Below are 247441 nucleotides of genomic sequence, written 5' to 3'. Positions count from 1 at the left end.
CCCTAGTGTCCTCAGGTGGCCTTGAGGACTCGCACTTGGGACTGTCTAAAGGGATGGACTGGGGCGCCATCTAGAGCACCAAGGGGACTTGGAAACAGAAGAAATCAGGCACTGGTGCTGACTTCTTCAGACGCCTGCATTGGTTTCTTTCTACTTAAGTTGGCTGATAGTTAAAGCTTAATCAGTTTTTCCTTTCCTTTGAGTCACACAGATATAAGTGCGAATACTTTATAATCACATCCTATATATCTCTCTCATATGGTTCATGGTATATATGAATTGGATATTACAATAAGCCAGCGGTTCTCAACCTGTGGGTCGCGACCCCTTTGGGAGTCAATCCTTTCACAGAGGTCACCCAATTCATAACAGTAGCAAAATTACAGTTATGAAGTAGCAACAAAAATAATTTTATGGTTGGGGGGGGTCACCACAACGTGAGAAACTATTAAAGGGTTGCGGCATTAGGAAAGTTGAGACCCACTCGTCTAAGCAAACAACAAGCATGGCAGATATTGAAAAACAAAATGCCAAGAGAAAGTAATTATATAAAAACAGCACACAGGAGATATTGTCCAAACCATTGCTTTTATTGGCTTTATAGTATCTGTTAAAGTTTATCAAGTAAAGACATTTATTAGGTTGCATTATCTAAATTGGCCGTATTAATTTTCTATATAAGTACAAAATGCATATGTTTAAGAAAAACTCCACATAGTCCACTATAATTCAACCTGTATTGTATCAATAATTATCAAAATAATAGTTGTGCTTAGTGACATTTTAAAAGTTGGTCTAAACTAAAATTAATAAATAATATGTTCTTCATGATTGATTTTGCTAGGAGTGTTAACTCACAGGTTTCTGAAGACAACATTCAAAGTGAATGCTAAAATAATTTTACCAATAACCAGTTCTTCACAAGGATTTTATGAAGAAATTATTGTAGTACTTAGTGTACATGCTTTCTAATACTTCAGCTTACACACTTAAAGCCATCAGCCAATGTGAAACTTGAAATGTGTTTGCTTGTTTGTATCAATAATATGTAGGTCTCAATTCTTGTATGTTTAACTGCGATTCAGGCAGTTTCTGGGAAAAAATAGGCAAATATTTTCTTTGTATGTAGTAAGAGTAGGTTTGGGTAATAAAGGCAGTGCTTGGGAGGAAATCTCCTTTGGTGATTTTGTTTGTGCTGTCGGTTCTACTGTAAAGAATATGTCAGTCTTGTGTTTGTAAAGCTCTGCCTCAAATAAGGAAGTCTCATCTCTTTCTCGTGCCCACTCCAATTTGAATTCAACTGTATTGAAGCCATGTGTGGCTTTCTATGCGCCAAGCAAAACCACCAAACTCACTATCGAGTCAGTGCTGACTCAGAGTGGCCCTGTGGGTGTCCGGGACTGTAATGCTGGCGGGGGTAGAAAGCCCAGTCTTTCCCGCGGGGCTGCTGGGGACCATGCAGATCGCAGCCCAACGCGTAGCATCCTGGAGAAGGTGTATTCGTTCTTTGCCACCATTCAGCAAAAGGAAAGTTCTTCCTTTCCCGATTTGCATTTCTATTTTGCCTTATTAGTAGCTTCCTCATAACATATAAATTATTGTAAATACTTGTTACTTATTTCTTCCCAGTAGACTCTACATTCTTAGAAACCCAACACATTTATTCTTCTGCCTTTTATACCTAGCGCAGTACAGGAACTTTGGAGGTACTCAGGACATGATGGCTTTATTTGCTGATATGAGTTGGTATGTGAACATATTCAGTGATAGTAACATAAGAAATCTTAGTGGATAGGACCATATTTCTTTTTTTTAGAAAACATTTTATTAGGGCCTCATACAACTCTTATCACAATCCATACATACATCAATTGTATAAAGCACATCTGTACATTCTTTGCCCTAATCATTTTCAAAGCATTTGCTCTCCACTTAAGCCCTTTGCATCAAGTCCTCTTTTTCCCCTCCCTCCCCGCTCCCCTCTCCCTCATGAGCCCTTGATAATTTATACATCGTTATTTTGTCATATCTTGCCCTATCCGGCGTCTCCCTTCACCCCTTTTCTGTTGTCCGTCCCCCAGGGAGGAGGTCACATGTAGATCCTTATAATCGGTTCCCTCTTTCCAACCCCCTCACCCTCTACCCTCCCAGTATAGCCCCTCACACCCCTGGTCCTGAAGGTATCATCCGCCCTGGATTCCCTGAGCCTCCAGCTCCTATCTGCATCAGTGTACATCCTCTGCTCTATCCAGACTTGCAAGGTAGAATTCAGATCATGGTAGTTGGGGGAGAGGAAGCATTTAGGAACTGGAGGAAAGCTGTATTCTTCATCGGTGCTACATCGCACCCTGACCGACTCATCTCCTCCCCTTGACCCCTCTAAAAGGGGATCTCCAGTGGCTGACAAATGGGCTTTGGGTCTCCACTCTGCACTTCCCCCTTCATTCACTATGGTAAGATTTTTTTTTTCTGATGATGCCTTCCTTATACCTGATCCCTTCGACACCTCTCGTGATCGCTCAGGCTGGTGTGCTTCTTTCATGTGGGCTTTGTTGCTTCTGAGAGGACCACATTTCTTATTCAAGAGCTATATCAGCATGTGGGCTTCAGAGGGTTTGAGAAACTCATAACAACATATACTGTTTTATTTGTGAATGCAACCACGCACATGTGTGTGTATACACACACTTCTGTTTTATTTTCTGGAAAGAAGGTCCATACTTGTACAATTCTCAAAAGGATCCATGATCCCCAAAGGATTAAGGACTACCTGAGTGGAATTGGCTCAAGCTTTGATTCAAGACACTCTGGAGGAATACCTAAAAAAAAAGCCCCCAAAAGCAAAAAAATCCGCACAACAATATTTTATGCAAAGCTCTGTATAAAATTAAAAGGGGGATGGTGGGAACAGGTTCTAGATATTTAACACTAATAGTGTGATTTAATGAAAGTATTTGTTGGGATAATGTACAGACAAAAGGACTGTTAAGAATTATTTAAAACAAAATCAGAGGTAAGTGAAGAAAATGAGAGTTTTTGGACGATGTACATGTAAATGCGTTGGTGTGTAGTCTAGACGCTGTACATGCATGGGCACTGTGTGCACTAAATCCTTTATTGCAGCATGATTTGTTTTATCAAAGTAATTGGCAACACTTGAGACGTCAGTAGGATGGATAAACTGGTCTTTCTGTATACAACGAATGGAATTTTACTTTATTTTTTAAAGATCATTTTATTGGGGGCTCTTACAACTCTCACAACAATCCATAGATCAATTGTATCAAGCATATTTGCCCACATGTTGCCATTATCATTTTCTAAACATTTACTTTCTATTTGAGCCCTTAATATCAGCTCCTCTTTTTTCCCTCCCCCCACCGTCCCACCATCATAAACCCTTGATAAATTATAAATTATTATTTTTATATTTTACATTAACCGCTGTTGTGTTAGCCTGGGTACTTTAGAGAAACAAATCCACAGAAACTCATGTATGAGTTTTATATAAAGGTTAAGTGCACACCAAGAAAACATCCCAACCTAGGGCTGCCCAAGCCCACAAATCCAACATTAACCCATTAACCCTTATGTCCAACACCAATCCACAAAGTCTTCCTCCATCTCACAAAACACACGCAATGATGTTGACTGCAGGAGGAAAGCCGAGTCAGTGAATGTGTAAGCATTTCAGCACTGGGAGAGGTCTCCACACGGGTGCTCCAGCACCCTGAGCTGCATCAGGGTAGGTCCATGTGGCTTCTCCTCAGGGATGTCTTGCAGGAAGTGAGCCTTGCAAGCTGGAGCGGGAACTGGCTAAGGAAGCTGCACCCTGGTCCAACCATCAGAAAGCAAGACACCCAAGAACTTGAAAGGCGAGGCTCACTGAGCCATGTAGCCCTCCACCCTTCAATTAAACCCACATGTGTTTATCGGCCAGGTTGTCACAATAAACTACCTCAGCTGTCTCCCTTCACCCACGTTTCTGTTGTTCATCCCCGTGTGTGTGTGTGTGTGTGTGTAGGGGAGGGGGCTGTTATGCATTGGTCACTGTGTTCGGTTCCCCCTTCCTCCTTTTCTCTCCCCACCTTCCTCCTGTCCTCCTGGTATTGCTACTCCCATTCCCAGAACAAAATTTTATATAGTAGTGGAAAATAATTAATTGCAGCTGTGTGGTGTAGTGTTGAAATATTGGGCTGCAATTTGCATGGTCAGCAGTTCTAAACCACCAGCAGCTCCACACGAGAAAGACTGGGCTTTCTACTCCCATAAATAGTTACAGTCTTGGAAACCAACAGTGCGGTCTCTATGAATCAGCATCGACTTGATGGCAGAGTTTTCTTTTTTAGTTTTATTCAATATGGATTGATTACATATTGAGCAAATGTCAGAGAATATGCACAGTATAATTTTTTATAGAATGGTAAAATGCGAACTAGAATAAAATGCTACTTAGAAATGCATGCATGTATATGTAAGAAAACAAAAATTATTAATACAAAAGTAAAGAGAGGTTTGGAAGGGAGATGAGGATGCTCTATCTCATTTGTGACTTCCACTAGATGTAGCCATCCAGCAGATTCCTAATCCAAGCCTCAGCATTGATGAAGTCCCATTTATTTTGTATTTGTTATATTCATGAATCCAATATTGAAAATTTGGTTTTGGAGCCTTTATGGGGTGAAGTCATGAAACCACAGAAAGTGCAAACAAAGGGCGGCTTGGATAGGCGTTGCGTTAAAAAGACACACAGCTGGCCAAGAAACACAAAAAAGACGTTCAACGTCGTTAGTCATCCGGGAGATTCAAATCAAAACCACGATGAGATACCAATGTTCCCTAACTCAGATTGCTACCACCGAAGTTCTGGTGGCGTAGTGAGCTACCAGCTGACCTGGGCAGCCGTCCAGCAGCTCCGAGGTCAGCAGTGCAAACCCACCAGATGAGGCCTCTGCTCCTGGAAAGAGGGACCGTCACGGAAACCCAGAGTGAGCGCAGTGCTACTCTGTCTCAGAGGGTTGCTATGAGTCAGAATAGACTTGATCACAGTGAATTTATTTCTTGCTGGTTTTTTTTTTTGCAAGATTGCTATTATCAGAATACTGTAAACAAAAATGTTGGTAAAAGAATGTGAAGAAACTACCACCTCATCGGTAGGACTGTAACGTAATGCAGCTGTCAGTGGGAACCCGTTTGTCAGTTCCTCAAGAAACTAAACAGAATTTTCATAAGCCAGCAAGTCCACCCCCAGGTATGTAAACATACTTGCACACCTGTGTTAGTTGCAGCATTATTCACAATTATTCACAGCCAAAAGGTGGAAACAACTCACGATGAATGGATAAACAAAATGTGATATATCAATACAATGGAATACTAGGCATGCATAATGAAAATGAAATTCTAATCAGTTATAGGGTAACCACAAAGAAAAACTGAAAACTTTCTCGTCACAGGAAAAGAGATAAAAAAGATTTAGTAAACACTGAACAGCATGGAAGAATATAAGAAAACCCACAAGGAAAATTAACTCAGCACAAAAAATTATGTGGAACAAAGAAACCAGCGGCAGCAACACACACACACACACGTACACACAAAACATAGCAATATCATACCTATCCAAGAGTATATGAAATGAGAGTGGACTCCATGCTCCAGTCAAGACACAGAGTAGCAGAATGAAGAAGAAAACAATATGCTGTCTGTCACACACACAAGAGACAAAGACAAAAATAAACTCAAAACGCAAAGGATTGGGGCGCCGTGGGGTGTTGGTGGAGGGAATCAAGCAAATGGCAATAGAAAAGATCAGGATTAGCAATATTAGTTTCTGATAAAATAGATTCTAAGGCAAATACCAGCATAAGAGACAAGGAAGGACATTATAATTAAAGGGCCAATTGAACGAGAGGACAACATCATACAATTCACCCACAGCGAACTGTCCTGGAGAAACCAGATGGCGGCTGGCTATCAGAGTCCTGTCTGGGTCTTCAAGGCTTGTCTTCAAACAAGCAGCCATCTCAGTGAGTTGGCAGTTAAATGTACCCGAAAGAAGCACATTAGTGTGTGTGATCCTCGGATTATAAATAATGCAACCCCAGGCCAGAGGACCGACTTTTATTAGAGCTTAATTCTGAGCGCTCGGTTTGCAGAAGACTGTGGGTGACAGTAAAGGCCCCAGCTCCATTTGCAGAGTCCCACGCAGATTAAGCCTTTGGCGAATCCCTTCTGACCAGGGACTAGGGATGTGAATAACATTCCTATCAGACAGGGTATACTTGAAAGTGTGTGAATGCAGATATAGTTAGGTTAAAATTTAACACCCTTCCATTTGCTTTCCCTTTTGACCCATGGAAAAAATGTTCTACATTTAATTATTTTCTGCTTTCTTATGGACTGAGGGTTTTCTATGTTTTGTTGTTTGTGGTGGCTTTTTGAGGGGTGCAGGGGTAATTCTTTCCCATTTTTTAAATTTAAAAAATTTTAAATCTTTTTACTGGGAGTTCTTACAGATATCATAACATCCCATAGTTCAATCACATCAATCAAGCAGTATTTTACAGTTGCTACCACAATCAGTTTCAAAATATTTTCTTTCTTCTTGAACTCCTTGACATCAGCTCCTTTATCCCTTCCCTCCCGCACCTTACCCACTGGAACATTCATTCATTTCCCTATAATAGTTATTTTTCTTTTTCTTTTTTGCCATATCATACACAATCTAATATATTCATTCACATACAATCCTGTTGTTTGATCCCATAAAATGGAGTTATACAGTCATCAATGCTGTCAGCTCCCTATCCCTCCCCACACACATACACCATCTTCCCCTGCCCTCAGGGAACCATTACTCTTGTTACTGCTTCTGAAAGGCTATCTAGCTTGGCTTTTATGTACCAAATGATCTTAAATATACAAATGAACATACAAAAAAATCTAACATGATTTATACATAAAACAAATAAGCAAGATAGCAAGGGGAGGAAATATTAAAGAACTGGAGGGTGGGTAATTTGTTTATATGAAATGCAGTACAGAGAAATCTGTAGACGGTAACTAGAACAATGGTTTCTTTGGGTTATGGCAGGAGAAGTTGCAATTGAAATGTAACCCAGAGGAATTACTGAGAGGTGAACAACAAGTAAACATGATAGTGGGTGTGGTAGTTATATAATCATGAGTCAATTTGAGAGGATTAAGTTTTTCCAGCACCATTTGTTAAAAAGGGCATCTGCTTTCTGTTTGGCTTTTGGGGCTGGGAGGCTTATCAGAGATCAGTTGTCTGCATTCTGCTGTTTATTTCTGGATTTTCTGTTCTTATCCGTTGGTCCAAGTATCTATCATTATACCAGTACCAAGCTGTTTTGACAGCTGTGGCTGTACAATGTTTGAGAGTTGGGTCATGTCAACCCCTCCCTTTATTCTTTAGGATTTTTTTTTTTTTGCCAATTTGGGGTTTCTTCCCTTTCCGTATGAAGTCGGTAGTCAGTTTTTCCATTTCTTTGAAAAAAATCATGCTGATATTTGTACCGGGATTGCATTGAGCCTACATAGTATCTTAGATAAGATTGACATCTTTACAATACTCGATATACTGATCCACGAGCATAGGATATTTTTCCATTTGGGAAGGTACCTTTGGGATTCTAGTACTAATGTTTTTTGGTTTTCCTCATACAGACCTTTGGGTTTTTTGGTTAGGTATATCCCTCGATATTTCTGTTTATGCTGGGCAATTATGAAAGGTACTACCTTCTTGATCTCCTTTTCTGGAATCCCATTAGTTATATATAGCAATTCAATTGATTTCTGCTTCTTGATCTTGTATTCTGCCACTCTACCATATTCCTCTATCACTTCCAGCAATCCTATTGTGGAGTCTTTGGAGTTCTTAATATATACAATCATATCATCTGCAAATAATGATGGTTTTACTTCTTCTTTCCCCAGACGTACACCTTTGATATCCGTTTGTTGCCTTAGAGTGATTAGCTAGGACCTCCAGGGCTATATTGAATAAAAGTGGGTCCAAGAGTCAGCCTTGTCTGGTTCCCTTTTTCAGTGGGAATGTTTTTGAATTTTCTTCATTGATTGCTATGCTGGCTGTTGGATTTTCATATATAGCTGTAATTATATTGAGGGATTTTCCTTCCAGTCCCATCTTCTTGAGTGTCTTAATTAGGAAAGGGTGTTTCTGTGTCTAATGATATTATTATGTGATTCTTGTCCGTTTCTTCTCAATGTGGTGGATAATGTTGATGGATTTTCAAATGTTGAACCAACCCTGAATCCTCAGTATGAATCCCACTTGGTCATGAAAGATTATTCTTTTTTTATACTTCTGTATTCTATTGGCCAAGATTTTGCTAAGGACTTTTGCATCTATGCTTGTTAGAGATATAGGCCTTTAGTTCTATGTTCTTGTGGGATCCTCGCCCAGTTTTGGAACCAGTGTTGTACTAGCTTCATAGAATGTGCTTGGGAGTTTACCGTCCTTTTCTATGCTCTCGGAGAGCTTTTGTAGTGTTGGAATCAGCTCTTCCCTGAATGTTTGGGGATGTTTGGCTTCTCCTGTGAAGCCATCTGGGCCAGGGCTCTTTTTAATTAGTAGGTCCTTGATAACCTTATCTATTTCTTCTTTTGCTGACCAGTATTTTATTTTAAAATTTTTCTAACAGTTTTATTGGCATATAATTCACATACCATACAATTTTTTTCCTGAGCGGTATTTTATTTCTAACAATATTTCTTCTTTTGCTATGGGTCTGTTCAAGTTCTTGATGTCTATGTGGTGGGATAATTGGGGAGGGTTTGCTTTCCCAGATATTTGACCATGTCTTCCAAATTGCTGTATTCCTTGGAGTACAGCCCTTTGTAGTCCTGTGTAATTAGTCTTTGAAGTTCATTGTAATTTGCCCTGTGTCCTCCTACAACCTAGATATTGACACCTGCTCCTTCCTATCTTTTGTTAGTTTTGCCAACGTTTTGTAAATTCGGTTAATCCTTTCTAAGAACCAACTTTTTGCTGTTAATTTTCTCCATTCTTCTTTTGTTTGCCCACTCATTTATCTCTGCCTTGATTTTTATGATTTCTTTTCTTTTGCTATTATGAGGATTATTCTGTTGAATTTGTTTCAACTGTGGAAGGTTTTGTGAGAGGTCATCTATAATAAGTCTCTCTTCCTTCTTCATGTGCTCATTTATCGCTATCAAGCATCCTGATAATTCTTTGCTGTGTCCCATAGATTTTGGTATGTTGTATTCTCATTCTTATTGGTTTCTAGAAACGTCCTGATCTTGTCTCTTATTTGGTCAAATATCCACTCCTTTGGAGAAATAAGTTATTCATCATCCAAGTATTTGTCCCCCACCCTTTAAAAAAAACCTTTATTTTGTTGACGTCCAGCTTTATGATGTCATGGTCAGAGAAGGTAGTCTTAGTTCAACCTTGACTTGTGTCCCAGCATGTGGTATATTTTCGATTATGGGAGCTTGAAAAGAATGTGAATTTTTTTTTCATCTTTTGGAGGATTCGATGAAATTTGCAGGTCTCTCATTGGGTGCACACGTTTATTATGCTAACTGGCTTTTGTTCTACTAATCCCTTAAGCATTATATAATGCCCATACTTACCTTTTTTTATGCCCTGAACCATGAAATTGATTTTTTCTGACATCAGAATTGTGACTCCTGCCCTTTTAAATTTGCCATTACCCTGGTATACCTTCTGCCAACCTTTGATCCTCAAAGTGATTTTTTTGGGTTATTTTTAATCATTTTATTGGGGGCTCATACAACTCATATCACAATCCACACATACATTCATTGTGTCAGGCACATTTACACATGTGTTGCCATCATCATTCTCAAAACTTTTGCTTTCTACTTGAGCCCTTGGAATCAGCTCCCTCCTTCCCCCACCCTTCTTCCTTCATGAACCATTGATAATTTATAAATTATTTCATTTCTTACACTGTCCGATGTCTCCCTTCACCCACTTTTCTGTTGTCTGTCCCCCAGGGAGGGGATTATACGTAGATCATTGTGATTGATTTCCCCTTTCTCCCCCACCTTCCCCTCCCCCTCCTGTTATCAATACTCTCATTATTGGTCTTGAGGGGGTTTTCTGTCCTGGATTCCCTGTGTTTCCAGCTCTTATCTGCACCAGTGTACATCCTCAGGTCTAGCCAAATATTTTTTTAAATTAATTAATTATTTTTTTTACATTTTATTAGGTGCTCATAAAACTCTTATCACAATCCATACATATACATATACATACATCAATTGTACAAAGCACATCCGTATATTCTTTGCCCTAATCATTTTCTTTTTTTTTTAATCTAGCCAAATATTTAAGGTAGAATTGGGATTATGATAGTGGGGGGAAGAAGCATTAAAGAACTAGAGTAAAGTTGTATGTTTCATTGGTGCTATACTGCAGCCTGACTGGCCCATCTCCTCCCCATGATCCTTCTATAAGGGGATGTCCAGTTGCCTACGGATGGGCTTTGGGTCTCCACTTTGCACTCCCCTCATTCATAATGATATGATTTTTTTTGTTCTCTGATGCCTGATACTTGATATTATCAACACCTTGTGATCACACAGGCTGGTATGTTTCTTCCATGTGGACTTTGTTGCTTCTCAGCTAAATGGCCACTTGTTTATCTTCAAGCCTTTAAGACCCCAGATGTTATATCTTTTGATAGCCAGGCACCATCAGCTTTCTTCACCATATTTGCTTATGCACCTACATTGTCTTCAGCGATTGTGTTAGGAAGGTGAGCATCATGGAATGCCAGGTTAATAGAACAAAGTATCCTTGCATTGAGGGAGTACTTGCGTAGAGGCCCAATGTCCATCAGCTACCTTAATACTAAGCCATTTAAAAATATATGCACATAACCCAATGTCCATCTGCTTCCTTAATACTAAGCCATTTTAAAATATATGCACATAAATCTGTTTCCCCATCATCATATATAAATATATTTACATATGTACATGCCTGTATTTAGACCTCTATAAACACCCTTTGCCTCCTAGTTGTTCCCTCTATTTCCTTTTCCTTTCCTCATGTCCCACTATAATGTTCAGCCGCTCAGCCTTCATTTGGGTTTCAGTAATTCCTTTCAGTTACATTGCCCTTGATGAAGCCCTCCCAGACGTACTACACCCTCCTCGCCACCGATTTTGGATCACTTATTGTTCCCTTGTCCCTGGGTTTAACACCCACTTCCTTTCCTCCTCCTCCCCCCTCTCCCATGTCCCCATAGAACTGTCTGGTTCCGTTGTTCTCTCCTCCAGATTATTTATCCCACCTACCTTATCTAGATAGACCTGCAGAGGTAACAATATGCACAAAAAACAAGAGAGAGGAAAACAAAGCAACAAAAGAAAACAGCAGCAACAACAACAAAGGACAAAACAAGAGAAAAGCTTGTAAATAGTTCAAGGTCTGTTTGTTGACCTTTAGGAATATTTTCTGGTCGAATCTGATGGGGTGCCACACCTTGGCCCCAAAGTCTATTTTTGGTATTTCTTGGGGACTTTGTTGCTCTGTTCCCCTTGCTGTTCTGTTGCACACCTTTAGTGTTTTGCCTGTGTGGTGGTGTCAGATTGGGCGTACACTTCAGTGTGGTGTGTGCACCTCAGTGTGGCGGTGTCAGATTGGGCGCAATTCCCGCAACGTGTCTCCAGTGGTGTCCTCCGTAGTGCTAGAGGGCTGACATGTCTGGTAGTGGGGCTGGCCCTATGGTTCTCTCTGCATTGGCTGCTCTGAGCAGGAATATCATCCTCAGGGCTTGGTGAGCCAGGATGTGTTTCACTCTCTTCTTCCCCCTTCATTTGCTCCTGTGTGTTCTGATCAGACATGTCCCTCTCCCTGAGCTATCGCTTCATTGCTGTCTTCTGAAGTGGATTCTTCAGTGGCAAGGGGGTCTGTCCATGTAGTTGGGATTGGGGCCAGTCCCTCAGACCTCTCTATTGGTTCCTTGCTTCATGCTGGTATGTTACATTCCTGTCTTGGAGCATCATTTGAAGTCCGGTCCCTCTTTCCCTGTGGAAATAAAAACCATACTCTCCCCTCAGCAGACTCATGACTCTAGCTGTTTTTGTCTGTGATATGTCCAACATATTGCTGGATTTTGTTTTCTAATCCAGTCTTCCAGCCTTTGTCTTTTAATGGGGAAATTAAAACTATTGATGTTCAGGATTATTACATCTATGTGTGGATTCTTTGCTCTCATCTTGTACTTTTTGTGATAGACCTTTTCCTCATTGTGCTACGTATACATGGTGGAATTTGTTCTTGCTTTCTTTTTTCCATTCGGTCAGAGATGTCTTGGACATTGCTTTCAGTGCTCTGATTTTTTGATAGAGCTACACCATGAAATACAATGCCACTGGATCCACAGGACTTCCCACTCACTGGCCTGTGATCTGCATTCAGCGTCATTGCATGTGTTGCCTGAGTCTGAATAGGACTTTATAGATCGGTATTGGTCCTATGGGCTAATATTGGACTTATGGGCTTGATCTGGACTGGGCTGGGATGTGTTTTCAATATTCAATTGCTCTTGTATACGAACCACTTTCTTATCCACCTAGATAAGTCTCCCTGGATTTGTTTCTCTACACAGATTAACACACTCACTCTTCAGGAAACTGGCTCTGCTGTCTTGTTTTTAACCCCCAGGGCTATGTCCCAGTAGGTGTTTAATAAACATTTCTGAGGATGATGACTGCAGTGCTACTGAGCTAATTTCATCAACCCACAGAGCAAGAGTACCTTCTAGAAGAAGTCTTGAGAGCACAGTGCACTGCTCAGGACCTTTGTTCCACGGCTGTTCTCTGCTTAAGTACAGCAGACCAGAAAGTTGTTTACTTGTGTTTTATTGGCTATGCAAAGGCATTTGACTGTCTGGATCATCACAAACTATGGATAATACTGAGAGGAATAGGAATTCCAGAACACTTTCTTGTGCTCGTGCCAAACCTGTACATGGATCAAGAGGAAAAGAACAAGGGAATATTGCAGGGTTTAAAATCAAGAAAGGGGTGTGTCAGGGTTTGTGGGGTAAAGAAAGGTTTTTCCCAGGTTGTCTGCGGCTTGCTAGCACATGGTGGGCAGTCAGCTGCTCAGAAGTTGTTTCCCTGAGGGCATCAGCCATCCAGGGAATGTCCCACCATAGGTGGGGCCCACACCCTGGTGATAAGGATAGTGTATTTTTTCCCTGAAGGAGAGCCCAGAGACAAGGCCAAGCCCACTCAAGGATGACTAAGGTTAGGCTGCCATCTTGAATCTAGGTTCCGCCTATCTTGTCACGTGTACCCCGAGTCCCTTCCCTTCCTATTACGTGTACATCCCTAGCTCATCCCCTTCCTGTGATGCGTATGTCTATTGTACAGCCCCTTCCTGTTATGTATGTGGTTACTTATAATCAGGGGGGCTTGAACGCCTCTATGGATATATAAGCCTTGATCAGAAATATATCCCCTCCCCTCTCCCCCATCCTCTGGCGCCTCCTCCTCTCTCTGCATGGATCTGGCTGCTGAGAGCATGGCTATCCCGGAGGTGAGCATGCTACCATAAAATAGCTGACTCCTTATTTTATCTTCTCTCCTACCTTTCCTATCGTCTATGACTTTATGATAATCTTTATATATTATCGTCGTACAACTGCACCTATGAACCCGTGACATTGTTCGAGGCTGGTATTACTCTAACAGGGTGTATCCTTTCATCTTATTTATTCAATCTGCATGTTGAGAAGTTATCTGAGAACCTGGGCTATATGAAGAACAAGGCCTCAGGATTAGAAGACTTGTTAGCAATCTGAGATATGCGGACAACACAATCTTGCTTGCGGAAAGTGAGGAGGGCTTGAAGCACGTGCCAATGAAGATCAAGGTTGCAGTCTTCAGTATGGATTACAACTCACTGTAAAGAAAATGAAACTCCTCACCACTGGACCAATACACAGCATGATATATGGAGAAGAGATATAAGCTCCTAGGGATTTCAGTGTGCTTGGATCCACAGTCAAATCTCTCGGAAGCAGTAGTCACAGAACGAAATGATGAGTTGTCTTGGCAAATCTGTTACACACTACCTCTTTAAATAATGAAGGGGAAAGATGTCACTTTGAAGACTCACATGTACCAAGCACAAGCTCTGGTATTTTCAGTCATTTCACATGCCTGTGAGACATTTGAAAATACTGTGGTCGTGGGGGAGGGGGGGTGAGGAAGGAGGGAGATAAAGAGGAGCTGATCCCAAGGGCTCAATGGAAAGTAAATGTCTAGAAAAGAATGATCGAATATATGTACAAATATGTCGGATACAATTGATGTATCATTGGTATGTAATAAGAGTTGTAAGAGCCTCCAATAAAATGGGAAAACATTATATGAACCTAGGTGAGCTCATGCAATGTTCTGAGTAGCAGTTAGATGCAGGACCCTCCTCCGAGGCAGTAACCTTTTGCAAACAAAAAGAAGGAAATACTGTGGCTTGAGTCAGGTGTGCCTTTTCAATGGCCTCATAGGCATGTGAGATGTGGACGCTAAATGGGGATGACTATAGATGCATTGATGCATTTGAATGACGTGCTGGCAAAGAATATTGAAAGTTCTTTGAACTGCAAAAAGGACAAACAAATCCATCTTGGAAGAAGTACCAGAATGCTCTTTAGAGGCAATGAGGGTGAGACTCCATCTCACGTACTTTGGACATTCTCAGGAGAGTGGTAAAGTGGACAGGCAGCAAAGAGATGGATTAGCACAGTGGCTGCCAGCCTTGGCTGAAGCATAAGAACAGCTGTGAGGCTGGCACAGCACTGTGCAGTGTTTCCCTTTGTTGTGCAAAGGATCGCTACGGGTCGGAACCGACTCAATGGCACCTAACAACAACAACAACAACAACATATGCCTGTGAAAGTTGGACAATGAATAAAGAAGGCCACAGAAGCCTTGCTACATTTGAATTATGGTGCTGGCAATGAATATTGATGACACCGTGGGCTGCCAGAAGAACAAACAAATCTGTCTTGGAAGAACTACAGTCTGCATGCTCCTTACAAGCAAGGCTGGTGAGACTCTGTGTCACATGCTGTGGAGAAGTTGTCAGGAGAGACTAGTTCCTGAAAAAGGACAGTAGGCTTGGTAAAGTGAAGGGTCAGAGGAAAAGGAGAAGGCCATCAAGCAGATGGACTGGCATGGTGGCTGCAACAATGACACCAGGCAACGCTTCATTCTTTTGTGCACAGGGTCACTAAGAGTTGGGACCAACTCAATGGCACTTAACGGCAACAACAATCCTTGTAACACTGTATAAGCAAGGCAGAGGCTAGGCCAACAGGTGAGGGCCAGAGGGGGGCCCTGCCTGGGGACATGGTGGAGAAGAGATTGTCCTAACCAAAGAACTGTATCGCAAGTCTTTCCTGATCTGAATTTTAACCTGTTATTTCCTTCATAAGCCCTGTGATAGTGAGTATTTGCTGTCAGTTCTGTGTAATAATTCATTACAACGAACAGAAAAATACAGAGTGCCATGGGGAAAATGGGTGGGGTCAGAATTGACCAAAAGGTTGGAGCCAGGAGTCACATCTGACCTCCACTTGTTAGGAATCAGCCTTGGGGTGATGACACTTCTCCCCTCTTGTGAAGCTCAGGGAGCTCAGACATGCCACCTCCTTTTTACAACTGTTGTTTTGAGAAGCACCAAGTCACGACTAAGTAGGGATCTGTGGAGCGATCTGGGAACACGCAGCACAGAATTGCCTTCAAAGGTGATGACACTCATTCCTGCAGTGCAGAGAGACTGAACCGCATGTCCTCAAACACGGTGGCCTGGCTGACTGGGCAGGAAGCAAGCAAACAGCCTGATATTTGGAGGCTGTGGGTGCCCTCCCCTTCTTCCTGTCTTTAGTTTCAGGAGCTTGCAGATCCCACAGGCTACAGCTCAGCCTTTTAATTTCCCCAAAGCATTTCCTAAATAAGCCATTGTTATCTTTAATCACCATGGCAAGGGGATTATCCAGCCTTGGTGGGTTTTGTTGTTGTTGTTTTTTTCCGGTTCCCTGGCCTTCCAGTTACTATAGCTCCACAGCTCACCACGTACGGACAAACACAATTTAAATGGCTGTGCAACTCACTCTCTCAGCCTTGCCCCAGCCCCAAAGCGCAGTGTTTCTACCTGTGCTGATAGAACTCAGCTCTACTTCCTCTCTCGTGCAGTCGGTTTGTCGGGAGGAGCAATAGGACAAATTATTATTCAAGCTCAGACCTTTAATGACAAAATACAATTTATTATAAATTCCATTTCTAGCTCTCTCGTCTCCCTCCAAAAACATCCTTAGCACAAGTCACCCTACAGAATCTCCGAGCCCTTGCCTTGCTAACAGCAGAAAAGGGAAGAACATGCATGTTCTTAAATTAATAACGTCAGTGGAGCCCCACTAGCTCTTCCTGTGGTTTCAGAATCCTGTCATGGCCTAAATTATACCCCTAGTCAGGCCCCTGATAATAACCTGTCTACTATTACTTCTGGCTCTGTATGTGTTTAAATTTTTGCAAGAACGAATAGGCAACATCTCCAATCTGTCAACCAACTTTTACTTCACCCTTATAGTTTGCTGCTGACCGGCCCGGGCCCCAGACCTTCTGACTTTTAATCCTCCTCATCTCTCGACCTCAGCAGGAAGTAGTTAATGATAAAACACGATGCCTATTACCACTATTAAGAGTTTAGACTGTTTGGGCTGAGTCCGGACCATGCAGCTGCCTCCCCCAGCTCTCCTGAAAGAAAGCCTATTGGACAGTGTGACCCCTTACCCCTGCCTCTCAAGGTCAGAGCTGGACTGTGCAGTCAGTTCCTGTCTCCAGCATTCCAAGGAGTTTATCTCTCCGGGCAGGATCTGTATAGCACCTTCCCTCAGTGTTCCGGGAAGCAGGTCTGTGAAAAACAAGATGATTTATTCATCGACCACATCCCGACTCAGACCCTGTAACTGCAGCACCAGAAGTTCTTCCTTCCCCTTATCATTACGTACATCCTTGACTCAAGCCCTATGTATGTCCCACTCCCAGCCTCGTTTTTTAAGGCGCTATGTTTGCTAAGAGATGAGTTTCTTCTAGACAAGGATAGAGACATAAAGGCTGTCTATTAAAAGTCTGCTTTAGTTGAGATAATAATTTGTATAGACTCCAATTGGCTAGTAATCCACAAAGGAATTGTCTGAATGGAGTAGCCTTTAAATTGTGAAGTGAAGATCACCATGAGCAAAAGTGACTTATTATTATTATAAATTTGATTCTGTTAAAGGGAAAGGGCACAATGTTACTTGGTTCTGTCCTGGCTAAAGAATTCAATTTATTTACTTATAACCTGTACTTCACTTTTTTTTTTTTTGCATTCAAAGAGAACTCATGAAACCATTACATCGAGTATTAATGCGTTAGTTAAATACACCCAGTAAGAGGTGAAAATTGACTAGAAAAACTACAGGGAAGGCTACATTAGCAGTTGACACCTAAGCTCATTGTGCACCTTCAAAAACCAACAGCAGAGATGACTTAGCTACTCTAATAATCTAATTAAAGGATGATGGGAGAAGATCAAGAGAGAATCTCCTTTTCTGGGTTCTGAAAGGCAATAAGTAGTCGGTCGTACAAGGAACATCCTCGTTGGAAGTTGAGAAATATGGGTTCCGATGCAGGCCCCGGGATCCACTAGCTCTGTAGGATCTTGGGCAGTTAACAAATGACTCAGTCTTAATGTCAAGGAGGCCTGGTGGCACAGTAGATTAACCAATGGGCTACTAACCACAAGGTTATCAGTTCCTGCCCACTTGCTGGTCTAAAGGAAAAAGATGAGGTTGTCTTTTTTCACGAAGATGCACAACCCTTAGGAACTCCAAGGAAGCAGTTCTGCTCTGTCCTACAGGACAAGCAGGAGAGGGGCTCAATTCAAAGGGCAGTTGGTTTGGCGGATTCTTAATGTCATCACTTGTATACGGTACTTTCTTAGGGTTGCAGGAAGGTTAAATGAGATCATGTATCGTGGCTTCAAAGAGTTAACTTTTAATTCCATGTCCCCTGAACTTTTTGAAGCCCCTCATCGGTGAAGTACTTACAAGGTCTACAATGAATGATGGCTCCCTTCCTCTTTACCAATCAGAGAAAGATAGGAGTCAGCTAGAAAATGAACCCACAACCAGATGCTACCTGCAAGGAGACAGAAGTAGGCAGCATGGTATCTGCATTGAAGTGAAATTCCTTGGTATGGCTTTTCTGTCCATAGTTTTTGGAACTGCCACTAGGTGATTGGGTAGAACCACGAGAAGAGGGTGAGTGAATTCTAATAGAGGGATTGGTCAGTTTTGCCATTCTACTGGGCAGTTCAGAGGCAGGAACAGAGAATCCCATGACCAACAAGGAAGTTTCAGGGGCAAAGTGCATCTGAGATCCCTGGGGGTAGAGATGGCAGAGGAGCAGCACTGACACCTGAGACACACCGAGGAGCAGCTCAGAGACCTTGAGGCAGAGCCCCAGGCTTCCTGGCCCAGGGGAAGGTGTAAACTTGAGTGCTTTGGGGCAGGAGGCTGGCTTGCCCTCTGGGCACTTATCAGCACAGAAGAAGCTTTGTAACCCTGGCCTAAGCCACACAGAAGCCAAACATGGCCCAGAGACTGAAGACCAGAGAGAAACATACCAGTCAGCCAGATGGAAAAGAAGTGCTGTGAACAAAAGGACTATATCCTTAATATTCCATAACCTGTTCATTTCCCTAATCAACTCCCCAGCCGTGAGGATTAGTTGTTGCAAGGCATTACTGAACCCAGCCTAGAAGCAGAGTGCTGTGGGAGGGACAACTGGTGTCAGAGTAGGAGGGGAACGCCATGTCTCACCTCTGCTTTGTGAGACGTTAGGTTGATGTGGACTTTGATTCTCTTTCCCCCCTTGTGTTGGACAGGGTTCTCTAGAGAGACAAACCAGATTTCTAGTAATTATATATAAATATATTTATAAAGATAGAGATATAATACAAGAAATGAACTGTTAAATTATATACAGATAGATACAAGAAATTAACAGTTAAATTATAAAGCAGTGAGACACTAGCAGTCCTTTAAGGCTTGAGAGCCGCCAGTTGCCAGTCCCCTTCTGTAGAGAGCTGGGCTATAAACCCAGGCAGCAAACAGCAAGGCAGGTCCCCAACTGTCGGTCCTCAGCTCCAGAGATGTACATTCCAATCCTGTGGGATTGGAGGGACCTCAACTTACAGCGACACAGTCCACAGGCTAGGCATCCCACAGGTAGTGTACCCCTTTAAATTGAGGCACAGAACGAGCAAGGTGAGGCTCACTGAGCCATTTATCCCTCCGTCCTTCAGTTAATCCTACTTGTGTTTATCGGCCAGGCTGGCACAATAAACTATCGCACCCCTGTAGCCAGAGGAGGTCACATGAGGTGGCTCTGACTTCTACTTGTCCACGACTAGCTTCCTGTGGCTATTTAGAATGAAATAAAATAGGAATTGAGTTCAGCTCTAAGCAGCATAGCCACGACTGGCCACACATATAGCTACGTGTGGATAACAGGACATGGGGCATTCCCATCAGCCAAGAAAGTTCTACTGGAGATTGCAGCTCTGAAACTGACTGTGGCCACATGGGTGTATGACTTTGCTGCAACTGGTCAGAATGTAGACTTCAACTGGGCATGTGTTATGTATGGAAACAATCTCAATCAAAACAAACCTTCCTCTCAAGGTATTTGTAGTCTAATAGGAGAGACAGCAGAGTGAATAGATAAATTCTAACGGATAAAATGCATGCATACTTACATGCATATAAAATAACAGATCGGCCTTTGTAAGTGTCTGACTGGGAGTCCTGTGGAAGTCCAGAGTGGAGGCGGTTACCAGAACTTGTTCTTAAACTGTGCTTGGACGGACCCTGGGAATTAGTCAGAGAGGAAGGAGGAGGGACATCATTCTGGATTATAGGAACACATGAGGAGCCCCCTTGGCAGGGCGGGTTACATGTCGGGCTGCTAATCACAAGGACAAAGATGCGGCTTTCTCCTCCTGTAAAGATCGACAGTCTCGGAAATCCACAGGAGCAGTTCTACTCTGTCCTGTTGGGTTGACACGAGTCAGAATGGACGCAATGGCTGAGTTTGAGGTTTGGTTTCTAGGAGCCACGTACAATGCTTTGGTGAGTTAGCAAAAGGTCCTCCTTCTTTAGACTAGAGTCTTGGCTTAGCAAGCAGAGCTCACAGCATGGCAAACAGAACATGGGCTGTATTTGGGACTCCTGTTAGCTGGGACCCGTTAGCTGGGACCCCTGTTAGCTGGGACTCCTGTTAGCTGGGACTCCTGTTAGCTGAGACTCCTGTTAGCTGGGCTTAGTGGTTACGTGACGGGCCGCTAACCGCAGGGTCAGCATATTGAAACCACCAGCTGCTCCACGGGAGAAAGACAGGATTTTCTGTTCCTGCGAAGAGTTACAGTCCTGGAAACTCACAGGGGCATTCTGCCCGTCTAACTAGGCAGAGCCTTCTCCTTTCTAAGTCGCAGTCTTGACAACTGTACAACTGGAGTACCACCAGCCCCGTTGCGTAAGGTTACTTCAGAGCTTACTCTGAGTACTTAACATTTCACATAAGGCCTCGCCCATAGAAATATGAGGTAGCTAATGAGTTATTCATGAGATGTCAGAGGTGAAGGAGGCCTAATTTACACAGAAAGTTGAAATGGCAAGTCAAAGGACCTGTCTTGCTGATGTTTGCTACCCTGTACAGCAGCGGTTCTCAACCTGTGGGTCGAGACCTCTTTGGGAGTGGGGGTCGAACGACCCTTTCACAGCGATGGCCCGATTCATAGCAGTAGCAAAATGACAGTGATGAAGTAGCAATGAAATAATTTTTATGGTTGGGGGTCACCACCACACGAGGCACTGTATGACAGGGTGGCGGCACGAGGAAGGTGGAGCAGCACTGCTCTACTGCCACACAGAGCTCTGGATTCCTGCCCAGGGACCCTGGTGGCGGCATGCCTAGGCACTGGGCTGTGACCTGAACGGTTCAAGGGCCTGGCTGTTGACGTGAAGCTCCTTGGTTGGATTTCACCAGTTGTTCTGCAGGAGAAGATACTACAATCTGCCTCTGTCCAGATGCCCAGCCTCACCCACCCAGCGGAGCGGCTCTCCTGTTCTGGGTAGGGGCACTGCCCTTCAGAATGCGTGCCATGGCAGATCTCTCACAGGCGATTCTTTGGATTTGAGATAGTCCTCATTTCTTTTCCCATCTTGGAGTCAACTTGACAAACTGGCCTACTTTGTGCAGAGTTCTACATTTGATGACAAGCCTAGAAGGCATTGCTGGGGTGCTGAACCCACTATGCTGTGTAGAAGCCAAAGGGCACTAACTGACAAGTGGTTTCTAACAAGGTCTTCTGATGACGATTCTCAAAAAACAAAAACAAACAAAGCAAAAACCAAAACAAAAAATGGATTCCTACGCATAGCGACCCTATAAGACAGGGCAGAACTGCCTCTGTGGATTTCTGAGACTGTAACTCTTACCCTCAGCTGGAGGTTCCCAACTGCTGACCTGGCAGTTAGCAGCCCGATGGATGACCGGGACAGCACCGGAGCTCAGGAGGATGAAGATCACCAACCAGACCAAACTCACTGCCATGGAGCCATGTCAATAAGTGTCCTGCAGGGTTTGAACCCCTACACCAGGGTCTGAAGTTAGACAACATGCTGTGGCAGAAAGATGGACTGCCCACCTTGGAACCAGACAGACCTGAGTTTGAACATTTTTTGAGTATGGCTTAGCTAAACCCGGGATAATTTGTGCAAAAACAAAAAAAACCTTATGACAATAAATTATATTTCATAGAATAAACAAATATCCATGCATCTAGACCGATATTTAAAATATTTGAATGCATGAATGTATGGGGGAGAAAGCTCTTTCTTAGTGCAGAGCTCTAATTAATAAATACAAAAAGTATGGGGAAAATAGAGAAGCATCACTTGGCAAAAACCACTGTAGTAATTATTTCTGGCATGAATTATCAATGGATGCTAAATTAGTAGGTGAAACTATGACCCACAAACAGGATAGTTGTACCATTTCAGAGTATATCCTCACAAAGTTCTTATTAATTACAAATGTAAAAATATTAATTTTCAGCAGAGAAGCTTGGCAGTCACTACTGTAGACAAGAGGCCAGTGTTAAAACCATCAATTTCTGAGACATATTAACATCATGCACCCCCAGATGTAATGCCCTCAAGAGGGCATAACTTCACTTCGGTGGCATTCTCACTGCAACCTCAATTGTGCATAACTGGAACTTAATTGTGAGGAAACATCCTAGAACTTAATCTCGAGACATTCTATCAGTTAACTGTCAAGAACTTTTCATGAGTGTCAATGCAATGAAAGACGTAAATAAAGTCAATGTTCCAGATTTGGAGGCAATTAAACAGAAGAGTGCTTGTCGAGCTGTTGGGAAAGCGATGCGCTGCTAACTTTGAGGTTCAAATCTGCCAGCCACTCCCTGGGGGAAAGAAGAGGCTGTCTGTTCCTATAAAGAGTTAGCGACTCAGAACACCTATCCAGGTTACGAGTCAGAACAGACTGGAGGGCAATGTGTTTGACTGGTTTTGTTTAAGGAGAAATAATAAGCCAACACAATGTAGAATCTAGGTCAGCTCGTGGGCTAGAAAAATGCATTGTGTAAAACTGAAACTAGGTCTCTAGATTAGTACATAGAATTGGATTTCTATTTACTCTTTTTTATGGCAATTGTACTATAGGGAAACTGGATGAAGGGAATTCTCTGTACTCTTACAAACAAAAGAAAACAAACCCTTTTAAATGTGAATTGGATGAAGGTTTACAGAGATCTTTAGTTTTACATCGAATGGTTCAGATACTTTGTTTCATCTTATTCACAGCACTCCCCTCAGTGTAAGCCATGCAGTCTACCTAGCTCCTGTCTCTTTCCATCCCTTCTTGGTTCCTAACCTTTCTGGACTTTGTCCTTGGGAAAATGCCACTACTTGATCCCAAACGCTCAATTCTAAGTGTGCACACATCGGACTTGCACTATCCCTCTTATTGGCCTGTCTATTGCTTTGCAGAAAATTGAGCGCGATGTGAAAGCTCAGTTGCAGTCCCGAAGAGTGACCACGACCATAGTTTCAAGGGTCCCACCAGTCTGCATCTGACCAGCAAGTCTGGTCTCCTTCAGGATTTTGTTTTGGTGCATCGTATCTTTCTCTCATTCTATTCAGCACCTTCTAATGGGATTGTTTCCAGAGCAGTCGTTGGTGGTAGCTGGACACTGTCCAGTTCTTCTGGTCTCAGGGTTGTGCAGATTGATGTTTGTGTGGTCCATCGAAGCCACTGAACTAAGTGTTCAATGTGTCAATTGTGTTTCATGCGCCTTCAGCGCTCATTGTCCTTCTTCCTTAGAGTAAGGGAAAGAGCAATGGTTACACCAGAGCTGGCTGCTCACCAGCTTTTCAGATCCCAGTCGCTACTCACCAACGTAGGCTGGTCCTCTGTGGTCTGTTATGCTGAGTGGCCTTGGTGTCGCCAGAGACTATGGATCTGAGGTCCCCGGCCCAGCGGGTCATTCCTTCAAGGTGTCTGTTCATGCACAAGAACTTTTCTTCACTATGACCCCTGTGGCGAAGGTCAACACCCAGGTGGAGAGACACTCTTTCCTGCAACCTTTTTTCTATGTCTAAAATAATTTCTAAGTGAAAAATTAAAAAACAAAGGGTGGCCTTGGGAAAATCACGTTCCCTCTCTGAGCCTTAGCTTCTTCATCAGTAGATGAAGGCAAACCATTCCCAATCAGCACAGTATCCCGCGGGTAAAATGAAATTGCACAAAGAGGCCATGTGAATACGCTGCCCTAGAAAAACTGACTTCTGTTCATCATGCCAGCTCCGGTGTTCTGCACTGCTGCCACGTCGGAAGCGTTCTATCCTCATGAGAAACATCCGGCTGCAGACTCCTTCCTCCAAGCCCTTGGATATGACCTTGCCTACAGAGATAATAAGGCGGGCATGGTGGCTGAGTGACAGTCGTCAAGGAGATGGCTCCAGAGAGCACAGACAGCTGGTGGTAGTGACGCCACCTCCAGGCTTGGCAGAAAGAAAGGCCGTGGGGGGATAGAGACGGCGCAAGGCCTCTGTGCCTGACCCAGAAACTACTGTAACAGCAGGAAAAACAACTCCCCCAATAGCCTACCCTTTGTGAAATGATTCCATTTTTGGTTTCCAGTTTCACCGAAGGGCTTACTAAGTCATAGTCCAGGAAAATGACCATTTACTGAATGGAGCAGCGGATCAATCCTAATGAGAACTCCTGGGCCTCCCCACCCCCCGCGTTTATAATCTCCAAAGTATCTAATTAGATCATGCAGACGCGTGGGCTCAGCATTGCCTTCCTCATTTTAAGCCGGGGGAAGCTGAGGCCTGGCGTGGGGAGGGGCCCACAGGGCACAGGGTACTCTGGAGGAGTTTCCAGCCTCAGACTTGGATTCTGGATGTCTGGTCAGGCAGTCACTGCCCACACCAAGCTGGAAGCCCTTAGCCAGTTTGAAGCAGTGGCCCAAGTCCAGGCCGGTGACTACCCTGCTCCAAAACTCTTTATTGGCTGCATGTAGACCTCGCCTTTTCATATGGAGTTCTACAGTGGAGGAAAAGCAAACGAGGCTTCCTGAAACGATCAGCGTCTTGGAGCTTGGAGACACCTGCTCTCAAATCGCAGCTCTGCCACTTGCCGGGAGCTGGACCTTGAAGACGCTATGTTTCCCTCAGTGAGCTTCGGCCTTCTCAGCCGTAAGTAAAGTGGGGCTCATGGTGGTTCCCTACCCTCTAGGTTTGTTCTGCGGGTTGAATGAAGTGGAGTGTGGCATGTGACCTTCAAACCCACTGCCCTTGAACTGATTCCAACTTATACACCCCAAACCAAACTTCCTGCCACTGAGTCGATTCCGACTGGTGGCTGCCCTAGCTGAGGCTGTCAGTCTTTACGGGAGTAGCCAGCCTCATCTTTCCATGGATGGCTGGGTTTGAATCATTCTTACCCAACACTGCCACCTGGGCTCCCCGCAGGAGCGAGGAATGTTTCCCTTCTCTTCCTTGTTTCCTTTCTTGAGAGCTTTCCTGTGTCTTCAATTGTCTTTATTCTTTCTTACAGACGGGGAGAGGCCCATGGCCGCCTCGTGATGGCTGCTCACCAGCTTTTCAGACCCCTGCCAGTCCTCACCAAAATGGCATGTACACTGACGTCGATATCACCAGACTGTGGTTCTGGGCCTCCAGGTCCCGGGCGTCATCTACCCCACCCCCTGCGGTCCCTGTTTATGCCCAAGAAGCTCCTTCATTTAGGAAGTGATGAGTTGTGTTCTCAGCCTCCCTGAGCAGAGCAGTACTGGCTCAGAGCTTGCTGGTGAGGAGGCCCTGCTTCCCGATGACTCCATTCACAGAGGAATGAGCCGCTGCCTGCCCCTGCATCGTCCTCATGGTCCATCAGAGACCACTGTGATCCACAGGGGGTGTTTTAAAAAACAGATAGAAAAACATTTTATGTACTTACTGTTTATTTTTATAAAATAGTGTTTCACATAGGCATCAAAAGGATCCATAGGGTTTCTTTTTTCCCCATTGGCCTATTTTTACAAAGAGATCTCCAGACCTCTCTATCTAGTCCCTTAGTCTGTTCAGCATCATAGTAATGCATAAGCCTTCAACGATAGACAGGTGATGGCAGCACCTGAGGGGCATTGGCTAGGAACAGAAGCTGGGTCTTTCAGAGAGAAGGCAAGAATCCCACCACAGAACCAGCCTTGCACCCTGGCTTCGTGTTAGCTGCTTTGAAAGAGACTCAGAGAAATAACCTTCAGAGTTGTGAGGTCCCACACCAACCCCGTACATTCTAAAAACGGAGACACCGAGGCCCCAAGGGCAGAGCACTGTCAAAGGTCTCCGCGAGTCCTTGGCAGAGCTATGGCCGGAATCTGGAGAGCCCAGCTTCCCTGCTTTAGGAACGTGGATTACTTCTGTGAAATGGAACACTGGCAAGGAGTGGTATTCCAGGGCATCAAGGTCAGCCCCTACTCGGGGGGCAAGATCAGCCCCTACTTGGGGGGTAAGACTGTGTCAATTGGTTCCTGATTGCTGATTTTTTGCTGATCCCGGAGTGGTTGAAGATCTGGGGGCAATCAGGTGCAGAACTATGGGCCTTGCTGGCCTCAACAAGAGAGAGGGCGAGAGTGAGAGAGTAAGAAAGAGAGACAGAGATCAAGAATGAATGAATATTGATTATTATTAACTGATATCTACAAGGTGGGTCCTCAGCTCTCTTCCACTCCCCCCACCCCTGCCAAAAAAAGGAAAAAAAATCTTGCAGGATAAGCATTAGTTCCATTTTCCAGAGTGATTGACTCTTCATTCATTTAACATACGTTAAAAAAAAAAACATCTGTTGGGAAAGCATTGTAAAGTTGATTATAGTAGATGAAGTCATGTTAAAATGTGATCTTATCATTTCATCTCCCTTTTAACCCATTTAAAAAGCCGCTTCAGTTTAAAGAAAACAAAATGCAGTGGAAACACACCGTCATTAAGTCTCTGGTGATCCCCTCTGACCATGGACCAGGGATATGGGTAGCACTGCTGGCAAGCATTGGAAGGTCGATTAGTATAGATGTGGTTACGTTAAAATTGGATACTTTATCATTTGATCTCCCTTTTGACCCATTTTAAATTTGTTCTAGCCTTTCATATTTTCTACTTTCTTTTTGATCAAGGTTTTTCTATTTTAGTTTGTTGTACGTTTTGGGGGGAATGTTTTTCTGTATATGAAACCCAGGCTGGGCACCTCTCTAGAGGCGTTAAGTGGAGTCATAGTTTTGTGGGTATGACAGGGGAGGCTGCGGGAAATGGTGAGCTAATAACAATGAGCATGAGAAAAAAAGAAAAGGCTCTAAAATGGAATGTGGTAGTGGCTGTACAACTTTTCTTGATATGACTGAACTACTGAATTGTATAATTGTGGGTTATGTGCCAATAATACTGGTTTTTTTTAAAGGAAGAAAAAGGTAACTTGTGGAATGCTCTGTTGTAAGGGCCTGATTGGAGGTGGGGTGCGCACTGGCGTGAGTGAGTGACTGGGGGAGGGGCCCAGCGCCTGGGGCGGGGATGTGGCTGTGCATAAATCAGAGCACAGTTCCCGCTCTCACAGAGCTTCCAGTTTAGCATGTGGTAAATGTTCCAGAGGAGACACTGGAGTTGTTAAGAACATAAAGAGAGGGATTTGGTTTTGATTAGAGGATCAAAAGAGATAGTGTCTGGGGTCTTAAAAGCTTGAAGGTAAGCAAGTGGCCATCTAGCTGAGAAGCAACAAAACCCACATGGAAGAAGCACACCAGACTGTGCAATCACGAGGTGTCGAAGGGATCAGGTATAAGGCATCATCAGAAAGAAAAAATCTTACCAGAGTGAATGAAGGGGGAAGTGCAGAGTGGAGACCCAAAGCCCATTTGTTGGCCACTAGAGATCCCCTCGCAGAGGGATCTAGGGGAGGAGATGAGTCAGTCAGGGTGCAATGTAGCACCGATGAAGAATACAGCTTTCCTCCAGTTCCTAAATGCTTCCTCCCCTCCAACTACCATGATCCGAATTCTACCTTGCAAGTCTGGATAGAGAAGAGGTTGTACACTAGTGCGTATAGGAGCTGTAGGCACAGGGAATCCAGGGTGGATGATACCTTCAGGACCAGGGGTGTGAGGGGCTATACTGGGAGGGTAGAGGGTGAGTGGGTTGGAAAGAGGGAACCGATTATAAGGATCTACATGTGACCTCCTCCCTGGGGGACGGACAACAGAAAAGGGGGTGAAGGGAGTCATCGGACAGGGCAAGATATGACAAAATAATAATTTATAATTTATCAAGGGCTCATGAGGTAGGGGAAAAAAAAGAGGACCTGATGCCAGGGGTTTAGGTGGAGAGCAAATGTTTTGAGAATGATGAGGGTAAATTGCTTTACACAATTGATGTATGTATGGATTGTGATAAGAGTTGTATGAGTTCCTAATAAAATGTTACAAAGAAAAATGTTTTGAGAATGATGATGGCAACAAATGTACACATGTGCTTATACAATGCATATATGTATGGATTGTGGTAAGAGTTGTTTGAACCTCCAATAAAATGATTTATAAAAAAAAAGAAAGAAAACCTACTGCCGTCGAGTTGATTCTGACTCACGGCAACCCTCTGCAAGGTTTCTCAGGCTGTCAAGTTTTACATGAGCAGACCGCTTCACTTTTCCCCTGAAGACCAGCTGGTGGTGTTAACTGCTGACCTTTTGGTTAGCAGCCCAGTGCTTCCTTGACTGCACCACCCGGACTCTTATAGAAAATACACACACACACTCACGGACTCCTTATAGAACACACACACACACACACACACACAATCCTCCACTGCCATCAATCGGTTCCGATTCAGAGCGATGCCAAGGGACAGCGTAGGACTGCCCCTGTGAGTTTCTGTGACTGTAACTCTTTAGGGGAATAGAAAGCCTCTTCTTTCTCTCGTGGAGCAGATGGTGGTTTAGAACTGTTGACCTTGCAGCTAACAACCACTATGCGGCCACCAGGGCTCCTCTTTTGGAAAGTGACACTTCATTTGAAGAATGGGAAATGGAGGCCATCAGGAGACTTATTCACCGTTACAGGGAATCTATCCGGCTACACATCTTTTTCAGTGGTCTTGCTGGCCAGGCACTGCCAAATGATCTAGGTGTTTGGTGGTCACTCCTAGTGGGGCTTTGCATGGTTCATGGAAAAAATTGTATTATACTTCAATTCCATTTTTCCTTGAACTTTTGAAGTCCTGTCTTACGCGCTTTATAAAAGGTTGAGCCAGGCTTGGAAAGAAGGTGGATTCTTTACCTGGCCAGCTCATGCTCAGATGACTTTGAGGAATTTTTCCAGGCCAACACACAGGGGTCAATCACTCCCTACACTGAGTTCACTTTAAACTTGTTGCCTATTAAAATAGCAAGAGTCAGGTTTAATTTCAGTCCCCTTTGCAAGAACAATGTATTTTTTAGTTCTACTTCTTGTTCTTCAGTATTCAGCATTTGGCCAGCTCAGACTAGACACACGGAAGCAGGAGCAGACTAGACACCTGGGACCTTGAGTTGAACTCCAAAGCAACAACACTTGGTTGAGGATTTGAACAGAGGAACTTGCTGCCAGGCTCAAAGGCACCGTCCCTTGAATGATGATAATTGAGGACAGCCTTTGTGCAGTCACCAAGTGTACCATCTGTTGAGTGTGTCCCCAGTTACCAAATTCCACCCTCGTGGGTTCAATTGCCAGAATTTTCTACCTCTTTTCATGAAGTGTAACATCTTTCCAGCATCACCTTCCTGAAAAACCTTTCCCTTTCCCTTGTTTGGAGAGAACTGTGTTGCCTTAAGCCCGTCACACCTCCCCTTCCAAGATGTTTCTCTGATGAAACCTTTTTCATCTCTCTCCTTGCAAAGTACTTCTATCTCTGTAAATTTGGCTTCCGGCTTATTCTTACTGAAAACCTCCCACTGGACAAATGTCCTGGAACCAAGGCAGCCAGGCTTATGAAGAGTCCTGAGGTAGTCAGTAGGGCCTGAGGATTCGGTTCCTGTTGACAGATCAGTGTATTGACTTTGGCTGAGTTATTTCTTCCTTTTGGACCCCAGCTTACTGATCTTAAGTGCATCTGACCCCTAAAGACAACAAAAACATCACTAGGTTGAGGAATTGGAATGTAGCCGACCATTTGGCTTACACCAAAAACTCACAGCTCTCCAGTCCATTCGGACTCTGGTAGAACTGCCCCTGTGGGATTTTGAGGCTTTAAATTTTCAGACAGCTAGCTGTCTAACGCACTTTGCCACCAGCGCTCTTTATTTGGCTTAGAGGGATGAGTATATTTGCTTCAAAGAAAGCTTGCAAATTTACTGTTTGATTTGGGATTTCACATGTAAGACTTTGCATTAAAAAAAATCATTTTATTGGGGGCTGGTACAACTCTTATCACAATCCATCCATCCATGCATGGTGTCAAGCACATTTGTTGCCATCATCATTCTCAAAACCGTTGCTTTCTACTTGAGCCGTGGTATCAGCTCATTTCCCCCCTCCCTTCCTGCTTCCCTCGCCCTCATAAACCCTTGATAACTTATAAATTATTATGATTTTGTCAAATCTTACCCACTTTTCTGTGGTCCACATGTAGGGCTTTTCTGAGTTTCTCTTCAAGGCGGAAAAAGCCCTTTGGATGCACGCCCCGCGTGGTTCCTGGGCGCGGCAAACTCCCGGCTGGGTGGCCGACCCCGCGTACGTGAACGGACCCGCTTTGAGCCGAGAGGACGGACGGCGCCTGCGCGTGCCTGGGGCGCGTTGTCTTCGCGCGCTCGCCCACGCGCGGCGCGCCCGCAGTTCCCCTGGCGCCCGCCGCTCGTCGCGCCGCGTCACCGGGAACGCGACCCCGCCCCGTGACGTGGCAGGAGCGCCGGAAGGACGGCGGCGGCCGCGGTTTGAATGCAGCGGCGCCCCTGCGGCCGAGCGGGCGCGGCGGGGCCGTCGCGCGGGTGGCGGCCTGCGGGGGGCGCCGCGGTGGCCGCACCTGTGCCCGCGATGGACTCGGCGTCGGCGGAGGACGTCACCCTCCCCGGGACGCTCAGCAGCTGCAGGTGCGGCCGGGGCTCAGGCTGGTGGGGTTTGCCCTGCGGGGCCGGGGACACTTGCTCTGGGGGTCTCCGCGCGCGAGCTGCGTGCCGGGGCTTCGTCGTCCCAGGGTGTCCCCACGGGGAGCCCACCCCGGCGCCTGCACACACTCTGAGGAGGGCGTGCAGACCGCACCGCGGCTTTCTGGAAGAACAGGAGACGAGTGGGGGCATCCCCGGGGGGCTACCTGAGGGCATCTGGCGACCTCGACCGGGACCTTGACGGTGCCTGACGGTTCATTCCGGTAGGGGGTTTCTGTGCTGTTGTCATGGTGAGGAGCGGGGTCAGGTGGCCAGACTTTGGGCACAGGGTCACGCTAGGACCCCCGGAGGCCGAGGCCGTGGAGCGAGGCAAAGATCAGAAAGTGGCGTCGGACAGAATCGGATTCAAATCCAGCCGCGCAGACGGACTAGTGGTGTGTGCTCTTGGGCAGGGATTGCGCTGAGGATGAATACCAGGGCCGCAGTTTGCTGGACACGTGCAGTGCCTGGCACACAATTAGTGTTTAAACGTGATGGTGAGGGATGTCATGCTTTTTGAAAAAAAAATCATTTTATTGGGGGCTCTTACAGCTCTTACCACATTCCATCCATACATCCATTATGCCAAGCACATTTGTACTGTATGTTGCCATCATCGATTTCAAAACATTTTCTTTCTACTTGAGCCCTTGTTATCAGCTCGTTCGCCTCCCCTTTCCCCCATGAAACCTTGATAATTTAGAAAAAAAATTTTTTTCATGTCTTATACTGACAGATATCTCCCTTCACCCACTTTTCTGTTGTTCCTTCCCACCGGGGAGGAGGTTATACATAGATCACAGTGATCAGTTCCTCCTCTTTCCTCCCACCTTCCCCTTCCCCTCCTGGTATCTCTACTCTCAGTATTGGTCCTGGGGTGTTTATCTGTCTTGGATTCCCTGTGTTTCCAGCTCTTATCTATACCAGTGTACATCCCTCTGGACTAGCTGGATTTGTAAGGTAGAATTGGGGTCATGATAGTAGGGGAGGCGGAAGCATTGAATAACTAGAGGAAAGTTGTATGTTTCATCAGTGCTGTACTGCACCCTGACAGACTCTTCGCTTCCTTGTGACCCTTCTGTGATTGTTATGAATACAATACGTGGAATGATTGACCTCCACAGGAACCACCTCATGAGATGGTTGGAGACCATGGTGCTGTTTGGGCCAGTATTTCTGTGCCTGATGGGAAGCCAACTTCCAGGCAGGGCTGTTCTGGCCCTGGCCCTCTTTGTTTGTCTGAGGCCCTGGTTGGAGAAGTAATTCTAAAACTCATTTCCATCGAAACAGTGCTGACGCACAGCGACCTGAAAAGTCAGGGTAGAACTGTGACATCTCTGTGAGTTTCTGAGACTGTAACCCTTTACCATCTCCCACGGAGCAGCTGGTGGTTTTGAACTGCTGACCTTGCAGATCACAGTCCAACTTTGTCACCAGGGTTGGAGAATGGGGAGCGGGAAATGGAGGAGTGCCTGAGCAAGAGTGTTGCTCCCACGCGCTGTTGTTAGTTGATTCTGACTCTGACTCCTTGCGACCCAGTGGAGATCCTGTCTCTCTCAGGCATATCTGCCACTCTTTAAGAATCAGCTTAAGTGTTACCGGCTCTGGGAAATCCACCTGAATCCTCAGTCTGGACTTGGATTGCTGAGCCTTCACACCTCCAATGATCGTTTGTACTACAGCTGGAAAACCTTTAAAAATGTAAATGCTTCACGCTGATAATGCTTCTCTTTGCTTTTAGACTAAAGCCCATCACTATTCGCTCAGACAAGCCCCTCCTGACCGTGCTCCTGGTCAGGCACCCCAGTTTTGCCACTATTAGCCCTGTAATCCTGGGCAGGGTGGTCATACTCTGTGAACCTCAGTTTGCATCATCTGTAAAACGGTACTGCTGTAAAGCCAAAGATTCATCTAAGGATTACGGGGAATCTAACCGGGAGTAACCGAGAGGAGCTACTCAACTGACCAGATCATGCCCTGCCTTCCCTTTTCTCATGCCTGGCAGTGATGCACCCCTCCCCCCCCCCCCACTGCACCGACCCTCACTGTCTCTCTGTTGCTCGGAGGGTACAGCAGCCAAGGCTCTCCCAATCTGGCCCCCTCAGTACTCTGAAGAGTCTTGTGCAGCAGACTTACTTAATGCTTTACAGAATTTTATTGATCTGTACTGTCCAATAGAAATGTATGGGTCTCATATATGGAATTAAAAATTTCTAGTAGCCATATTAAAAAAGAAACAGATGACATTAATTTTAATCTATTTTATTTAACCCAGTCTAGCTACATATTACTCTAACTTGAAATCAGTGGGAAAAAATCAGTGAAATCTTTCACATTCTTTGTGTCTGATTAAGCCTTTGAATGTAATATATATTTTACACTCCAGTACTTACTAGTTTGGACTGATGGCCTCAAGTGTTCAGTGGCTGGTGGAGTCTGTGCTGGACAGCATGGCTCATCTGTTAGTGGTGTGTCCTCTCCGTTGCCCTGTGACCCATTTGAGAACAGGGGGTGCATTTTGCTAGTCTTGGCACCTCTACTCCTAATCTAGGCCCTGGCACATGATAGGGGCTTAGGAAGGACTTGTTGAATCTGAGTCAACAGTGCCCTCTCAGGTGACCATGCACGTGAGCATGCCGAGGCTAAGAGGAGTAGTGAGTCCTGGGGTTGCACAAAAAGCCAGGACTTACACCCAAATGTAATGACTTCAGAGCTGCCTCTTTATACCATGTCCTCAGGACCAGTCCAGACTGAGGATTCAGGTGGATTTCCCAGAGCTGGTAACACTTAAGCTGATTCTTAAACAGTGGCAGATATGCCTGAGAGAGACAGGATCTCTACTGGGTGATTACAGTGGAAGAGAGAAATCTCTAGGATAAAATCATTTTTGAAAGATTAATATGCAACTTTCTGACCACCCTCTGATTGATAATTGCTAAGCCAGTTTTGAATTTGTTTTCAGACTTGTGTTGTGTTAGGTCAGTGTGCATCATTCTGTCTAAGCCTGATCACCTGTGGGTGCCCCCAAAGAGCTCTGGTTCTTTGTCCCAGGTGGGGTGGGGGGTGGGGGTAGTCCTCACCGCGTTATTTCATCCTGCCTAGTGCTGTGGAAGGAGCTTGGTCGTTGCTGAATCCTGGCTCTGCCAGTCACTAGAGGGGATGCTTTGAGTAACTCACTTACCTTTTCTGAGCCTCAGTTTCTCCTCTGTAATAGTACCTACTTTATTGGGTAGGCCAGAGGCTTAAGTGAAATTGTGTGAGGGGGCTTCAAAATGTTTGACAAATGGAGCTGAAAGATAATGAAAAGTTTCCACAGACTTTCTGAAGCCCCTTGTATAAAGTAGGGGCCTGGTGGCGTCGTGGTTAAACATATGGGGCTGTGATCTGCAGGGTCAGCAGTTTGAAATCAGTAGCTGCTTCCATGGGAGAAAGGCAGGGCTTTCAACTCCCGTGAAGGCTGACCGTCTGGAAATTCGCAGGGGCAGTTCTGCTCTGTCCTATAGGGTCGCTATCAGTTGGCATTGACTCAGTGACAGAAAGGTTTGGTTTGGTGTTTGTATGAAGTGCCTGACACCTTCTCAGTGTGTGTATGCGTGTTAAACATTAGCTGTTTTTGTTAGAATATAACCGAGTCGCAATGTTTTCCAGGCAGAACTGCCTGTTCCCCAGCACTGAGGATAGCACTTGGTTTTCATGCCCAAGAGCCCTCCTCTGCGTGCGTTCCTTCAGCCTAGCCAGTACTGAGTAAGGGCTCACTGAAGGCTTGCCATCTGGTTAGTGGTAGACCAGCAAGAAATGTTTTCCAGGAAGCTCAGTTTGCACTTTCGTAGGCAAAGAATATCGCTGTGCACTTTTGTAGAAGGAGGCTGGGAAAGGTGGAGTAGCTGGTGAGACTTGGTGGTAGTGGGCAGGCTGACTTTAGATTGGGGGTGCCCTCAGCTGTGAGGTATGCGGGAGAGCTCCCCATCACCAGTGTAAGCTCAGGGAGGGTGGAAAGTATGCAGTGTCTTTCCCACTAAACCTCTCACCTCGAACCATGTGTGGTACATAGCTGAGGCTCAACAACTCTTTGTTGAATGCGTTAGTTTTGTTCAGACTCTGATGTTTGACAAGATAATTACCATGTAAAGTAGACTCTATTGAATATTTGTAGTCCCCGCTAGAAAGTGCACGAAGTATAAATGGGTACAGTCTTTCTGGAACACATCTATCAATGTGAAAAAAATGTGTCCATGCTTTTTTAAAAACCAGCTTTACTCAGCTGTCCTGTGCTTGCCTTGAAGTGTGCTGACAGTTTACTTACAGTGTGCTGCTCTGTGGCTTTTAGGGCAGTTACAGAATTATACAACCATCCCCTAATCGAGTTTTAGAGCACTTTCATTTCAAGAAGAAACCCCCTTACCCATTCACATTCACTCCCCGTTCGTCCACTTGCCCACACCCATAGTCTTGTGACTCCCACAAAATGATTTGGTGAGCCTATGCAATAAGCTGCTTGTGGCTTACCAAGGGGATTGGATATTACTTTTAATCATGCAGATATGGTGGGGTGGGACCAGGCAAGAAAGATAACCGGTATATGGAACCTTAACTAAGGGATTGGTCAGTTTTGCCATCCTGCTTGGTTGAAGAGTCAATCCTAGAGCAGAGAGGGGATCTCACTACCACCAGGAAAGAAGAACCAGGAGTGGATCTGGGGTCCTGCGCTTAGACATCTAGGGTCCACCCAGAAGACAAAACTGTAACCCCAGAGAAGGTACGAGATGGTGAGAAGCCATGGCGAGTGTGACAGAAACACCTCTGCAGCAGCAGACCAAGGCACCTGGCATGAGATGGCTTATGGGCTTCCCAGCACATGGAGCAAGGGGTGCTGGGACCCATGGAGCGAGAGAGCTGAGTGACTGCTGGCTGTAGTCATCCTGGTGGAGGGGGCTGCTTCTGGGCACAGCTCAAGAGCTTTGTACCAGTGTACCCAGCAGGGGAGAGGCTAGGCCCTGAGGGGGCTCAGAGGAGCCTGCCTCTCATCTGATGGGGGCCTGTCCTCGGTGGAGAGGAGCTGAGAGCACTGTCCAGCCCTGAAGAAGGGAGACATTACCTGAATGCTTTCTGATTAGGAGTGGCATCGTGTTACTTCCCTAATGAACCCCATCATCGTGAGCTCTCTTTGGCCATTGCAGCGAACTCTTGAGCCTCGCTAGCAAGTAGAGTGCCATGGGAGAGACACCTGGTGTCAGGATTGGTTAAAAAGTTGTGGGGAGGAGGAGTCTGACTCTCCTCTCCCTTCTGAAGTTAGAGGAGGTGGTCTGCGGTCTCCACACCATTTTTGTAGACACACTGCATAGAGTAGCCATCAGTTGATGGCCATTTGGCTATTGTGAATAATGCTGCTGTGGACACGCACTCATGGACAAGTCTGTGTGGCCTTAGGTTTCCATGTCTCTTGGGTTGAATTGCTGATGTCCTGGCAATTCTGTGTAATGGTCACACTTTTCATTTTACAACCCCACCAGTAGTGTGGGGGTGTTCTAGTTGCTCCACATCCTCACCAGCACTTGTTTTTGTCTCTTTTTGAGTCTAGCCGTGCTTGTGCATGACACTCTGTGGCATTGCTTTTTGTCGGTCATGAAAGGAGCCCTGGCGATGGTGGTTGACGTGCTCGGAAAAGCAGGCTCCGTGTACTGTTGGAAGCTTCGAGTGCCTGCAGAAGGACCCTCCCTTGTCAGTAGCCTTCCCCTAGGCCTTAAGGATCCAGAAACTGCCGAGGTCCCTGGATTTGGCAGAGTAGCAGTCATGGCCATGGGCACCGCTGGAAGCCAGTCTGAAGCACGTTGACCACACCCCGAGACGTGCCTGGAAACGTGGCTGTGTCTCCATTAGCACCTGTACGGCTTTCGACAAGCATATGGAGCTGATCCTCTGCGATTGTGATGAGACCTGAAGATCGAGCCAAAGAATGACAGAGTGTGAAGAAAGGGGGCGCTGTGTGGGGAGAAGGCGGTTCTCAATGACTGGCACGGAGGGCACCCCTCAGACATAGTGCATTGCTTGGGGTCCACTTGTTGGAGCTGCAAGAGGTGCTGGGTTGGTGGGGCAGCTGGCAGAGAGGTAACCCAACATTCCAGGCTCCTGCTGGATTAACAGGCCTGTCAAGGGTGTAGTGGGGTAGAGATCCCAATGGGTAAGGACAGCCCAGAGGAGAGGCACTGTAACAGCTGCTGCCGTGGTTGCTCCTGCTGGCTTTGCTGGGGCCCTCGTGCAGGATCCACTGGCAGGTGGAGCAGGAGTCGGGGCAGAGCAACTGGCCTCTAGGCCTGATGGCTCCTCCCCCTGGCATGAGCTCATCCATGGACCCACCACTTGAGTTTCTTTCTGCTTGATGGCCTTCAGAAGCCCTCCAGGCACGAGACCCCCTCCACTAGGAATTACAGGTCCACCTCCAGGAATGTAGCCACCGAGACCCAAGGGTGCTGTTGATCCTCCTTAGTCATCCCAGCACCTCCCCCCCCCCCCAACCCGCTTGTAAAACCCCTCAGAGTTGATAGTGAGCTCTTGGTCTGCTCTTTGAGAGGACGGGCTTTTCTACTCCCAGAGAGAGTGACCGTCTCAGAAGCTCTACCCCACCCTGTAGGGTCCTGAGAGTCATCATCAACTCACTGGCAGAAAAATGAGTCCAACTTTTGGTTTTGCTTTCTCAATGCTAGCTGATAATAAATGCATAAAGCAATAACATTATAAATAAACAACAAACAACCTTCTCCCTCCCCCAAACACAATAGAACAGAATAAAAAATAGTTGAAGAATTCGGGAGAATGCTGTAGTTCCTTCCGTGGGTCCTGGTCCAATATGAAACACTCGGCTGTAGAGGGATTTGTAGGTGGCCCCACAGTGAGGTGGTCCGTGACGCGGGGAAGAGGTGTTCCAGAACCATACTGCTGAATTGCCTTTATGTATACTTGAGTGCAAATACGTAGTCTAAGCTCCAGAAGGCTGACGACCATCACGTGGACGACTGTGGTCATCTCTTAGGAAGGATAAGATGGGGGGGTTGGGAGGGAATGTAAAAATTTTTTAATTTATGTGTCTTACCAAAGTTAGATCATATTTTCGTATTGAATAAAGAATGAATAACGGTGAAAGGTGAATTGTTCACGACTAATAAACGTGCCCTTATTAGCGTAACCGTCCTCTGAATGCACTATCTGTTCCCGTGCATGGCTCTTGTAACACTCCGTAAGTGGAGCGTTCAGCCGCGTTGGGTTTTGTGGTATGAATGGACAGTGTTGCTGCCCCACACAGGCACAGAAACAGGTGGCTCTTTCTGGGGAGCAGCCGAGCACGATCAGATGGTGGGGTGGGGTGCAGCTCAGGCAAAGGGCCGCTCATTCACTCACCAGACGGGCAGCAAAGATTTGCCCTGGAGGCCTTGTGCCCTTCTTTGCCTCAGTTCGCTAAGCCCTCACCACAACCCCTTTGGCATTCAGCTCACCGCCATTGAGTCAATTCCAACTCCTAGCAACTCCACTGCAGGGGCGATGAGGTATTGCCAAAGTCTCCTACTCCCACCAAACAACCATTTCCTACGTGGGTCTGCTAAGAAGGTGGGAGAAGATACCAAAAGGATTCACCTGTGAGTAACTGCTAACAGGTTTCCCTGCTGTGTATAAAATGAGCTCTTTGAGAAGCAGGTATAAGGCATCATGCAAAAAAAAACAACAACGATATAAGTGTGTGTATATATGTGTATATGTATATGTATATATATACACCATATTAAATGAAGGGGGAAGTGCAGAGTGGAGACCCAAGGCCCAAGTGTCGACCAATGGAGATCCCCTCATAGAGGCGTTTAGGAGAGGAGATGGGTTAATTAGGGTGCGAGGTAGTACCGATGGGGAACACAGCTTTCCCCCAGATCCTGGATGCTTCCTCCCCCCAACTACCATGATCCGAATTCTACCTTGCAGGCCTGGATAGGACAGAGGCTGTACACTGGTGCATATGAGGGCTGGAGGTACAGGGAATCCAGGGTGGATGATACCTTCAGGACCAAGGGTGTGAGGGACGATGCTGGGAGAGTGGAGGGTGAGTGGGTTGGAAAGGGGGAACTGATTGCAAGGATCCACATGTGACCTCTTCCCTGGGAGAGGGACAGCAGAGAATTGGGGAAGGGAGACTCCGGATAGGGCAAGATATGACAAAATAACGAGGTATAAATTACAATGGACACATGAGGGAGAGGGGAAAGGGGAGGGAGGGGAAAAAAAAAGAGGACCTGATGCAAGGGGCTTAAGTGGAGAGCAAATGCTTTGAGAATGATTGGGGCAGGGAATGTATGGATGTGCTTTATACAATTGATGTATGTATATGTATGGATGGTGATAAGAGTTGTATGGGTCCCTAATAAAATGTAAAAAAAGAAAAGAGGAGAAAAAAATGATTAGGGCAGGGACTGTACATATGTGCTTTATACAATTGATGTATGTATATGTATGAACTGTGATAAGAATTGTATGAGCCCCTAATAAATTGTTAAAATTAAAAAAAAAAGAGCTCTTTGAGAAGCAGAATGAGGGCATCTCTGCCAGCAAGAGCCAGAAGTGGAGTGAGGCATCTGGACCAGAGATTCCTGTGCACCAAACCTCCTGGATCCAGAAGACCGCTGACCACTCAGGAGCAGCAGCAGGGGCCAGAGCAGGAACAGAGCGATAGACTTTACAACCCACGGAGCAAGTTAAGCTGAGTGCTTTTGTGCAGGGGGCTGGCTTGTGGAGTGGGGTGCCTCTGGGCACTTACTTCAGGAAGCTGGGTTGCTGGAAGTTGAGCTGAATGCCTCCAGGCAAGGCTTTTATTAGGTGGTGTGCCCCTTTGGACATTTCTTAGCACACCTGAAACTATTCTGAGTATTTCTCTCCGACATTAGTTTGTTAACATCTTTATTAAACCTTTTTTTAATCGTTTTATTAGGGGCTCATATAACTCTTAGCACAGTCCATACATACATCAATTGTGTCAAGCACATCTGTACATTCATTGCCCTCATCATTCTCAAAACATTTGCTCTCCACTTAAGCCTCTGGCATCAGCTCCTCATTTTTCCTCTCCCTCCCCACTCCCCCCTCCTTATGAACCCTTGATAATTTATAAATTATTATTTTGTCATATCTTGCCCTGTCCGACGTCTCCCTTCACCCACTTTTCTGTTGTCCGTCCCCCAGGGAGGAGGTCACATGTAGATCCTTGTAATCCATTCCCCCTTTCCAACCCACCCTCCCTCTACCCTCCCAGCATCGCCACTCACATCACTGGTCCTGAAGGGATCATCTGCCCTGGATTCCCTGTGTTTCCAGTTCCTATCTGTACCAGTGTACATCCTCTGGTCTAGCCTGACTTGGAAGGTAGAATTCAGATTATGATAGTGGGGGAGGAGGAAGCATTTAGGAACTAGAGGAGAAAGCATTTAGGAACTAAAGGAGAGTTGTATGTTTCATCGTTGCTACATCACACCCTGACTGGCTTGTCTCCTGCCTGAGATCCTTCTGTAAGTGATCTACAAATGGGCTTTGGGACTCCACTCCTCACTACCCCCCTCATTCACTATGATATGATTTTTTTGTTCTAATGATGCCTGATACCGGATCCCTTCAACACCTCGTGATCGCACAGGCTGGTGTGCTTCTTCCATGTGGGCTTTGTTGCTTCTGAGCTAGATGGCTGCTTGTTTACCTTCAAGCTTTTAAGACCCCAGATGCTATATCTTTTAATAGCTGGGCACCATCAGCTTTCTTCACCACATTTGCTTATTCACCCGCTTTGTCTTTATTGGTTGTGTCAGGAAGGTGAACATCATAGAATGCCAATTTTATAGAAGAAAGTATTCTTGCATTGAGGGAGTACTTGTCTATCTGCTACCTTAATACTAAACCTATAAATATATGCACACAGATCTATTTCTCCATCCTCATATATAGATATATTTGCATATGTACATGCCTTCATTTAGACCTCTATAAATGCCCTTTTCCTCCTAGCTCTTTCCTCTATTTCCTTTGACTTTCCTCTTGTCCCACTATCATGCTCAGTCTTCATTTGGGTTTCAGTAATTTCTGTTGGTTACATTACCCTTGATCACGCCCTTCCAGGCCTCCTATACCCTCCTCACCACCTATTTGTATTACTTGTTGTTCCCTTGTCCCTGGGTTTGTTAATACCACTACCTTTCTCCCCACCTCCCCCTCTCCCATGTTCCCTGGAACTATTGGTCCCGTTGTTTTCTCCTCCAGATTGTTCATCCAGCCTATCTTATTTAGACAGACTTGTGGAGATAATAACATGCACAAAAACAAGACAGAGCAAAACCAAGCAACAATATACAACAAACCAACAACAACAACAAACCAATGACAAAAAATAAAACACAAGAAAGAAAGGCTTGTAGTTAGTTCAAGGATCGTTTCTTGGCCTTTAGGAGTGTTTTCCAGTCCAGTCTGTTGGGGCACCACGCCCTGACCCCAAAGTCCACCTTGAGCATTCCCTGGGGACTCTGTTGCTCTATTCCCTTGCTGTTCTGTTGCACCCTCTTAGTGTTTTGTCTCGGTGTGGCGGCATCAGATCGGGCGCAATTCCCACACTGTCTCCAGTGTCCCCTGTAGGGCTATGCGTCAGTGAGGGATGTCGTGTCTCATAATGGGGCTGGCCATGTGGTCCTCTCTGTGGACTGGCTGCTCTAATCGGGGACATGGTCCTCACAGTGTGGTGGTCCAGGATGTCCTCCACTCTCTCCTCTTCCCCTTTCATCTGCTCCCATGTGCTCCGATCAGATATGTTCCTCTCCCAGAGCTTTAGATTCAATCTTTTGAAATAAATTCTTCTAGGGGGAGGGACAGGTGTCCACATAGTAGTTGGGTTTGGGGCTGACCCCTATTAAACCTTTTAATAATGAATTTTGTCAGTGAGTTCTGTGTAGCCATCACAATGTATATTAGGACCCTGAGAGATGAAGTAGAGAAATAAAGCTGAGTATAGGGTAGAACTGCCCCTGTGGGTTTCCAGGACTGAAACTCCATCCAGGAGTAGAGACAGTCTCCACAGTGGCATCAGAGGAAAGAATTAGAGACCAGGGTGGAAGAGAGGTTAAGAGCAGTGGGTTGAAATCAGGCCAGCTTGCTTTCTGTTTTCTTGTTTTAGCTTATTAACTTTTGTGGACCTCTGTGACCCCATCTAAAAAATGACAAAACTTTAAAATGCCAGCTACTTAATTCGGGAGAGAGGCTGCCACCGCTGCTCTGAGCATGGGACTGGATGTAAAGTAGACATGATTATTAACTCTGTTTTAGTCAAGGAAACTTGAAATTCAAAACATCTAGAGTACTTGCTCACGGTCACAAATGTATATAAGAGGCAAAGCCAAGACGTTAGTGGACGGACATCTGTTGGGCAGCTTTGCTACTGCTCTTTATTTTGCACCAGAGGAAATGCACACTGCCACATGCCTGTCGCTCAGGAGGGGCTTCGGGCAGCCCAGAAATCAGGGCTCTGCAAAGGGCTCTGCAGCTGGGCTCTGGTCCGAAGCTGACCACTCATGCCTAGCATTTCCCTTCCTCTCTCTGGGCCTCAGTCTCCCCGTCAGTGCATGATACAACTATATCTAAGCCCTCTCTGCTACTGTGCTTTTGGATTTGAGTGGAACTCCGGGAGGCCCTGTAGGGTTAAGAGTGAGTGGCCGGAGCCGGAGGAGCTACTTATGGGCACCCTCCAGCGCAGTTAGAGTTGTCCTAGAGTTGCCTAGGACAGGGATGGATGGCACTGCTCAAGTGGGAGTTAAAATCCCAGTGGAAATTTGGCAAGTCTTAGACTTTATAAGGTGACCAGATTGTAACATTGCTAAAGCTGGACACCATTGATAAAACTCATATCCTGGCGAAATAGCCACACGGCAGCTGAACACCATATACCCTAGCTTGTTGTGCCTGCTTTCCAAAAATCGGGACTTTTTTAAAACGCCGCGGGACACGGGCAAAATTGTTAAAAATCAGGACAGTCCTGCCAAAAGTGGGACGTCTGATATTATTTTTTAAGAGTTAGGATGCCATGTGTGAGTTTTCCAGACGTCAGTATTTGTCTGCTGGAAGTTTGTCTTCAGACCAAGCCCCTTGGCCTTGCCCTCCAGCTAGTCCCGCGTGATTGACCTTGCCTTGAGTTGTGGGCGGGCCCTGTTAGCCAGTGGGAGTCCTTTAGCGCTAGGGGTGGCGAGAACCCCACACTGCGCACTCGGAGCCCCGATTTAGGCTGTGAGTTTTGCCAGTAACCTGACGTGAGACAGAAGGGTCTCTGGACCTCCTTTAACCTTTTACAAAAGGTTGTGAGTGTTTGAACTGGCTTTTTAATTTCCAATCCAGTAAAGAAAATGGACTTTGTTGAATGCTTTTTTGTCAGAAAATTGAGGGTCATATAAAATGAAAAAGGCAAACGTGTCTCATGTCCCCATGAAGATAATTTTTAGTATTTTACGCATCTTTGCCTTGTTTGTGTTTCTAGCCCCCTGATTCCAGGGAGGATTCGAGGTGACTTTAGTGCCTGTGTTTCACATCCCCACATAGGTTTTGCATGTGCGACTTCAAGTTTTCAGTCATTTTTGTAGCGGGGACATTTGACTTACCATCCCCCTCATGTTGGAATTTGACGATCTTTTCAGTGTTTTGATTTGCCCTGATCTTGAGGGCCCATTTCAATTCCAGAGTTATATGATCAGGCAACATTGTCCCGGGACAGAAGAAATTCCTGTTTGGAAGCACGGACAGAGCTTTTTATCAAATCGATAGCTTGGAGCAATGGGAGCAGTTATTGGGGGTTAGGAATAAAAGGGCTGGATTCTGGATTTGCTTCCACACGTAACTGCCGTGTGACCCGAGCGAACCCCTGACATTGTGTGGGTCTCCGTGCCTTCTTTTGAATGTGCCTGGACACTCAGGAAGTTGACATGAGCTCTTTCATGTTGGAAGGTGACAGTGGCAGTTTTCGGCTATCCGTGGAGCAGCCCAACCTGCGGAGTCCCTTGTTGGGCACTTTGTGTTGTGTCTGATTCCTAATGATTTTCTGGATTAGCGGAGGGTTCTCCCTCTACAGTGAAGGGAGGGAGGCTAGACGAGGTTAAATAACTTGTCTGTGCTTGGACAGAGCTTAAGCAGAGCTTCCAAGGGAGTATCTTTTGTAGCCATTCTGGTTTAGCTCTCTGTCATTGTCTCCAGACTCTCACTGAACCTATTTGTAGAATCGGCCAGCACAGCTTGATGCATCAGTGAATGCTTTGCTCGTCTCTGACTTTCGTAAAATGCCTGAGTTGGTGCCCGATTCCCAGAAGCCTAACCATTGGCTGTGATAAGCACAATATGGTAATAGTGATGACTCCGCACTAAGAGGTGCTATTTACTACGTGTGCCCTCTGTGCCAGATGTCTGCATACGCAAAATCATGTGATCTTTCTTACTGTTAGTTGCCATTCAGTTGATTCCAACTCGGGACCAGGTGTGTGCAGATTAGCACTGCGCTCCACAGGGCTTTCAAGCCCCTCTGAAGGAGATTTCCAGGCCTGTCTTCCTAGGTGCCTTTGCGTGGGCTAGAACGACTAACCTTTTAGCCAGCTTTACTGGTAGAAAGTGAGGTTCAGAAACATAGAGGAAAGAACTAAGAGGCAAAAGACATTTATAGAGGTATAAATATAGGCATGTATAAGTGTAAATATTTTCATATATAACAATAAGGATATAGGTCTATGGACATATATTTATACGTTAAGTATCAAGGCAGCGGATGGACCTTGGGCCTCTCTCTATTCAAGTCCTCCCTCAACACAGGAACACTTTGTTCTAATAACCTGCCATTCTGTGATGCTCACCTTCCTGAGATAATTGCTGAAGTAAAAATGGGTCCATAAGCAAATGTGGTGAAGAAAACTGATGGTGCCTATTAGAAGATATAGCATATGGGGTCTTATAGGCTTGAAGTTAAACAAGTGACTATCTAGCTCAGAAGCAACCAAACCCACAAAGAAGAAGCACACCAGCCTGTGTGATCACGAGGTATTGATGGGATCAAGGGTCAGGTATCCAAAGACCCAAAACAAATAATCATATCAATATGAACAAGGGGGTCAGAGTGGAGACCCAAAGTCCATCTAGACAATTGGACATCCCCTCACAGAAGGCTCACAAGGAAGGGACGAGCCAGCCAGGGTGTAGTATAGCACCAACGAGACATACAACATTCCTCTAGTTTTTAGTATTTACCTCCCCTCCCCCACTATCAAGACCCCAGTCTACCTTACCAATCGGCTAGACTGGGCAGAGCATGCACAGTGGTACAGTTAAGCTCTCGACACAGAGAGTCCAGGACAGATCAACCCATCGGGAACAATAATGGGAGTGTGACACCATGAGGGTAGGGGGAGAGGTGGGGAGAAGGCGAAAGGGGGAACCGATTGCAACGATTGATGTGTAACACTAACCCCCCCCAGGGGGCATGAACAATAGAAATGTGACTGAAGGGAGACAGTGGATGGTGTAAGATATGAGAATAATAATTTATAATTTATCAAGGGGTCACGGGGGTGGGGGAGGGAGGGGATAAAAGAGGAGCTGCTACCAAGGGCTCAAATAGAATGATTTATTTTTTTAAAATAAAAAGAAACATAACTCACTTGTGTCTGGCCCTGCCCTTGTATAGCTAGCCCACATATAGCACCCGGAACATCTGGTGTAGGTAGGGCTTGTTAAATGATCCTCCGAAGGTTCCTCAGCCACGGAGTGTTCCAGTTGGAACCCGGCCCCCAAGCTAAAACAACCCCAGAGCCTGAGTTTATCTGCATTGCGTGCCTCCCAGGTGAGTTCAGGTGTGAGCCCCTCGTTGCCAGGGGCCCGGTGCTTGCGCTGGGATGCTCAGGCAGTTTGAGCAGCGTCTGCTCCAACACGAGCTCATCTCTTACTGCACATGTTCTCTCCTAGTGGCCTTGTTCCCAATTTACCAGATGACCTGGATGGCGTCACCCCCGCTGCTGCTTTGGGAAATGGTGGTAAGTACACAGAACTGGGCATGCTCTTGGGTCAGAACAAGGGAAGTAGACACTAGACACCCAGTCTTTTTTTTTTTTCCTTTTTTTTGTGGTGAGTGTGTTAGTGAGTGGTGAGTGAGTGATAGCTACTCGAGTGGTGAATGAGGGATTGAGGAGTGAGTGAGTGAGTGGTGAGTGAGTGAGTGAGTCGTGAGTGAGTGAGTGAGTGGTCAGTGAGTGGTGAGTGTGTTAGTGAGTGGGTGAGTGAGTGAGTGGTGCTTGAGTGGTGAATGAGTGAGTTGTGGGTAAGTGATGTGTGAGTGAGAGGTGAGTGAGTTAGTTTTGAGTGAGTGAGCTAGTAAGTGGTGGATGAATGAGTAAGTGATGAGTGAATGTGCAGTGTCTGAGTGGTGAATGAGTGAGGGAGTGGTGAGTGGTCAGTGAGTGGTGAGTGAGTGAGTGAGTGGTAAGTGAGTGGTGAGTGGTAAGTGAGTGGTGAATGAGTGATTGAGTGAGTGGTAAGAGAGTAAGTGAGTGAGTGGTGAATGAGTGAGTGAGTGGTAAGTGAGTGGTGAGTGAGTGGTAAGTGAGTGGTGAGTGAGTGAGTGGTAAGTGAGTGGTGAGAGAGTGAGTGAGTGAGTGAGTGGGGTGTCGACCCCGAGTGTCTCGGAGGCCTGTGGCTGGAGCTCAGCCGAGCACCGAGTGGGTGCTCAGTAGGTTGTAGAAGTACGGATTTGTTCTCTGACGCTTTTCATACAGCCTGCACGCGAGGAGGAGTTGATTTGCTCCATACGCAAATACTTCATGATTTAATTTCTTGCTACCGAGTTATAGAGACTCACCTATTGTCTACCACACTGAAGGACTGTGGAGGTGGACGTTGCATTAGTGATGGGGTCCGACATGCAGTTTTGTCGCCCCACTGCCGGGGCCCTGGGGATCTGCTGTCTACTTCAGTGTGGGAAGGCTGTCCTGGCCACCTGCCATAGTCCGTCTGCCGGCCTCAGCCCAGCTTCCCCACGTGTGCCAGCCTGCCTTGTGGACTTCCTGCCTGGCAGTTTGAGTTTTGCTAAGCATTCGTCATAATTTTGGTTTTAGAAAAAAGTAAATGCCTTCCTAAATGTCTCTGTGGGAGTGCTAATAATTTCCCTTCTGGAACTCCTGAGAGAGATTTTGACTCGGTAGTCCCTCTCCAAAGTGATAACCAAACAAACTCAAGTCAAATCCTGCTTACAGTCGGCCCCATGGGGCAGAGGAGACGTACCTGTGTGGGTTTCCGAGAGTATCCATGTTTATGAGCGCAGTATCTGGAGCAGCTGGTGGGTTTGAACTACTGACCTTGTGGGTAGCGCCCAACCGAATAGCCCATTAAGCTACCAGGATCCTTCCCAAAGAGATAAAACCAAAAAAACGAAACTCACTGCCATCAAGTCAATGTTGACTCATAGTAACCCCCTGTGGGTTTCCGAGACTAACTATGGGGAGGGGAAACCCCAGTCTTTCTCCTGCAGAGCTGCTGGTGGTTTTGAACTGCTGACCATGCCGATCACAACCCAGTGCATAACCACTACACCCCTAGGGCTCCCATTTCTAAAGAGATAAGATATATGCAAAAAGATGTACTGTTTAGAGTAGGCAGGGTAAGTGTCACACATTTATATTTTTGAAGACCCTAACTTACGTACCCCCTTTAAGTTTTCCCTCAGAATCTCCTGACTTTTTCTTTAAACACAAAATCCAACAAGCCTGATTTCAATTTTCCATGCCCACAGTCAGGGAAGTGACAGGCCTACTCTTTAATTTAAGCACTGGTGAACAAATGGCTCTGGGCTAAGGGCTGAGAATTTAACCTTGGTTCCTGCCGTACAAGGTTATGGTTTAGCACAGAAGAGAGTTGAGCAAAGCGGATGGAACGATCAGTGTAATGAACGAGTGCACAAGTTTAAGGCTTTGTAAGAGGGAGTGGGAGAGAGATTTACTCAGTGCCTGTTGGCGGGAGGAGTGGGACGGAGGAGGTGGGCCGGGAAAGCGTTTCCTGAAACACTGATGCTGGAGCTGAGAATTGGAGTGAGTAGGATGCGCATAGGGGGGGGATAAGAGAGTCTCCCAGACAGAAGGGACAGAGCATGGCCTGTGTGAGGGGCAGGAAAGCAATCCTGTGTGCCCTTAGCGTGCCACTGCCCGGCTCCTGAGCCTTCCCCATGTGCACCGTTCACGGGGTCCCTGAATGGGCCCCGAATACCATGATCAGCCGCCCTCTGAATCTCTTCCTTTCTTCTCCTCCTTCACCTCCCTGGGACTTGCTTCTTGTTTCTTAAAAAAAAGAGAAAGAAAAACTTAAAAAAAGATTTCATTATTGAAAATACACACAGACAAACAGCACAATCCAACACCGTGTTCACAGTGACTTCGTTGGCATTGACGACATTCTTCCAGCTGTGCAGCCATTCTCCCCCTGCCTTGCCTCCCCGTGGACTTGAACTCACTGCCCTACGGTGCGGAGTAGTTGCCACTTTGATCCCGTACAGGTAGATCTTGAGAGAGCGTTGGGCTCAAGGTAGACATTGGTTATTAGGCAAGCTAAACCATTGTTTCAGTTTAGGAACACTTCGAGGGATAGTTTTGGATCAAGGTTTATAAATTAATTCAAGGCAATAGTTTTAGGGCTTCCTCAGATGCCACGGCTTTAGCGAGCTGCACTATCTGAGGATTTGGTGTTCTCTTGTACACTCCCCCTCCCTTTTGATCAGGATTGCTTTATAGACTCTTAGATCAAAATGGTCAGTAAGATGAGCAGCATTGTTCATGGAGGCGCTTAGCCACACTTCTCATGTGCTTCTCTTGATAACTCTCCCTCTTTCTCTGGGGCCCCTGGCGGATAGAGGCCAATTGGGCCGTGGAGGGCTGCTTGCTGCCCATTTCCTTCAGACGCTCCTCCGACTCCTCCCAGGCCCGTTTGTTTTGCGCTCTCCTAAAAGGAGCCTTGGCGATTTCATTCCATTTCATTTATGTCTTTGGGTTATTTTCAAAACATCTGGAATCAGACCACTTGGCACCTATTTATAATACTATCACCATGGTGCCTGCCATCGTCATCTCTGCCCCAGATTATCCAAGTTGTCCACTAGCTGGCCGTACTTCCATCCTAATCCCGTCCTGCGTGCTCTCGGAATGGCAGCAAGGGGAGCCTGTAGAAACTCAAGTTCGATCTTGTTTCTCCTTAGCTTGGGATCCCCAGTGGCTCCTGACAGTCCTTAGACAAGCCTACATGGTTTATACACAGTCTGGCTCCCAGTGCTTCTCTGGCCCCTGTCTTTTCCCCTCGCTTGACCAGAATCTCTAGCCCAGGGGTCCTCAACTTTCCTACTGCCGAGACCCTTTAATACAGTTCCACGTGTGGTGGTGACCTCCCAATCAAAACATTATTTTCATTGCTACTTCATAACTGCCATTTTGCTACTGTTAAGAATTGGGTAACCCTGGTGAAAGGGTCATTTGACCCCCAAAGGGGTCGTGACTCACAGGTTGAGAACAGCTGCCCTAGAGACTTGGCTCTACCTTTTGCAGTCTTTTCTCTCATGTCACCTTCTCAGGAACCCTTTCTTAAGCACTCATTTAACTTTGCAAACCTCACCCTAGTATTTCTTATGCTTACCCACTTATTTATATCCATAGCATGTATCACTTTCTAACATACGTAAAAAGGAGCCCCTGTAGCCGTGTCGGTTAGGCAGCAGGCTGCTTACTGTGAGGTCTTGGTTCAAAACCACTGTCTGTTTCAGTGGAGAAAGATGAGGCTATCTGTCCCCATAAATATCTTACAGTTGCGGGGATCCTATATAGGGTTGCTTTGAGTTGGAATTGACTCAATGGCAGGGGGCACCATACATAGTGGGCCTATGACTTTGGTTGTGGCCTGTCTCCTCCCTCAAGAATAGAGATTCCATTAAAACATTAAAAAATTTTTTTAACCACGTCTTGAATGGTGACTTGAAGAGACTGATACTGAAGCTTTATTTGTTAAAAGAATAAATTCTTTCACTCTTTACACACCTTTACTCCCCAAAGTGATAATGGTCTGTTTACGTCTCTGTCTTGCTCATTGGACAAGGCAAATCTCTTGAGTGGTGAACCAGCACCTTGTGCTTGGTGCAGAGCCCAGGTATGTCATAAATATTTGTTGATTTAAGGGGGCTGTGGAAAGCTTTGAATATTGATAGTGTCTCTAACCACTCGCAGGCAGAGATTGACAAGTCTGCTGGCCTAACCTGGCCTGGTTCCTGCTTGTAGAATAAAGTTTTATTGACACCCCTCTACTCTTATTTGTACATGAGCTGTCTATGACTGTGAGTGTCCTTCCAAAGCAGATTTGAATAGTTGTGGCAGGTCTGAGGCTTTGGGTCGAGCCTGCAGTGCCTGAGGTTCATATTGCCTGGCCTTTTAAGGCAAAGATCGCCAACCACTGCTCTTGAGTCGATTAGACACGCTTTGTTTTAATTACGGACACACAAAGCACATGGCGAGCAGGAAGGCAGGATGGAGCCGGCCCCTCACTTGGTCTCACGCCCAGCCCGTCCTCTGGGTTTGTCCTCTGACAGTGTAAATTGGTGTTCGTTTAAGTAATTTGTCAATATTTGAAATGTAGCACTTTAGAACTTTCCTTGGACTCCATTCTGTAAATCACAGGAGACAGAAAATCCAGCATGATTCAGGTGGGAAGTTGTTTGCTTTTTTAATTCCCTGGGCTCTTCCTTCGCAGCAATGTTGGGGGATTTGCCCATCCTGACGTTTTCCTGTGTCTTTTGACCCTTTTATAGTGCTCCCAACCGTCTCCGAAGAAACGGTGTCTCCCACCAGAGTGCGGAACATGAAGGACTTTGAAAATGTAAGTGACAATACCAGATTCTTGTCCCTAATAAATTGTGTCTGTCGTGCGGTCCAAGCAGGCCCAGGAGGAGCTGTATTTCTTGAGAAATGCCTCCGCTGAATAATACAGTGTTCGGGGGAGTGCTCGTCTAGTGGGATTCTGTGAGACTGTTACCCAGCCAGGCAGTCAGCCCTTTTAGAAGCGGGCCCCTCATGGGTTCTGACTGCATCACCGTTTCTAATCTTTGGGGAGCGTGGTGTGTTTCTTGTGTCTCAGTGGGGAGGTTGTTAACAGTTTCCGACAGTGGAGGATCGCTACCGTTTGCCTGCTGAGTGTAGGGCACGTTATGCATGGCTCTCATTTAATCCTGGCTGCAACTCTTGGAACTTCTTTATGTTTCCCCATTTCACAGAAAAGGACTCTTAGGTCTAGGAGAGACTTGTGTAAGGTCCTACAATACCCAAGTGGCAGAGCTAGGATTTGAGTCCAGGCCTTTAATGATTCCAGAGTCACTTTTCATCCCCCGCCATCGTGCTTCCTCCTGCATTTTGTGGGCTTCGCCTCAGCTGCCAGTGAGTGAAATGTGAGCCGCCTCGACCCTGTGCTGTGCAGTGATTGTGTGAGAATGCATTACTTGGTGATAGATGCGGCCTCCCAGCATCATGTCTGCCATTTGTTAACAGTGGAGGTTTGATGTCAAGTAGTAGGAAAATGAGGTTATTTTCGCAATTCCAATTCTCCTTAACAAGTTACCTGTTCAGCGCTTTCATTTATCATGGGAAAAATTAGACCCTTCCTCATTTGTAACCAAATGAAATCCATACTGTGCAAGACACAGGAGCTATTTCTCTGAGGGAAGGTGGAGGACAGAGAGCGAAGGACGGTGCACAATTGCATCTCTTTCTCCCCCACCTCCCCGTTGTCTTTCCAGAAGAGAGCGGGACTGTCTCTGGGTTTAATTTAGAATGCTCGTTACAGCTAATAGTCATCTGCAAACCACCAGTGACCAATTGAAGAAACGACTTGTCAGCTCTCTAATGGAAACAAGTAATTTCTGAGCTTTGAGTTGTTATATTTCAGCGGTACAACTCGATCTATGCTGTGGGGTCTGGGGCCTCAAACGAATGCGATTTGATTATTCTACATCGTGTATAATTAAACTGTGCTCTACTATTAAATGGTTGTTCCTGTTTTATCATAAGAGTAATAATAGCTACCACTGATTGAGCTCCGAGCTGGGCGTTTTTAAGTGTTACTTTCTTTGTAAACCTGATTTTAATATTAAAACAACTCCTCAAGGTATAGAGTGGTGTTGTTTCGTTTTTGAAGGCCATTTACAAAAATCATTTCTGGATGGAGAAAAGTGGAGAGAGTCTTAGAATTTTGGTTTCATGTTTTGTTGTCTCCCCTTTGACCTCAGGATTGAATCCGTTCATTCGAGGCGACTCTGACACTTGGAGAGGTGAAGGAGCAGAGAGCTCCTCTCAGCGGCGGTGGAGGCTGCCTGAGGGCCATAGAGGCTAGACTGTTTGCTTGCCCGCTGCTGGGTGACCTTGGGCTAGCCACTTAACCTCTCTGTGCTTGCCTCATTCCTAAAAGGGGGCTAGTAGCACTCTCTTCATAGAGCAGTGTGGCTCCAACTCAGAGCACCAGCATGAAACCCTGCCTGATCGTGCGCCGTCCTCACAGTTGTTGTGTTTGAGCTCATTGTTGCCGCCTTTGGGTCAGTCCTTCTCTTCCTCTTGCTGCTTGACCTTGCACTTTACCAAGCGTGAATGATGGTCCTTCCCCAGAACTGGTCTCCCGATACCTTATCCAGTTTGTGACACAGATGCTCGCCCTCCTCACTTCCAAGGAGCATTCTGGCCCTACCTCCTTCCAGACAGCTTTGCTTGTTCCTCCAGTAACCCACGGTGAGTTTAATACTCGTCACCAACTCCGTATTTCAGAGGCGAGTCACTGTCCAGCTCTCACGTGCGTACGAAGAGATTGAAAATACCATGGCTTTGGCCTGGCCCAGCTTGCTCCTCAGAGGGCTGCCATGAGGATCAAATGACTGAACAGGTGAAGCACATATGCATACCTAACACAGCGCACTCTGTGTGGGTGTGGGTTAGTGTTCTGTTTGTTGTTCTGATTCGTTTTCCTGCTCTCAAATGTGAGTCACGCTTCCTTTGCTCGGAGTGTGCCTCATGACCTAAGCTCACTTCTCTGGAAGGTGAGGGAGAGTCTTCCATGCCAGTGTCTTTTAGGATTTATGTTTTTCCTTTATGACTGTGGTCCTTTGGCTGCTGTTAGGTTTTTTTGGCCTTAATATTTTTTATTGTAGCATTTTCAAGAGCAAATCCTGTGGTTGAAATGGAAATGGCCGCAGCGTTCTCTGTGTCTTCCTTCCCGGGTCTTTGTAAGTCACAGACGTTTTTCATTTGGCTTGAGCTAAAAGGCATGATTTCTATGTGGAGGTAGTTGGGTCTTCCTGTGGAATGCTGATAGGAAATGCTCCTGGCATCTAATGCTAATGCTGGAGTCAGCTTGCATATTAAAGAGGGGCCAGAATGCTTGTGATTTCATGAGGAAACTCACAGTTCCTCGTATTCCAGTGTCAGATGACTGATAGCTGTATGCACGTTGGGAGTTGTATTTAGCTAGGGTTCAGCAAGACATAGGTCCCTCTGGCTTTGCTCAGAAAGTTTCTCCATCCATCCATATCATTTTCAAACGTAGGTCCCGGGCCAGGCTGTCTGTCTGTACTGCAATGGATGGATACCAGACAGTCTCGCCGTCAAGGAGGCTCAGAGTCTAGCTGGGGAGCTGGGTTGGGAAAATAATATATTGGCACTGTGAGAGCTCAGGAGGGACTCGGACTCTGACTCGGGGCATTCAGAGAAGGTGCTCATTGAGCAGTAGCCCCTGACTCCACCTTCCTTGAATCGTGTAAAGTTTTCAGTGTTCACCTAGGCTTTGGGCATGCATGTAGACTTCCCACCTCTTTATGGTAGAATAATATTCCATGTACGCAGAGAGCACGTTCTGTTTATCCATCCATGTATGAATTGACTGGTTGAGCGTGGAACATGCCAGGCATCAAAGGTTTTAAGTATAACTCACATGCAACGGTACTGTGCAGTAGGTTTTGTGGTCGTCAGTGGCTTCCTCTAGAAGGGAGTGGGAAAGTCCGTTAAGTTAGGTGTGAATAAAACAATTGTCTCATCCTGTCCCCACCGGGCTTTCTCTCCGTTCCAGTTCTTTGCTGTTCTTGTGGTATTCCTACCTTCCTGGCCTGCTGGCGTTTTTGTAAGGACCCTATTTCTAGTTCTTAAACTTCCTCGGTCTTGGCTCAAGCATTTGTTCAAATACGATCGGGTTGGTAAAGAGGCTTGTTCTCTGGCGTCTGTACTGTTGAGAATAGCCCCACTTGCCCATGCCCATTTGTATGGCTCGAAAGCTTTTAGAAGCACCATCGTGTACAGATGTGCCATGGCTTTAGGAATGCTCAGGATTGGGTTTTAGGCCTGATTCTGCCACCGACTCACCTGTAATCTTGGGTTAAGTCACTGATGGAGCTAATGCCATGTTCCTCTCAGACTTGTTATATAAGTTCTGGAATGGAAAGCACTTACCATGGTGCCTGGCACGTAGTGGGTACTCAATAAAGACTGTTTTTCTCCGCTAATCAGAAGATTCTGTCTTCTACAGTCAGGTGGCCCTCGGGTCTATTTTGTTTCTACTGACCCTTCTATGACGTTTCTGCAACCTTAGAATAACGGACTCCTTGACATAGCCCATGAGACCCTGCCCCATGTGATCTCACCCCCCTCCCTGGTCCTCCAAGCTCAGCGTGCACCCCTCTCCCCGTGCATGCGCTGCTCTGCTCTGCGGCTCTTCTCACAAGACGGCATGCACGCTCCTCCCTCTGCCTGCGACGGCCTTTCTTCCTCTCGTGAATAACCGGACCCCCAACCTTCATGTCAGCCTTCAAAGTGACCCTGTGGGAGAAGCCTGGCTGGCTGTAACTTACATAGCCAGGAACCCCCCATTACTCTCCCTTATCACGAGTACTCGGCACCCTGTCTTTTCCGTTGGGGATGTCATGACTCTTTGTACTTGTTTACCATCTGCTTCCTCTGCTGTGCCCTTGTACCCAGCTCTCACCTGGACTGGGGATGGGCACGTCATAAATAGGCATTTGAATGAGTCCATGACCTCTGTCAGATGGGGAACCTCTAAGTTTGGGAGATGTAATATTTATCACATAGGGTGGCCGGGAGGACTGAATAGTGTATGTTGGGACAATGCCTGGTGGGGGCTGCTGTGCTTATTGTTTAAAGTGATTTGAGATTGGGTGGCCAGAGGGAGAGAGAGCTTGTAACCAGGTAGATCCAGAATCCGGAGAGCATGTGGCATTTCGTGTTGAGTTTGAGGGTCCGGAGGGGCTAAGAAAGGGAAAAACAGGGATGTGCTATAATAAGGCAGCAAGGCCAGGGAGCAAGACCCATTTAGATGCAGACCCGGCCTGGGGCAGTGGGCGGGCTATGTCTGTGGCTGGCAGCGAGTGTTGCTGTTAGGTCTAGGTGTTCCTGCCTCTGCACACAGGCCTGGCAGCTCCAAGTGCCTGTCAGAGTCAATCATGTGCCATCAGGGTTGCCGTGTGGCTGCCCATGAAGTCTTTAGTCCAGGGGTCTGTCTGTGTAGTCCCATGACATCCCACTTACTGAGTGAGGTCTTACCTCTCTAAGTCTGGCCAGATGGCAGACTGGCCAGTATACTGCTTTACAGCCCGTTGAAAGTCCTTTGGAAAGAGATTTTTTGATAGTCATGAAAATAATATTACTTTCGACACCAATAATCCATTGGGGGAAATTTAACCTAAGGAAACAACCCAGTGGAAGGAGAAAACTCTGTATGGAAAAGGATTTGTGACTGCATAATCTGTGATTGGGAACAAGGGAAATGATGTTTTTCATGTATGATCCCTTCGACTTCTTGCAACAAGCTTGTGATGAAGACTTCGCAGCTGCAGCGGAAGCAAAGAGATTCGGAAGGTTAAATGACTTGCCCATAAGCTTGACGTGACAAAGAAATGGAAAGAAGGCCAAGTCTAACACAGTTAAGAAAATTGATCTTGTTGAGATTATCCACAGCCGCACGTGCATCAGTTCCTCGGTTTGTGCTTCTGCAGTGTAATAACCTTGATGCTTGCTGCGCGTCCGCCAGTGTCACCTTCTTTCTCATAGGCCTCCTCCGTCGTCAGCGCCAGCATGCTCCCCTCTGAGGTTCCTATGGAAATTCGAGTTGTTGCTGTCGATTCAGTCATACATAGGAAATTCTTATAAGAGCATACTGCTTGAGGCAGACTATTTTGCTAGTTAAGCTAAACCATTTTTTTTTAAGATGTCGGGATAGTTTTGGTTTAAGGTTTAAAGATTGTTGCCAACCCAAGCCACACCCGCTGCCATCGAGTCGGTGCTGAGTCAGAGCTCCCCACCAGGGCTCCACGATTACCGCGGCACAATCGTTTCAGGACTTCACCAGCTCCCAGGGCCCCAGAGAGTCTGCGTCCCGTGAGCGTTGCAAATCCCCCCTTTTAGGATTTAGGATTCTTTTATAGACTCTGAGATAACGATGTTCAGTAATGGGAGCTGGGTACCATCTAACTTTCTTTCGGTCTGATGACGCGAGGCAGTTGTCCATGGTGGCAAATAGCCGCACATTGCATTTCCCCCTCCTGTTCCTGACGCCCACTCCCCCTTTCCAGGCATAGAGTCTAATTATTGGGCCGTGGATGGCCACTTGAAAGCTTTTAAGATTCTGAGCATGATGCGCCGACCTGGGAGGCAGAACAGAAGCACCAACACACTTATGAGGCCAGTTACTGGGATGTGCCATGAAACCATGACCCTGAGCCTCCAAACCAAGGAGACAGATCCCATGAGCTGTTTGAACACGGGAGGGTTTTTACTCTGAAGCTTGAGGATTGTCCACCAGACATGCCAAATCCATAAATGCTCTTTGAGAAATAGTTAAATAATCGGCTGTGAATCAGTTTAGTAGAATTTCCTGCAGTCGTTTTAAGTGATAATTAACTGTAATTCTGTAGCAATATGAAAAATGCTTATGATATAATGCTAAATGAAAGCAATGAAATACAAATTCATTTATGTTTTAATTTTCAAAAGATTGTGTATTCATGAGCCAGGGCTGGGAAGACTCTTTTCAGGGCTGATTTCATAAAGTGCTTGTATTCCAAGTGTTGTTTGCAGTTCAAGTTTAACATTCTGTTCTTGAGACAGTGTTGTTTGTTTATAAATAGCTGTCTGCCTAGTAACGGTTCCTGAATGACTGGAGAGTATGGAAATCAGAAAGTACTTCCACCGCCCTCCTCTGTGGCAGGGTTGCCTTGCTTGCAGGCGTTGACTTGTGGACAGCAGGAGGTCATGGCTTTCCTTCTGTCGACAGTGTTCTCACAGGCTGGGGAGCTTCCAAGAATTAAAAGAAGTGCTAGTGGCCTAGCGATCTGTTTATTGAGGGCTTGACTTAACAAATGGGCTACTTTTTAAAGCCATGTGCATTTACCGCTTCAACTCAGAGAGTTGTTAGCCTACTGTGGCTCAGAGATGTGACGACATCATTTCCCCAGGATGCCACCATCACATGCGGTAGCTCCGGGGGGTCAGTCCCTCTCTGCTGAACCCAAAGCCCCTGCCCTTGCTTCGGCCCCTGGGATTGGAAGAGCTGGTGGGAGGAGGCTTTGAAACCCAAAGCCAGAGTGAGATGCTTTGCTTAGGTGTCAGTTGAGGCCAAGATGGCTAGAGTTGCCCTGGTTTTTGTTTTCTTTTTAAAGTGTTTCGTTTTCATTCTTTCCTGGTGGAGCGCTAGGCGTGGCTGAGTGTTTCAGAGGGCGTGGGGGTGCAGGGAGCCAGAATGACTGGCTCCTGTCCCCCTGCAGTGTCAGAAAGTGTCATCCCCTAGCCCATCCGGTCCCTTCCACAACACTTGGGTCCCAAAGCCTGGCACAGGGCAGTTACAGCCCGCGCTCTGGCTTACTTTCCAGCATTACATTTCTAAATCGCATTTGGCCGGTTTTATATTGGGGTTGTTTATTTCTCCCATCTGGTAAGCTGGTTCCAAGTTTTCCAGCTTCTCAATCTTTTGGGGTCTTGAACTTGTTTCTCTTAAGGGAAAAGGGCAAATGAGGCAAACATCCCTATGTTTTAAGTTCTTATGCTGTGCTAAGCACAGAGTAAACATTCTAATTACTTAATTTATTTAATACTGATAATAGCTTTGTGTGATAGGGATGATAATATCATTTTTAAAATCATTTTGTTGGGGGCTCATACAATTCTTATCATAATCAATACATACATCAATTGCCTAAAGCACATTTGTACATTTGTTGTCGTCATCATTGTCAAAACATTTGCTCTCCACGTAAGCCCCTGGCATCAGCTCCTCATTTCCCCCCCTCCCTTCCCACTTCCCCTCCCTCATGAACCTTGATAATTTATAAATTATTATTTTGTCATACCTTACACTGTCCGAGGTCTCCCCTTACCCACTCCTCCTTTGTCCGCCCCCCAGGGAGGAAGTTCTATGTAGATCCTTATAATCGGTTCCCCCTCTCTACCCCACCCTCCGTTGACCCTCCCCATATGACTACTCACAGCAGTGGTCCTGAAGGGATCATCCATCCCGGATTCCCTGTGTTTCCAGTTCCTATCTGTACCAGTGGACATTCTCTGGTCTAGCCAGATTTATAAGGTAGAATTGGGATCATGATAGTGGATAGGAAGGAAGCATTTAGGAACTAGAGGAAAGTTGTATGTTTCATTGTTGCTACACTGCATCCTGACTGGCTCGTCTCCTCCCCATGACCTTTCCGCAAGGTAATGTCCAGTTGCCTACGAATGGGCTTTGGGTCCCCACTCCGCACTCCCCCTCATTCACAATGATATGATTTTTTGTTCTTTGATGCTTGATACCTCATCCTTCCACACCTTCCATGTGGGCTTTGTTGCTTCTGAGCTAGATGGCCACTTATTTACCTTCAAGTCTTTAAGATCGTAGACGCTATATCTTGTGATAGCTGGGCTCCATCAGCTTTCTTCACCACATTTTCCTGTGCACCCCTTTGTCTTCAGTGATCTTATCTAGGAGGTAAGCACACAATGATATGATTTTTTGTTCTTTGATGCCTGATAACTGATCCCTCTGGCACCTTGTGATCACACAGGCTGGTGTGCTTCTTCCATGTGGGTTTTGTTGCTTCTGAGCTAGATGGCCTCTTGTTTACCTTCAAGTTTTTAAGACCCTAGATGCTATACCTTTTGATAGCCGGGCTCCATCAGTTTTCTTCACCACATTTGCTTATGCACCTGCTTTGTCTTCAGCGATCAGCGATCGTGTTGGGAAAGTGAGCATCATGGAATGCCAGTTTAATAGAACAAAGTATTCTTGCATTGAGGGAGTACTTTAGTGGAGGCCCAATGTTCATCTGCTACCTTAATACTAAACCTATACATATATGCACATAGATCTGTTTCCTCACCCTCATATATAAATATATTTACATATGTACATGCCCCCATTTAGACCTCTATAAATGCCCTTTTCCTCCTAGCTCTTTCCTCTATTTCCTTTGACTTTCCTCTTGTCCCACTATCATGCTCAGTCTTCATTTGGGTTTCAGTAATTCCTCTTGGTTACATTACCCTTGATCACGCCCTACCAGGCCTCCTACACCCTCCTCACCACCGATTTGTATTACTTGTTAGTCCCTTGTCCCTGGGTTTGTTAACACCACTTCCTTTCCCCGCACCTCCTCCTCTCCCATGTACTCCCAGAACTATCGGTCCTGTGGTTTTCTCCCCCAGCTTGTTCATTCAGCCTATCTTATTTAGACAGACCTGTGAAGATAATAACATGCACAAAAACAAGACAGAGTAAAACCAAGCAACAAAAGAAAACAAAACAACAGCAACAAAAAGCCAATGACAAAAATAAAACAAAAAAGCCCACAACACAACAAGAAAGAAAAGCTTGTTTTTAGTTCAGGGACTATTTGTTGACCTTTAGGAGTGTTTTTCAGTTGAGTCTGATGGGGTGCCAAGACCTGGCCCTAAAGTCTATTTTTGGTATTTCCTGGGGACTTCATCGCACTGTTGCCCTTGCTGTTCTGTTGTACGTCCTTAGTGTTTTGCCTCGGTGTGGTGGGATCAGACCAGGTGCAATTTCCACACTGTGTCTCCAGTGTTGTCCCCTGTAGGGCTATGGGTCAGTGAGGGATGTTTTATCTCATAGTGGGGCCGCCCACGTGGTCTTCTCTGTGGATTGGCTGCTCTGAGTGGGAATATTGTCTTCAGGGATTGGTGGGCCAGGAAGTGCTCCACTCTCTCTTCCTCCCCCTTCATTTGCTCCCGTGTGCTCTGATCAGACATGTCCCTCTCCCTGAACTGCAGCTTCAGTGCTGTCCTCTGAAGTAAATTCTTCTGGGGGGAAGGGCAGCTGTCCATGTAGTTGGGTTGGGACGAGCCCCTCAGACGATAATGTCATTTTTATAGAGAAGGGAGCCACGACAGAAGATGGCTTTGAGTAAGGTCATCCAGCTCATCAGTGTCATCTGGATTGTAGTCATTCTCGAACAAGTGTTGGCTGAGAGTGCTCCAGATACTGTGCTGAACCTTGGAGGGAACAGACTGCTCTGTGATTGGGGCAGAATAGGGCTGTGATGCGGTGGGAGAGGTGGCCAGGAGCCAATCACAGAGCTTTGTGGGCCATGGTTGGGGGTTCTGAGAGGGATGGAGACAGTGGGGGATTTTAAGCAGGGTGGTGAACCAGACCTGTCTGACTGGAGCTGTGGGGCTTCCATTATATCACACCACCTGGAAGGGGGCCTTCAATGTGCACAGCCTTGTCTGTCCATCCTTGTAGCTATCTTGGGTGCAGACAGGAATGCACCTGGTAGCTGTGGCTTGGGTCTCTTAGAGATGGTTAGGTAGAAAGGCAATAACCAGCTGCCTACCATGCAGAGTGCTGATTGCTCTGATGAGGGAAGTAGAGGGTGTGTGGAAGCATTTAGAGGAGACCCCAGCTCGACCCCATAGGGTTAGCCAGAGCAAACAGAGAACCAGGCTGCCCATTTTGTGGAAAAAAGGGTGCTTGTCTTTCATTTTATTCATTTGGGCCGCTCTGTGTTGGCAGTGACCTTTTTTTTTTTTAATTTAAATTTTTGTAGCTATAAATAGGCTGGGTATTCTTCCAAATGTTGCTAAGAATTTTAGCAGTGTATACAATGTGGGGGCATTCTAAGCAGACCTCCATCAATATTTTATTAGTAGCTGAGTAATAGATTAAGGCTTCTCTTTATAGGAAGCATCTGGTAGGGGTGGACTTTTTGTGTTTGGATTAATGTTTTATGTGCTATTTCCTTAAAACATTTAAAAGGAGGCTTTAATGAACCTACCAATCATTTGTGCTGTTTTTATTAGCCACAGACTTGTGACCCAAGGTGTTAACAAGAGGGCCAGGGGCAGACAGTTTCATGTAGTCTGTGTGTAGCAGTTTCTTTTCTCTAGGCACGAAAGTACATTTATTAAAAAGTATTATATGCACCTTAAAGCATTTTTTGAAAAGCATCGAGGAAAAAATGGTGTGTAATCCTGTGAGAATGTGTGTGTGTGTGTGTGAAGTTTGAGACTGTGCAACCACCTATGTCTTCATTCAGAATACAGAATAGTCCATAACTCCAAAATCACCCCTCACATGCTTCATGGTCAAGCCCTCCCCAGTTTAAACCTCCAGCAGCCATTTCTCTGTTCTCTGCTCCTGTAACTCGTCTCTTTCACGCAGTAGCATGCCGTGGAAGCTCATTCATGTTTTGCTGTATGTTGGTAGTTGTTGAATGCTATTCCGTCATGCGAATGTACCGCTGTTTATCCATTCATCCTCTGGAGGACATTTACATTCTTCCCAGATTTTGATGATTTTTAGTAAAGCTGCAGTAAAGATTTGGGTGCAGGTTTTGGTGTGAGCATACTAAGGGGTAGAGTGGTCTAGACATGTGGAAAACGGTATGAACTGGTGAACTGTTAGGCAGCCCAGCTCTGCCGTTCTCACTCACACGCAGTCTATGAGAGGTCATTTGCCACATCGTCACCATTTGGCATGGTCAGTTTGTTTGTTAGTTATTGTTTATTTTGCTAAAACCTTTTCTGTAAGTGTACAGGAGTCTTTGGTGGTTTCAGTGCATGCATTTCTGCAACAGTGAAAGGGAATGCACATCTTGTTGCTTATTTGTCGTCTTCTAGGGTCAGGTTTTCTGTCCAAATCTTTTACCCATTAAAAAAAATTAGGGGTGGGGCGGTGGTTTTCTTCGAGGTAAGTTTTGGGAGGTATTTACATAGTCTGAGTACAAGTCTTGTGTTGGATATGTGATTTGCAAATACTTCTCTCCTGTCTTGCTTCAACACTATTTTTCTTAGAGCACATGTTTTTAATTTTGATGAAGTGTAATTTATGAACTTGTCTCTCCTCACTGCCACCCTTGTAATGGGTCATGTCGTGATGTTGTGTTTAAGAACTCTGCCTCGCGCTGAAGGTTTTCTCCCGTGTATTCTTGGTACAGGTAGTGTTATGTTTTACATTTAGATATAGTGATCTCATTTGAGTTAACCTTTAAGATATGAGGTTTAGATCAAGGTTCATTTTTTCCCAGGTGAATGTCCAGTTGATCGACTACTATGAAAGACTGTTCTTCATTAAATTCTCTCAGCACCTTTGTCCAAATCAGTTGACTTGGTTTGTGTGGGGGTGCTTCCAGACTGTCTGTGCTGGTGATCTCTGGGTCTGTCCCTTCACCAGGAGCACAATCACCGTTAACATTTGCAAATTGATTAGTGTGCATTTTCCAACTTGTATTTATCTTTTTCAAAATTGTTTTGGTAAAAAAATGACTTCGATATTGGGTCACCTCTTGAATAACATAGTTTTGATTGTGAAAACCTGTGAGACCCAGAGCTCCACAGGACTCCCTTGTTTTCTCGGTCACACAAGTTTCCCGCCTTGCAGAGGAGGGTGCCATCTTTACCAATTTTCTATGCTTTCTATTAATGAGAAATATTGTGAGTCTGCCTTCTTTGACTTTGAGATCCGCCTTAAATAAGTCTTAGGTTTCTCAGATTTCACTGTAGAGGTACTAGGAAATGACTTTTTTGATTCGGCTAGTATCTTTTCCAAGGGTGAATTAAGGAGAAGTTTGCTGGACAAACTAAAGGAGAAAATCAGGTATTTTCTATTAGGCAGAGAAGGTTAGTGGAAAGCTCAGTCATTGGAGTTAGACATGGCAGGATATGAATGAGCCTTACTAACTCTTCTACTATGGGTGTGACTTTTAATTTTTGTGCATTAATATTGGTAATTGTTTTGTCATATTGTATGAAAGTTGCAAACTTGTATAGCAACACTTAGCTCAGTCCCCGTTATGTCACATGCGTTCAGTCAATATCAGTTGTCTTAATCTGCTCTTCTTAAGCATTTTATTTTGAAATGATTGAAACCTTTGGGAAAACTGCATAGCAAACAACATGCATTATTTTAAAAAATATTTTAAGAGGATTTTAGTGACATTAAATCCAAATATACAATTCAGTATTTTAAACATATTTAAAGGAGTTGTGTAGTCATCACCACAGTCAATTTTAGAACATTTTCTCCTATTTTGTGCTCATGATTAGCTCCCCACTTCCCCCAACCTCCCCTGCTATAACTCCAAGAAACTTAATCCAGTTACTGAATCTATTGATTCATCTTGATTTCATATAAAGAAAAACATTACAAAAACAAACAGCAACAAAATAAGACCCCCCAAAAACCCAACAGAAAACAGAAAAACCTCAGTTGAAAAGGTAACAGAAAAGAATTAAAACTAGACAGATTTAAAATGGGTCAAAAGAGAGAACCAGTGATAATTGCTAAATTTTAACCTAACTACATGCAGCTGCATCAGTCCACTTTCCAGTGCCCTCTGTCTGATAGCAGGACTCTTCTCATCCTTGCTCCGGGGTCAGTGGGCATTCACCAGAGGCTTAATCCAAGTGGGGACCTTATCAACAGGTTTTGGGCTTCCTCTGCATTGAGTAGGGCTATGTTATAAGAGCTACTGTAATTGTTCTTAGGTTTAGGACTACAATTAAGTCAATGTGAGCTCACAATCCATTCATTTATTTATGGCAGTGGTTCTCAACCTTCCTAATGCTGCGACTCTTTCATACAGTTCCTCATTTGGTGGTGACCCCAACCATAACATTATTTTTGTTGCTACTTCATAATTGTCATTTTGCTACTGTGATGAATCATCATGTAAATATCTGATATGCAGGATGTATTTTCATTGTTTCAAAGTGAACATAATTAAAGCATAGCGATTAATCACAGAACAATATGTAATATATAGTGAAATATTTATTACTAATGGCAAACAAATGAAACTGTGTCTTGAAGTATGGTGTGTGCTACAGCATGGGTAGCAGTCTTCATGCCGGGTACTCGGATGTGGGCGCATCTGCATGTGGGCGGACTCGCCTGGGGACGGATAGAGGAGCGCTGTCTCAGTTCCTATGTTTTCCGATGGTCTTAGTGAAAAGGCCATTCGACCCCCAAAAGGGTTGTGACTTCAAGGTTGAGAACCACTGTTTTATAACATCATATCACTATTATATAACATAAAAGTACTAATCAAATTGCCCTAATTATCTCTACTTAGCTATTTTTAAAAAACCAAGATGAAACACTCCCTAGCTCTTTTTTGCACTTTTCCTGCTATTAAAATTATTTGTTAATCATTTTATTGGGGGCTCGTTCAACTCCTATCACAATCCATCCATCCGTTCATTGTTATTAAGGTTTTTGAGGGGAGAATGTACAGCCTCCACTTTGGATCTGTCTGCTTCCTCCTGATTGGATGCAGGTTAAACCTTTCATAGGGGAATGTTCCTTGCAGGACTTCAGTTCATGAGACACGCGATGCTAGTTTGTCCTGTCATTGGTGACGTTAAATCCGTTATCTTGAGGAGAGGTGGGGGCTCCTGCAAGTCTGAATTGTGGAGGTACTTTTTTCCTTTTGTCGTTTCCAAGCCATCGATGGGGCCCTAAACTGAGACTGTCCGGATGCTGTGTGCGTTCTCCATGGTCCTCGAACCACTTCCTGTAGCCTCGCTGATGCGTTAAACTGAAGTCAATTGTTCAGATCGAGGCTGTGCAATGGGGACTTTCTGTTGTTCTCTGGGCATCCTGGTAAATGTAGTGGTTAAAACACACAGCTGCTAACTGAATGGTCAGTGCTGTGAATGCACCAAGTGCTCCGTGGGAGATAGATGTGCAAGCAGTCTGCTTCCGGAGAGATTGCAGCCTTTGGAACACTGTGGGGCAGTTTTGTTTGCCCTGCAGGGTCTTCCTGAGTCAGAATTGACTTGAGCCTGATTGTCAGCGACTTTTGAGTTTCTTATTATTTTAAAAGATCCCTGGTGGTGCGGTGGTTAAAGGCTTGGCTGGTAACGGAGAGGTTAGCAGTTTGAACCCACCAGTGACTCCATGAGCGACGAGACCTGGTGGTCTGCTCTCATCAGGATGACAGTCCCGGAAATGCCACGGCGCAGTGTTCCGTGTTCTGTAAGGTTACAGATGGCTTGGAATCGGCTTGATGGAAAACAATAACAACAACATTATTCTTTTACTTTTATTGACTTGATTTCTTTCTTTTTTTTTTTGACTTGATTTCTTTTGTAACAAAACATCCCCTTTTCCTTTCCTGTTTACTTAGCAATGCGAATTCTTTTTTTGTTTCCTTTTTTGATCCCATTCTTTTAAAAATAATTTTATTGGGGGTTGATACAGCTTTTATCACAATCCATCCATCCATCCATTTGTCAAGCACATTTGTGCATTTGTTGCCATCATCATTCTCAAAACATTTGCTTTCTACTTGAGCCCTTGGTGTCAGCTCCTTCTTTTCCCCTCCCTCCCTGCCACTGCACCCCCCCCCCATGAATTCTTTCTTGTTTTTCCCAGTCATCATTCATTTTGATGCTAAAAATTGCCCCAAATTTGTTTAGAGAAAACCACTCATCAGTGTCTTGGGGTTGGTACCATTTCAACAAAGAGAAGCTTCCTCTGAGATTTACTCTTCGAGTCCCTCTGGATCCCTCCGAGCTGGGGACCCTCTGCTGGACTCCACTGGCTTTAGCTAACCCTCCTGTGCTTCTGTTCCAGCAAATCACGGAATTGAAGAAAGAAAACTTTAACCTAAAACTGCGCATATATTTCCTCGAGGAAAGGATGCAGCAGGAGTTTGATGGCCCCATGGAGCATGTCTATAAAACGGTGAGTGGGCGACCCACTGCTCGCTGCGGCTCGTGGGTTCTTCCTCCGAGAGCTCCCCAGCAGCACAGTGACGGGATCCGCGTGGACAGGTAGGGGTGCTCCCATTTCCGGGAGCCGCTCTCAGGGAGCGTGGCGACACTGGGGTGACCTGAGTATAAGCGAGGGGGCACAATGCTAGCCTTAAGGAGTCATGCTCGCTCTCTTGCTCCCGCTTTAAAATCTGTATTCTAAGTTAGCCACTTCTGCCTCAGTATCTTTCTTGGGCCAGTGACTGATTGCTAGGAAAAATATAGTGGAATGTCAGGGTGGCTTTGGAATCGGCTCCTGAGGTCACTGACTAAGCTCTCCAACTTAAAGCAGGTCATTTCACTCCTCTGGGCTCCTTTGAGTCAAGGGACAGTCGTTACTTCATAGGGTTGTTTGTGTGATTAAGATGAACGACAGATGCAGAGCCCCCTCCCCACCAGCACGCAGTCAATGCTTCACAGTTATCTCCATCGCCTCACTGAGGCTGTCTTTGGCAGCCCAAAGTGAAGATGGTCAGTTTTCCTGTGATGTGACTCTTGTGCATTCGTTGAGGGTTGCTTCTAACTGTCCAACAAAAAATCTATTCCCTTCTGATGTCTTGACCTGGAGGTTTCTGCCTGACAGCAAGCCTGGGTTCTGAAAGTTGAAAAAAGAACTTGGCTTTCTAGGGCAGACATGAATGCAAACAACAGTTCGGTGCCCGTTTCTTAGCTTTGTCCAGCAGATTAGCCCTTGGTCTGGGAATGATTCCGTCTTTTCTGAAGTTTGCACATGTGGGAACTTCTGAAGGAGGAGAGAGAACTCTGTGAGTTTCAGCAGATGAACTTCAGTTGACTTGTTTTGAAGGGGGATTGCTCTCTGCTTCTGAGCCTTTCAAGAACTGAAAAGCTCCCTTGTCCCTGAGACGCGCCCCCCCGCCCCCGCCCGCCTGCAGTGTGTGGGTGGAAAGATAACGAGGGTGTCCCCTTTCTGGACAGGCTTGGAGATGCCATCAAAATTGTGAAGCAGTACCAATAGCCCGCAGTATTTGGGATGTGAATATGGGGACAGGTAGCTCCGAGCTTGTGTCAGGCCCCCTGTTCTCGCCATTTGCACGCCCCTTTGCTTATTTTAATTCTCAAAACAGCCCTGGGTAGGGAGATGTCGTCATCTTCCAGGAGCGAAACTGCGGCACAGGGAAGGGCAGTCACTAGTTTGATGCCACTTGGCGAGTGTCCAAGGCGCGCTTTGAAACTGGCCCTGCCCCGGCACAGCACCACGATGATCCGGCTCTTCTTCCCCGTCCACTACATGAGCTCACTTAGTTGCATTTCTTTTACAGTTTGTGATTCTGGGGAGGGGCACGTAGTGTATAAAGCATACACTGGAAGAGACTCTTCCACCCTTGTCCCCTTTCCCCCCAGAACTAATGAACGGTGCTCATCCTTTATGCAGAGAAATGTTATGAACACGCAGAACAGGCATGTGTATGTGTGTAAACCTTGTTTTTCAAAAACCCTAAGTGTAAGCATGTTATTATTCACTTCTGCATCATGCATTTTTCATCTAAAAATACATCTTTTCCCCCTCCCCCAGAACCGTTTTATTGGGAGCTAATAAAGATATGCTGAGACTATATCCTGCATGTCTGTTCTTACTAGTTTGAGAACTCTCTCATTCTGTTTGTATAGCTACGTCATACTCCATTTTGTCCTTGGAAGGCATCCAGGGTTCTTATTTGGAATTGATGCTCTGCATGTATGAAAGCTTATAGCTTGAGACACTTGAGTTGAGAAAGAGTCTGGGTGCATTAGCTAGTTGGCTTTATCCGAAAGCAACATACTCAGAGTCCATCAGCAGAGGCCTAGGAAGCTGCCGCCCTCTGACAGCGGGAAGCACGTCGCCGCTGTGTGCAGTGTCTTTGCAGTGTTCCCAAGTCCCTGGTTGATGACATTGTGCATTGCCACCGAGCGTCCTTCATGCAGAGACGTCCCTTCTAGAAAACACTTGTGCTCAGAGCTGCGGTCTTCAGTTCCCGCGGTGTGACAACTGCTGCGTCCTGGACACTTGCCCTTGGCTCCCTCCTTCAGCCGGGACGTCACCCATGCGGGCGCACTGGGTGTTTTCCGTTTGCTAGTAGAGGACTGCCAGGAGAGCACTGTTCCTTGCCCCCCCCCCCCCCCCCCCCCCCGTGTTCCGGAGCACACGTCCAGGGTCTTTTGTGGCGCCTGCACAAACAGGATCTGTGCCTGTCTTGTCTGGCGCCGGCACCGGGTCCTCAGTGCGTACCTCGCACTGTGCCTGGCGTGTCGTGGGCACTTGGTGGAAACTGTCTGTGAAGTCAAGGAGTGACTACGGTAGCCAGCTGCTAGGAGTTGATCTCCCATCCTTTTGCTCTGGAAGCCCAGCACCTCCCTGTCACAGCTGTTCTTCTCAGCCCCGGGAGTCATCCCCCAGGCCTGCCTGGCACAATAAACTCGGCCTCTCCTCTTGCAGAGTTTACTTTGAAGAATTTGGGGGCGTGAATATTGTTTCCCTTTAAACTGACACAGATGCATTATGGAGGAGGATGTAACACGGATGTAAATTAGGGAAGTAAAACAGGAGCCATGTCTGACTGAAGAATCTCCACGTTAGGGCAGTCCTGTGCAAAGTATGCCCCCAGACCCCTTGTCTCTGCTGCAGAGCCCTGCTGCAGGCTCTGTCTGGGTACATTTGTGGACCCATTTAGAAGCCACCACTGACTGCTCTTCTGTCCCAGGCTGCCATCCAGTTGCCAAAGAAGTGGGCTTTCAAGGCTGCCATGAGTTGCTAGCCTCAGGCCGGGCACCTCCCTTTGTTCCAGTCAATCAGAAGGGAAGTAGTTGGTTGTGGTGCCTGAGGTCCAGCTTGCCCTATGGGGTTGTGGCTTTTGTACGGCATTCCCGGAAATTGCACCCCAAGCGAGACTGGCCACCACGTGTTTCTTTTTTTGTAAGCAGTAGCGTGCTCCCACGGCACCTACCGCCACGTGAATGATTGTAAACCACCAGAAGTAATTGCCGTGGAATGGGAAAAGCAAACTGCAGAATTACTTACCAATTTGCTTGGCGGAGGGCAAACAATTTTTAAATCAGTCTCACTTGTATGACATTTATGCCTTGATGTTTGAGTGCTCTAGCTGTTAGAAGCTTAGACCATTTACATAATTGTTGCAAACCTTGAGACATCCAGGGTTTTCTTTTGAGATCCCCAGTGTTCAAGAATCCCCTTTCCCTGTGCCCTGAGGCTAACAAGGTTCCGACTCTCACTCTGCGTCTTGGAAGCCAGTCCGGGAGAGAGCTGTTTCCCCCACTCAATCACGCTCCCCAGTCACATGCTCCTGTGTTTCTCACCCTTTTCTTTTCTTTCCTACTGGAAGAACATTGAGCTCAAGGTGGAAGTTGAAAGTCTGAAGCGGGAGCTGCAGGAGCGAGAGCAGCTGCTCATCAAAGCCTCGTGAGTACCCGCCATCCCGGGCCTGTCAGGGAAGCCTCTGGATACCCCCCATCCCCCCCCACCCCTCCCGCGGGGTCGGTAACAGACCTCTGTGCCTTCCTCCGCACAGCTGTTTATCTGAGGGCACGGCACCCAAGTCAGTTTGGGTTTTTATTTAAGGACTTAATTGTCAGTCAACTTTTAAATTAAATACTTAAAATGAATCGGTCTTAGAGACACAGTGTGATAAACTTTCATAAAATGAGCAGGCCGTTCAGATTTGGAAGAAGAACGTTACCCACCTCTCAGAAGCTCCCCCTCATGCTTCCAGAGCCTTCCCTTCTCCTTCGCACCGCGGCCACCACGGGTTCGTTTTGCCTGTTTGGGAACTTCACGTGGGGGGTCCTCTCTCCTCAGCAATGCGTTCCTGAGAGGCACCCATGTTGCTCTGTGCACCCAGAGTTCACTGCCTTCTCGTGCTGCAAAAGCCCTCGCAGGCTCCCAGCGGGGTGCCCGGTGGGCCTGCACCCTGCCTGGCTCATTTGTTTTATGTACCAGACTCCTTCATAACATTTTGCTCCTAGAGGGCTTGGTGCTGTTGCTTGGAACCACATGAAAACTATGATTCTTTATTAATTAGTTCAATGTTAGTGGCGTATTTATTGACCAGCAAGCAGAGTTCTGCAACTAGAACTGATGAGTCATTTGGTAGTCATTCATTCATTCATAAACATCTATTGCGTGTTTACTTGTGCCATGGACTCAGGAGGTGAGGGAGCTTGTCCCTTTCCTCCGAGAGCTCATCAGAGGCTGGTGAACTGTCCCGCACACCTGTAAACTGTCGTGGAGGTCCTGTGATAGGTGACCTTGTAAGTAAAGAGGCTGAGTTTTGCTTGGTGAGAGTGGAATAAGACTTCCCAAGGATCTCTTCTCTCGGGGAACAGTCTGTGATTCTTATCAGAAGGGAGGGGGCCATACTTAGGGTGGGGTGGACAATAGGGTCTGATTGCTCCCTGATAGACAGCCCTTAGGCAGACAACCTTTAAGCGTATAGTAAGCAACCATGGGCTTGAGAGGCATCTTCAGATTGGTGTCATTACAGGGGACATTGTGCGGGATAACATTCAGTTAGGAGACTGGGACTGGGAGTCATCTCCAACTCATGCACGTGGAGACCTTTTTCTACCAGAGCCTTCCTCCCTGGCTCTGAATTATGAGCGGAGAGAATTGTCCACATACACTCACTCCTGGTTCTCAGTTTCCCACCATGGAGGTGAGTAGATGGAGTACACAGACATTACATACAAAGCACCAGGAACTCGGTGAAGGGAGAGAAAGGAGATGCCATACGTGACTCCTAGGCTTGAGGGTGAAGATCTTGGAGATCATTAGGAATGTCGAGTCTCTCCACCTCTTTATCCTAAACCCAAAATGTTCCTAGACCTGTGCTCTGGCCTTGTCCTGGCACCTCTTCCCTTTCCCCTTCCAGCCAAAATGCCTTTCCTATGACCTACCCTCTCCTGCAGGCTCCTACTGAATTTCCCGTGGTTTCCTCTAGCCCACGTCCATCTCTTCACAGCGCATTGTGATGGCGTGTAATGACAGCCACACACTTGTGCACTTTCCAGTCTCTGAACCGCTTTACTTGTAAAAGAAGCCCCACCATCACCCAGGGAGATAGACAAATCCCATGGGGTTATTCTTATTTTTTAGAGCAGATCCTTTCAGCCTGGAGAAGAGAAGGGCCAGCCAGAAAGCTGCAGGGCTGAGATTGGAACTCAAGTCTCTGATTTCTAGTCCAGTCTTAGCACTTTGTTACATATTACTTTCATGGGTGTGATTCTCATTTCTCCAACATGACTATAAGTCTCTCAAGGCCAAGATGCATAGCGTCTGGCACTGGGTCTGACTCTGTGGCCTCTTGGTTTTGGTTTCCATCTGTTAGAAGGCATTTCAGGGCCAGTATGTGGATTTCTTAACATAGAAATTGCTACCAAGTCAAGTCTGACTCATAGTGACCCAGCGGGACGGAGTCGTCAGCACATGCACAGTGGCTACCACATGCCTGCTAAATGGGCCTTTCCCTCTGCCCTTAGCTGCTTAGGGCGACCTAAGGCTATAGGTGTGGCAAATACTTGATGGAAAATGCCTTTAGAAATGCGATGCCCTCAAGATCCACTTCTAGTTCAGTGGTTTCTGGGGGCGGGGTGGGGTGAAGGAGTGGAAAAGAAGCATCTTAGTACAGGGGAAGCCCCTGCCTTTGAATAATGGTGATTGGAATGGAAAGAATCAAGAACAAAACTTGTAGGGCTAAAAGGAGTGGTAAGGGTTGTGTTCCAGAACGCGCTTGTACTGGGTGGGAAGTCCCATTAGCCCAGTTTCTTTCGGCCTTTCCAGGCCTGCTAGTCTGTTGGCCAGCTCAGGTCCCACAAGGACAGAATGGTTAAAGGACTGACGCTGCTTGGCTTGGCCTGTAACATCTTTTACTGCGTTTGATCTTTGTAAGAACTTTGTGAGGCACCAGTATTCCCATTTCACTGAAGTGAAAACTGAGGCTCACGGGAGTGGGCAACTTGCTCAAGCTGATAAAGAGCTGGGGCTGGACCCTGGCCTAATCTTGTTCGAGGCCCTACTCTGCCATGCTGTGACGTAAACATATACGATTCCTGGCTTTCTGTGGTTGTATTTATCAGTTACCATAAGGGGGTGTGAAAAACAAAAGCAGCCATTGTTGTGAATAAATTTTATCTCTGTGGCTTTGAAACACAAACAAAAATAATAATTCCATTAGGAGAGGAAAATCGCACCATACTGCTGAGTATAAATTTTATTGCTACAGGAACTGCAAAATACAAAGATGATAAATGAAAAGTTGGAACATTTATTATTGGGAATATATTTTATCGGTATAACTAAAGCACAAACAAACTGAATCATACCAGTACTTGCTAAAAGTTGTAGCCAGTCTCTTGGCAGTGTACCTGACTCCCGCTGCAGCACAAAGGTGATGTCTGGGCAGCGAGCAGGAGGAGGCAGCATGTTTGCACCTCGGCTGCCTCTGAGGGCCGGGAAGTGGAGGTGAGCCACTGTGTAAAGAATGCGCGCCGACTCAGACGTTCAGAGCTGGCAAACAGCCTGGACCCACGATTCTGCCAGACACGCCCTGGAGGGGTGTATCACAGCAAGTTGCAGGCAGTACTGATTAAGGAATGAACTGACAGAGCCTGGACTGAGGGTCTGTAATAGCATCAGTCAGGAAGTGGCAGTGGTGGCCTGCTCAGCTCAGCCCAGCGCCCAGCGCCCAGCAAGGGGCAGAATGAAGCCACTGGCCAGCCTCACAGCAGGCCTCTGGCTGCTTGGACCCGGGAGGAGGCAGGGTTGTGGGGGCCCAGGGCTGGCTCCACGCGCATCAGCACACTTCAGTCTGAGAGGCAGTCTGTCCTCTCAGTCACCAGGTGAGGACACCAAGGTGGAAGAGGCATGTGTCGAGGCCGGGTACCTGAGCCAGAGTGACTCAGGACACCACACGTAGATCTGCCCAGAGCCGACTGATCATGGTTCTTGCCGATGGTTCACATGGAATTCCATGAGGGAGATTTCACGACACGGGGCATTTCTGGGTGCAAAGAAAAAGGATGTGAATAACGTCTTTATTTGCAGGCGACTCGTGTGTGCATCTCAGACAACCCACGTGGCCCTAGTCTAGACTTTGCATTGTTCTCAGGAAAATATGCGCGTGGCTTATACATGTGAATGTCTAATTACATGGCTCTTGGTTGGAAAAATAGGGTGTTGGGAAGCTGGTGGTGCAGAAATTTGTTCTGTGGCCGTTTTTTTCTGAGAAACCAGCGTTAGGGGGAGCCATTTCCTGGCTGATTCTATCTTTCGGAATCCTGCAGTCATTTTAGAAATCTGCTGGGAGCGGCTCAGAGTACGTGTCTCACGAATGCATGCTTGACACTGTTTTTCTTTCTTTGGGGAAAACCAGCATGAGCAGCTCCGGTGGCTGTGCTCTCACCTCTGAGTCTGCTGTGCCACCCGAGGCTGGAAGCTCTCCCATGGTGGCACCCCGCCAGGAACTCTGGCACTTGATGTTCGGGTGACCTTGGCGGTGAGCCGCTCTCCTGGGTGGTAGCCAGTGCTCCAGCGGAGGGAGGCATAGTGGTGGCAGAAGGTGGAAGTGCCCAGACCCCCTGGGTGCTACCTGTGCGCATGTTGGTGCGCTGCGCCTGCGCCCCCCTCTCCCTCACCACCGGCAATGCTTTTTGCTGGGAGCTTTCTGGGGGATCTGTCAAGTCTTACAAGCGCACTTACCTCTTGACCTGGCATTTCCATTTCTGGGAATGGATCCTAAGGCAATCACTGGATAATGTCCCTGCCAGGATGTTTTGTTTTTTCTCTCTCTAAATTATAGCCTTGCTTATAATAATGAACAGTGACACGAGCATTTATTGAGTGTTTATTGTCTGTATTAGGCACTTAGAGCTTCTTAAGCATTATCTGAGATGGGTAAAACCAGAAGCAATCTAAAGGTTTTCAGCAGGCCATTGGGTTAATGAATTAGCACGTATTTCTCATACAGTGGATTCCTACCTAGCCCTGTAAAGGGATGGATTAGATTGATACTTGCTGACACACAGGGATGTCTCTGGTGGTGGTGTGTCTGTGGTCACGCCTGTAGCAGAGACAGGAAGGGCCCCAAACATGACTGGGGCTGCAGTCTTCCCAGGAGCACAGCATCTTGTCCTTCCTCCTGTGGAGCACCTGGTGGGATCGAGCACGCTTCCCCATTGTGCTATCCGAATAAAACCCAATGACAGATGCACCTGGAATGCTCTGTTTCTGTAGACACTCTCTGGAAGGACGTATAGTAAAATGTTACCATGTGTATTTTTATGTAACAAGATTATGAATAGATTCTGTTGTCTTTTATCTTGGTTTTTGAACAGCAAAGGTTCATTTAAGAATAAATAACAACAGCCTATTAAATAAAATAACACTCCATAGGAGTACTGGCTGGCACACAATCGTCTCTGTGGGGCTGTTGACACTGCTGTCTGACTGTCCACATGTACCGTTTTTGTCTTTGCCTCTCTTTGCAGCAAAGCCGTTGAGAGCTTAGCCGAAGGGGGTGGCTCTGAAATCCAGCGGGTGAAAGAGGAGGCTCAGAAGAAGGTGCAGCAGGTGGAAGATCGCCTAACCAAGAGGATCCTCCTTTTAGAAGAGGCAAGTCTGGAGACCGCGAGGAACAATGCAGTACTAATCAGGGAGTAGCAATGGCGTGGGCGGGGTTTGGTTCCTTTTTTCATAAACGGGCTTTTAGCAGAACTCACAGCCTGGGTTCCAAGCTCCATTCTGGGCATGGTTCATGTGCGATTTGTAACTCTTAGGCCCTGCTAAGTGGCGGATTGTCCAGGTCCTGTCAAGGAGGAAACTGAGGTAAGGAAAGAAGTGCCCAACTGACAGCTGGACTGAGATCTGTGACTGCTGATTCCAGCCCCCGCTCTTTCAGGGCGCACCCTTCCCATTCAGGGATGATCTCATTGAGTCCTTGCACAGAACAGAAAACGGAGGCGCAGAAGAGGGGAACGACTTAGCGGCTGTCAGAGCCCCTGACTTACTAGCCATTGTTTGCCTATCCAAGGAGCCCTGGTGGGACAGTGGGTTAAGCATTAGATGTGGCCGTCTGCTTCTGTAAAGATGTAGAGCCTTGGAAACCCCATGAAGCAGTTCTCTCTGTCCTGTAGGGTGGCTCTGAGTTTACATCAGCTCGGTGGCCGTGGGTGTGGGACTTGGCTTGCCTACCCAACCCAAGCCCTTCCTCAGTATCCAGCCTCCACCCAAGTGTTCAACCAGTCATTAATAAACGCCTTTCCGCTCATTGGTCTTGGGGTTAGCGCCTTTCACTGCTTGTTCTCAGTTCTGTGTCTGCTCCACTTGTATTTGGAGTCAGGCTATTTCCTTGCTAAAAGAATCCTTTGTGTCTCCTAGGTGTTGAAAGGTTTCCTTCCGTTTCAGCTCAGCCCATACTAATAGCAGGACTGCTTCATTATAAGTTTGTTCTGATACAAGTTGAACAGCTCAGTTTATTTTTGTCTTTAGAGCTCAGTATTATTGACTTTTATTATTGGTATCTTTATAAATCTGATCTTTATTTCTCCTTGGGGGTAAGAAACCTTTCATGTAAACTTACAGGTCTGTTTTCATATATATGTAAAGATGCGTAAATCATAAACTTCTGCTCTGATGATGAAACAGAGTTGGGCGATGTTGGCCTGTGGGGAGTTGCAGCAATAGCTAGGTTCTGGATCTCTTGGATGATCCCTGGGAACGGGCATGGTGTCTCTAGTCAAGTACTGAGCGTCCCCGGGCTGTTTCTCTTCGTTTTTCCTGAACCTGCCATTGGGCTTTAGTGCAGCCCTTGTTTGAGCCCTTGTTTCCAAATGAAAACCCCTGGTTGAGTTTAGAAAACTTAATCTACATGGCGGTGTTTTGAACAGTAAATCCTAAAATCAAACTTCCATGAGTGAACATCTGAGAGTGATGACATTAGCACATCACACAGCGTAGCCAGCCCTCTGTGGTGTGTGCATTACTAATGACAGGGTGCTAAGGGAAAAAGAAGCCAGCCAACCCCACCTGGATGACCCTAAGTGTGGCTTGTTTTAATTTTGAATGTGCTGTGAATTAGGGTCAACTTATCGTTGATGCTTGTTCTACGTTATAATAAAGGAGCTTTCTTTATATCATCTTTGGTCTTGACCCAACCCTGAAAACATCTGTGGGTGGTGAGTAACTTTTGTGCTGTATTTTTCAGTCATGCCACTCTTCCTTCTGCCCCGTGTGGGGAAGGGGCTGTGTGTGGAAATTGGAAGTTCACTGGAGGAGACTCGCGGTCAGACAGGGTGAAGGACTTAGTATGGGTCAGTGGTTTTCAACCTTCCTAATGCCGCCACCTTTTAATACAGTTCCTCATGTTGTGGTGACCCCCAATCATAAAATTATTTTTGTTGCTACTTCATAACTGTCATTTTGTTACTCTTTTTTTTTCAGTTTGTCGAAATATTTTGTTGATCATTTTATTGGGGGCTCATACCACTCTTATCACAATCCATACATGTATCAACTGTGCAAAGCATATTTGTGCATTTGTTAGCCTCATCATTCTCAAAACATTTGCTCTCCAAATTTTGCTACTCTTATTAATCTGGCGACCCCTGTGAAAGGGGTCTTGACCCACAGGTTGAGAACTGCTAGTCTAGGTCATAATAGGTGGAGCTGGGGTCTGAATAAGAGTCTTTGGAGCCCCAATTCTTTCAGATTTTCAGTGAGAATGTGGTTGTGAGGCCTTTCAGAGACCTAATCTGTCGGGACATCATCCTTTCCCAGAAAATGCTTCCCAGGGTTTGGAGGGTGTCCGCAGGATAGCCCTGGGTCTGCGGTCTTGGATATGGCATGTGCGTGCCTTGAGTCTTTGTTTTTTCCTCTGTCTATAAAATAAGGATAGTAGTGTCTGTGAACAGTCGTGGTAACAGCAACAGCAGCAGCCAGCAAGTTATTGAGGACTTACCCTTCGTTGACTCCTTGTATACATTGACGTTGGTAGCTGACTCCTCCAGTAAACCTGCGCGGCGAAGCATTTTATCGTAGACTTTTAAAAGACCAAAAAGAAATACATGATAAAACAGGCCCAGAGTAGCTAAGTAACTGGCCCGAGGTCACATAGGCCAAGTAGTCCGGCTGAGGTGCCTGCATTCTTCACTGTTCTATAATCTCTCAGTAGATAACTCTTTCGGGTCAGGTGAGTATCAAGGTAATATAAATAAAGCTCCTTGCTCTGAGCCTGGCCTTTAGTCAGCCCCCAGTGAAGTGCAAGTTCGGATGTTTGTTGTCTCCAAATGTCGGGAGATGATTTCCCAGCTCCCACTGAGGTGGGCAAGCGAGCCTCTCGGGGAGATGGTGGTGGAGGAAATGCTGACGAGAAGAGAAAGGGCAGGCAGGAGGCTGCAGACATTGACCGTGCTTCTTATTAGGCAGCAGGCGGTTGGCAGTCTCCCAGGTGCTATTTGAGAGGATGGTGGTTCTCTTGTTGGATAGATTGCAAAGCTGGAGCTTGGGAGAGGTTCGGTGACTTACGTAATAGCATACAGCAACTGAATAGCAGAGTTGGGTTTTGAATCCATTTCAATTGGATGTTATTCTTGTGATGTAATTAGAGGCAGTTGGCTTGAGTAGTTGGAGATTCACATCTACTGCCAGGCCACTTGAAGGAGCCCTGATGACATAGTGGATTAAATTTTGGTACAGTCAGCGGTTCAAATCCACTAGCTGCTCTGTGGGACAAAGACGAGATTTTCTACTCCAATACCGATTTATAGTCTCAGAAACCCACAGAGGCAGTTCTACTCTGCCCTGTTGGCTCCCTGTGAGTGGGATTTGACTCAGTGGCAGTGAGTTTGGCTTTAGTTTGCCAAGCTACTTCCTTGAGCACCAGGGCCTTTGTCCCCTAGCTAGACACTGCCTCTGGTTCTTTGTAGCGCTTAGGAAGAACAGGGTTTTTACCCCCATTTTGGTGAAATAGAAAATGTTCTTTAGAATTGTGTAGTCATTATCTTAAAAAAAATAGTGAGGGGCAGTGGGCTGTGGGATAAATTTGTGTGAAGATTACGGCGAGTGTTCGGAATGTGTGCATGTTTAGGTCTTGAGAGGCACATTTCTCCTGTTCTCACTGCAGCTGTAAATATCGATCTGGTTTTTCAAAACCAGAAATAGAGTTCTTAGAGAGTTGAATCTTTCTCATTGGAAATGCCTATTACTCTTCAGGATACAAGAGGGGAAAATGGCTGGCAAATGTATTTATTACCGATTCTACCCATGTACAGACCAATTCAAGGCAGAGAAATGCGTTGGAGAAAAAGTCATAAATATTTATGTTTTAATCCAATTTCCTTTCAAAATATTCCCAATTGTACTGAAAAATTGCATCAAATGCATTTAATTTAACTCTAGGATGTGAAAGCCGCCCAAGCAGAACTGGAAACGGCCTTTACAGGAACAGAGAAGGAGAAGGCGCTTCGGGTGAGCTTGGAAACCAAGCTCGCAGAGATGAAGAAGATGCACGAGGGCGACAGGAAGATGGCTCTGGCCCTGGAGGAAAAAGACAGGTCTGAGTCTCTCTCCTGCGGGCGGTCCTCTGCCGTCTCTGCTGTTCTCCCGCTTGCCTTCCCTCCTCTCCTTGTGCTCCTCCAGTCACTCCCGGGAACCTCAGCCAACACAGCGAGGTCGAAAGCGAGGGTTAGATCGGTGTCACCGCACTGAGGTAGAATGGCGGCCCGAGGCCTGGGAGGCTTCCTGGGTAGAAATGCGTGCGGAAAATGCCCACCCGGGTCCTAAAGTGAGGGTGCCGTCTTGCTGGAAGCTTGCTGGTGGCCATGGCAAACGGGGAACAACATTCTTGATGGGCACAGGTTTCAGTGCTCAAAAGATCAAACACAGCAGTACCTCAAGCGCAGCCCAGTGTTCTTGGAATCCTCTTACGGACACTTTGAGTGACTGTATTCCCACAGTCAGTTCAAGTGAACTTGGCATGACCTCTTCTCCATCACCTCCTTCAGTTGTGATTTGGTGTTGTCGGGAATATGCACCCTTCAGCTGTTTCTACCCTGCAGTTTAGTGACTCCCGTTACGTTATGTGGCGTGTTTTCATTCTCCGGGTCCTCGGATCAAAGCCACCGTGATGGCAAAGTATTGTAGAGAGTTAAGTATTTGTTTACATAGCCATGAGACTGTGCTCGTGTTGTCCGTGCACTAGAGGATGGGCGCACGTTACAGGCAAGGACGAGGCCGTCTTGCGTGAGAGAGACGAATATATCGCTATGGCGGCTGTGTGGGAACCAGCGAGGGATGACTGCGGGGACCACAGGCTGTTTAACCCCCCAGCTCTTTCCACCTTTAGGCCACTGTGAATGTGCTACCGTCGTGAACACTGGTGTACAAATCTGTTGAGTTTCGGCTTTCAAGCCTTTTGGGTACAAGCCAGGAGTGGGATTGCTGGATCACATGCCTGTCCTCTGTTTGGGATTTTTGTTTTGAGGAGCTTCCCGGTTTCCACGATGTCTGTATCACTTTGCATTCTCACAATCAGTGAGTAAGTGTTCGAGTTTGCCCCCACCCTTGCCAACGTTTACTGTGCTCTGTCTTTTCCTTTATTTCATCTCAGTTATCCTAGTGGCCCCTTGGGTTAGGCACTGGGCTGCCATTGCAAGGCCAGTGATTTGACCCCAGCCGTTCCACAGGAGACACGTGTGCCTGTCTGCCCCATGGAGACCTCTGACCTCAAGCTCCACGTGGCTTGCTCTGAGTCTCCGTGGACTCGGTGGCAGTGAGTTTGGTGTTTGAATTTTGATGGCTAATGACATTGAGCATCTTTTCATGTGTTTGGTAGCTATTTGAATGTCCTCTTTGGTGAAGTGTCCACTCAAGTACTGTGCCCATTTAATGATTGGGTTATTTACCTTGATGCTGTTAGTTTGACAAGCTCAGAGTCATTTTGGTTACTAGATTCTTGAATCAGTTATATGATTTCTGTCTGTGTTTACTCAGGAACTACATTTTCACTTTTTTGATAACATTTTTTTGATGAATAAAGCTTTAACAAAGTCTCATTTAATTTGTTTTGTCTTTTGCGATTTGTGGTTTGTGCTATTAGATAACTCATTGTTGAAAGCAAGACATGACAGTGTTGCCTCTGCATGCTCCAGTTATTTAATGGTTTGAGTTTTAGCTTGCAAATTTATATCCCTAATTCACTTTGATCATCATCTTTTCATGTGGGCTAAGGTCCCAGACTAGGGCAAAACAAGGGACCCTAACAAGGTGGACCACATATGTACAGGGCTCTTTCATGTTCCTGGATTAAAGCTTATGTTATTTAACCCAGAGACATGAGTGGGACTGTATGGACCATCATGTCCTATCGAAACTTTTGTGAAAAACTGCTCAGGGGACAGATGAGGTTTTATTTTTTCATCATGAATGTTGTATTTTGAGGATCATGATGGCACAGTGCGTTATGAATTGGGCTGCTAACTGCAAGGACTGCAGTTCAAAGCTACCAACCGCTCTATAGGAGAAAGATGAGGCTTTCTTCTGGGAAGATCTACAGTCTCAGAAACCCACAGGGGCAGTTCTGGTCTGTGCTACAGTGTCACCAAGTGTTGATATCGACTCTAGAGCAGCGAGCTAGTTGTCTTGTTTTGACAGCCTCTTAATGAACATCTTTAAAGATTGGGTTAAAACCTAACCAGTTTTAACCAATGGAGAGCAACGATGATTTGGATTTTAGTACAACTTGTCCAAAGCCCAGCGGCCTGCTTTCTGATTCCTTACGTAGAGAATGCCGACTGTGGCTACTTCTTCTTGGTGGCTGCATTGGCGGGTCCACTATGTTTGTCCCACAACTATGTGTGTACCTCTTGGGGCCGGTTGTCCTGGCTCCCCAGCTGCTCTTGCCTTTACTTTTCTCCTCCTCCTACCTTGTGAGCTTTGAATCTGCTGCTTGTTTACAATCTGGCAAATCCAAGCGTTTAGCATTATGTGGAAGAGGAATAAACAGACCCTGAGCCAGTGTCTGCAGCCTCCCGTTTTGTAAGTACGATGGCTGTGGCGTGTGGGGGGGCTAGCATCGATGTGGTGCTCTGTCACCTTCGCTTTCATCTAGAAAGGTGAGCTTTTGGGCTTCGTAATCTCAGGATGAGGAGGGGTCCGGGAACTTCCAGTGAGGTGCAGGACCTGAGTAGGGTGAGGGAGTGAACCCTGGATTGGGACCGAGGGAGGTGGGTTACCTAGGCTTTGAGACTGTGCTTTTCCTTATGTCATGTCGAGGAAGAGACACCTGGAGCTGTGCCTTGTTGCTGCTGCCTCCCCTTCCGACACACCTTTTTTTTTGAGGACCATGTGTGGGGACTCTGGACTGTGAGAAATGAAAGAGCTTGGAGCTCGTCTCCACGGGAGTCGTTTCTGTTTTCCCTCGTGTCTGCCCCAAATCATCAGCGGGGAGTGCTTTGAGGAAGCTTTTTGGTTTGTCTTTTGTGGATGTAAGAAATGAAACCTGGGACCTTACAGACCCCTGCTGGTAAACTGGGTTAGAGAGCTCAGGGACTAGAATGTGTAGGGCAGCCACCAAAGAAGAAAAGGCAGTTTCTGGGGCCTGTTGAGGATGATGTGCAAGTATGGGAAGAGTCTCTGACATACAGACCTTTTGAGGATCTTGACAAATACTCACCAGTTAGGTGATTGGTTTCACTGGGTAGTACCACCACTGGTCTGTCAGTTTGTTGTACTGTGATGGCTTGTGCGTTGCTGTGATGCTGGAGTCTATGTCTCTGGTATTTCAAATACTAGTAGGATTACCCAAAGTGAACGGGTTTCAGCAGGGCTTCCAGACTAAGAAAAGACTGAAGAAGCAACAGGCTTCTGAAGAATTAGCTACTGAAAGAAAACCTTATGAATCTCAGTGAAACATTGCAAGATACTACAAACCTCATGACCAGCAGCAGAACATTGTCAGAGATAGTATAGGGCCAGAAGAGGAGTCCCTCTGGTCGGAAGGCACTCAAATATGACCGAGGAAGAGCTGCCTTCTCAAAGCAGCGTGAAGGTATCGGGGTCTGTATTTACTGAAGGGGCACAACTCAAAAGAAGAAATAGCTACAAACATCTATTAATTGGACCTTGGAATGTAAGAAGTAGGAGAATCGAAAGTCACGAAAAATGAAATGGAATGCATAAAGATCAATAGCATAGGCGTTAGTGAACTGAGATGGACTGGTATTAGCCATTGGGAATCAGACAATTGTGGTTGACGACGTCAGGAATGGCGGATTTAAGAGGAATGGCATCACGTTCATTGTCATAAAGGATATTTCAGGATCTATCTTGAAGTACAATGCTGTCTGTGATAAGATAATGTGTATCCCTCTACAAGGAAATCCGGTCAATACAACCTTTGTTCTAAAGTTTATACCAGCCACTAGCTAGCGATGCAGAAATTGAAGAATATTACCAAAGTCTTCAGTCTGAAATTGAACAACAACAAATCAAGATGCATTGATAATTATTGGCGATTGGAATGGAAAAGTTGGAAACAAAGAAGGAACAGTCCTGTGAAAATATGGCTTTGGTGATAGGAATGAAGCTGGGGATGCCTCATCTTTCTCCTGTGGAAACACTGGTGGGTTTGAAATGCCACCCTTGTGGTTAACAGCCTAATGTAACTACTACGCCACCAAGACTCCTCCTCCAAAAAAGTGAAGGTCCTTGAATAAGTGGATTGTCATAGTGACTGCAACAATGTGCTCACACACAGGAAAACTGTGAGGATGGCAGTGTTCCGTCCTGTTGTCGTTAGTCCTGTTGTATATAGGATCTCAATGAGTTGGAACTGATTGGACAGCACCTAGCAGCAATGGATCTTGTATCCTTTACTTAATTTATTGAACAATAAACATTTATTGAATATCCTACTCAGCTTAATGGTGATTAGAATGTAGGTGGGAGTGAGTGATACATGCATCAGAATTTGAGCTAGCTGGAAGGGGGCGGAGGAGGGGTCAGAGTGCAAGTATAAAGATGGGTTAAATGCTCAGTTAACATATGGATTTAGTCTGATTTAAGAGGATTAGGAAAGGATTCTTGGACAAAGTGCTAAGATAAGGAGGACTTCCTGGGCAAAGAAAGGAAAAAAGCGTATTACAGGACATTTCCAGATGGAATCCTCAGAAATCAAATCGATTACATCTGTGGGAAGAGTTGCTGAAAAAGCTCAGGACCGTGGAGGGAGGGTGGAACCAATTACAAGGCTCTATATGTGACCGCCTCCTTGGGGGACGGACAATGGAGAAGTGGGTGAAGGGAGACGTTGGATAAGGCAAGGTAGGACAAAATAATAATTTATAAATCATCAAGGATTCAGGAGGGAGGGGGAGCGGGGAGGGAGGGGAAAAATTAGCTGATGCCAGGGGCTTAGATGGAGAGCAAATGTTTTGAAAATGATGAGGGCAATGCATGTACAAATGTGATTTACACAATTGATATATATATATATATATGGATTGTGATAAGAGTTGTATGAGCCCCTAATAAAATGCTTTTTTAAAAAGTGGGGGAGGGGGAAAACAAATGAGCTGATGCCAGGGGCTCAAGTAGAAAGAAAATGTTTTGAAAAAGATGATGACAACATGTACAGATGTGTTCGACACAATGAATATATGTATGGCTTGTGATAAGAGCTGTAAGAGCCTCCAATAAAATAAAATAAGCAAATGAACCCCAAAACGCAGCTCAATATCAGCAGCTAAAACCAGGCCAAAGGCTGACTGGAACAGATCATCAATTGTTCATATCTGAGTTCAGGAAAAAGCTGAAGAACATTAAAAAAATCCACAAGAGCCAAGATATGACCACGAGTCTATCCCATCTGAATTTTGAGGACATTAAACATCAGTGACAAAACTTGATGGGCTGTGGGAGGACATCAAAACCATCATTCATGAAGAAGGCTAAAGGTCATTGGAAAGTCAGGAAAGAAAAGATCAAAGTGGATGTCAGAAGAGCCTCTGAAATGTGCTCCTAATCAGAGTAACTAAAGCAAATGGAAGAAATGACGAAGTCAAAGAGCTGAAAAGAAAATTCCAAAGGGCAGCTCTAGAAGACCGAGCCAAATATTGTAATGAAATGTGCAGAGACCTAGAATTAGAAAACCAAAAGGGAAGAAGACACTCAGCGTATCTGACACTGAAAGAGCTCAATAAAAAATCCAAACCTTGACTTGTAATCGGGGCACAATATTGAATGATTTCATGACAAGAGCTGTACAAGCCGCCAGTAAAATGAAGCTGGTAAGAACACACAGAGTTTACTGTGTCAGAGAGAACTAGTCAGCATTCCACCATTTCAGGAGGTAGCATGTGAGCCAGAACACATGGTGTTGAAGGCAGAGGTTCTTGCTGCACTGCAAGCAATAGCAGCCCCAAACAAGGCTCCAGTGCATGGTCAGATATCACTTGCAGCGTGTCAGCGAGCTGACGAAGCACTGGGAGCACTTCACTTGTCTAGATGCCAGGGAATTTGGAAGACAGCTACCCGGCCAACTGACTAGACAAGAGCCATATTTGTGCCCATTCCAAAGAAAGGTGACCCAACAGAATGCTGAGCCTATAGGACAATATTATTGCTATCACACGCACGTAAAGTTTTGCTGAAGATCGTCCCACAATGGTTGCAGAAGTACACTGCCAGAGATTCTGGCCAGATTCAGAAGAGCACGTGGAACAAGGGATATTATTGGGGATGTCAAATGAATCTTGACTGAAAACAGAGAACACCAGAAAGACGATAAAACTTGTGTTTTATTGACTATGCAAAGGCATTCGCTGTGTGGACCGTAATAAACTGTGGGTGACGTTGAGAAGAATGGAACTTCCATAACACTTGATGCTGCTCACGTAGAACCCATCCATGGGTCAAGAGGCAGTTATGCAAACAGAACATGGGACTACTGTATGGTTTAAAATCAGGAAAGGTGTGCATCAGGATTGTATCCTCTGACCAGACCTGTTCAATATATATTCTGAGCAGAGCATCGGAGAAGCTTGCTTATATGAAGAAGAATGAGCATCAGGATTGGAAGAAGGCTGTTTAACCTGAGAAATGCAGGGAACACAACTCTGCTGAAAAGTGAGGAGGACTTGGAAGCACTTGGTGAGGAAGATGAAGGATTGCAGCCGTTAGTGTGGTAGGACTTTAGTAGGACTCAATGTAAAGAAAACCAAAATCCTCACAACTGGGCCAGTAGGTTGCATCATGATAAATGGAGAAAAGATCGATGTTTCTAGCATTTTGTCTCACTTAGATCCACAATCAATGCTCGTGAAAGCAGCAGTCAAGAGATCAGAAGACGCATTGCATTAGGTCAGTGGTTCTCAACCTTCCTACTGCCACGACCCGTTAATATAGTTCCTCACATTGTGGTGACCCCCCCCCCAACCATAAAATTATTTTTGTTGCTACTTCATAACTGTCATTTTGGTACTATTATGAATCGGGCGACCCCTGTGAAAGGGTTGGCTGACCCCCAAAGGTAAATCTGTGCAAGACCTCTAGAATATTGAAAAGTAAGGGTGTTACTTTGATGACTGTGGTGTGCCTGACCCATGCCCTGGTATTTCCCATTACCTCATATGCATGTGAACATTACACGTTGAAGAGGGAAGACCAAAGAATAATGGATGCATTTGAATTGTGGCTGGCTAAGAATATTCAAAGGACCACGAACCGCTAAAAGGACAAACCATTCTGTCTTGGAAGAAGGATGGCCAGAATGCTCCTTAGAGGCAAGGGTTACAAGCCTTCATCTTATAGACTTTGGACATATTGTCAGGAGATACCAGTTTTGGAGAAGGACAGGTACACTGGAGGGCCAGCCAAAAAGAGGAAGGTCCTCGGTGAGATGGACTGACACAGTGGTTGCAGCAGTGGGCTCAAGCATGGGAGCAAGTGTGAGGAAAGCACAGGACTGGACAGTGTTTTGTTCTGTTGCACACAGGGTCGCAGTGGGTCAGAGTGAATTCGACGACACTTAGCAGCAGCAGCAACAACAGGCAGCAGAAACTAAAGTTCCAAGCAAAGAGGCCGCAGACCATGAGTAGTAACTGAAAGAAGGCGCTGTTGAGTGGAGTATTGTGTTCCGGGAGGTGGGAAGAGATGAGGAGAGGGAATCTCGAGCAGGCCATGTCAGTCTTGTTGAACAGTTGGATTTGGGCCTATAGGAAGCCACTTGATTACAGAAAAGAAGGCTGGAATGACAGGATCTGACTTAAATGTAGAAAGACTTCTAGCTGGCCTATGGAACTTTGACTGCCAGTCCTATGGTGAGTGGATTGTCTAGAGTTCGGTAAGGAATTGGTTCTGAAGCTGATAGAGAAATCTAGATGAGATGGTGGAGAACAGGCAGAGGTATTTAGAAGGTAGATTTGACGGGATTGGAGGCCCAGGTGATTGACTGAATTTGGGAAGAGAGGCTATAGTGAAACACCCTTATCCAAGTCTGGGCTGGAGGTGGTGATGCAGCTTGCTGGGTTTGGTGGAGAAGAGGGAGGAGGAGAGGTTTTTGAATGGATGTGGGCAGGGTGATGCTTTTTGGACATCCTAGGTTTGCGGGATCTATGAGCATCTGAGAGCACGGTCTAGGACAATGGTTCTCAACCTTCCTCATGCCACGACTCTTTAATACAGTTCCTCGTGTTGTGGTGACCTCCCCCCCCCCAACCGTAACATTATTTTCGTTGCTACTTCATAACTGTCATTTTGCTACTGCTATGAATCGGGGACCCGTGTGTTGAGAACCACTGGACTTGGAGGTATATGAATTAAGACTGAAGTTAAAGGTATAGATTCACTAACTTACTACTGAGTATTGCCTTTTGTTGGGTATGTTGAGTATGAGGAGATGAATACTGTCTGCTTACATGGACTTCCCAATGTTGTAGGGCAGGGGAGAAACAATTCCTTGTTTCTCAGGGCTATAGTCCAATAAAATCTGGGCTCTTTGCTTTGACAAAAGAAAGGGAGTGATCAGCTCTGCCTGGGTGTGGGCCAGGGCAGGTTTATCAAAGGAGGAGACCTGAGGGTGGGGATGAGGAACCTAGTCAAGCAGAGAGACCAGCACATGGAAAAATACGGAACCTGGTATATATTTCAAGGTAATCCTCACGGTCAATGGTTCCTGTGAGCACAGACAACAGAAGCGGGGCCTCTCATCCTTGCAGAAAAGGAACTTTGGGAAAGGTTATTGTTTATTGAATACATAACTGAGCTCCATGGCCTTGCTAAACTTGTTCCTGGGTTTCTCTTGACCTAGGCCTGGCCTTACCTGGGTCGGCACAGGAACTTGATGGGTCAGTATTTCGAGTGCCCACTTCAGTTCTTGTTTTGACTGTCCTTGTGTTAGAACTCTCCTCCAACTAGGATCAGTAAGTTCCCTCCTTGGAGGCAGGGGCCTTCAGGGACCTAGGACCCTACTGGAGATTAAGGTTAGTTGCCAAGCACTGAACGGGAGCAGGGGTCTTGGTTATCCCTTGGTGAGATGGACCCAAATCTGCCACACGATTGGCTTATGACTGTTGGGGAGGGTGGGATGTTGAACCTTTAGGGCCCTGGGTTCCCCTTGGATAAGCACTGCCAGTGTCTGTCTGGGTGTCCACTGCCTGAAGCCTTGGTGGTGGAGTGGTTATGGGTTGGGCTGCTGACTGCAAGGTCCACAGTTGGAAATAACCAGCTGCTCTGAGGGAACAAGACGGGACTTTCTATTCCGAAACCCACGGGCAGTTCTGCCCTGCCTTGTTGGGTGGCTATGAGTTGGCACGGACTTGGTGGCAATGAGTTTTGATTTGTTTTCCTCAAGGCAAATGATTTAGCTATGTTATCCTTCAGTCTTTGAACTTCTGGCCAACTGATGTGTTTTTGGCCCACACAGTGTTTTTAAAAATCAGTCAGTTGATGTGTGGATTGTAATAAGAGTTGTATGAGTCCCCAATAAAATGATTTATTAGAAAAAATAAGAAAAAATTTTTTTTTCAATCAGTTACTAATTAAAACAAAAGACATGTAACTTGATACAAAAAGCTGGATTTCTAGCATCTCTTGAAACCTTGGAAGGTTTCCTACAGATGCAAGAGAGAATGTCCTCGTGCTTTCTGCCTGCCTGCCTGTGGCAGCCATGATTGAATAGGGGAGTACAATTTAAAAAAGAAACCTTGGAAGATGTGGCAACACTGGGCCATTGACTAATGGTTTGAGGCTGCCCCTTTGGATAGACCACGTGCTCTAGTGTGCCCATAATTCTTGCCTGGCCCTTCTCACTCTTATTGCCTGGTATTGAGAGGCATTGCTCTGGTGCCACCTGGAACACTCTATGTACCTGAGGCATTGCTCGGTGTTTTATCTACTTTTAGCTTCTGCTGAAACACCTCACCTTTGCTTAGAGAGCTTGTACCTGCTGGTTTTGCCTGTGCCTTTCTCTACTTGGCAAGGTGCCCTCATCCCCACCTTTATGTCTTGACAGCACTCAGGCTTCTTCCTCTGGTAAACCTTCACATTGGTTTGTTAACCACAAGGTCAGCAGTTCAAATGAGGCTTCCCATTCCCATAAAGATTTACAGTCTCGGAAACCCAGAGGGGCAGTTTTACTCCGCCCGGTAGGGTTTGGCCCAGACCGAAGCAAAGCTGCTGACTCTGTCAGACTTCCAAGCATTTGCTCTTTCTACGAAACCAAATTGCTTTCCAGTCTCAGCTATAGTAAAGCTCTTCTGAGGGGCCTCTGATAAAATGCTAATCACCAAATATTATAATAATAATTTAAATGGGGAAATGGTATGGTATGTGAATTATATCTCAGTAAAACTGTTTAAAAACAATCCAACAAATAATCATGCTTGATAAAACCTCGTGTTAAGAAACAAACAAAAAAATAATTATAACAACATGTCAGTGATTGAGTTCTGCCATATGCCAGGAGCTGTGTAGAGCTGTTTTAGATGGCTAATCTCCAGTCCACACAAACAAGTGACTGCATTTTATAGCTGAGGAAATGTGGGCTCCAAGAGGTTGAATAACTCGACATGGTCAAGAGCAGCTGATGCAGGTGATGTGGGGGTGCAGAGGAGGATGTGCTCAGATCTTGTTGGGTGCACTTCTAGGAGTGAGTGGGGCAAGCTCCCTCTAGGGCAGGGGTCCTCAAACCACAGCCCGCGGGCCACATGCGGCCCGCTGAGGACGTTTATCCGGCCTGCTGGGTGTTTTTGCCCCCTTTGTTTTTTTACTTCAAATTAGGATCTGTGCAGTGTACATAGGAATTTGTTGATAGTGTTTTTTTAAAAACTATAGTCCGGCCGTTCAATGGGTCTGAGGGACAGTGAGCTGGCCCCCTGTTTAAAATGTTTGAGGCCCCCTGCTCTAGGGTGGGCACTGCTTCACTAACTCCTGCAGGCCTTTGACAGGGATTTGAGAGGTGTAGGTGGGAGGAAGATTGGGAAGGGCGCTCGAGGTAGAGGGCACAGGACTGAAGACGCACGCCAGCTTGCGGACTAGACGTGAGCGAGGGTGCTCCGTGGTGATAGAAGGAAGGGTCGTGGTTTTCCTGAAGAGAGGGGACGGAAGCCGTGAGCAGGGGCCTCTGATGGGCTAGCACTGGGTGCTGGCCCTTGAACACTAGGCGTCTAGACTTTCTTTTATAGATAGCGTGCACCTTCTCATTCACCAGAACAGCTCTGCTTGTTGGTTGGGTTTCTTAGAGCCTCGTTACCCAGTTTCTTTTGGAAAAAGGATTTCTTTGATGTGGGCCATTGAAGGTTTTTGAGCAGGAGGAGTATGATTCCATCAGACTGGAGGTGACAGCTCAGAGAATTGGCTCAACTGGACGGACTGCAGGCCAGGAAGCTGGTTCGTGTCATCTGAATGCTAGCCCTTTATCTCCAACTTGCAAAACGTGACTTCATTTAGGTTCAGTCATTGGACATGTCTACTTTGAAGATGTCTTGGCCTCATTTTCTTCCTCCTTCTGCTCCACTGAGCTAAGAGAACAGCTTAAGATTAATATTTAAATTTTGTTCTTTTTAGACTGATTGAGGAGTTGAAGCTGTCTTTGAAGAGCAAAGAAGCTTTAATTCAGTGTCTTAAAGAGGAGAAATCTCGGATGGCATCTGCTGATGAGAGCGTGGCATCTGGAGAGCGCCGAGGCCGCCCTGCTGCTCCGCGGGAAGAAAGGCAGAGAGAAACCGAGGTGAGGATGTGGGATAGGGAGCGGGTGGGCTTGAATTAGCAGACTCGACTCTTCTGGGGCAGCGGAATGCACCTCCTTTCCCCGTGGTTCACACATAGTCTGCTTCAAAATACTTGGTCCTCGTCAGCTGAGGAATAGCAAGAAATGGTTTTTGTCAAGGCCCCTTCTTATTCATGTATCTGTCTCCCTGCTGGTGTTTCTAGAGAGTTGGTTGGAAAATAGCCCATGTATGCTTGCTGCCTCTGCTTCTCCTTATTGCCCGGGGCCTGTGTTTTCACCCTCGGGTTTCCTAAGGACAGAACTGTGGGCCTCCGTGCACCTCCTTTCCCCCTTGTGGTTAGGGGCAGCTTTAACCAACTTTGCTCTGACGTTTCAGAGGCGGCCTGGCAGCCAAGATGGGCTTCAGCTCCCCATCTCCTTGAATCCTCCTGGGCATCTTGCAGGAGCTCCTGGTACCCTTGTTGAGTGTAGAAAGAGCTCAGAGTGCTTGTTACATTTTCTCAGGCTGTCTCCAAAGCCTCTGTGGACTGTTCCGCCCATACTTAGAGAGCGGGGGAGCAGAACCAGGAAACTGAGGGAGGCCTTACCTGAGACCTCTTCCTGGGAGGCCAGGAGTGACAGCTGCATATGCTATATTCACGTTAAGGGATGTTTGGAAGCCCTGGTGGTGTAGTGGTTACATGTCGGGCTGAGATCCCCAGGGTTGGCAGTTTGAAACCAGTCAGCTCCTCTCTAAATCCTCTTCCCACTTATGAGGAGCTGTGCTTTAGCAAGCTTTTCCTTCGTCTCTGAGCCCTGGTGTCACAGTGGGCTCTGCGTTGGATTGCTAACTGCCAGGTCAGCAGTTGGTGAGCTTTTCACACCTGTGAAGGTTTTATCGTCTTGGACCCCCACGGGGGCCACTTGTACCCTGCCCCATAGACTGGCTGTGAGTTGTGAGGGTTTCCTTGTGTTTAGCAGCATCTTCATCTGGGTTCTCTGGTTGGGGATCAACCAACAGGGATGACCTGCCTTTCTGTGTCTTCTCTCTCATGGCGTGGAGGCAGGGGGCACTTCTGCTCTAATGAGCTGCACGCAGAGGAGGAGGGTGAAGTAAAGGAGGTGTTTATTCTAATTGTTCTGAGGAAGCTATTGGATAGAGGGTGCTTTCTTGACACCAATTAGTGTCTTCTCATAGGCTGGGCAAATGGAGCGGCAGAAGGAGAGAAATTGCTTTGAAGAGAGGATCCAGGTATGTTGATACCGTTTATTTTTTAAATGTATTGTCAGTTTACCCTGTTCTGGCCTTTTGTTTTGTCCCGAGCTCTGTAACTGACTGTGGAAGTGGCTGTGTGGAGGGGTTTGACGGAGCCTCCCGCAGGCTGTGCGTGAAGGAGGCTTCCCCATGTGCTGCACAGGGCCCCCGGGAGGCTCTGAACGAGGAGGCCACTTGCCCTCCTGGTTTACCTTGGAGGAGGGACAGCCAGGACTCCGGCCGGCCGTCACAGCGCCCGGCAGCACTCTCACATCCATTATCCTGGTGGAGCCTCTCGATAACCTGGGAGGGAGGCAGCGGTGATTATCTTCAGAAAGGAACTCGGCTCTAAATGTATAGTTTAGTCTCCATCGCACTAAATCCTCTGCTAGCTTTTGTAGCATTAAGGACAGAAATTAATGATCTGCTATTTCCCCCAAATAACCTGGTGCGATTTCAAAGACTGACGTGACGGTATTCAAATTCCAGAAGGCATTGAAGTCCTTCCCGGAGGAATAGCTGTCAGCGTCTTAACTGATCTGATCCCCTTCCCTTCACCCAGTCCAATTGCCGTGAGCGGTAACACAGGCGCTTGGAGCTGATGCCACTGCGCTGAGCTCTACTTGGAAACATTAATCACAGGCTGACAGGAATAAGATAGAATAACTGCATTTGAGTGTGCTCTTAAAGATATATTTACAGTGCATTTTGGTTGGAACGCATCAACTTAGCGAATCTTTTTCTAATCTAATTTAGGCACTTCAGGAGGACCTGAGAGAGAAGGAAAGAGAAATTGCAACAGAAAAGAAAAATAGTTTAAAGCGGGATAAAGCCATTCAGGGTCTAACCATGGCATTAAAATCTAAGGAGAAAGAGGTATGTCTGATGCACCAAAGTGAGATTTCTCTTTATCAGCTGCTGTGACTCGCCTGTCCTACCCTGAAATTTTAGCCTTAGGTAAACATTTTCTAGGAGACGTGAGATGAGTATATGAGCAGCCGGGAAACGGGCCTCTAGTCTATTGGCAATTCTGTTGGCTGCTCCTATTCAGCCTTTAGGAACCCTGCTGGCACAGTGGTTAAGCACTTGGCTGCTAACCAGAGTGGCAGCTCAAACCCTCTGGGTGCTTCACCTGAGAAAGGTGTGGCTGTCCGCTGTGGCTGCACAGACTGTGCATACTGACACCCTTTAAAACTCTCCGGGGCGGTTCTACTCCGTCCTGTAGGCTCACTAGGAATTGACCCAATGGCAGGTTTTTTTGAGCATGGCTCAATAGAAATGTAATGTGAGTTACTGTAATTTCCAGTTACCTATGTCCTGTTACATGTTGTTGTTTGGGTGCCATTGAGTGGAGTCCGGCCCGCAGTGGCCCTGTTCACGACAGCTTGTTCGCTGATTGTTGGGTAGGTTCCCACACAAGGAAACTCTGCTGAGCCCCATGCACACTGAAAGAGAGAGAGAGAGAGACACAGGAAGCTGCTCTTAGCAACGCACGTAGCCTAACCTATTACCATCTTAGCGTGCAGTCAGTAGAACAAAATCATCCATGAGGTGCTTTTCTCTTCCCAACTCATTCCAGTGTAGACATGAGCCATATTGCAGTACCTTCTTGTGGGCAGGGGTGACCCTACTGGAAAGTGCATGTGGAGCCTTCGGAGCAGTGGTTCTCAACCTTCCTAATGCTGCGACCACTGATCCCCAACCATAAAATTGTTTTCTTTGCTCCTTCATCACTGTCATTTTGCTACTGTTGTGAATCGTCATGTAAGTATCTGATATGCAGGATGTATTTTCATTATTACATTTTGAACATAACTAAAGCATAGTGATTAATCATAAAAACAATATGTAATTATTATTGTGAAATATTTATGTCTAATGGCAAACGAACACAATTTTGTCTTGAAGCAAGGTGTAGCATTGGTAACAGTCTTCAGGCCGGGTACTCGTCTGTGGGCGTATCTGCTTGTGGGCGGACCACCTGGAGCTGGATAGAGGAGCGGTGTCTCAGTTCCCAAGACCACCTGAAATAGGTGTTTTCCGAGGTCTTAGATGACCACTATGAAAGGGTGGTTCCGCCCCCCTACAGGGGTTGCGACTCCAGGTTGAGAACCACTGCTCTAGAGCGAGACAGCAGGGGATTGAGAGAAAGGAATTGAGGTAAGGCCATGACTGTGAATCCATCAGGCAGCTTCAAGGGAGTGGCTGACGGTTTTAAACTGGTTTTCTAGACGCTTTGGTCACTGTTGCACTCTACTGTGCCCGAGTAGCTGCGCCAGGCCTAGATGCAGGAACAAACCCTGCTCTCCTTCCAAGTCTGGTGGGGGCCAAAGAGGAAGAGTGACTGGGAAGTGCAGGAGCTGTGGAAGCTGAAGGGAAGAAACCTAATCCCGAGAAGAGGGTAGGTGTGCAGGCCAGGGAGCTGGAGGAGGCTATGCCTGAGCCCGATCTTGCTGGTGGCATAGTAGGTTACACCTTGATGTGCTTACCACAACATCAGCAGCTCCTGATCACCAGCCGCTCTGTAGGAGAAAGGTGAGGCTGTCTACTCATGTAAAGGTTTCACACTTTGGAAACCCCAAGGGGTGGTTCTACGATTTCCTACATGGGTCACTAGGAATTGACTCGATGGCAGTAAGGTTTTGTTTTTGTTTTAGGACTTAATAGGGAAGGGAGGCAGCGGCAGGGAGGCCATTCCAAATACAGATGAGATCATTGGCTTAGGTAGGAAAAGAAGCAAGTGAGCAGCCAGTGGAGGTGGAACTCGTGAATCGTATGTAGTAGCTTGGACAGTGTGCCACTGACAGCTTTTGAGCAAGAGGCGTATGATCACATTTGCATCAGCAAGGTGTCTGGCTTGTATGTGGAGAGTGCACTAGAGGAGCCAGAACATGGAGGTACATTGGCCAGTGGCCTAGGCAAGAGGAAACAAACAAACAAACATCTAAATCGATGTACCAAACAAATCCAAATTCACCATGAGTCAAGGCCAACTCACCAACCCTATAGGACAGGGTAGAACTGTCCTGGTGAGTGTCCGAGACTGTAACTCTTAATGGGAGTAGAAAGCCCCGACCCTAAGTAGGGTTTCTGAGGATTCTGTAAATCTTTACAGGAGCAGGAAGGCCCCTCACTCTCTGGAGGAGCAGCTGGTGCATTTGAATCAACGTCCACCTGGCAGCACCCCCAGGAAGGTGAATGAGAGCAATGGCCCAGACAAATAGGGTTGGAGAGGGAGGAACGTATGCATGAAACCTTTAGAATCAGAGAAAATGTGATTCGAGAAAGGACGTCAGAGAAAGTCCAGTCAGGGATGATGTCTAACTGTCTGGTTTGCTTGACCAGGGACTAGTGGTGCTGCTACCAGCTAAGGTAGAAGCATAGGAGATGGAGTATGGTGGTGGTGGAGCAGGTGAGTCTTTTTAGGAATAGTATCGACTTTGAGGATCTCCTAGGCCCTCCAGGCGGATATAAAGTATAAAGCTTGAAGAGAGCTCAGTACACGCTCCTTCATTGAACCCTGACAACCCTGTAATTGGGTGAGTGGTGGTGCCCTCACGTATGGTCGAGGCAGTAGAAGCTCAAAGAGGTTACGGAACTTGTCTGTCTGCCTCGTCAGCCCTCTAGTAAATAGCCTGATCCGGAAATCCCACTCAGGCCTGGCTGCCTAGGCCCTCATCTTCAGCACTGTACAGCGGAGCAGGGGACGGGTCTGGGCTGCACAGAGCAACGGAGGGCCCCGATGTGTACTCGCTGTGCTGTTTTTCCACAGATTAAAGAACTTAACTCGGAAATGGAAGCGCTCACGGCTGCCGTTGCTCACACCAGCGAGGCCTCCCAGAAGTCCCAGGTAGGTGTTCATGTTGAGAAAGTGGCTGCCTCCGTCGCCCTTACTTCTGGTGAGGGCAGGACTTTGCAGCTAAAAGGAACTTGGATGATTTTGATCAGAACAACCATGGTTGGCCTTAGGCAGTAGCATTAGCTCACTTTGATTAAAGGGCATTCTAGGAGGGATTTGGATGCTTCTCCAGCGCCCCCTCGATCATATTCTCTACGCTGGTAACGCCTGTCTGGGCACCAGTGGACCCGAGGCCGACTCCTGGACTCATGAGGGAGACCGTGGTGACAGTTGCACCACAGCCAGGAGTGCTGTGTGACCCTGCATCGGCGAGCAGACTGCACAAGATAAATGGGTTTCCTCATTGGCTCTCTGTACAATGCTGTGGGCATGGACAAGGCGATTATCAGTCCTTCCCCCTCGCAGGTGTGAGGTTATAGAAGCTCGGCAAGGTCGGCAGCTGGATTCAGTGGCACACAGCAAGTGGCAGGGCAACGAATTAAATGTAATAATTTCTCGTAATAACAACTAGCATTTATTGAACACATAGGATCTGCCAAACCTGGTAAGCACTCTCCATGGATTGTCTCAGTTAATCTGCACAATTGCTCTCTGAAGGAGGAACTCTTAGTATCTTTGTTTTACTCCTGGGGATGCCCAGGTACAGAGAGGCTCAGGAACGAGCTTAGAGTCACAAAACTGGTAAGAGAGCTAGGATTTGACCTTAGAGCCATTGCCACTCTAAAACCTGTGCCTGTCACCTCATACTTCCCCTCACCTGGATTCTTCCGGCCTGCCTGCTCCACGGGCGTCTGTCCTTCGCTCACTACTAACAGGAGGATGGGTTCCCCGTGTCCAGTTTTTGACCTGACTCTGCTCTTCTCCCTCCTAAGGTCGTACTGAGGGACTCTTGCTTTGTTGCCCTGGTCTCCCTGCTCTTCCCTCTCTGCCTGCTTTCAGGTCTGTTTTTAGTGATTTCCTTTAGCACGTTTCTTATGTACATATACGGTGCGTACCTATCAATAACTTGATGATTCATAAACGTGCCGTCATTTGAATAAATCTCTACTACTTAAAGCTTTCCCTCACTCCCCCTCCTTCTACCTTGCTTGTGGTTATAATGTAGAAGGTAGAAGTTAGGCCTAATTTAAGACTCTTTGGTTCCTAAGATTCATATCCCATGTCTTATCTTTTGCCGTGCTTTGTTCGGAATAAGAATAATGGAAGTAATTTGGTTTAAATCCGGGTACACTGGAAGCGTAGCTAAAGCTCTGACGTCGCAAACCTCAGCTATGCCTCCCCACCGTTTTGACAGTGGTGGGTGACATGGAGCTGAGGTTACACTTTGTACGTGAGGGTTTTTCGGTTGTGTTCTCCATGCTTAGGGAAATCCCAGGCTTGCAAAGCTGCATTCTTAGGAAAACCTCCCGTATTTCCTATTGCTTGCACACCGACACCCAGATAGGTGGTGCCATTTGACAACCAGAGGCGCCAGACATTCTGAAAAGCATTATGATATTTTACCTGTTATGTTGATTGATGAAGGAGAGAAGAGAGTGTTATAGATTTAATGTTACCCAGATTTATTATAGATTTACTGATTATATAACCTCAGCCAGAATTGAAATGCTTTTTGAGGTTTCCTAATGCGCAGTGCACGCCAGGCTTCTTGTCTCGCAGTACACAGCTCAGGACCTGCGGAAGCTCCAGGAGACTTCATCTCATCAGGACCGATTGCTGCACTTGGAGGCTGCTTGTGTACAGGTTGCTAGGACACCACTGAGATCTACTTCCAGAGCCCACATTCTCTCCACTCTGTGTGTGTGTGTGTGTGTGTGTGTGTGTTAATGCATACAGCATGCCTCCACTGGCTATTTCAGAGTTTGAGTGTTTCACAGACATTTGTCAGTACACACTCCTTCATGTCTGTTGGCCTTTTCAGGTTTCCCTGTGATGGAATTAACTGAGTCACATAGCCAGAGCTGGCAGGGTTGACATTTCAAGCCTAACACTGAACCAATGGCAAATGATACCCATTCTGTTGGCGTGGTTACCGAAGTGCAGAAGCACAGAGAGCTGAATTCAAATCCCAGATGAGCTGTTGTAAAGGGTGTGATATGAGCTGGCTGGCCGCCTCCTTATCCATTAAAAATTGCATATCCAGCATAGAAACAGACCAGGTTTACTGGTTGGATAGAGCCTGGTAGAACCACTGAGCCTCTGACCCTTAGACCTCCCTTAGGTCTGGAAGTGAACTCAGCCCCAAGGCTCATCTTTCAGACAAACAATAGACGTCTATCAGGAGAACAATGAAAACGGGCAGCATTTACCCAAGGACAAAGATCAGAGGGGCTAGGGAAGGAGGCGGGTAGAAACAGGAAACAGGAAGTGGCAGAAGTGATTGGTACACTGGGGGTGCAGTTGGAAAGAAAATGTGTGTGACTTGTTGACTGGAAAACTGATCTGCTCTGTAAACCTTCATCCACTTCACAATAAAATTGAGATTATATTCCATTTAGAAATAGCATCATTTTCCCTTCTCACTCAAGCTATAAAAGTAGAAATGCTCATTGTAGGAAATTTATAAAATCCTTAGAAGAGTACAGGAGGTTGATTAAAACCATCAGTGAACTTTCCTTAAAGACATCTGCTGTTCATGTTTTTTCCTCTAAATTTTATTCATTTTGTTGCTGAGGATATGGACGGCAATTCAACACTGTCTGCTCGTGTAACAGCGACCTTGATTCTATTCTCTGCGTGGTCCAGCCACTTGCCCTCCTTTCCTGAATCGTTCCCCTTTCACGGACTCCTTGCCCGCTTCGCTTCCCGTGTGCTTTACCCAGCTGCTCTCGTCCAGCGACCCGCATGCACACGCACATACAGTTCTTAAAGCACAGCGGTGCTCAAGGCAGCTCTTCTTTACCAGGGAAGCCAAATGATTGCTTGGTTTTCAGATAACTTCAGGGGATATTTTTGGTTTAATGTTTAAAGGATCATCGCAGGGAAGCAGTTTTAGGGGTTCACCCACTCTCCGTGGCTCCAGAAAGCCTAGAGTCACAGATTATTTTGCATTCGGTTCTGCGTTTTCCTCACCCCATCAGGATTTTTCTACAGAATCTGTGTTCAAAATGTCGAGTAATGCTAGCTGGGCACCATCCAGTTCTTTTGGTCTCATTGCAAAAGAGAGAGCTGGCCATGGAGGCAGCATTCGATATCCTTTTCCTGTTTTTGGCTGTCCCTCTACCTTGGTTCCAGGTGTGTAGAGACCAATTATTGTGTTGTCGATGGCTGCTTGTAAGCTTTTTAGGCCCAGGAATTACCCAGTGAACTAGCTGGTAGAATAGATGCGCTAACCAAGTTATTAGGTTAGTTAACTGAGATGTCCCCAGAAACCATCTACACCAAGAAGCCAAGTACTATGAAGTGTTTGGTTATACACAAGTAGCCTCTGCCGGTTTTGTTTGTTTGTTTGTTGGTCAGTTTTGTGAGTATGTCTATCTTTTTTGTCATGCAGCTTGTCCAGTTTAACTTTGTGCAGGTGGACACTTAATCATCGGCTCTTTAGCGCTGCCTTTAATCAATATGAGTTTTCAATCACTGTTGCTTTGCCTTTTCCATGTTTCTCCTGCCTCTGTGTTCTTTGAGTTAGAGATTAGTGAAGTTCATTCTCTATATGAGGGTAAGTTAAAAAAATATACCTCTAGGGTTTCAGTTTGTACATACAAGGCTTATTCCAAAGCAAACACGTTTGCCCATGGCGGTGCCGTCAGTGATGGCTGCACACAAGCAGTTCTCTCGGTCAGACACTTGCCTTAGTTGCATGAAAGTGCCTGCAGAACAGGTTACCGTGCCATGGGAAAATGATTTTGAAATCGGGTTGAATATCAAATGTTTAACAAAACTTCAGTGAACAGCTTCCTGTGGTATTTACATAATTTCACATCAGCCTGCAGATATCAAAGTGTAGGGGTGGAGTCTCACTTGTCAATCAGGTAACGGACGGCGCCCTCTCTGCCTTCACTTAACTGCTAGCTAGCCACTCTGAGACCTGCCAGAGCCCTGGAGATGTGCACTGCCATCAGATGCACAGGACTGTGGACCGCCAGCCTGTGATGTTCCTGCATCCTGCCTTGCAGGTGCTGCGTGCGTCTGAAGAGGGAGGGACCCGCGGACTTGAGTTGGACTCGGTGGGATGCGCTCTTGAAATGGAACTGCTTCTTGAAACGAAGCTCTTTCTTCCACACGTATGAGTGTCGCTGGATTTGTTTCTCTAGTCCACCCAACCTGACACACTTCCCAAATCCTTGAAGCTTATTAGCAGGCTGGCCCACAACCACTTTTAGATGGATCCAGCAGTGTAAGGAAAGCCGACAAGGCCTCGAAGATGAGCCAGGAGAGGGGAAGCCATTAAACCTCAGCAACCGACGCTGGCTGAAGTACAGATACTGGTGGGAGAATGCGCTGCAGATTTGTCACTGGTGTGACAGCTAGTGGAGGAAGGATCTCACTGGATTCCGCACTGTCTACTTTAAGTGACCGTCGTGTCCTCAGTGAGCTTTTGACTGGTTGGAAAAATTACTGAAGATTCATTGGCTCAGAGAGTTGATCTTTCCAACAATCTTTTATGGAAGAGTGAAGCTAACGAAGATGATTTTTTGCAACGAAGCATATGTAGGGGATGAGTCTTGGATTTAGAATATGATCCAGAGAGCAAGGTCCAGACCACACTGTGGCCTCTGAGGAAGGGTCAGTTACTCTGAAGGCAGAGAAGTTAGCTCAGAAAGTTTGGTGGTCACCAAACTTCTTTTGGGATTTCCTTTGGGTAATTCTGATACGTTTACTCAGACACACACAGGATAATCACAGGGACTTATGAAAAAGTTTTTTAAAAATTCAAAATGATATTGGCAAGAAACAGACGAGGTACATTGCCGTGAGGAATTCCCTTGCCTGCTCTCAGTATGATGCAATGCACCTCTTGTTTTTTTCTGGGTAGCCAGGCTATCCCACCGGATAGCTGAAAGAACATTTATTTATTTTAATCATTTTATTGGGGCTCCTACAATTCTTATCACAATCCATACATACATCCGTTTGTACATCATCATTTGTTGCCATTATCGTTCTCAAAACATTTCCTTTCTACTTGAGCCCTTGATATCAGCTCCTCCTTTTCCCCCCTTCCGTCCCCGTCCCCCTCCCTCCCTTGATAATTTATAAATTATTATTTGTCATGTCTTACACTGCCCGATGTCTCCCTTCACCCACTTTTCTGTTGTCCATCCACCAGGGAGGAGGTTATATGTAGATCCTTGTAATCGGTTCCCCCTTTTTCTACCCCACCTTCCCTCCACCCTTCAAGTATTGCCACTCTCAACACTGTCCCTGAAGGGGTCATCTGTCCTGGATTCCATGTGTTTCCAGTTCCTATCTGTACCAATGTACATCCTCTGGTCTAGCCAGATTCGTAAGGTAGAATTGGGATCATGATAGTTGGGGGAGGAAGCATTTAAGAACTTGAGGAAAGTTGTATGTTTCATCGTTGCTACCCCACACCCTGACTGGCTCATCTCCTTTGTGGGACCCTTCAGTAAGGGGGTGTCCAGTTGCCTACAGATGGGCTTTGGGTCTCCACTCTGCACTCACCTTCATTTACAATGATACGATGGTTTGTTCTTTGATGCTTGATACCTGATCCCTTTGACACCTTGTGGTCACACAGGCTGATGTGCTTCTTCTGTGTGGGCTTTGTTGCTTCTGAGCTAGATGGCCGCTTGTTCACCTTCAAGCCTTTAAGACCCCAGGCACTGTCAGCTTTCGTCACCACCTTAGCTTATGCACACATTTGTCTTCAGCGATCATTTTGGGGAGATGGGCACCCACTGATATGATCTTTTGTTCTCAAAGAACATTAAGCGAATCATGATTTGAGTCCTCAGAGGATGCTCAAACTGCTGTTTGACATGTCAGTGGTAGGGTGCAGAATTCCTTGGGGAGAGGATAGAGAGATGAAAGCACTGTCTTCAGAAGTGTGTAGACCCAGATGGAGGATATGCTGAGATACAATAGCTTCACATTTTTATGTACAGAATGCTGAATTTGTGATTTAACAAAGGTAGCAGTATTTTTGACTTTCCTTCCTATGTTTATGTAACATAACATTACCCTGTGTTGTTCCAGAATCTTCGTATTTTATGGTTCAATTTCCAAATGTGACTTAAATTGAATTATTTCTACCTTCCCTCCCAAGAATAAAAATGGAGCACAGATTTTGTTTGCTTTAATGAAGTATGAAACTCTCGCTTCTTCAGGGGCCTGAAGCGTATCAGGCTGCTCTGTCAGAGAAAGAAGCCCTTTTGGCTGAACTGCGCTCAGAAAACCTCAGCAAGAGCACAGAGAACCACAGACTGTGTCGGAGTGTGAAGCAGCTCACCCAGGAGCTGAGCGACCTGCAGCGGGCAAAGGAGACACTGGAAAGAGACCTGGGGGAAGCCCGTCGAGAGAAGAGCAAAGAGGACCGCACCAGCCTGGTGAGTCCTGCCGTGCGTTCTCGCCAGAAATGGTGGCGGTGCTGTTGCCCTGCGGCCCCTCTGGGAAGGTAGGCCCTTGCAGGAAACCTGTGACGAGAGGTAGAACAGAAAACATTGGCACACATATATGGATAGGTTTAGTATTAAGGTGGCAAATGGATGTTGGGCCTCCACTCAATAGCTCCCTCAATGCAAGAATACTTTGTTCTGTTAAACTGGCGTTCCGTGATGCTCACCTTCCCGACACAATCACTTAAGACAAGGCGAGTGCATGGGCAAGTGTGGTGAAGAGGGCTAATGGTGCCCGGCTATTGAGGGATATAGCGTCTGGGGTCTTGGAGGCTTAGGGGTAAGCAGTGGCCATCTAGCTCAGAGGCAGCAGAGCCCACGAGGAAGAGGCGCACCAGCCTGTGCGATCGCAGGGTGTCTCGAGGGGGTCAGGTGTCAGGCAACATCAGAACAAAAAATCATATTGTGTGTGAGGGGTGGCAACCCAAGGCCCATCTGTAGGCAACTGAACACCCCCTTATGGAAAGGTCATGAGGTAGAGACGGGCCAGTCAGGGTGCAGTGAAGCAATGATGGAGAATATAGCTTTCCTCTAGTTCCTAAATGATCCCCCCCACTCCCCACTATCACGATCCCAATTCTACCTTACTAATCTGGCTAGACCAGAGGATGTACACTGGTACAGATAGGAACTGGAAACACGGGGAATCTAGGGCACAGATGATCCCTTTGGACCAGTGGTGAGGGTGGTGATACCGGGAGGGTGGGGTGGAAGAGGGGAGCTGATGACGGGGATCTACATATAGCCTCTTCCCTGGGGGGTGGACAGTGGAAAGATGGGTGAAAGGAGACATCAGACAGTGTAAGATATGACAAAATAATAATTTATAAATCATCAAGGGTTCATGAGGGAAGGGCCAGCAAGGAGGGAGGGGGAAAATGAGCTGATACCAGGGGCTTAAGTGGAGAGCAAATGTTTTGAGAATGATGAGGGCAATGAATGTACAAATGTGCTTTACATAATTGATATATGCATGGATTGTGGTAAGAATTATATGTGCCCCTAATAAAATGATTTAAAAATAAAAACTAAAATAAGCCAAAAAACATTGGCACAGATAAGAGCCCTCAACACACGGAATGCAGGACAGAGACAACCCTCAGGAACAGTAATGGGGGTAGCGATACCTTGAGGGTAGGGGGCAGGTGGGGGGAGAAAGGGAACTGATGGCAATGATCAACATATCCGCCCCCTACACACACACTCATTGAGCGGGATGAACACAGGAAGGGGACATGTAGGATAGGAAAGTAACAATAATTCATTTATCAAGGGGTCACGATGGTGGGAAGGTGGGGGAAGGAGGGGAAAAAGAGGAGCTCATACCAAGGGTTCAAGTAGAAAGAAAATGCTTTGAAAATTATGATGGGAACATATGCACAAGTATGATTGATATAATTGATGTATGGATTGTTGTAAGAGTGGTAAGAGCTGCCAATAAAATGATTTTTTAAAAAAGCATAGGAAGAAAGTAGAAAAGGGAAAATTTGACTGGGGAAGAATAAAAATAATCAGATAATAAAGAGAGAAGACAGCAGTTTCACACCCCCCCTCCAAAAAAAAAAAGAAAAACAAAACACAAACCCAAAACAGAACCCCTCACATGTCCTCTCATCATTGGGAAAGACCTGTCTTGCCTTGTGATGTTTTAGTCCTTGTATTCACAGAGGCATGCACCTCTCTCTCTCTCTCTCTCTCTCTCACTATGTACCTTGCGCTCTCTCTTAATGGAGGCTTCTGCCAACATCCTTGTGTGTAACTATCCTACTTACTCCCTCAACAGAGAGGCATAATTTCTGGGTCAAAGGAGCATGGGTATTTTTAAGACTGTTTTATACTTGTTCTCAGAAAGATTTCTGTATATAAGGGTGATCCTTTTTAAAGATGCTATTCAGCGTTGGGTATTAACATTTAAATCTCTTCTCTGCAAAAAGATAGGCAAAGTTTGTTCATCGTATTGTTTAGAATTTCCATGATATTAAACTGCTGTCGTCGGTGTCTTTTTATTTAATCCCTCCCGAGAGTCGCACCCAGATACTGTGCCGTGGTGCAGTGAGATAGGGTGTGAGCCGGAGTGATGGTTGGCACTCAGGCTACTGGAGCTACGGGCTCTTCACCGGGTGGCAGGCAGAAGCCTCGTGTGGAGAGCTCAGAAGGACCCGCTGGCTCCAGTGATGACTACTCGTTTGGTGGCTGCTGTTAGTGTCAACTCTGAAATACAGATTCTTCTCTACTGTAACAGAAAGCTCAAAGGAAGTTCTAGAATAAGAAAGATGTGTCTCCTCTAATGCCCCTGCACTCACGGAGCAAACCAGCTCGTGTCATCCCCGTTATCCTTGGGTAGCTGGGTTCCCGGTCTAATCGGAAGTTCAGTTCTGTCGCCGGTGTTTGGCCCCTGGTGGTGGTGTGGGGTAAGCACTGGACTGCTGGCAACACTGTTGGCCGTTCAAAGCCACTGGCTGCCGCTCTGCCGGAGAAAGGTGATGGTGTCAGCTCCCGCGGGGATCCAGAGCCTTGGAATTCCTACAGAGGGTCACTGTGAGATGGGATAGACGTGATGGCAGTAGATTTGTTGTGATTACTCTATCAAGGACATTTTCTTTTCATTTATTAGGGGCTCATACAACTCTTATCACAATCCATGCATACATCAATTGTATAAAGCACATTTGTACATTCGTTACCCTCATCATTCTCAAAACATCTGCTCTCCACCCAAGCCCCTGGCATCAGCTCTTCTCCCCCTCCCTCATGAACCCTTGATAATTTATAAATTCTTATTTTATCATATCTTACACTGTCCGATGTCTCCCTTCATCCACTTTTCTGTTCACCATCCCCCAGGAAGGAGGTTATATGTAGATCCTTGTAATCGGTTCCCCCTTTCTACCCTACATTCCCTCCACCCTCCTGGTGTCACCACTCTCACCACTGATCCTGAAGGGATCATCCATCCTGGATTCCCTACATTTCCAGTTCCTATTTGTATCAGTGTACATCCTCTGGTCTAGCCAGATTAGTAAGGTAGAATTAGGATCATGATAGTGGGTAGGAAGGAAGCATTTAGGAACTAGTGGAAAGTTGTATGTTTCAATATTGCTACACGGCGCCCTGACAGGCTTTGCTCCTCCCCGCAACCCGTAAGAGGGTGTCCAGTTACTTACACATGGGCTTTGGGTTCTGCATTCCCCCTATTCACACTGATAAGATTTTTTTGTTATTTGATGCCTGATACCTCATCCCTTCGACACCTCGTGATCACACAGGTATGCTTCTTCCATGTCGGCTTTGTTGCTTCTGAGCTAGATGGCCGCTTGTCTACCTTCAAACCTTTAAGACCCCAGACACTATATCTTTTGATAGCCAGGCACCATCAGCTTTCTTCACCACATTTGCTTATGCACCCGCTTTCTCTTCAGCGATCGTGTTGGGAAGGTGACCATCATGGAATGCCAGTTTAATAGGACAAAGTGTTCTTTCATTGAGGGTGGACTTGAGTGGAGGCCCAATGTCCATCTGCTGCCTTAATACTAAACCTATGAGTATATACACATAAGTCTATTTCCCCATCCTCACGTGTAAGTAAGTATATTTACAGATGTACGTGCCTTTATTTAGACCTCTATAAATGCTGTCAAGGACATTTCTGTGTTGTATAGGCAAGATCATTGCTGAGCCATTCACACCCTCTCACTGAATTCATCTCACTGGATTTACTTCAAAATGCTGTCATCTGTCGGGCAATTTGGCTGTTTTAAATAATGCCACAGAGAACATTGTTGGTGCAGAAAGTGTTTTCTCTTAAAATTCCTAGGATAGATTCTTAGGAGTGAGATATTCTTGCTGCCACAATATTTACCGATAGGGCTGCCTCACTTTATGCTGCCCCCAGCAACCTGCGAGTGGAGCTGTGTCTGGCATGTTCTTAAAAGAGCTGCCTTTCCACATTTGGTCAGTCTTACTGGGCACCAAGTTGACCTGGTGTAGAGGCCAATGGAAATGCAAGGCCTTGCCTTGCATTTCTCAGGGAGATGGGTATGTTACTCATGGCAAAACGCACTGCCGCTTAAGACGGAGAGCTGATTGTGAAGGTTAGATACTCAATGCACCAGGGCCTTGCAGGGTGGAGTAGCCCAGGAAACCTAGGAGGTGCCGTTGTGAGTGCGGATAAGGTCAGAGTACTGTGCTTTCATAGGCGAGGTCACTCAAAGTCTAGCCAGAGGGCTCTTGTATAGATCGGCTGGTTTTGTAGGGATCTCAAGTTTTTGTATCCTTCATTTGTGGGATAACAGCTTTTAAAATTTAAAATAATCCATCCCCTCCTTGTAAAAATGCTTACTCACTAAACTCTGGATGGCAGGAACTACATATACTCCCGTGATAAACTTAGTTGTGATAACATTTCAAATGGCTCCATCACGTGCACTGTAGCAGGCAGCTACACTGGAATTTGTTTACTATTCCCCTCTTGTCAGACACAGTGGCTCCTTAGTTCCCTTGTCCATGTAAATCCTGGTGCTTTCTCAAGAGGTTTGGGCTGCTGCTGTTGCAACCGTGCTCAGACACTGGATTCCACAAATGAACAGCCTCATGAGGCGAGGGGGCCCTGAGTCCATCTGTGGGCACCTGCGTGTCCCTGCGCAGAGGAGAAAATGCACACGGGGCCGTTTATCGCCGACAAAATACACAACTAGTTCTTTGATCCTTCGCGCCCCCACTATTATGATCTTATCCAATCTTGGAATTCCCTCTAGACCATTGTAGAGGCAGTGGCACAGATGAGAGCTTTCGATATGTGGAATTCAGGAAAGACAAGCCCCTCAGAAGCAGTATGGGAGCTATGATTCCAGGGGGATGGGGATGGGGAAGGGGAGGGAGGAAGGGGTAATGGATAGCAATGAGGGCAGGATAACCCCCCAGGGGAAGGATTCCAGGATAGTAGGGGAAGGGATAGGATGGGCGGTGTGAGGTATGTACAAATAATAATAACAATACATAATATAGTAAGGGGTCACGGGGCCGGGGGTGGCAGGGTGCGGGAGGCAGGGAAAAAGAGAAGCTGATATCAAAGGGCACTAGAAGAAAGATAATGTTTAGAAATGTCCGCTTGAGATAATGGGTGTGTGGTTTGTTATATGTAAGAGCCCCCATTGAAATGAATTGAGGGAAAAAAAGAAAACGTGTTCTCACATAACTTGTAAACATCTTCATACCTCTACACCGCCATTAAGTCGACTCCCATCTCATAGCAACGCTAAGGACAGAGTGGAACTCTGCTCCACAGGGTTTCCGAGACTCAATCTTCACAGAAGCAACAAGGCGCCCTCTTTCTCCGGCACCACTGTCCAGTTAGCATCCAGTGCTTAAGCTGCTTGGGGCAATGCCCGCGAGCAGGCAGGGCTGGGCGACGTGTACGAGGAGTAGGACTTTACAAGTGGCCGAGGGCCAGCATGAAGGGGTGACGGGAATACTGCCAGGATGGCGTCTGTCTCTGTCTCTGTGGGCTGGCTTCTTTCTCTGGAGTTCTCGCATGAGCTCCAGGTGAGCAAGGAGGACTCGCACACCTCACTGTCCTCATGGATTTTCTGTCAGGATGCCCACAAGAGTGAGGAACTGAGAGGGAGGACCCAATTTGGTCATGAGCTTTGGTGGAAATGTGCATGTGGGGGTGGTGGGTGGCGGGGAGGAGAAAGGACGGGAACTGCTTCCTCAGTGGCAGGCTCTTTTAGAAACTCATGCTTGGCAGGCAGTTAGTCACCCAGAAAGGGGGCTGTTTTTTTAGAGGGTCTAACCAGATGGACCTCCACGACAGCTGTGCAGCCGCTGTCTCAGGTGAGCATACCTGTGACTCGGAGCTCAGACCTCGGGTCTGACAAGACTTGGCCAGTTTCCTTCCTTTTCTTCCAGAGCTGTTAGGTGACAGTGGTATGTGCTCTTGACATCTGGTTTTAAGAATTTGCCTAGTCGCTCTTAACGTGGCTATTTTATTCCAGTTCTCAGAACAGGGACTGGTTCCAGGACTATATAGTACCACTGAGGTAGCATTTTTATTTTATGATCTTCTCCCATTTGCCTTGCATATCCTACCAGTTTGACCCTGTTCTGTTAGGCGGACTTTTAGTGCTAGGTAGAGTGCCTCCCGATCGCCCATTGGTGATTGCTGGTGCTTTTGGATTGAAATAAATGGACTCTCCCGTTTAGGGAAAGGGAGGGCCTTGATTGATGCCCTCAGCATGTCCGTTGTGCTGTCCCTATTCTAGGCCTGGGGCAGTTCCGTAGCAGAGCTAGAAACACAGGACTATGGCGCACAGGGAGGGAGGGAGTTACAGGATCAGAGTCGGCTCCTGGGAAAGTGCTCTTCCACTGGTTCTCAAGTGTGTGGTGAAAGGGTGAGGTGAGCAAGAGGGAGGAAGGGGCTGGACCGCAGATGAAGACAGAGGTGGGAGGCAGCATGGTGTGTTTGCGGGTGGAGATTGGGGCCCTTAGTGAAACGATTGCCTCTAGGTCAGGTGAGAGATTAGCTCAGATAGAGGCCTTGCATGCCGAGTTTAGCGGCTTGTACTTGACCCACATGCAGTGGGCTCCTTGGCCAGCAGAGAATTGACAGGATTGGGCTTGCTGTTTAGAAGGTGTAGTCTGGGGGATCCGATTACAAGGATCTACATATAATCTCCTCCCTGGGGGATAGACAACAGAAAAGTGGGTGAAGGAAGATGTCAGACATGGCAAGATATGACAAAATAATTAATTAAAAAATAATTAATTTATAAATTACCAAGGGTTCCTGAGGGAGGGGGGAACAGAGAGGGAGGGGAAAAATGAGCTGATGCCAGGGCCTTAAGTGGAGAGCAAATGTTTTGAGGATGATGAGGGCAATGAATGTATAAATGTGCTTTACACAATTGATGTATGTATGGTTTGTGATGAGTTGTATGAGCCCCCAATAAAATGATTTAAATAAAAAGAGAAAGCCTAGTCTGATGGCTGTCTGGAGGATCAGTTGGTCTAGAAGACAGCAAAGCAAGAAGAAGAGGAGAATGCCTTTTCTTGGCACTCAGGCCAGGCCGAGAGGTCAAGAATGTCGGTGGAAGAGTGAAGGGATGCTGGTGTATGGCTTCCGGGGTTGTCTTGGTGCATATTCCCAGCTTCACCACCAGAGCGGTGACTCTCCAGCTTTTTGTCCCTGCCCCACTTGGTCGAACCTCATCGTGTCCCACAGGTAGATGAAAACCGTGGTAAGAAAATGTGGCCAAAACACAAGCCTTGTTTCCACTGCACATTCAGCTCAATCGTGAGCATCATCTTTGGCAAGGCTATTCTGAGTGGGAGGAAAAAAGCAGGTGTGAAGGCCTAGTTGTATTCTGCCTTTACAGTTTATCAAGTGGCTGCCTGGCTTTTCACTTGGGTCCACAACCCTGTGATCCACACATCGTAAAGAGTGTTACTTCCAGTTTATGGATTAATCTGCAGCTCAGAAGCTAAATGGCTTGACCAATGTTATGTATATGTGACATGGCTCCAGGTCTCTGGTCTTTAACACCGGGCTTTACTCAAGGCCATCCTGTGACAATCCTAACCTCGGAGAGCGCTGGTGGCAATAGTGGGTCAAGCCCTGGCCTACTGGCCACAGGGTGGAGGTGCAAGCCCATCGGCTGCTTTGAGGAAGAAAGATGACGTTTTCTGCTCTCATAAAGAAACCCCTAAGGAGTGACCAGTGTACTCTGCACTGTAGGGTCGCCATGAGTCAGGACTGACTAGATGGCAGGGAGTGTGGTTTTGGGGTTGGGGTGTCCCACCAGTAATAATTATGTTTAAAATACTGTTGCTTGTTACAGAAAGGTAGATTGATAGCAGTTTTAGCTTTTCAGCAGTCCTCAGCAGACCGGAGTAATAACTTCTTCAGACAACCCAACCCAAAGCACTCTGGTTAGTTGAAGTGTTAAACGTTGTGGTTTTACCTCATTTCGTGTCTCAGACACATTTGCAAAGGTTTCCAGAAGCTGATGTAGCTAACCAAGATTAAAAGTAAAGATGTTTGGGTGAAGCAAAGGTCGGAGTGACTTTTACGATGAACCCACCGCATGAGTACGTAGAAAGGCCCGTGGTGCCGTCCTTCACAGCCCTGAGGAAGCAGGGGGCCTTAAGATTCAGCAGGTCGCTCATGGCAGCGAAAATACAAAGGGGAAATCATTTCAAGCTCTCAGTGTCTGTAAGATGAACATGTTAAGATAAAAGAAGAGTTTTGCTGGCTCTCAGGCCTGGGGGAAGTATTTTCTCTGGTGGGTTTCTATAAAGAGGACTCTGAGCAGTGTACAGAGTCTTCAACAATACTCCATTCAGCGAGAACAATTTTGCACAGGGCCAGATCAATGTCACCCAACCCGGTAAGCTTGTAAATATTAAGGCTTTCAGTCCCTGCGACCATATCTTGCTGTTCTCCATTATTCTCTCTCTCTCTCTTTTTTGGACAAGAAATACAAAAATCAGTTGGAACTACTGCAGCCTGCAGTGGTCCCATAACAAGCAGCACAGGTCTTTGCAACATCCCTTGAATTCTGATGTTAAGTCAGTGCAGTCTTGGATGTGATCAAACCATCCTTTGCTCATGCCCAAAACATGCACTGCCAGTCTCGTGGTTCCTGTTCTGTGGTATTTTGGAGGGAGAGAATGCCTTTGCTGAGACTGTGGCATGATCGAAGGCTTATAAGTTCCCTGTGTCTGACTGTATGAGTGTTGGAAAGTTTGGCCCTGAGCACCACTTTGTCATCTTTGTTTTCATTGCTTGTGACTGCAGAGACCCAGTGCCAGCTGACGCAGCATGTGTTGTGATTTCCAGTTTGCTCATGTGTTTGCTAAGCAGATGCTCATCCAGCCACGGTTGTTGAACTATGGGGAATGTAAGCTTTGGGTATTATTCACTTATTTAAAATAGCCCAAAACCAAACTCACTGCTATGGAGATGATCCTGATTCATAAATGACCCCACAGGACAGGGTAGAACTGCCCCGTGAATTTCCAAGACTGAAGCTCTTCAGGGAAGTAGAGAGCCTCCTCTTTCTCCTGCTAGGTGGCCAGTGGATTTGAACCACAGACTGTGTGGTTAGCAGCTCAATGCATAGCCACTGTGCCACCAGGGCTGCTAAAGAAAGGTTGAAAAATGAGGATCACAAATAGGTGACCTATTGTATATTCTACATCCTTGCCACCAGGGGACTCGTATCCCATAAAGGAAATTTGAAAGGAAAGGCCTTTGAAACAAAAGCTTGGTGGCTGCTGACTGGAGACTTTCGGCCGGCGTGAAAGCCCAGCAGCCCCTGCTGTTCATCTTCTTTTTTGTTTTTGTTCCCACACCCCCAGGATCTCTTCATTCCCCTTGTTGATTTTAATTCCCTAGTTGCTCCCCTGTCTATGGTGGTGTTTGCTCACCTTCCCCTTCACCCAGCTCCTTCTCCCCCAAGTCCCTGTGGGACCATCTGTCCCGGTGCTCCTGTTCTTGTAAAGGGCTACTGTCTTGGAAGTGTTGGGTGAGGTCACTATGAGTTGGATCGGCACGGAGACTGGTTCTGGTTTCCAACAAACAAGGGCCCTGGTGGCTCAGTGGTTAAGCACTCAGCTGCTGCTACAAACCCACCTGCCAGTACATAAGAGAGGTGCCTGGTGGCTTCTGTAGAAATGGCAGCCCTGGAAACCATGGGGCCGGCTCCACTCTGTCCTGTAGCAGGGCGCCGTGAGGTAGAATTGACCCCAAGGCATCGGGTTTACAGCAAGCCAAACCCGTATAGCTAAGTTAGTGTCTTTACGGTGGCCTTGCGAGGGTTCTGACTTCTGGGGTCTGTAGCAGGGGTCTGACCTCTCTGGTCCTCACACCCTGACTTTGAGCCACTGTCTGCAGCCTGAGGCCCAAGGCTCTCCATTAGGGGGGTGGGGGTGGGTTTGTGTTTGGTGAGGTGGGAGGGAGATAAAGCCCTGTTTTAGGGTTAATTTCTCTGTTCTCGGAGCTTTGTCTACTCCTCGGTGTGGGTGGGAAGAGAAGCCAGGTGCGGTCTTTTTCTTCACCTTTATAAGCCTTCCCAGCTGACCCCCAGACTGTCTCACAACGCTGTCATCTGCTACCTGACTCAGTACCTGAGCATTTACCTCTGTGGGAATGGATTTGCTGGCGAAGGCCCAGAAATCTAATTAAAGTGGTACCTGTCACCCAGCTGGCTAATCCCCAGTGCTTTGACAGGCGCAGGTTTAATTTCAGGATAGTTCAGCCTGAACCCCTACGGTTCTCACATGCGTCGCTTGATGGATAGCTCCGAAGGAGAGTGTGACAGCATCCTGAGCATCTCTTGGTGACCATAATCAGAACATGGCATTTGGTGATGGCAGCCTGTAGGCTGCTTGGCAAGGGGTAAGACCACAGGCCTGAGGCACTGTGTGTTTTTTCCTCCAGGGGTGGTTGACGGTTCTCTTTGCCTGTTGCTTATGAGGTGGAAAGACAACGAGTTGGTATCCTTGCAACTTTCAGTGCCGTGCATTGGAAGAAATTCTGTCTTTGCAAATTCCAGTTTCTGGTAAGAGAGGCTGGATGCAGCGACTCTGGAGTCAAAGCTGAATTTGAAGCCTGGCTGCACCACTTGACCAATGGTTGTTCTGGAAATAGGCAATTCTGCTTGCCCTTGGTTTTCATCAGACAAGCAGGGGTCAATTGTTCGGGTTGTATGAAACAGTAGAGATTTTAGCACAATTCCAGGCACATCCTAAACGATAAATGAACTGTTAGCTGTGACGATGGTGGCGGTGACCCTGCCACATCAGGCATGGACACTTTGAGGAGGCAGCGGTGGGGTGGTGGCCAGCAGTGCTGAAAATGGATTTGAATTTCAGAGTACCAGGCTCTAAATCAGTGAATTCTCTACACGAATGTTCCTGCCACTAAAATGGAGTTGGCAATATTGGATTTTTGGGTGGAATGAATGATGAAATTCAGTGTATGAGAAAATGCCTACTATGGTCCCTGATACACTGGGTGCTCAGTGTGTTCATGTCCTTCCATCTGTTCTTTCTGTCTTTCATCTTGTAGCTGGTGCTGGCTCAGGGCTGCGAATGACAACCCACTGTCAGACAGAATCTAATGGACGCTGTTGACTAATAAATATGCTCTGCCCTTTCACCAGCCAAGCCCAGGATGGTGGGAATTCCTTCCTTGATCACCACTCGTCTCTCCTCCGAAGAAAGTGCTTGTCTGTGCCTTCCAGCTGATTGATCCCGCTAGGAAGGGAGTCGGAAACCTTTCAGACCGGGACTCAAGCCTCTGGCTCTCGAGTGGAGCTGCTGTTAATGTTGCTTCTAAAAGACTTTGCCCGTGACTCTCCTGTGCACTCGCCGTCATTTCTTTACAGGGCCTTTCTCGTGTCTCTGGTTCTTAGTTGATGCTTTTGTGTGTGTGCCTGGCTCAGACCTGGACATTGGACGAGCCGGACGGATGCCGATCAGACACAGTCTCCAAAGGAATCTAGTGGAAAACTGCAGAAGCAACACAGGCAAAGAGCTAGTTCAGATGAGCATGATAAGTGCTGATAGACGGACAGAATGCTTTGGGAGCACGGAGAATGAACTGTGCTGAGTGGAGGGAGGGCCTTCAGGGAGGAGGTGGGTTTGAGCGAGGTGTGAAGGCGTGTGGGCGCTCGCCTGGGTGACTTGGGTGAGTGACCGCACAGGGAAGTGCATCTCGGGCAGAGGGAAGGCCTCCCTGCAAAGGCTTCCCTGGCCTCGCAGCCACCTGCGCACTTAGTTCTCTGCCACAAGCGCTCTCCTCCCAGTAGCTTGCACTGCTTCCCTTGACTTAAAGGACAGACACGCTGTCCTTTGACAGGGTACAACGAGGCTGGTGCCCAGCACGCCTCCCCCCTTGCTCTCTGGCCGGAATGTAACTCAGAAACAAGGCGGCTCCGCTGAGCAGGGTGAACACACTACTGCACACAAGATTCTGGAGAGGCTCCTTCCATCACTGGGTTCCTATAGCTCATTAGGATTTTGGCGAAGTTTCCTTTGTTCATTTAAAGGTAACCACTGAGCAAGCTGACAAGCCTCCTCAGAGTGAAAACCTGATAAGGTGGAAATTTGATGGATGAGAACCTTCTCATTTTCCATCTGCCCAGAGATAACAAACAAACTAGCTGGCTGGAGAAGGAAGTGTGAGGACCTGCTTTTTCATTTCTTAATGCGATTCTAAGATTCTGGGGATAGTTTATTTTTCAAACAATTCACTTTTTTTTTTTTTTTAAGCAACCAGTCTGCTCTGAGAGAGTCTGATATGCAGAGGTAGCTCTCAACTCCGAGGTCGACCAGAATGCACCTGTGAGCCATAGAGGATCATGGGTCATTCACCTAGGAAGTCGGAGCCTCGCAGCTGATAGAATACAGTCTGCTGCCTGGTGGTCCTCACTTTAAAGCAAGATGATGGTCTGGCGTAGGATTAGAAGCTTTTAAACTTCTCTTTTCCACTCCCCCTCCCCCCCAATCCCCCATCAGAGCACCTACGGCAGCTTTAGGCAGCCTGGTGGTATACTGGTTTTGCATTGGGTTGCTAACCACAAGGTCACCAGTTCGAATCACCAGCTGCTTCGAGGGAGAAAGGTGAGACTTTTGAGTCAGAGTCTCAGAATCCCAGAGGGGCAGTTAAGGTCACTGAGTTGGGACTGGCTCAATGGCAGGAGTTTGAGTTTCCAAGGGAGCTCTGCAGATTCCTGAGGGGGCTGACTATTCACATCAGAATGAAAGAGCATTTTCTCTCTTCTGCACCCGCTGGTGCTCCTCTTCTGGGAGCAGGCCTGGGGGCTTGCAGTGAGAGGGTTCTGATAGCTAGCCACGTGTGGGGGTTGCACAGCTGAGGGCTACTTGGGCTTGTCTCACAGACCAGTAGTGAGTGAAAGAGCACAATCGACCTGGACCGAGTTCTGGATTCCACTGCTCTAAAAGTCTTTTTCACTCATCTGACAGACCTTCAGCTTCCCGATTGATGAAATGGGCCCAGCGTAGTATCTGCTTTCTTAGGTTGCTGTGACAGTTTAGTGGGTTCATGTATGTATGTGAAGTGCCCAGGACCCTGCTATAGACATGTGTGGCGTACGGTGACGGTGGTGTCTTGAGAGAGAAGTCACCGTCGGTCACAGCAGTCCAGGAGAAAGGTGAGAAGGAAGTGACTTGCGGGTGGGCCCGGCGAGGTGAGCGTGCCATCTGCAGGCAGAATGGGAGGAAACGCTGTCATTGCTGCCCGTTCCACACGAAGAGGGCTGGGTGGGTACAGGCAGAGAGGCCAGAAAAGCAGGCTAAGGAAGCCGTGGTGGGTGGCGACAGAGCTTCAAGCTGGGCGCTGGGCGGTTGATTCCGTCCAGTGTGAGGGTAAGGCTAGGCTGCCCCAGGGTTCCTCGGCCATCGTCGGTTTAGAAGCAGGTCCTCAGGTCTTTCTCCCTCAGAGCAGCTGGGCGGTCCGGACTGTCCACCTGTGGGTCAGTAGGGCAGTGCTTACTCAGGAAGCGGTTGCACTTGACCTTCTAGAGAAGGCCACGGCAGGGGGATGGAGGGAGAGGAGGGCCCTATGTATGGAAGGAAGAACAGTTTCCTCCTTCCTCTTCCCTCCACTTCAGCTTCTCCTTCACTCTTTTCTAATACACCTTATGGGAAGGGAAGTGACTAATCAATCTGGAGTCTAAGACAGTGGTTGTCAGTCTTCCAAATGCTGCGACCCTTTCATACAGTTCCTCATGTGGTGGTGACCCCCAACCATCGCATTATTTTCGTTGCTACTTCATCACTGTCATTTTGCTACTGTTATGAATTGTCATGTAAATATCTAGTATGCAGGATGTATTTTCATTTTCAATTGAACATAATTAAAGCATAGAAATTAATCACAAAGCAATATGTAACTGTATTATGAAATATTTATTTCTAGTTGCAAATAAATGAAATTTTTGTCTTGAAGCATGGTGGAGCATGGGTAACAGTCTTTAGGCCTGGTATTCGTATGTGGGCGGACCTGCCTGGAGATGGATAGAGGAGCTGTGTCTTGGTTCCTAAGACCATCGGAAAGTATGGGTTTTCCGATGGTCTTGGGTGACCCCTGTGAAAGGGTCGTTCAACCCCCCAAAGGGGAGGCAACCCACAGGTTGAGAACCACTGGTCTAGGATATTCTTTGAGCTACCTATGCCAACGTAAGGGACTGTCCAAAAACCTAAATCCATTGTCATTGAGTCAGTTTGACCCAGGGCTTCGGACACTGGAGGTGGGGCTAGAGTACCTTGGGAGAAAGATGGGGCTTTCCACTCAAGTTACAGTCTCAGAAACTCAGAGGGGGAAGTTTTACCCTCTCCCAGAGGGACACTGAGCCAGCCCTGGCTCGAGGGCAGTGGGAGTGGTACAGTACTTAACAGGCAAAGCCTCCTAAGATCCAGATGCTTCTGCTTTTTGTCTGAGACCTCGGCCAAAGCCTGGCTGTCCTTGGGAAGGCTGACTGCCTCCTTCCTACCTCAGTAGCCTCCTTCTTTTCCCCTTGGCGACTCCCTTGGAGTTAGAAGCCTTGGGGACTCCTCCCTTGGTCCTGCCTCTTGCTCTCATATTCTTCTCTCCCGCACACACGCGTGCTTGGACTGTTGGCCCAGGAGTCAGGGCTGGGCGGGGGGCACTTAGAAAGGGAACGAGAGGCCTCGTAACTAATAGTGTCACAGAGTTCTGTTTGGGGCATGGGATTGCAACCGAGGCATGCTTTCCTCTCAGTTGGTTGTTGTGTCACATGCGCAGCTCCGTGGACACCTCTGTGGAGGGCAGGGCAGGGCAAGATTCGGGCGCGTTTGTTCCTGGGACAGCACCAGGACTCACTCCTGACCTCTCCTGGCTCTCTGTGAGGACGTGCTGGGCACGGAGGCCTGGCAGCCTGCTGCATGGCAGTGCGTAGATGGAGGGAGGGTCTGGTTGGGTAAGCTTTGGGTGGTTGATGGTGCTGTGGCCATATTTGTAGCAAGAGGACGACGGGGAGTCCCTATGGTATCCTGTGTCCCCTGCTGTGTACCAGCTTCTGTACTGGGTACCGGCCCTGCGTGCTCTCCAGGGACCCTAGGAGTCTGCACCAATGCTGCCGTCTATAGAAAGAGACTCAGACTCTACGCCGTGAGTCAGCATCGACTCCGTGCCAGTGCGTCTGGTCTTCATCTTTGCTCGCCCAGCTAATAAGCAATCGAGCCGGGAAGCGGGGCTGCGTTTACGCGCCTTCACTGCCTAGGAATTCTGCACCACGATGATGCATTTTTAGTACTGATTGTACTGTGCGGGCACAGCTTGCCATCTCCATGCTGCCTCAAAACATTGCTTAGGACTCTGATGCCAAGCACAGGAGCCTGTCTGGCTGTCTTTGTGTTACCATGGCAGCTACTCCTCTTCCAGGTCACCTCAGCAACACCGCCCTGCTCCCCGCGTAGTCTTTCCCTTCTCATCCTTCACTAACTGCTCCTCATGTGAGATGAGCTTGGAGGCCTTGGGCCCTCCATGTTATTTAGCAGGAGGGCTTCAGTCCCAGGCCAGCGCTCCCCCTAGCCCTGATCCTTTATGAAAGTGTGTGTGTGCTTGGGGGTCTGGATGACTGACCAGCGGAGGCCATCACAGAGTGGCTCTGGACTTTCTAACACGAATTTAGTGAGTGCAAAGAACGGAACTTAGGTTCGCATGGATGTGTGCTTGAATGTCAGCACTCACTTGTATAGCTTCAGACAATCACTCAACCTCGGTGCATCTGTTTCCTTGCTGCGGAAACAGGGCTGAGCCTACTTAGCTTGCAGATAGTCTCTGGAGATGTATTGTGTAAGAAATGCCCAACCCCTCCTGGAGACAGAGCTAGTGTGCAGTGCACGGCCGGCGCTGTGATTGGTGATTGGCATAAAAGAAGTGCCTCACACTCTGTTGTGTCCTGATGTTCTATGTGACTTCGATCATGCCGTGGGACTGCTACCTACAGCATTTGCATAGACTCCCAGGAGGCTTATCCCGTGGACCCCTCATCTCTGAAGACATTATAAAACTTCATCTTCTTCTTGGAGTTTTCAGGTTCTTTTCTTCTTTTCCAGGCCTATCAGTTTTCTTACTTTTTAACTCTTCATTGTGAATTAGGTGAAAATTTCAGAGCAGACCATACATTTGACTTTCCATCATTGGTGCGTTTTGCTTCCACGCATCCATTACCAGTGTGCCACCCCCTCTGCTCATCGAGTATCGTGTTTTTTGTGCTTCCTGCGTCCATTCTTCTTGCCGAAACTGTGCCCTTTGCCCTGGGGTAAGGCTTGCCCTTTGATCTTAAAAATGGTTGATTATTCTAACAGGAGGGTGGGCTCAGTTCCAGACCTGAAGGATGACTAAGTGCCGTAGTCTGGGGGGTTTCACTAGTCTCTGTCTGACCAGGTAAGCCTGGTCTCTTATGATGCGAGGATTTGTTCTGCATTTGCTCCCACTCTGTCCACGACCTTCTGATGTGAGCCTTTTCAGAGCAGTTGGTAGTGGTAGTGGGGCACCATCTAGTTCTTCTGGTCTTGGGGTTGTGGAAGCTGATATTATGGTCCAGTTAACCACTGGGCTAAACGTGTGATGGGTTGTTTTCGTGTGATTTATTACCCCGGTTGGCTCGGGGATCCACCTGGGAGACATGTGCCGCAGTGTTAGTTGCCTCTCTCGCGACAACACGGTAGTACTCTTCATCTAGGCAACTGAATTTTAAGATTGAAGAAAAATGAAATGGAGACTGGAAGGATTATATACACATGTAACAGGATTTGGATCAGCCATCAAAATTTGGGCCTATGTGTCTGATAAGCATGTTGATAAAGGAAGGACCTGAATTTGGGGAATGGCATAAGTGGGCCTGTAATTGCTGTCCACAGTTTGTATTTGGCATGCCCTATGAACATGTACCAGTTAAAAGGATTTCATTTTGGTCTGACTCTCACTTTGGATTTGTATTCCCAGCCCAGTTACGCTGAATTGGAATCTATAGTTTAACAGGATCCCCAAATGTATACAGAAGTAATGACCTGGGGATCTAGAGGAATCACCTGGGGATCCTGTTACATAGACTCTGAATCAGTGAGTAAGGATTTATTCATATTGTGAGATTCATCCTTATTCTTTAATGCCTCACAGTATTCTGTGGTGTGTATTACGTGCTGTAGCTTCCTGTCCATCCAGCTTTTTGCTGTTGTACAGAATGCTGTGAAGCATTCTGGCTGGAAGGCTAAGCCCAGATGAAATGGTCAGCGGTGGAACACCTTCATACAGCCGTACCCGCCTGGCAGGGCCCGGGTAGTTGGGCGGCTTTCATAGGAGCGCAGTGTGCCCCGAGGGTTCAAAGAGACGGGTGCTTGAAGCTGCCGGTTTCATAAGACGGGCCCAGAAAATGGTGCGATGTCATTTCCGCCGTCTTCTCTCAGTCACACAGCCACTGAGATAAAAGAAGAAGGGCACAATTTGCCATCTCTCAGTGGGAGGACTATGGAAGAATTTGCGGCCATCTTTAACCGGCCACACGTGCCTACTGGGTGCCAGGTACCATTCTGCATGCTGGAGATTGCGCAGTAGATGTCCACAAAAATGACAGCACTCATTACTGGTGGAGGAACCATGGACAGAGTAAGTCTCATGCTGTCCTTGAAGGTACTGTGGGGAAATAATGTGCAGTCGGAACTCCTCAGGCACAAAGAGCCTTGAGACAGGGCACACCTAGTATGTGAGAGGAACGGCAGGGAGGCCAGGGTTGCCGCAGCAGAACAAGAGGGCAGGAGGAAGGGGGGCAGTGAGGAAGCGGGGTCCAGGTGGTGTGGCCCTTGTGGGCCACCTTAGGTGAGGAAGATGGGACAGGTTACTGTGAGCACCTCCCCAGGTGTTTGGAGCATTCGTCGACTCTTGATGTACCGAGGATTTTTCTTTTTTAATTAAAAGATCATTTATTAAAATACTCTCAGAACTCTTGTTAACAATCCATACATTGATTGCATCAGACATATTTGTACATATGTTGCCTTCCTTCATTTCTAGACATTGACTTTCGATTGAGCCCTTGGTATCTGCTCCTCATTTTCCCCCTTCGCCCCTAGAAGCTTTTCTTAGCTATAGAACTCAGCTGTGGGCCCTCCTAACTTCTCCCGGGGCTCAGGTGTACGTACTCTTTCTGCTTCGTGACACCATCGAAAAAGCACTATCAGGAAGACTAAGAAGGGATGATGTAGCGTTGGATCGCCTCCTTCTCTTGTACCCTTTAGTGAGGCGAGTTGCCTCTGCCCTGGAGGGTTTCCTGCTGTCCGGAGGAAAAGTGTTGAGTATGTTTGCTTGTGCCTGTGCGCTGTGGAACAGTTCTGTTCTTTAGAACGCTCCTCTGGCCAACAAAGACAATGTACACAAGGTGAATTCAGACAGCAGTCAAATGTGGTTGGCAATGAAAAACAAAACAAAACAAATTCCAACACTTGTGATGGACCATTTCATTACTAATTAAAGCAGCACACGTTTAAGAAAATATTAATGCTGTGGGGGTGGGATTGTATCTCAGAAGAAAGTCTTATCAGTTTGTAGAATGGATCCTTAAAACCTGTGCATACTTTGATGTAGTCGTGCCACTCTTATTTAGCTTAAAACAAATGAGAAGTTAGGAAGACAAACAAACCTGTCTTATGTACAGAACCAGTCCTTGGTGAATGAGCTTGAAGGGCCAGTGGTTGGAGACGGGGGGTAGAGTTGAGCATGTAATCATGTGCTTATTCAGATGGGTCATTGAGAAGGAGACGTCGTGCCTTTCCCCGAGCACGCCGCACAGCCCTTGTCTGTCCCCACTTGACTAAAAGGGTGGGCACAGCCCGTGTCTGTCCCCCCTTGACTAAAAGGGTGGGCACAGCCCGTGTCTGTCCCCCCTTGACTAAAAGGGTGGGCACAGCCCGTGTGTCTCCCCGAGCACCCGCAGAGCCCGTGTCTGTCCCCCCTTGACTAAAAGGGTGGGCACAGCCTGTGTCTGTCCCCCCTTGACTAAAAGGGTGGGCACAGCCCGTGTCTGTCTCCCCAAGCACCCGCAGAGCCCGTGTCTGTCCCCCCTTGACTAAAAGGGTGGGCACAGCCCGTGTCTGTCCCCCCTTGACTAAAAGGGTGGGCACAGCCCAGTCGGCAGCTCCGTTGGAGCAGCTATGCTTTCTCACTTCTGCTTTCTGTTTGTAACTCCTGCTTTCTTGACTTGTACTCGTAAACTTTATTTTTATTTGATAATTGTTCCTTTTCTGCCACCGTTATCTACTTGTTAGGCGGTGCCATGATGAAGACCTGAAGGCCATTGGGGAAAAGCCCAACCCAGCGCCTTGGGAGGTGTGTAAGCTTACGGTGCAGACGGACTAGGAGTGAAAGGAGCATCTTAACGTGAAAGTGCTTTACTCTGTGGGCATCATTAACTGCGGTGGGGATATTTGTCTTCTTCAGTGTTAGGAGCTTGTTAATGCTGCCCATGTGTTATTTGGATAATAAAAACATTCTTTTCCCTCCAGAACTGATTTTCTATTTACTGTCATTTACAATTCATGATAGTTTCTTGGTCCACTTATTTTGGATTAACGGTTTAAGGCTATATCATCGGCTGCCCAAGTGGGGAGGCTGGAATTAACATTTGATTTTTAAAGGTTCTTTTATGTAGGAATATAGCCTGTGTGTTATATGAAATAATTTTAAAGAGAAAAGGAGACCATAATGAACAAAATTATATCCATATTGATGTGTTTCTCCAAGTTGTTTATCAGTGTCCTTTAAATAAAGCTACTTATTATGGAAATTTGCAAATATTCCCACAAGGAAAGAGAATAATTCATTGAACCCCAATGTCCTTGTCACTCAACTTCAACCAGATGTGCTTGATCTATACCCTCTCCCTGACTCCCTTTGTTTCACAGTGAATTATTTAAGCTCATCTCAGACTTAGCATTTTATCAGTTTTCCCCCACCATGTCCATCAAGTTGATTCCAGTTTGTGAACTAAAACCAATCCAAAGCCCACTGCCATCGAGTTGATTCCAACTCACAGTGACCCTGCAGGACAGAGTAGCACTGTCCTTGTGGATTTCCAGGCTGGACAGCTTTCCAGAAGCAGAAAGCCTCATCTTTCTTCTGAAGAGCAGCCCGCTGGTTTTGAACTGCTGACTTTCAGAGTAGTAGTCCAACACGCGCTTGCCCCAACTATTCCCATTTAAAAGAGAGATACGTTTTTAAACACTACTGAATATACGAGAAATGTTTAGCTTCTCCTAAGGGTTTCATAGCAAAAATTGTTTTAGTTTATTCAAATCACAGATAGGGCATGCATATTGCATTAGTCGATATCTCATAAGTCTCTTAAAAAAACGTTTCTTGTTGAGAAATCGTTGAAGGCACACAGGAAAGCTACCAAAGAAGAATGTGACGCAGTCCCACACAGGGATCCCTTGCTTTGAAACATTTTCTTCACGTCACTTCCTTTTTTTCTTTTTGAAACGAAAAATCCAAAGAGGATTTCTGCTTGTAATACAAGTGAAAACAATGAAACTCGTTTTGTTTTGCAGCGAGCCATGTAAAAGACAACATGCAGCGCCTGTAGTGAGTGCAGGCGTGGCCACCCCGCTTCCCTGGGCTCCGTCCGTGCGTTGCATCTCCACAGCAAGTGACTGCAGCCATGAACGTGTCTGTGGACTCTGTGTGCTAGTGTGAGCTGTTTCCTCTGCTATTTGCTGCTTTGGTTGGTTACTTTTTGGGGGGTCTGGTGGCACTCAGAAGTTTTCCCCATATAATTTATTGATAATCTCTTCTCTGCTCTGCGCCATTTAGGCTTAAGCAAGTTTTCATGGGAACACCTTGCTTTCAGGTAGCAGGAGAAACCTACATGTCTTTCACTAGGCTTCTCCTGGTGCTTACATTTTACTGAACTGCTGTGCAATTATGGAACCAGGAAGTTATTTAAGACTGATGCAACATTGTTAACCGACAGGCCTCATTTGAAATAAAAGAAATCATTTTATTGGGGGCTCGTACAACTCTTACCACAATCCATACGTGCATCCATTGTGTCAAGCACATTTTTACACATGTTGCCCTCATCATTCTCAAAACATTTGCTTTCGACTGGAGCCCTTGTTATCAGCTCCTTATCCCCCCCCCTGTCCCCTTCCCCATGAGCCCTTGATAATTTATAAATTATTATTTTGTCATGTCTTACACTGTCCAACGTCTTCCTTAACGTCTCCCTTCACCCATTTTTCTGTTGTCCGTCCCCCAGGGAGGGGGTCACATGTAGAGCCTTGTGATTGGTTCCCTGCTTCTACCCCACCTTCCCTCCACCCTCGGTATTATGCTAAGCCTTCATTTCGGTTTCACTAATTCTTCTCTGTTACATTACCCTTGATCCAGCACTGCCAGGCCTCTCACACCCTCCTTGCCACTGATTTTGGATTACTTGTTGTTCCCTTGTCCCTGGGTTTGTTAACACCACTTCATTACCCCCGCTCCACTTCCCCTCTCCCATGTCCCACTGTTTTCTCCTCCAGGTTGTTTATGCAGCCTATCTTATCTGGATAAACCTGCAGAGATAATAATATGCACAAAACAAGACAGAGCAAAACAAAAAACAAAATAACAATAAAAAAACCAATGACAGAAAATGAAAACCTGTAAATAGTTCAAAGTCTGTTGACCTTTAGGAGTGTTTACCAGTGGAGTCTGATGGGTTGCCACTCCTTGGCCCCAAAGTCTGTCTTTGGTATTCCTTGGGGACTTCCTTGCTCTGGTCCCCTTAGTGTTTTGCCTCCGTGTGGTGGGGTCAGATAAGGCGCGGTTCCCACACTGTCTCCAGTGTCCTCCCTGTAGCGCTATGGGTCAGTGAGGCACGTCGTGTCTCATAGTGGGCCTTTGGGTCCACTCTGTGCATTGGCTGCTCTGAGCAGGAATATCGTCCTCAGAGCTTGGTGGGCCAGGATGTGCGTCACACTCTCTTCCTCCCCCTTCATATGCTCCCATGTGTTCTGATCACACATGTCCCTCTCCGTGAGCTGTAGCTTCAGTGCTGTCCTCTGAAGTGAATTCTTCTAGGGGTGGCAGGGGTAGCTGTCCACGTAGTTGGGATTAGGGCCGGTCCCTCAGACCTCTCTACTTCATTTGAAATTTTAAAGTTATCTCATATTAATGTCTTTATGATTCAGGATACAATTCAAAATATACTTCATGTTTTATTTTTATGTCTCTTTAGTTGTGTCCAGTCTGGGGCAGTCGATTAGTCTCGGTCTTTCATGACCTTGACTCTTGAAGAATCTCATAGACAGTTACTTTTGGAGGTTCTCATGGTGACATTGAGGTTCTGCATTGTTGGCAAGGGCAGCACACAGAGGGCCTCATGTCTGGAGGCCCATGGCGTCACCATACCTTCCTCCCTGTGGGGCTCATGTTCTGAACTCTGTTAAGGAAATGCCTCCTGAGTCCCTCCTTCCCTTTGTAACTGAGGAGCATCTTATAGGGGTGCTTTAAGACGGTAACGATATCCTCTGCTAGCCTACTTGTACCTGGTAATTTTAGCTCCTACCCACAACAGCGATTGTGCTGGTTGCTTCATTGTCATGGTCCGCTTTGTCATTTACTCCACGCCTAGTAGGATTTTTCTTAAGGGAACTTTGTTCTTTCTCCTGTACTTAACTTATTTTCTTTGTTTTTTTTTTCTTAACTTATTTTCTTGCTTGTTGGCTTCTATCAGTTTTGATTTATGTGGGTATTTGTTTTATTCTATAGGTTGTAAGCCATTTGTTATATTGCTCAAATTGTCCCAGATTTGGTCATTGAGGCATCGCCTCTTAAAATGCCCCTGTTGTTCTTGAAAGGGTTATTGTGGACGGCCAGAAGAACAGACAAGTCCATCTGGGAAGGAGGAGAGCTAGGATGCTCCTGAGAAGGACTCTGTCTCTGTACGTTGGACATGCTATTAGGAGAGACAAGTCCCTGGGAAAGAGCATCATGTGTGCTAAAGCAGAGGCTCACGCGTAAGGAGATGGGTTGACACAGTAGCTATAGCCATGGGCCCAAACATGGCAGCACTTGTGTGGGTGCCACAGCGCCTGGGCGAGTTTGAGTTGTGCTGTAATGGGGTCTCTGTGAGTTGGAACCAACTAGCTGGTACCTAACCAGCAACCGCAGTACATGATGTATTCTGCCCTCCAGCTTTATTAAGTGTTGTTTAATCTAGAGCTCTCCCCCTTTTCCTTTACAATTTCTTTGCTGAATAAGTTGAGTTGCTTATCCTCTAAAACTTCCACTCCTGATAGTGTGCTTCTCATATTCTACTCTCATTAAAATGATCTTTCTGTTCTTGGACATCTAGTTTCTTTCTCATTTTCAGTATTATAAACAATGATGTCATAAATTTTCAGTGTATAAGAATTTTAAAAATTCAGACTGTTCTTAAAGTTGATCTTCATAGGACTTTAAAGGAGAAGAAAGTACACATTCGTTTAATGCATTTATTAGCTTGCTCTCTTCCAAGTGGTAATTGGCATGTCAAGCAGGCATCATATGGAAAGTTCTGCCAAGTAAATTCCATCCCCCCCACCCCTCTTTTCTGGCAGGACCTTAGAAATCAAGTTGAGAAATTACGTGATGACATGAAGGGTCGAGAGAAAGCCGTGGAGAATCGTTACAAGAGTCTTTTGATTGAAAGCAATAAAAAAGTGCACAGCCAAGAGCAGGCGATCAAACGTCTAACAGAAAGTGTCAATCAGAAGGACTCGCTGCTTATGGTACCAAATGTTTTGTTTATACGTCTTTTGGATTTAGCGTGCATTACTCATTTTTTCTTTTTTTGAAAATGATCTTGCATAGGAAAATGTCTATGAAAATAAGATCATAATGATCACAGTCTTCATTTATTATGTGTTCTGAGCACTTTAGAGCTTTCTCACACCATTTTGGCCTCAGCGAGCAGGAAGGTAAATTTGGACAGATGGAAGCTGAGTGAGAGGAAGGACTTGTCCGGGCCTGTTTTGCTGCCATTCCCGGCAGACTGCACGCAGGCACTGTTCCTCCAAGTTCTCGCTGGGCATTGGCTGTGGGGGGCTTGTCCCTCCTCAGCACTTTCGCTCTTCATGTTGCTCTGCGCATTAGAGTGCCCTCCTCATTGGATCACATGGTAAAGATTTGAGATTCAACTCAGACCTGCAGATAATGCATGATGGGTGATTACAGATGTTTAACTCTGGTCCTTGTGAAATGCTATTAAGATGACAGTGATGGAATGAAGAGGTGTAAACCACCAGGACCCAGAGAGATGGGGTGGGGACAGGAGCACATGCGAGTTGTCAGCAACACCGTAGATTTTAATAAGTGATTGGGCAAGTCGTCACTGCAGAGGATTCCACTGGCAGGTTAGTTGATGTCACAGAAGGCATTGGACTGAACAGGACCTCTCTGTGGTGCCTTTGGAAATAGATTCGACTGGATTTCTAAGCAGTTACATGACTGTCATCTTTACACCAACAGAACATGGACTTTTCTTGAATTAAAAATAGAAACCATGCAGGGTGGAGAAAACTAAGACAACAGTTTAGAACTAAGACCAGGATATGATTTTCCAATGGAAAAAGATACCTGCCAATGAAGGACTTAACTGGAAATGAAAGTTGTGATTGCAGGGAGAAAAATTTTAATAGAAGAGTTAGATAAAGCCGAGTCAGTCTTCCAGGAAATGGAATTAAACAAAAAGGTGGGAAAATAAGAGCAAAAGCATAAGAAAATTAGAGGCTTGATTCAACAGGTCCAATATAAGACTAATGAAAATTACAGAAAGACAGAAGGTACAAAGTAGAACAGGAAGGAAAACTTCGTTAATAGAAAATTTTCGAGGATGGAAGGATGTCTCTTTTTAGATTAGAAGCACCTGTTTTGTCTCTAGCACAACAAATGAAAAAAGATATGTATCTCAAGGCATACAGTTGTGATATTTCAGAGCAGAGATAAAGGGAGATTCAAACGATTTCCAGAGAGAGGAAAACATAGATCAGATACAAAGGACCCACACTCAAAATGGTGCCAGGCTTCTCAGCCAGGAGAACTGGAAGCCAGAGGACAGCGAGCGAGGCCCTCACATTTTTTAGAAAAGTGTTCTTTTTTTTGTTTTTTAGCATTCTGTACTTGGCTAGGCTACTGCCCTCATTTTGGGCAGAATACAGGCATTTCCAGACATCTGGTTCCTAAAATGCTTTGCCTCCAGTGTGCTCTTGGCAGGAGCTTCCCAGAGGTGATTCCACCCAAACGAGGGGCATGCCAGAAAAAGAACTCGGGACTCCCCAAGTCAGGGATTCTTGTCCCCAGAAAAAGAACTCGGGACTCCCCAAGTCAGGGATTCTTGTCCCCAGAAAATGAACTCGTCACTCCCCAAGTCAGGGGTTCTTGTCCCCAGAAAAAGAACCTGGGACTCCCCAAGTCAGGGATTCTTGGGTGTTGTGCAAAGATGTCCTGGGGGGACAGCTGAACAGCTAGTGGAGAGAGCCCAGATGTGAGCTGTTGGGGAGGCCTTCAGTTCGGATTTCTTTAAGAAACTAAAATGGAACTGCTCAGTTACCTGATATGTTTCACACCACTGAGAAGTGTCCAATTTGTTCAGGGAGTTTAGAGAGAAATTAATGTTATGTATATAATTTAGTTTTATGAACTAAGCAAACAAACAAAACCGAGCAATTACTATTTCCACAAAAAGCTGAGACTTGAGCATGAAATGAAATGATATGTAATCATTGAACAGTATGTGGCTGAGTCGTGAACAGTGCTTTCTTGGGCGTAGATTGGGAAAGTGGAATATCGCCACGCTTCAGCTGTGTTATTACCATTAGGAAAGGTGTGGGACAGATGATAGTAAGAGCTAGATCCTTAAACCTCTGTGACAGAGGCCAGTAGATGAAAGCTAAGCCAGAAAAAATTCAAACGAGAGCGTAGAATGTGGAAGCAGCTAAAGGAAATGTAGCAACGTGAGTTATTGCAAAGGTAGCCTCAGCGTTGAGAATTGATGGGTGGAGCCTCGCGGGAGAAGTGAGTTAGCGCTGGGCTGCCACCCACCAGGCCAGCTGTCTAAAAGCCTCGGCCACTGCGTGGGGGACTGAGGGGGCTTTCTCTTCCAGCAAAGAGCGGCGGTCTCAGAATCCACAGGGTCGCTGTGAGGCAGTGATTGGCCGTGAGAGTATCCTCTGGAAGAGAGCCTTTAGATAGGGGATGTTCATGTCTTGACAAACTTACAGTGTTTCAAAAGAGACCACTGCTTTGTTGGGTTTTGATACATAATTTTTGAATCATCCCTGTACCTGTCACGGGGGCCCCATTGTCTCTATTTCACATAGTGGAAATCAGACCCAGGGATTGTACCCTGACCCAGGGTAGACTCGGGATTGGAACCCAGTTCTGTTTAGTCAGAACCTTACTCACAATACCCATATCTCCTCTAATTTTAACCAACCCAAAATATTTGATAATTTCCAAACTGTAATGTTTTTGTGTTTCCATGACTTAAGAGATGGTAAGTATGGCGAGCAAAGTGTCTTCCCTTATAGAATTTGAGACAATTTCTTAATATTTTTTCCTTGGTGCAAGCTTCTGTATGATTTGTTTTGTTTCCTTAGAAATTCAATGAAAAAGATTTGGAAGCAGTTCAGCAGAACTGTCATTTACTGACTGCGGAGGATTTGCAGTTCAGGAGCAAAGGCTTCATAGCAGAAGAGTGTTCTTCTCACCAGCCACCAGGCAGCCGCATCGTCTTCGTGGCGGTAAGCTTGCCTGAAATTGGACATTCACATGTGCACGTGTTCCTATTCTGTCCTTGGGTCTGGAGAGATGCTCGCGTGTCTTCTTGCAGATAATGAGTTTACAGCAGGTGGGTAGGTGGCGTCGGGCTTACTCTGCCTTAGCCTCCCTTCTGGATCAGCACGAGCATTTGCAGTGCCCATGGAGTCTGAGCAGTCAAAGCGGGTTCCAAGGTGGGGCAGGTGCTTGCTGTGCTAGGGCGCCCCTCTTGAGCACTGTAAGTAAACCCAGGTGTTAGGGACACTTCGCCTACACCCTTCCCGCTCCAGCCCGTGCTCTGATCTCTGATCTCGTTTTCCTTTCTTCCCCATCCTCGCCAACAAGGGCTAACATCTTGCGCATTCCTGAAATCATCACTGTGCTCCTCTTTGCTCTGTCTCTCGGCGAGTGCTTGCGTTTGTCTAATAGGCCGTCCCCCCCTTGTTTACCTGGTAACTCCCGAACATTGCCACAGGTGCCACTCCTGGGTCACCTTTGTGGAGCCTTCCTTGGTCTCACTGAAGAGTCCCACCTCCTGTGTCTTTCTGAGTCAGGCACCAGTCCCGTCCCTCCCTTGTCGTACTGGCTGCCTTGTTGCTGATGTTACACGGCCCGCCTCTCTGCTTTCCCTCTCTTGAGCCCCTGAGCACTAGCATCACCTGGCATTCTTCTCTGAACCCACTGCCTTGGCCTGGTGCCTGGGTCAGTAAGCTTGTCGAGTATGTGAGTAGTTGGATGGATTTGTGAGCAGTGCAGAGATACTGCGATCCCCAGCTTGTGTTTAATGCCTATAGGCAGCCAAATCTGGGAAGGAAAAGGAGTTTGTAACTGTAGGCCCAAGTTGTTTTTTTTCTTCCCCTCTTTTAAACTTAGCTAACTTTAATTAGGTTCATAAATTCAGAAGGCAGAGAACTCTCATGCAAATTAGTTCTCTGATGAATGGCTCTGATCAGAACTTATGATTTTGTGAATGGTGATTCTCAAAATACTTAGTGGATGGTATAGCACAGCCATCAGCCATCAGAACAGACTCAACAGTAAGGCTGCAGTGAGGGCCTACAGCAGCAGCTCTCACCCTGTGGGTCTCGATCCCTTTGGGTGTCAAACAACCCTTTCACAGGGGTCGACAGATTCACAACAGTAGCAAAATTGCAGTTATGAAGTAGCAATGAAAATAATTTTGTGGTTTGGGGGGGCTCCCCACAACATGAGGGACTGTATGAAAGGGTCGTGGCATAAGGAAGATTGAGAACCACTGTCTTAGAGCCTGCCTAGGCCAGATACCACCCATTCTGTAATGACTGGATTAAGGGGAGGAACCTAGGGACCAGGGAGGAGTGGCCAGGGCATCAGGGCGAGTGGAGGTAGATAGGCCAAGAAGTTATTTTTAACCTGTCAGTGGGGTCGCCATCAGTCAGGGTCTGATTGGACAGCAGCTCACAGCAACATCAGCTAGTCGCTGTGCTGCATGCCTGGTCCGTGTCAGCCAGTTCGAGGCTGCCCAGTGGGAGCACTTTCTGCACTCTCACCACTGGGGGGTTTGTGTTTTGCTGTTTCTCCTGACGGCGTGCCAGCATGGACTAAGAGTCGGGAACCAGGCCTCTCCTCTGGCTTTGTCACTTGGGTGACCTGGGGCAAGCCTGACAGCTCCCAGAGGAAGACTATTGTGTGGTTCTAAATTGCATACCCTTCCTTGATTGAGTTGGGCTGGTAAGGGGAACTTTCAAAAGCTTTTCTATTTTCCCTCACTTTTTAGTCATGCGCGATGTTTCTGAAATGTTGAACAAAATGTGTTTATGAAGTTATTAAACAGATTGAGTATTTAAGCATTTAACTTCACTTGGTGTATGTATTCCCTGTGCTGTTTCCGTTTGAGGCTGGGGCCATGGTGAGACCTGCAGTCAGAAGGTATAAAGGCCTTGGTCGGTGGTTGGGCTGCATTCAGGTCTTGGGAGTGTTCACGTTCGCCGTAAAATACCCAGGTGTTTTATCAAAGGTTCGCCTGCTGCTTTGCAAAACTAGTTGTAAAATGTGGATAAATCTTAGGAGTTGTCACTTTAGAACCATGAGTTTCTGGGGTCAACTTAAGGAATCTCAGTGGTCATACCCTTAGGGGTTTTCCCCCTGTCCCCGCGCCCACCCACCAAAGGCTGCTTTTCAGGTCGCAGTTCTTCCTGAGTAGCAGACATGGATTTCTTCTGCTGTGCCTTTGTTCATTTCGTGGTGATTTAGGATTTATCTTCTGCTTGTTTCTACAAAGAACTTGAGGCTACTCTGGGCTCTCTGCTTTCCCTCTGGTCATTGTGTGATCCTGAGAATTAATCCTAGATGAGCAGGGAATTGAAGAAGAGAGCGAGCGTTAAACACACCGACCATATTTAACTTGCTACAGCCAGAGATTTATAGCTTGGCTATTGACATGGTTAGGACATAGCTGCTGACGTTTGCCGAGTATTGAAATTAATGTCTTGGTTGCCGAGCTGTGACATCGGGACTGAAATAGACACAGTCTCTCTACCAGGCCACTGAAGTGCTGTGATCACCATGAAGTGTTTCTGTACGTACCCGCTGCCTCTCTGGGGATCAGGACAGTGTGGCACAGTAGAAAACTCCCTGGTGTTGGTGTCCGAAAGCCAGTTCTGCTTATTAGCTCTGTGACCTTGGGCTAGCCACTTCATCTTGCCGAAACCCACCTTCCTAATCTGGGGAATGGAACACATTACCCAGAATTAGCCGAGCTATTTCTGGAAATCCCATGAGTGTCTTTGTTAAGGTTCTTTTGGTTTCGAGCTGCAGAAGTGTTCGTAGTTCAAGGGAAGCCGCAAGAGAAAAGGGGCGTGTTTCCTAAGAACAGCCTCACAGATGCCAGGGAAGCGCTGAGCAGCCAGGCCTGGGCGAGGTGGGGACTGGGTTGCCCCCAGGGTCTCAGCGTCTCAGCAGTGGATGCTGTGGACTCAGGGCCCTATTGTTGACGTGATGGAGACCCCAATGTCTCCATTTAAGTCTCCAAGTTCCCGAGAGAGAATCTTAGTGGGTGCGTGAGGGCTCAGGGGTTGACTCACAGGAAAGGGTGCTCTGCGATTCGCTTTTATGGTTGTGCTCTGAGATTCGCTTTTATGGTTGAGGGAATGTTCTCAAGGGGGCAAGGAATGAATGGTGGCGAGCTACATGGTCACCCCAACGCATCCTCCCTTGTGCTGCAGATTAGCGTTTGACACACAGGAGATGGCTGGTAAATGGTCGGTGTTCTCTGGGCTTGTATCTTGCTGGTGGTGATGGTGGGATGGCATTTCGGGGATGCCAGGGGAAGAGGAGGTTGATTGCTTCTGAGCAGGAGCTTCTCATCATATGTGTCTGGATAGCCTGGCCCTCTGCCTCACTGTCAGCGGAGGCCCATTGGCGTCTCAGCCTCACCAAGGGAGCCAAATGACTTCATTCTAATGGGGCTTGATTCAATGCAGGGAATCAGTGATTGATGAAATGGGACCCAAATGGCTCCGAAGAGTTCATTTATTTAGCATGGGTGAACAATTTGCTTCTAGGAAGATGTTGACTCACTCTGCCTTCTATTATGCAAAACATCCACAGGAATTTCTACCCTTAAGGTTCATCTCAGACCCTGTTTGTGCCTCTCAACCCATTAAATCATCTGTTCAGCACGCGCGCGCGCGCGCGCGCGCGCGTGTGTGTGTGAGTAGTTGATCCGTGCCAGACCCTGGGCTGCTGCCCTCAAGAAGCCCTCCGACCACTTGGGGAGGGCCAGCCAGCTGCAAACAGGTGGTGGGGCCCTGGAGCTTAGTTCTGGGGTGAAGGTGAGCACGGGGGCTGTGGGGGCCCGAGGAAGACACCACTCGGTCAGTGGACGGGCCTGGGGAAGCTTTAGAGCGATCCAGCAAGGTCCCCTCGAGAGGAGCGAGGGTGGAACAGTCTCCCAGAAGGAGGCTGCTTCCTGAAACTCAAGTGGAGGGATTTTCCACTTGCCCTGAGATGAAGAGCCAGGAGGAATGAACAGAGGACAGATGTGCTCAGCTGGCAGATGATGGGCAGGACCTGAGGAGAGCTGTGGGCTTGGAAACCTTGCGAGGGGCTGGAGGAGACTCCAGAAAGAACAGGAGCCCCTGCCTGTCGGGGCCGTAAGGACAGTGCTACCCATGTTGAGCACCCAGTGCTTTGCATCCACGTAGGGGCAATGAGCTCACCTTTGGTCCTCAGTTTCCTCCTCTCTTAAGTGGGGCTAGTACCACCTATGCTCACTGGGTTGCTGTGAGGGCGAAGTGAAAGCACTTAGCCTAGCCGCTGGCAGTGCTGAGTGCGCAGTCATTCCAGCGCCCTTCTCTTGCTGGCCTCTGTGTCTCTGCCCCAGTCTCCGCTCTGTGATTCTCTGACGGGGTACGGTAGGTGCTGCAGGAATCCTGTATGAGGGTGCGACTGCTTACAGTATTGGGGAGCTCATTGTGCCATTTCTAGCTGCCAAGGCGGCTAATTTCTCATGGCTGTACCAAGTGGTTGAGCAGTTCAGAGACCTATAATCAGCAGGTGGTACCTTTGGTGGGGTTCTTTTTGGTTGTCGTTCAGGCGTCTATGCTAGACAGTACTCTCCTTGGTTGGAGTTCTGACCCAAGATCTGTTTCTTGAAAACAACATCAAAAACCACGTAAATGCCTCTGTATCAGACTATAAAGGACAGCAAGGATGCTGAGGGTGCAGTGGTCAAGTGCTACTGCTGCTAACCAAAAGGCTGCTGTTCAAGGCCACCCAGCAGCTCCGCAGGAGCAAGACCCAGCGATCTGCCCTGTAGAAACCACAGCTCAGGGAAGCCTGTGCTGCTGCCGCCTGTAGCTGGCTCATAGTGGCCCTGTAGGACGGCGGAGAACTGCCCTGGTCTGCTGGAAATAAGGAGGCTAAAAATTGCTTCCTGTTCACATCACACATCCCCTGAGTTTTACCCCTGCTTCAACCCCCTGTCCCAGAGGTGTCTTAGCTGTGAGCACATACTACAAGTTGGTTTCAACTTGCAGCGAGCCTGTAGGACAGACTAGAGCAGCCCGGAGGGTTTTGGAAGTAGACTGCCTCATCTCTCTCCCGTGGACTAGCTGACGGATTTGAACCACCGACCTTGCAGTTATCAGTCAAGGGCTGTAGTCACTGAGCCTCCATGGCTCTTTGGAGAGACTGTAGGTCAGTGTGAAGCTCAAAGGCTCTCTGCAGCCCTAGTAGCTCCACTGCTTGTAACTAACTGTTCATCAGCATTTAAGAGAGCGCCAGCCGATGTCAGGAACTGTGTTAGGTGCTCGATCCATGTTAACTTATTTAACCTTTTTTCCTTTCTGATTTTGAGTTCATCAGACCCACTTACTCTTCACTAGCTCTTCCATAGCCCCCTTTAGAGCAGAAAGAGAAAGCCCTTGTCCAGGCTCGCACATTGCCTTTCACTGTAGTCTGATCTCCCGACTTTCCGAACCTGGCTGTTTGTGAGCGTGTGAACACCCTCCCGTGGACGTGTCGGTGTTTCCTTGCAGTTTGTTGCGGCAGATGGCAGTGTCGGCAGGACTGTCTCGGTAGCGTTGCTGTGCTCAACTCCCTGTGTCCTGTCAGAGGGTGTGTGATTTTGCTGTGTCCCATGACTGGTCATCAACTTGGATAACTTTTTGAAGACAGTATGTGCCAGGTGTCTCCACAACGATGTGGAGATGAAAGATGTCCCCCATGCTCTGCCACTCCATCCCTGCCGTCCATCGACCAGCGCCTCTCCCCATAGCAGAGCCCCTTACGTGCCAGGGCACTGCAGTGTGCTGTGCTGCAGCTCTAAGGAAAGGACTCACGTGGTTGTGGGTGCTGCTCGTCCCACATCTGAGGTTCAAACATCTGTCTGGAGGATCCTTTACATCTGCAAGGCCGTGGCAGCTGGTGAGATTAGCTCAGGGGACAGACCTCCACTCGAGTCCTAAGAACTGGGGAATAGGCAGCAACAAGCCAGACAGATGCAGAGGCCAGAGCCCAGAGCGAACAAGTCCCCAGGTCCAGACAAGTCTCCTTGCTTCTGTGCATGCTCAGTCAAAAGGAATGGCTGTGAAGGAGGTGCGGCTTTCACCTCCTGCAGACCACTCACTACCTCCCCGAAACAGGCCCATCTTCCAGTCCGGTGGAGACTAAGACTCTATCCCACTTTAACCCTGTCCATTAGCATAACAGAATTCCCTTGAAAGTGGGGTTATAATCGCCAGCATAGAGGTTTGGGTTTCCAGGGCACCACAGAAAGCAGGCTGGCTAGAAGGCCACAGTGAGGACTAAGGCACAGCACACTACTTATACGTGTTTCACGGGGCGGGTTTGGGTTCTCTGACATCTTGGCCCTCTTCAGATTTTCACCCACCAGTTGTAGCACTCAGTGATGTTTCTGAGCCAAATTATTGATTAATATGGTGTTTGGCAAATGGTGACTTTATATTCCTCTCATTCCTTGCATCTTTGTTAGTTGGCAGTTGAATGTAAGCACACATCTCTTCTTTCCTCATTGATTCATTTAGTTATGTGCATTCCTATCGTCATGGGTACATGATGTGCTGTTTCACTCAATGGGTCGTAATCGATTAATATTATGGCATGATGGATCACTTGTTACATGGCCTAATAATCATGGTCTTGTGACTGCTATGATTGGGTAGCACTGTGCAAATAAGATGTTTGTAGTGCATCAAGGGGATTAGACATAATACTTTTAATAATGCAAATAAGGTGCTTGGTACCCTGTGAGGATGGGGTCATGTAAATAAGGGGATTGGTCAGGGTTACCATTTGCTAGGCTTAAAATGAGACATCTCAGAAGTAGACGGTGGTGGGTGGGGGTGAGAAACTCACTGCCACCACAGAAAAGAGTTAGGAGGACACAGTGCATCCTTTGAACCTTGGGTTCCCTCCTAGACCCATTGAGACCCTTCTAGACCCGAGAGACAAGACAGCAGCTACCATTGGAGGTGGTGCAAGAAGAAGGAAGCCGCAGCAAGTGTGGTAGGAACTGGTGGCAGCGGAAGCAGGAGAAGGCATCCTGGCCTTCAGGCAGGAGGCTAACTGGCCGAGGCGGATGCCTCCCGGCATTTGGTGGAGCTCCGTTTGGCAACCCGTGGAACTTGAGGGTGAAGTGGCTTTGGGCCCTAGGCTGAGCGGAGTAGGGTGTGTCTGGGCACTTAATGGTGGAGCTACAAGAGCTTTTCAACAGGTGTCTAGACTGGGCAGCGGCTGGGCCAGCTTAAGAGGGCCGATAGGCCAATGGCCAGGGAGAGGCTTTCCTGTGGTGTGGCTGAGATGTCCTGACCAAAGAACTCTCTCCTTAGCTGTCCCTGACCCTGATTTGCAACCTGTTACTTCCTTAAAGAACCCCATCATGATAGTGAGTACCCTGGAGTAAGGGGGAGAGTCTGTGGTCCCTGCAGCACCCTGCAGAGCGGATGAGAGTGCTGTGGGAGGGGCGGGAGGAGATGTGTCTGACCTCCACTTCCTAGGAATCAGCCTTTGGCTGTTGCTGATAATGCTTCTCCTCCCCCAGGGGGAGGTCAGATGCTTCCACCACCCTGGTTTTACAACTATCACTATTTATTTGTCCCAGACTTGACTGGCTGAAGTCACATCCGAGTGGCTTCTGTGCCCTTTTGGCAATACTCCATATTAATTTTTTCATCTTATCTTCTGGCACAACAAAATGCTATCTGTGTCCCCCATTATTTACCGTGCCCTGTTCCTGGAATCAGGCTCTTCTCCAAGGATCCCCGACTCCGCACAGACGTATTTCCCTTTCCCCTGCTGCGTCTCGAGGACGCACAGCTAGAGGACGTCAGAAACCCAGCTCCGAGCCCCGTTCTCCTCATCGGCCCTGCGTGCCTCCACAGCCCTCCATGCTTTGATTTCTTTCCGGTAAATCCTTTGTCCGCAGGCCTCTGTTTGTGACCATCAGTTCTTCGGAGCAAAAGTGAGTGTGTAAAGATCCTCCCCGTCGTGTCGTGAGGACAATCAGCATCCACCCCGAGGGCGGTAGTGTCATGATGGGAACGCCAGATGACTGTGATGATTCTGTAATTTAAACAGCTGTGGGTGTTCAAAGCTCCGCTCTTGGCCTTGTTTTTGGTCATTCTCCACGCCTCCTGTAGGTGGTGCTCTCTGCCTGTGGCCTGAGCCAGAGCCAGGCTCTGGGCCTCATTTCAGTATAGGTTTTCAAAACCAGAACTATCCACAGATATTGCATAATCTAAGGATGCGCTATTTAAACAAAATGTCTTCCCTTAATGTGTGATGCCTACTATCTTTCCTAGGAAAAGCAGCAGTCAGACCCTGAAGAGCTGAATCAAGCCCTAGAGAAAGAGCAGGCCCTCTATTCCCGCCTGGTGCAGTCTCTGCCGGACTCGGACAGGTAGGTGCTTCTGTTTGCGCACCAGGGGCCAGTGTGCGCACACAGCTCGCAAAGCGCCTGGCCTTTTTCGAAGGAGTAAAGCCTCACTGGTTTGCATAGGAAGCTTATGAAGTGCTTGGACGCAGAGCGCGTTACTTAAAAATCAGCTAGGCTCCCGCCACCCTTTCTTTTCTTTTTTTTTTTCAAATGAAGAGTGGTCTGATCTGCGACATAAAGCTTAGAATAATAATAATTACTTAGATTTTTATGGCACTGTATTGTACATTTAAGAAGTGCTTTCATGTGCGTCATTACACTTTAATTCTCACAGCCGCTCTGTGCGCTCGGTACTGCTGTGGTTCCCTATGAGTAAAAGGCGTCAGCGCTAAGAGAGGTTGTGGAACTTGACCAAGGGCCCCCGGGAGTTAGTGCTCCACACCCAAACACGTTTCTGCCGTGCAGCCCGAGGAGTCACAGACCTGCTGGCGCATGAATGGTGCAGTGAGTTTGAGTGGGCATGCCTGGGCTGTGGCTGTCCCTACGACTGTCCCTGCTCCAGCTCTGTGACCACGGCCAGCTTCTTGTCCCCTGGCCTCTGTCTGCCCCCGTGTAAGCAGAGGGTTGGACTCGGATTTCTGACATTAGGACATCACCTCTCTGCACACTGGCATAGTTAGAGTTGAAGGATAGTATGTCTAGGATTTGCTTCAGACCCTGCAGAGTGGGAGAGGTAAGTGTGGATGTGAACAGAAGGAGATTGGCCCTAACACCCAGGTTGTGGGGCGGGTGTGAGCAGGTCGGGGAGGAGGTACTCAGTACGCCAGTGCTAATTTGTCTTCTTTGGTGTATGTCTACCGCTTTCCATAATCAAGTTTTTGTTTCTTTGTTTAAATACCTCTTTAGCTGTTCTCCCCTGTGCCTCTCTCTCTAGCGCTGAGGAATTGGTCATTGTTCCCTGGATGCTGTGCTCCCCCTGCCCACACTTGGTGCTCCGCTCTCCACTAGCGACTCGTCAGGAGGCCCGAGCCAGCCCCTTGGGAAGAAGGGCACCCTCTGTGTCGTTTCCCTGTACTCGTCTGCCTCCCATCTAGACGAGCCCGTGAGAGCAGAGCCCTGTCTGTCCGCTCTGTCTCCCAGGGCCAGCCACAGGACCTGGTGTGGAGCAGGCCCTTGGGCTGCTCAGTGGATGAATGACCTCCTAACACTCATCTTCTAAACTGTGAGCCAGTTTTCAAATTTAAAAATCTGAGATGAATTCTGAGATAATGAAAACATCCTGATGAAATTCTCATAGAGCTGAGGTAACTCTCTGAATGGGAGCCTTTCCAAGAAGCCTCAGCTGCTAGTTGGCTTCCCTGGGAGGAGGAGGAGGAGGAGGAGGAGCTGCTCTGTCTGGGCACACGCAAAGCCTGCTGTAATTGGGCAGCTTCTTGGGGTGGTGCCAGATCACATTCTGAGCACTGAGAGGCCCTGTGGGTGGACACCATTGCTCTCAAGCCCCTCTGACCTCCTGGCTGGCTCTGAGTTTCCCAGTCTCTTTCCCACAGAATCCAAGCATCACCTGCGACCCACAGCTGGTGTCTACAAAGATGCTCGAAGGGTTCTTGTTTGTCTTCAGAGCCACAATGCAAGGGGGCTCCAAAGAGTGTGTGGGAAAGTGGAAAGAATAGATCGTGGATTTTCCGCCAGGCGCTTTCTGGCCCTCCTCAGCTCTGCGCTCCAGGGCCAGTTGTTGACATCCGAGTCTCCGTGTCTGTGCCTGTGGAGTGGAGATGGGCCTGCCTACCACCTATGTTTCCCCATAGCCTCCAGGGCTGTTTTGAAATCAGAAATGATACCTGTGAAGTCCTGGCACTCGCTGGCACGCCGGCAACACTCAGTAAATGGTGGCACTCATTAAAAATAGCAACAGCATGCAATGAAATGTGTCCATATCCAGCAATAATCCCAACATGCACAAAGGCAGTGCGTCAGTGGGCTTGGCGTCTTCAGACCGTGACCTATGCAGAGCGCAGACTTGTGGGCTAAGGCAGATAGAGAGCATGGTTCGCTCACTGGAAACTGGGAGTCAAGGAGGTGGGGTGGGGTGGGGTGGGGTGATGGCAGGGCGGGACTCTAGAGACAGGAGCTGTACTTGATGCTAAAATGGGAAGGGGATGGTGACGAGGAATCACAGGCCAGTGTGAGCGCCATCCCTTCTTTGTCACTACCTCGTCTTGACACTGCACTCAGCAGTCACTAGCCGTGCTCGTTAGGGAAGTGCACATCTGCTCTGAGCTGTGGGGGTCGCAGTGCCCAGGCTTCTACAGTTAGGAGGAGCTGAGCTCCAGCTTCTCGGGGTCCCAAGCCTAGATCCTGCCAAATAGATCCCTTCTCTCGAGAAGGAGTGCCCCTGACCCTTGCTTGCCCGTGGCATCTCGGGCCTGGTTGTTTTTGTTGCGGGGTTGTACACAGGGGGCTGTTTAGCAGCACTCCTGGCTCCTCACCACTCGATGCCTCCTCAACCCCTCAGCGGTGACCTAACTGGCCCCGTGGGAGACCAGCATGTCTCCCGAGCTGCTCATGAACTGCAGCATGGTTGTTCCATCAACACCACCTTTTGTCTGGCCTTCTCAGGGTCAAGCAGGAGGAGGGAAACGGTGCTAGGTTCTCAGCTCAGCCCCGTGATTCGTAGCATCGCATTTACTCCCCAGTCGCCGTTTGAAGGAAAGGCGTTGGCATCTCCATTTTATGCAGACGGGGGGACGGGGGACAGGGCTCAGGCAGTTTACTGACTGTGGCTACCATTTTGAGCTGGGTTCTGATTCGTTTCTGCTCACCTCCCCGGAAAGAGGACTCTGCAGGGCTTTGGTTTCCTTGTGATTGAAGCGTCTTTGTTCCCCAGCACGGCATACCTTGCAGAGATCTCGGCACGGGAAAAGTAAATGACAGGCTCGGAGCAGCGCCTGTGTACAACTCGCCCTGTCAGAGAAGGGAAGCGGTGGCGAAGCAGTTAGCTTTCCCCGTCCTAATCGCAGCAGTTCCGCTAAAACAATCTCTTTTCCCCCTTCCGCTGGTTAAACGTGTCTGCAGCATCGAAGCGAGTGCTGTGTGTGTGACACCTCTGTGAGGTTTTCCATCAGCCTTACAAATTGATCATTATGACTGTCTTGAAATGGAACTAGGTACAAGTTGCCAGTGGGGCCTCCTTTCCTTGCATGAAGACTGCTTCACAATGAACCGTCCTCAGAACAGCGAGCACAGAAGATTAGACATAACGGTTTATTTTCCTTCCAATATATGTTGATTTATGTGCTCGGGGGATGGAGCTGAAGGAAGCGTTTGAAGGAGAAGCAGGTCTTCTGCCTGGGGCACACGTTCGTTTTAGAGCCGTGGTTCCTGATTGTCGTGAGACGGTGGCACCCCCTACCCCCTTAAAAATGCATTATGCTACAATGTGCATTTGGACCGCGTCTTAAGTGTGCGGTCGAGGACCTGGTTACAGCTCCCATGTGGTGCTTCGCGCACCACTGTTCAGGTCTGGAGGTTCTCTGTCATCTCCGACAGACACACGCAGTACCCTTTGGGCAGTAAGAAACCTGCAGTCCCTCCTCCTCGTGGGCCTTGGGGACCGCTCGCAAACTTTCTTCTGCCTGCATTTTCAGAGAGGTATTTGCTTCTAGCTATTTCAGATCTAGAGCATATAGTGGGACCCCACAATGCTCTCTTGTGTGATGGACTTCACTTAACATACCACTGTCAAGGTCCCCCCCTCACCCCCCTTCTCCCCTGTTGTCTGATGCATGTAGGTCCCTTTTTGAAAATCTGATGGAAGTCTCCAACGCCTCTCCCTTGAAAAATTCACATATTCATAAAAGTTTACAGGTTAGCACAAGGTGGGATGGATTCTTAGAGGACTGTAGGTTAGATTTTAGGCCCAAACCAAACTCATTATCGTCTAATTGATGCCAACTCGTGGAGACCTTATAGGACAGACTACAACTGCCCCAAGGGCTTCCAGGACTCAGTCCTTACAGGAGCAGGGTGCCACCCTATTCTTCTGCGTTGCAGCTGCCGGGTAGATGGCAGCTCGGCTCTTAACCCAGTGTGCCACCAGGTTCCTCAGGTATCAGTCAGAGAGTGATCAGCTCTTCTTGTGCCTAAACAATGAGACTTTCTAATCTGTTGGTATAGTTTCATTGACTCGGCTCATTACCATCGGGTCGATGCTGACTCACAGTGACTCTCTAGGACAGGTTACAACGGTCCGTGTGAGTTTCTGAGTCTGTAACTCTTTAGAAAGCCTCATCTTTCTCCCACGGAGCTGCTGGTTTCGATCTGCAGACCTGGCGGTTTGAAGCCAAATGATTGGTCACACCCCGTGACCAGTGATTGTACTGCTGTGGATCCTTCAGGCAAGTAACCCAAATGGCCAGCAGGGCAGTAGGCCCAGAGGCTCACAACAAGACGTCAATCATGTCACTCAGCCAAGGCCATCTTGTGCCTCTGAGAACTGGGTTTAATTGGGCCAGGTGTCTGCCAGTTGGTTATCAGTAGCAATCCCAAGCCCTCCCTATTACTCTGTGTCGTCTGCAATGGAAGGCACCTGTGACTATTATTACACTGTGACTGAAGTGATAGATGTTCGGTGTGTTGATGTGCTAGCCCCACAATTCAAGTGTCCAGTCGCCACATGTGGTTGGTTTGCACATCCTATCTCAGCACAGATTCAGAACATTTCCACTACCGAGAAGCTTTGGTTTGGACAGTGTTCCTCAAGAGTCTTGTGCTTTCTGCGATGCATTTTCATGGCCTCCTTTGATTTCTGGGCGTCTGGTTCAATGCACACTGCCTGCACGTGTCAGCTCCAGTATCACTTTGAGCTCTGTGCATTTGGGAGTGGCTATTCCGTCCCTGTAGCGTTGGCTCCTAAGTAGGTCCTTCTTTCCCACCTGTTGTTGACTGACTCGTCTTCCTCTCTCCCTTCTGCCCTTCGCTCCCACCTCCAGTATTACCTCCTTTATGATTAGCACTAGGCATGACTTCTTGCTCTTGCTTCTGAAGTCTGGATTTCAGGACAGTAGGCCCTGGGAAGTCCCCTCCTCTTTACACTCAAGCCCCTTGAAGATAGTATTCCAAACAGAAAATTCTTGAGTCTCCACCTAGTTACGTCTTTAATAAGAAGCTGCAGATGCCCTCAATGCCCACCGAGAGGATGAGTTGAAGTAATGGCAGCACTCCTGGAATTAGGCTCTGTAGACACTCACACGGCTGCTAGCTCAGAATGCCAGATCGGCAGGGCAAGAGCCGAGCGAGGAGAGCGAAATTCAGTGTTGCATGTCTAGTTCTCTTTCAATCCGGGCAAAGTAGGTGCTTGGAAAAGATAGGACATACAGTCCACGTGGTCTGTTGCTAGTGGGGGCATGATACATTTTGCCATATATATATATATATATATATATATATATATATATATATATCATGTTCAGGCTTTAAAATAAATATGTATTAAATGACACTGCGATCAAAGGAAGACTTGCTAGGCTTTGAATCTTGAAGCACAACCGGGCCTGTGTTAGAATGTCTGATGTCTTATTTTCACCAAGTACCAACAGCCTGCAAGCTGAGCTCAGCAACATTCTGGCCCTGCGGAGGCAGCTGGAGCAGGAGGTGCTTTCCTATCGGACTCTGCAGAGGACCTTGGAGGACCAAATCAAAGAAATCCGGAGGCGGGAAGGTACATATGCTCTTGGGTTGGCCCTGACCAAACTATGAGTTAGCCCACCGTTATGAGGTGAGTGAGGCACCTGTCTGCTTTAATGTTGGCTCTCTCAGTTTCTACCCGCTTGCCTCTGGCCCTTACAAAACTCAACAAGTGGAAACAAGGCAACTCACTGCCCTAGAGTCCATTCCAGCAACCCAGAGAGGCCCAGCCTGGAAATCTTGACTGGCCCAGAAAGCCTCATCTTTCTCCCAAGGATGTCGCACGTCTCACCTTGTGGCTCCCAGTCCAACACGGAGCCCACTCTGCCGCCAGAGCTCCCTGGCCTTCGTAATGGAGACCAGCAAACAAACTAACGAAAAATCCCCCAAGCTTCAGGAAACCAATCCCACTGCTGCCAAGTCCACCGTGACTCCTGGCAGCAGGCACGAGAGGACAGAGGCGAGCTGCCCCACAGGCTTTCCAAGGCTGTGAGTCTCTGACAGCACACTGCCCGCCTCTTTCCCTGCAGACTGGCGCCTGGGTGAGAACAGCTGACCCTTTCCCCACCAGGGTCCCCACACTTGGAAGGCCCAGTCAATTGTGTTTATTGTACAGCAGGTCTGTCGCAGGGTTCCTTTCTTGCTGTCTGTGTTAGTTCACGCAGCTTTCGATGCTCTAGCCGACCTCAAACCCCTCTCGCTGATAAGCAGTTCTCGTCGTCCACAGCATCTGAGCAGTGCCTCCCGCAGCACCCACTGCTGAGAGCCAGCTCTGCAGGCACACGGAGGAGTGAGATGGCTCTTTTCCTGCCGAAAGACTGGCTAGTTAGTGGTGTCGTGACGGCAAGCGAGTTCATTTGGGGAGGGCTGTAGGATGAGGGTCTGTGGATCTTGCAGTGCAGCCGCATCATGGTGAATCTCGGCTGTGTCCCTTGGTAGACCATGAGCCCCTTCCAGCCTGGTTCACTGTCTTCTTCCTTTCTGGATCCCTAGCATTGGTGCCTGGCCCATACAATGAATATTTCTCACAGCAATAGTCAGTTTGACATTGCTTGAGCATGTATTGTGCGCAAGGCACAGTGGCAGGCCCTTTAAAGCCCTGTCTCTTCCCCTCCCAGTCATTTATGAGCGTAGATCTAGCTCCATCTGGCAGCGAGTCAGGGCTGGTTTGCTTAGGGTCCCGCAGGTTTGTACCCAGTCTGCCTTTCAGGGAAGTCTATAGCTCCTCCCGGTACGTTGCATGGCTCATCAGGCGGATCAGATCTTGCCCAGCCCTGCCACATGAGGTAGTGTTGGTGGACATACCTTTCTCAGTAAATGGCCTGTCCCTCTCTGCTCCTTCCATAAGAGACACAGGGAGCGGGCCCGTCCTAAGGCCCCGTTGTGCTCCTTGTGTGCTGCCAACGAGGCTCACATCCAGGATCAGCAGGCACTTTGCACTGGGTGTGTTTGCTCCCCATGTGGGCTCGAGCCCCCCACCGGGCAAAATCCATCAGGCCCTTTTATTTTCCTAGAGTCCCACCTGTGAGAGTCACATCTAATTTCCCTGCCTTCTCTCCTAAACGGACGCGCTTCCTCATCTAAAGTGACATCCCCGTTTGCCCATTGCCACTCAGAAAGGTCTCCAGGCACAGCGCTTGGTGTGCAGATTAGAACTGAGAATCGGCCCCGTGCAGGAAGCGATACGTTGAGACAGCAGCCTGCAGAGAAAGAAGGAAAAGGACTCTTGCCCCAACGTGGGGCTAGAAGCCCTTCATGTGTATCTGTCCTGCTCCTCAACTCCTGTCCAGCCCCACTCAGTGAACTCGAAAGGGATGGCACTAGGGTTGGCCCTGGAAGGATCTGTTGCTGAGTTTCTCACGCACCCCCTCCCCTCCCTCTGTTTCTTTGGCAGAAGAGGCATTTTCATTTTACAGTGATCAAACTTCTTATTTGAGCATTTGCCTTGAAGAACACAGTCGGCTACAAGTGGAGCATTTTTCTCAAGAAGAACTAAAGAAAAAGGTATTGGCCTCATAGCCTTTCGTGCTTCGTAGGTTCTTCATGGTCTCTCGGCCGATCAGAAGGAGAAACAGATTCTAAGAGCCTTTTCTTCTCCCTGCCTTTCTGTCTTCTCTCCTGGTGATGTCCCTGGAAGCTCCCCGCCCAGGGCTCACACTCCTTTCCAGCCTCACAGCCCAGGCTCGCTCTCCTTACACTCGCCCTTCATGGAGACTTGGTCATGGTTCTCTCAGCCCGTCACCTCCCTTCCTGTGGCCCCCATGCTGCTGTCAAGTGGAGTCTGACTCACAGCCACCCCGTGGGGTGGAGTGGAACTGTCCCGTGGGGTTGTCTAGGCTGTCAGCTTTCAGGGCGCAGCAGAGCGCCTCACCATTGTGCCACCTGAGTGCCTTCTGTTCTCCTCCTACTGATGTGGAGCTGTCGGGTTCCTCTTCTGGGCCCTTCCATTGTGCTGTGTTCCTCTCTCCTTAAGGCCTACGTGCTGTATTCTGTCCAAGTACCTAGCACGTACAATTGGGAGTTAATAGATGAAATTTGAATGAATCAAACCATGGGTTTGATCAATAAATCTCTCTCTCTCTCTTTAAACCAGAAAGGTTTTATAGTGTTTTGGTTAGAGTGGTTTCTAGTGTTTCAGGATTCTCAGAGCCATTGATAAGAGTAAGCAGTGTGAACTCAGAGGAGGCTGGGTGATTTATTGTAACATGAGCCTAGTGGTGTGGCTGAGATTCCATTTCTGTCTGGGGATATTTTAATTCTTGTAGAAGGAAAGGTAAACAAGCCATTGAGCGCTCTCTGGAATGCGAGGAGGGTTACTGTAATCGGCAGGTGGGCACATACGGCATCCAGGTAGCAGCGAAGGAGAGGTGAACTGTGCTTGCGGGAGGGGTGGGGCTGGGAGTACCAGACAGTACTAGCTGCCCTTGGTAAAGTACTTGGATGGCACCAAGGGCTCTGCTGCATGACGACTTTGGTCCACATTCAGATTCACAGCTCTCAGTAACCCATGTTACAGATGAGCAAGCTGAGGCTTAGCTGGCATCCTGCTCAGTATCTCTCTACTTGGAAGTGGTGGCTCTGGGATTGGGAGCAGACGGGCATGCTAAATGTTCAACACCTGGGCTCCGAGGGCTGGACTCAGGCAAACTGAGACCCCCTCCGTATCTGTGGTGCTGAAGAGTCCTCTGGAGTCAGTCTGCAGCAAGGGCTGGCCCTGGGAAGCTGAGGGCAGCTGCTGGGTCGCCATGCCTCTGTGCTCTTCTTTCCTAGGTCAGCGACCTTATACACTTGGTGAAGGAACTCTATACAGACAACCAGCACCTGAAGACCATTTTTGATCTCTCCTGTGTGGGTGTCCAGGGAAGTGACAGACTTGAGTCAGCAGACCAATTGGAGGTAAGAGGAAACATTCTTATTATATGCCAATTAGAAAATATAACCATTGGAAACACATTTCTCAAAATCGCATCCGCCCTTGGGGTCGTGGCGGTGGTGTCTCTCATCATATCCCCTTTGCTGTTGGTAGGGTTGTTAGGTCAGCAGCCCTGTCCACTGGCTTCCCCGGGTTGTAGGCCCCACCTGCATGGGTACATTCGGTATACTGGGATGCTTTTAGCCACAGGTCCAGGCCTGGCTGAGGACTGTAGATGGCATAATAAGGTGAGTGGCTTGGTCTCACAGAGGCTTGGAGAGTTGTCACGTCACCAGGAAGTTTGGGTGGGACGGATGCAGTCCTAATGAATTTATTGACATTGGAAAACAGATTTGCAAGCACGTGTTTTTCATTTGCTTTTTATTTTCTGATCTGATTTCTGTGCATCTTCTTCTCAAAAAGAATGGCATCTTGACTTCTTCTGTGTTTAACCCAGTGTGTGGTTCCTTTACATGCGTGCCCGGAAGACAGGACAGCACGTAACGAGATCATGTCCCACCAACCCAAAAGTCCAACTTCCTGTCTGTGGGACATATTTGGTTAGTCTGTGCCTTTTGAAAGTCCCCCAAAGACTGTGAAAGGTTAAATTGTGGCCCTTTATCTATGGGCACGGCGGCTGGGTGCTCTCTTCCGTCCACCCCGCCTGGGGGAAAGGGGACGGCACCTCACCCATGCAGATGGCGTCTGCGTGCTGCATAGTAGTATCTGATGCGTCGTGTCGGGTTTTCTCTGTCCTTGACTTGTCCTGCACAGTCGTTGCCAAGGCCGCTCCGACTCAGAGTCACCCTTTGTGTAATGGGGAAGCACCCCCAGTCCTGCCCTGTCCTCACAGATGCTTTGCGGAAGCCACCGCTGCGGCCGTCCATCTCGTTGAGGGGCTGTAAGTAGTGGTAACAGGAAAGGAAGGCGTGGAAAGGAAGGCGTGCGTTCTCTCTCCGCGGCCCTTTGCTTGGCCTCAGCCCTCCAGGAAGAGCCTTGCTCTGAGACTGTCCTGGCTGAGATCTCCCCTGTAAGGGCATTGGGCCTTTTGGTACTTGCGTCTTCCTCGAATTTCTTCTTAGGGTCACCCTGAACTTAGCCTGGAGCCCCGTGGACGTGGCAGGCTCGGAGTTGCTGCATCATTGCTTGGGAAAGATTGGCCGCCCTGCGGCTGTCCCCACTACCTTCCACGTGGGCAGTGCTCTGGCCATCTGCTCTCTTCGAGAGAGGCAATACCATGGATCCCAGCCTCCAGGGCTCCAGACAATTCTGAAAAGCAAGAATATCTGCAATCCATTTACAGAGAAAGCAGTCTTCTGGCTTGCTTCCCCCGAAGTGGCAATTTTAATAAGCAGATCTTTCTTCACTACTTCGTTTAAGTCTTAAATGGCGAGTTTTGTTTGTTCATTTGCCCTTTGAAGAAATCTGTTAAATGTCCCATTATGTCCTCTGGAGAACAGAGGCGCTTTCCTCTTCCCACTCAAAAGATCTTCCTACCAAGCGACTCCGATTGGAGTCATTTGTCAGATTGCACTTCAATCTCATGTTCCCCCTGAATAGCCGTGTCCTTTGTGGCACAGTTGCCCATTTTCCTCCAGCACGGGGTGAGGAGCTCTGCATGGCGAAGACGAGCCACCCACGGCAGTCTTGAGCTGAGCGTGGAGAGGGCGCAAGGGCTGGGGGCGGGGGGGGGGTGGTGGCAAGGAGGAGAGCCTGCCATTCCCGGGAGCCCCTGAAGCCAGGTTTGATGGTAAGCAAGGCAGCAGCAGACCAGAAACGGCGCCTGCGGTCCACAGCATTTCCTGAGCAGCAGCAGTGAGACGGGCAGAGTGGGGCCTGGGCCAGCTCCTGCTTTCTAGGACCCTGCAGTCCAAAGAAAGGGGGTGAACCCTGCAAGCATATGTCATGGTTTAAAACTCGTTACTTTTCTCCAGTGTCTCATGAGCCCACTGTATGGCATCTGGAAGGCATTTCCTAATCCCATCCCTGGAAAACAGGCGGAGTTAATGAAGGGTTGGAATACTTCCTTTTGTATTTGAACATGTGCACGCATGCACCTATATGAGAGGACTTCAAAATATCCATGGGAGAATTCTGATATCTTTAATGCTATTTCCCCCCACAAACTTTGGGAAGCCCCCTTCATGCAATTTTGTTTTGTTTCCTGTGTTTTTTTGTTTGTTTTGTTTTTTCCCCCCAATTGCCTGAAAGCCAGAGCATCCTGTTCCATTCATCTTGTGATTCTTATTGTTGGACTGTGATTTCTGTGGTTTACTGTTTTAAACAACACAGTGAGCATATTTGGACACAGATTTTTCTGAGTTAAGAATCTTTTCTGTAAACAAGTGGCCATCTAGTTCAGAAGCAACAAAGCCCACATGAAAGAAACACACCAGCTGGTGTGATCACGAGGTATCGAAGGGATCAGGTATCAGGCATCATCAGAACAAAAAATCTTACCATAGTGAATGAGGGGGGAGTGCAGAATGGAGACCCAAAGCCCATTTGTAGGCCATTGGAGATCCCTTACAGAAGGGTCTCAGGGAGGAGACGAGCCAGTCAGCATGCGATGTAGCACCAATGAAAAATATAACTTTCCTCTAGTTCCTAAATGCTTCCTCCTCCCCCACTATCATGATCCGAATTCTACCTTGCAAGTCTGGCTAGACCAGAGGATGTACAGTGGTATAGAGAGGAACTAGAAACACAAGGAATCCAGGGTGGATGATCCCTTCAGGACCAGGGTGTGAGTGGCGATACTGGGAGGGTAGAGGGAAGGTGAGTTGGAAAGGGGAAACCGATTACAAGGTTCTACATGTAATCTCCTCCCTGGGGGACAGACAACAGAAAACTGGGTAAAAGGAGATGTCGGACAGGACAAGATATGACAAAATAATAATTTATAAATTATCAAGGGCTCATGAGGGAGGGGGGAGCAGGGAGGGAGGGGAAAAAGAGGACTTGATGCAAAGGGTTTAAGTGGAGAGCAAATGCTTTGAAAATGATTAGGGCAAAGAATGTACAGATGTGCTTTATATAATTGATGTATGTATGGATTGTGGTAAGAGTTGTATGAGTCCCTAATAAAATGTTAAAAAATATAATTTATAAATTATCAGGGGTTCATGAGGGAGGGGGGAGCGGGGAGGGAGGGGAAAAATGAGCTGATGCCAGGGACTTAGATGGAGAGCAAATGTTTTGAGAATGATGAGGGCTGTGAATGTACAAATGTGTGTTACACAGTTGATGTATGTATGGATTGTGATACGAGTTGTATGAGCTAATAATAATAAAAAAGAATCATTAGACAATATTTCTGAAATATAGGTATAAAATTTATAAGAAACTTATTTTTTAGCTTCTCCCACTAAAGAAGATGTAACTATTTTGAAGGCCCTGGATGTAGTTTGTCCATTTCTTTTCAAAATGGTCGTCCTGGTGCAAAGCCCCTCACCAGGTGGGTACAGCTGTCCTTTCTGCCCGCACGATGCGTCCTAAACAGGTGTCTGGATGTCTTATTGTGCATTTGGAAAATCTGTCTCCTTACATTTATTTGCTTGACATTGATTTATAGATTAGAGCATCATTTAGTTGAGAGTTGGCACGTGACAGTGATGGCAGCAGACTACAGTCTTGGTACTGAGGTGTCTGCCAACTGTGCCTTGGTGCCACATGGAAGTGCAACCTCTAAGGCCGTGGTTCTCAGCCTTCCTCATGCCGGGACCCTTTCATACAACTCCTCATGTGGTAGTGACCCCCAACCATAGCATTATTTTTGTTGCTACTTCATCACTGTCATTTTGCTACTGTGATAAATCAGGCGACCCTGTGAAAGGGTCATTTGATCCCCAAAGGGGTTGCGACCGCAGGTTGAGACCCGCTGCTCTGTGTCACGTGCTCGGTACAGTGTACGGTGATGTCACCTACATGCCACAGGCTGTTATTGAGCTTTGCTGCAATCCTCATGCCGGATTCTTCTCCACATAGTCCAGCTCCTTGGATACAGACTGAATAAGTGTGGTGAAAGGGTGCATGCCGACTCCCACTTTTCCTGCCTTTTGTCACAGCGACTGCTTCTTGTCTAGGTTAAGGTTCCACATGAGCCCAAGGAAGTGTTCTGGAATTCCTGTTCTTCACAAAACACAAGAGAACTACTTTGAAAAAACTATTTAATGAGAAGGAGGAACTTTTCAGCAGTTTGATTTTTTTGGTTTCATTTTTATATTTTTAGCCCGACTTCCTTAGTTGTTATAAGTTCTGTGTTATTTATAATATCCTTTGTACAGTGCCTGACATACAGGAAACACCGCTGCTTTCAAGACATTTGTTTAGTATGTTTGTGACAGAGTTGGAACCACAAGTCTGTTTGGTGGTGGTTTAGCCAAATTAAGGGCAGCTCCTCTAAATTCTAATGTGTACCAGAGCTTCCTGGGAATCTGCTTGAAATGCAGATTGGGATTCAATGGGCCTAGGTAGTACCCTTTCAACCAACTCTTAAGTAATGCTGGTTCTGTAATTCCAAGGAACACACTCTGAGTGTCAAGGGCACAGGTAATTGTGAAAACCTGTTGGTTCTAACCTTCGTGGTGGAAAAGACTTTTTTCCATGGAGATTGCTTGGACTCCGGCATTAGTGTTCACCTGGCCCTCACTTTTTGGAGGTCTCTGCCTGGTAGGTCATCCCAGGAAGCAGAGGGGCAGGTGCTGTGGGGGTCGGTGAGTGCTCTGATGGAGAATGCCGAATGCCTACCCTCCCTCTGGGCCCAAGATAAGCAGCAGCCAAGCAGAGCAGGAAAGAGGAGCACAGGCGGCAGGGGGGGGCCAGGAGACTGCAGCACGCAGAGGCATGCTCGCAAGAGGGGATGCTGAGATAACGTCACGTGCTCAGAGAAGACGATACAGAGAAATGAACAGGGAGTGGCCAGTGGGTCATTCATGGCCTGGGTAAAGGCGGTGTTCATGGAGTGAGGGACCCGAGACAGATGGCAGTGGGAGGGGGCATGGTGGGGATGTGGAAATGACTCTGAGGGGTGTGTAGGTCACATTTCTGGTTTGTAGAGATGGAAGCTGAGCCTGGTTATAGTGACCCGGTTCTCTCTGATCCCATGCTAAACCTTTGAAAATTAGGAAACCACCTTGACACAAGGGGCATTTCTCTGTGTCCACACATTGCATTTCTTGGCCATTCCTATAAATAGAGACCTTGCTTAGAGTCATGGCTAATGGCACGGTGTGGTTCTGGAGAGGCAGGACAGTTGTGATGCTTTGGGCACATCAGGACCAGTGCAATGACATTTCTAATAATGGTTTGCCAGCTTAACTTAGAGGGCAGTCTTCCTCAGATGCACAGGCTCTGGGGGAGGAGCTTCTCTCTGCCTCCTTCCTTGTCCAAGGTAGAGTCCATCAGCGGATTAGGAAGGCTTTGGGTACTGCTCATGCTCACTTTGTGGGGGGAAGGTGAGCTGGAGGGCCCTTTCAGAAGCGGAGAGTGCTCAGTGGCTGGAGCTTTTGGGGAGACAAAGGGAGACTTCTGTTGCTGATGTTCTGTTTGTCATACTTTAAAAGAGAGGGTTTCCCCAAACTTGTGTGAAAGAATTCCAACAGTAAAGGGAGAAGAATTTTAAGTGAACATTCTTTTTTTTTTAAATTTTAACAATTTATTGGGGCTCATACAATTCTTATCACAGTTCATACATATACATACATCAATTGTATAAAGCACATCTGTACGGTCTTTGCCCTAATCATTTTTTTCTCCTCTTTTACATTTTATTGGGGACTCATACAACTCTTATCACCCTCCATACATATACATACATCAATTGTATAAAGCACATCCATACATTCCCTGCCCCAATCATTCTCAAGGCATTTGCTCTCCACTTAAGCCCCTTGCATCAGGTCCTCTTTTTTTTTCCCCCTCCCTCCCCTTTCCCCCCTCCCTCATGTGCCCATGGTAATTTATACCTCGTTATTTTGTCATATCTTGCCCTATCCGGAGTCTCCCTTCCCCCCTTCTCTGCTGTCCCTCTCCCAGGGAAGAGGTCACATGTGGATCCTTGTAATCAGTTCCCCCTTTCCAACCCACTCACCCTTCACTCTCCCAGCATCGTCCCTCACACCCTTGGTCCTGAAGGTATCATCCACCCTGGATTCCCTGTACCTCCAGCCCTCATATGTACCAGTGTACAGCCTCTGTCCTATCCAGGCCTGCAAGGTAGAATTCGGATCATGGTAGTTGGGGGGAGGAAGCATCCAGGATCTGGGGGAAAGCTGTGTTCTTCATCGGTACTACCTCGCACCCTAATTAACCCATCTCCTCTCCTAAACGCCTCTATGAGGGGATCTCCATTGGCCGACACTTGGGCCTTCGGTCTCCACTCTGCACTTCCCCTAAGTGAACATTCTTATACCCACCATCTATCTACATTCTACTGTTAACACTTCTTATCTGTCTGCCATTACGTCATATGTTTTTGGGTATCATTTAATGTAATTGATAGACATTAGTACTCTGTTCTGTGTGCATATCATTAACTAGAGCTCAATATTTACTTTTCTTTTAAGATTAAATTTTACATACAACGGGATATGGAAATCTTAAATGTGCACCTTGCTAATTTTACAAATGTTTCTACTTGGGCAGCCCTAACAGTGGGTTCTGTCATTGACTCTGCTAGAAATCGATTCTGATGGCAGCGGAATACTTCTTCTGTTGTCGCTCCCGCTCACAGCGGTGTGTCTGTGCAGTGAAGCATTGTGTAGAACATCTGGGAGGGAACATCTGTGGTGGATAACATCGGCAGATTATGTGCTGCCACCATCGTATTGTATCGTACAGATGACCACAATGAAATGAACCCAAAGAACAAACCCCAGGCAGAGGGTCCTCAAGTGTGGTTTGTTGTAAGTCACAGACATGTCAATTGGGACTGCCTGCGCCAGCAGGGGTGCCATGGTGTCTGTCAGGCTTTAAACACAGATCTTCCAGACTCAGATAGCCTAGGAAGTAAGGTCCGGTGATTGGCTTCCAGAAATCACCCGGTGCAAACCCTGTGGGCCCCAAGAGACTAACCAGTTGCTCTGGTGCTAGACCAGGGGCCCCGGGCTGGCGTGCACACAGACACGCAGGGGCCCTGAGCACAGCACACAGTGAGGCGAAGGTGGTGCAGACCTGGGCCGCGGTTTGTCCTGCGGTACAAGGACTCCTGAATGCCAGGGGACGGTGATACTGGCAATCCAGCGTCATGCAGTGCACAGTGCTTGGGTGTTAGCGCAGTGAGATCTGGACTTGAGCCTCGGTTGCAGGTGATCTGGAATGTAGAGTGGCTGCAAGTTGGAGCCGACTCGGCAGCGCCGAAAAACTAACAAGAGGTTTGAATGTACTTTGGTTCTGGGAGGTTTCTAGAAAAACCTCTCCTGGCAGTCAGTTTGCTTCCCGTTCTGTTTTCCTTTCCAGAGCTCACCCCCTCATCTCACGGGGGGTGGGGGGGGTGTTGGGGGGGAGCATGGTGTAGTGCAGTTTTGCAACCTCTCCGAACCAATCGGGCTTCTCCCCCGGGCCTGGCCACCTTTCCCCTCTGCATTCTCTCCTGTGCTTAATCCAGGTGGCCCTGTGAGCTGAGGTCCTGCTCTCTTTCTCGCTCTCTCTCTCTCTCTCTCTCTCTCTCTCTCTCTCTCTCTCTCTCTCTCTCTCTCTCTCTCTCTCTCGAGCTTCTGCAGAGCACAGCATGCAAAAGCTCAGGGGTTTGCTCTTCTTTCGAGCATTAGGAACAAGCACAGCCTTTATAAATCACGGCCCTTCCTTCCGAAAGTATAAACTGATCACCCGGGGAGCTTGATGTGTGCACCTCATTAGTCGTGAGGACTTTCTGTCGACAGAATGATGGTGTGGTTGGGACTGTCCATCTCTGATGTCTGACAGCCAGCAACGAGGTTCGTGCGCCGTGCTAAACAGGAGACGGGATGCATAAATTGGGCGCACCATAAATTTCATTTACTGCTTTTTCGCACTTTGATATTTTCAATTCCATCAATAGCTGTTTTCAAAAATCTTGTTACGTTCCTATAATCTGAAGGTGGGAATGGCAGCAGCCCGACGGCCGGCATATTCAATTTCCCGCAGCTCGGGGAAGGCTGGCCAGGGCCAGGGCCAAACAGCCTTGGCTGTTTCTGGGGAATGTGTCCCTACAATTTGCCTGCTCTCAGGCAGCTGTGTGTGATTTGCCTGCATCAACAACTCTAACTTTGGTTAATTTTTATTTCATGGCTTTGGCATTTTTCTCCTGGTCTCTTTTTGTTTTTATTTTGCATTGAAAAAAAAAGACATCACTGACTTATTCATGCTGCACATTTTTTGTTGTTGTTATTGTATTTTCACACCATTCCATGCTTCATGTAGCTTCTAGCTAGACAGGAAGACGAGGACACGGTCAAAACGAGAGCAGATGACAAGAAGCATTTTCTTAGTGACTGCCAGCCTTTGGAGCAGAGTAAAGAGGTAGGAACATGGCACTTAATTCCTCATCCCACCTGCCCCTACCCCCAGGCTCGCCCCTGTCTGGAATGACCCCAGTGGGTTCTCGGTGCATTCTGTCTGGACTGAGTGCCTGCTGTGAGCCAGTGGGGTGCAGACAGACCAGCTCCCGTCCTCCTGAGCGCCTCAGACTTGGTGTGAGCTGGTCATGAAGGAGGAAAGCACACATTGTGGATGAAATGAACGCAGTTACAGGAGAATGACCAATGCCTGAGGGCTGGACCTGGACAGCTCCTTAGAGATCTCATCCAGCCCATGGATTTCACGCCATGGACACTGAGCCCCATGAGGGGCAGATGGTTTTCTCAATATATCCCAGGACAGGAAGCCCAGTCTCCGGACTGCTGTGAACTCTCAGGTCATCTTGATGGCAGAACAGAGAGCTGGTGCTAGAACCAGGCCCCACCCCTTCCCAGGACCTTCCACAGTCTCCTGCATTCAGGAAACCAGCACAGGGACATCTGGGCATTGTGAAGGTTTGACCCCAGTCCACGTAGACTCCTCCCCTAGTTCCATCCATACTAAACATTTGGAGTAAACCTTTTCCACGGTTGAACGAACCCCAAAGATTGGAATCTAGTGGGAGATAGGAAGCTACAGATTTGGCATTTATGGATGCCAGGGTGTTCAAGTTCATGGAGTCATGACTAGGAGACCATGAAAATGTGTCGTTTTGGGTGATCAAAGCTTTTCAGTAGAGGCTTTCGAGTCTGATGGCCTGACTTGAGCCTTGACCTTGCTGCTATAGCTCTTCATGATGGTGGAACCCTATTGGTGTAATGGTTACGTGCGGGGCTGCTAACCTTGAGATCACCAGTTTGAAACCACCAGCTGCTCTGTGGGAGGAAGAGGAAGCTTCTTATTGCCATAAATAGTTACAGTCTCAGAAACCCACAGGGGCAATTCTACCCTGCCTTAGAGTATTGCCATGTGTCCAAATTGACTCGATGGCAGTGAATTAGTTGTATTTTGGGGGATTTTTTTTTTAAGTTTCTCTCCGTCTGTGAGGAGGGCAAGTTGCTTAAACTCCACACCTGCGTTTCACCCATCAATGGTACTAATAATACTTCCTGGTTAGGATTGTTAGTATATTTAAATAGAAAGGCATATAATAATTGCTCAGTAAATGATAGCGATTGCTATTTTGATTATTACACCCCAGACATTGCTGTTTTTGTAGATGGCATATTTGATGGATGAGCGAACAAGGTAGGTGGCAAATAAGACCCTATAAATAACCGTTCATTTGTGTGGGTCTTGCCTTCCATTTAAAAATCTTAATCATTTTACAAGTGTGGCGAGAGCAGAGATGGCTAGTGCATATATCACCCGCAGTAATGAAGTCAAGAGCAGTTATTTATAGACTGGTGGAGGGAATTTACAGCTTTGGGAAGAGGAGAAAGGATGTTAATTGCAGCACCTCAAGACATGCCCAGCTCAGGCTTTACCTAGATACATATCTGGTGCCACTCCTGTGGGACTCTGTGTGACCCCAGAAGGCGGATTCATAAATAACATCTCCCTGGGAATTAGGAACTCTCCACCTTTCTAATGATACAAATCAAAGTCATGTTAATTAATCTGTGTCTGTAAAAAAAGACATCTGCTTTTTGATAATGAAGAGGATGGTAAATTATAAGCAGTATATAATAAATGTCCAAATGAAGCAGAAGGGATGACCTGTTTCCACATCCTTCCTGGGAAGGACTGGCAAGGAAGGAGTCACGCGTTGGAGGAACGCGGGTCCAATACTCATCAGTAAGACTCCTGAGTCGCCAGTAAGGCACGCACCCTGAGTTCCCCTGCCCATTTTCACCCTCGTAAGCACCTGGAGAGGTGGCGCTACTCTCCCATTTTATCAACTAGGAAACGGGAAAGAGCGATGATGTAAAACACCCAGAGCACCCCTCTCCCTCAACTCTGGTGCCTCCTCCGCTTCCCCCTCTCATTTGCTTGCTCATATCTCTAACTGCTTGTCTCTCCCTCACTCACACCTGCTCTTTCCCATCCTGGCTCCATCCTTTCCATCCCTCCTTTTGTTTGCAGATTGCAGAGGACAGGCCCACAGGAGGCTGCAAAAACGGATACCTGGGGCACAAGGCGCGCAGTCTGTTGGAGTCCGGTGGCACCCGCGAGCCTGTCTGCCCTGGAGGCCAGAATCAGGAGGAAGGGGCTCTCCTGGACTTGCTCGCCCCTTTCCTGAATGAGAAGGCCACCTCGCTACTAGCTTCCAGGTACACGTGGGCTCTATTTCCAGGTTGAGGGAAGGACAGGCGCATTTGGGGGAAATTGATTTAGATGGTGGTGCCGAGTAATTTACCTGAGAGAGCTCCTGAAATAACTTGGAAGGAGTCTTGCCAGTCATGCAGTCATGTAATTACTCACATGCTAGCAGCTGCGAGGGCCTTCAGCACCTCCTCCTGCCAGCCCATTAGAGAGAGGGAGAGAGAGGGAGAAGCTTTCTGGGATAGGAGGGCTGGTGGGGGGGGGGGGGGCGCTGATGGCTGCTATGTATTAAAAAAAAGAAAGCTTTTCTTGAAATTATGCCTGGAGTGGGGGTGGGGAGGAGGAAGGGGGATACAGGAAGGGTTGCCTGAAGGGTCTGAGAGAGGAATTAGCCCTACTGAAACTTCTTCCCAATTCTGCAGCAACTTAAAAAGGACCATTGTTGCTTCGCTGTGGCTGCACTGTTTTATGTTGAGCTTGAACTAGCACATTTTGCTCATGAGGTTTGCCGGGAGTTGTTCCTGGGCAAGGAAATAGTACAGGCTGTTTTCCTCACAACAAAAAAAAAGAGAACCGACCAGTGTATTTGTGTTTTTTAAAAACAAATTCTTTTAAAAAAAATCATTTTATTGGGGGCTCGTACAATTCTTAACACAATCCATACATCCATCCATTTTGTCAACAACATAATGTACATTTGTTGCCATCATCATTCTCAAAACATTTGCCTTCTACTTGAGCCCTTAATATCTGCTGCTCATTTTCCCCCTCTCTCCCCACTCCCCCCACCCCGTGAACCCTTCATCATTCATAAATTATTATTATTTTGTCATATATTACACTGTCCAACGTCTCCCCCCCACCTTCTTCTCTGCTGTCCATCCCCCAGGGAGGAGGCTATACGTAGATTCTTGTAATCAGTTTCCCCTTTCTACCCCACATTCTCTCCACCCTCTAGGCATCCCCACTCTCACCACTGGTCCTGCAGGAGTCATCTGTCCTGAATTCCCTGTGTTTCCAGTTGCTATCTGTACCATGTACATCCTCTGGTCTAGCCAGACTTGTAAGTTAGAATTGGGATCATGATAGTGGAGGGGAGGAAGCATTTAAGAACTAGAGGAAAGTTATATGTTTCTGCTGCTCTGTACTCTGACTGGCTCATCTCCTCCCCACAACCCTTCAGTAAGGGGTGTCCGGTTGGCTACCAATGGGCTTTGAGTCACCACTCTGCACTCACCCACATTTCAATGATATGTTTTTTTTGTTCCTTGATGCTTGATACCTGATCCCTTCAACAGCTCGTGGTCACACAGGCTGGTGTGTTTCTTCCATGTGGGCTTTGTTAATTCTGAACTAGATGGCCACTTGTTTATCTTCGAGCCTTGAAGACCCCAGACACTATATCTTTTGCTAGCCGGGCACCATTAGCTTTCTTCACCACATTCGCTTATGCACACATTTGTCTTCAGTGATCGTATCAGGAAGGTGGGCACCCACTGATAAGATTTTTAGTTCTTTGATGTCTGATAACTGGTTCCTTCTACAGCTCGTAGTCACACAGGCTGGTGTGCATCTTTCATGTGGGCTTTGATGCTTCTCAGCTAGATGGCCTCTTGTTTATGTTCAAGCCTTTAACACCCCAGACGCTATATCTTTTGGTAGCCGGGCACCATCAGCTTTCTTCACCACATTTGCTTATGCACACATTTGTCTTCAGCAATCGTGTCGGGAAGGTGTACATCCTGGAATGCCAATTTAATAGAACAAAGTGTTCTTGCATTGAGTAAGTGCTTGAGTGGAGGCCCAATGTCCATCTGCTGCCTTAGTACTAAACCTATAAATATATGTACGTAGATCTGTTTCCCTACACTCATATAAATATATTTACATATGTACATTCCAGTCTTTGGACCGCTATAAATACCCTTTGTCACCTAGTTCTTTCCTCTATTTCCTTTTACTTTCCTCTTGTCCCACTATCATGTTCAGCCTTCATTTGGGTTTCAGTAATTTCTCTCGGTTACATTGCCCTTGCTGAATCCCTACCAGGCCTCTCACACCCTCCTTGCTACTGATTTTGGATCACTAATTGCTCCCCTGTCCCTGGGTTGGTCAGCACCACCTCCTTGCCCCCTCCTCCCCCTCTCCCGTGTCCCCCCCAGAACCCTTGGTCCCGTTGTTTTCTTCTCCAGACTATTCATCCAGTCTCTCTTATCTAGATAGATTTGTAGAGATAATAATATGCACCAAAAATCAAGTCATAGCAAGCTAGGCGATGAGTGAGAACACAGCTATGATAACAAAAAAGGAAAACAGTTACCCATAGAAGAATAAATTAATTAAAAGAAAAAAAAAACTTTAAAAAGAAAGAAAAACCTGTAAATAGATCAAGGTCTGATTTTTGATCTGTAGGCATGTCCTTCAGTCAGGTCCCATGGGGTACCATGCTTTGGCCCCAGAGTCTTCCCTTTGCACTCCCTCAGGGACTCCTTGCTCTGCTCCCATGGTTGCTCTGCCGCATGCTTTTAGTGGTTTGCCTCGGTGTCACAGGGTCAGTCTGGGCCAGTCCTGGACCTGAGTCTCCAGTGTTGTCCCCCTTAGTGTCCTGGGCCATCAAGGGACGATGTGTCTTGTGGGATCAGCCATGTTGTCCACTCTGTCCATTGGCTGTTCAGAGTGGGGATATCGTCCTCCAGGCCTGATGGACCAGGATGTGCTCCACTCTCTCTTCCTCCCCGCTTTTGCTCTGAACGAACATGCTTTAGCTGCAGCTTCAGTGCCGTCCTCTCAAGTCAATTCTTCTGGGGGGAGGGGCAGTTGTCCACATAGCTGGTATGGGGGCAGAGCCCTCAGGCCCCTCCACTGGCTCCCCACTCTTGTCACACTGCAGTCGTCTGGCACTGGCTTTATATCTGGTCCCTCTTTCCCTGTGGAGACACAAACAATACCCTCCCCTTGGGTGGGTCTGTGCCCTATTCCCTCATCACACATCTTTTTTTCTTTTTTTCCCCTTTCCTCCTTCCATCCCCGTTTTAGTTGGCTACCATATGTACCCCTGGATTTGGTCTGGCCCCTGCCATACTACCTGGACCTCACCCCTGGAGTGTTTTGTGTACTGTAGCCTTTTCCCTGTGCCCCTTTTGCACTTACCTTTCTGTTCTCTCTTTTTTATATATGTATAGAAACTCACCTCAGCGTATTCATGTTATACTTGTCCTTTTGTGCTTTTGTTCTTCCCATGCGGCGATATGCTTCATGCGTTCATTGCTGCTTTTTAGGGATGCGTAGTACTCCATTGTATGTATGTACCACAGTTTTTTAATCCATTCATCTGTTGATGGAAATTTGGGTTGTTTCCAACTCCGTGCGATTGTGAACTGTGCCACGATGAACACTGGAGAACAGGTGTCTGGCTGTGGTTTGTTTCTTGCCTCTTCTGTGTATATGCCCAGTAGAGGGGTTGCTGGGTAATATGGTAACTCAATTTCCATCTGTTTGAGAAATCACCAAATTGATTTCCATAGTGGCTGTATATACTTACAGGTCCACCAGCAATGGATGAGAGTTCCTATCTCACCACAGCCCCTCCAACCCTTGTTGCTTTCTGTTTTTTTGAATTGGGCTATCTTTGAGGGTGTTAGGTGGTATCTCATAGTTGTTTTGCTTTGCATTTCTTTTATGGCTAATGATCAGGAGCATTTTCTCATATGTTTATTGGCCTCTCGAATTTCAGACTCTTTGAAACATCTGTTCAGGTCCTTTGCCCACCTCCTCAATGGGCAATTAGTTTTTCTCTTATTGAAAGCTTTCAAGGTATTGTAGATTTTAGTAATAAGGCCTTTGTCTGATGTGTCATTGCTGAAGATGTTTTCCCAGTTGATGGGCTCACTTATTACTCTCTTGGTGAATTCTTCTGATGTACCCAGGTGTCTTATCTTCAGTATATCCCACTTGTCTATTTGTGGCTCCTCTGTATTTGTATCCTTCCCTATTTCCCTATTTCTGATAGCCTATGTGTTCCCTGTGCCAAGGGTCGGTCCCAATTCTTTAGGAGCGATCGCTTCCCCTTTCACCTTCTTGGTAACCTCTCCATACCCGCAGGCTGTGGGGCCCACGGGACCCTAGCCTTGGACCACGCAGTCTCCATCTCTCAGTGCCTCTGTGGCTCTGCCCTTTTCTTAGTTGCTGTGAGGATTAAGAAGAGATACATGCTGGTGCGTGGTGGGTGCTCTGTTGTTGGCCCTCTCCATTGTCGAGGGAGTGATGGAGCTGCTGCTCCCTGCTCAAGACTCTAAGCCAAAGCTAGCAACCCTCGTAGCTCTCGCATCACTAGTGCGCTAAGCATTTCTCCAGGCAAAGAAAGGACCGCGCTCCGGGTCGCTCTCCCTTCTCCAATCCCTGCATCTTTGTATCGTTGCTGTGGCCTGCGTCCTCTTGGGAACTCTGGTTGGTCAAGGACAAGATGATTAATTAGATGAAGGAGCCTTGTTTCATCCTGTGGCTAGCTAGTTGAATCGGTTTCCCTTGGGCCTAACGACTCAGTCTTGAGGGACATGCCCAGTGGCTGCTCTGGTCTGCCGTCATAGGATATCAGGTGACCATCGTTGGAGCTTGAGAAACGGAGGGTTCCATCCTGTACGGGAACGTGCACGGGTCCAGCCCTCTCTGGGGACCCCACACAAGGGCATCGTGGTGAGCTGCGGCCGTAGGTGTTCTCTCGAGTGAGCGGGACTCGATGTCGCCGTGAGCCGTCCGGCCCGGATCTTTCAGACTGTCTGTGGAAGCCCAGCGTGGGCACTGCTCATCTCCTGAAGCTGGTGGCATTGGTTGAGAAAGCACTGTGAGAACCAGGGCTCCAGGGGCCAGTTTGGACCTTTGCTGCTCCATTACCTGTCCCCTCTCCCCGCACCCCTCGAAGGTGCCTGTCACACAGATGTCCAGGCCACGGCTGGCCCTGCTCCAGTAGCTCCAGTTAGAAAAAGGTGTCCTGATGCGAGCACAAACCCACCGCCACCCCCAGCCTGGTCTCTGGGCAGCTTTGATTCCCTGCAGCAGCGAACCCTAGGAGAGTGGGCCGTAAACATCCTGTCAGCCCCACCTGCAGGAGCCCTAACGGGCGGGCCCCCACAGTGTGTGCCCGGCACCCACAGTGTGTGCCCGGCCCCAGCACTTGGTCACCCTGACGGGGCTTTGCATGCTGCTGCTGGTGATTCCCTTTCACACACGTGGGGGCTGGCGGTCGAGGTGCCACAGTCACTGGAGAATTTCCAGGACGGTTTTTTTTTAAAAAAAGATCTTTCTCCTTGGGAGGATGAACCATGCTTCTGATTGGGCAGGGAAACACCAGTTTCCCGCCTGGGAGTCTCCTCCAGGTGCTAGGTGTCTTGGCTGCACTGACAAGAGGCAGGCTTTAGAATCAGAAAGATGTGGGCTCCAACCTGACTGTGTATCATCTTGCTTTTTTCTTTCCCAATCTGCCACATAGAGTGATAATTCCCAGTCAGACCTTGGGATGATGAAATCACAGATATAGAGACCTAGTTTGGGATTAAGCAAAGTCTGCCCGTCCCTACAAACTCCAGCTGAGATTCGTACTCTGGTCAAGGAACTGCAGCCCCCAGTGAACCAGGCCTTTGTACTCATTGCTGAGCCAGTGTGTGATAACCCCAGGGCCGAGCTCCGAGAAGATTGGGGTGGAAGAATCAGCTCAGCTATGGCCTTTGCATGCCTTCCATCCCCCACTGTGTGACCTGAGGGACTAGAAGAGTAACTGGGCCCAGAAGAAACTTGCCTCCCTGCTAGGAAGGGCATAGAGTACCTCAGACTAATTAGCAGTCTTGTTCGGGGCCAAGTGGAGCATTTCCTTGGAAGGTCTCATGAAAGGGGCCAGAGCCGGACCCAGTTGGCTGGTGAGGAACGGGCTGGCCATTCACCAGGCATGTGGTTCCCTGCCCTCTCTGCTTACTTCCAAGTCATTTGGCTCCTCCGGCCTGGAATGCGTGGCTTAGGAGTTCACCACCTGAACGGTTTGGTCTTTGCAGTTAAAATTTGGTGTGAAATTTAATAGCCGAAAAGGAATTCAATAACCCAAAAGGGAGCCCCTGGGGGCTATGTAATTATTAAAGATGTTTTAAAAAGCATAGGTGAAGGAGTTCATTCAGTCTTGAGCGCCAGCAGAATTCAACAGGACAACTCCTAGGACCCTGAGTCTGCCCTTCTGGGCACGGAGAGATGACTGAGGAGGAGTAAGAAGGGCCAGGCGAATCTCCCCTGGCTGGCAGGACTACAGAGGCACAGGCGAGGAGACCCTACAATGTTAGGAGAGGGGCAGACGTTGCCAGGTAAGGTAGGCTCCATCTTTCAGAGGAACTTGACCCATGAGGATTCTTTCCAGAAACTGGGGGGCTGCCAGGTTCTCTCCTTCACCTCTCACATCCAAGGGGTCCTTCTGTCACCTAAGTAGCTCTTGAATCCACCTCCTTCACTTTGTTGCTGGTGCCTCGTCCTAGTTTCCTCTGGAATTGCCACTCTAGCCTCCTGACCCATCAGTCCCCTTCAGCTACCCCTGTCCCTTCCATCCTGTCTATCCTGTACCCCACCTACCCGCCTAACCCCGCTCCTGCCCCACCCCACCAGCCATTATTTACAGAGTGATGACTTGAAAGAACCCTCAGGCTTGCTGCTTTTCTGAGGATCTTCCCTTCCCCTCCCCTCCCCTCCCCTCCGACCACACCACCCCTGCCTCGCTTGCTGTGTTTTGGCCACCCGGCGGCCTTTCTTGCAGTTCCTAGAGTGGGTCCATTGGATAAGGGGTCCTCTTGTTTCAGACCAGGTACTCGTGTTAAGAGCTTTCACAGGCCATGTCTAAAATTGATTATGATTACTAGTTTCAAAACGAGTACCCACCTTGCCAGCATGAAACGACTACCCAACGTTCTTGTTCCCACCTCTTGCTGACTGATACCCTGTGTACATGCGCCTAAGGGTGCCGAGGCGGTCACATCCAAGTGGTGCTCTCCCTCAAACCTCAGATGCTAACAGTTTATTTTCTCTGTGGCCCGCAAACTCTACCCACACACCGCCATCAAGTCACTTCTGACTCTTAGTGCCCCCCCCCAGGATGGAGCGGAACCCCCTGGAGTTCCTGAGGCTTGAGTCTTCAGGAGAGCAGGCAGCTTCTTCTTCTGCAGGGGCACAGCCTCCTGTGTGCTGTATCCCATAGCCTTCCACGGCCCCTCTTGTTTTGTGCATCGTTTTTAGTGTCACTGAGTCTAAGACGTCTTCATAGCCACCGTTGGGGAGAGGTTCCCCTTCGTCCTCCACTCTCACGTTTTCTCTAGCTCCTTGCCCTCTTTCTCTACAGCATGATGATGAATCTCTCATGGCATTGAATCCTGAAACGAGTCTCATCATGTGTCTCCCATTCCAGGTACTTTCACAGTCTTGGCTAGTCCTCAAGGTCAGGGGCAGTTGCCAATCAGGTGCTCGGCATGTTGTCCCTCTAGCACCCACTGGCTGCTGCTCCCTTTCTTGTGTCGTCTGTCCACTGCCCTCCCCCTGCTCATCCCTTCTGCCCCACTGGCCTCTCCATCGCAGCCTCCTTGGCTGGCTCCCCTTCCTCTGTCAAATGTTGAGTGCTAGAATGTGCCAGAGTTGTTGAATCGGCTCCTTTCTTTCCTCCAGCCCTTTGCTCGCCCATGACTTATACATGTGTACCTGCAGCCCAGACATCTAGCTCATACAGCCAACTGTCTGCTTGACACCTGCGCGGTTGTCTGTCTAAAACCCGACTTCCTGCTACCTTCTGCAGTCTTTTCCACATCAGTGAGTGGCGCTGCTTCCCATCTACTTGCTGCGGTTGAAAGTCTGAGTTAGCCCCCCCCCCCCCCACTGGTTAGTTTCTTCAATTCCCATATCCATCAGCAAATCCAATCGACTCCACTTCCCTACTTCAGCCACTTCATACCTCTACCCTTGCCATTGTCCACCAAGCTGCAACCCCCTCTTGCCCACTCTCCGAGGTCAGCAGTCTCATGCATGTCAGCCGGCTAGGACTTCTGCCCCTCCACAGTCCACTCTCCACAGAGCAGCCAGCATCCTCTGTGTGTGGAAGCTTGAGTGGATTTCCGAACCCAGAACTTCATGACCTGGCCCCTGCCTCCTTGTCTATCTTCATTCCCTTCCACTCCAGCCACACTGACTCTCTTCTTCAAGCTCCCAGGCTTGTCCTCACTGCATAGCCTTCTCGGTCCTTCTACCTGGAATGCTCTTTTCCTTGGTCTAGTGGAGACTGACCATGTCTCGGCTTAGGAACCTCCCTCCCAGAGCCTGCCATGACCACAGAGAATCCCTGTGTCCACGCTTCGTCAAAGCTTCGTTCCTTTTTGTAAGCAAGTGTGTACTCTGTGTCCCCACCTTGGATTGTGTTATTTAGTTATGTATGTAAATGATGCTCTTACCTGTTCTCTTAATGAGGGCAGGGACTCTATCTTTCTTCATCATCAAGTAGTCTGGCTGTTTTCATGACACCTGGAACACAATAAATACTTAACAGGGAAGACGTTAAATGTAGAAACACAAAAAGCGCAGTCAGAAAGACCTGGCTTCCAGGCTTTGCGTGGACACTCTGCTAGGGCTTTCGGAGCCTGTTGTTTTTCCTCTGAGGAAGGGGGTTAATAGCAGCCCAGTCTGGTAGTCCTGTTGTGAGGATTATGTAAATGTGTTTAGTATTTTTAAGGACTCTGCCACCTGGTGAGTGTTTAGTGAATGTCAGCTCCTGTTCTGTGCTGCTTCAGCATGGCAGAGGTGCTTGGGAAGGGCATAGAAACAGTGTTTGGGCCTCTGATAAGACCCTCAGACCGAATCATTAGAAAGGTCCTGATCACAGTGACAGCTTAATGAATCCGCTGTTCAGATCTTTAGCAAAGTAACACTTGAAATGTTTTACTTAAGAGCCCCAGCACTTTCCTGTATTGTAATGGCCCCCTTTCACAACCTTTTACTACCCATTTATACAGCATTTCCCTGGGTTTTATTGTGTGTTGTTTGGTAGTGAGTTATGGTGCTCTTTGGCTAGCTGAATCGCAATTGTCATTATTTTTAATCTCTAGTAAGGGGAAAAGAGGGAAGGAAAATTTACTTTAATATCTCCCGATGTTGGAAATACCAGAAATATTTTTTTCCAACTGGACTTAATGTAGTTAAAATGATTTGTGTAGTCTAGATGATTCCATATTATACTCACCTACCCACCTGTTGCTGTCTGAACGAGAGTGACCTTATAGGACAAGGTAGAGCTGCCCCTTCAGGTTTCCAAGGCTGCATTCTTCACGAAAGCAGAGCGCTGTGCCTTTCCCCTCAAGAGTGGCTCCAACCTTTCAGGTAAGCAAGTGCGTGGCCACTGCTACTTAGCTTAAATGGAATAGTGATCCAGATATGAACAAGGCCTCGGCAGGCTGGTGATACGGTAGCCTAAAGATACTTGCCATTTTGACCAGAGCAGAGATAGAGGTAGGGAAGATGAAGACGATTCTAGGAGAACGGTGGTAGGTATGTCAGGGGAGTTGGTAGTGCCCAGTGTGATTATATCCCTCGGTTTCGTGGAATAAGACAAGCAAGAGACACTCAGAGGAGAAAAAGTGTGAATATTGAGAACATCTTCTGCCTCCTTCCCTCCGCTGACTGGCTGCCACGCCTCCTTCTGTCTATCTGGCGCCTGCGCTTTACCTTGTTTGGCCCCCTTTTCAACATGCTCATGCCTCAGTTTCTGAACCTTGTTTGCTTTTTTGATGAACACATTCCTCTCTCTTTGGGATGGTTCTAAACATCTTATTCTAACCCATTTGTCAAATTGCTGTGTTATTTCTGTCCCCCAGTGTGGATTCTCTGTTGCAGACCGGTGGGCTTTGTTTGCGAGTTCAATTTGCCTGTATTACCAGCCCTATGCGGCACCCTCCACCCTCGCTCCTTCCGTGGGCGACTCTAATGGGGCCGCAGTGTGCCCCTTGGGGTCTGATGTTAAGGTTCAGCGAGCTCGTCCTGCTGGGAAATGACTGACTCGTGCTGTGCTGGAACTTGCTCCTGAATCCGCATCTGGGTTTCTGGCTCAGGCCTGTGGGTGCCTCCTCTGCTTAGGATCTCTGACAGGAAAGACCACTCCCTAGCACAGGAGATGGGGGTTGGCTGAGCAAAGGAGGAGCACCTGCAGTGAGGTGGGGCGATGCTGGAACCACAGCGGGCTCACACATGAAGGCGACGCAGGACCAGCCGGCAGCTTTTGGCTCTCACACAGACGGTCGCCAGGAGCAGAGCAGGGACGACAAACAGCGAGAGCCCCGTGCAGCTTCACCTGGGATTTTGCTCTCAGCTTCATGTGGGTAGAGCAGAGCGGAAGGGCAGCCCACCATGGCAAAGAGCCTTTTGGCGACTCTTCTTCCCTTGGCGTGGCTGGTGAGGCTGTCAGTCTCTCTGTTGGCCTTAGCTGCTTAGCCTCATCTGCTTATTCTTCACTCCATGTCTTGCCTCTGCCCAACTTGTTCTCTGTGCTTAGAAGGTTCCACCCCACCTTTCTCTGCCAGCCCCTCCTGCCTCCCGAAGCCCTTCCCTGCCATCCAAACTGCAGACTGGCCCTCTGGGAGAGTGCCCCTCTCACCTTCCACGGGGTCCTGTACATTTTCATTCCGTGGAATTGTGATTTGGTCACAACGCCACTCTCAGGCCTGGGGTGGGCAGTTTTGTCTCACTGGTGCCCACCGCGGTGCCTGGCACATAAGTGCCCCTTTCTGCACGCCTCCAGGTTGGGCACCACCTTGGTGTTGTACACCCTGCTTTGTTTGGGCTTCCGGTGTACCTTCTGAGAGAGGACTTGGGTGCAAGTGGCTTATTTGGGATGAGACACCAGGGATTAGGATTGGGGGATCACAAAGAGTGACGCCAAGAGGGCTACCTTAGGGATCTGCTGGTTCTGTTGGGGGCTTTTGGGTGCAGTTCTCTGGGTTGCCTCTGAGGGAACTGGATAGAAGTACCTGTCTTTGAAGCCGGGGCAGTGGAAATCCCTCTGGTTGAGGGTTTCTCTCTGAGGTATAAGCAGGTCCACACATGCACACTGCCCTGCTGGCTGGCTCAGGGAGCCCTGGGAAAACACCCAGCAAGATGCAGTGGGTGCTTACAGCGCCTCCAGCTGCCGTTGGGATCAAAGGGCAGCCAAGAGCACATGGTGAGGGCCTGAGAGCGTCTGCTGGCCACACACGATCTTGTGGAGCCCTCACAGCTGCGCGCTGGGGGAAGATGCTTATCTTCCTCTCCCAGGGTCTCAAAGAGAACCCGAAGCTGGCTTGTGTGGCTGCAAAGCCAGTGCTCTTTGCTTTCTATTAGGCCAGCTTACAAGCACCCCTGCGTCCCGGGCCTGTTACTTGAGCGGTGATTGTACGCCACGGCGGGCCGGACGGTCACTGATGAGCCCGCCAGGTTGGACATGGTCCCATGTAACCCAGATGACCCCTTTGATGTGGTGAATGGCAGAGAATCTCGCAATGGTCATGAACATACGCTCTCCCTCGGCCCAGCCTATGTTTGCAAGCCCATGGAGGCCACCCAACTACTGTGTACCCATGCCCTCTGTACTCCTCCTTAAAGTACATACAAGTCATGCCTGCCCCTAGTGGCTGTCCAGAGGCTACGGACCCGCGTGGCAGGAGCTCCCTGTGTAGCTGAGACGGTCTCTGGAGGAGGCTCACTGAGGAGAGCGGGAGGTGGGCAGAGGATACAGCCACAAACTTAGCTGTCTCCTTCCTTTCCCCTTTGGAAAAACAGGCCAGACCTTTTGCAGACGTTACGTGAGCTACTTCTGGAACAAATATGCATGGCAGAGCAGGACCTTTCTGGAGAGTACCTTGACGGTAAAACCAAGGAGACACTAAAGCAAGTGGCCATTCAGCTGAGAGGTGAGCTCAGACACTTGATTGAAGCCAGCTCACTTTCCAAGCCACACGATGGGCTGCAGTCGCCTTGGGGGGCCCAGCCAATGAAGGTGGGCAAAGTGTCCATGGTGGAGCTGAAAGATGCCTCAGTACAGACCGTGGCCATGGAGGGCGACACTCTCAGATTCAGGCACCAAGGAGTGGAGGCCACTCGGGAAAAGAAGCCAATGGATGCTGTGCTCAGCACTGAGCATCAGCCGGAGAACTTGCACCACCTGCCAGGGCGGAAGGCCCCTGCCCGGTCACTCCCAAGTGGGGCCAAGAAGGTAAGTTTCTCTTGTTCTCTCGCTCTTTCACTCACTCACTCACTCACTCACTCACTCACTCACTCACTCACTCACAACCTAGAACACAACCCTTTTAAAATAATCATTAAAATAATCACTTCCACTCTGAGCTGGATGTGAAAATCTGGTCTCCCCTGCTGCCTGCACTCAGCCACAAGCACCACCTAGCGTGCCCCCTGGTGAACCTCCCCAGCGACCCCTGGCCCTTCCTCTCGCTCGTTTGTTTATGTATTATTATCCGTAGGTATTTTCCTTATACAGATGGAAGCCTGTTTGTCCTGTGTCCTGGCCACATGAGGTTCTATTGGGGATGTGTCCACGTTGACAGACATTCACATACGCCTGTCTTGCCGGTGCCGAAAGGAGAACCTGGGTGTTTATGTTGTTCAGAGGTACTGCTCTGAATTTTCTTAGCTCCTTTCAGCACCCTGTGGAGATGAGGGAGCAGAACCCTAGTGGCATAGCTATGGTTACCCAGTGGGACTAGGATGGGGCTCTCACTGTGCCACACCCCATAGTCTCACACCTAACTCTCATTTGGCAACTTCCCAGTCTGTGGCGGGACCTGGAATTTGTTGTGTGATTATCTCTATGTCGCTTTTAAATCCGTCAAAGTTGCTGTACATCCCCTAAGCATCTCCTTAAATATGTCAGAGCGTTAGGAACCAAACTCTCTTGGCAGTGCATGATGGCTTTCTTACTAAAATCTTCGGGGAGGAAGGGCTTGGGAGAGATGCGTGTGTTCTTGCAGGAAATGGGAAGGAACTAGGTCATGTTTCTAATAGAGCCCCAGTGGTGGTTGCTCGGCTGCTTGTTTCTGATGGGTGTTTTGTATCCGAGAAATCACTGTACACACTGCTTCATAGCATCAGAATGGAGAATTAAGTTTATTTTCTGACCACTAAATTACTGCTTTTGTGCATACCAAAGAGAGTTAGATATATCATTAGCAAAATTGCTTTTGGTTGTTTTAAATTATGCACCAAAACTGTAATTTCTAGAAAAGGGTTTTCTAAAGATATCAGGAGAGAGAGAGACAGAGAGAGCTGCCATTATATTAATGGTATTGGAAATGCAAATTTGTGCAATTTGACTAGAATAGGAATGTTCTCTGCCCCAGCTCCTTCAATCTGTACCTGTTTATTAGGAAAATGGAGAGGGTTGTCATGTGCGTCCCCCACCCCCCAGAAGATGGCATCCTCTGTTGAGGAAAATTGCATAATTGAACACATTTAATTTCCCCAAATGTATTGGTTTTTTTTCCTTTTTAGTTCAGAGACGTCCTGCTTGTGCCTCCTTCAAAAGGAAGGAACCGTGCCCTTCCTTCTCGTCTTTCCCGTCACGGTCCGTGCCAGGCATTGTGTTAGCCGTCCTGGACAGGCATCAGCCCATCGACTCTTCTGGGCAAGGCATGAGTTGGCTGGGCATTCACATGTTCATACGGGGAAGCTCTGAAAGCCTGGAAACTGTCCAGGGTGACCCAGTTGGCTTGGGAGATAACCGAGGGCTGGCTTTTGAGGCTGGCAGGGGTTCATAGACCTACCCTTCTTGGGAAGGGAGCGGTTCTTGTACTACCAAAGTGGCCTCCAGTCTCTGCCAAGTAGAAGCCAATGGCTTTCTTGGTAGACCATGAAGGAGCTGATAACTCCTAGGGCCCAAGCCAGAATGCTGGAGTCCCATTGAAGCCCACAGTGGAGACAAGGAGATGGACTGCACTGCTGATTGTTTGTTCCACTGTGTTTACATTCCTGGCCTAGCCACTTACTGCTGTGAGTCCCTGGCAAGTCACCTGACCTCTCTCAGGATCTGGAGTGTGACCTGGAAGCTGAGACTGGCATGATGGTTTCCTGAGGGCATGTTCAATCAGTACCTCTTATAGTACCTTGTACTCAGGGGCCCCTGCGTGTATTTTAATTCCTGCCGTCTTGCCTTGTCAAGTGAGACATTTCACTGTGACATTTTTAATAAGGTGATGGGTGGAGACTCCGCTTGTTGAGTGCCCATAAGGTAGCATTCTGTGTGGCGTTATTTTAGAACCCGCGTTAGGTTGACTGACGGCAGTCTTCCAGCCTGAAATTGGCTTTGGCATTTGTACACTAGCAGATCTCTTCTCTGTTGCCATATGACACACAGATTTGGATCCAAGAATAAAGACCGGTGGCGAGTGAAGACCAAGCAAATGCCTGTTATTTCCAGCTTTTTATTTATTTTTGGATGGGGCAGGCATCCAGCCCTCCCAGTGGTCCCCTCACTATCTCAACCTTCTCTTGTCCTTGGACTCGGTCTCCCTTCTCCCATCCTGGAATTTCTGGCAGAAAGTACCTTCGCTTTTTTTTACCTGGGTCCTGGAGTCTGGAGAGCTGTTTTAAGATCTGGCTCTGTGTGACATTGGACGGGTTATTGGACATCTTGATTTCTTCATCTGCCGTCCTGGGACCCCCGGGAATGGAGAGTTTACCTGAGCATTGAGTGAGGATGTGTGGGCTGCGTCCCACCGTGTGGCCAGGAGGACTCCTGACTCTTGCTGAAAGGCCCTAATGCGTTTCTCTTTCGCTGAGCCCCCAGATATTGTCCTGATTTTCTCTTTGGTTCCTCCTCTGCTATATTGAGTTTCGGGGGTAAATAATAGCTTTATTAAAATATAATTTATGTAACACAAGTCACCCCTTTAAATGGACAAGTCAGTGGTGTTTAGTGGCTTCTCGAGCACTGCAACTTGGCACAGTCAACTTTAGAACATTTTCGTCATCCCGGGAAGAAATCCTGAAACGATTAGCAGTCAGTCCCCAGTCCCTGCACATCGTCCTTCACCCAGTCTGTAAGCAACCAGTAATCTACGTCTGTCTGTATAGAGATGCCTTTCTGGGCATGTCATAGGCATGGACTTCTTCTGTCCTATGTGGTCCTTTGTGACTGGCTTCTTTACCGAGCCTAATCTTTTCAAGGTTCATTTATATTGTAGCATGTATTAGGACTTAATTACATTTTCTTGCCAAGTAATAATTACATTGTGTAGGTAGATATACCACGTTATACTTATAAAGTCATCATTTGAACATTTGGGTTGTTTCCCATTTTGAGGCTACCATGAATAATACTGCGGTGAACATACATGTACACATTTTTGTTTTCCTTTCTGTAATTTTCATTTCTATTGGGTATATACATTGCTGGGCTGGTTATAACCTTTTGGTTAGTCATTGAAGAACTGACTGTTGCTTTTAAAGGTGGCTGATCCATTTCCAGTCAGTCCTCCACTTACAACCCTCGGAGCAGTCTCTGGAGGTTTCGGTTTCTCCATATCCTCATCAGCCTTTGTTATGTCACCTATTAAATGAGAGTCATCCTAGTGGGTATGAAGTAGTATCTTATTGTGCTTTTGATTTGCATTTCACTGGTAGCTAATAATATCAAGCATCTTTTCACATGTTTATTGGCCACTTATAGGATATTTGTAGCTTTGCGTATTTTTCAATTGGCTTATTTTCATTTTTATTATTGAATTGACATTTTTCCTTATATGTTCTTCATTCAAGTTTCTCTTCCCAGCTTTTCAATATATTTACAGTTTCCTACTTGAAAGACCCTTCCATTTGTCCCCTTACATTATTGTGTGTCCACTCTACACCTAGTAGTTGAGCTCCGCTCCGCACTGGCCCTTGTCTTGGAAGCCGTGCTAGACTAGGAATGGCTCCGATAGGTAGGACCTCTCAACCCCGGAGCCTACAAGATGCCACAGCAGAGAGACAGCGAGCAAGCATTGCACACTTAATACTGTAGTAGTAGGAGCATGGTAGGCATGTCCTTTGAGGAGACTGATGGCAGACAGTGAGTGTGTATAGCAGGGGGTCCTGAGGTTTTGGAAATCAAGGGCCTTTCTTTTGAGGACGGCACACATGAGTTGAGTCTTACTGAATGGTTTAGAGTTAGGAAGGAGCCTGGTAGATGAGTGGCTGCTAACTGAAAGCTGGGCATGTCAAGCCCACTTAGCCACACTAAGGAAGAAAGAGGAGACTGTGCTGCAATAAGATTCCCGCTCTCGGAAGCCCTCCATAGGGTGTGTGGGAAGTGTGAATCGACTGGACGGCAGTGGGTTTAGGAAGAAGCAAAGATGATCTGGAAAGAAGAGTCTGGGTAGAAAATACCTTGTTGTTTTGGGGGATTCCCGTGTAATGAGTGGGAGTCCTGCGTGAAACAGACGGTTCTTGTGCTTGTCCTTTAACCGAAGGGTCCATGTCTGCCCAGAGAGGCCTCCAGAGAAGTGGCTGGCAATGTATTATTTTTACAAAGCAACCCCCCAGGTGCCCCGGGAGCACGGTCCTGTGCTGATGGCTGCATGTGGGCTGCCCGGACTTGGTGCTGACTTGACCCAGTGGCACATATTGAAGACTTTGAATCCCCAGAAAATCAAGGGGCCAGGGCCAAAGAGGAGAAGCTTGGAGTAGTTATCGATCAGAGGAGGAACCTGCCAAGATAGAAAAGTTGTGGACAAGGAGGTAAACATCGATGGCGCTGTAGGAGCCAGTAGCCTGGACAGCCAGTTTCTGTCCCCACTGTTGGTAGTTGCCTTCAACATTGACGGTGTGACTGAAGGAAGCATATTCATGGTTGTTTACCCGTATATTTTCAGGAAGCTAAGAAGTCACGCTTGCCAATCCTAATGAAGCCAGCCCGATCATTAGGGAGTGTGCATCAGCTTGCTGCCACGCCCGTGGTGGAGGCCCAGCTGCAGGGCCAGGTCATGGAGCTGCAGAGGGAGCTGCAGGAGTTTAAAACGGCCAACAAGCAACTACACCAAAAGTTACTTCTGGCCGAAGCAATGGTGGAGGGGAGGCCACCGCTGGACAGAACGCTGCTGAGTGGTAAGCAGAAACAGTGTCTCCCCGGTAAGCTAGATGAATCACCCACTGGAACCATGGAACCGCTGGAGATGTCAGGCTTGTTGTTCGGAATCGCAATACGTTTTGAGTATAAATTTCATGAAGTGCAGTGGCTAATCTTCACTCTTGACAAATGCCCAGCAGAGGAAACTCAATAAGGAAAACGAATCTGCTGTTGCCTTTGCTTCTGGAGTCCTACCAAAGGGGCTTTGTGCTGCTCCCTGGTCTGGAGGGGTCTCTACTCCCTTGACTGGGATGGCTTGCATGGGCTTTCCTTTGGCTGAAATCTGTGGAAAGCCCTGTCTGCGGCCGAGGGCTGTGTAGACATGAGCCTTATTGTGGAGTTCTCCAGGACATCCCAGCAGCCTTTGGCTGTGACCCTGCTGACTGACCTATGTCCTCTCTGTTTTTAAAATCTTTTTATTACGGGCTCATACAACTCTTACCACAATCCACACATACATCAGTTGTGTAAAGCACATTTGTACATTCGTTGCCCTCATCATTCTCAAAACATTTGCTCTCCACTTAAGCCCCTGGCATCAGGTCCTCATTTTCCCCCCTCCCTCCCCATTCCCCTCTCCCTCATGAGCCCTTGATAATTTATAAATTTATCATATCTTGCCCTGTCCGACGTCTCCCTTCACCCACTTTTCTGTTGTCTCTCCCCCAGGGAGGGGGTCACATGTAGATTCTTATAATCAGTTCCCTCTTTCCAATCCAGCCTCCCTCTACCCTCCCAGTATCTCCACTCACACCACTGGCCCTGAAGGGATCATCTGCCCTGGATTCCCTGTGTTTCCAGTTCCTATCTGAACCGGTGTACATCCTCTGCTCTATCCAGACTTGCAAGGTAGAATTGGGACATGACAGTGGGGGGAGGGGGGGAGGAAGCATTTAGGAACTAGAGGAAAGTTGTATGTTTCATCGTTGCTACATTGCACCTTGACTGGCTCGTCTCCTACCCTAGACCCCTCTGCAAGGGGATGTCCAGTGACCTACAAATGGGCTTTGGGTCCCACTCTGCACTCCCCCCCTCATTCACTATGGTGAGATTTTTTTATTCTAATGATGCCTTATACCTGATCCCTTTGACACCTTGTGATTGTACAGGCTGGTGTGCTTCTTCAATGTGGGCTTTGTTGCTTCTGAGTTAGATGGCCGCTTGTTTACCTGCAAGCCTCTTAGACCCCAGATGCTATATATACCTTTTGATAGCCGGGCACCATCGGTTTTCTTCGCCACATTTGGTTATTCACTTGCTTGTCTTCAGCTGTTGTGTCGGGAAGGTGAGCATCATAGAATGCCAATTTAATAGAAGAAAGTATTCTTGCATTGAGGGAGTACTTGAATGGAGGCCCAATGTCCTTCTGCTACCTTAATACTAAACCTATAAATATAGGCACATAGATCTATTTCCCCATCATATATAAGTATATTTGCATATGTACATGTCTTTATCTAGGCCTCTATAAATGGCCTTTGCCTCCCAGCTCTTTCCTCTATTTCCCTTGACTTTCATCTTGTCCCACTATCATGCTTAGTTCCCCACCTGGGTTTCAGCAATTCCTCTTGGTTACATTACCCTTGATCATGCCCTACCAGGCCTCCCACACCCACCTTACCACCAATTTGGATTACTTGTTGTTCCCTTGTCCCTGGGTTTGTTAACACCACTTCCTTTCCCCCCACCTCCCCCTATCCCATATCCCCCCCGGAACTGTCAGTCTCATTGTTTTCTCCTCCATATTGTTTTTCCAGCCTATCTTATTTAGACAGACCTGGACCTATGTCCTCTTCCAGAAGTGACCTGCCTCCCCATCCACGCGGCATCTGTTGCCTTGACACTCTTTGAGGTCAAGGAAATAGCAAACCCTACATTAAAATGTGTCTAGTCAGAATACAAGGCGCCCTGGTGGCATGGTGTGCTATACATTGGGCTGCTAACCACAGAGTCAGCAGTTCAGCCTCACCATCCTCTCTCTCCATGGAGAAATAAGAGGCTTTCTGGTCCTGTCAAGGTTTACAGCTTTGGAAGCCTGCAGGGGCAGTTCTATTCTGTCCTGTGTGGTTGGTATGAATTAAGATTGACTTGGTGACCAAAAAAAGAAAAATAGTTTTACACTTAGAGGGAGAGCCTCGGGGCACGTTCTCTACTCTCAGACAGGGTACTCAGAATTGTGGAGCCCCGGCCCTTTGAGACTCCCTTTCACAGAATAAGGCAAGTTTGTAGCATTTTCTGTCATTTTTAGAGGGTTTATGAATCCACAAATGTGTAAATGTTGACTTTAGATTTTGAACCCTGATGTAAGCAAAAGACAGCAACACACAAAAGCAAAAGCAATAACAGGAATATCTTGTTTCTATATCCAGATATATTTGTTAAATGTCTGCTGCGTGTCAAACAGGAGGCGTCCTTGTGGCATTGATGAGATAGGAGTGAGCAACACAAAGTCTGTCTCATTTACATTCTGGTGGGAGAGGGACAGCCAGCCAATAAACAAATGCATGAAATAGGGAGTGGCGGTCAGTGCTCAGAGAAAAAGAAGCATTAAAGGCCTAGGTCACGTGGATAGGCAGCAGGATTTGCTAGCACATGCATTGCAGAGGGTCAGAGAGCCACCCAGAGAAGGGAAGCATTTGAATGGAGACCAGTAAGGGGTGGGGTGGGGTGGAGATGTAAGAGGAATGTGAAGAAACCTAGTAGTCTTTGTGAGAGGTGTGGTCATGGCAGAAGGGACAAGGGGCAAAGGCTCTCCGATCGCTTTGAACCTGGGACATTAGTTCTGTGAGTACAGTGGAGTGAGACATAGGGGCGTGTAGATGAGGAAGTCAGGGAGGTAGATTAGTCTGGGGTACCTAGTCCCTTCTAGGGCTTTGCCTAGGTAAGATTGGGAACTATTGGTCCATTTTGTGTTGAGGTTAAATGATCCAATTTAGGCTTTGATGTAGGAGTTGGCAAACCATGATCTTGTGGGTCTTTTTATAAGTAAAGTTTGTGGTCTCTGTATGTAAAATTTTACTGGAACTTAGCCAGGCCCATCCTCTGACCACTTTTGTGCTGTGGTGGGAGAGTTGAGTGCTTCTCACGGACACATTGTGGTCTGCAAAGCCTAGAACAGTTTTAGATAAAACCCTTTAAGAGAAAATATGCTGAGCACTGCTTTAAGGGTGTGCCCTTTGATGTGAGCGAGCAGCTGGAAGGGGGAGTTGTGGTCCCTGAGATGGGAACGACTGCAGGAGAGGCAGGCTGGGGCGACGGACCTTGAGGTACCTGGTTTGGGAAGTGTGTGAGATCCCTGTTGGCCATCCCCGCAGGGACATCAAGTAGACAGTTGGGACTAATTGGGTCTGGAGTAGAGGAGAGAGATCTGGTCTGGAGAGGTGAATTGAGGAAAGACAAACAGGTCGTTGGTGCGCAGAGGAGCCCCGGTGGCATAGTGGTTATGCACTGGACTGCAAACTGCAAGGTCAGCTGCTGAAAACCACCGCTGTTCCATGGGAGGGAGACGAGGCTTTCTTCTCCTGCAAAGAGTGAGGGTGGGAACACACGGGGATGGTTCTGCCATGCCCTGCAGGGCTGCTCTGAGTCAGAACCAGCTCCATGGCAGTGAGTTTTGAGGCGATCTCGGAAGAGATGAGCCCTGGAGACCTAGGAGTGGGCAAGTGTAGAGAAAAAAGGTCCAGGGACTGCGCCTCAGGCTGCTCACTAGGTAGAGGTTGGACAAAGCAGCCAGTGAGGACGGAGGGGGACCAAGAGTGAAGGGTGCTCCAGAAGGTAAGATGGTGACCAGGGATCGACGAGCTGTGCAAAATACTGCTAATGGGATGAGAGGAGAGTGAAGCGTGGCCACTGGACTTCACGGTGTGGACTTCGTCCATGACCTTGAAGGTAGTCGCGTCAGTAGCATGAGCGTGTTGATGGGCATGGGTTCTAGAACAAATGGAGGAGGATTTGGAGATAGCAAGAATAGAACAACTGAGGGATTTTACCAAGACGTAGGACAATGAGGAGGCTGTGGTGAGGTGGGCAGGCTTTCCAGGCCTGAGCTGGAGAGGGGGAGAGCTGGAGAAGCAGTGCCCTCGGGGGCTGCTCAGTTGACTTTGACCTCAAGGGTGAATGGAGGAGGTGAAGTTAGTGTTCCGAGAGCAGCTCAAGGTTACCTGGGATTTTGCCAGTGAAGAGTCCGCGTACCTCTGCTTCCATCAGACTCTAGAGCAGTGGTTCTCAACCTTCCTAATGCTGCGACCCTTTAATATAGTTCCACGTGTTGTGGTGACCCTCTTCCCCAACTATAAAATTATTTTCATTGCTACTTCATAACTCTAATTTTGCTACTATTATGAATCAGGCGACCCCTGTGGAAGGGTCATTCAACCTCCCCCAAAGGGGTCATGACCCACAGGTTGAGAACTGCTGCTCTAGAGGATTCCACAGGAGTTCCGGGTGGGAGATGACTTGGGGCTATTGGGCTTCCTGTGATAATAATAAAAGGAGCAGTTATTATTATTTCTTGAACACTGATATATGAGGGAGGGGGCGCCCTGGTGGACTGCTAATCGCATGGTCAGAGGTTCAACCCCACCAGCAGCTCCTTGGGAGGAAGATGAGGCTGGCTGCTCTCATAAAGCTTGATAGTCTCAGAAGCCCTAGGTAGCTTTGTCAGTCTGGGTCCTTTAGAGAAACGAATCCACAGAAGCTCATGTATAAGAGAGAGTGTTATATAAAGGTTAAGTGCGCATCAAGAAAACATCCCAACCCGGTGCTGCCCAAGCCCACAAGTCCAACATTAACCCATATGTCCCACACCCATCCACAAAGTCCTCCATCTCACAAAACAGTCGCAATGACGCCGACTGCAGGGGGAAAGCTGAGTCAGTGAATGTGTAAGCATCTCAGCGCCGGCAGGGGTCTCCACACGGGTGCTCCAGCACCCAGGGCTGCATCGGGGTAGGGCCATGTGGCTTCTCCTCAGGGACTTCTTGCAGGAAGTGAGCCTTGCCAGCTGAAGCAGTTAACTGGCTAAGGCAGCTGCACCCTGGTGCTACCATCCAAAAGCAAGAGAACTTGAAAGGTGAGGCTCACCGTGCCATTTATCCCCCCCCCTTCAATTAATCCCACATGTGTTTATTGGCCAGGTTGGCACAATAAACTAACTATCTCTGTAGGGGTGCTACGAATCAGCATCCACTCAGTGGTAGCGGGTTTGGTTTTGGAAAACATTCTTGGGAAGTTGGAATTATAAAAGATACTGGAAAATTTCCACAGACTTAGAATAGGACGGTCCCCTCCTAGTCCAAATATTTTAGATGCATAATTTAATCGGATCCTCTCAACATTCCTTGGAGACAGTTATATAGTAAGTATGCCAATTTTATGGCTGACATAAAGTGACTTTACCAAGGTAGATTGACCCAGCCTGCCTGCTTTCCGAACCTGTGTTCATTACAGCTTCACAAAGCTTCAACTTGAACTTTGTATGTGGATTTTATGACGATCTGTAGCCAGAGGTATTTTCCATTCCATTCTAGGCTGTCTGTTGTCTGTTGCGTTTTCCATAATACAGGTTCACAGTAAGTTGGCCTTTGGCAGCACCCTTGTCCCCCCGCCAGCCCCTCCTCCATCCCGGCCCCTGTTGTGATCTCAGCCACCTGAACTGGGTGGAGGAGAGAAAGATGAAGCAGACACAGCTCTGTCTTTTGAGAGCTCCTTACCCACCTGGGGTGGGCTGGGCTGGGGGGGGGGCAGGTGGAGGGCCACCAGAGCAGTGATTAGAAGAGAGCAGTGCTGGGGGCTTCAGAGAGGAATGGTTTTATGGCAAAGGTGATTCAGCCCCAGGGGCCCTGGCCCTTCGTCATTTCTCTGCAAGGTGTCTGGTCTGACTGACTCCCAGGCACCTCAGCTAGGTGCCAGCCCACATGCCCCTGGGGCCTCTCTCCTTGGGAAGAGTGAGCACAGGTCTGTAGAATTCCTTTTCTCACTCATGGTTTTTTGAGAGCCAGGCCTTAAAGCATTTCAGACAAGTCACAGTGTATTTATGCCTTTTATGTCCTGTTATGGCAGCTCGAGAGATTAATTTTATCTTATAAATTGTATTTTGCCTCCCCAGTGTTTTTATTTTCCCTGGGTATCTTTGTGTTCTTTGCAGTTGCTTGGCGAAGCTTCAAGTGTACAGGTTTATTTATTTTTCTCTCTCTGTCCGAATGCATGTAGCTCAGCCCCTTGTGGGAGCCACCTACCAGTGCGGCGCAGGAGAGCAAGAAGAAAGTCACACGGCTCCCGGTGTGTGGAGGGACAAGGAAACGGACAACAACCTGCAGACGAGCTACGACACTGGTCAGCATTGAACCCCAGTGGGTCCTGGCAGATACTGTGGGCCAGGTGCCACTCGGGCGCTCTGTGTGGAAACTGTTGCTAACCCTCACAGCCACCCTCCCACGTCTTCCACAGCCTCCCCATTTACCACCAAGGAAGCTGGGCTTTGCGAAACTTGACCCAGGGTCACCACCTGCTCAGTAGGTGGATGAGCTAAGGCACAGTAGGCGATGTCTTTTGAACCCACCAATCCATTTGTCAGGGTGCTGTGGGTTAGGCATTGGGTTGCTAACCACAAGGTAGGCAGTTCAAACTCACTAACTGCTCCAAGGGAGAAGGATGAGGCCGCCTGCTTCCGTAAAGATCTGCCATCTCCATAGGAAACCCCCTGCACAGAATTGACTCCATACCAGTGGGCAGGGCGATCCACTAGTCCAACACTTTTCCCAGGCTGGGTGATGGGGTTCAGCCTGAAAAGGCATAGTCCTCGCTCTGGAGGGGACAGCCAGTCCATGTGCAGCCGGGTGCTGGCTGCTGTTGAAGTGTGCATGGGGTGTGCCTCTGTCTGTCAGGAGGAGTGGTCAGAGGAGGGTCTGCAGCCCTGCCTGGAGGTTTGTAGGAGCTGTCAGGTGGAAAAGCATCGAGGTATGAGTGGGAGGATACAGACAAGTAGCCTCCTCTTTCTTTTTGAAACCGGGAGGCAGTGTATGCATACAAATAAACACAAAGGCTACCAGAACAAACCTGCTTGTTCCATTCAGCCAGAATGAGCAGAGGCTTGCAGGTTTTCTTTCAATCTTTCTCTTTTTCCCCTTCATTAACAAAAGAAAGCACCATTGACTTGGACCTCCTTCACCATGTAAGAAATCACTCTTCTCAGGCATCCTGAACACATGGCCGGCACACACCCACCACTCACCCACCAGTCTAGGGAATCTGCCGAGTGGTGGTCCCTCTTACCTGTGGCTCACCACCACGTGCTTCTGGAGTGGGCCAGCATTTGGTGTAGTCACTTGGTAGCTGAAGTGTGGAAAGCTCCAGAACTGCAGTATTTTTAATCCTGTTCTGAATAAATGGTCCTGGGACATCTTTTGGCTTCTTGAAGGAGTGATTAACTAACTCTCTCCATCACTACTGGGTGAGGAATGAAGAATCCCACACATGATTGGCCTTCAAATTGAAGCCTGAGGAGTCTCTCTCCTTGCCCTTGGGCCCTTGACACAGGAGACCCCCAATTGTAGGAAGGTTACATCAGGGGACAGCTTCTGGAGGGTTAGAGACAGGCTTTGACCCAGGCTTGGCTGCCAACTCACTCAACGTTGGGCATGCTCTTCCCATCTCCAAACCGGGATTTCCTCACCTGTGAAGTGGGCCCGTTGTCACAGTGCACCGGTGACTGTGAGGATGACAGGATGACACCAGTGCGGTGCTTCTAGTCCAGGCCAGGCACGGGTCCTATCGACCAGTGGTTCTCAACCTCCCTAATGCCGAGGCTCTTTCATACAGTTCCTCATGTTGTTGTGACCCCCAACCATCAAATTATTTTCATTGCTACTCCATAACTGTAATTTTGCTACTGTTAATCGGGTGACCCTGTGAAAGCGTCGTGCGACCCACAGGTTGAGAACCGCTCCTATAGTTTCCTGCTGATAGCCATGGGCTAATCTGGTGGGTTTGAACCATTGACTTTGCACTTAGCAGTTCAATGCTTACATGGACTCTGGACAGTGCGTGCCCTCCCACGCATTCTGAGATTGATGTGTGCGTGCTCCCTGCATGAATCTAACCACGAGAGCCAGCCACAACCCGTATCAGAAAGGGATTGGTGTTGGTGTATTTCATGCTCTGTGCTCTGTGAGCACACACAAGGGTAGGAGGAGCAGAGTTCAGAGCCAGAATCTGCGTCTTCCGATGCAGGGCATTTGCCTGATTCTTTGCTGAGAGATCTCTAGGGTCATCTAGTGTTGCCCACATCCTTGCTGCGGCAGCCTTTGCCCCAACGCTGAGTGCACTCAGCCAGTGAGATGCCATGTCCCCTTCCTCTCTGGGCTCCTTTGCCACTATGCACCAAACCTGTTTAATCTCCCCATTTTACAGATGAAGCGCCCCAGGCGCAGGGAGGTTATATGCTGCCTGAAGTTAGGCAGCTAGTAAGCCGAGAGCCAGAGTTTGAAACCGTGTGTGTGTGTGTGTGTGTGTGTGTGTGTGTAAGTGGTAAGGATAAAATAATAATGTAAAGATAAAAGTGCAAATAATGCGTGAGAAAGAAAAGCCCACCCTCCATATTTAAAAAGTGTTGTGTTTTCAAGATAGATTTTTTTCCCTCGTGCATTCTGCTGCTGCTGCGGTATTTGATCGCTCTTGACACTGAACCAGAAGCCCCGGTGCCCTCGTGGCTTATGTGTTGGGTTGTTAAAGGAAAAGCTAGCAGGTCTGACTCCCCCCAGTTGCTCCCGGGGAGAAAGCTGAGACTGACTGCTCCTCTTAAGACATCCGGCCTCAGAAATCCTTTGGAGGAATTCTGCTCTGTCCTGTAGGGTCACTGGCTGATGGGGCCCAGCGGGCTATGCTTTCTCCCAGGGCAGCATGTGGCCTGGGGTTGTGGTTATGAATGCTCTGCAGTCAGGTTGTGCGGCATGCCTTACCGCAACTCTCTTGGACTTTGCTCGCCTCGTTTTGCATACCGGGGAAACTGAGGTCCAGAGAGTAAGTTACTGGCCTAACACAGTAAATGGTAAAGCTGGCTGTCATGTCAGTGCTCTTTGCCCTCGAAGCCTGTGTATGTGTGTTTGTTTGTATGTGTATGTACACACATGTATGTATACATGTGTGTATTTCAGCTGTATCCCCTTTGACTCTCAAACAAGAGTAGGTATATCTCTGAAGATTGAAGCTAGCTCTACGGAAGTCATTCCTTGGTGAAACCTCTTGTTAAACGAGACATCTTGAGGGAACCAGTCAACATAAAAATCAGGAGGATACGCTCACCTACCATGAATGTGTAGAATTTCTCTTCTCTAAGATTCCTTCACTCAGCCCCTCAGGATTTTCACAGACCTTCCCTGACTTCTGATTGGAACGAGGCACTGCTCTAGAACAGAGAATGCGGGGTGGGGGGAAAGGGCAAGTCCCTGCTGTGAAGGATCTTGCAGTCCAGGGAGAGGGGCTTTCAGAGAAACTAACTGTCATGCAGATAAATACATAAGCCATTTGCAGTTGGTGCATTTGCATTCAAGACCGAGTATATTGTCTTCGGGTGATATGTGTAAGGTACTTCAGAAGCACAGAGCGGAGTGGTTGTTTGACATAGTTTGGAAATGACCTGGAAGAGGAAGGGAAATTGGTTCGGGGTGTTTCAGGATGAATAGGAGTTCAACAAGTAGCAAGGGTGACTGAACGTATTTTAGACAGAGAGACCCCCACATGTGAAAGCATGGAGCCCTGAGACAGTCTGGTGGTGCCGGGGATTGTGGTGGAGTAGAGATTCTCCACGGGGGGCGCCAGGTGTTCCTGGAACGCTTGCATGGAAGTAGACCATGGGAGCTTTCAGGTGCTGTGCTAGGAAGTTTGGAGGGGATGCTTAAGCTAGGGAGTGATTGACAAGTTCAGATGGGCGCCTATCCTGGTGAAATTCTCCTTTTAGGACAGCTGCTCTGAGGGCGAGGCTACGTTGAAGGGTCCGAGGGGAAGCCTCGAGGCAGGGAGAGTGGTCAGAAGGCTGTGGCAGGGGTCCCCTTTACTGGGAGGGAGGAGAGTGGGAGATGCTGACATTCATCTACTTGATTTTTAGACTCTGAAATATACCAGCCTGATGACCTTGCCATCTTGCCAACATGCAAAGAGAATCCATCTGAAGGTTTTCTGGGCACAACTTCAGTAGCTACTTGCATGAGTTCTAAGAGCCAGCTTTCCGTTAAGGTCAGCATGATTGAGACAGATCCGTCTGAGAGCAACGATGCCGAAACCGATACAGAATACTTAAAACAGAAGATTCAGGACTTGGAAACTGAGCTCAGGGGCTACCAGAATTTCTTGTTTCCGCTTCATTCAGGGAAGCACTCCCAGTGCAGTGAGGCCGTCATCACCGTCTTGTGCGGGACCGAAGGGGCCCAGGAAAGCATGAACAAGTCTAAGGGCAACACTGACGATGAAGAAATGACCTTCTCAAGTTTGCACCAAGTGCGTTATGTGAAACACATGAAAATCCTTCATCCAGTGGCCCCGGACATGGTGGATGGTGGGATGCTGGAGAACATCAAACAGCAGCTGGTGGAGCAGGAATACGAGCTGCAGAAAGGGCAGAACTTGGAGTTATTCAGCGATATCCCCAACCTGCAGAATAAGTTCAGAGATCTCTCACCCTCCAGGTACATTCCACCTTTGCCTTCTACCACTGTGACAGCCTGCAGTTCCCCTCGGCTGTCATGAGCTAGGAGCCCCTGAGCTGGCAGTGAATTTGGTACAGCAGGGGTGGGGGAGCTTGTACAGGGGAAGGGCGGGTGATAGGGGTAAGCCCCTGCCGAGAGGCAGAATGTGAAGCCCAGGAGAGCGGTGCCCATGGGAAGCAGGGCTCCCTGTGTCCTGTGACATTGTCAGAGGGGGGCAGGCTCCATTTGTTGGTGTGGTGAGAGGGTGTTCATGGCGGCTGCACTGCTGTGTGGGCTCCTAGGCGCCATCATTGGTTCCTGCTAGGCTGTGTAACTGAAAAGAGCTGATTCCTAGGTAGAGTGGGCAGGAATATAAATATTTCCTATATATTTACCCTGTAAGGTCATCTTCAAGAAATACGCCTGTGTCGAAAGGAGAAGAATTCTTAGGTCCTGAAGAGATGCTTTATGGGCATAGATACATATAGTTTTGTGCCATGAACTATGGCAAAAATGGGATCATTTGTAAACTTGACCTTCATTCGTCACTAATTTGAGACGAACACATCATTCTGAATTGTCAGGAGCCAAAGCAAATTCTTCAAGACCTCCTAAACAGTGAAACTGAATGAAGTCTGTTTGTAAGGAAAGTCTGGTGTGTATGACCCTCCCCACCAGCGAGAGGGCCGAGCCCTTACATTTGTCTATAGATAAGGACGGAGCCTCACAGCGGCTGCTGTGACATGTCCGAGGTCACTCTCAGTTGCTGTCATTGCTAGGGAGGATCCAGGTCCTCCTGGTCCCACTGTAGGCACCAGCTTCTTATTCTTCCATTAAACGGGCCCCTCTTTCCTGCTGGGGTCACCTCACTTGGATGTGTGTACTTGGTGTCAAGGGCGATCACCACTCCAGGGAAGGAGTGGCATGTCCCACTGAAAGGTTGTTGTCTGTGTCAAGCCGGGGCCTCAGTTTGTATGAGACCTGCTTTCTTTATAGTGTCTGCCCTTAGCAGGGGTGGAGTCGCCTGGGAAACGACAGCACATAGTGGTCAGGAGGTGGTATTGCTGAATCGATCGTGGGCTTTGAACTCAGACGTGGGCTTGCATCTGGACTCTTCTCCAGTGAGCTGACATGGTGGCCTCTGATAGTCAGTGTCCTCCCCTGCATAAGGGGAGGCGCCTACGTTTGTCGGAGGATTGGCGAATTGCTGACATGTAATGTACCTGACGGAGTCTGTGCCTGGCGGGTTGTAGACCCCCAAGTACATGGGAGCTCAGGCTATGATTATCCCCCAACCTTTCAGCCGGGAGGAGAGTCCTGTTCTTGTTATTCTGTCTCACAGTTTCTGTTTTGTACTTTCTGAGAATTTGTGGTAGGTCCCTGGCCCATGGGGCATATGTTTCTACAATTTAGAATAGTGTATTTGAAGAGTGTGTGGAAACCAATCTTTCTCTCGAGTCTTTGCCAATCCATATTTTAATTGGGGGCTTTTATAAGGTTAAAAATATTGTAGAAGAACCTTTGTTCCAGCAGTTGTTGGCTATTTTGAAATAATAATAATAATAATAATAATAATAGACAGTGACCTTGTGCACTCTCCATTTTTCTGAAGGCATATATGCTTGTACCGCTGCAGGATTTTAAAAAAAATTGCCCTCTGTCACTTTTCCAATTAGTGTTAAGGTCACAAGCATTCAGTGCTGAAATGGTGCACACATTTTCTTTTCCCTCTTTATCAGATACGACTCATTGGTTCAGTCCCAAGCCAGGGAGCTCTCCCTTCAACGACAGCAGATTAAGGACAGCCACGGCATCTGTGTCACCTATCGGCAACACATGCGCACCATGATGAAGGCGTTTGGGGAGTTGCTCCAGGCCAGCGACGTGGACTACTCTTTGGCGGAGGGTTTCTGGGAGCAACTGAATCGATGTGCTGAACTGCTGGAGAAACTGGAAAAGCTGTGTCTCAACGGTGAGTGGAACACCATCAGTCCTAGATCCGGGGCTTGGTGGTGGGGCAAAAGAAGAACTGGTTCCTGGGTCTTCCCCCCGAGGAGGTGATGGCAGAGCCACACCACTGCTGCCTCTTCTAGCCACTGGCGCTGTGTGATTTGTAGTCTGCACTGCCCGGATCTACAGTGTTACTGGTTTCTTTAGACTAGTCGAGAAAAGATGGCATGCTGGGTTGTTGTTTTTCTTTTGAGTCACTACTGAGGAGTTTTAAATGTTGGCAATCAAGTTAAAACAAAAACAAACTTTTATTTGTTCAAACATATCCAAGGGTCGGGGGAACGACGAAAGAAAATATTTGCTGGACATCTGTTGTGTATCGGGCACTATATGACGCGTTATTAAATTACTGGAAAAGTTTTAAACGTTTTGTTGTGGATTAGGTGGGGGTTTACAGAGCAACTCATAGTCTTACATTCGAAAATCCATCCGCCTTCTGACTCAGCTTAGCCTTGGCAATCTCCTCATTCCACTAGCTGCTCTGCGGTCTGCCTGCCTCTCCCTTTTCTAACTTTCCCAACTTTGTCATGGGGTGAACCCCGCCCTTGTGATCTTAGATGGTTGATGATTCGAGGCTGAAACGGCGATCCGTTTCCGATGTGAAAGGCAAGGGCCATCACCGTCTTGGGCGGTCTCACCAATTTCCATAGGAGCAGTCAGCCCAGACTCCACTCATGATGTGGAGTTCCATTCCCCCTTGTTCTTCACTCGATCCAGGACCTTCTCACGTGATCCTTTTCGGACAAGCTGGTAGTTAGTGGTAGCCGGGCACCATCTAGTTCTTCTGGTCTCAGGGTTGTAGAGTCTGATGCTTGGTGGTCTATTAGGCTGTTGGACTAAGTGTTTCCATGGGTCTTTTGATAATTTCCTGTGGCAGGGAGAGACCAGTCGTTGCAACTTCAGTGGCCGAGCATGAGCTTTGAAAACCCCAGTTTCTGCACACCAGAGTAGGATGTTGAATATTGTCTTTGTGAACAGCGTGACATGTTTGAAAACAGAACAAGTGTGACCTTTTGAAACTGCAACAGAGAACTTCCCTGTGCCTTTTACTCAACTTCATCAGGTGTTAGTACTTTGAATGATTGGCGCTCTCTCTCTCTCTCTCTCTCTCTCTCTCTCTCTCTCTCTCACACACACACACACACACACACACAATCTTCCCTATGAGAATGGATTGATACTAACATGTCCTTGGCTCACTTAGATACTTCAGCATATCGTTCCTTAGATCAAGGACATTTTCTTACATAACCACAGTACACTGATCATAATCAGGAAATAGAATTATTTAATGTACCTTCTACCCAGTCTGTGTGCAAATTGCCCCAATTGTTTTACTAGTATCTTTTATGAATTATATTTCTGATAGGATGCAGAATCTGGTCCCTACATTCCATGTGGTTTAGGCTTGGGCCTTGTTTGGCCTGGGACAGTTCCTCACCCTTTCCTTGTCTTCCGTGGCATTGCCATATATAAAGAGATCAGGCCCTCATTTGAGATTATCTGTTGTTTTCCTCTAATTAGATTCAGATATGTTGTCTGGCAGAGGCACCGTGCTGTAGTTGTGTCATGAGAGAGGCACACGGTACACCGTACACCATTGTCTCATCTTGGTGACAGTAACTATGATCACTGGCTACGGTGACGTCACTGTGGTTTCTCCGTTCTGAACGGCGCTGTTTCCCTTTGTGATGAGTAGGTAATTAGTGGGGAAGTATGTAATTAGTGTAAATTGCGGGGCATCTGTAACTACATACCCCGTTGACCCGAGGCAGCTGCTCCCATGACGATGTGCATGTGGCCATTTTTTGCCCGGGCCACCATTCCTCCACTCCTCAGGTGGCATCTACTTCTAGCACTAGCACACCGTCACGCCCTTTACTTCCACGGTTGCTTCTTGGCTGTTATCAGTGTGGACTGGAGAGCCTTACGTGCTATCGTGGCCGATTGTTCTTTATTTTCATAATGCGCAGGTTGTCCCATCTTTGAGAAGTGACAGAGCCTTGGGACATGTCTCCATCTTATTTTGAGCACTTCTGTATTTTCTGGCCCCAAAGAGATGTTCCAGGTTGATCTTGTCTGGTTCTTGTTCCAGTCCAGAGCCACGTCTCGCTGAGTAGCTCTGGTTGCCGCTCACGGGGTTGGGATTTAAAACCCAGGATTTGGTGCTGGGTGTGTGCATTGCTTCCACTGTGTGGCTAGAGATGGATCGACCCAGTGGCTGCAACAGTGGGCTCAGGCACAGGGATAATTGTGAGCATGGCAGCCCTGGCAGGGCAGTGTTTCGTTCTGTTGTGCATCTGGTCGTCACAAAAGTGTTGGAACTGGCTCGATGGTGCTTCATGACAGCAGTGACACTCCACTTTTCATCCGACTTCCACTGCCTCCAGGCCACCTCGGACCTAAGTGTCCCATCCTCTTGCTCAGATGATGGGACTGTCGTCCTGACTGTCCTCCGTGCCTCCGCCCTTGTCTCACTGCAGGCCCTTTCCGAGGGAGCTGGTTACATGTGGGTCAGACCCTGCTCCTGCTCCACTCAACAACCCAGGCGACCCTTTGCACACAGATTAGAAGCCTGCATCCATATAAAACCTTACAAACCCCGTGCCTTCAAACCCATGCTACCTCTTTGCCCTCATCTCCCACCCCTATCGCACCCGTCCTTGATCACACTCCAGCATCCACTAGTAGGGCGTTTGCACTTGGTCTTTTCTCTGGCACACTCCTCATTCCTTGAGGTCTCCTCTCAAAGTCATTGTGTCCATGAGCTGCTAGCTGACAATTACGTGACGCAGGGAGCCCCCTTGCCTATCAAAGACAGTCTGTTCTCCCTTGGTCTGCTTCACGTTTCTCTATTCTGCTTCACTGTCTTGTACATTGCATATTCACTTACTTGTGTTCCTGCCTGCCCCACTAGGAAGTGAGGGAGGAGGTATGTGGTGCTTGTTTCTGTAGTCATGGTATATGCACAAGCCTGCCGTGCTAGTAGCCCTGCCTGTGCTGTATCTTGAATGAGCGATTGACTCCCAGTTCTGCAGTTAGAATGATGGCTCCGTGAACTGTAGGACTCCTCTGATTACACAAGGAGACTTGAGGAAGCGCTCTTGTTTATCAAGTGGATGGAAGAGCGGGATTTCAAAACAGATCTCTGGACAAAACCCATTTCCAACTAGGTCTACATGCACTTCACCTGGTAATCATACAACAGTGACCTGGGAAATAGGAGGTAGTCCCCCACTTAACAGATGACATACCCGAGGCTCAGAAATACCGCCTTGCCTGTCTACATAAACAGCTGGAGTGTGGGCGGCCTCGCTTGAAAGGTTCTGACCCTGTGGTGTTCTCTGTGCATCCTGGGAAGCTAACGCAACTGCTGGCCTGTCGGTGCGCGGGCCTCTGGCTGTCTGCTCCGCGGGCTCACTGGGGATTGCTCTTGTGAGGTGGGGCCTTTCCCACAAACCAGTTTTATCCTCAGAACAACCTACTTTCCAGGTGAAGGAACTGAGCCTTAGCAAAGGAGAGTCGATTGCTCCAAGTTAAGCTGACTTGGCAGAAACAGGATTGACCTCAGTTCTTTCTTGGAACATGTAACACAGATGGTTCGTGGGGGCACAGATGCTCCGTTAAGTTCCAGGACAGAACTTGGGACTGCTTGGCCTTCTGGGCCGAGGCAATGGGTTTCTCCAGTTTTTCTCTTTTTTCTCAAATGGGCCTCTAATAGCTTGGGCTACTATCAGAACTGACACCCCCATTGTAGACCCATTGTCCTTGTACCTCAGGACCTGTGGGGGCTAGCACATAGGATCACTTGGCTTCTCCCAGCCTTATAAAACTGTACTGTATTCTAGCTAAGCTCGTCCACATGAGCTAGTTTTCATTGTATTGGCGACAGAATAACTCAGCCCTCCAGATAGATCTGTAGCTTCCAGGCCCCAGGCATTTTCCATCTGTCTCTCTTCTTCCTAGGAGTCCTCAACCTGGGTCCCCGGAAGTCGGAGGCTGAGAGAAAATGCCTCTGGCACCAGCCGCCCTCCCTCCCTCACCCTGCCGCGCCACCTTGATTTATTTTTCAGTTACTTACCTTGACAAGCCCGAGGAGAGACTGCTTCATGTTTCCTGTGGAGTCTGGTGTTAGAAACATCTCAGACTTAGCAGACAACACGAACACAGAACTTTATTTCCTTCTACAAAAGGTAGAGAAAGCCCAGCAACCTCCTCCCTCTCGTGCTTTTTATAGGAGAAGAAGGTGTAAGACAGGGGAGGGTCCTGCATGGGTGCTGTCCATGGGGCTTGGCTCCTGAATTGTGAAGGGAGCTTTATTGCAAAGGACTTTTGCGCTTGAGCAGTTGTATCGCAGTTCTAAAAGTCTTTTAAAATTTAAATAGCGTTTTGAAAAAAAATTGTTCCTAATATCAAGGGGCATATGTTTGTGGTGGAATAAGAAAACACTCCTGTAATTCCATCAGCAGCACACAGACATCCTGGAGTTTATACTTCCACATGTTGTTTCATTTAGGTTTGTGTATCCTGAAATGGAAAGGGACCGCTGACAACCTCTCCCGTTGTTGACTTATGTAGAGAAGACAAGAGTACAGACCAGAAGCCACAGTGGCTTCAGACCGTTCTTCCATCTGATTCTTCATCACCTAATCATTCTCCAGTGAGTGGAGAGTCCGTTGTTCCCAGTTGGGGACTTTCCACAATACAGTGTATTTGGAATCCTGTGCATGCCCTTGCTATTTGTTTAATGTTATTTAATGAGTGGAATCTAAGAAAGGGAATAATTTGTGTGGGTTCTTGATACTTGTAAGGGGCAAGAGCTGGGTTCTCTCCAATTTTCCCAGGCCCGGGGCCTGGAGCCCTGCGCGGTGCTGTGTGTGCATGTTCCTGGGGCGAGAGTTTAGACCTAGAGTCCCAAAGTCTGGAAGTCCCCACCACGCCCCTGTGCGAGGCGCAGCCCAGAGGGCAGTGGTTTGCCATCAGGTGTGTTGGAGGAAGCTTTGTTAGGCTCCGGAGAAGAAGGTCCAAAGACCACCCACCCCTTGGTGTGCTCACCACGTGGGTCAGGCTTCAGACCCACCAACAGAAGGCCGTGGCTGAGACCCCTCCCCTTGGCTCTCCTTTGCCGACAGAGAGAAACCTCAAGGCCCTGCTTGCTTTCTTTTGTCACTTTCTAGTGTGCAGTGGTGTCTTACCATCTGCACTTTTTGTTTCATGTCACTGAAAGCGCAATCCCGATCCCTTTGTTCTGGGTTTCCAGGCCGCCTTTGTTTCTAACCCCTCTTGGGGAAATGTGAGGTCAAATGCTCGGTAAACCTACTGTGTGCACACCTCAGCGTGCTATTGTGCCCTGATGGTCCTTCCTGCTGTTTGGCTGAAAATGGAGCCCAGAGGATGAGTTCATTTCCAGACCAGACGGATGACAAAGAAACAATTGTCAACAGTTTTCACACGAGGGAACCGTTCTTGGATGGTTATCAGGGTAGGAGTGGGAAGGAGGGTAGATGACTCGCCAGGGGGCCCACACTGCTAATGTGGGTGAAGGGGAAGACATTGGAGGAGTGTGGCAAACCATGGAGGAGGCAGGGAAGCCCCTGGGCGGAGGGTACCGCTGAGGCCACAGGACTCAGTCCTGCCTCATGCACAGCCCTTGAATAGCGGTGAGCTCTGTGTCGGAGCAGGGCAGACATGGAGGCTGGGAGCGTACCCACAAACATCGGTAGTGTAGACACAGGGTATTTGTACGTGGACATTTCCCTCCACTGAAAATCCATCCAGATGTGGTGGAGCATCCAGGGGGCAAAGCTATGAAAATGTCTCAGACACACCGAACGCCTTGAGGGAAGGAGGTGCTGGGCCTTGGTGCCAGGACCAAGGGCAATTAGCAGCCCATGTCCCTCAAGAGGATGTCCTAGATCTTTTTTTTTTTTTTGATGAGTAATCTCATAAAAGCTTGCAAGCAGTTCCCTCTAAGGTGTGACTATTGGTCTCTCCCTGTCCGGAGGAAAGAAGAGTAAAGACAATTGAAGATACATAGAAACAATTAGCCAAGAACTGATGGGCCAGACAGGAACCCTGATGACATGTGGTTATGTATTGTGTTGTAATCCAAAAGGCCAGCAGTTCAAAACCACCAACTGCTCCTTGGGAGGAAGACAGAGTCTTGGAAATTCACAAGAACAGATCTGCCCTGTCCTATCGTGTCACTCAGAGCCAGCCTCGCTTCAATGGCAGGGATGAGTGAGTATGGACCCCACAAACCATCCGCCCCCACAACCCTGAGACCTGAATTACTTGAGGGTCCCCAGCACTACTTCCAACTGCTTTGTAAAGGTTTGCACTAGAAAGTGCTGGGGAGAGTGGGAGAAAACTGGATTTCTACTCAAGGTCTTCCAAAGCCTGCCCTTTCTGGGCCACTGTGTTCTCCATGAAGATGATAACAAAACAAAAGAAGTTGTTCTTTTTGTAGTGCTGACTATGTGCCAGGCATTGGACAGCCTTGGAGGATGTATGAGCTGTGTTCCCCATAGGCAGAGGAAGAACAGTGAGGCCAGGTCATTTGCACAAGGACACGGAGGAAGTAGCAGAGCCTGGACGCTACTGGGCATTTTGATTCCAGAACCTGAAGATATTACTACCATGATACCTTGCTTCCCACGCTCCTACCTGTTGGGTGCTCTAGTCCAGCTCTTGTGTGAGCTGGGCCTTGCATTTTTCCACTTCTGTGACTGTTCAGGCTAGGCCCTTCTCTGGAAGCTTTTACTTCCTCGCCACCAACAGAACTTTTATCCATCATACCAACTAGGAGCATGTCGCTTCCTCGTCTGTACTCTTCTGGGTTGTTTCTGTCTTGCCTGTGACATGCAGGAGTGTAACGAAGAGACATACAGGAGCCGGGCTAACATGGGTTCAAGTCCCAGCTCTGTGGCTCACTTAGGGCCCACCCCGGGCTCAGAGTGTTGACTTGTTTGTAAGGATGGAGAGAGGGTGTTTGAAGCCGGTGGGGTCCTGCTGGCAAGCAGTAGGAACTCGGCATGACAGCCATTCTTTCTTCACTTTATGTTTGCAGAACACATGATCCTAGAAGATGCTGGGCCTTGTCTTATCCTTGCTTCCCCACCTAGGAAAGCGCCCAGTCAGGATTTGATGGCAGCAGTGCCGGCTACTGTGATGTGAACTTTAGGCAAGATCGAGAGCCTGCTTTGCTTAAATGCCCTCTGACTGTGTCTGGCTCTTAGTGTATGAGCTTTTAGGGGTTTGGATGAAGGAAGAGGGGAGCGGGGCTGAGCTCTGAAGGGAAGGCTTCCAGGAGGAAGAGGTGTCAGACTCAAACTTTCATAGAAGAGGATTCATAGTTGTTGGGAAACTATATTTTATTAGCCAGTATGGAGTGTGCAGGTTATGGATGACAAGGTGAGCCAGGCTGTCAGCTCAGCTGAGGAATCTGGAATCTGCTCTCCGCACAACCTCCCGGTTGCTTCCAGTCATAAAGCAGTTTTTTCCTGCCATCAGGTACGGCTCAGTTGCTGCCGCCTCTAAAATGTCCCACAATCCCATGGGTCCAAGGGACGGTTGTGTAATTGAGGGGCAAAATTAAAGAGACATCAGACAAGATAAAGCACGCAATTGCTCACCCCCAGAACGGCCGTGACCTCAGCAGCCAGGTCCGTGCAGAGAGAATATATTTCCAACCAAGGCTCATATGCATTCAGGGGACATGCAAGACCCCCTAATTACAGGTAACCACATAGGTAACAGGCAGGGCTTTTACAGTGCCACAGGAAGGGGATACGTGCCACAGGAAGGGGATGAGCCAGGGGTGTACACGCAGTAGAAAGGGGAGGCACTGGGGCATACAAGTGACAAGATGGGAGGGCTCTAGAGTCAAGATGGAAGCCTAACCTTGGTCGTCCCTGAGTTGACTTAGCCTTAGGTGTCTTTGGGCTTTATTTCAGGGGTAGGATCCATTTTCCTTATCGGAAGGGAGTGGTCCCTACTTAGGGTGGGACAGATTACAGGGTCTGATTGCTCTAGATGACTGATAACCCTCAGAGAGATAACCTTTGACCTCCAAGTGTATGGTCATTGGCCTTGCGTTATGTTAGCATGCAGCACCTTGGGTCTGGCATATAATATGGGGGGACAACCTGGGGAATAACCTTTCTGTTTCCCACACACCACCACCACCTGCTCCTCTCACACTCGACTGACCCCCACTCACAGCGACCTTGGAGGGCAAAGTAGAGCTGTCCCTGTGGGTTTCTGAGACTGTGAGTCGAGCGAAAGCCTCATCTTTCTCACGCTGGGTGGCTGGTGGTGTTGAATGGCTGCCTTGCCGCTGACAGCCCGATGCCTAGCCCCATGGATGCTTGATGTTTACAAAGATAAAAACCCCACTTTGCCACGTGGCTTTTAGGTATCCACAGCCTTACATGGGAGCTGGGAACAGTGATCTCATGACCCGCATTCTGAGCTGTGGGAATCGTCCGGCTGATGGTCCGCTGTCACCTGTGTGAAGGCAGTTTTCCACCAAGAAGTCCCCATGCATCCGCTATAATACTCTCCCTGTGGCCCCCACCATCGAATCTGCCGTGTGGTTTCAGAGAGCTCTGCTGTGGAGGGGGAGTGGCAGGAAGACAAGTGTTTCTGGGTTATTGTAAGAGCCCCAGAGGTCTCTTTTTGGAAGACTGGGACCCCCAGGCAGCTGGTGGCATTAAGGCCCTTATTTCTGTGGTCAGGGATTTTGTTAGGAATCAAGGAGGGGGCTTTGGGTGGTCTTAAGATGTGTCTGTGTGTGGACAGGAGACCCAAACATTAAGCATAAAACCTGCCTGAAGCCAAGAAGGGTTCCCTGCCCTGGGCTGGTCCTGATCGGCTCCTAGGAAACAATGACCAGTGTGAAGAGCACACCACGGTGCTGTTTGTCCGTGTACGGACCCGCAGGAGGCTGGGCTAGGGCAGGTGCCCCGTTGTCACAGCGGGTTAAGGGTTGGGCTGCTTCTAGGTTGGGCAGGGTAGGTGGTTTATACCCATCAGCCACTCTGCCGGAGAACAAGGCTGTGTAGCTTATGAAGATACACCCTTTCAGGAACCTGTGGGGCACCAGTCCTGTAGGGTGGTTAGAAGTCAGAATTAACTTGATGGCAGTGTGTGGCTATTGGGCCAAAGCCCTTCCATCAACTCCAGTGCATGTGCGAGAGGAAAAAGGCCCACGCTGTTACTCTTTCTGTGTGCCAGTCTCCTGGCTCCTTCCTGAGGGTCTCGGAATTGGACCCAGTTGAGCACCCTGCCCCCCCCCCTCTTGAAGAGAAATATGAAGGGGCATCGGCTATGATTGAGTCTTATCAATCTCTCCTCGCGTGCCATGACCTGGAAGGATCAGGGCATAGATTTGTGACTGACCTAGACAGAAGAACAGCCATCTCCCTTGGTTCCTATGACGTGCAGGAGCGTGGACGTGAGTCCGGACTGGGCGAGTGCGGAGAGTATGGAAACATGAACCGTGCGGAGCTTTCGCTGTCCAACGGCGCGCTCCCTGGGCTGCAGAGTGGGTGTGTAAGGCCTGGCTGGCCGGTCAGGTCAGGGCTGTCTGACTCAGTCCGCTCCCTGCCCAGCTGGGGACTTTCAGCCCCGGTGGCCCACCTGGTTGGGTGGAGAGGAAGTCTAGACGCTGTGTGCCAAGTTTGTGGATGGGGCCACAGGACCGAAAGCAAGCCCGCCGTCTCCAGTGACCCGATCCTCCGTGCTGGGGGGCTGGAGAACTTTTCCTTTTAGGAGCCGTTTTGAAAAATTGTATGTGTGGGTGCAGTTTAATTATAGTCTCATTTTCAAGTACAGCTATAGAAGGTTTGGGTTTTGTTTTTTTCCCTTCAGTCATGCGTTAGCTGCTTCAAAGAGTTCATCCCAGTCTGCAATCTCCAGAGTTCTGAAGTATTTTCAAAATCAGGTTGTTAGTCTCTCTGAAATCCTGGCCTCATGTGCTTCCTTTCAGATGGCAAATGATGGCGTGCAGGAAGCCAGCAGACATTTCTCTTCCTTTCTGGCCCAACCACACTGTGGGCTTTGTTTTGTTTTGTTTTTGTCATTTCCTTTACTTATTCCCCCTTGCTGTAGACAGTGCTTTTTCAACTGCACCGACTGACTCCTTCCCCAGTAATCCCACCACTGGGAGTCTTTGCTGAGGAAATAATTCAAATGTAGATAAAGCTGCATGCACAAAGATGTTTATTTGATTTATTTATAAAAGAGGAATTTGGGAGATAGCGTAAATGTCAAATAGGGAGCTGACTAAAAACCATACACACGTCTACCATGGAATATTAATGCAGGCGTTGCAAGTGAGTCTTCTAAAGCAAATGTGGCAAGAGGAATGCTGATAGCAGAGTTGTGAGCCTAAAGTCAGTGCTGCATCCATCGACGGGGCGCAAACGCCTTGCAAAAGCACCAGCGTGACACCCAGCGGCTGTGTGGATGGTGCTCTCTTCCTGATCCCAGCGTCCGTTTCCTACAACGAGCATGTGCTCCGCTCCTGTCAGAGTTGGAGAGAAGGGAAAAGGAGCGCTGGCCCGCACTGGCTTTGCGACTCTGCGTTCTGGACACACCGCTGTCTCTTCCCCAGTGAGTGCCTGGGCCCGAGGAGGGAGTCTGCAGTCACAGCGTATCCTTGGTCCATTCTCCTTGAAATAGCCGAGGTTGTGAGAAAGAGTAAAGAAATGTACGAGCAAGAAATTGTTAGGGAGGATTTAAAAAAAAATGTGTGTGTTTCTTCTCTTCTCTTCTCTTCTCGGGATTGCCTCTGCTCCCAGGAAAATCCACGGAGGTGGACGTGTGCACCCAGAATGAGCTGGTGGACAGGTGAGTGTGTAGCATTTGTTAAGAAGACTGGGGCATGGGGGATTTGCTTTGCCTACCAGCTGTTCGAGTATCCTGGCTCCCTCCCATTCTTAGAAGTAATGCCCTGACACCTATGGAATTGGCAATGGCCAGCCAAAACCCAGAGCGGATTCTCGCTCGTGTGTGCAGCAGCATCCCGTATCCAGGCCAGGTTACTCATCTGCCAGGTGATTTGGTCCGGATGACAGTCGTCTTCTGTTAGCTTCTGTGGGATAACTCCTAGACTTAGTCAAGCCCAGCTTGTTCAGACCCTTCTGCGGCCTTGAAGCTAGCTGCCCCTTCCTTTCCATCATGCTCCGTGCACCAGCTGAGCATTCTCCCCAGCCTCTGGAGCGAGAATGAGCCTTCAAGGCCAGTTTGCACAGAGGTGACCTTCCTTGCTTCCCCTACACCACCATCCTCGCTGGAAGCACTTGGCCAGTAGTTGCACTGCAGTTGAGCCACGTGGTGGTGTCATATTCCTGCCTTTTCCTCCCGTTCACTTCAGAACCCCCTAAGAGAAGACCGGAGAAAGCATGAACTGGGCCTTGCTGTGTGTCAGCCACTGCCCTAGGTATTTGCATAAATGACTGCCCACCCTGCCTCCAGGCCTGTGTACTTGCCCCTGAGGGGTGTGTCTGGGATTCTTAAAAGTGTGCTCTTATTGCCTTTGTGTGCAACAAGTCTCAAATGACCGTTGCCTGCTTGAGCACCGGGTGCTGGGGTTGAGTGGGGTTCAGAAAGTGTGCTTGGACCAAGTGAATCGTTTGCTCTCTCAGCTTGCTTCTGTGGCCAGCTGGAAATGTCAAGGTCTTGCCCTCTTCTGTTTACTTGCCCGAGGTTCGGAATGCTGTTAGTGCTCTTGGGTATTTTCCTTGTGTTAGGAGCTGGAGCCTTTTCTCCTGGGGGCCACTATGAAGAAATAGAGCCAGTCTGGGGTACCGAATGTTAAGAGTTGATTGATAACATGGAGGCGACAGGCCAGGCGAGATCAAAAGCTGCGTTCACTAGAGGGCCTTTAGCCGAGGCTTCTCAAAGGTTACAAGAAGGTTACAGTGCTCCTCTCCATGGCAGTCCTTTCAGGTTCCCCTCTGGTTCAGGCCTCTACTTTCATCCCTATAAAAAGAGTTCGCATCTAATTGGAAGGCTAGAGAGGGCAGGAAAGGCTTCCCAAAGGGAGAACTGTCTTAGCTGAGATCTGAAGGTTGAGGGCCCGAGGGGACAAGGGATGTTGGAAGAACATCTGTGCTTGGGGTGCCCATGCTTTGGAGACCCGAGGACTCTGGGTGTGCAGTTGGAATGGACTCAGTGGCCCCGAGTCCTAGCTAGAGAGGCGTGTAGGACTTCACTGAGTCATCCTCGGAGCTCCACCTCGATTCTATTGGAAGAGGGGAGTCCTGGGAGGTGGCTCAGCTGGGGCTGCGCATGATCAGAGTTGCCATTCTGGGGCCCTCCTGTGGTTTCTGCGGCGAATGTGTTGGAGGTGGCAGGGGGCCCCCTTTTAGCCCTCCTCAACCTGCATGCCACCCCTTTCCGTTTCTGACAGATTTATGTATTTTTCTTGTGTTCTGCCTTTTCCAGCTATAGGCTTCCCATTCAACATGGGTCATGCCTAAGCTAATTAAATGGGTGCCCTTGGCCCTTCTGCACTTCTGCAAGCCAGCAGCCAGCCGGCGCATCCATCACACTGTCCAGGTGAAGCTGCATCTGGTGTTTACCTGTTAATGAATGCACTGCAGCTTCGGAGTCTTTGCTCTTGTCTGAGCTCATGAATAATGAGACTGTGGCCAGTGACAAGAAGTAATAGGAAAAAGTGGGAGGCAAAACAGAGCTTAAATTAAGGCGCTTATCTATAATGGAGGTCCACGTGGACTTTTCACAGACTTCAGGTGGTTTTTCCTCATGGCTTAGGTGGTCCTTGAGAAATACAGGTTAATAACCAGAGGATTGCCAGGGTAATGATCCTGAGACCTGCTTGGGGACCAAGAGGGGCATGAGATTGTCAAACCCTTAAGGCCACTGCAGGGACTGGGAGGTGCCTTCCACACTGCTTTGGGGCTTTGGAAGCAGACTGATGTGGGTCCACCGGGGAGGCAGTGGGGAGCCTGTAGTGAGCCGCCTGTAAGGATCATCATGAGCCCTATGCTGAGGGCTGGCACTGCGGCCCAGAGGAGGGGATGCCCTGAAATGCCCTCCCAACTAGGCACTGGCCTCTGACCTCTTTTGTGGGTATGTCCTCGAAGGCAGTTGGTGGAAGAGGCCTAGTCCTCTTGTGTCCTGTCCTCTTTGATTCAAAGCCAAACCCACTAGGCCCCCCTTCCGTTTTCCGAAGTTCCTCACTAACTGATTTTGGGAAACTAAAAAAAAAAAAAAAAAAAAGGACTGAAATTGCAAATATGGAGGAATTCTAAAAGGCAAGTAATTTTAAGTCGCTACCCTGATTTGGGATTTGGGCACGGGAAATCACTGATCTTTACGTTCTCAACAATTAGGCCTGCAGAAGACGTCATCACCTACCAGCATATTCTACCAGAATCTCCGGAGCCTTCAGCCTCTAGGGCGCTATCAGACTGTGACGTGTCTGAAAAGTCCTCCTCCTTCTCACGAGACCAGAAGCCAGACAGCGAGATGGAGAAGATTTCTGGCCTAGCTAACCAGTTCTCTCAAGGTGAGTTAAGGTGTGCCCAACCTTGAAATAATGCCCTAGTTGTGCCCCCGCCCCCCAGTAATGTAAACAAACCAATCATGGCAAACTTTGTTTTACTAGAATGCTTGTTTATACAGTTTACTGAAAAATATTATTTTAACCCTCACAAATAGTTTTGAAACAAGAATTCACTCTTGCCTTTATAGCCAATATGTGGTGACATTTGGATGTTTCTTCCTTGAAGAGAGCTGGTCAAAGCTGGTCACTGGCTGTGGTTGTAAAAAGCGGAGGTAATTCAGGAAAAGGCATTCTATATTTTAAACGGCGACTTTCAGTAGCCGACTTGCTCCTCTAACGGTGGCAGACTGGGAAGCACTGAAGTTCAGTGGCGTTTCCGAGGCTGGTTGACGCCCTTCTTATTGGTTCATTTCCCAGTTCATCTAAGGCAGGGCCACTCTGAAGACTCTTGTCGAAGAGTATCTGACTCCCATGTGGGGGACCCATCTCCCCACACCGAATGGGTCCAGGGGGCGGCTGTATAATTGAGGGGCAAACTAAAGAGACATCAGAAAGATAAAGCATGCAAGGGCTCACCTCAGTCATGACTTCAGGAGCCAGGTCGGAGCAGAGTGAGGAATGTAATCTCACGAGTTCATATGCTATGGGGCGTGCAGGCCACGGTAAGCACATAGGTAACAGGAGTGGGGTAGTTAGGGATATACACGCAGTAGGAAGGGGAGGCGCTCGGGGCACACATGCGACAGGGAGCCACAGATGTAACAAGATGGGTGGGCTCTAGAGTCACGGTGGCACCTAACCTTGGTCATTCCTGAGTTGGCTTGACCTTCGGTGTCTTTGAGCTCTCCTTCAGGGGAACAGTCCATGGTCCTTATCCGAAGGGAGTGGGCCCTCCTTAGGGCGGGACAGGCAGGAGGGTCTGATTTCCTTTAGTGGCAGCTGTCCTTAAGCAGATAGTCTTTAAGGAGCTGACCTCCAAGTCAGTGACCATGAGTTTGCACACCTTAGGTTTGGCATTCTCATGGGAGGACATCACGGGGAATCACAGGAGCCTTGGCCTCCCAGACTCCTTAGGTGGGAGGATTGAGAGTTTGTCCGCCTACCCTCCCTTCCCCGTTCTGTTCCCCACACTCCCACTTTCAAGCAGGCTGGTAAAGTAACAGCAGGGAGGGACGTCAACTGTGGAACAATCAAACCTGTAAGAGCAAAAGCACAGCATTTGCCCCACAGCAAGACTCAGAGGGCCTCTATTGATGTCTGATCCTGAGATCATTGATCTTCAAAATTTCTTTTTAAAATTAGCAATAAAACTCCCCCTCCCTTTATAAAAAATTTACATGGGGTCCCAGTATGTACAAGAAATATGAGTAAAGCCGTTGGTCTGACTCGGACAGGTGGGGCCCAGAGGATCACGGTAGGCCTGGTGTATGAATGCAGAGTTTTGCTGCACCCTGGATTTTTTCTGAGGTCTCCAGTGGCCAGTCTCCGGAACCAGCTTTTCTCCTGATTTCCAGCTATGTGCTGATGTGACATCTGTGAGTTTTGAGTGCTTGCTCTCCTCCCCATCCACCCTCCCACCTTCATTACTTGCAACTCTAGCTTCACTTTAATTTAGGACAGACCATGGGTTACTTCTCTGTCCCTAGTGCCATCTCTGTCCTCCACTGTGCCAGTCGCGTGGAACTTAGGCCCTTTCTAAGAATTCCCCCATAGACCACTTTCACTAGGTCTTTGGCTCGAGGTCCTCAAAGGAATGAGGGCTCGATGGGGCCCCCCAAATAATTTAATTTGGAGTGTTACAGATGATTGATTTTTGGAAAGAAGCCCTGCTAGCACAGTGGTTACAGCACTTAACTGTAAGGGTAAGATGGGGGTTTGAACCGACCATCCACTTGGCAGAGAATGTGGTGATCTGCCTTCATAAAGCGTATGGCCTCGGGAACCCCGCGGGACAGTTCTGCTCTGCCCTGCGGGGCCACTCGGAGTCAGAATCCACATGCCGACAAACAGTGGGCTTGGCTGGTGGAGGTCTTTCACTGCTCTCTGCTGTGCACTTGGCAGCCCCCTCTTCCTCTGGCCTGCCTCTCCCACTGCCCCTCCAGCTTGTGTTTGCTTCTAATCAGAGCTTTGCCAGGCATCTCGTATTTTTTGTCCTGTAGAGACCCATGAGTTTGGGCTCACCGTGCCCTTTTCGTGGAGTGCCCAGGCACGTTGTGAAACTGGGCCAGTGCTCTACTCAAATGGGATTCTGGAACTATCCTCGCATTCCCCTGGCGGGCTTGTGGTGGGTTTCCGTTCAGCCTTTTAGTCTCTGTGTTCTCCTTCAGGCAATGCTGTAATCTGAGTGGAGGGGTGACCTGATTTAGCTTTTTAATTTTTTTTTCATGTAACATTGTATCATAAGCTTGCTGACATATTGTTACATTCCATCCTTTTAATGTCACTGGAATTGTCCACTGCATGACTGAACTGCAGTCTCCCTCATGTCCCCCTCTTGTTGAACATTTAAGCATTTTCCAGAATTCCGGAACGGTAAGCGATCTCCCGACATAAGTGTGCTGCAGGAATGCTCTGCACAGGAAGCTTTCCCTGATTCGATGGGTGGGGTGGGTAGGTTTCAACCTGGACTCTCAACACTGGAACTGCTAGGCAGAGGCTTGCACCTTTGGGTGGCAGCTCACTGTAGGATTGGCGGTTTTAAAGAGTGAGTATTTGTTAGAAGGGCATGACCGTAAGAGGGACGGATAGTTCTCTCTCACTGTGTAAAGACCAGTGTAGTATTTCCTCCTGCGTGGTTATGGCTGCATAATTGATAAGCGGGGTCCAATTCCACTGGGATCATTCCCTGACGCCCAAGTGATGATCCTAGCTCCTGGCCAAAGACCACGACTTGTCTCGATGGCAACTGAGCATTGGTCGCCCCCAAGCCCGCAGTGTCTGCCTTGACAAACCAGCCAGGAAGGCCGCAGTTACAAACAGCGAAGCTCCTGACTCGTGCTGACTGGACTCGCCTCGGGGAGGAGATTTGCAGGGCAGCGAGGCAGGAACGGGAGGTACAGAGCCGGGATGCGCCGCGTTTGTTGCAGACAGAGCCGTTCAGAGCCCTGCAACGATGAGGTCCTCAGACATTCCACCAAATGGCTTGTCACATTTCTGGCATTGGTAGGAGATAACGGAAAGTTTGGAAATTAAGGCATCTCATAAACATTCAAATTCATGGCAAAATTACTATTTAATTAGGAAAAGATCTGTAACATTGTACTACTTTTAAATGAAAGTCATTTTGGAGGAATTAAAACTAGGTCATAACATTAGTATAATGTTTTAAAACAAACATTACTAAGACATACTGGGTGTACACTAATTGATGAATTAAAGACATTAGTTTTGTCTTTGGATACTTCATGTGATTGTGTGTTAAACACTGACTCGAGAAACCTACCTCTAGATTAGAGCCATGCTTCCCTCTTTGTTCAAGACAGAGGTGGGTGGGGGCTGAACAAAATTACACACACTCATTTTAGAAAATGAAAATGCACTGTAGTGTTTTCTTCAAAATCTGAACTCGACCACCCAGAGGCAATTGCTGATAATCTTGTGGTCTCTTTCCTTTGTTTGTGTGTGTAGGGGGGGGGGGTGTTCCTGTCTGTGCAAATTTTTAAATAGAGTTGTGATTATTCTGAATAACCAATTTTATATCTGTTTTAAAATTTAACATAATAACATGAAAAATTTTCCCTGGCATTACGTCTTCTGCATAACATAATTTGAATAGCTATGTAATGCTGCTTCATAATAGATGTGCTATACTTTATTTAACAATTTGAGCTATTTTCAGTTTTTTCCTGGTACATATAATGCAAAGAACATTTTCATGCTTTCAGGTAAATAGTTGTCAGCACGTCTGGTGGACTTTTTCTACAGATTTCTTCCCAAGCCAGACTGACTGCCATCAAGTTGATTCCTGCTCCCAGGGGCCTACAGGACAGGGCAGAACTGCCTCTGAGGGTTTCCGAGACTGTAACTCTTCATGGGAGTAGAAAGCCTCACCTTTCTCTCGCAGAGCAGCAGGTGTTTTTGAACTGCTGGTCGTGCCAAATGCATAACTACTATGCCACCAGAGTTCCTTACGGATTCTAGGAAGGGGAATTATTTGGTGAAACAGTTTGGGAAAGAACCTCTGCAAGGCCAGTGATAAAAACAGTCCTGAGGGCCATACACTTGCATACTCATACTAGCAGGGTGGATTTTTGTGGGCACTGAGCATCCTCACTAGTCTGGAGAGTTCTGTGTTTGGGTTTTTTATGAGTTTCAGATTAGTAAGGGATGAATACATGCCATATTCTTTTCAAAGAGTTAGCCTTGAAAATATCTGGATTCATGAATGTGGTTTAATCAACTCTCAGGCACTTCAAGCCGACTTGAAAGCGATCTGTTAGTTTCACCATAAGGAAGATTTTGAATTAATATTTGATATTTAGAAGAATAAAGGCTACATTAGAGCTAGCATTAAAATTACATTGAATATAATTTTTCCGTGTGATGTAAAATATCTTCCTTGTGGAGGGCTACAGAGCATCATTACGGAACCGGGACTTTGTGCTGAGGGAAATCGCTCAGCCTCCCCTTTCCTAGGACAGAATTGCCAGTTGCTGGGCTCTCTCAGTACATGGCAGTGCTGTTTGGAATTTTAAACTTCCTGCACGGTCTATAAATTATTCCATTTGTTGAGGGCCTCAGACTTAGATTTTAAAATGCCCCTCTCTCCTTATAGACTTACTAATGGAACATATACAAGAAATTCGAACTTTGAGAAAACGTTTAGAGGACTCTATTAAAACAAATGAGCAACTGCGGAAACAGCTGGAACGACAAGGGTCGGAATTCGCTCAAGGTAAGGATGGCCACAGAAAGGTGCGAGCCTGAGAGGCCTTCATTTGTGAAGTGTTTGCCTACGTTAGCCGTCTGGGTCTTGAGAAGGTCGAGGGGCCTGTGGCCAGGGAGACCTCAGTGTCAATCCTGGGTTTGCCGCTATGTCCTGGGTGACTTTGGCGCCTACCGTGATCTCGCCGTAAAACGGCAGTATCTGACCACGTCCGATCATGGGGAGAAGGAAGGAAGTGAACTCACGCGCGCACAGTGCCCCACAGTCCCTGGGACCGAGGCGGCTGTGGACACTGTTCATTTCTCAGTCGATGGAGCAATTTGCCAGTCTGTGGCTGCCTGCATTTTGCTTGCCAGTCCTCCTTTGACTTTGGATGCTACAGAGAAAAACAGATAGGTGTTTTAAAAATTAAACAGGGCAGTACTTTCCCCATCAATCGGGGATTATAAAAACCTAGCTAATATCTCTTGCCAATCAAAGGGTGCTCATGTTCCTACATAAAGTTAGCGCTGAATGAGATGTGCTTTTCCATGAAGAATTTATTTATTGGATATCCACTTTACTTTCTTTTCCTTGTACTTAGCTTTTTTAAAAGAAGATGTTTGGGGGGGATTCTTACAGCTCTTATAAAACAATCCATACATCAGTTGTATCAAACATATTTGTACGTATGTTGCCATCATTATTTTCTAAACATTTACTTTCTATTTGAGCCCTTTGTATCAGGCCTCTTTTTACCCTTCCTCCCCCTCCCATCCTCTTGACCCCTTGATAAATTATAAATGATTATTAATTTTATATCTTACACTGACTGCTGTCTCCCTTCCCCCTCGGTTTCTTCCCCCCTCCTCTCTGATCTTCCCCCTGCCCTCCTGGTATAGCTCTTTCCATTTCTGTTGCTGAGGGGTTTATCGGTCCTGGATTCCATGTGTCCTGAGCTCTTACCTGTACCTGTGGACATGCTCGTGCCTAGCCTGCAGTAAAAGACAGGACTGGGGTCATGATAGTGGGAAGTGAGGAAGTCTCAAGGAACCAGAGGAATGTTGTGTGTTTCATCACACCGTGTTGTGATGTTGCGTGTTTCATGCACCGTGGTTGACTCATCCTTTCCTTGCGACCCGTCTGTGAGGGGATGTCCCATTGTCTACAGATGGGTTTTGCGTCTCTGCTCCAACCTCCTCATTCTCAACAATATGTTATTTTGTTGGTTTGTTTTGGGTTTTCTGATGCCTGTTAACTAATCCTGTTGACACCTCGTGATCGTACAGGCTGGTGTGCTTCTTCTGTGTGGGCTTGTTTAACTTCAAGCCCTTAAGACCCCAGATGCTTTATCTTTTGATAGCCAGACACCATCAGATTTCTTCACCACATTTGTTTGTGCACTCACTTTGTCTTCAGCGATTGTGCTGGGAGGGTGAGCATCACAGAATGCTAGATTGTTAGAACAAAGTGTTCTTGCATTGAGGGAGGACTTGAGCAGAGGTCCCAAATTCCATTCACTTCCTAAATGTATTGCCATGTAAATATAAGTACCTATGCCAATACCTTTATTCTTATGAATTAACATATTTTCATAAGTGCATACCTATGGTTATACCTCTATCCATGCTTTGCTTCCTAGAACTTTGCTCTGTTTCCTTTTACCTTCCTCCTTTCTCACCATCACACTCGTTAACTTTTTAAATTTCATGGTTAAGACATTCACATGAATCAAAACTGAAAATGATAAAAAATGGTCTGCATTAAGAAGTCACTTTCCACCTTAGACTGACCAGCCCTCTCCTCCCTCTCGTCTCACTTTTGGTAGTTTTCCTGTGTGTCCTTACAGTGGCTCGTGGTGCAGCTATAAATTTATGTTTTTCTCCTTCTTCCTTACCCAAAAGATAGCATTTCCTGTATCCATTGATCCAGACCATTTTCACTGAACAGTAGTATATCCTGGACAGCTCTCCTTAGTGTCTTCATTCCATGAAGAATATACCTTGGCGGAAACTTGGTGCCATAGGCAAAGCCTGCTTTTGTTTGGGAAAGGGTCCCAGCTCATCCATGTATTAGCTCTGTGACTTTGAGCAGGTCACTGACCTTTCTAGGTCTTAATTATCCAACGAAATAGGGCCATGGATTGTGACGCAACGTGAGGAAGTGAAGAAGAGGCCATAGCTCAGTGCATCACTCAACACAAGCTTTGATCATCATCAGTTCTGTGTTTTAATGACGTCAGCTTAGTGTTGTAAACTCTGCAATGGGCAGGGATGCGAATGTGAGTCCCATTTGCAGAGATGAGTTCTAGAAGTCTGAAGTAACTCCCTCAAGGGGCCACCCCACTAGCCAGTGACAACATGTGGGTCCTTGGACGCCCAGCTTAGTTATTTTTTTCGAGCCTAGAAGGACATCTTTCCAAAGCACTAGACATGCGCCGTTGCCAAGGTGAACGGAATGATTCCCTTCCTCTCCCTCCTCCCTTCCCTTTTCTCACCCTGCCTCTATCTACCCTGCACCCTCCCACTCTCACCCCGAGGGAAATTGATTAATCTGAGTTATTAGTTGTATCAAACACAGAAAAGAAATATACGCCTGGGCCCTTCACATTCACTCTTGGTAATGCCTGAATTAGATTCATTCTGTTTTACATTTTCCCTGGCAAATCCAATTATAGCATTATTTGGGGGCTCAAATGGCCACCAGCTACAATGGAGCAGACAATTGCTCTGGAGAGTAATTCACTCTGACGGGAAGGTTTACAAAAAGGCATTCATAAAGTATTTACACGGGTAGAAAGACATACTGTTCTCACCGTGTTGTCAGAATCTCTGAAAAGACACAGACATGAAAGTGCCTCTGCCTCCTGCTTGCTGTGAAAGGCTCGTCTTGGGAGGTTTGAGGAAAACATGGTTCCATGTAAAGATGTAGAGGTGGAATCTCGTCAGAAGACGGCAGTCCCCCATTCAGCCGGCCGCCATTTATGTGGGTTTGTGGTGGTGTTCAGAGTGAGGACTGGCCTTCTCGCCTCAGCAATGGGCCCTGCTGGCTCGGCTTGATGGGCTCAGCATTACAGGGTCTCAAGTACTGTTCTGTGGTTGAATTGCACCTTTAAAAAGTGGCTCAGGTAGCTTTAGCTGTAGGGGACTTCTTGTGCTCACCTGGAATGCGTTTTGGTTCTGCGTTAGGGCCCCAGCTACAAGAATAATGAGATAATCGAAGAAAAAAACAGGGACAAACTGAGGGAGCCCTAATTTATGGCATAGTCTGCCAAACAGTGGACCAACCATACCCCCAAATCCGCAGACAGCAGGGATTGGCCAGGGACCTCATAAAAATTATACACTGTGCAAATCAAAAGACTTCTCCTAGAGATGGGAAAATGAAATATCAGACAAGGGATTAATCTCTAAGATTTAAGGAATACTGATGTACCTCAATGTCAGAGAGACAAACAATGTAATGTAAAAATGAGGAGGCATGAACAGAGACATCACCAAAGCAGGCATTCATGTAGCCAACACACAGGAAGAAATCAGCCATTAGAGAGAGAGACAAATCAAAACAGCAACAAGATACCATCTCACACTATCAACAGTAGCAAAATTCAAACACATCAGAAAGCCAGCAGTGCTGGTGAGGAGGTAGAGGTAACGGGGCTCTGAGCCTGTAAACTGGAAGAACCACTGTGGAAATGAGACGGTGCTTCCTGACAGAACTGGGAACATGATCCAGCAACCCCACTGTGAGATGTATTTCCTAAAGAAATAAGAACTCTGGCATGAATTGATATGTGCACACCTATGTCTACCACAGCATTGTTCACAGGAGCAAAAGGATGGAAACAAACGAAGGAAACGTTCTCTGATGATTACCAGGGTTAGGAGGGGAGAGGAAGGGGAATATACAAACTGGATAAAAGCGGGATATCATTTGGGTGGGTGCCAAGGGGAGATGAGCCCAGTATCAATGTTTGAGTCACGTTACTGCTGGATTGAATATATAATAGCACTTAGTTTCCTTGTCCGTCTGGTGCACAAGACTTGGATAGACAAGGAAACTAAGTGCTATTATATAGTCAATCCTGCAGTAATGGTAATTGAAACAGTAATCTTTTTTTCTTTAAAAATTCATTTTATTGGGGGCTCATACAGCTCTTATTACAATACATACATACATTGTGTCAAGCACATGCACACTTGTTGCCATCATCATTTCAAAACATTTTCTTTTTTTTTTCACAGTCCATACATATACATACATCAATTGTATAAAGCATATCTGTACATTCTTTGCCCTAATCATTTTCTTTTTTTTCTCCTCTTTTTTTACATTTTATTAGGGACTCATACAACTCTTATCACAATCCATACATGTACATACATCAATTGTATAAAGCACATCCATACATTCCCTGCCCCAATCATTCTCAAAGCATTTGCTCTCCACTTAAGCCCTTTGCATCAGGTCCTCTTTTTTTATCCCCTCCCTTATGTGCCCTTGGTAATTTATACATCGTTATTTTGTCATATCTTGCCCTATCCGGAGTCTCCCTTCCCCCCCTTCTCTGCCGTCCCTCTCCCAGGGAGGAGGTCACATGTGGATCCTTGTAATCAGTTCCCCCTTTCCAACCCACTCACCCTACACTCTCCCAGCATCGCCCCTCACACCCTTGGTCCTGAAGGTATCATCCACCCTGGATTCCCTGTACCTCCAGAAACAGTAATCTTATTGTGGATACATAGACACTCATGCAAGCTGAACAGGGGTGGGTAGGTGAACAGGACTAAACCTACAACCATATATGGGTTTGGCAGAGGACATTTCAATCTACGTAGGTTTATTTATGTCTTTTAAATATATCCATGAGTATGTAGAACAATCAGGGATCACAGTTAGGAAAATAAGTTAGCCACAACCAACCACCTTGAGGGAATGAGTCCCTGGGCTTTGGGCACAGCTAAGTAAGCTGGCATAGTATAATGCACAAGGACAATGGTCTACATCCTCCTCTGGTGAGCAGTAAGCAACAGGGGCTTCAGAAGCTAACAGGTGGCCATATAAGATGCAGTTTTTGGCGTCCATCCAGAGGAAAGAAGGGTGAAGAAAATTAAAGATTGAAATAATACAAAGTATCTTCTCTGTCCATAAGAGTATAAAGCTAGAAATTAACAGCAGGAAGAAATATACTTGGAAACTAAATAATACACTGGTAGAAAACTGTTGGGTCATAGAAAAATCAAGAGTGAAATTTAAAAATTCTTAGTCAAATGACAATGAGAACATAATATATCAAAAGCAGTACTCAGGAAAATTCATAGCAATAAATGCCTAAATTAAGAAAAAAGTGAAGCCAAAATCATTAAACAAACAACTTCAACAAACGGGAGAAAAAGGAGTAAAAGAAGCCAAAAGCTACTCAAATCTTCATCATCATAATTATCATTATTGATGAAAAATTTTTTTAAAGCGATAGAATCAACAAAACCAGAAATTGGCTCTTTCAAAGGATATTGTTAGGTGCTGTAGAGTTGACCCTGTATATAAGGGGAGGAGACGCTGTGCAGTCCTGGGTCATCCTCACAATTGTTGCAGCCACTGTGTCCGTTTCAGCTAGGGGTTTCCTCTCCCTTGTGCTTGACCAATCACAGCATCTCTTCCCTCGATAATAAATGCAGAGTAGCTTAGATGAAACAGCACTGCCTCCGCTTCCTAAGAGATTTCTGGCTGCACTTGCTTCTTCTAACACTGATTGGTTTGTTCTTCCGACAGTCCTCGATAGGGTCAGTATCCAAACGCATCCGTTGGTCTTCTGCCTTCTCTCTTCGTCGGCCAGCTTTCACAAGCATGTGATGTGATAGCACATTTCATTACGTGGGTCAGGTGCGTCTTCGCCCTCAAAGCGACCGCTGTGCTCTGAAGCACTTAACACGAAGGAGGTCTTTGGCAGCAGATTTGTCCACTGCAGTGCATCATTTGCTCTCTTGGCCGCTGCTTCCATGAGCATTGACTGTGAAGCCAAGCAAAAGAAAATTGTTGACAATTGCAGTCTTTCCTCTAGTTGCCCCAAAGGTAGCTAGCTAGTGGTGAAGATTTTTGTTTTCTTTGTGTTGAGGTGGAATCCATGCTGAAAGCTTAGTGCTATATCAGAGTCATAGGATAGTTCCTGCAACGATGGCAGTGATTATATCATGACATGTTAGGACACAGAGATGCCCCGTTTTCAACCATTGGACGCTTAAAGCCCAACTGGAAGGAGAGTAGGGAATGCCGTGAGATTGGGAGCTAAATGACAGAGATCCTTGGATTCTAAGCTAAGAAGTTCGGGCTTTGTGTTTCATGTGATTGATAGTCTTTGTGGGTCATCGGGTGCTTCTGAGCAATGAATGACCTTAATGGACTGCATGTTAGGATGGTAACCCCACTGCGAGTGTAATAGCGAGGTACGGTTAAAGCAAGGGGATAAGGCCCGAAGTGGGGACCCCGAGAAGGCTGGGCTAGTGAGCAAGGTGTTGTGGAGGAAGAGTTAACAGTCATGATATCCTGATCGGCTGAGGGATCAGGAAGAGGACGGTGGTTCCGATGGTGCCCAGGTTTCTGGCTTGGATTCCGGAGAATGGTGGTACCCCTTCCTGAGACGGGGAACCGAAGGGAGAGAGAAGCTTTGAGAGCTGAGGGAGGGTGACGAGAGTTCCGTTCGGGCCTGTGCCCTGTGAGCTGCCTTAAACACAGCTTGTGTGAAAATTGTCCAGCGGAAAACTAATTTTCTGAGCAAACTTTTACCAAGTACTCAATTTGAAAAAATATAAAAAGAACAGCAGCGAGATCCACCATACAAATCCTGATGTCCGTGAAGGACACGAGAGAGTGCAGGGGTGAGTGGAGAAAGATGATGGCTGTGAGTGCAGGGCGCAGGGGAGCCATTTGCGGTGGTTGAACTGCCCCTTCCTAACCCTGCTTCTCCCCCCCACCCCCCAGGCTCCTGCTCTCCTCCTCGTTAGCATGGACAGCTAAGAGGAGGGTGGACACCCTTCTTGCCTCCTCTTCCATCCCTTTAGGTCGGGTAGCACGTTGCTTCACAGAAGTAGCTGTCATTGCATCTTATGCTTCCTCATTATTTAAAAGTTTTAAATTTTTTCTTGAAGTTCCATCCACACTGATCTGGAGTCTGCTCATAAATCACTATTTATGTGTGCTTCCACAGGTTCTGCAAGCATTTTTGCCTGTGGTTCAGAGCTGCATAATTCTCTGACATCAGAAATTCAGTTCCTGAGGAAGCAGAACCAGGGCCTCAATATGATGCTTGCCAGAGGGTCCAGAGGTAAGGATTACGGAAACAGCTGCAGCCTGGTGCTCCGAAGCTGCTCAAAAGCCTGGTGTGGTGTCACAGTGGAGAGAGTGCGGGACTGGGGCCTGACCCACCTAGGTTCATATCCTGCGACTTTGGGCAGGTCATTTAGCCTCTCTAAGCATCCATTTCCTTATCTGTAAGCCGGGTATATCCCGCAGGATGAGCGTGACAAGTAAATGATTGAAAACACTTAGCCTGGTAACTGTAACACAGGAAAGGCTCAGTAATTCTTACTTACTTTTCTGTCACTTGCCTCCTATGTGGGAGCAAGACCCAGCTTTCTACTCCCATAAATAGTTACAGTATTGGAAACTCACAGGCTCACAGGGGCAGTTCACCCTGTACTATAGAGTCACTCACTACGAGTTGGCATCGACTCGATGGCAGTGAGATTTTTCTTATCTTTATATAGCCGCCTCTCATTCGTCTTGGTGCCCAGTGGAAGAGAAGGGACAGGAAATATATTACGCCAATTTCTCAACGGGAAATGTCCTACCATTGGCAGAGTTTCCCCATGTAACGTCAGCAAAGTGTACCGGTGTTTCTTGTGAAGATCCCGTTCCTTAATTTCTTCCGTTTGGAATTTAGAAACCTTTAAAGATCTTTTATTTACATCATCTCTCAATACTGAGGGAGAAAGACGAGGCTTTCTACTCCTGTCAATAGTTACGGTCTGGGAAACCCACAGGAGGCAAGTCTGTCTTGCACTATAGGGTCAGTAGGAGTCAGAATCAATTTGATGGCAGTGAGTTTGGCTTGCTTTTTCCCCAGTATTTATAATATTTCTGTGACCGAGTATTATTAGCCCTAATTTACAGGTTTAGAGAGTTTACCAGCCTGTATTCAGGGGGCTAAAAGGTGGTGCACCTGGAACGTGGGGAACTTCATCTCCCCTAGAGAATGTCAGTGCTAACTCCGGGCTGTGCCATAGTCATCTGCTGCTGCTACAACAGAAACAACACGATGGCCTTGACAACCAGAATTTCTTCTCTTACAGTTGAGGAGTCTGGAAGTCCAAATTCGGGGTGCTGTCTCTGGGGCGATGCTTCCTCTCTTTGGGCTCACAGATTAGGAGGAAGGTCCTTGTCTCCTTTCACCAGCTATGGGTTTGGGATTTCTTGGAGATCTGCCTGTGCCTTCTGGCTTCCATATTCTCCGGGAACTAGGAGGTTTCCAGCACAGGAACCCTGGGCCCAAAGGATATACACCCACTCCACTCTTGGTTCTTCCTTCTTGGTGTTAGTAAGTTTCTCTCTCTGCTCAGATGCCTTTTATATCTTAGAAGAGATTGACTCAAGACAGACCTTAATACTGCAGATTGCATTCATGAATATAGCTGCCTGTAATGCTGTCCCATTTATGTCACAGAAGTGAGGCAATACAACGCATAGGATGATTACGTCATATCACAAAGGGGAGAACAGCTACATAATACTAAACGATGGCTCTGCCAAGTGACCGCATATTGGGGGTGGGGGAGGAGTGGAGGGGCAGAGCTACAAGCCAACGCATAGGTGTTTAGGAGATGAAACTGGGGCTCCTGCAAATGATTCAGCACTCAGCAAATATTTTCTGGCTTTAGCTTGATATCCAGTCCTGTGTAGACTGTGGCACAGAGAGAAGTGAGTGAGACCTGGCACTTCCTCATTTAACTCCTGGGGACCCCAGGCTGGCCTCCATGATGACTGGCCACGAGAAGGCATGCGTGGGGAGCTACAGGGCTCTGGAGAAGGCATCCTGGCCCCAGAAAGGCTGTGTTCAGCTGTGAGGCAAAAGATGAGTCGGAATGAGCCAGGGTGTCAGTAGAAGGAGGAGATGACATAACACCTAAGGTTAGCGGAGCGAACAGGCTCTGGATGACGCCAGAGTTTGGGGCCCCTTTGCTTGCCTCTACCTGTAGTTTCTACCCTATTTGGTCCCTGAAGGCAAAGTCATTAGGTTTCCTGGTCCATTATTTAATAGAAGACTAAACAGGCCCATTTCATCTGAGTGACGTTTAATCTGCAGCCTTGATATTGGCAGATTTATCTGACCAAGATGCATAAGCTGATTGGAATGCCAAAATCATAAGTGCCAGATTAAATCTCGTTCTCGTCTGTATCCTTGGAGTGCCTGAGCTAAAGTGCTGTGTTTGCTAATCGGGTTGGGAGAAAACAAAACAAAATAAATGACTTCCCTTCTCAGTGGCGCTCTCTGTGTGTTTGCAGATAAACAGAAGGAGAATGAAACATTACGTGAGTCCCTCTCCAGGAAGACTGCAAGCCTGGAGCACCTTCAGCGGGAGCATGCGCGCGTGCAGGCCGAGAACGAGAGGCTGCAGAAGGAAGCCGGCGAGCAGGCGCGGCGCTGCGAGCAGCTGGTCCAGGAGATCTGCACCAGCCGCAGCCAGCTGAACAGGTAGAGGCACCGAGGCTGCAGCCGTGAAACAGAATGCACTCACCCTGCCCTAGTGCAAGGGGCAGACAGCAAACAGTGGTGAAAACCCAAACTCATGGCTGCCCGGGTGACTGTGCCTCACAGGGACCCTGTCCAAGCAGACCGCCACATCTGTCCCTTATGGAGTGGCTGGTGGGTTTGAAGTGCCAGCCGTAAGTGCTTAGCCATTATGCCACCAGGGCTCCTTATGGTGACAAAACTGGATGGAGACAAATGGTCTTAGGTGCCGGGAGGTAACTTTCTGTGTGTTTGTCTGGGCCAGGGGAGGGACGATGTCTCTGGAAAGATGCCATTGACGGAGACCTGAAACTGGGGAGGGTGTGAGCTCTGGTCATTTTCAGTTGAAGGGACAGTGTCCCTAGGCAGAGTGGGTTGGCTGAGGTGGGCAGAACAGGGAGGCCGGGCATGTGGAGGGCACGGGTTCTTGGAGCAAACGAGACAGAGAGGCACCTGGGTGCTGGATCGCACAGCACCTGGTAGCTTCTGTCAGGACTCTGGTTGCTGCTGTGAGCGAGGGAAGAAGCCCCTGGGGGCTGTCGGCAGAGGAGTGACAGAGCCAGGCTTAGGTGTGAGAGGATCATGCTGATTCCACTTTTGCAGTGTTGTGCCCCTCACCCCACAAGCTGGGTTGTTTCCTGTGTTTTCAGTAGTTCTTGCCCTGTACTGATGAATGCCTTTCATTTTAGTCTTTTTGCCCCCCCCAATTAAAAGATCATTTTATTGGGGCCTCTTACAGCTCTTATAACAATCCATATATCAGCTGTATCAAGCATATTTGTACATGTATTGCCATCATTATTTTCTAAACATTTGCTTTCTGTTGGAGCCCTTGGTATCAGCTCCTCTTTTCCCCCTTCATCCCCCTCCCACCCTCGTGACCCCTTGATGAATTATAAATTATTATTTTCATATCTTACACATCTCCCCCATGGTTTCTTTTGTTTGTTCCCCTGGGGGGGTGTTATGTGTCAATCAGTTTGCTTCGTTGCCCCTTCTTCTCCCCACCCTCCTGGGATCACCACTCCCATTCCTGCTCCTGGATTATGTATGCTTTTTTTGTTCTTTTTTTCCCCTCGTTATTATCATCTTTTTTTCCTTTTTCTTTTTCTCTATTTTCCCCAATCTTTTGTTTTCTTGTTGTTTTGTCCCTGTTATTATTGGTTTGCCTACCTGTATAAGATAGAATGGGAAGCAAGCTCGAGGAGAAAGCAACGGGACTGCTGGTTCTGGAGGGACTTGGGGGAAGGAGGAGGCAGGGGAAGGGAGCGGTGAGCAAACAATGCCATAGACTGGGGAACAACTGGGAAATTGAAATCAACAAGGAGGGGGAGGATGGAGAGATCCTGGGGGTGTTGGAACAGCAGCAATCTAGCTGAGAGGAATTACTAAGAGGCAGAAGAGGAGCGAGCATGATGGTGGGGCAGGAGGAAAGTAAAAGGAAACTGAGGAAAGATCTGGGAAGCAAAGCTATGGATGAAGGTATGAACATAGGTGTATACACATGTAAATACATTAATTCATAAAAATAGAGATATTGGCCTGTGTACATATATTTGTATGGCAATACACTGAGATAGTGGATGGACTTCGGGCCTCTGCTCAAGCCCGCCTTCAATGCAAGAACACTTTGTTCTAACAAACTGGCATTCCATGATGCTCACCCTTCTGGAATGATCGCTGAAGACAAAATGGAGGCATAAGCAAATATGGTGAAGAAAGCGGATGGTGCCCGACTATTCAAAGATGTAGTATCTGGGGTCTTAAAGGCTTGACGTTAATAAGCGGCCATCCAACAGTGAAGCAGTAAAGCCCACATGGAAGAAGCAAACCAGCCTGTGCAATCATGAGGTGTCCACAGGATCGGGTTAGAGGCATCAGAAGACCAAAAACAAACAAACAAAAATAACTATATTGTTGAGAATGAGGAAGTCGGAGCAGAGACCCAAAACCCATCTGTAGACAATGGGACATCCCCTCACCACAGAAGGGTCGCGCAAGGAAGGGATGAGTCAACCAGGGCGCAGTATAGCACCGATGAAACACACAATACTCCTTGGGTTCCTTGAGGCTTCCTCACCCCTCACTGTTCATCACCCCAACCCTGTCTTTTCCAGGCCTAGCCCGGAGCATGTGCACAGGTACAGATAAGAGATAAGAGCTCACAATACACAGAATTAATTTTGGTCTCGGCAGCCTCGGCAGCCCTGCCCACGACTCTCCAGCTCGGTGAATTAGCAAGATTCTTAGAGACCTGAGTCCTGGGTTTAAGTGTTTACTCCTGGCTCCTCCTCCCCCCTGAGCAGCTCTGGGTAGAACAGTCCTTTTAGAGCAGGGTTCTCCACCTTCCTCACACCGCGACCCTTTCATGCAGGTCCTCCTGTGGTGGGGACCCCAACCAGAACATTCTTTTCTTTCTTTCTTTTTTTGGGGTCTATTTATTTATTTATCCATTTATTTGTTTGTTTATTTAATAGCATTATTTTCACTGCTACTTCATAACTGGAATTTTGCTACTGTTAGGAATTGGGCGACCCCTGTGAAACGGTCATTGGACCCCCAGGTTGAGAATCACTGTTTTAAAGCCTTCCAGCCTCTGTGAACGGAAGATTGCTGGCACCTCCCTTAGAGGGTGGCTGTGAAGGTTATAGCGTTAGGACAGTCAGGGACCCGGAGGGCACTTGGCCAGAGTGGCTGCGCTTCACCTTCGTGTCCCCCACTTGCTGCTTTGGGCTGTGTATTCTGACCAGTGGTGGGGCGGGGTGCATAAGCCACAGTCCGTCAGAACTAACCTTGTGTGCGTGTGGTGGGGCTTTTCAGGGCCCAGGAGGAGGTGAAGTTGAGGCAGCAGATGCTCTCACAGAACGACAAGCTTCTCCAGTCCCTGCGAATGGAGCTGACAGTGTATGAGAAGCTGGATGAAGAGCGCAGGCTCCCGAGAGGTACTGGGCTCTGAGCCGAGGCCCTCTCACCTGGGCGCCGCCCTGGTGTGGCCTCTGGACACATTGCACACACCCCTCCCCCCAGTCAGCCAGAAGACAGATTTCTGAGCTCTTTCCTAAACACCACTTCCAAACCCTATTTTGAAACAAACTCTTTGGGTTTCACTCTTAATGAAGAAGCAGCAGGAAACAGGGAAAGACTTTTCCTCCAGAGTCAGCAGGGATCTAGATTTTGATACCCTCGTTTCTCAGCTGTGTGACCTTTAGCAGGTCACTTGGCCTTTCTGGGCCTGTGTCTTTTTCTGTGAGACCTGTTTGTTCTGAAGAGTTGTTGTGGAAATTAAGAACTCATTTATTAAAAACACGTTAGCACAGTGCCTGGCACGTCGTAGGCTATCAGCAGATCACTTTTCTGTGCGCGTGGTTTCTCTAGCCCCCTCACGTAGCAGCAGCTTACTGAGCACCTGCCTGGCCAGCCATTGCCCTGGAGGCGGTGGCTAGCCCTGCTCTTCCCTGGTCCCGAGAGAGTGACCAGTTGGAGAGACTCAGCTAAGCCCGAATGTTTCAGAAGCAGTTTGGAGGTGTGGTGGACTCTTGTTTATTTGTTTTTAAATAATTTTCCAGACAGTTTCTCCCTATTGAAAGTTTATCTAGAAAGGGTCATCTCACCAATTTCATTTTCTCCTCAAGTTGCTTTTCTGATTCTTGTTGTGCCTTTTTAATATACCGCAGCTCTTAAAATCAGCCCCTTTCATTCTATAATTCCAGCCCAAATAGGTTTTATTAGTACTAGACATAATTTTGGGGTTTGGTGTGCAATTTGCTAGGCTTTTATAGCCAGAAGTGAAAATTAATTTCCAGCTCTTATTTAGCCTGTGGAATAGCAGCAATTAAGTCTGCCAATATTTTTGTTTTTAACGTCTAGTTGTTATTTTAAATTGCACCTCGTTCTCCGGAAGGGGGAGGGCGATGGCCGGGGCAGGTTTGAAATGCTCTTGAGTTGCTTTGCAGGCTGACCTTTGCCTAACGGGAGATTCTTGGTCAGTTTTTCCCTTGGGTGTGTTCGCAGAGGCCCGGGTCGAGGCGGCAGGCGAAGGCTGGAGGGGGCAGGGCCCCTTGGGTGACCCGCATGGCCTCCTGGGAGAGATTCAGACGCTGCGGGCGCACCTGGAGAGGAGCATCGACACCAACCGCTCCCTGCAGAGCAAGCTGGAGGAGCAGCTGGCAAAGGGTGAGAGGAAGCCACCCGCCGGAAGCAGCCGGCACCCGAGCTGGCCAAGCCCCGTCCAGCCCCCAGCGGCCCTGCAGCCAGCCAGGCAGGGCCGACACCTGCCTCCCCCTCACTTCTTTGTGAGCCGGCGCGTGCTATAGGAGCTGAGCTGCCCAGTGAGGCCCTGGCCCCCGGAGATGTATTTCCCTTGGCAGCTGGCACTGTGTGCTCTGGAAGCCAGGGCCTGGCTGCTAATTAGCTATTACCTTTGGCAAAGTGGTATCTTCTGTCCAGGGCCTCTTGCTTCCTAGGGCAGTGGAATTTGGGCTTCTAATGGCCCTCGTTGCCGCTGGTCCTGCTCCTCTGTTCGCCTTGCTCCACTGCTGGAAATTCTTTGTAGCCTCTGCTGCCTTTGTAAGGACCTGTAGCCCTTCTTTCGGTATTCAGTCTTTCCGAGCCTAGACAGGAGCCTTGCAAGTGTGAAAAGTGGGGCTGGGATGCAGTATAATGTCTGCCTCTTCTCTCCTCTTCACACCAGGCAGCAGTCAGAGGCCGCGCAGAGAGGTGCTGGGCACCCTGAACAAGCCAGCCAGGGACCAGGCCCAAACCAGGCAGCCAGGCCATCCTCTTTATTCTCTAGACAAAGGAACAGAGACCCAGAGAGGGAGAGGGACTTTCCCAAAGTGACTCAGCAAACAGGTGGCAGAACTGGAGCTAGACGCTCTTTTGCTTTCCGGAAGGAGCCTAGCTTGTTGGGGGATGGCCATCCCGATGCCCCCAGGGTGGGGTGTGCATGTTTCTCTCCGTCCCTTCATCCCGACAGGCCTTGTGCACAGTGGGTTTGGGGCCAGCCTCTGCCCTCTTTGTTTGGGCCCATTACCAGATCATCGATGTTCTTCCTAACTGTGTACATGGGCTTCCTAGTTACTGTTCGCAGACTCTTCTTGGTCACTAAACCAGTACTCTGTTCTTTTCGATGATCAAAGTCATCTCTGATATGGGGCTTTTAACAAACTATGTTAATAAGCTTTTTCATGTTAAAGCAGTTTTATGAGGATAAATCCCTTCTCTGGGGGTGGGGCAACTCTAAAGGGCTGGGCAGATGTCACTCTGCCCTCTGCTTGGGATACACAGAGCGTTGTACAGAGGCACAGTGAGCTGGGCATCACCAGGTGGGCCTCCGGCCCTTTGTAGAGCTGTGAGGACGCAGGACCAAGGGGATGGATGGTGTGGACTGGGGTGGGTGAAGCGGGGCGTCCCGGCCCTGTTGCGCAGCTTGTGCCAGCTTTGGAAGGCCGGCTGCAGGCAGCCCTTGTGGTGGGAGTGTTGCAAGCCCCTGTTGTGCTTCTACAGCGCGGTTCTGCGCCCTTGGGAGGAGCAGTGCATCGCAGGCAACAGCTTTCTCTCTGCTCGCTTGACCAAGGACCATGTTCTCCCACCTGCCATGGGGGGAGCAACTCCCCAGGCTGGGGGCTCTTCGGGCCTGGCACTGTTCCTGTTCTGCCATGCCCACATGTGCTGGGCTGATGGCAGACCGCGTCCTCTCTGGGTCTCCTCTCCCATGACTCTGGTGCCCGGTCCCTCCTGCTCTCTAAGCTGTTGGGACTTGAGGTATGAGAGGGCTTTCTAAGGTAGGCAGTGCCACACCTGTCATCTGCACACACAGTGTTGAAATTCATTGTCCCCCACCCCAATCCTACTTTGGGTCACTCCTCTCTGGCTCGGGTTACTGTGACAACCTCCAGACCGGCCCCTCCAGCCCCCGAACCCAGGGCTCGGCGGATATTGCCCTGCTTGCAGTCCGTGGGAGGCCCCGCCACCCTCACAGTTCTAGCTTGTATCCCACGCAGGCTTCCCACACCGCTGTGCCCCCAGTCTGGTGCCACCCAGGCTCCCTCCACTGTGACTTTGCTTCTGCTGTTTCTTTGCCTGGGAGCTTCTTCCCCACCCGCTTTCCCTGTCCCCGTGGGTTACTCACTCTTAAAGCATAGTGCAGGTGTGAGCCTTTGGGAAATCAGGTTGGGGCCAGCTCCCCTCCCTGCGGGGAAATAATTGCTGTTTCCCCACTCCCTGCCCTGTACTTGCCTGGGCATGTGGGCTCTTCTAGGGGAAGGAGGTAGGCCTGGTCTCTCCCTCTACTCTTTGTGTCCTGCAGGGGACCCAGCGGGACAGAGCCCTGGGAGGAGGTGAATGAATGTGTGCATGCTGCGTGTGTGCAAAGGAGCCAATACATAAAGATGTTTTTCTTTATTATTCAATTCTCATGCAAATACTGATTACTATGAACTAAAACTCACCTCCCCACCCCCATGAGGTCTTCCCTCCTCCCCCGTGCTCTTTAATATATTTCATGTATTTACTGTAATTATCATATATGTACTACTATTGTCTCATAGACTGACCGTCATTATAACATAAATAGTGGTGGTGGTTTCGAACTACTGACCTGGTGGTTAGCAGCCTAATGCATAACCTATGATGCCACAAAACACTTTCCGTTATAGTACTGTGCATGCACAGTTGTTTTCCATCGGTCTATATGTCAATCATATCCCTACCAGACTATTTTGATGTCTGTAGCTTTGTAATATATTTTGAGATTGGGATGTCCTCCTCCGTTCTTCTTTTGCAAAATCGATTTGGTGAGTGAGACCTGCTTGCAGGGCCACAGACCTTCAAGGATTGCCATGCCTGCAAAGAAGTCGGTTGAAATTTTGATGCAGTTGGGTTGACTGTAGGGTAGTTTTGGGTAGTACTGATGTCTTAATAATGTCTTCTGTTTTGTGAGCACTTTGGGCCATTGTTTTTCTTCCCGTGTTTTTGCATTTTGCAGATGGTAACAGATGTCCTGTGGTAAATGAGGATCCGAATGATCTGTTTGATCACGCCCTGGCTGCGCCACCCAAATCAGGTACATCGCTGTGACCACAGCAGGACGACTTTTTAAATGGAAGAGAAAGGGGTTTCGGGTCCCAACTGAAGACAGTATTTGGCTCATGTTCTCTGCTGGGTTCTTTTGATCTTCTCTAAGCCGGTCAATCCATCCACAGGTGCTCCCCACCTCAGCGATGTCATCCTGGCCCGGTTGCCCTAGACTAAACTCTGCATGCACTGTAGCAAGGCTTTTGCAAAATCTCTGTAGTCTGGCCCCAGCAGGCCTCTCTGCCTTAGCCCTCTGCCCACATGCAGCCACAAGGGTGGCTCCCCATCTTACAGACCAGCCTTCATTACCTCTCACTGTGACTTTGCCGTGTGGCTTCCCCTTTTTCCAGGCCACTCCTGGTTCCATCTTCTGCCACTGAAAACCCTACGACGCCCTCCCGGCCCAGCACAAATACTAGTGCTGTGGAGTGCCCTTCCTGTGGGATCCTTAGGAGAAAAGGCAACACAAGTTTACTCTCTTTACCCTAATACTCGCTGCCAGTCCCGCCCAGTCCAACCAGTGCCTCTCCTTGGAAGCGCTCCCTGACCCCGCCCCCTGCACAGGACCTGGTTCTTCCCTCCAAGCTTGGCCTTGTCTTCATTGTGCTGTTCCGCCTCCCTCCTAGTATCTCTATTCCCCCAGGACCTCAGCCTCCTGGGCGACACTCAGCTTGGTTCCTTTGTGTGAATGAAGTCTTCCATAGAGGGGTAAAGAGCCCTGCTAGTACCCTGGGCTAAGCATTGGGCTGCTAACCATAAGGTCAGCCGTTCAAACCACCGGTCACTCCATGGGTGAAAGGTGAGGCTCTCTGCTCCGGAAAGCTGTACAGAATTTCACTCTGCCCTGTAGGGTCCCCTTGAGTCAAACACCTCTGTGTAGAGGGGCGCCTCATAAATGCTGGTAGGATGGTATTGATCGTCTCCCCTGAGATGAATAAGCCTTGTGGGGGAAAGTTTATGGACTGAGCTCCAGGAGCCAGGCTCAGTGTCCTTCCTGATTAATGCCGAGGGAGACCGTTGTGCGGCCGAACCTCTCTGCAGTCTCCCTGCCAGCTGCAGCGCCCCGAGCTCTGCAGAGGCTCGCCCCAAGTGCGCCTGCCTTTTTCGCTCCCAGTGTGCCTGCCTTTCTCACCCCCAGTGCGCCTGCCTTTCTCGCCCCCAGTGTACCTGCCTTTTTCGCTCTCAGTGTGCCTGCCTTTCTCACCCCAGTGCACCTGCCTTTATGCCTCATATTTTGCAGCTTCAGAGACTCTTTTGCTCTTTGGAGATGATGTGGACTCCCTCTCCTGCGACAGTGGCAGCTCGGTCACCGGTAACCCGTGCATGCCTCACCTGGTCCCCGGCCACCACCTGTGGGCCAACAAGAGTGGCTGCCATGTCTTGGGCCTGATCGAGGACTACAATGCCCTACGCAAGCAGATTAGCCGGGGGCAGAGGCTCCTTGCTGAAATGGACATCCAAATCCAGGAAGCTCCTGGCCCTACAGTTCAAGAGCTGGCCACAAAGGTAACCCAGCGCGCACCCGGGGGGAGGTGGGAGGGGAGGAGATGCCCCCGAGAGTCAGTAGAGCAGGAGGAGTGGCTGGCCTCAGTCCAGCCCTGAGAAGAGGGGCCAGGAAATGTGATTCATGAAGGTCAGGTCCAGCCCGGGGGGACCAGTCATTGAAACATCTGAGGGGAAATTTGTTGAGATATGTACCCCGTGATGCTGTGACTTCTTCATTGGGACCTGCTACATGTGCCAGCGATTGATTGCCTCTGCCTAGTCTCTGAAACATTCAGCCACCTGCCCACTTGTTCTCTGATACATCTGTCCGCCGTGTGTCCGTCAGTCGCCTATGCATTTACCGCTGCAGGCCGACATGTTCAGGCCCAAGAGCAAGGTCGTTACATAGCTAACGAGCCCAGGGCTCCTTAAAGGAGGCCGAGTGGCACTGTCGGGTAAGTGTGGGACTGCTAGCCACACCGCCGGTAGGTCAAAGCCACCAGCCCCTCCGAGGGAGAAAGGGGCGGCTCTCCTCTCCTGTCACGACCCACAGCCTCAGAAACCATGTATAGGCTCACTGGGGTCAGAATTGGCGTGGCGACAGTGGGCTTGGTTGGGGAAAGGGCCTTGCCCTCATGAAGGAAGTGAGCCACTAGATCCTTTGCGATAAGGGTGGCATCGTGAGGGTGCGTGCGGCTCTCACGATGTCACAGTGGATTGAGGCAGGCGCTTAGTCGGTGGTGTTTGCTCCTGCCCTCAGAGCTCCTTGAAGCAGGTGAGGCCCGCTCCCTTTGCAGATGCTGCTGTAAGGCGGACGAGCTCGGCACAGCTTGGTTTGAACTCGGTTCTCTGCATTCCCCTTCCCTTTCATGACACTGGCCTGAAGGCCACTGCCAGTCACCTGACGCAGACATCCTTCTCTGCACAGAGGCCAGGAGCCAGTCTCTCGTCTGGCTGAACCTACAGACCTCCCCTCACCCACACTCCCCGCCTTCTGCTTTCTCACAGTCCATTCCCGCCTCTGATGAGGCTGCTGCCCATGCTTGCAAACCACACCGTGGTTCCTCTGCCTTGGGGGATGCTTTTCGTGCCCCTCCTCCTCGCCTTTATCCCACTGCAGTCCTCCTCACTGAAAGCCATCCTCCCCCCCACCAGCCAGGCTTTGGACATCCGCTTCGTCATTCACTCTTCCAGGGCTTGGGCGCTTGCTGCTCCCTCTGGATTGAACCTGATCTCTGAGCTTAAGAGGTCTCGTTTTCAATTCCCCCTTCTCCGGTCCTTGCTGAAGACCCCTGGTTCTTGATACTTGCTTCGCCTGTTTGTTTTATTTGGTCTAGCTATATTGTCAAAAGTAATTTTACCTTTTAGCCTCCACCAGACAGTAAGATAACTGGAGGCAAGCAGGGATAGTGTTTGTCTCGCACAATAGCGTGTGTTCACTGCTTCGCACATGACCTAGCATGGAATAGGTGCTTTGTAAATATTTGCTGAATGACTTAATGAATATTAATAAAATTATTGTTCTTTCTGATTATAATCTGCAGTGCACGGAAACTAGATGCCATGGAAAGGTATAAAACAGAAAGTGTCTACTCTGCTATGTCTAGTTTTGGTTTGTTGATAGAGTTAACGGACCTAGTTCATCGATACATGCATCTCACACTGTGCCTTTCCCTCCAGATCATATTCTGAACATTTTCCCGGTCGCATTCATTATTTTTTCTAGAATTCGACTTGAATGGCTCTAAAACAAATTAACTCACCGGTAGACCATCACTTATTTACTCTTTCTGCCGGTGGCGGGCATTTGAGCTGTACACAGAGCCACGCACACACGTCTGTGCTCACATCTTTGACTAGTGAACTCCCAGACGTGAGACTTAGCAGGTTCAAAGAGTGAACCTTTCCGGGCTCTTGATCACGATTGTTATCTCACTTTACAACAAAATTGCTTCTCCGAGTAAGAATATCTGTCTCTGCGCTCCTGCCTTCGTTGAGCACGTTTATTTATAATGCTCTTTGCCAATTTGCAGCTAAAAAGATTATGCCCTTTTAGTTTGTGTTATTTTTATTACTCGTGAAGGCAAAAGGTTTTCAGTTTTGTTTTTTTCTTTTTAACTTTCTCCTCCCCTTCTCTGAGTTACGTCTTTTGTGCTCTCGTGCCCCTGCCAACCCATCAGTTTGCGTTTGCTTCTGCCCGTGGAGGTGAGGAGAGACTTTGTAAGGCCCTAATATTTATCTTCACGTTAAGCCGAGGCGTTTGACGGGACCGTGCACAATGAAACAAAGCAGCGAACAGTGTGCGCTGCTGCTCTTGCTGTGTGTTTGCCTCCAGAGAGCTCCGCGGGCTGCCAAGCGGGGTGAATGGTCCCATCAAGGACCCTCCTGGCGGGTGATACGTACAGTTAGTGCCGGTTCTTAGTAATCACAGTTACAAGTTAGCCTAAGATTCTATCACCTGTGGATTCACCATCTTCAAGCACAATAAACTGCTGTCCCCTGGCATCATGCTCTCCCTGAAGACCGCGTGTAACCGCCTTCCCCTCCACCCATGTAGGGCCCACACTTGGCGCCCCTGAGCAGGTTTGGCACCAGCGTGGACACAGCCAAACGGATCCTGGGAGAAGCCTCACGGCTGTTGAAGCTTCTCTGGAGAGTCTCGCTCCCCACACATGGCCAGTGTACCCACCACTGTGAGCAGGTAGGAGAGGACCTGTGGGGTCGGAGTCGGGCAGACGCTGCAGGGTGGGGGATGTGGAGGGAGGGGGCTGTCTCTAGGGGCCTGGTCCTCAGCAGCTGTACATCAGAGGAGGGGAGACGCTGTGGCCCTGACAGGATGGTACCCCATCCTCTAATGCAGCAGTGCTCAACCTGTTTGTCTCCACCCCGTTGGGGGTCGAACGACGACCCTTTCACAGTGGTCGCCCGATTCATAACAGTAGCAAAATGATAGTGATGAAGTAGCAACGAGAACAGTGTTATGGTTGGGGGTCACCACCAGATGGGGAGCTGTATGTATGAGAGGGTCACGGTGCTGGGGAAGTGGAGAACCACCGTCCTAGCGCATCTTTGTTGGGTTGAACCTTACTGGGAGAAACACACTTTGGGAGTTGAGGTATCTACTCAAGGTGACAGAACTGGCTTGAAAGCAGAAATATCGGAACCAAAGTTTATTCTTTTATTTTTTTATTCTTTTGTTTTAGAAGCTCTAAGTCCCCGTGGGAGGGGAGCGCAGGAGTTAGAAAGAGAAGGCCAGTATGGGAAGCCCTCGCCCGTCCTCCCCAAGCCCCTGCAGCCCAAAGAGAGTGGGTCTTGTCTGTTTTCTCGTCTTTTCCCTGAGGGGACATACCTCGCCATGCCTCGCCTGGCCTGGCCCACCAAAAAAAAAAAGAACAAACCAGTCGGCTCCTTTCAGTCTCCCAGCAAGCTGCCCGCACAGGCTTCCAAGGCTGTAACTCCTTTGGCACCTGACTGCTGAGCCGCTGGTAGATTCGAACCGCCCCTCTTCTGGCTTCGCTACATTGCCTGGCCTTCAAACAAACGAACAAACACCCCACTGCCAGGCAGCTGATTCTGAGGACTAGCACCTGCCTGGGGTTTCCAGTGTGATAACTCTACAGCCTCCTCGTTCTCCCTGGGCAGCCCAACCCACAGCCACCAGAGCAGAGGTTAAACACGCGGCTTTGAATGAATGAGCAAATCATTTCCTACCATCCCCCAAACAAGCTCCTGTCCTATATAGTTCTCTTTTTTTTGAACTTTTATTTTAAGTTTACTTTATTCCCGAGCCATGTGTTTTTGCTTCTTCGGTTTCTTCTGGGAGTTTCTTTTTTTCCTGAGCAACCTCCTCTTCTGGTTTAGGAGCCTTTTATGCCTTTTCAGCAGGATCGCTTCAGTGTGGCTGGGAAGCTCACGTGTGCGCTGATCCAGTCATGAACTCTGCCGGTCCAGCCATGCTTCTGGGGGCTTTGTTCACTTGGATGTGCTCAGTGAGCAGAGAATCCACATCGAAACCCTTAAGCTCAACAGGGCTCTCTGCATTTTTAAGCATGTGCAGCAAAGGTTCACGCCTTTGGGGCCACCGACCCTGGGTCCAGCCTTGCTGTTTGGCCTGTGCACACCTACCAACTCCACCTTTGCAATTGTCGGCAGGGCGCACACTGCTTCCACCGCATAATGACGTCTTGCAAACACTCGAGGGCCTGAGCAGTTTCACGGGTGTTCTGAAAATGGACCCGAAGATTCAGCCCTCTTGATTTGCATGGTTTGTGGGGTGTTCTGAGTGAAGTGAGTAGCGAACCATTTGGGCAGACTACCTCAGGCTGCTGCGGGCAGAGGCCATATAGTTAGTTCTTAAGGCTAGACATTTGACCCTGAGCACAGACACTGCCTGTGGCTTTTGTCCTCCGTGCATGACCGGGTCTGTCTGTTCCGTGGCTGGATGCAGGCCGATGTTTATCTTTATGGCCCCATCCATCGCCACTCCTTGCAGATTAGCCCTGGACCGGCAGGTCCTGATGGGCGCCTCGCGTTCTGAGGGTCCCTCGGCCAATTGGTTGTGCTCGAGTTAGCACCGCGGAATGTGCGAGCCAGCAACAGGACCTTCAAGAGGCTTCTCTGCTGCTGCTGCTGCTGCTGCTGGACACAGACCCCCCGGGTGGTGTTAAATTGGCTGTAGCCACTTTTCTGTCACTGCCTTTTGCTGCGTGTGGAATGTGTATAAAGCAGACTTGTGTATTTCCCCCAGCAAGCAGCCCCTCTGCTTTTTCTTGCTCCCTGTCGTCTCTCTGAACATCATTCATCTGCCTGGTGCATTGAGGCACCGTCAGAGGCCTGCTTTAGAGAGAGCGTATCCTGTGTATCCGCCTATCCAAACAGCGCGCCGGGAGGGCGGGGGAGGCTAAATAACGGCATGCATATGTGCTTCATACCACTTTTTTAAAGTGGGAGGGTAGACAGTAACATTATGCATAGGGTATTCCCAAGTGGGCACTGAGAGAAAGGAGGGGACCAGGATTTCCCCAAATAGACCTTGGAGGCTGTGTAGCCTTGACTTTGAGACTATGCAGGTTCGTCATCTAATTATAAATGAAAATGGGAAAACACAGTGTCTAAAAATTGCCAGCAGGATGTGTCACACACATGTGAAACAGGTCCGGGGCTCTAGCGCAGTAACTGGGCGGTGTGTCCTGCATGAAGAGGCTCGACGGGCACACACGGCCACCTGGGGGCCAAGGACCTTTTCTTACTTCGTGAGTACGTTGTCCATTGTGATACTGGACTTGATGCTGTGGAGCTGCTCTATTTCAGGATGAAGCAGTTAACTCGGTGCATTTCGTTAGCCACTGAGACCGAGAAAGGACTAAAGAGTTGATGAGGGACCCGGAAGCACTGCCTGTGAGTCGGAAACACCAGTGCGGCTACCGCCCTCCCCAGAAGCAGCTTGAGAAATGCTGACCAGTCGCACCAAGCAGCTCCCCTCGTGCCCCATGGTGATTTCTTTTTCCCACCGGGAGGAACTTGGTCTCCTAAGAGAAGCAGCTTGATTCCAAGGCTGGGCCAGTATACGTATAGCAAGTTTGGAGCATTGTCATTTAAGAGAAGGTGGGTGGGGGTGCATCTGCAGCTTCCCAGGAATTCTCAAAGTCTGTTCTCTGAGCCTTTGTGTCACCTGCAAACCTATTAGAAATGCAGATTCTCAGGCTCCCCTCAAACCGCTGAGCAGAAAGCGAGCACCTCCAGGAGTGGGCCCAGCAGCCCGTCCCCATAAGCCCTCCCGGCGGCTTTGAGGAGCACTGGCTTGAACAGACATGCTAGTCACATGGCCAGTGCGGGTGGGGGACTTAGCGGCTCCCAAATCAAACACACCAACTGTCAGGAAGAATCAAGTTAGGAAGCACCCAGGCGCTGTGTCCACTGACTTGAGAGCGGGCTTTAAAAAGTTAACGGCCAGTTCCATGATCGTCTAGTCCATTTCCCCACAGTCTTTGGAGCTCCTCCGGATGCCTGCCTGGTGGGCTGGAGGCACCGCTGTCAGTGTGTGGTGATGTGTGGTGATGAGCGTGTGCGTCCATGTCCAGAAACGAGTCTTTCTCTTCAAGAGGTCCTCCCTGAGTGTTCTACTGATGGAATGATATGCCCCTAACTTCTAAGCTTGTCTTCAAATCATTGGGGGGTGCAGATGGGCAGGGATCTGTGGATGAGGCGAGACTGACCCCTGGTTGCCTGGGGGTCACCGTTACTTCTCCTTTGGTAAGCCCATGAGGTGGTTCATTGTTAAAGGAAGACAAGGGTGTGTGTGTGGAAGCTGCTGCTGGAGACAGGCAGGAAGGGAGCACTGATGAAGGAGTCGACCCAGCTCCGAGGGTGCCCGTTGGATGGCAGGCTCTCCACAGATGCCCCCTTGTGGTGACCTTCAGAGGCTAGGCCCTATCCCAGGAGGTTCGTGACTCCCAGCGCGACAGAGCTAGAGACAGGCAGGGCAGGGCGCCAGGGCACCTGCTGTCTCACCGTCACAGACGCGTCCTGTCACTTGGAGGTAGGTTTTCCTCAGTGGAAACCGAGAGACCCCTGTGGGCATGCTGGAGAGACCCTGCACGGACCAAGTGGATGGAAGTGGGTGCCCTTGCAGCACCCGCCCTGTGCCGGGCACTGCCCCTCAGAGAACAGAGGCTGGAGGAGCTTGTTGTGTCAGGGAGACAAACCTGCCAGCACCCCGTAACTGCCCCCTGCTGAGTAGACCATGGCCGGGGAAGCCCTGGACACCATGGGTACCCAGCGGAGCAGCCACCCACTTCGCCTCCTGGACCCACACCCCACCGGACAGGAGCGGAGCCAAGGCTGTGAATGGGCTGAGTTTCTCCTGGAACCGGTGGTCTCTGGAGCCGTGGGCCGACCCACAGCTGTGTGGGCTCTTAGCATGAAGAAGAGTTCAAGAAAACCCACCGTTGAAACCAGGCGCCGTGTTGGGAGAGCAGCGGAGTCCTCGTCCCTGACGCGATGGGTTCGTCTTAGAAGTGGCTACAGCGGGGAGCAGGAAGCGATCCGCACCGTCATCGTCTCAGCAGCGCACCCTCGGTTGCCGCTCCGGTGACGGGGGCCAGGGCCTCGCCTCTGGACATGGGCTGCTGCGGGCCTTCACCCCGCCGTCCTTTCATAAGCTCCACCCAAGTGTATGTCTGTCACTCCACTGTCTGGCTCTGAGATGAAGAGGACGTAAGACACTTGCAAAGCAATTTGAATCTACAGCTCCTCTAGGCTGTTCCTCCCACACTTTTATCGCCGTCTCTCCCACACGTAATTTGCCAGAAATGTGTTTTTTAGTGACTTGCCTTTACATCAAGCCTTTCCTGCAGCATCTGTTAGTTTTCATACAACCCGTTCTCTCTTTTTGTACACATATTCATGGGTTTACTTAATATTTAATTAAATTGTGTAATTTAATTACACGTACAACTGCCATGCACAAGTTTGAGAACAGACGACAGGGACTCTGAGCTGACAGCCGGCTCAGCCCCCAGCCCCAGCACCAGAGTGGCTGGCGTGGGAGCAGCGTAGTCCGAGTGCCCCCCGGCGTGGAACTGCTCTCAGGGTGGAGCCGCAAGTGGGGGGACTGGCAGGCCAGCCTCCACTGCGGGGGCCCTTCCAGAAGTGTGCGAATGGTCACCCACCCGCTCTCTCCCTGCCTAGCCCTGAGCGGCTCTCCGGTGGTCCGTCCTGTGTTCACGCCTAAACACTGAAGGCATTTTTTAAAACAAGCCTCAGAATTTCCACAAAATAGCAAACCCTACAGATAACTTAAAAGAGAGAAGTAAGATACCCCAAATCCCATCTCTCAGAGACAGGACTGACAGGGTGGTGGTACCTTTAATTTCGGCACTCGCTGTCCACTCTGGGCGTCCTTCCATGCCACCGCATACCCAGCTCACCGACTGCATCGCCTTCTACATTCTGTGGTTCGCAAGCAGTTGGGTTCATTTTTCTGGGCTCAGGCCGCCCTCCCCTGGCCCCCCTATCCCCTACGGGGCCTGCTTTCAGCTGCGGTGAACATCCTGGTCCTGGGCCCAGGCCTCTCCTCTTGTGCTGGTCGACACTCCCAGGAGGCATGCTGGCGGTGGGCTTGCTGGCCAGGGTGCCTCCCAGTGGCCCCAGACAGAGCATCCTCCTGTGGGTGCTGGCCCCACTCCCTCACCTCCACAGGAGTCCGGCTGCTGGGGCCAGGCTCACCGCAGAAAGTGGCCTCTAGTTTGTCTTCAAACGTCTTCCTTAGTGAGGTTCGCCATCTTTTTGTGTGTTTCTGCAGCTCTTCGTGTGCGTTAATGCTACTTTGTCTTCTTCATTCTGTTTTCCTCCCCCTTTGAGATTGGAGACATGAAGGCAGAGATTACCAAGTTGGAAAACAAGCTGTGCGAGCAGGACCAGAAGCTGCAGAGCACGGTGAAGCTCCTGCAGCTGAGCAAGCACCAGGAGAAGGCCATCTTTGATCAGTGTGAGTGGGGCCGCCGCCACCGGTCACCCTGCCTCCTCCTCGCTGTGGGCTTCCTGTCGTGTCATACTCCTCTGTTCTGATGGGCACAGACTGCGCACCGAGGGGCCTGCAGGCCAGGGGGCTGACTTGTGAGGAGGCAGGCGTGTGGGGGCACAGTGATGGGAAAGCATACAGGGTGTTATGGGGGCCAGTGGGTGGGCCCCATTCTGCCTGGGAGGTGGGCTTCCTGGAGGAAGTGGCACTGGAGCGGAGTCCGAAAGGAGCAGGAGGAGGCATTGAGGGAAGGAGCAGTGCTGTCCAGCACAGGGACTGAGCGGGGCAGAGGCAGGAACTAGGGTTTTGCGTCTGAGAAACTCAAAGCAGAGGCCATGTGACGGGGTGGATGGAGGCTGCAAGTTGGAGATGAGGTGGGCTGCAATAGGAAAGGCCTGACGGGGCAGCGGCAGACGGTCAACCCGTCCCATCTGCATGTGAGAAAGGCGTGCTGGGAATCAGGAGACAGACAGAAACTCCGGTCAAGAGATTAACCTCAACTTTTGTAGAGGCGTGGTCCACCTGTGATCTCTGATTCCAGCAAGCTGCTCCTGGTTTCACTCTCGGCCCCACTTGTCGTAGTGCCTGCTGTCTGCTCAGCCCTGGCCAGGCCTCATGGTGGTCCAGGTGGAGCTCCCTGTGTAGGAGAACTGCTGACTGGAGCGCTTTCTCTCTGGGGGTGAGCCTGCCGACTGCCCCTCTTAGGAAAGTCAAACATTTCTGACAGATGCACGGAGCATAGCTTATTATCAGGTAGGACTTCTACCTAGCCACCCTCCTGGGAACCTTCTGAAAAATGGACTCTGACTGCAGGATGAGCTGCAGAAGAGAGCTCAGCCCCCTCCAGGTTCTAAGGATAGAGAGGAGCACAGAGCGTCTGTTTGTAGGATGGTCGGGTGGGGGTGAGGCGTTGATGTGGCAGGTGCATGCCAGGTACCCAGAGAGGCAGTTCCAGTCACTGGACTGGTTGGATCTTGAAGGGCAAATTGGAGTTAGCTTAAGCATGGAGGCTCCCTCCTGGGGGGAAAGGGCATTGAGTGTTGAAGGGCGTGCTTGGGGTGGATCTTGGCTTCTGCTTCGAGAGGGCATAGAAGGGGACGAGGCGGGCCCAGGTCACAGCACCTGGTGAGCTGAAGCCAGGCCAGCTCATCGAGGCCCAGGCGGCTGGGGGAGTTCCTTGGGACAGTGGTGAGGCTGCCAGGATGGGGTTGGGTCATGGAGGGGAGAAGGGTTTTGAGTGAGTAAGCAGGTGATGCCGGGGGCATGTCTGGGGGAGCTGTGGACCATTTGGAGCAGCAAGCAGATGGGGCATTGTGCTTTGTGCTGTCCCAGCTTTATCAAAAGCCCTGTTTTCTCATCTGTAAAGGAGGCATGATAGTGGAGTAGATGCTCAGAAAATGTTAGCGCCCTGCTTCTTTGCCTTGGGTCAGCCTGGATCCCATGGCTGGGAGGCCCAAACACTAATAGAAAAAAACAGCCAGTGTCTCAACACTTCCTAACTATGGCAGGTGCTGCCACCTTCTCCGCATTGACAAGGCTCTGTGGCTCACCAGCCCTGCAGGTCTCTCTCTGGAGAAGCTTGGAGTAGAGTGGAGCAAGGGCCAGTCCCTGCGTGAGACTCCAGAGTCTCCAGGGGAAAGTAAGGAAAGGGCACCATGATGTGGCTGCCTGCTTCCCTCCTGAAGTGAGGAGCAGGTCCTCAGGGGGACAGGAATACCCACCCCCCAGGGCTGGGCCAATTGCCTGAGGCCACATCGAAAAGCGGCCTGTTGTCAGGCAGCCACCCCAGCACTCTGCTGAGGTCGAAGTCACGGCTCCCCGCGGCGGGGAAGTAGGACAGCTCTCTGCCCTCCTCAGTGGGATGACTGTGCTTTGGGACGGGGTGGGGCTGCTCAGACATGAGGCCCGTCTAGCACATTGAGAGCTGGCACATCTCACGTCCTCACTTAGGGTAGGGGATCCTTAGCTCTTCTCTGAGTTGTTTCTCAGAGAAACGTGTGTAGAATTATTTTTAACAGCTGCAGTTGCGAAATTCTGTTTCTGGGTCACGGGCCTCTTGGTGTAGATCAAGACAAGCTATGGTGTCTCTCCCCAGGACAAACGCATTCATGGCTTACACTTACAGACTTGTCCTTCTTTTCTGGGGACTTAGCCCAGGTTAAGAACTGCTGCCCTACCAGCCTGAGGGGAGGGTGAAGGTGACCACCCAGAGACCGTGGCTGCCTCCGTGTACCCAGTTAAGACGAGGCCCAGGGCCCCCGTGCCTCTCCCCAGCACCACGGAATGCAAACAGATTGTTACCTCCAGATGGAGTTTTTTGTAAGGCAAGAAAAATATTTTCCCAAGGCTACAACATGGCAACTATTTGTGGAGTAAGCCACTGTGGAATTGGGCAGAGTCTGTTCCAGCCTTGGGCTCTGTTGGCAAAGGCCTTGTATCTGCCCTGCCCATTCTGAATTCCCCATTCATCCTCTAGCCCTGCCCAGGACAGACCCTGAGCAGGCTCAGCAGACTGTGTTCCATGGGAGCCTTCCAGCCGCATCTGGAGAATGTGCTGGAAAAAGACTGCAAGAGAGGCCGCTGCCTCCCTTTACAGCCGCTCCCCTGGAAGGCTGGCTTCTCCGGCCTCCCTCTGGGAGCTGGGATACAGTGAGGACATGCCCTCGCCACAGCTCAGAGGTCCAGCAGGCCGAAACCTCTGAAGCTGCCCCAGCCAGCGCTCCTCTTCAAGTGGAATGTCACTTGTCCGGGGAAACCAAGTTGGGCTCCTGTGGCAGTCAAAGGGCAGGCTCAGGAGGAAAAGGACCCGGAGTCCTTGCTCCCAGGCCCCAAGGAGCCTGCTCAAAGAACGGGCAAAGTGTGCTTTGCCCAGGCCTGAGGTCCAGGAGCGGGGCATACCACACTGTACCTTCTGGCAATGCTGTGTGGCTGTGCCTAGCCGAACCCTCCAAGAGGTGGCTTGTGGGGGTGAAAGGTGGTTTGGGCCTGGGCTGGATGCTGGGATAGGCGGGCCTCCATAGTCTCTCTGCTCTGGGCCCTTTGGAATTGGGGTGGTGGTGGGGGCACTCCTTCTCCCTGAACTTGACTTGTGTCAAGTCTTCCTGGACCCGTGTGTTTCTTATCTTCCCGTTCTCCCTTCTCTCCACAGTGGTCGTAACCCACAACATTCTCCGAAAAGCCAGGGGAAACCTGGAGGTAGGAAGGCTTCTTTGAACCTTTGGGGCAAGGGCGGCGGGTAGGAATGGGCTGTGCCAGGTGTTAGAGGGAGAGGGACTTCTTTTGAAAAGCCAAGTTGGCACTGGAAGGCCCGCCGTGCCTGAGATGCTTCGGTTTACCACTCTGCCATGCATGGTGGCTCAAATCGTTGGGTTTTTTTTTTTGCCCTAATCATTTTTTTCTCCTCTTTTCTTTTTTTACATTTTATTAGGGACTCACACAACTCTTATCACCATCCATACATATACATACATCAATTGTATAAAGCACATCCATACATTCCCTGCCCCAATCATTCTCAAGGCATTTGCTCTCCACTTAAGCCCCTTGCATCAGGTCCTCTTTTTTTTTTCCCCTCCCTCCCCTTTCCCCCCTCCCTCATGTGCCCTTGGTAATTTATACCTCATGTTTTTGTCATATCTTGCCCTATCCAGAGTCTCCCTTCCCCCCTTCTCTGCTGTCCCTCTCCCAGGGAAGAGGTCACATGTGGATCCTTGTAATCAGTTCCCCCTTTCCAACCCACTCACCCTCCACTCTCCCAGCATCGTCCCTCACACCCTTGGTCCTGAAGGTATCATCCACCCTGGATTCCCTGTACCTCCAGCCCTCATATGTACCAGTGTACAGCCTCTGTTCTATCCAGGCCTGCAAGGTAGAATTCGGATCATGGTAGTTGGGGGGAGGAAGCATCCAGGATCTGGGGGAAAGCTGTGTTCTTCATCGGTACTACCTCGCACCCTAATTAACCCATCTCCTCTCCTAAACGCCTCTATGAGGGGATCTCCATTGGCCGACACTTGGGCCTTGGGTCTCCACTCTGCACTTCCCCCTTCATTTAATATGGTATATATATATACATATACATATACACATATATACACATACATACACACACTTATATCGTTGTTTGTTTTTTTTTGCATGATGCCTTATACCTGGTCCCTTGGCACCTCGTGATCGCACTGGCCGGTGTGCTTCTTCCATGTGGGCTTTTTTGCTTCTGAGCTTGATGGCCGCTTGTTCACCTTCAAGCCTTTAAGACCCCAGACACTATCTCTTTTGTTAGCCGGGCACCATCAGCTTTCTTCACCACATTTGCTTATGCAAAATCGTTGGGTTTTATGCTGACTTTCTGAGGGCGCTGCCGAGCCTACAGTGCGGGGCACATAGGACGCTCCTGGGGGAGAGTTCCTGAACGGGCACATTCAAAACGAGTGTGTTGTGCTCGCTCAGGACGGACTGAAGACAGAGTGGACTCAGGAGTTTGGGGTCATCTTCTTGTCTTTGCTCTGTCGGGCTTGTACTTCAGAAACCCTTCACTGGACCTAAAAGTCTCCCTTGTGTCTCCTCCCCTGCAGCTCCGGCCCGGAGCAGTGTACCCAGGAACAGCCAGTCCTGGCCGCCCAGGCTCCTGAGGAGAGCATGCCACCAATAAACCTGTGCTGCTCCACTGAGGTCTCTCGCTGTCTCTTTGTTCGAGTCCAGTTGGCGTGGCCCAGCAAACCCATTTCCCTGTTAGGTTTTCTGCCCTGGCGTGAGTCGAAGGGCTGCTGGGAAACAAGGCCCGGTGCGCGGTAAGAAAGGTGTTGAAAGGCTCCGGGAGCCCAGGTTCTTGGGAGTCTGGGCCCTGTGTAGGTACCTGCACACGAGGCATTGCTGCTGCTCAGACCAGCCCCTGGGCTAGCTTCGTACCAGGCACCCTTTGAAGACTTGTTAAATGACTCAGGTCGTTTCATCTTGATTCCTTGGTTATTTCATGTGCAGCTTCAGAGCCCAGGTCCCAGACTCCCAGTGGGAGCCTGCCAGGGTCATGGGCATCGCATTAACTTCGGACACTGCTGCCAAGCCCCTTGGCCCAGAGCGGGCAGGCTCTCCCCACAGGTGGCAGGTGCCCTGGTGCCTGCAGCTGCTGTGCTCAGCATCTCTGCGACCCATCCTCTGCAGAGCAGCCATCGGGGCGCCCTCCCCAGTTCAGGACAGAGCGTGTGGGAGGCCAGGCTGGCACCCGGCATACCCCCCTGCCCTGGGGATGACAGTGATGTGCCACTCCTGCCCGCACTGCTGCCCAGTGGTTTGCTTGCTCCAGCCTCGTCGCTGTCTTTCGCGTGCTGGCTTCTCCTTCACCTCGCTCGGTCAAGATTAACCCAGGCCCCCCATGAGCAGAATGGGGCTCCGAGACCATCTTTGAAATGGCCCAGGACTGCCCTGCCCTGCCCCACCCTGCCACCTTGGTGTCAGAGAGCAGGCACCAGCTATAAGGGTGGGTGGCTGGGCATGTGTGACCTGCAGCAGGCGCACTCCAGCCTGGTTTAGTCTCCCTCTGCGACCCCACTCCCCCAGCTATCCTCCTATAGCACCTGTGTGGATGATCCCACTGTTTGCAATCCCTCGGAAACCATTGATCTAGCGTTTCCCTCACCAGATTCCTCACTGGTATGCTCCCTCATTCCCGTCTCTGCTCCGACCTCTTGGAGGACCTGGTCTCTCCATCCCTTGACCTCCCTCTGTCCATCGACTGCTTTCTCAGCTACAGTTACGTCAGTCAGGTTTCTCTCCAGTCCCGCTTACCACACCCAAACCCCACCGACCTGCAGAATCAAGGTGGTTAGAAAAAATGGGCATCTGACCAGGAGGTGCTCCTGCCCTAAACCCTGTGGCGGCTTCCTGGTATCTTCACAAGTTCAGGCCCCTAAGGAGGTTTACAAGGGCCCCAAGTCTGCCGTGCCAGCCCCTCTAGATCCCCCCCACCTCATGGTACTGAGGCCAGGTGCCCCTCTTCTGAAATGCTCCTCTGAGGTGTACCTCTCCTAGCGTGCTCCTAAGGGCCATGCAGCAACTACCCGAACCCTGCCTGGGGGACTCCTCGGCATCTGGGCTCCTGTAGCCCCCATGTGCCCCGGGCCGAGTTCCTGGAGAGCAGAGTTCAGTGGAAATCCAGGCACTAGACCCAGCCTGCCCTCAGAGCCCAGGAAACACACCAGGCCTGGCTTCTTTCTGGTCACTCGGTGATGTGACCACTCCGCTGCCCAGACATGGACACCCAGTTGGCGCAGTGGTGGTCAGGGCAGCCGGAATGCCTCACCCAAGTTGTGTTCTGAGTGCTGGTGCCCTCCCCTGAGTCCTCCTGTACATCCACACTCCTCACCCAGGGTGTTTGCTCCCTGCTACCCCGAAGCTCCCCAGAGAGGAGGGGGATCCGAGCTGAAGTGCGATTGGGTTGGCTCGAGGCCCAAAGGGCAGCAGTTTTGCATTGTCAAGGGTATAGCCCCCTCAGCACAGTTACCCCTCCCCTCTGCGGGTCCCCCCTTTCCCTCATCCACTTAGTGTGAGGGTCTGGGGCACGCAATCTCCTATTGTGTTCTCTCTCTGGGGTGTTTGCACACAGGTGCCTCCCCTTTAGCCGGGGTCAGGTGGAAATGCAGCCATGGGCCACGTGGCAGTTCCCTTTCAAGAAGGTCCACAGTTCCTCAAGGGCAGGGCAGCTCTTTGTCAGCACTGACCCAGTGTGGAGGGGGGACAGCATGATTGCATCCGTGTTTACATCTGCAGGGTGGAATTGCCTCTGTGGCCAGTCCTGACTTAGACTTGTCTTGAGCCTCAGACAAGAAGCCTCTCCAGATTCAGTGACGGTTCAGTTTCTCTCACTGGCTAGTCTCAAGTTTGGGGAGAACTCTCACATGACTGGTGTGTGCGTGTGCATACCTGCATAGGCCGTAGACGTGATGGATAGAGCTCAGGCGTGGAAGTCAGTCCTGGGTTCAGGCTCTACCCCAGACCTCGCTTTGGGAAACCTGGGTGTTCAGGGAGCAATACTCCCTCCTGCCTTGGCACAATCAGTCTGGCATGGGAGACGGGGACAAAGTTGGCCGTGGGCAGGGGCCTGGCTGGAGGGTTTGAGGAGATACACCCTCTGGGCTCGGGCAGTGCCAGTCCTTTCTGGTCGCCTTGCCTAGGCTGCACAGGGCCTGGGGATATGGGGAGACCCTGCTGGTCACGTGCTGCAGTTCCCCCAGGGCTCTGCGGTGTCACAGCCCCCAAAGCACTGTCTGCTCCCCCTCCCATCTTAGCATCCCGTGGAAACACTCCCAACCTTGGGCAAGTGCAGGCCCCCCTCCCATCGCAGTGGAGAGCAGGCTGGGTTGTTTGGGCTGGATAAGAGCCAAGAACAACTGCAAATAAGGACAATTTGGACCTTGAGAAAAGTTCCATTGTCCCTGGCGAGTTAATTTTACCAGCAGCTGAATTCAGGAGCCTCTGAAGCAGTAATCAGAAAATGCGTCAATTTTCCATCGTCGGTGAAATTAATTGCCACGTGTGCCGGAGGAGCAGCACCTGAGCGAAGCAGCTGCAGGGGCTTTTTATAGAGAAGAGGCAGCACGCACCAGGCTTTGGGCCTCCCTCCCGGAGGAGCTCAGGTGCAAGCCCTGCGGTCTTCCAGGCCAGCACCCACCCTGTGCATCATGTCACCCGTCCACAGCACCCCAAGGGGGTACGTGCCCCAGCCAGGATGAACCCACCTGTCAGCTCTCGAACCCCTGGAGTTTCCTCTCTGGCCAGCAAGCCTCTTTGCCAAACTCGGCAGCCCTTCCTCCCTCCCTCCCTCTTAGCGGCCAAAGTGCTCTCACCTTGCCCTTTTTGACAAAACGTCCCAGGTGAGCAGAGCAGGGACCTGGGGACCCACAATTGAATTCCCCGACGTGGCAGCCCCAGCACTGCGGTGGACGGGGAAAGAGTGATCTCGTTAATAAGGCCGGCCTTGCGGAGGCAGAGAAACGCCTCAGGGAGCCCCGGCCCTGCCAAATTGCCTTTTCCATCTTGGCCGTATTTTAAGTCTAACTCAAAAATTCAATTATCGGGATTACTCATATCATCTCCCCAGGAGCCCAGAACTGCGCTTTGTAGGGTCAGACGTGGCCCGCCAGTCCCATTGTGTTGGCCGGTAGACCCAGCAGGGAGGGGCATCAGAACCTAGCCTCAGTTTCCTCCCCAGAAATACCGCGAGGTGCATTGACAACAGCTTAGAATGGTGAGCCGGAGGCTCAGACACTGGCCACACCAGGGGGCTGGCGTGTGCTTTCATCTCTGAGAAGAGTTTCCCTCTGCCAGCCGCATATGCTAGAGCGATCCTGACCCACCGAAGGTCCCATCACACGATACTCCTTACATCCCAAGGTCTTTCTTCATCTCCACTGCTGCCTTGGTCCAAGCAGTCACCCTGCCTTTCTCCTGGGTCCCTCACTGCTATTTCCCAGATGGCCTCCGTCATGCCCACTCCTCAAGTATCCCCCATAGAACAGCCAGAGCCCATGAACGTTGATCGTGCCCCCTCATTGACCACCGAATGTGTCCCGTGTGTGTTGAGACCTGCCTGGCCCACTCACCTTGGCGTGCACACAACCTGGCCTTTTCCTCGGCCCTCAGGGCCATTGCACATGCTGTCTGCCCCCTGCTTACCATGCTCCCACCCACTCTTCTGAGGTTTCTTGCTCACTGGCTCTTTTTTTTTTAATCATTTTATTAGGGGCTCATACAACTCTTATCACAATCCATCCATACATCAATTGTGTAAAGCACATCTGTACATTCATTGCTCTCATCATTCTAAAAACATTTGCTCTCCACTTAAGCCCCTGGCATCAGGTCCTCATTTTCCCCCTCTCCGCTCACCCCTCCCCCATGAATGCTTGATAATTTATAAATTATTATTTTGTCATATCTTGCCCTGTCCGATGGCTCCCTTCACCCACTTTTCTGCTGTCCGTCCCCCAGGGAGGAGGTCACATGTAGATCCTAATCGGTTCCCTCTTTCCAACCCACTCACCCTCTACCCTCCCAGTATCGCCACTCACACCACTAGTCCTGGAGGTATCATCCACCCTGGATTCCCTGTTTCCAGTTCCTATCTGTACCAGTGTACATCCTCTGGTCTAGCCAAACTTGCAAGGTAGAATCGGGATCATGATAGTGGGTGGGTGAGGGGGGCGGGGAGGAAACATTTAGGAACTAGAGGAAAGTTGCATTTTTATTGGTCCTACATCACACCTTGACTGGTTCGTCTCCTCCCCTAGACCCCTCTGCAAGGGGATGTCCAGTGGCCGACAAATGGGCTTTGGGTCTCCACTCTGCACCCCCCCCCCTTCATTCACTATGGTTAAGATTTTTTTGTTCTGATGATGCCTTATACCCGATCCCTTCAACACCTCGTGATCGCACAGGCTGGTGTGCTTCTTCCATGTGGGCTTTGTTGCTTGGCCCATTCCCAAACTCACTGGCTCAGAGAGGCCTTCCTGACTCCATAGCTCCCCAGACTAGACCGGGAGCCCCAGCTGTACCCTCGCTGGTACTTGCTCACTGTTGCGACTAGATTCGATGGGGAGGGCCTTCAAAAAGCTGTGGAGGGATGGCAACAAAGGCTAATGGAAGTGTTCCCCAAATGTCTCCGAGCCCCACTCGTACGTTCAAATAGCATGGGGGGGTGGGGTGATGGCGGGGGCAGTTGTGCCTCTGACGGAAGCCCAGTGAGGACCCAGGCTCAGTGTGGCCTGCTCACCTCTCCAGCACAGGGCCTGGCTTAGCCCTTAACTGTTCCTTCACCAGACAGCCCCAGCCTGGCATGCAGGAGAGCCGGCAGGCCCCTCGGAAATTACCATGTTGTGTGGTACTGTAAAGCGGGATGTCTTTATGACGTCAGCACACACGGCCCTGAAAAGGGCCTGATAGGGAGCTCCTTACTGTTGCGACACCACTTTCCAGAAGCAGTTCAGGAGCACAGAGGGGCCTGCCCAAGACCACGAAGCCAGATGAAGACAGACCCCTGGGCCAGGTGTGGGCCCAGCTCCGCCTGGTGAGTGCCGGGCTTGGCTGGGGTGGGATCCATCTGCCAGCCCAGGAGGTTCTCACAAGTACAGCCAAGGCTCGGCTCTGCCACTCTCTGAGCCTCGGTCTTAACCATCGGAGTAGCCTCTACCTTCCCTCTCTAGCCTCTCTGCCCTCCTATTTTCCAGCTCCCTTCTAGCCTCTGCCCATCTTGTCCCTCTAAAGCCTAGCTTTGGGGATGCTGCTGCCCACACCTGACCCCAGAGGGCAGCACTGGACAGGGAAGCCCCTCTGCTCTGGGATCACAGTGCTAATAAAACCACGCATCGGTTACCAACCACCTGCCCACACATTCCTCTCTCAAATACCGTAATCACATCCTTGTTAACGCATTCACACAAGAGCTTAATTACATGTTTTCAGATTTTTAAAAATCCTGTTTGTATTAATGCCACTTGCTCCCAAACAGAGCGACATGTGGTCCCAGCTCGCCCGTGGCACTGGCTGGCCTATGCTGAAGATGCGGGGAAGGAATGGGGCAGAGTCGCCGTGGCTCCCACCAGCCACCCTCCAGCTGAAGTCACCTGGAGGAGGTGGCCCACGCAGACACGGTCTCCTCAGTGTCGGGAGCCCCATGGGGGAGTGGGGGGTGGTGTGTGTGTGTGTGTGTGTGTGTGTGTGTGTGTGTGTGTGTGTGTGTTGCTTGGCACTTCCATAAAAAGTACTACCAGTGGGTGGGTTTAAGGAGCAGACATTGAAAGCATCGTTTTGGAGGTTAGAAGAGGTGATCAAAAGAAAAGTCTGGTGATCTATTTAAAAAAAACAACAACGTCACTGAATCCACTGTGGAGCCCAGTTTTGTTCTGATCAACCTGGGTCGGAATGGACAGCAGCTGGGGCCTGGAATGGGCTTGGCAGCGGGCCTCGGGTGGATGTGAGGCACTCAGGATTTGCCAAGTTTGTTGTTGGCTTTGGGAAACCAATAGCATCTGAGATGAAGGAGAAGGGCTAGGGGAGGTGGGAGGTGAGAAATTGCCAGAAGTGAGGTCCATCAGGGATTTGGGTGAGACTTTGATCACCTCTCAGGTGAGTGTGAGCCCGTTAGGCTGACCACAGAATCCTGCCTCTCCTCATGGCTGCTGTGGGAAAGCCCCGGGCACAAGTGGACCTGGCCTCCTTGCTGCCAGGCCAGTAAGAAGCCCCACCATAGCATAGCTCAGCACGGCACACTATACTTCACCACAGCCACACCAGAGCATATTACAGCCATAACACTTCCATAGCATACCACACCATACCATATGTAGGAATTACATAATTTTGTTACCAACTTGAAGTGTAGGGGTGGAGTCTAGCCTATCAGTCAGGTCACAGCCTGATGATGCCTCTTTTGTGGGCATGACCTCCTCATAAGGAGGATGTTGGGAACCTCCCCCTCCCCCTCTCTGATTCACCTTCCTGCTGTTGAATTGCTTGGGGAGCTGCCAGAGACACTGCCCTTGGATCCACACAATTCTGCACTTACCAGCCTGTGATCTCCCTGCATTGTGCATCATTGCATGTGGCTGCGTGAGTCTGAAGAGGGATTTATGGACTCGTATCAGACTTATGGGCTGGTATCAGAATGAAGGACTTGTTCTGGACTGGGCTGGGATGTTTGCTTGATATATAATTACCTCTTGGTATGAAGCGCTCTCCGACACATATATGTGTCACTGAATTTGTTTCTCTAGTCAACCCAGCCTAACAGCACACCATACCACTCCCATCCATCCCACAGCTGTATATACACCATACCACGTCCCACCCAACGCCAAGTCCTGACACTCCCTTGGGACTTGGTCCCTCCTGATCAGACTGTCCTTTATCTCTCACCTCACAGGGACCCCTTGCCACCACCAGGAGGTACGAGTCTTCCATGCTTCCTTCCTATAGGCTCCTCCTCCACCCCTTCCTCTTCCTAGGCCTCTAGGTTTTGCACATGTATTTTCTATTCTGAAATGCCCACGCCCCTGCCCCATCCTCAGCCTCACTAGCTCCCTCTCATCCGCAAAGGCTCAGCCTGGAATCACCTCTGGAGCTCCAGCCACGACGGCTCAGTCGGCCTTGCTATCACCACCCACAGCGCCTTCCCTTGGGCAAGTTATTATATATGGTGACAAGACTCCATTACTTCACAACGCCTCTATGTAATGCATTGACGGAATTATTGAAATGTGTAATTACAGTGTGCATTGTAATATAAAACAAGCCTATTATATTCATTTGATAGAACTGTGCTCCATAATGTCTATTCTAATATAAAAGATTCCACCATTAGAGTGTTATATTGTGTGATGATAATTGTCCATCTGCAGACACCGTCTCCCTGTTTTCTCTGGGCTCCCGAGCTTCCTCAGGATGCGCCTGCTGACAGTAGACCTGAATACCGAGCGTCCAAGGTGGCGATGGCTCTTGGGGCCGTTTGGTCAAACCCCACAGTAGACAGAAATAAAGCTCTGAGAGCTGAGGAGACCCGACTTGCTCAAGGTCCCTCCCACGTCTCACCTGCCACTGAGGTGCGTAACTCCACCCAGGCTTCGGGAAGTAGAACCCTGTTTCAAAGGAAAGAAAAGGGAAAACTCAGCACAGGAGCAGACGGGTCCGCTCTGGGGGAAGGTCAGGGGGGCACCCTTTAAAACCACTGGTTTCCAAACTCTTCTTTGTCCAGAGGGAAACGCTGAGGCCCTCGTTGCACACGTGCTTGTTCAAGCTTATCTCCTACCCACTATCAGTGCGATGGTCAATACCAAGTCCCTTTGCTTTGTGTTTCTTATGGTTCTGTCAGCTGCTTCCCTTCTAAATCTGCCGGCTCTGGAATGGATGGATCATCACAGCGATGAGAGATCCCAGCCCTAGAGATTAAAGGGTGGTGGGTGTGCAGTGCGCTCAGGGAAGAAGGAGCCCCCTGGGACGCTGCCGCACAGAACGAGTTATGATCCGGGCCTCTCGCCGCCTCTGCCCTAGTGCAGATCTCTGTGGTCAGTTCAGGGTGGCTCCAGCTCACAACCTTCCCATTTCACCCTGGCACATACATTTGGGCTTGAAGGTCCTGGACTTAGACCCAGCACTGAAGCTAGGTCCTGACTTATACCAGTTGCTTAGTTGGCCTGGGGCCCTCTTCCCTTCTCCTGGAAAATACCTAGACCCCCTTTGTCTGGGGATCTGCTTTCCTGGCTTACCGACCCTGATCCCACTCTCACCAGGCTAGAAACCTGCTTCACCTCAACCCCAGTGACTGCTCACGGGCGGCCTCGTGACAGACGCACAGCCAACTAGCTCTTCCTTAGGATCTTCGTCGTTGCAGCTCTGAGCTGTGGGGCCTTTCTTCTCTGGTTACTTATTCTTAACAGTTTTTTTTTAAATTGTAAATCAGGTGGAGGTTTACGTTTCAGATCATCCACTTTGATTTCTACGTTTTAAAGTCCCCGCCCCGCCATAATTTGTCCTTGCTTGCTCTCTGATTTCTCCTCTCTGTGCGGACTCTCAGCTCCCATTCCACTTGCATTAAGCCCATCCTTCCTCTAGCCTTTTGCTTTCTCTCCCCTCCCTTTGCCTCCGCCTACCCCCTTGACCATCTCCAAAGGCTCGTTCCTGTGGTATGAGAGTCTTGATCTTGGTCCTTTTCCTTATACCAGCGGCCTCAAATATCCTCTCGGGCAGGAAGGCTGTGGACCTGTGAGCATGGGAACAGCTGCAGCTTGTGCCCGTCCCCTGACTCCGTGGCCACAGAGGCCAGGGCTGACGAGCAGCGTGGCAAGTCCTTGGTGTCAGCCCCTCCAGCTTGGTGACACAAGACAATAAATCCTCTTTGTGCTTGAAATCGGTGTGAGTGGGGTTTCTGTCGCTCATTCCTCTCAGGGTCTGACTGATACAGACGGGATTCAAGAGCTGAGCGACGGCCCGGGACCTATCTCCCGGCAGGCGGCACTCGAAGTGAGAGGCTGACAGGTGGACATTGGGACAGGTCAGCAGAGAGGACGCAGCCCCTTCTCTTTCCTGTCAGGCGAGTTGTGTTGCTGTTGTCAGCGGACCCGACAAGTGTCGGTTCTGACTCACTGTTGGTTCTGATGGTTCTGGGTACAACCCAAGAAAGCACTGCCCGCCTGCGCGATTGTCATGCCTGGGGCAGTGCTGCTGCCACGTGTCAGCCCAGGGTCTGCGTCATGACCGAGCAGGATGTCCTTTTCCAGTGACTGGCCGAGGGCAACCGTGTGTGCCCCTCCGAGACCTCGAGGCCAGATCGTGCCCGGAGCAAAGAAGTCAGGGGTGGGAAAGGGTCTCTCTCCCAGGCAGTGTCTCAAGCGAGGGCTTGAGTATGCGTCTCCTCAGACCCTCAGTGTGGGGAGCTTGAGGCGGGGGTGTGGCTACAGCCAGCAGAGCCTGATCCGCCAGGCCCTGAAGCACCATTCTGTGCACCACCGCCCCTCTCTGGGCCCGTCTCTCCATCTGCCAACCACAGGGCCCGAGTTTGCGGCTCTCCCCTTCCCTTTGAAGAACCGCCTCTGATCTCTGCGCAGTGGCGTGGGGAGAGAATCTCAGATGACTCCAGACTGTATCTTCACCATAAAACAAATATTTTGAGAAGCCTTTTGATGTCACGTTAATGGAGTACGGAAAGCACCGTTCCGCCCGCCGCGTGTTGAATTTCAGCCTTTTTGCTATCCCCCACCCCTCCTTTAAAGCTTGTGTTTGCTTTCATGTTACACGTTATTTATTTAGTTGCTTGTCAATTAGCGTCTATTCTCCAAGCGACAGTCACATTACCAGCTGCAGAGATTGGAATTAAAATTTTCAGCCCAGTTGGTGCTCCCCCAGCCGCATCTACCCGGCTGAGAAAACAGCACCTCTTTGTCATTTCACAAGATGACCTCCTTCTCCGCTCTTCCTCTTCCCGGCATTGGGTTTCGTTCCAGCTGAAGCTTCCTTGGATCACACTGGCTTTGCGAGGGAATGTTTGCAAACGCACGAAGACGAGGCTCCCAGTTCATACAGCCTTGGATAACAAACACCCTCCCCAAACCCAACCTGAGACCTTGGAGGCGATGCCCACTGCTAGTGGCCCTACAGACGGAGGCGAGCGGCCCCAGAGGCC

At 48.4% G+C, this 247441-nt stretch overlaps 1 protein-coding gene, 1 long non-coding RNA gene and 1 pseudogene across 3 annotated transcripts; 2 read left to right on the top strand and 1 right to left on the bottom strand.

Annotated features, from left to right (window-relative positions):
* Positions 1–13523: 13523 nt before the first annotated feature.
* Positions 13524–30581, bottom strand: LOC142459140 (uncharacterized). Its single transcript, XR_012786454.1, has 4 exons — positions 30317–30581; positions 19862–19973; positions 18924–18994; positions 13524–16969 (listed from the first exon to the last, which is right to left on the bottom strand). It is a non-coding gene; the product is annotated as an uncharacterized LOC142459140 (long non-coding RNA).
* Positions 30582–30613: 32 nt separating this feature from the next.
* On the top strand, positions 30614–236941 carry CDK5RAP2 (CDK5 regulatory subunit associated protein 2). 2 transcript variants are annotated; one of them, XM_075560407.1, is made up of 38 exons: positions 30614–30798; positions 45850–45917; positions 50714–50781; positions 66028–66138; positions 69545–69621; positions 74703–74826; positions 78610–78764; positions 90274–90436; positions 91614–91667; positions 92427–92546; positions 95443–95520; positions 101820–102038; positions 125739–125909; positions 128778–128921; positions 137241–137338; positions 142903–143033; positions 144894–145003; positions 146270–146395; positions 154812–154910; positions 156993–157180; positions 168984–169416; positions 174068–174299; positions 180532–180654; positions 184424–185000; positions 186740–186972; positions 197816–197864; positions 200375–200550; positions 205322–205441; positions 212616–212732; positions 214970–215159; positions 218016–218137; positions 219207–219368; positions 222181–222258; positions 223510–223775; positions 226312–226455; positions 232116–232242; positions 235424–235470; positions 236850–236941. In XM_075560407.1, the coding sequence occupies exons 1-38, from the start codon at positions 30647–30649 to the stop codon at positions 236904–236906; spliced, it is 5709 nt and encodes a 1902-aa protein (XP_075416522.1). In that variant the 5' UTR covers positions 30614–30646; the 3' UTR covers positions 236907–236941. The 2 variants fall into 2 exon arrangements, with proteins under 2 accessions (XP_075416522.1, XP_075416523.1); XM_075560408.1 differs by lacking the exon at positions 125739–125909.
* Positions 88291–88399, top strand: LOC142460524 (small nucleolar RNA SNORA31; annotated as a pseudogene).
* Positions 236942–247441: the final 10500 nt, after the last annotated feature.

Source organism: Tenrec ecaudatus, chromosome 10 (genome assembly GCF_050624435.1).
Source record: "Tenrec ecaudatus isolate mTenEca1 chromosome 10, mTenEca1.hap1, whole genome shotgun sequence".
NCBI classification, from domain to species: Eukaryota; Metazoa; Chordata; class Mammalia; order Afrosoricida; family Tenrecidae; genus Tenrec; species Tenrec ecaudatus.
This window is presented reverse-complemented; position numbering and strand designations above follow the sequence as displayed.

Coding starts and splice junctions, on each gene's coding strand:
- CDK5RAP2 (XM_075560407.1), top strand. CDS start 30,647: ATGCAGCGGCGCCCCTGCGGCCGAGCGGGCGCGGCGGGGCCGTCGCGC. Junction 50,782..66,027: donor ACATGAAGGACTTTGAAAAT/GTAAGTGACAAT, acceptor CTTCTGTTCCAG/CAAATCACGGAATTGAAGAA. Junction 222,259..223,509: donor GGCTGCGCCACCCAAATCAG/GTACATCGCTGT, acceptor CATATTTTGCAG/CTTCAGAGACTCTTTTGCTC.